Source organism: Canis lupus, chromosome 22 (genome assembly GCF_048164855.1).
Source record: "Canis lupus baileyi chromosome 22, mCanLup2.hap1, whole genome shotgun sequence".
NCBI lineage: Eukaryota > Metazoa > Chordata > Mammalia > Carnivora > Canidae > Canis > Canis lupus.
Window position 1 is genome coordinate 18,020,446 of NC_132859.1, and position 284,505 is coordinate 18,304,950.

The 284,505-nt window shown below is 41.1% G+C and overlaps 5 protein-coding genes, 1 non-coding gene and 2 pseudogenes across 20 annotated transcripts; 5 read left to right on the forward strand and 3 right to left on the reverse strand.

The window, feature by feature from the left end:
• Positions 1-2,219: 2,219 nt before the first annotated feature.
• NME9 (NME/NM23 family member 9) lies at positions 2,220-24,152 on the forward strand. 4 transcript variants are annotated; one of them, XM_072792581.1, is made up of 12 exons: positions 2,220-2,369; positions 2,715-2,751; positions 7,119-7,176; positions 11,542-11,645; positions 12,809-12,880; positions 14,750-14,866; positions 16,383-16,458; positions 18,811-18,893; positions 19,186-19,278; positions 20,223-20,377; positions 21,632-21,768; positions 23,878-24,152. In XM_072792581.1, exons 2-12 carry the CDS (start codon positions 2,719-2,721, stop codon positions 23,907-23,909), a joined length of 960 nt encoding a protein of 319 aa, XP_072648682.1. In that variant the 5' UTR covers positions 2,220-2,369; positions 2,715-2,718; the 3' UTR covers positions 23,910-24,152. The 4 variants fall into 4 exon arrangements, with proteins under 4 accessions (XP_072648682.1, XP_072648685.1, XP_072648683.1 ...); XM_072792582.1 differs by having other exon boundaries at positions 2,222-2,327; XM_072792584.1 differs by lacking the exon at positions 14,750-14,866.
• A 2,879-nt stretch (positions 24,153-27,031) lies between these two features.
• On the reverse strand, positions 27,032-138,304 carry ARMC8 (armadillo repeat containing 8). 3 transcript variants are annotated; one of them, XM_072792578.1, is made up of 22 exons: positions 138,013-138,302; positions 103,270-103,346; positions 92,131-92,202; positions 90,607-90,749; positions 90,405-90,502; positions 86,125-86,217; positions 81,059-81,139; positions 78,625-78,700; positions 78,441-78,531; positions 76,753-76,813; positions 74,634-74,834; positions 71,458-71,553; positions 55,006-55,088; positions 54,622-54,703; positions 52,314-52,400; positions 48,545-48,637; positions 45,459-45,608; positions 44,389-44,484; positions 39,604-39,699; positions 35,611-35,683; positions 34,080-34,173; positions 27,032-29,615 (listed from the first exon to the last, which is right to left on the reverse strand). In XM_072792578.1, the coding sequence occupies exons 1-22, from the start codon at positions 138,055-138,057 to the stop codon at positions 29,582-29,584; spliced, it is 2,022 nt and encodes a 673-aa protein (XP_072648679.1). In that variant the 5' UTR covers positions 138,058-138,302; the 3' UTR covers positions 27,032-29,581. The 3 variants fall into 3 exon arrangements, with proteins under 3 accessions (XP_072648679.1, XP_072648681.1, XP_072648680.1); XM_072792580.1 differs by lacking the exon at positions 74,634-74,834 and having other exon boundaries at positions 138,013-138,304; XM_072792579.1 differs by lacking the exon at positions 103,270-103,346 and having other exon boundaries at positions 138,013-138,303.
• LOC140614527 (U6atac minor spliceosomal RNA) lies at positions 87,287-87,410 on the reverse strand. The gene has a single exon (XR_012015374.1). It is a non-coding gene; the product is annotated as a U6atac minor spliceosomal RNA (small nuclear RNA).
• A 13,311-nt stretch (positions 138,305-151,615) lies between the features above and the next one.
• On the forward strand, positions 151,616-164,016 carry DBR1 (debranching RNA lariats 1). Its single transcript, XM_072792586.1, is given in 10 exon segments — positions 151,616-151,835; positions 151,837-151,896; positions 151,898-151,953; positions 152,617-152,741; positions 154,762-154,842; positions 156,635-156,720; positions 158,553-158,777; positions 161,584-161,664; positions 162,075-162,220; positions 162,786-164,016. Coding segments are annotated over 10 exon segments (1,635 nt in total). The 5' UTR covers positions 151,616-151,754; the 3' UTR covers positions 163,480-164,016.
• Positions 164,017-174,900: 10,884 nt separating this feature from the next.
• LOC140614447 (small ribosomal subunit protein eS1 pseudogene) lies at positions 174,901-175,921 on the forward strand (annotated as a pseudogene).
• An 11,599-nt stretch (positions 175,922-187,520) lies between these two features.
• On the forward strand, positions 187,521-199,764 carry A4GNT (alpha-1,4-N-acetylglucosaminyltransferase). 2 transcript variants are annotated; one of them, XM_072792587.1, is made up of 3 exons: positions 187,521-187,759; positions 191,692-192,125; positions 197,477-199,764. In XM_072792587.1, the coding sequence occupies exons 2-3, from the start codon at positions 191,718-191,720 to the stop codon at positions 198,089-198,091; spliced, it is 1,023 nt and encodes a 340-aa protein (XP_072648688.1). In that variant the 5' UTR covers positions 187,521-187,759; positions 191,692-191,717; the 3' UTR covers positions 198,092-199,764. The 2 variants fall into 2 exon arrangements, with proteins under 2 accessions (XP_072648688.1, XP_072648689.1); XM_072792588.1 differs by lacking the exon at positions 187,521-187,759 and adding an exon at positions 189,905-190,843.
• A 5,192-nt stretch (positions 199,765-204,956) lies between these two features.
• On the forward strand, positions 204,957-258,616 carry DZIP1L (DAZ interacting zinc finger protein 1 like). Of its 9 annotated transcripts, none has more exons than XM_072792591.1 (20): positions 204,957-205,043; positions 208,223-208,487; positions 214,683-215,264; positions 217,838-217,922; positions 220,624-220,745; positions 221,446-221,607; positions 224,856-225,044; positions 232,588-232,719; positions 236,871-236,933; positions 238,168-238,308; positions 240,783-240,813; positions 241,813-241,863; positions 246,054-246,184; positions 247,300-247,495; positions 249,827-250,124; positions 250,520-250,707; positions 253,648-253,930; positions 254,329-254,516; positions 256,841-256,980; positions 257,718-258,616. In XM_072792591.1, exons 3-20 carry the CDS (start codon positions 214,764-214,766, stop codon positions 257,832-257,834), a joined length of 3,018 nt encoding a protein of 1,005 aa, XP_072648692.1. In that variant the 5' UTR covers positions 204,957-205,043; positions 208,223-208,487; positions 214,683-214,763; the 3' UTR covers positions 257,835-258,616. The 9 variants fall into 9 exon arrangements, with proteins under 9 accessions (XP_072648692.1, XP_072648694.1, XP_072648699.1 ...); XM_072792593.1 differs by lacking the exon at positions 204,957-205,043 and adding an exon at positions 205,347-205,366; XM_072792589.1 differs by lacking the exon at positions 204,957-205,043 and adding an exon at positions 205,796-205,909.
• Positions 258,617-281,674: 23,058 nt separating this feature from the next.
• On the reverse strand, positions 281,675-283,047 carry LOC140614371 (cysteine-rich PDZ-binding protein pseudogene; annotated as a pseudogene).
• Between the last annotated feature and the right edge of the window lie 1,458 nt (positions 283,048-284,505).

Consider the following 284,505-nt stretch of genomic DNA (forward strand, 5'->3'; position numbering starts at 1 on the left):
TTACACTTATGTCTATGATCCATTTTGAGTTAATTTTTGTAAAAGGTATAAGGTCTGTGTCCAGAGCCAGTAGTCCAGTCCCAGCACTATTTTTTGAAAAGACTATCCTTTCTCCATTGACTTTCCTTTGGGCCTTTGTCAAAGATGAGTTGACCACATTTGTATGGGTCTGTTTCTGGGCTCTATTCTGTTTCACTGATCTATGAATCTATTCCTTCACTAATATCATGCTGTGTTGCTTATAATAAGTCTTGAAGTTCAGTTGTGTCAGTTCTCCAACTTTGTTATTCTTCTCCAGTATTACGTTGGCTATTCTGGGTCTCTTCATCTTTTTATATAAACTCTGGAATAAATTTATTGTTATCCACAAAATAGCTTACTAGGATTTTGACCAAAATTGTGCTTAATGTATACATCACGTTGGGAGTGGTTGACATCTTAAGAAGATTGATTTTTCCTATTCACAAACATGGAATAGCTCTTCACTTATTTAAATCTTTTTAATTTTTTAAAATGATATAGTACATTCTTATTTTTTAAAGATTTTATTTATTTATTCATGAGAGACACACAGAGAGAGAGAGAGAGAGAGAGGCAGAGAGAGAAGCAGGCTCCATGCGGGGAGCCTGACATGGGACTCGATCCCGGGTCTCCAGGATCATGCCCTGGGCCGAAGGTGGCGCTAAACCGCTGAGCCACCCGGGCTGCCCTCTTTTTGATTTCTTATATCAGCTGGTACTTATTTCTAGTTTAATTCTACTGTGGTCTAAGAACAGACTCTATAATTTCTGTTCTCTTCAATTTGTTAAGGTATGTTGTATGACTTGAAGTGTGGTCTGTCATCGTGAATATTCCATGTGAACTTGAGAATAATCTGTATTTTGCTGTCGTTGGATAAAGTATTGTCTAAATGTCAGATCAGGTTGACTGATGTTCTTGCTCAGTTCAACTATATCCTTGCTGGATTTGCCTGCTGGATTTAGTCATTATTTAAAAATGGTGTTGAAGTTATCAGTTATACTTGTAGGTTCATCTGGATTATACTTGTGGGCTCATCTGTTTTTTTCTTACAGTTCCATACATTTTTTGTTTCATGCATTTTGATGATCTCTTGTTAGGTGCATACACATTAAGTATTGTTATGTCTTCCTGGGAAACCGACTCCCTTACATTATGTATTGTTCTCTCTTTATTCCTGATAAATTTCCTTGTTCTGATGTCTGCTTTGCTTGAAGTTAATATAGTTACTCCAGCTTTCTTTTGATTAGTGTTAGCACAGGCACAGCTTTCTCCACTCCTTTACTTTTAACTTATCTGTGTCTTTATATTTATTTTTTTAATTTATTTATTCATGAGAAACAGAGAGAGAGAGAGAGAGAGGCAGACATAGGCAGAGGGAGAAGCAGGCTCCCTGCAAGGAGCTGGATGCGGGACTCGATCCTGGACCGCTGGATCACGCTCTGAGTCATTTATTTATTCATGAGAGACATAGAGAGAGACACAGAGACACAGGCAGAGGGAGAAGCAGGCTCCATGCAGGGAGCCCGATGTGGGACTTGATTCCGGGTCTCCAGGATCACACCCCGGGCTGAAGGCGGTGCTAAACCGCTGAGCCACCGGGGCTGCCCTGTCTTTAAATTTAAGGTGAATTTCTTTGGGCACCTGGCTGGCTCAGTCTGAAAAGCATGCAATTCTTAACCTTGGGGCCGTGAGTTCGAGCCCCACATTGAGGGTAAAGATTACTTAAATAAATAAAACCTAAAAAATAAAGTGAATTTCTTATAGACAATACATGGTTGGGCCTTTTTCTTTCTTTTTTTTTTTTTTAATCCGTTGACTCATAATTGGTATAGACTATTCACACCGCGTTTGTAACCGTTTTCTATTTGCTCCACTTGACTTTCAAGCATAATTTTGACTTTGTAATTTTGCATTCTTTGTTGAAGGGAATCCCTTCAGATCCCTCCGAACCTGGAGCCGCCCCTGCGTGGCAGTAAGTAACAATAGAGAGGCTGCACAGCTGCTCTGCTGGGCAGCAGGTATGCAGGCCTCCGGGGACGCGACTGTGCAGCCCCTGAGCGCACAGGGTCTCTGCTGGGTGAGGCCAAACCCCCCGACGCTGACACCGCATCAGCCAATGAGAGCGTCCCTGGGGCCACTTCGGATCCCGAGGGGGCCGGCCTCCCTCCGCCTTTCTGCGGGGCCCGGGGGGCGTGGCTTGTTACCCGGGCGACTCGGGCCGCGCTGAGCTGCCCCCGCGACTGTGGCCGGGTCGCTGCAGACCAGCTGGGAACTCTGCACTTCGAGGACCGCGTACCCGTCGAGAGGTCCTTCGCGGTGGCTCAGTTTCCCAGGACTATATTGCAACAGTAGGGATAACAGGGTTCGGGGGCCTCTTCCTCCCGAATTCCTCGGCAAGCGCTCCGATGCCTGAAGGGCTGCCTCGCCGCCCCCGCCCCCCCATCCTGGGAAGGGGCTTTGCAGAAAACTAGCTGGCGAGCCACGACCCTGAGGGCTGCAGGCTCCGCTCCACCCCCCGGGGGGGGGGTGTTCATTTCGCACCAGGGCATTGCTTTGCTGTCACTTACAGTTACCTTAAAGGGACGGAGGCTTTGTCTGCAGGAGGCTCTGGGTTTGCTGGTCTTCGCAGCGGTTGTCCCCAGGCTGCTGCTAGCCAGAGCCCGAAGTAACAGAGCTTCTGTCTTCTTTTGCAGAGCCATGGGCAGCAAGAAGAAGGAAATAGCCCTGCAGGTAAGCCTTCCGGGGCGCTTGCTTCCAGCCCTTGGTTGGGGGTAGGGGTTGAGGAGTGGAAAGAAATCTATAAAAGTGATATTAGTTGCCAGCAGTACAGTGACCGTGTTCTCAAACTTGAATATTGTACCCTTCCATCTTAGAGAGGGGGCAAAAAACTCCAACAAACTTATCTCGACTCCCTAGTGACAACTTTTTTTTTGTGCCCTTAAATATAAGCAAACATAAAATTGGGTGTAAGCTCCTTTAGGCTTATAGTGTTTATGTTTTGATGTTTTATGTGCCACCCATTCATCGTATAGAGTACCTCATCTGTACCTGGAACAAATGACTCTGTCCTCTGGGGCATGAGCACTTTCCATGTGAATTTCTGAAGCCTAATGATTTAAAAAGGGAGAAAGCAATGTCACGGTAAGGATAGCATGTACTAGGAGAGGGTGGGAAGAGCTTTGCATTGAAAGTCTGAAGATCTGACATAGTTCTGACTCTTCTAGTCACTCTGAGAGTTGAAATAAATCACATAGCCTCCCTGGCTATATAGCTTGCCCATCTGTAGAATGAGTGAGCCGTTCCTCGGGGCCTTCCAGCACTGATGCTTTAGTGATCCAGAGTTACGAAACTTTTCACATGTCTACATGCTGTCTGTAAATAAGTTCTGAGCACCTGGGCCTACCATTTACTGCTTTGTGAATGATTTCCTCAGCCTCTCTAAGACTCCATATCCTTTCTGTAAACAGGAAGGATGATACATAGCCTGCAGTTGTTGTGACAAGACCCCTTTAGGCATTTCAAGGCTGGACTGATTGCTCTCTGTGGTGGCTCTAAGATTTTTGTCCCATACAATTATCTTTTCATCCATCTATGCCCTGTATCCCCTTTGGGTATAATATTTTTTGGTGATTTCAAAAAAAAATGTTATTCCCCAGAGCTCTGAATTCAATGTGATACTCCAAGTAAGTATTCCCACTTCTTGAGGAGGAGAGTGAGTGGGTGCACTTGGAGACATCTGTGTAAGCATTGTCTTACACAAGTCTACCGGGTCAGCTCCTTGAAAGAAGTGCTCTAGGGTTTTCCAGCCCAGGATCCCTGTCCTGTCTTTGAGTAAGACTATTTAGGGCTCCTTCTATGACCGAGACAGAAATCACAGGATGTCAAGAGACAGTCTGGCCAGAATGTGCCACACGTTGTCCACTCATTCCCTACCAAATGTAGGGCTTAGTGACATCAAGACACTTCCCATACTCTTCTGCTCCTGCTCCGTTCTTCAAATGTTCAGAGTCCTGGTCCTGCTGCTGGTGTGGCTTCTTCTATGACAGCGGGGTACCACAGAGTTGCTGCAGCTGAGCCACTGGAAGCGACTCATGAGAGAGGGTGGGGGCAGGGACTCTTCTGAAGCCTCCGTCACCTTCTTCAGGACTATGGTTGTGAGCCCAAACTGACTTTAGTCCAAATTTCTTAGAGCACTCAAAGCACCCAGAAGACTTTTTTTTTTTTCCGTAGGGAAAAAATGTATGGAGATATGATTTCTTTAGAAAGATGAATCTTTAGTAGAAGATTTGCAGATGTTATATGTTTCCAGCCCCTTTAAAGGAATAAAGGGCAGCCCGGGTGCTCAGCGGTTTAGCGCTACGTTTAGCCCAGGGCCTGATCCTGTAGACTTGGGATCGAATCTCATGTCAGGCTCCCTGAGTGGAGTCTGCTTCTCCCTCTGCCTGTGCCTCTGCCTCTCTCTCTCTCTCTCTCTCTCTCTGTGTCTCTCATGAATAAATAAATAAAATCTTAAAAAAAAATAAAGGGATAAAGACCTTAGGATATCCATATTAAGAGTGAGTGATAATTGCCATGGTCTTTTGATTTTTATAGATTTTTTAAAAAGATTTTATTTATTTATTCACGAGAGACACAGAAAGAGAAAGGCAGAGACACAGGCAGAGGGAGAAGCAGGCTCCATAGAGGGAGCCCAATGTGGGACTCGATTCTAGGACCCCAGGATCACACCCTGAGCCGAAGGCAGATGCTCAACCACTGAGCCACCCAGGAGCCCCTGATTTTTTATAGTTTTAAGCTAGCTTCACCAAAACTTACTAATTACAAAAGGAAAGAGAATAATTTCATAATGCAGACCACCTTAATCAAGTGATCAAAGTGAACATCAACAATAAGGAGCAGATCAAAATTGCATGTCACCTGATAGGCTGCAATGAGAGAACACTCTTCTGCTTCTCTGATATTCCAGCCAACCCAGTTCCAACCAACCCAATGATGCACAGCCTGAATCTAATCAGGAAACATCAAACATACCCAAACTGAGGGACATTCCACAAAATAACCCTCCCATAGTCTTCAAAAGTGACCCCAAGGTCATGAAAATCAAGGAAAGACTGAAGAACTATTCCAGACTGAAAGAGACTAATCCAGTACTGATTCTGGCAAGATCCTTTGCTATCCAGGACATTATTGGGATGATGGTAAAAGCTGAACAGGATCTGAAGGTGGCCTAGTAATAATGCATTAGTGTTTTTCCTGACTTTGATGGTTGCATTATGGTTATGTAGGATAATATATTCAGAGATAATGGAATATCAGGTTGGTAATTTAAATTCAAACAACTTCAAAATAATTCAGGTTATTTAATAATTTAAATGATTTCAAATAATTCAAGAAGTTCTTTATACTGTACTTGCAAATATTCTATAAGTTTGAAATTGTTTCAAAATAAAAACACTATGCAAAAATGTACACTATTAGTAATGTACTATGTATTACATGTATTTCTCCTTAAATTTCATTTATGATGGAAACCAGAATACTTCAGAGGTAAGAGAAAAATGTGAAGAAATAGCAATAAATTCAACTATTATTTCTGGTGTAGATGTTCGGATATAAGTAACAAAAGATGTGGAAAACTTATACACCAAAAAGCATAAAACATTGCTTTAAAAATTAAGGAAGATTGAATAAGTGATAAGAAACATGGTGTTCATGGACTGGAAGACTCAATGTTGTGAAGATTCCATTTTTTTCCAAATTGATCCATAGATTCAATGCAATCCCAATTAAAATCTCTGCAGGAGTTTTTGTAGAAATTGGCAAGCTGGTTTTAAACTACATATGGAGATTTAAAGGATCACGAATAGCCAAACAATTCTGAAAAAGAAGAACAAATATGGAAGCCTATCCTGCCTGACTCCAAGACTTAATATAAAATTACAGTAACCAAAAGAATGTGGTGTCAGCTTAAGAATAGTAGATAGGTCAATGAAACAGAATAGGGTCCAAAATAAACCCATGCTTATTTACGCAACTGGTTTTCAACAAAGGTGCCCAAACAATTTAATGAGGAAAAAAATCTTTTCAAGAAGTTTTGCAGAAACATCTGTACCTCTACATGGAAATAATACTAACCTCAATCCCTCCTTCATAATATAGACAAAAATTAATTTTAGATGGCTCACAGACTTAAAAGTAAAAGCTTAAGTTATAAAGAAAGATTCTGGAAGAAAATAGGAGAGCATCTTTGTGATATATATAAACTCTACAATCTAATAATAAAAAGGCCAACAATCCAATAAAGAAAATGGAAAGATTAATGGGCACTTCTCAAAGAAGTTATATATGCTGCGCTATTCCATTTATAGACAGATTAAGAATAGACACATTTATTGTGTGACAATAGGTGGATCAGTGTTCACCTGGGGTGAGGAGCAGGTGTGACTAGGAGAAGACAGAGGAACTTTCAGGGATGATGGGAAAGTTCTGTGTTGTGATAGGACTGTGATGACCTGGGTATATGCATTTGCCAGAACTTGGCGAACTGTAATGCTTTAGTTTTGTGTTTTTCACTATACATAAATTATATCTCCAGAATATGTAAAAAGACCAAAAGAAAAAAAATGAATGAATGCCTCTCTGTATATGAATCTAGATAAATGTCAAAACTCGATTTGAGTGAGAACAAAAATTGCAAAAAGATCTCTATAGTATGATATCATTTATGTACATTTTATGGATACAAAACAACTTTATATATTGTTTTTTGGACAAGCAACAAGATAAAATTATTTTTAAAAAATGACAGATTTTCTTAGGTTAGTGGTTATTCCTGGGGATGGAGGCAGAAGAGACAGGAAGAGAAAGGCAGACTGGGAAGAAAAGACAGCTTGAGCTGTATTTGTACCTATTTCAGAGAGGGAGGAAGGGAGGGAGAGAGGGAGGAGGGGGAAGAGAGGGAGAGAGGGAGCAAGGGAGGGAGGGAGGGAGGGAGGGGGGAGGGAAGGAGGGAACAGGGGTAGCAAGAGGTAGGTAGGTATCTGGAGCAAATGCATTACATCATTTCCCCATCCTTGCCCTTTGTTCTTTGATGTTAGGTTAACATCAGCACCCAGGAGCTTTGGGAGGAAATGCTCAGTTCCAAAGGACTAACTGGTAATTTAAGATAATTTTTTAGATCCATCCTTTTCAAAATTGCTAAATGGCATCTTGAACCATGAAGAGAAAAGCTGCAATGAGCACCATTTTCCTATAATCTTGAATTTCATTAAATGAAGAACCAGGTAATTTCTTTGTGTGTGTGTATATATATCTGACGTGCACGTCTGTAGTAAGTTCAGTTCAGGAAAGCAGTCAGTACTGGTAGGTAACAGGGTTCCCTTGTTACGGAGCCGACTGTCGGACCCAAGGGTTGTTTTAGTGGGAAGGAGTGAAAACCTCTGACTACCTGAGGCACAAAGGGGAATATGTTGGAAGGGATATGGGGATCTTGTGGAACTCCGAGGCTGGAAGGAGAGCCAGGCGTGCCAAGGGGCTGGAACCGGAGACTGCGTGGTCATTCGGATACAGCAGAGCCCCTGTCCCTTGTGGGCCTCCTCGTCCCTCTTCTCTTGTATGTTATCTGTTACCTATTGCAACAATTTACCCCAAATCATAGTAGTTTAAAAAAACTGAACATTTATCATCCCACTGTTTCTGTGGGTCTGGAATCCAGGTGTTGCTTAGCCTCTGGTTTGGGGTGTCTCTGGTTTGGGGTCTCTCACCAGGCTGCAGTTAAGGAGTAAGACAGGGAACGTCAAAGCTCAACTGAAGTCCAGTTTGCTTCTAAACTTGCTCATGCGGCTCTGACAGATCTTAGGTCATTTCCAACTTCATTCATGTGGCCGTTGGCAGGACCCAGGGCCCTGCTGGCTACTGGCCAGAGACATCAAGTCCTTGCTATCAGCGTCTCCGCAAGGCTGCTTACAACACAGTAACTTTCTTCCCCCAGAGGAAGCGGCAGAGGGGGAGGGAGAGACATGCAAGTCAAAGTCTTGATGTAACTGAGTCTCAAAAGTGACATCCGATCGCTTTGGCCTACTCGATTTGTTAGAAGCCAGTCACTAGGTCCAGGCTGCATTCAAGGGCCAGGGGTCACACAAAGGCACACAGCCCAGGAGGCAGGAGTCCCCGGCATCTTAGAGGCTGCCTACCACACCTGCCCCTACTGTTCTCTCTCTCCTTCACTCACTGTGCATTGTCTCTGGGCTCCCCTTCTCCCTCTGCATCCGCTCAGTTCTTCTCCCTATAAACACACCTGCCGAGCCAGCTTGTATCTGCTCCTCTTTCCCCAGCACCACCTGCACCCAGTGACTGCAGCTTTCAAGGCCCCTACCCCTTTCGTCTCTCATGACTCAGTTTGTCTTTCTAGCCCTGTCACCCACTATTCCCTGAGATATGTCCTGAGCTCCAATCTGTTTCCTGAACATGCCACAGGTTTCCACATTTGCTCACTTTTATCCATGTTGTCCCTGCTCCCTGAAATATCATGACCCCATCATAAGCTGGAGATATCTCCTTCATTCCCAGGCCCAGCTCCAGAGGAGCAGTCTCCTTGTATGACATCTTCCCAATCTTCCCAGAATCTCTGCATGGTCACTTCCCCGTGGAGTCACCTGGCCATTTGCGAGGGGAGGGGGGTCTTTATTCCCTCATGCCTCTCCCCTAACCCACACCAGCTTGGTGTGGCCCCGGTCTGGAGGAGCGCTCATGGTTTTCCCTCTAAACACAGGGGTATTGTCTTTTTCGTCTCTATCTCTAGCAGACTTGCCCAGGCCTGGGACAGAGTGGGTGCTAAATAAATGCTGGTTGTATTGATCCAGCAGTGTGGGTGTGAGTCTTGCCACATTCTACTACTTGAGGGATTACACAGCTTTTTTGATGGTGCCAGGTCTCAACTATTTTGTCTGCATGTCTTGTCCGTGCAACTAGAACATGTCTCTAGGGTGAAACAACTATTACTTCTATTTCTTTAACAGTAGTAAGAAAACTACCACCTCATCAATTTTTTTGAGAATTTGCCATGTCCCAGGCACCCTATGAGATCACAGCTGACATCTGCTGGGTATGGACACTGTCAGCCCTGCTCTAAGCAGTGCCAGGGAATTGTGTTGGCTGGAGGCAGCAGGGGCTCATCCTCCCTTTATTGAGCAGTCTCCGGGAAGACAGGCTCTTCATTCTTTCTAGAACCAGTGGAAATTTGCTTCCAAAGTCAACCACCATCTTGGAAGTCTTGCCTTCTGCTGGCTCATTTTCATCTGCCTTCAAACGTGCAAGTCTATCCAGATTCACACATGCACTTGTGTGTATTTACACTTATATTTATACATGCAAAGGCATGTGGACACACACCTTTTCATTTTCTCTGCCATTTCTTTCCTTCCAGATGTCTTCTCTGTCTTGCATCTTTCAAACGCTTGATACACTTCCTCTCCAGCCCTGTTCTCTCCCCCATAACCTTGTGAAGTATGCCTTTGTCCCCCCCACTGCTCAGAGAGCCAGGGGCAACAAGGGGAGATGGGAAGCTGAACTATGGGTGCAAATCCTGCGGAGAGGTTGGTAGCTAATTAGGCCCTGTTTTTTCCCCAGTGGGACGTGAACCCGCTTTCCTTGGTGGGCCCAAACATAGGACCTCTAAGTCTTCAATGACTTTTTCCTGGCTTGACCCAAATGCCATCCTCCCCCATTACTATGATGTACTGAAATCCCCAGCCTCCTCTAGTGTTGTTGTCCTCAGAGAAACTCAGAGCTTTATCCTCCATGTGGCTGCACAGGAGGCTCAAATCTGTCTCCTGTCCCTGCTGGTGTCTGGTTGCCTCTGAGACCACTGGCCTTAGATTCTCTTGTTCGAACTGGAAACCCAGCATGTCTAGAATCTAGTTGACTCTTCTTCCATCAGATGATCTCTCCTTGTCACCACCAGTTCTTTTCCTCTGCCAGGCTCCAAGGTGGAGTCCTTTCCACACCCACGTGACTTTCACTGCCTGTCTTTCCCTTCCTTTTCAAAATCTTGTGGTTTCCTCCCTTCCTTCCCTCCCACCCCCACTGCCCCCCTGTGCCTTGCTTCCTCATCCCTCCCATACCCAACTTGGTTCCTACTTTCTCTCCAAAAACTATGCTGCTTGGCTGAGACTAACCAGTGCTCCTGAATTCATGCATCTTGCTTCTTTCCTGGAATAGTTGAAAGAGCATGCACTCAGACAAACCTGGATTCAAAACTTGAGAATTTAATTTCTTTCTTTCTTTCTCTTTCTTTCTTTCTTTCTTTCTTTCTTTCTTTCTTTCTTTCTTTCTTTCTTTCTTTCTTCTTCTTTTTTTTTGTATCTTGGGTTAGTTACTTCACCTCTTTGAACTTCCCACAATCTCGCGCTGTGTTGGGCTGGGCACATCCTGTATGTATCTGGTACATGAGTGTTGGCTTAGCTTGCTTAGTTTCCTCCCAGGCCCTGTGGCCTCGTGCAATCAGACGAGAGGGTTCCCTTAGACTCAGTCCTGGCACACTCCATAGATGGGGACCCACAAAGAAAAAAGTAGCCAAGTTTCCACCAAGGTCTATATCAGGTACACTTGTCAGAACAATGTTGATTTTATAGAGTAAATAAAAGTCTCCTCGGGATCCCTGGGTGGCACGGCGGTTTGGCGCCTGCCTTTGGCCCAGGGCGCGGTCCTGGAGACCCGGGATCGAATCCCACGTCGGGCTCCCGGTGCATGGAGCCTGCTTCTCCCTCTGCCTGTGTCTCTGCCTCTCTCTCTCTCACTGTGTGTGACTATCATAAATAAATAAAAGTTTAAAAAAAATTAAAAAAAAAAAGTCTCCTTTACCCAAGGCAAGTGGCTTTTAATCCATCAGGGGAAAATGTCAAAACTGTGTTTATTATCAAAGCAGCCGAGAGTTGATTTTATGCTGACAGGCCACCTACGGTGACCTCTTTCTTTTAGAACAGATGGTTCTAGTACAATTCAAATATGTATTGAGGGCCATCTGTACCAGCCTGGCCATGAATGTAGCCTAAAAATTTACTTCAGGTAAAGCATCTGTGTTAAGAAAATTCTTTTGCTGGGATGCCTGGGTGGCTCAACAGTTGAGCGTCTGCCTTGGGCTCAGGTGTAATCCCAGGGTCCTGGGATCGAGTCCCGCATCAAGCTCCCTGCAGGGAGCCTGCTTCTCCCTCTGCCTATGTCTCTGCCTCTCTCTGTGTATCTCTCATGAATAAATAAATACAATCTTTAAAAAAAAAGAAAACTTTTCTATCACACTTACTTCATTATGTTCAGAATTCTGACCACTGAGTTTGTAAGAATGAGGGGCAGCTGTGTCTCCCTGCTGGCTCCTACTCCAACGGGATGACAAATCCCTTGACCCATAAATAACGCCGCAAGCAGCTGTCCGCCAGAGGGGTGTTCGAGTTGGCAGGTGTGAATTTTGCCTGATGTGGTGAGTGTTAGTGCCCGCTGAGCGTCCTGCTTCTTGCTTTCACATAGTGGTCGACGTCTATCAAGGCTGGTGCGGCCCCTGCAAACCCATGGTGAGCCTATTCCAGAAGATGAGGATCGAGGTTGGCCTGGACCTTCTGCATTTTGCATTGGTAAGACCCTCTTTCTCTGCAGAGTGTCACACAACGTTGCAAAAAGAATTGAACACTTAAAAGCAGGAACAGGAAAAAAAAAAAAAAAGCAGGAACAGGAAGCATGGGCTGCCTTTTCCAGGTCATTGAAGAGGCATTGGTTGTGAAATTTTGGGCCATCAGACATGATGCTTTATAGTCTCTCTGGAGATAGAGATTCCTACCCCCACGCCCACCCCGACAGTCCCTCTGAGCTCAGGCATCTCTTGCCCCCGTGCACAGGGAAGGGGTGCATGTCACTCAACACGTGTGCTCCTTGTGGCTCATGAACACCGAGGCTTTGAAGTCTTACTCTCAGAGCACAGCGCTTCAAGATTTTTATGCTCTGCTCTGTCGTGGGGAACTTGTAGCAAATGTTTACTTGGATGGGTGCATGGAAACGAGAACAAATCCCAGAGAAGCCTGTGAGGGACACTCAGTGGGCTGCTCGGATTAGAGGCCACAGGCGGAACACAGGAGGAAATACACCTGCAGTGACCTCTCAAGGACTTGGCACTTTCTTCACCGGGAATCAGCTCTGACACTTCTGGAGAGAGTGTGTGGCGCAAATGCCTGCCCCCGTCCAGGGTTTACCAGACACGGAAGGCGAAGTCCGAGGGCCTGCCACTTCTGTGGTTGTGGCAGCAGGAGGGTGTCAGACAGTGGAGGCCCCTGGCTCCGGAGCAGTGGCTGGCTGGGGAGAAGCCCTCGTGTCCTATTTGATCCTTCAAAAAAGCACACTGTCAACAGTTTTCACCAATATGTTGACAGGAGAGGTATTCTGCTGAGAAGACATTAGACGAAAAAGCATGAGAGCCAGCCAGGGCATCATCTGGCAAGGACAGTCACAGTGTGGATGTGAGTGCTGGGAGGAGTGTGTGTCAATGAGTGTGTATGGGGCGGTGTGTGTAGTGTGTATATAAGAGGGATATGTGTGTGGGGGGTATGTGTGAGTATATACACATGGGGTGTGTGGAGAGAGGGTATGTGGGGGGTATGTATGCGTGTGCCATGTGTATATGTGGGGGGACGTGTGTGTGTAGAGGGTGTGTGTCTCTGTGTGTGTTGTCCCATGTGGTTCTCCCAGCGCCATGCCCCTGCGTCCCCAGCACCCCAGGGCTCTCCTAACAGCTTGTTTTCTTTAGGCAGAAGCAGATCATCTTGATGTCCTTGAAAAATACCGAGGGAAGTGTGAGCCGACCTTTCTGTTTTATGCAGTAAGTACATTTTCAGGACCAGAACGATTGCAGATCATCAGGGTTCCGACAGAGGCGTCTCCCTGAGAGTCACCCAGGGGCGACTGGCTGTTGACTGCTCCAAACACGTGATTGTTTTCTCCCCGACTGCATTTGTTGTTTCGGATGAGGCTAGGCATACTTAAGTCCTGGTCGTGCGGGTCCCTGCCTAGGATGGTGGCACTGCTCGCTGGTGGGGAGGGCGGGGTGACACGGCTCCTGATGGCCACTCTGGGCTCGGCGGCCTTCCTGACTGGCTGTACATGGGAAAGAACAGGAGTCACTCAAATGCATATGCTCCTTCTGGCTCATGGACACTCCTGACTGACGTTTCACAATCTGAGCACAAGGTTTTGAGATTTCTATCCCCTGCTCCGTAGAGGGAAGCTCTCAGCACACATACTCTAATGGGGTAGACGAGCTCTGCGTTCACTTTCATTTAATCATAAGATGTGAAGATAGGTTTACAGAATTCAGAAATGAAAGGGACTACTGAGGAAGCCAAACGGCTCAGTGTTTTGAAAGATCACTTAGATGTCTTTGGGTGTGACATCCATGCTCTGGCCCCATGCCGCTCCGGGCCCACCGCCTCACACCTGGCTTCCTAGCTTAGGTCACCTGCCAGGCTCTGAAGACAACTGATGGATATGCTACCCCTGACTGCAGCCCCCTCCTCACACGGTCAGGGGCAAACAAGGCCTACCCGCCCACGTCTCCTGACAGCCAGGTCCGGGTTGTGCAGTTTGGAAACCTTCGAGCTCCTGCCCTTGGCACTGCAAGTCTTACAAATTGGAAGCTGATGGTACACATTATTTGAGTGTTGATTCTTGACAGACGACCGAAGTTAGATGCTGAAGTGTGGGTGAGGACGGAGGGAGAAGTAGGAAGGAGTCAAAGTGACAGTGGAGCAGAGGTGAAGAAATGCCATCGCTGTCACATGGGTTCACCCGCTTGAGCCTTTAGTGATTGAGGCGTGAATCACAGGTGCCGAGGCAGCAGGCTCCCTCACCACCTCTCACCCTCTGCTGGGTGGGTGGAAATGCGGGATGGCCCACTCTCCATGAACTTCTTCTTCTTCTTCTTTTTTAAAGATTTTATTTATTTATTTGAGAGTGAGGGAGTGAGTGAGTGAGAGACCGTGAGCTGGGTAAGGGGCAGAGGGAGAGACAGGCTCCCTGCTGAGCATGGAGCCCGACGTGGGGCTGGATCCTGGAACTCTAGGATCATGACCTGAGCTGAAGGCAGACGCTTAACCAACTGAGCCACCCAGGCGCCCCTCCATGAGCTTCTGTGAGTCATACGCAGAGACTGCGGAAAAGGTTAAAGCAGGAGACTCAGTCACCCCCACACACACCACCTCCACTGTGAAGTCTCCTCTGACCACCCCACTGGAGCTGGGAAGCCATTCTTGCCTTGAATGCTAAGCATCCTCTTAAAGTGATGATCTTATTCTATTGTAATTGTGTCTTTGATACAACCACAGAAGTCTCTCCCCACTTGACTTCCCATTCACAGAAGCAGACAACCATGGCTTTTCACGTTGACTGTTGATACTCTTTGCTGAGGTCTTGGTGCTTGGCAGAGTAAGCGTCCCATAGATATTTGTTGCATGGATGAGCCACATATAGGCCACGCTTGGTCACTCAACCTCACGTGCCTGGCTCCTCCCTTAACTAACTCTCTGTTTCCCTGAAGGAAGTTTTGGAAGGCGAGGCATGGGGTAGAAGGCAGAGAAGTGGATGAGCCCTCGCCCTTGGGCACACTCCTAAGCAGAGCTCTGTCTCCTGAAAGATGGAGATCTGTGGAGATGAGTTCAAGTGGTTTGAGTGGGGCATGTGTTCCGTGCTCTAGGGTGGAGAGCTGGTGGCAGTGGTTAGAGGAGCCAATGCCCCGCTGCTGCAGAAAACCATCCGAGAGCAGCTAGAGGCTGAAAAGAAGGTGCTGGCTGAAGGCTGCGAACGGAAAGTGGTAAGAAGCACTTCCGCAAGAGGCGAACTCAGTGTCTCCCTACCCCACTAATTTTTCCCGGAGTGCTCAGTGGAAAGTGTCATTAAATGCCCACTCGGGAGTCCCTGAGGGCTCAGGGGGAGGCAGTGCCTACCAGGACATAGGTTCATTTTAAAGCCTTCTTTGAAGAAGTCACCCCCTTCCTCCAGAGCACTTGAACTTCTTTTACCCAGGGATGCCTGAGTGGCTCGGTGGTTGAGTGGCTGCCTTTGGCTCAGGGTGTGATTCCGGGGTCCTGGGATCGAGTCCCACATCGGGCTCCCTCCAGGGAGTCTGCTTCTCCCTCTGCCTGTGTCTCTGCCTCTCTCTCTGTGTCTCTCATGAATAAGTAAATAAATATATAAAAAAAAACTTCTTTTATCCATTTCCCGTTCATCCCCCACTTCTTTTTTCTTAAGATTTTATTTATTTATTAGAGAAAGAGTGACAGAGCACAAGCAGGGGGAAGGGCGAGGGAGAGGGAGGGGAGAAGCAGGCTCCCTGCTCAACAGGGAACCTGGCGTGGGGCTCGATCCCCAGACCTTGGGATCATGACCTGAGCTGAAGGCAGATGCTTAGGGCACTGAGCCGCCCAGGCACCCTGCCCCCACTTCGATTCTTAACAGGGGTTTCTGGAATCCTGATAATATGAGTTCAAAAATGAAAATAAAGTTATGGAGTCAAGTAGTTGGTAGGAGAAGTCAGCCTCAGGGTGAGCTCTCTCCTGGTGACCTGCCCTCACCTCCCATTCCTGAAAGTTTTGTGATCCCTGAGGGTTCATTTAATTTAGAAATTAAGTTCTGTATGAGAAATAAGATCAACATAGCTTGTGATTTTTATAAATTACTTCCATGACAACACAGACTATAAGTTTTTCACAAAAACTTGGCTGCCATTGAAACTGACACCACCTCAGATAAAGAGAGAGGCATTTCCTGGTGCTTTGAGCTTCCGTCCAGTGAGCCTTAACGTTGTTCAGTGTTCGTTGTTTAAGTTTTCATATTCAATTCCAAATAGCAAAGCCCTGTGTTTATAGAATGGATTAGAATCAATCCTATTTTTTTTCCCAAAGATCACATATGCTTGTGCCCCCTGCAGGGGGAGATGCTGTCTGTCTTCACCACTTCCCTGTATGGGAGGTGGGGGTGGGGAGCCAGGTGCTAGTATCTCCTTGTATGTCAGTTCTTCCTTTGTCTTCTGGCCAACTCCCTATTTCACCTTGTCTACTTGATGCTTGTGGAAATCGAACAGCACCTAAACCTTAAAGTCAGCATGGATTTCCTGGTCTTCAAACACCCTCACCCCCACCGTCATCCAGCTACTAAAAAGGGTCTTGTAAAGTTTCCAAGGCTGATGATCTTGACTGCCTTCTTTTTGGCTCTGCATGTTGGGTCTATGCTTTTTTTTTTTTTTTTTCCTTGGCTTCTGTCAGTTTTGGAAGGTCTTTGTGGTAATTTAATTAGCTAACTACTTTTTGTTCATGACTAATTTGTACTAGATTAGAGACGAGGCTCTGTCTGATGAAGATGGATGCCTCTCCCATGATGAAGACAATGGTGAAGATGAAGACATGGGTGAGTAGAGAACCACTAAGCAAGAAGAAAAGGCAAAGCATATGAGTAAGCAGTGTTTTGGGCAATCTGAACCGTGGGAAGATGAACATTTCGATTCCAATCACTTGACTTCACACATTTTGTGTCAAGTCTCCCTTCTGCCCTTTCTTGGCATCGTAGATACCTTTCACAGCTTTCTGATCATGCTCAAGTATGACAAATATGACTTTCAAGGCAATTACCCCACATCGGGAAAAGCCCCACTTAATAAAAAGGAAGGCGGAATTTCAAGTAATGATGCTGGTGCTTCCTTAGTCTTCATTTGAGCTAAAGAGCTCATTTCTTTTTTGCGCCTTGTTTCTGAAGGGCCCAAAAGTCAGCTGTGCTGCTGAACACCTTCCTACCCCACGGCCCTGCACCAAATATCAAGTCACCGATTTTATACTCCTGGGCATCTCAGTTCTTCCTGAACCTTTACTAATGGAAGAACACCTTGACCTGACAGTAGGGAAAGCCAGAAGTTCAAAGGGCCATTGCTGGGAAGGTGGCTCATGACAGTAACCAGGGAGACTCCAGGGAACACCAGCATTCAGTTCAGGATGCCAGTTGGAAAGAGGAGGATGATGTTTATTATTGTGTGAAGCAAAAAAGCTATTTATTCATGTGTGGATAATGAGGACTGTTTGAGTTGGATTCTAACAAGGCAAGAGGTGCAGTTCAGGAGAGCAAAAAAATATTTTTTTTCAAGAGTGAAAAAATATCAGTGTTTTGGCTTCTGCAGGAAACATTTGTTAGCTCCTTTTTTGGATGATCTCCTCTTCCCTCCTTCATTATCTCCTCTCAAATCAAGTCTCTTCACCTAGAAAATAACACAATAACCTATTCTTGCCCTTAGCCTTCCTCCCCTCCATGCCTGAGCTTCCTGAGCGTCCATAGTCCTTGGGCCAACCCCTCACCTTCGGCTCCCGCCTGACCTGCTTCAGTCTGGCCTCTGTGTCTGCTCCTCCCTGGTGCTCATGGGGGCACCACTGACCATCATGGTGCCAAGCCAACAAACGGTGTCTGGTCATATCCTATAGCCTCTGAGGACTTGGATGATGTCGATGGTGTCTTCTTTCTCCAAAGCCTCATCTCTTTTCGTTTCTGAGATATCATGACCTTTCTCATTTTCCTTCTACCTCTCTGGCCTCTCTGCAGCCTCCCCTTCATTGGCCTTTACTTGTTTGCTCCCTTTTCAAGCTGGAATTCTCTGGGCCCTGATCTGGCCTCTTCTCTCCTACCCTGCACCTCTAGGGGATCTCATTAATGGGTCAATGTATAAGGAGTCCCTTATACATTGTAAGAGTCCCTTAAAGACTATGTGTTCATGGGACGTTAGAAATAATACAGAAAAATGAATATATTTATTGCTTAAAATGATTCACATTTTTGCAGTACATGTTTTGGAGATTTCCAGAGTAGGAAGCTGTCCTCAAATGCAGATTTTATCATGTTTCTTTACCACACAACTGATACAAAGGTTGAGAACAGAAAAGAGGCTATGCGGGATACAGAGTCTGTGGAGAATATAGGTAGCTCACCAAGGCCAAGTTCATACAAGCAGGAGTATAGTAGGGAGGGGCTTATGGACTGAACACCAGGCCCCCACAGCTTCTGCAGGCCTGAACAGAGACTATAATCATGTGCCACTTCTCTCATGGCCACAGCTGACTGGACTTATGAACACTGATCAGGACACTGGTCAGGGAGCTATGACTGCTATATTGGTTCCAAACAATGAGCTGGCCAGTCTGGTCTTCTTTCAGGAGAATTTGTGGAGATAGAGAAGATGGTAGCTGCAGTTTGTTAGAATGTTCTGGTGCTGAAAAGTCAGACAGACTCAGGGCCTGGGGCCATCATAACTCCCCATAGGCCAGAAAAGTTCAAAAGAAGCCTTAGTGAAGGAGCCAGCAGAGTGAGAGAAGACAGTGGACAGCAGTGAGAGGCTCAGAATCATGAGAGGTGACCAGAAGGCACAAGAGAGGCCAGGCCCATGTTGCCTCTGCTCCAGCTCTCCCCCACTCCAAGCCAACTCTTTTATTTGTTGCTGGGGTTCTGCTCCTCAGTAGTCTCTGATCTCCTCCCTGCCCACGCCCACCCCCACCCCTTTTCTCCCAGGCTCAAGTCCCTGGCATGTCTCTGTCCCTTGTAGCCAGGTTGAGGTTGAGGTCTGCAGCCTGACCTGTGCCTCCACTAGAGTCCAAGTGCGCAGTGGGGGGAGCCCCAGGAGCTGTGTGCAGAGGCTGCATGGCCCCTGTGGTTGGCCCCCTGAGAGCCTCAGAGATGGGTGTCGTGAGCCCAGCGTCTGACAGCACCACCCTCTGCTTATTGCAGCTTCATCAGGGAAGACCTGCACCTTGGCCATCATTAAGCCAGATGCAGTGGCCCATGGAAAGACGGATGAGATTATTATGAAGGTAAGAGGGATGACGCTTCCCTGACAGACTGCCCCCGTCTCCTCCGGTGGAAAAGCAGGGGCGGGGCATCGAACAACAGTGTGCTAGTGGGAAAAGGAGGCTTCTGAGGAGTTTCAACCAAAATTCCACTGAAGTAAATTAAACATTTTCAATCCATTTGGGACAGATATAATGAGGATGAGGGTCTTGGCTGCTTTTAATGTTACCCTTCCCATTATCTTTTACTGTTCAGCACATTTAAATGTGAATTTGGGCTTGATTTACCCTTTCACAATATATGCATATTTTACAGATCCACGAAGCCGGTTTTGACATTTTAACAAATGAAGAGAGAACCATGACAGAGGCAGAAATGCGACTTTTCTATCAGCACAGAGCTGGAGAGGTCAGCTCATCTGCTTCCACACATCCAACACACTCTCATTTCTTTCTCTTTCTCCAACATTATGTTTATAGATTGATGTTAATTTGGGAGAAAATAGATTACTAGGAAAAACGAGAATATGAACAGCAATAAGGCCATGAATTTGCTCTCAGAATGGTGATTATAGTCTGTATCAGGTAAAAGTTCTTTGGCTGCAAGGAAGAGATTTTGATTCTAAGTTAAGCAATGACATAAGGGATTCATTGGAAGGATACCCCATAATTCCTAGAACTGAAGAAGAGAGTTGAAGCAGTTGAACAAGAAGGTGTTGGGGAGAAGAAGAACCAGGGCAGTTGTAGGAATCTTAGGAGCAGAATCCCATGGACAGTCGCTTTAGGTACTGCTGTTGGACAACTCAGATTCAACTACTTTCCACTTGCTTCTGACTCTCCTCCTTGGGATGGAGGCCTAGTTGACCTAGCTTGGTCGTAGCCCCACCTCTCAGGTGAGGTGTGTGTGTTTGGTGGAGGTGGAGGGGGTGGAGAGGCATCTGGTTGTCAGCCAGACTAGGCCAAGTGAAATGGGAAGGGTTGCTCCCCAAAGGAAAACCAGAGTATTGCTACTTGAAGCAGCAGGAAAGGTTGTGAGGCATTGCAAAAAATAAGTCTTAGCTAATCCCACCCCATGGTTATCCAGCATCCATATGATTTCCATACACATCCCTATTTAACTTGTTATAATCTCTCATTCAACCCAAAGTTTCATTTTCCTGCCTTAGCCTTTATCTGGGTTCTCTGGGTGTGGCTGGTCATCACCACCACCCCTCCCTGGGCCCTTCATGAGTATGCTGGCTGGTGGCAAGGCTGCTCACTGACCCTCTCCCTTCCTGTGGGTGGGATAGGCCCACTGATTCACTGTAGGCCCCAGGACCCCTACCCTGGGTCAGTTACCTCTCCCTGTACTAGGAGGCATTTGAGAAGCTGGTACATCACATGTGCAGTGGACCGAGCCACCTCCTGATCCTCACCAGGTCTGAGGGCACTGAGGACGTGATCACTGCCTGGAGAATGCTCATGGGGCCCTGTGACCCTGATGTGGCAAGGAGGGAGCAGCCTGACAGGTGATGTCACCAGCTGTGGTCTTTTCATTTATCATAAAACTTGCATCCAAGGAAGCCGAGAGCCCTGCTCTATATTCAGCCCTGAATCCCCCCTTTATGTATATTGGGACAGACCCTGGCCTCTTTGTTATCTATTTGAGGAGACCCTGATATCTTCACCCTCTGATCCAGTCCTACAGCTAGAGGGTTCTGCAGTGTGGTCCCAGAAACTCATGCAATATTCATCCAGGAAATACAGATTGCCGGGCCCCACTAAAGCCTGCCAAGTCAGAGACTCTGGGCAGGGCCTAGAGATCTGCATTGTAGACTCAACCCTCTCCACCCTCTTCCCACTCAGGGTGTCCTGACACCACCTAGAGTCTGAGCACCCAGTTCTACACTCTGGACTAGGCTGCCTTGGTCCTGTATTTAGCCTGGCATCGCCAATGCCAAATCCATTGTGTCTTGCCTTTGAAGCTGAGAGCGCCCCAGCCAATAGAAAAGAAATGAGCTGGGGACTAAGTAACTGCAGTTGTACCTTGCAGTTTAGGGGGCCAGAACATTCATATGTGAGGACTACTAAGACAGCCCAGGGTTCAGATCCTAGGCTACCACATACTCTGGCAAGTCCTTTCTCTGAGCCTCAATTCTCTCATCTGTAAAATGGGGTTATGACATCTATCATGGGAGGCCACAGAATGTTAAGAGCACTTCCATGGGCCATCCATGAATCCCTCTGGGCTTCAATTTCTTCATTTGAAGAATAGGTACTACAATGCTTCAGACATTGATGTGATGATTAAATGAGCATATGTATGTATGTGTGTATATATATGTGTGAGGATACATGTATGTGAAGCACTTGGAACAGTGCTTGACACAAAGGAAGCCCTAGCAGTATTAGTATTATCTTATAGGGTTATTGAAGAATTAAGTATGCACACCTATATCGAGCTCTTGGCAGGGTGCTAGTCCCTGGTAGTGACATCAACAAAATGGCAGCTCCCAAGCTTACACCATGACTCAAACATGTTTAAATGGAGAATCGTGTATGTGAAGTACCCGGCAACCTGCCCAGAATACCATCATGATGGAATAGATGTCAGCTACTATCCTGTTGTTGTTCTCGGCATTTCCGATGGAGAGAAAGCCGTTTCACAGAAACGCCCGTGCTAGCTGGTTGCTGGTGACCATGTTGCCAGAGGTTGCCAGAGAGCAAAACGTTTCTTTTCAAATGAAACAATTGTTTGTTGTGCATTTTGCCAATGTTCCCAGTCTCCGCGCTCAGTTCGGCACAGAAATGCCCTTTAACGCAGTCCACGGAAGCCAGGACAGAGATGACGCCAGCAGAGAACTGGCATTGCTCTTTCCCACTTTTAAGTTTTCAGACGAAGTTCCAGAAGCTTCTCTGGGTAAGTCATCAAGGCAGTTTTGGCCTTTATTAAATCTGCAGGGTTTTTTTTGGGTGGGGGGGCGCTGATAATAACTATGTGGTAACTAAGTCTTCAATCTAGTAAGGAAGGTCTTATTTGAAAAAGAGGGGCCATTACATAACTTTGGTAGCAATCCGATCTGTTCTGTGCTTTCCCAGAGTAATGATCTTGCTTTTTAATATATATTTTTTTATTTCCTGCATTCTTACTTTGGAGTCATATTTCCATTGCAAAGTTACTTTGCGTTTTCTTGTGGAAACCACTGGGAAAATGTAACTAGCTTTCTAGAATCTTGCTTCAAAGTCAGCTAGACGCTAGATGTCACTACCTCACTTCCTCTGTGCTTCCACACACCCCACACTAGGCCCTTAGTGGGGTTGCTGGCCCTGGAGTTTTATACAAAAGGCCCCGGAGCCTGCTGTGACTCTTCTATCCCTCAGCCCCCACATTTTGGGAAAAGTTTGCCAGGTCATCTCTATCTCCAAATCTGGGTGAGAAAGAAATCCAAGGGGTTCAGAGTGCACGTGACTTACCCTACTCCACATGTAGAACTAGGACTGGCCCATGATGTTCCTGCAACTGAATTGGCTATCTGCAGTTTGAGCCTGAGGTGAGGAGGAAGGGGCCAGGGGGTGAGGATCCTGGAAAAAGCAAAGCATGTGAGGGTGGAATTCCTGGGAGAACGCTCCACACAGATCTGAAATGGTAATAACATACTCGTGCACAAATGTTTGGGTTTTAGCCAACATATTTATGTAAATGTTTCATATGTTCACAGTCTCAAGATCTGAATCCAGCCAAGTAAGAGTAGGTGGTCTGAGGGCAACAGAAGATGGGACGGGAGCTGGACCCTGCTGGCCCTCATTGAATTTTTGTGGCTGCCTCCTGCCAGCTGAGGGACAAGCCGGGTGGGGTGGGATATAGAGTAGAGAGATCATGGGAAGTGTAGCTTTATATGGATCACAGAGACCCAGGTTGACACATGCAAATGCAAGCTGTGGTTCTTTAAAGCTGATCACCTGCTGGGAGGAAATCTCACTCTGGTGACAGTGGCACCACTAGGGCCAGCTTTCCTCTACGGACCCACCCTCAGAGACAGCCCATCATGCATTTCATTGTGTCCAGGGTCATGGCACATCTTCATCCTTTTAGGGGAGGATTGGAAAAGTAGTATAACTGAGGGCCAAGTCTGGGGAGGGAGGATAGTGGCCTGGCTGGGAAATACTCATTGGAGCTATTGCAGAGAGTGTTGGGAGATCACAAGCCTGGCTTTTGGGCCCCAGGTGATAATGAGCAAAGGGGACAATTCCTGGGGGGCGGGGGGTCTGAGCCCAGACACATCCCAGGAATAAATGCCAGCCTCTTGAGAGCATGATTCTGCAGCAGCCTTGCTGGGGCGCTATGTTCCCCTCATTTGTTTGATGTGTCATGCCTCCTCAGTTTTGTCAGGAGCACAGTGTGCTTCCAACTTACCATCACTTTCTCTGCTAAGGGTCACTGGTCAAGGGCACTGCAGACAAGACCATTCTGGGTTTGAATCCTGGCTTCACTATTCACCAGCTGAATAGCCTCGGAAAGTTACTTACCTTTCTGGGCCCCATATCTGTGAAATGGAGATAATGACAGACCCATTATTAGCTCCATAATAATATCTCCACAATAGTGATCTTCCTCACAAGGGCTGCTGTGAAGATGGAAGCTGACAAAGGATATTAAAGTTCTTAGCCTGGGGCCTGGCACATATTGAGTCCTCAACAAATTACTCTCCTGATTTTTTAAAAAAGGTTTTATTTTTAAGTAATCTCCACACCCAACACAGGGCTCGAACTCACAACCCCAAGATCAAGTCGCATGCTCCATCAATCAAGCCAGCCAGGTGCCCCTCATTCTCCTAATTTTTAATTCCTGGTCCTGAACACACATACAGTAGGACCTTTCTCTGCTGTCCTTTCCACCCCGGCCCCTCACTCCATAGTCTGTGATGTAGTGAGATCCCCTTTTCCTGCTTCTTTGTGGATGGTGAGTGGGACAGAGGACAGGCACAGGGCTATGTTTCAGAATTCCTGCAAAACATCTCTTGTCCCACAGGCCCTGGGGCAAGGAGCGGCGGGCCCCACTGAGGCATGTCACTTCCCTGAGGACATGGATTGAGAGGCTGGGCTGCAATTCTGGAGCATGTGACCAGGGACAAGGCCACGAGATGAAATGTCAGTACGCTTGAATCCGCTACATGTAGGAAAGCTCCAGAATTGGAACTTAACTCTTTTCAGCATCAATACTTTTTTGGTTTGGCTAATTCTCAAGAACGATAAAAACAAAAAATAGTATATTCTTTCCTGCCTTATTAAACAGTATAAAACATATAGCTTGTTTTTGTTTTTTGCTACCTCTTGGATTTTAAAAAATAAGTGGACATCTGTTATTGTACCCTCGTGTGATATGGTGTCATCTCAGAGGATACTGAGCTGCATAGGGCAGTGTTATCTATATAATAAATTGACATTATGGATTAAACAAGTTTAGAGTTCAAGTTGATAATTATGAACTTGAAAACAGTGCAAATAGATTAGATAGAACACTTCCAGCCATATGGATGTGGAGGCAGATAGAAACTGGCTTTAATCTTCCTGTTGCCTACCCAAGTCACAGGGGCAGTCCTGCAACGCTGCCCAACTGGCCATCTGAGGTTCTCCATGAATCAGGCCATCTTTATAAAATAATGCTTGGGAGTTACATTTGGAACAAGGATTCATCTGATTTTGACGTTTCTTTCCCCTGTCTCTTTGGTTTCTGATTCTGGCCACTGCCTAATTTTAAAATCTGAGCTTCCAGTGGAGCCAAGTTGCCTGCAGCTTCTGCTAAATCACCTAGGTTAGCCACCCTTCCATGGTTGTGCCCTTGAGGGTCACAGGAGGTTTTCAGTAAAAAGTTAACTATTACTACCCCTGTGAATATGGCTTTTTTTTTTTTTTTTAATTTTATTTGACACAGAGAGAGAAAGTATGAGCAGGGGGAGGAGCAGAGGGGAAGGGAGGAGCAGGGGAAGAGAGAGAAGCAGCTCCTTGCTCAGCAGGGAGCCCAACACAGGACTTCATCTCTGGACCCCAGGATCACAACTCCAGTGGAAGGCAGAGGCTTAACCGACTGAGTCACCCAGATGCCCTACCCCTGTGAATATTAACAAGGGTAGCCAGTCCCTCCTGCTAGTTTGTTCTTTGGCCTATTTGAATCCACTAAGCCCTGGCATCTGCTTTTTCCTCTCTGAGGAAAAGGTTGTGTTCTTTCACTCCCCAAGGCATTGTTAGCGATTTCCTTTCATTTGTTCGTTTTCTCTAGAAGACTCTGCTTAAGCCTTGAAGTTCTTTAAATGCGCAGTTAGCTCCCCCAAGACTGTGCTTCATGACTGCATTAGTCTTTCTGTCAACACTATGCTGGCACTGGGGATGGAAGCATGAGTCAGGCTGCGTGAAGTGGGGAGCAAGGCCTGTAACACTGGGTGGGTGGCTGCATTCCCCATGACTTTTTGTCACCTCTAGATGCTAACATGCATTCCTGTTGTGTTCATCAGCATCTGTACTGACTTCCATGAGAAACAATGTACTCGGAGGGACCCTGATAGGATGTCAGGAAAATTGAATCCACTATTCCAGATCTCCAAATACTTAGGTCACCACGGAGCTGTGCTATTCCCTTTGTGAGTGCCTTCAATGCAGAGCATTAGACCCCTGTGCCTGGTCTTCTACCCCCACAGGTATTGCATGGCTCTGAATGAGCTACTTGGAGGTGCACTCAGCTGACTGCTATCTGATCTCCCCAGAAGCTGAGAAGCCAAGATCTCCCATCACTGGAGAGATGAGAAATGGTATGACCAAAGCCTCTGAAAGCAGGGCAGGGGAGAGGAAGAATAGGTGGGGGAACTGATGCTGTAGGGGTAGGTCTGGGAGAGGGGAAGGCAGAGGGCACTAGAGTGGGAGAAGTGGTGACATACCCTTTCCATCTATAACTTGGTAGAGCATTTCTTCTCTCAGAGTCTGAAAGGTTCAAAGCAGAAGGAATGGGGCGGGGGATGGGGATTGGAGGAGAGAAGGCTCCTGAGGATCTAAAATGTCAGCCCACTCTAAGGATGGGACTCCGTGGTAGAGACCCTGGGCCTGGCTTCCTACAATGGAAGCAAACCAGGGGCTGCAGGATGGATGTTGTTTTCGGCATTAAGGCGTCTCAGCTTCTGGGTGCGAATGCCTGACAGAGTAGGGGGCAGGCGCCACTCCATGAAATAAAGAGGGTGGTTCCTTTCTAAGGGCTGGCTCTGGCTCTCCACTCAGCAAGAGGGTCAGCTGCCAAGCAAAGCCAAAGCCAGGAGTCAGGGGCTGCATAGAGTGAGGAAAGGTGGCTAACACAGGCCATAATGTGGCCCTTGGGGCAGGGGTTTTGTTTCCCCAGAAGCCAGGTCATAGACCAAAACTGGAGTCATGCTGGAAACATACGCATGCCTCTCTGCCCAGCAATCAGGATAAATCCACAAAGGAGCAGGACTATGGCGACAACAGGCCCGATCCCAGGTGGGAAAGTGTTGGACCTCTTCCTGTTGGCTCTTCATCAGAATCTGGGGTCAGTTCCTCATTTCTCGTCTCATTTCATGTTTGCCCTGTGGCAAGAGAATTCCCTCGCTTGCCAACCACCTCACCACTCGCCACGTTTCCTCCGCCCCCGCCCTTCTCCATGCTCTGGGGTAGCTGTGATGTCCTTGGCTTTCGGTTTCTAGGGAGGCTGAGAGATAGGAGATGCTGCTCTACATTTTAGAGATGGGGAAAAGAAGGCAGTGTGCAGTATGTGAAGAGCACGTGCACATCCTTGCAGAGGGGGAGCAGCTGCTTATACACAGGGAAGCTGGTCACCTGCCAAATTCTGGGCCTGAGTCTAGGGAGTGGTGGTAGTGGAAGTGGGACACACAGAAGGGGCTGAGGAGAGAATGGAGGGAGTAGACACAACCCTGGGGAGGTCCTGGTGGCTGGGTGTGGCCACCTGTAAAATGTCTCCTAGCTTCAGGCCAAGAAGAGAGGTTCCCAGACAGTTGCATATGCCCCTGTAGGGGAGCTGTAACTACCACACGGCACCAGCCCCCACTCTGAAATGCAAAGTCACTTCCCGGCCTCCTGTTCACCAAGAATCATAGGTTCCAAAAGCCAGTACACATTATCTTCTAATGTTTCTTAATGTTCTAGACATTCGGAACACAGACTCCTTTTAAGAAGTTGCCATGATTTGTTTTCTTGGCTTTTATTAGCATGTGTTAAAATCATATTATCCAAACACTACCAGAAGAACATGTATTGTTCTGCATAAAGTGCTTAAGGAAAAAAAAAATGCAACTTATTAAATTGGACATTCTTTTCTAGTTCATAAATTTTGGGTTACAATCAGGGCACAAAAGGAGAAACAGAATGCAGTATTAGAGAGAGCGAGAAGCTTAGTGAAGGACTCGGGTGGAGACACAGGCCACGCCCCATTCCTCCCACCTCCTTGCTGACTGAACACTGCACCTGTCTAAAGCAGCAAACACCTGTTTTAATAAATACATTTTTCCTTCATTCAAATCAGAAAAGTTAATTATAGTAAAGCACTTTTTCTTTGACTATCTGTTTTATAGCCACAGGCAAGATTTATCACAGAGTTTAAGTGTGAAAGTGTTATTTCATTGGGCTTTCAGCTTTCTAATGCTATCTGGGTTCAAGATTGTCTCAGCAATTCATTATTGGTTTCTTTTAATATTTACCTGGTACCTTTAAATACCAACTCTATAGTGTTCTGTGTTACAAATGCCAACCAACAATATTTTTCTCAGTACTAGAAGTATCAATGAGTGGGCCTAAATAATGCTTTATTCCCAATAAACTCCATTTTCTTTAAACTGGTATTCTCACACTAGCACTCTGATGGCTGCATAAAACCCAAGTCTCTCTCATGACAGATTTTTAAATTGGTGATGTTCGGGGGGGGAAAAAAAAACAACTTGGAAATCTCTGTGTTTGAATCTTGGGTGGTCATGTTGAGAACAGGAAAAATTGCATTAAATACACTTAAAAACATTCATTTGCAATCAAACATATTTAAATCCTCCAAGGAAGGTGCAGGTTGGTGATGGGGTGGCTGCGCTGTGAGCAATCCCATCAGGAGTGGCTGGTAGGCTTGGGGCTCTGCCAGTAGCACACACTCATGGCAAGCTTCCGGGCCACAACGCCTCTGAACTTCTTTTAGCAAAGGAAAGGAAGGCTGGTTGTTCCTCCAACAGTCAAGAGCAACCTCTGTTGAGTTCACCTTGAAGCTGACCCAGAAGCTGGAGCCAGGTGCCAAGCTAAGGGCTGCAGAAGGGTGAAGTAGCACTCACTGGAAAAGAAGCCATCATCTTCCATCCTCGGGGGAGAGTCCCTTTCCCTCGCTCAAACTTCAGTGCTTTGGGCTTCATGCAGGAAAAGATCTCAGCCACATGTCTCACTCAAATTTTGATCTCACTTTACAAAAGCACACTGAATAGCGGTCCTGAGTGACTAGTAGAATTAGCTGAGTATAGCTAAGAGAAAAACAGCTTTCTAAACTATCCTGTTCTTTGCTTCTTTCTACAGATGAGTCTGTAGAGCATTCTTTAGTTTCACAGTGATATATGCTGTTTCAGGAAGCACAAGGTGATCGGACTTTGTTTCCAGAAGTGATGACCTACTTTAGTTTGAGCATAAGGTTCCATGACTGGCTCTAAATCCTGCCAGATATTGCTACACCAATGACAAGATTTAGGGCAGTTGGGAGGCTCTTGGTGCCCGGTTCTGGTCAAGTGTAGCCTGCCAGAGTCAGGGCTGGGCTTTCACTATCAGTAGTTCTATTTCCCCTTGATAGTTCAAAAATCCTATGGTGAATTTGTTGCCTCACTCCACTCCACCCTGTCCATCTGACTTGGAAGCCTGAGAGCTTATTGAATTAGGCTGAAAAGAGGCTCTGTACCTGCTGATATTGACGGCAGTAAGATGCTAGCTTACTATTTTGCACAGCACCATATATCATGCCTGTTATTCAGGCCAACTACAGCCAACCTTTTTTCTTTTTCTTTCTTTCTTTTTTTTTTTTTTTGTGGTTTTTTAAATTTTTTTTTTTTATAAAGAAAATCTATGTAAGTTGAGGTTCAGAAATGCATATATTTTTTTACTTACAAATATTCATCTGACCAAAATTCAACATAACCTTTATGGAACACTTAACAATTGTTTTGTTTTTAAAATAACATTTCATTCAAACTGTATATAATTCAGTAAAGTTTTTTATACAGCAAGCAATGCTTAAACCCTGGAAAATCTGTAGAAAAGAGATTTTCACACAAAATAAGAAAAGAAAAATTTGAGGTATCCCTCACACACACACCCATTCATTTTGACCCACGTGCACACACACACACACACACACACACACACCTCTGTGTGCACAGACACATTCATTCTCACTCACAAAGTGGCTGCAGCATAGGCAAAAAATTGTAGGTCCAAAGGAAAATGATTGATTGTTCTAATAAAGAGTCCAGGTAGCTCAGAAAAAAACAAAACAAACACAATAGTCCTCTGAGGAAATTACTACCTCAAAAAAATGTTCTCAAGATGAATTTGAGATCTAAGCCTACCAAATTGCTTTTGCAAAACAGCTCCCTGCAGTCCAAGGTGACTTGTGCAAATAGAAGGAATCAAATGAGGCTAGTTCCTGTACTTCCTTTAACAAGGATGTGGGATGCTTGCAGGTGCCCAGGGCGCTCCCATCACGCCAGGTACTGCTGCAGTGCCATCTTTGCCCTGAAATCACAAAGTTCCCGTTAGCCATCATCTCAGAAGTGTAATTCAGGCAAAACCCCTGTGTCTCAAAGATGGTAATTTGGAATCTAAAAAGATCCCCAAATGGGGTGAGCCCAGCTGGGTGACTACCATAAGGGACAGAGATCTGTGGTCAGTAGATAACTTCAAACCCATGCTGGCTACTTTCCTCTTCCCGAGGTTCTTTTCAGAAGGGTTGCTCTTGTCCTTATACCTGCTGCAGTGACATTCTGTAGTTTCCCTTTATCCTTGACCTATTGCCACAATAGATCTGGAATTCTTCTATTGCCATGCAGGTTTTTAGCTGGTGCTGCAGGACGTGGAGGAGGACACTCAGGGTACTGGGAAGCTAAGAGGAAAACTGACCAATGGAGAGGCATTCAGGTGCTGATTAGAAGGTGCAAAGGGGGCCTACAGCTCAGGACCCATGGCTGTCTCATGATTCAAACGTCTTCAAATTGAGGAAGGAGGCTGTAGTTTCATTTCTTTCTTCTCATCATGCCTGCTCACACAGACCAGCACAGGATGTGGGTTGTTAGGGTGGTTGGGGAGGAAGGTAGCTAGTTGGAGAATAACACTTGTGATGTGAGCAGTGGCCTCACTCATTCTGATCCTTGTAAAAGTGTCTTCCTCGGACTGAGGAGGCCTCCTTTACTACTCCAATCATGAACTTGGCAGTTTCTCAAGAGGCTACAATTGTGGGAATCAGGAAGTCAGGTGTTAGCAATGGTCTCCCCTGTTAAGTTATGGAAAGAAATGGCTAAAATGTTCAGTTACTACTAGCAGATGAAAGTAAGCCAAGGTAGACTGGGCATGCAATAAGCTGAACCCAAGTGCAGTCTCTATAGTGAAGTAATGGGTATGACCTACACTCTTTAAAGTGCATATTAAGGGATGTTCTTGCAATTATCTAAGATTCTATAACTATAGTAACTGCAAATAGTCTAATCCATCAAAATGGAAAGCCCCATACAGATGATCTCTGAGTTATGAGTGAGTGGGTTTTACAAAGTCATTTTCCTACAGAAATAAGCTGATGAATGATACCACAGGGTATCCTTTAATGACCATCTACCTCACCTCACAATCCCAAAGCCCTCTGAGGCTGAGGTGGAAAGGCTGGTTGGCAATAGCTCCTCATCTGTAAGTGTTTGAAAGTCAAAGGATCACAAAGCCTTAAAGACAGAAGGAACCTGAGAGAGGTCTTCTGTAGGTAATGGACTCCACTGTGCCATGGTGGGAAGATCCACATGAGGGTTTTGAATAAAATGAGAACTACCAATTCAGACTCCTTCTGAATCTTTCTCAGGGACTATCTCTATTTGTTATATTGGACCTCAGAGACCACGACTTTATCATGTCCCTGCTATCTCTGAATATCTAAGGAGTCTTTCAGATGGATGGTTCTAGAGGGAAGACTGTTTTTCCTTAGATGGACTAGGTAGGGTAGCTCAGCCCTTGATTCTTTTAATGCAGTTTAAGAATTGCTGAAAACTTATTTGCCATACAAATATGGGGCAATAGCATCAGACTGATCTAAGCCATGTAAGCCAGGGCTCAAAACTACTGTACATCCTGCTAGTGAGGCCTCTTCTAGTGTTCTAGGTCATCCCAAAAATGATTTTGTGTAGAACTACTTTCATTTCTGGACAAATGTGAGAAAAGAAACCCAGGGAATGATCTGGCCCTCAACCAGGAGAGATGGGCTGACAGAGGCTACCATTTAAGTCAAAAACAGCTACTATTGCTGTGCAGGTGAAGGCACAGGTGCCAGTCCTCAAAGTACAGCTCAAATCCAGCCTTCTGCAGGTCCCTGGCTTTCACTTGCCTTTGATGGGACACTCACCTGAGCAGCAGCCCTGGGCTGCAATTATTTGGGGGATTTGTCTTTTTTAACCCACTGGATGGCCAGCTTCACTGTGGGAGAGGCCCAGCCCGCTCTATGTGCTCCAGAATCTGGCACAGCCATTTACTTGAGGAGCAATTACCTAGTGCCTTTTCCCTTCAGTTGGGCAGACAAGTGAGCTGACAGCCATGACACAGTGTGGTATGTCCTATGGGTGCCACAGAAGTCCCTGGCAGAAGGGGTCTCCTGACAAAGCCTAGGGTGGAGAATGAATGAATCAGGCAAGACCTTTTGGAGAAGGTGACAACCTGATCTGATTTTTTTTTTTTAAGATTTTATTTATTTATTCATGAGAGACAGAAAGAGAGAGAGAGAGAGAGGCAGAGACACAGGCAGAGGGAGAAGCAGGCTCCATGCAGGGAGTTTGATGTGGGACTTGATCCCGGGACTTCAGGATCACGCCCTGGGCTGAAGGCAGGCGCCAAACTGCTGAGCCACCCAGGGATCCCCCTGATCTGAGTTTTGAAGGATAAATGGCTAATGTTCAGGCATTCTCTTCCCTTGCTTTCAGGACATCTCCTGTGCCTCGGTCTCTCCCTGCCTTACCGGTTGTTTCTTCATTTCCTTTGCTAGATCTTTTTCATTTTCCCCTAAATGTTGGAGGGCGCCAGAGCATAGTCCTTAGCCCTCCTGTCTTCTTTCTTCTCTCTTACTTTCCTTAGGTGACTTCATCCAGTTCCATAGCTTTATATACCATCCTAGTTTATACCCTCAGCCCCACTATCCTGAGAAGTCCCTTGAATATTTAATAGTATCCGAAATTTGGCATGTCCAAAGAAGAACCCTTGATTCTCCCTACCCCAACCCACTTTTCCTGTATTCCTCATTATCTTGGTAAATAGCAACACCCAATCAAGTTGCTCAGGCTAAAACTCTAGGCATTTTCCTTCCTTGTCTTTAACATCCTACACATTAAATCCCCGAGCAAATCCTATTGTCTCTATCTTTAGATTAAATCATGAATCTGACCTCAATACCTCTACCACTAAGACCCTCATCTCTTACCTGTATGACTGTAATAGCCTTGACCTGCTCTTCCTGCTTCCGTTCTTGCGCAGGTGATTCTCTACACAGCCACCAGAGTGATTTGGCACAAATCCAAGTCAGACAGGGTCTCTGCTCAAAACTCTCCAATGACTTATTAAACTCTGAATAAAATCCGAAGTCCTTACTATGGCCTACAAGACATTTCACTTGCTCTCCATTGCCCCCTGGAGTCCACTTATTACCACCCTCCCCCTCATTTACTTTTTTGCAGCTCTACTGGTCTTCCTGTTGTTTCCCTGAACATGCCAAGCTCATTCCTGTCTCAGAGCCTTGCACTCACTGTCCTATCTGCCTGGAATACTCTTCTTCTGAACATCTGCCTGGTGAACTATCTCATTTCATCCAGGTCTTTGATCAAATGTCACTTCCGCAGAGGCCTTTACTGGTCAAGGCCTTTACTTGTCAGTCGTATGAGAAGAAACTTTCTTATTCTTCATTTCTTCACCTTGTTCTTTTTCTTCATAGTACCTCTCATTATCTGCTATCATATTACATATTCATTTGTTTATCACTGTCTCCTGTACTAGAACTTAACATTCACAAAGGCAAGGACTTCATCAATATTATTCATCATTTTATCTCCAATGCCTAGAACAGTGCCTGATAAAGGTTATTATTAAAAAAATATATATCCTGCTGAGTGAATGAGGGAATTCAGAGAGGGGACTGGGATGGCAAATCAGAAGGAACAGAATGTATAAATGCATGAAGATGTGATACTGCAAGAGGCAGGTGTGCCTGGAGCAGGAAGCAGGGTAGAGGGGGAGGGGACCTTGAGACTGAGCTATAGAGTGAAGGCTATGGTAGGAGGGCGTGTACACAGCTAGGAAGAACAGTTTTAGCCATTCAGAGGGTAGAGGAATCTCTGATTATGATTCTTGCCTCTCCCAGTAAATGGTAAGGACAAGAACCCCTCAGTGGTCACTGCCGTATTCTCAGCAGCCAGGCCAGGTGGCACAAGGCAAGTGCTCAGTGAAATTTTGAGATAACGGATGTTTTTATTGTTGGCTTTCCTTTTTTTTTTTTTTTTTTTTTTTTTAAGATTTATTTATTTATTCAGAGAGAGCAAGACAGAGGCAGAGACACAGGGCAGAGGGGGAAGCAGGCTCCATGCAGGAAGCCCGACACGGGACTCAATCCCGGGTCTCCAGGATCACACCCCGGGCTACAGGCGGCGCTAAACCGCTGTGCCACTGGGGCTGCCCTGTTGGCCTTCCTTTTTACTTAAATGTCAAGAAAATGATCCCTGGATCCTCTTCAGATATACACTAAGATGGCTTAGGTTCATGTTAACTCACAGCAAGATGAGAATTTTTAATAATTTGCTAATTAGCTTATCTCTAACTCAAGTCACACAGCTGGCTTACAGAAGAAGGGAATTCAACAATCTAAAAGATTTTAAGTTTGGCAATGTAAATAACTAAGCAAGCAAAACCCTTTCATAAAAGAATCCAACATACCCCAAAGCAAGGCCCTTTTACTTTGATACTCACTTGTCACAAAGGTTTGAATCCGGTGACTGACTCAGTTTGTGTAGAATATCTACGATGCCCATGTCCCGTAATTTATCCTGGCGTTCTTGTGAACCTAGGAGATTAAAGCTATCAGGTTACTGGGAACATGACCCAGGCAGTTGCTCTGCTTGATATACAATCAACAATCTAGAGCTTTACCAGAGTCCTTTACTCTGCCACCCTTCTATTCCCCTGTCCCCAGTGAAGTTGGATCCTCTCATGCTCAGAACCTCCAACAATGTTCTAACTGGTCTCTCTGCTCCTTGACCCTCCTTCCTGCAGTACATCCTGGGTTCTGCTAATAGATTAATTTCTCCATGGACTATAGGGTCAAGGTCAGATTCCTCAGTAGGGCACAAGGCCCTCTGCCATTGGCCCCATCTTCATCTCTTCTGTCTGGACATAACAAGCCAGGCTCTTCCTACTCCAGACAGGTCTTATTTCCCCCCTTCTATTCTTTTCCAACCTCCTTTAACCTCCCAGTACTTCCTGCTGCCTCTTAGAATGTGGCAGTTCCAATTTCATACCACTCTTCCTATCTTCCAACTAGACTAGGACCTCCTTGAGGGTGGCTTTGTTTCCCTGGCACCTGGATAGTACTTGGTCTCTAGGCTTCTATGTTGAATACAATTTCTCCTCCTTCTACTTTGTTCTAGACACAGCTGTTGGGTAGAATAATAATAATAATAAATGATAAAGACTCTTGGAGTCTTTCCTCCCTGAGAAGAACCTGCAGTGATTCACCCATGCATTGATCTCCCCAAGACCCAATGAACCAAAATCTGTAGGTGTGAAAACCAGAAATCTGCATTTTAAAAAGTTCTCCAGATGATTCTTAAGCAGTCAACCCAGTACTGAGAACCACTGCTCTTTTACATCTGTTTGCTACCTTGGCTATACATTGGAATCACCTGGGGAGTTAAAAAAAAAAAAATGCCTACAACCTCCCATCCCCAAAATTCTGATTAAATTGGTCTGGTGCAAAAATCCTCAGGTGACTCTAATATGCAGTCAAGGTGGAGAATCTCTGATCCATAGAGGTCACCTCATAGACTGGCTGCTTCGGTAGTCACAGTGTATTTCTCATTTCTCACCAATGCACCCTCTTCTCCATTAAGCTTATGTGCCTGTAGTCCATCCATGTGCCTCCTCTGCACACAATTGAAGACCAACCTGGCCATCCATACTCACCTGTTATCTTCTTCAAGTACATTCACCGCCCCCCCTCCCTGAAACTCCTCCTTAGCTCTCCCAAGAGCATGGACTGCCATTTATTTCTCTAGGGTCTCTTTTACCCCCATCCTCTATAATCTGCTGCACTGTTAACTGCAAGGTGGGGCTCACTGTTAACTGTCCAGCCAACTCAGGCTAGTCCCAGGGACTCTTATACCAAGGTGACTTGGTTGGATGCTCAGGACCTGCTAAGTAATGCCTACATCTTGGATCTCAGGGGCATCTGCTGCTTTCCCTCCCATAATTTTCCTTAGAACAAATCTCACCAATCTCTTACCTTCCTCTTCATTCCATATGAGGTTTGATATACAAAACATAGCGGCAAGCTGCAGTTTCACATGTGAATGACCCTATTTGATGCAGAAAAAGAAAAAAATATGGAGGTAATCTGATTTGAAGAATTATTTTATAACATACCATAGGCAATTCCAATAGGCTAAAAGTGTGAAGCAGGGTCCTCAAACTCACTTGTCCTCAGGGGCCACAAAGTTAGCAATAATGGGTGAACAGGTTGTGCTAAAGACAAGAGGATGGTGCGAAATCTGGTAAACTGGGGTTTAGGTTAGAAACCCTCTGATAGGCCTAACAAAGTACCTAAAGGCTATAAGTGTAGTTTGCAAATTATCACTCTATCCATGCACACAGAAATACTGGCATAGCATAGGTCTGTGCTTTAGACTTAGGCTATGCTTGATCCATACCAGGAAACTTTCAGATCACCAGTGGCCAACAAATTGGATAAATGTGCCTTTGGTATTCAGCTATTGATTATCTGATTCAAATTACTCTTCTAAGAGTATTATTCTTAAGAGTAAGTAAAAGATTCTTATGGGGGGGGATGTCCCCCCAAACCTGAGTGTTTGATTCATCCAATGTTGCTACTATTATTAAGGAGCCTCCTATTCTCCTGAAACACAATTCTTATTTTTCTTTACGAACTGAAAATACAACCACTTTTGTTTAAGCCATACAGAGTACTTTCTCCTACATAACAGATGACTCAATAGTAAAACAATATCTACAGATGATTTTCCTATTGGTCAATTTAAAAGAACTCCCCAGTACTTTTAAATACAATGCATATCTGGGAAAATATCAGTGGCATAATGTGCTCAACAGTTTCTTAAAGGATGAGATAGACTTCTTTTGCCATATAGGATTATCTCAACTATGCAGAGACAAGAAGTAGATGTGGCTTCCTTCACTAGAAGTCTATGGCTGGTGATTCTTTTTTCTTTTCACCTGTCAAGACTTTGAAAGAGATGCCCAGTTTGGCCTCTACAAAGACAAAACAGAACAAAACTTATCAATATCTCAGACTCAGGTCATGAATAGGTATTTGTTGAATAAATGAACTTATTATACAGTACAAAAATAAGTCTTTGCAATGTATAAGTTCATTCAATACATCTTTTTTGGGAACAAATTGCTGGGGAGAAAACTGGAGAGTTGGAGGGGTGGGAACATAATTTAGGTAGAAAGCACAGAAAAGTTTTCTGAAGGAGGCAACATTTAAGCAGAGACTTAAAGGATAAGAAGGTGTGCAAAGAGCAAGGGCCTGGTGAGAGGAAGGGAAGGTTCCTGAAAAGGTCTGAGGTAAGAAGTATCTGTAGAGGTCACACATATGGAGAAGGCAAAGTAGAGCAATATTAGTTCAGGGAAAATTGTGGGCCCTTGTAGGCCAGAAATAGGACTTTAGATTTTGCTCGGAGTTGACAGGAAGCTCCTGAAGGATTTAAGCAGTGGAAGGTGAAGATCTGATTTACATTCTGTGTGACACTGCAGAGGGGTCTAGAAGGATATTAGGGTCAATCAGGCATGATATGCTATGCCTTGGTCCAGGGTGAGGGCAGTGGTAATATAAAGAAACAAACAGAATCCAGATTAGGTTTGGAGGAAGGGCTGACAGGACCTGCTGCTAAATCAGACTAATGAGGTGAAAGAGCTAGAGAAATCAAGATGGACTCCCAAATTTGAGCAACAGGATAGATGGCAGAGCCACTGTACTGAGATGGGAAAGAACAGGAGAGAAGAAATTTAGGTTTAGAGGAGGTATTTTTGAACATCAACTTTAGGAAGCATCAGACAGGAGATGTAAAGTAGGCAGGAGGACAGGAGACCAGGGTTCAGAAAACAGGACTGGAAGGTATACTGGAAGGTATACACTTCATGTGACTCTCTTACCTTGCTTCTCTACCCTCTACCTCCATTACGAAAAGAACCAGCATTTTTAGAGCTGAAAGTACCATTATGAAAGCTTATTGTCATGGCTTTTGGAAGTCAGTAATCATTACTGTGGTTGTGTTTTGTAGGTTTCATACTATGGAAAGCGTAAAAACTGTAATGCCTATTTTATTTACCAAAACTGACTACTAGACCAGAACCCAGAAACCAAAAAAGCAGAGATGCTAGTAAGAGCCATAGGAGTTGATGAGATGCTCCTAAACCAGTGGTTCTCAACTTGAGCTGTACATAAAAACTGCCTGGGGAGCTTTAAAAAACCCTGATGCCCAGGCTATAACCCAGACCTATTAAATCAGAATCTTGAAAGGGACAAGACAACCATCTTTGAAACCATCTCTTTCCCTAGAAAATGCCATTGTGCAACAAAAATCACAGAGCTCAGGAGAGCATATAGGAGAGAAAAGAATGTTTCCAGGAGGAGGAAATGGTCAGCTGTGTTGAAGGCTGCTCTAAGTGAGGTGAGATTAGGAGAGAAAACTGTCCTTTGGATTTGGCATCATGGAGGTCAATGGTTCCCTTAAGCAGAGAAGTTTCAGTTGAATGATCAGAATGGAGGCCAGATGAAAGGGGTTAAAATGAATTTAGAGGTAAGGAAGGAGACAGCATGTGCAGAAGATGCTTTTAAGAAGTCTGGCTATGAAAAGCAGCACAAAATAGGTGTATCTCCGTGGATATGAGAAATTAAGAGTAACTTTGAAAAGATTAGAGATGCTATGTGGATCTGATATTGGAAAGAAGGGAGTTCCTGGCTGAAGCAGTAAGGTTTTATTCAACAATTATTTACTGAGCACATACTAAAGGCCATGCATTGTCCAAGATGACAGATACAAAAATGTGCACAAAACCCATAGAGCTTTGCCATCATGGAACTTACACTCAGGCACACAAATATACATATATGTATCACTATAACGGAGTTACTGCTCTGAAGGGAACAGAATGCAGTAACAAAGAATAATCTATATATATTAAAAGTCCACAAAGAAGTGTCAGTTGAGCTGAGATCTGAGAGGGGAGAAGGCAAGCCATGAAAGAGCAGGGAGAAAAGTGTTCCACGCAAATGAGCCTGCATGTGCAAAGGTCCTAAGCCAGGAAAGAACATGCATGACATTTTCAAGGAACAGGAGGTCAGTGTAATGAACAAAGGTAAGAGGGGAATGAGAGGAGTTGGAGATATGGTAACCCATATCATACAGGACTTCACAGGCCATCACAGAGGGATATGGATATTATTCAAGGTGCAACAGGGAGCCACTGAAGGATTATGGCTTCTATTCTCTTAATAAAACAAAAGGTGACGTCACCACTAAGAGAGATGAGGGAGAGAAAAGGTGAGGTTTAAAGAAGGAGAAGAACCCATTCTCGTGGAGAATGGAGGTGTCAGCATAATGGAGAATCACAAAACCCACAGGGGTTTTGTAAACAAGAAATTAACACAAAATCCATCAGCCTTGTTCTGTGCCTTTCTATGCAGTTATTGATAGGCAAAAAGAAGACAAGTTCACCCACAACTAAGATTCTGCTTGGAGACACTGACAGAATGAAATGATTGCCAGATTTGCCAAAGGGCAATTTCTGGTGATAACAATATTCATTGGATGGCCATGGCAGTAGGTTGGCTGAGGTGTCTGCAAATAGGTAGCAGATTGTGTTTGCAAGCAAACAGGTCAAATCAAAGAATAAGTGCCAGAGGTGCCAAAGGAGCTCATTTACATTGGATAGAAGCCTTGAGAAGGAAGGCAGGGATTTGGAGGCACTGAAAGAAAACCAAGAGGCCAAGTCTTCACTTGCCAACCAAGGAGGAGGCAATCAGGAGACAACGAAGGTTGGGTGTGGGGTGATGAATGGGTGGTAATACTGCCAAAATGGCACAAGCTTCAAGGCCTTCTTGTTGTTTTTCTTGAGGATGAAAGAGAGTTCCTTGGATCTGTTACAGAGTAGTCTATTCCTTTTTTAATCTCTGCACAATTTGTTTTGAGCCTTCTAATGCAGCTAATAGAGAGCAGTGAAAGGGACAAAGGCCTACCATGTAATACTTGATTTTCTGCAGGATGTCGTCATTGGTCATAATAAGTTCTTTTGCTGTTGTCCCATCTGCTATGTTGGCTAGGATGCACAGTGTCTGGAAAAAAACAAAGGGCCGGTGATCAGGAACGCTCTGAAGTCCCCAGATGCAAGCTCTCTCAAGAACTTGGGCAATTTCTGTCTGAAGTACATGGATTCTCATAGGTTCCACTCTGAATGCTCTGATTTCTTATCTCCTGACATCACTGCCAACAAAAGTAACCACATCTCGCAAAAGTCTACCTTAGGCAAAAGAGAACCCAAACACCAGTAGTTTTTTGGGGGGATAAGGGCATAATCCATCATTGGGTAAAGGCAGCCATGTCTTATAGCTCATGCTATCACATCAATCAAAGGGAAAATGAGGAGTGTTATTTTCTTGAAATTTTCATTTCTAAGAGAAGCTCTTGCTCCTAACTCAACAAGATTTCTTCAAAAACACAGTCTCTGGTAGAAGCATCATAGGTGCTGCAACTTCCCTCTCTCCCTCTCCAAATGCTACTTGCTCCCAAGCTCATGACCTTCTGGGTGAAGGCCTGGACCCTGGTTCAATAGCCATATGCATTTAGGACTTCTTGACTTTTTAAAACCTGATCAGAGGAACAGAAAGGTAAGGTAAATGTGTGAAGGAGCTTAGTCCAGCTTGACCTAATGAAACTGGAGGGAGCCTGTCCAACTGAATATGAAGATAATATGAAGATAATCACCACACTGGTACTGGAGGAAGGGACTCTTTTGTCAGTTGTTGGGAGTTTCACAGCCAGACCAACAGGAGGGCAATGTTTAAAGGTAAAATGACAGTGGAAAGGATACCGAGCCAGCGTCAGTCTTTGCAATTCAACAAACATTTACTGAGCACCTACAATGTGCATGCACTCTGCAGGGCATCAGGGTGAGACAGGAATAAGACACACTACCTAGCTTTGAAGCGGTCGCACAATTACATTTCACTGTAGTGGGACAGAGGAAAAACAGAACCGAGAAAGCACGAAGTGCACTTGCTTAATGCTGCGAAGGTCAGGGAAGGCTTCTTGGAGGAAGCGAGACTGAGACCTGGAGCACAGTAAGGAACCACTCAAAGAAAGTGATGAGGAGTGGGAATGGGGTCTAAATTCAAGTAATTTTCTCCAAATTTAACCTTTCTTTTAATAGACTTAAGCTAATTAAGCTTGTGGATTATAGCTAATTGATAGTATTTTCTTACTATGGCCTAAAGCCTCAGATGTAAAGAGTGTGTGGTCTTATTCTTCCTAGATTAATACATTGATTAGGAGGTGAGTCCTGAGGTTTGAACAACAACAACAACAACAACAACAACAACAACAACAGGCTGCCTTTGGGATATAGGAGACATAGAAAATGCAATGTACGATTCAAGGCTTGAGTAGGCACTGGGAGACCATTCTAGGGCACTAAGTCATGACAGGGGACCTTGATATGCCCCAGATGTAGGAGAGAGACACCCTGAGGAAGATGCCAGATTTCCAAGTGAGCTGGTACATGTGAGCCTGTTAGGATTTAACACCCTGAATTTCTTAGGACTGAGGGGACAGCCAGGGGGATAAACAGGTTTGGACTCTAGCTTCATGACGTAGGCATTTCTGGGAAGAGGAAGGAGTGACAAACCTCTTTAGCCTTGTCTTGGGAAGAGTCACCTGTACTCTCTTACCCACTAAGACAGAATATGAGGGGGACTTCATGAAATACTTCTCAGTAAAACTTGTTCATCAAGGTAGGCAAGTGATTCCCCTTCTTGGAGTTTTAGAATATCCGTGCATCCTCAGGCCTGAACAGCACGGCACAGTGAGCTACAGTTCTATTTTGAAGCCTCACAAACCTTGGCCCAAGCCAATTTAACATATAAGCAGGGAACAGAGAGAAAAGCTACACACACACATATCCACCCTCACACAAACACTCATGTGAACTGGAAATTTTTGATGGAGCAGGGATTGGCAAATTATGGCCTATGGACCAAACCCAATCCACTCCCTATTTGGTAAGTAGAATGTTACTGGAAGATAGCCTTGTCTATTTGTTTATTGTCTATAGCTACTTTTAGGCTAGCACAGCACAGCTGAGTAGTTGCCACAGAGACTGAATGGCCTACACAACTTAAAATATTTATCTTGTCCTTTGTGGAAACAGTTTGCCAATCCCTGAAATCAAGAAATAGAAAAGCAAAACAGGGTGGGGGAAAAAAAAATCAATGAAACCAAAAGCTGCTTCTCTGAAAAGATTAAAAACAACAACAACAACAACAACAACAAAACAAAGCTGATAAACCTGTAGCCAGACTGATGAAGAAAAAAGAAATTACCAATATAAAGATCAAAAGAGAGGATACTGCAAAGAACACTACAGACTTTAAAAAGATGAGAGTACTATGAACAATTTCATGTTAATAAATTTGAAAAGATGAAACGGACAAATTCCTGAAGGACACAAAATACCAAAGTTGACTCAAAAAGAAATTGATAACCTGAGTACTATTTCCATAAAATAAATGGTTTTTAGCTTAAACACCTTTTCACAAAAGAAACATAAGGTTCCAGATTGCTTCACTGGTACATTCTACCAAAATTTACGAAAGAATGAATACCAATGCATCACAAATAGGTACAGAAAACTGAGGAGGGAATACCTTTACCTTATTTCCTGAGGCAAGCATTATCCCAATAATCAAATATCAGTACCAAAACCACACAAGGACATCACAAGAAAACTATAAATTAGGATCTCTCATGAATATAGATGTGATACTTCCCTTAATACATTTCAGTAAATCAAATCTAACAACATATGTAAAGGATAATGTATGACATTTTTATATGGTATTTCATTTTTTTGAGCTACTATAAATGGTAGTGTTTTTAAAATTTCAAATTCTTGTTCATGCTGGTATATTAAAAATACAATTGATTTTTCTATCTTGTGGCCTTGGCTAATTCATTGACGAGTTCTAGCTTTTTCTGATGAGTCCATGGCATTTTCTACATAGGCATTCATGTTGTCTGGGAATAGTTTTATTTCTTCCTGTCCAATCTATATGTCTTTTATTTCTTTTTCCAGCTAACAACTAGACACTTCAAGCCTCCCCATCACCACCTACTTCCAGACCATCCCAAAATCTGTATGAAAGAGTATAATTTGAGTCCTGCCAGAACACATTACTGTTGTTGGTCCTTTTTGCCCTCTTCCAAATCTTGCCTCACCTTTTCGGCTTGCTTTACTTCTCAAGTTAGTGGAATTCTATCTAGGTGCGCTGTCTTTATAGACAAAATTCCTTTCTATGCTCTTTAGGTAAAATGGTTTAAGTAAAATAGCTGGACATGGAGCCTGCCGTGGGGCTTGAAATCACCACCCTGACATTGAAACCTGAGCCAAGACCAAATCTGGGCCACCCAGGAACCCCCAGGCAGAATAATTTGAGTTATTCATCTTCTTTGTTGTGTTTCAGTAATGGATCAAGTTCAACCTAGTTTTAGTAATGCCTATGAATTATCATTTTTCTGTGTTAAATTTTTGTTCATCAGAAAAGATGATTATTATTGAAATTTAGGAGAAATCACCTAAAATGTTCATCTTGAAACCACCTTGTCAAATCTCTTGCCTTTTTTGCTCACAAATTCAATCACAGCTCCTATATCCTACCACTCTTATTTCCTGGGTTGTTCTTCTGAAACCTGTAGAATTACTCTAACTCAGGAACAGAGAATGCAGAGCATGGGCCCTAAAGTCAGACTCTAGATTCAACTCTCCACTGATGACCTTGGGCAAGTTTCCTCCACACATAGAAGTATATAGCTCAATGAATTTTGAAAGTGAACACATCATGTAGCCAACATCCATGTCAGAAAGTTGAACATTACCATTGCCTCAGATCTTGTATTAGAAACTTAAGTTTGTAGGTGACTTTTTTTACGACAAAACATATACTATGTTAAAAATCCTTTTTTTTTTTTTATGATTTTATTGATTTATTCATGAGAGAGAGAGAGAGAGAGAGGCAGAGACACAGGCAGAGGGAGAAGCAGGCTCCATGCAGGGAGCCTGACGTGGGACTCAATCCCTGGTCTCCAGGATCAGGCCCTGGGTTGAAGGCGGCACTAAATTGCTGAGCCACCCGGGATGCCCCTATGTTAAAAATCCTATAATAAATCCCAGAAAATATAAAAAAGTGATTCTCAAACTGTTACCTGATGAATGCATAGCCTCTGTATTTTTATGCCTACCCTAAACCTGCCCTACTAAAAGACAACAGAGACTAGAAGTATGAGATAGGAATAAAGAACAGGGATACATTAGAGTTAAAAAGTGAAAAACGATTCCATCATAAGACGATTATTTTATCAGGGTGTTGCAGGAATTTTAGTTCAGAATATGGTGGATATAGAGAACAGGAGATGATGAATCCTAGAGAGTAGATTCAGCCTAGGAATGATCAAAGGCAGTATCCCTATTGACAAGGACAGTGTATAGTGCATGACACAAGAGGGTGAAATTATAGACTCTGGTAATATTTTCTTCTATTCTGGGAGGATGAATTCTTGAAGACAGTTTCAGGGGTGGTAGAGGATCTTTCTTCTCCAATATTTCTTGTCTCTATAGTACCTTCCATCTCAACACTCTTTCACAGATTTGAATATTTCAGGACACTCCTAATGAAAATCCTTCTTGTTACTGACATTCAGAAGATACTCCTCAGCAAAAAAAAAAAAGGGAGGTGGTGGTGGGGGGCACATACCTGTTCTTTGACCTCAATGTTATGTTCCCCTTCCAGAATAAGGGTGACAGCTTGCATAATTTGCTTTCCATGAGTACTCATTATTTTATCTATATGCTGCAAAAACAATGGGAAATCCACAATTATCTGGGGAACAGAGAAGAAGACCATAGAAAGGAACAAAAAGCTTCTAAAAGTTAAATAACTGCTTGAAAGAGAACATCATAGCATATAGAAGTAGATGCCACAGAATAGCGTTTATTATAGCAGAAAACTGCATTTTGCCTTCTATGTGTATGGGTGTATACGTGTGTGTGTATGTGTATGTATATTATACATATATGTTAAGAAGGACATAGACTTGACCTGATTAAGAATACAGTCACTGGGGATCCTCAAGCCCAAAGACATTAAAGAAAAAGGAACTTTAAAAATGGATGGGGAAAGGGAAGAAGCCAAAGACATGGAAAATATGGCACAGATTTACTAATACCCTGGGGCACAAATGTACAAAGAAGGCTCAGAAAACAAGTGAGGCACAAAGGGACTATCCATGTTTCTTCATCTACCTGAAGGCCACTGACACTGTTGCTTAGGGAACAACAAGAGGGACCCCAGAAAAAGGCTCAGTCCCTCCTGCTTTGACATATATCCACACTGCCATCTTCAGAGGTCAACCCAGTAAATGTTGGCAGGGTGGGAACTGGTCTATGGAGTAACACTGAGAAGCATTCTTTAAAGGAAAAGAAGCAGAGACCCCAGGGGTAAGTAACTGAGGCAGACAAGAAAACCCATTCTGGCCAGCAAACTAAGTAAAAATAAAGTAACAAATCAAGGGAAGCTTATATTCAGCATGGAGTAAGGAGAGGGAGACAGAATAAGCAGTGTGGGAGTGGAGGGTCAGGTAGCTATATGGTGAAGTTCACTTATGGTGGTGACAGGTCTAGATATCGACTTCTCACTTCTCTGGGAAGGGGCAACATTTGAATCACACTTCTTGGCAGATGTTGATGGGAGAAGTGAGGGAAGGCAAAGTTTTATATTGCATATGCAGGGGCAGCTAATGTGGAAACCTGGATGATTGTACTTACAGGCCGAGTAGAGAGGAGATTTCTAAGAAGTCCCAATGTCTTCATCAGCACATTCAAATCTGAATCTGATAATAACCGGAATAGCTGTTCAGTACTCAAGCTTCGTAAAATATCTGCTTTTATTTTTTGTTCAGCTTGAAATGCCATATTCTGAAAGGATTAAAGAAGCTTCAAAAATCATGTTTAATTTTCTTTATTAAATATTTTAATAGTAACTCTGAGAATTTTCAAAGTACAAACAGAAGCTGCAAATAATCTTTAAATTTAAGTCACATTATTTTTCTGATGTCTGTTAATTACCTATAATTCTGTCTGTGAAGAGAAAGATAACTATCATTCCTATATATACTCCTGTATAAGGAATATGACCACTTTTTGACATGGGTATTTGAGAGTCTTAAGATTTGACAAAAAATTAGAAAATATACAACTCAATTCTTTAAAAAAAATATTCAATTTATTTAAACTGAAAACAAAAACAAAACCCAAAGCCCAAACAATAAAACGGTTCACCCATTTCTCCCACCCGCCCATCTCCTGCTTCTTCTGGCAACCACTGATCTGCTATCTATATCTATGAGCTTGGTTACTTTTCTTTTTCTTTTTTTTTTTATTGAAGATTTTATTTATTTATTCATAGAGACACACACACAGAGAGAGAGAGAGAGAGAGAGAGAGAGAGAGAGAGAGAGGCAGAGACACAGGCAGAGGGAGAAGCAGGCTTCATGCAGAGAGCCCGACGTGGGACTCGATCCTGGGACTCCAGGATCACGCCCTGGGCTGCAGGCAGCGCTAAACCGCTGCACCACCGGGACTGCCCAGCTTGGTTACTTTTCATAAATGTTTCTGGTTATCAGGTTACCTCCCTGCACCCTTTTTTTTTTTTTAAAGTAGGCTCTACACCCAGCATAGAACCCAATGTGAGGCTTGCACTCACAACCCTGAGATCAAGACTTTGAGCTGAGAGAGAGAGCAGATGCTTAACCCACTAAGCCACCCAAGCACCCCTTCTTCTGTGTATTTTAATAACAAAGTTATTACTAATAACTATACTGTGCCACCCATTTTAAGAATGACTAAAAATACTCCCTTATGGGTGAAAATAAGTAGTGGGTTTTGTCAACTTTACTGGCACCAAAACACCTACTATACTAGGTGTTGCTATGGCAAGTTTATATACAGGAAGCTCTCCAAAGGGGTAGGAAGTATATCTAAGCTACTAGCAACTTCAGATGGCTGGTATCTATTTTGCTCCTTTTTCTCCTTTCTAGATACATTATAGATTACCCCAGTTTAATCTAAAACCCCAGCTTAATCTAATAATAACACATCTGAAGAAAAGAAAAACATGGCAAATTCCAAATAAGTCATAAACCAACTTTTGATACAAAAATCTCTTGTAAACTAGAAATTTATCAATATTGCCTTACAAGAACTTTTTTTTTTTTTTTTAAGATCTTATTTATTTATTTGAGAGGGAGAGCATCTCAAGCGGATTCCTCATTGAACGCGGAGCCTTGAGGTGGGGCTTGATCTCACAACCCTGAGATCATGACCTAAGCCAAATCAAGAGCTGGACGCTTAAAAGATGGGTCACCCAGGTGCCCTCAGGCTTATTTTTAATTTAGGAGCTAAAACATGCAAAAGATCAAGTTACCTAATGATGTGAGGCAGTTTGGCAGAGAGAAAAAGAGCACTGGGCTGGTGTCAAGAGATCTAAACCACAAATGATGCCAGGATTTTACACTTGGTAGACAGAGAAGAAAGCAGCTGGTTATATAGTGACTGATGAGAATAAAATAGTCAATATGGGTTTGAGGATAATAAATTCAATTTTTAATAATAAAATTGTACATGTCAGGGAGGCTTCAAATGAAGTCTCATAGGCCATTTAAGTGATAGACCTGGGGAACAGGGGACAATTATGTGTGGGTATGTATATTTCTCAAAGTAACTTCTATTAAGGGGAGCTGAAACCATGTGAGTAGATGAAGTCCCTGAAACTGAAGTGTAAAGGGAATTGGAAACTGGGAACTGAAACTGGGTTTCCTGAGAAGGAGGTTGCAAAGGGGGTTAGGTAGAAAGTAAGGTTAAAAAAAAAAAAAAAAAAAAAAAAAGTCCTGGGAAGACCTTCAAGAAAGAGAAGTACTAAAAGCTGATTCAAAGTTTAGGAGAAAGATAACAAACTACTGGATTCAGTGCTTTCTTAGAAGAAGAGTATTTCTATCCCAAACTTTGTGTGAAAAGACAGCAGATACACACAGAACAGAGAAAAGAATATATGTTTAAAACAGGTTCAGAACCCATTGTCACCACTCATTAGGTGTGACACCTTGGATGATTCATTTACCCTCCAAGACCCAGGTTCCTAATTGTGAGGTGGATATAAACCAATATAACTTAAAATAAGAATTAGTGATAACCAGAGATAAAAACATTGCTCAGTGTCTTGTACACAGTAATTAAATTATAACTACTATAATTATATTTGAAGAAATCCATGTAAATTTTAATTTCAATATATTTTAATAAATCTTAAGTTATGTAGTTTTGACTTCATAGTTACATCATTTTTTAATTTAGATTATAAATTATTTACTTGAAATTATCAAGAAGTTATTAAGCAATTATGCATCAATTCTGTTGCCTTGGGCAAGTTATTTAATCACTCTGTGCTCAGTATACTCATCTGTAAAATATGAATACCCCCCCTAGCTTATTTCAGAATTATAAAGAGCACAGGAGACATGAAAAGGCTCTGTCAAGCAAGTAGTTCTAGGCAGGTTATCAATATATTCATGATGAGGAAAAAGTATTTTTTCCAAATTAGATGTCCAACTTTAATATCTGTCCGCTTTTCCTAATAATAAACAGGAGAACTGTGGCTGTGCAACTTGATTATATTCAAATCCAGAAACTGAATACTAAGTCTTCAAGGTCTGAGATCATTAGAAAACTGGGCCAAAATAGAAAGATTTTTCAAAAAGCAAATTTCAGACATTTCAAATAACACATTCTTTAGTTTTACCTTTGAGAACACCTCCATTCTCTTTACAAATGACCATATATAAAAGAGCGAAACATACCATTAACGCCCAAATTCCATTTACTCGCAAAGCGGGATTTTCACTTTGGGTTAATCCACAAAGTAGTTCTACAGCTCCAGACTCTAAAATTGGCTGTGATTGGAAAGGAAAAAAAAAGCACAGTTTTAAAGTCAGGTTTGTGACTAATGTGCATATATCCTGACAATCTATTATTTCCTTCCTACTTTTACCCAACTCCAACTAACTTTCACAAAGCAGTGAGTGAGGCAGACACAAAAACTACTATGAGAAGGGCAAGAACAATTAGTCTCTCACAAATTCAAAAACCAAAATAGTTCCAGTCATTTCTCTTTTCTTTGTAGCTCTGAAAGACTCAGGAGCTGTCCTAATCTCTGCACATGCCCTTATGATTAAAGTATCTAATTCCACACTCTCATTCTCACCTTTGAGACATTCACTCCCTGGGTAGTGCACGTGTGTATTCCATGTGTTTTCTTTATAAGCTGGGACTATGACAACATGGTTGGTTTACATGGAACTTACATTAACCAAACTAGCTTCTTTCCAAATTGTCAATGTTATTCCAAACATGCTGCAGAACACATCTTTTAAAACTACTTTCAGGACTACCTATCATATAAGCAAAACAGTTGTATACTTTAAGAGTCACATCACACGCTACACCTAAAATAGCATGCGTTAGATGCATGCTAGATGAGTAGATGAACAGTGGTTAGCCTGACCACTCACTTTATTTATGATCCTTGGCTGAAAACAGACTTTGATAATTTCTAAAAAATCCACACCTTTGAGGACTGATCTACTGTCACCAATGAGTGCTTAAAAGATCTCCTTTCAAGTGGATTCTACAATTGTCTTAAGCAATTCAGATTTATATAGGAAGAAAAAGGACAGTGACTTTCAAGATGACACTCTGAAGAAAGATACACGTTCCTCTATGTGTACAAATTGGTTTTATTTCTTTTTAAAAATTTTTTTAGTAAGGTGACACACAAGGTTACATTATTTTCAGATGTACGATATGATTTCATAAGTTTACACATTACGTTATGCTTACCAGAAGTATAGTATCATATCACCATACAATGCTATTACAATCCCTGCTATTCCCAAGACTTACTCATTCTATAACTGGAAGTCTGTATTGCCTTCTTCCTTTTTGTCTGTTTCACCCACCTCCCTATCTCCTGTTTTTTTTTTTTTTTTAATTTGCATTTATTTTTTAAAAAAGATTTTATTTATCTATTTACACAGAGAGAGAGAGAGCATATGTGTGAAAGCACACAAGAAGGGGGAACTACAGAGTGAGAGGGAGAAGCAGGCTCTCCACTGAGCAGGGAACCTGATGCAGTCTTGATCTCAGGACCCTGGGATCATGACCTGAGCTGAAGGCAGAAGCTTAACCGACTGAGGCAGTCAGGAGCCCTGTTTGTTTTTTGTTTTGAAGTTAAGTCCAAACTTACGAAGTAGCAAGAATAATATAAGGTACTTCTACATATTCTCCTAGATTCAACAATTTTAAACATTTTTGCCATATTTGCTTTATCATTATCTCTTTCCTTCTGTATGCCCATATCCACATTATTCATCTTTTTCTGAATCATTTAAAAGTAGAGCATATACATCATGTCCCTTTACCCTTCATACTTCAGACTTCAATGTATTTCCTAAGAACAAGGACATTCTCTTAGAATCACAGAACAGTTACCAACTTCAGAGAGGTTAACATTAAAACAATACTTTTAGGGGATCCGCGGGTGGCTCAGCAGTTTGGTGCCTGCCTTTCGCCTGGGGTGTGATCCTTGAGTCCTGGGATCTAGTCCCACATCAGGCTCCCTGTGTTTCTGCTTCTCCCTCTCTCCCTGTCTCTCTTGAGTAAATAAAATCTTTAAAAAACAAAACAAAAAACCCCAATACTTTTATCATATCTATAGCACATATGCCAGTTTTGTCAACTGGCCTAATAAATGTTTTTATAGCATTTCTTTCCATTCCAGTTCAGGATCCAATTTATTTTCAATATAAAAAAAAATCAATCGGGGATCCCTGGGTGGCTCAGCAGTTTGGCCCAGGGCGCGATCCTGGAGTCCCGGGATCGAGTCCCGCGTTGGGCTCCCGGCATGGAGCCTGCTTCTCCCTCTGCCTGTGTCTCTGCCTCTCTCTCTATGTCTATCATAAATAAATAAAAATAAATCTTTAAAAAAAAATCAATCGTATTAATGATCCTATGCCTTAGCTCATTTACCTTACTTCTAACCAGACTCTATCTATGTATGCTAAAGGTAGATCTGAGGCAACATAAGAGCTGTTCAGGATGATTGTATTGTACTAACTGCAACCAGATCATCATCATGCCAAGACTCCCACCATAAAAGCAGAGGAAAACAGATGGAAACTCTGGCATCCTGTTTAACTTTTTCTTCCTTCAGAGTAACTACCAGTCTCTCTCCTTTTGTTCCAGGATTTCTGCTTATTGAGTAACTATCTCTGAACCTCCACCTTGTTACTAAATGCTAGTTAGAAGTCTATAGGTGGGGGATCCCTGGGTGGCGCAGCGGTTTGGCGCCTGCCTTTGGCCCAGGGCGCGATCCTGGAGGCCCGGGATCGAATCCCACGTCAGGCTCCCGGTGCATGGAGCCTGCTTCTCCCTCTGCCTGCGTCTCTGCCTCTCTCTCTCTCTCTCTGTGTGACTATCATAAATAAATTAAAAAAAAAAAAAAAAAAAGAAGTCTATAGGTGTTACAATGCTGGAAGGAAATTTAACAAAAATGGAACTACTAAATAAAGGATAGTGTCTAAACCTCAGCTCAGAATTGGGCAGACCAGAGATATTTTAACATGATGAAACTAACTCTATAAGATTTTATTTAAGCTTTATTAAAGCTTATTGTAGTTTTCCCTAGTATAAAAACAATACATGTTCAAATAATTTATAAAATGTATAAAAGGGAAAAAGTATTCCCATATGCAATCCCTCCCCAAACAACTACCATTAACATTAAACATTAAAAAGATTTTCCTGGGGAGCCTGGGTGGCTCAGTCAGTTAAGCATTCGACTCTCAATTTCACCTCAGGTCATGATCTCGGGGTTGTTAAGACTGAGCCCCATGTTGGTGTCTGCGATCAGCATGGAGCTTACTTAAAATTCTCAATCTCTCTCTCTCTCTCTTTCAAAAAAAGTAAAACAATTATTTTCCAATGCCAGCATTAGCCCTCAAATGATTTACGATTCTGGTTTACAAAATTGAGCCTTAATTTATTCTTTAGTATATATAGTTTAAAAATAGTCTATTACTTTTGTAATTACATTTGTAGTTGCAGGCAGTTTAGATGACCTATAAGCTACTGTACCTTCCAAATAAGCTGCACATGCCAGGCAGAAAAGGGAGACTAAGAAATTAAACTGCATTTTAAAATGATCTTATTTACACATATGTCCCCAATTTATAAGTAGGTTTTTTAAAAAAGATTCATTCATTCATTCATTCATTCATTCATTCATTCATTCATTCATTAAGAGAATGAACAGGGGCAGGAGGTGAAGGAGAATCTCAAGCAGACCCCTGATAAGTGTGGAGCCCGACACCAGGCTGGATTCCATGACGAGGCTGGATCATGACATGAGCCGAAATCAAGAGTCAGACACTTAACTGACTGAGCCATTGAGGTGTTCCCAGTAGTTTTTAAACCTCAATCCTGAAATTTCAAAGTCAACTACTGTACAAATTATTTAACTAAGCTCTAGGTAGACTGAGCAAAGTCTAGGAAGAGAAAATCAATACGAACCTCTTTGCTTGGAGAAAATTCAAGAAGAAGGTTACATAGCATGGAAGATGCTACTACTAGGATTTCATCTGGTGCATTTTGTAAAACCTACGGAATTTAAAAAAGGGATGCTATTAATGGTTTGGAACAAGGGAGGTGAGATCATGAGAACAAATGAGAACCAAAAACAATTTATCTTTCACCTTGACTTTTCATATTGATTAGGTTAGGAAAGATCCATTTGATACTGTGTCAAACTTTACCTGGTGCTCTAATTATGACTAAGGCCCTCACACCTATCTTGCTGGAGAAGCTCCAGCCCCACTGCCAGGATGGGAAGTGCTGCACAGAAAGAGATAAACACATAAGTCAGGGAGGGGGCGCACTATATGAAAAGTGTGAACATCATGGGACTGCTTTGGAACGAGTTAGTTCAATTTACTCCATTGTATCACCCCATTTCTGAAACCACAAAATTGCCCCAGAGCCTGAAATGTTCTGATGTGTTTGTCTCTAGAAGGATTTTTTTTGTTTTTTTTTACCAAAAACATGGATGAATCAAGCTACTACACAGGTAGGGCAACGTGGGGACTGGTTTTCAAGACTGGAATCATAGCCCTGGTTCCAAACCCCCTTCTCTCCACTTATTAGATATGGAACTTGACCTATTTCTTAACCTCTCTGAGTCTTTGAATTGAGAAAAACAATACTTCCTTGATAGGCCTTTTTAAGATTAAATGTGATATGGTCAATGTTAAGGGAAGCAACACAAAATGGGAGTAAAGAACACAGGCTGCCTGAATGCAAATTTCAGCTCAAACACTAAATAAGTATATGAATTCCCTGGCTATAAAACAGGGATGATGGTATTGTTGTGAGAATTAATATATGAAAAGATTTTAGAACAGTAACTGGCACACAGTAATAGCTATACAAGTTTTTAAAAAGCTAATTTATTGTCATAATTGTCGTTATCATCAAGGACATAGTAGGTACATAGCAAACTAATTGCCATGGACTCACGCAACATAGCATAATGACAAATGTTAGTCACCATTAGCTATTATCAGAACCTGGTGTTTCTAGATTCTAAGAGTGAAGACTTGATAAAAACCACCTCGCTTATATGCAATATCCACTTCAACTGAATCCTTTTGCATTTGGGATCAGATCAGATTGATGATCCCTAAAGGAATCTTAGAAGCTCTTGTTATACAAACTGGAAGTGGATCATCACAAAAACCTTCAGAGTTAAATATATTATTTATAATGCTTTCTTCATCTAAATCAAGTCTGAAATTCCCTAGAATAAGCAAGAATTACAAAATAAAAATAGTTGTCTTAAGATATTGCATTTTAACTCTCCTGTGAACTGTTAGCTAGTTGATGAAGATCAAATCTATATGCTTTGCATCCTGATCTCTGTGTCTGCCACAACTCCCAGTGAGATCAATAATCCTTCCCTTGCCACACCTTTCCTTTACCCCTCAGGTACATACCCTACCCATTTTTTAAAGCCATCCTCATTCCAGAAGCCTCCTTGAAGCCCTTCCAGGCAGAAGTCACTCTATCCTCCTTTGAATATCCACAGTCTTTGTTTGTGACCTCTCCTAGGAGCCTTATTGCTGTCCACTATTCAAGTTCTTTGTGCAGCTATACCAATCTCCTTTTCTAGCAACAAATTTAAGCTTCTTAAAGGACTACTTTATCTATGGTCTAATTTATCCTGGCCCTTATCAACTGAAAGGCTCTGCACAAAAAGGGTGATATCATTAGCAGCAACCTACAGCCTCATCTAAGTTTTGATTCAGATTTATTTGACCCACACCACTTTTTTTTTTTTTTTTTGGCCCTGAAGGAAAGACATAAGACCAAAGAAGTTATTTCGGTGTAAAGACATACGAGATGACACTGTGGTAAAAAAAAAAAAAAAAAAAAAAAAAATCTAGGGATTGCCAAAAGGTTAAGAAGAGGTTATACCTCTAAATGACTGATTCTTTTCCTTTTTTATAACTAAAAACTACAAAGACTGTGGATGAAATCTAAAGTTTAATACCAAACACACAGGGAGATCAGATAAGTTAACTCAAGTTTTACTGACTAAAAGAAAACTGGGCAACTGCTTCCCTGTCACACTTGAGATGCTTGACCTTGGAAACACGTTCTGTAGATCTAAAGATGCTTTAGAACGTCAGATCTGAGGAGACAATATTCAAAATCCTTCACACAAAACCCAGCCATACTGCTGGACCTGGGAGTGCTGTTAGCTACCTTGGCTCACTATAAAGGCTTTGTGGGAATTGGTGCTACTTGCTGCTTTTCTTCTTACCTTCATTAAAGGTTTCCACACAGCATGATCCTGGAAACTGGTTCGAAGCTGCTGCACAGATCTAGATAAACTGTGCAAACATCTACAAAGAATAATCAAAATTAGCTTCAAAAGAAGCCAAAACTTTTACTTTTCAAAGACACTGCTTGGCATTTCAATAAATACTAATAAGCACTTCAAGTATATCTATAGACATTGTTAATTCAACTACTTCAGGGCTTCATGGGCTTTTCAGGCTAGCTTCCCTGGTAAGTGATGTAAGAATTCACCTGAGAATACTTTCGAGTAACATTTGGATTCTGCGCTTACTTGCTGAAGGTCCGGAAAGGAAACAGGTTAAACACACGGCAAAGGGTTTTTATTCAGACCATTTAAAGCTCATACCTGACGGCAGCTAACCGCACCTTGACACTAGACTCAGACAAGCCAGTCACAATTCGGTCCATCATATTTTCAGTCTCAATGATCTGGAGAAAAAGGTTAATGCTGCATAAATAACAACACGAAGAGGACAAATTTCACTGCTTGTAAATGCAAGTATGTTAATATCCATTAGAAGTTAATGTTTTTAACAAGAGTTTTTACCTCCGGAACCATCATTTTGTGGTGGGGGCAGGCAGCTCATCAGAAAGGAAGGCCTACCCACTAAGGACCTGCCAGACTGAATGACGGGCATGAAGGGCAGATTATGTTTCTTTATTTTTAAAAATACTTGAAACAACTATATGGCACAAATATTGCAGAGGTATTGCATAAACAGTATTGAGACAAAGCAAAAGATACAATTGAATCATCATTGGCAGGTTCCTGCCAGAGTGAGATTCTAGGAAAATCATAGTCCACACTCAGCTCCTTATGAAATCTGTGGGTTTCTGACAGAGCCACCCTGTGGCTACTTTCTTACTAAGCAAATGGAAACTAAGCTAAATATTTAGAAAAGTAACCCCTGCCATCTTTTTACTGTAACACTAAGTCCTGTTAGATATAATCACTACAATCAAAAAGTTTAATTTAAAAACAAGGTAGCCTACAATTTTCCTTCATTAAGCAATGTACAGATACAAAATAAAAACTGTGTGGAAGAAATTAAACTTAACTTGTGCGGTCCTATGGAAAAACCACATATTAGAAAAAAATACTGATACAATCACAACCAAAATATTAACAAAAACAACTAACATTGGTTAAGTACATCTACGTGCTGGGCATTGTGCTAATAAGCATATTACATTATCTGATTTAACCCTTTTGCAGGCATTATTATTACTCTCATCAGTGAAGGTTCTACATGATACAGAGCTTGCCTGGGATCACAAAGCAGAGAGGAACCCAGGCACAATCTCACTCCAGGGTCCTGATGCTTAGTCATGCCTGTAATATGGCCCTGGTTAGAGAAGTATGCCTGTGTTCACAAGGTAGGTGCCAACATGAGTGACATGTTAATGGGAGTCATTACTCACACCTGGAAAGCACGTGGCTGGGAGAACACATGGGAAGATCACCTGGGGAGCTTAAAAAAAAAAAAAAATCTCAGGTCAATTAAATCAGACTGTGGAATGGGGCTCCAGCACCCGTATTTTTTTTTTTTTTTTTAAAGCTCCTCAGGTAGAATCCAGTATGCAATCATGGCTGAGGATCCCTGGACCTAGACTAAAATGACAGGAGTTAGAAGGCTGACTTCAGAACAGAAGAGGGTGGGAAATCTTCAGATGTTCAAGCCAAATGGGAAGAGAAAACACAGTGTTGATGGGGAGAATAATATCAACTATTAAGAACGTGGAGCCATGCTTTAGCTAAAGGGTAGGAATGGTCATTTTTATTTAGTGATTTGCAGGTTCCAAATTGACATAAGAAAACTTCCATATTGACTCCTCTCCCCAGACCAAACCTAAATCTCACCCTTAACTTTATGTTTTTCACCTTGTCTTCATGGTCTTCTAGTTTCTCAGCTCCTGGTTACCTACTCTACCGTATGCTTTTGCGCAGACACTCTACTTAGTAGACAGATTCCCCATTTCACTGTCCTCCCACCACACATCACTGCTTCAGATCTCAAACCACTGATACTACCATGGAAGTCACCAAACTTGGCAGCCTGGTCTCAGCTTATGCTATCCCACTTGGTGGGACCATCACTGCTGCTCCACCAACCCTGCACTCATCCTCAGGAGAGTCCCGTTATCTCCTAGGATGGTTACTTCGTTCTTCAAATTCTTCCCACCTCCTCATGCCTGAAGTCTCTCTGTGCCGCCTCATTTTTGCAGGGGCCTTGCTTTCTTCCTGGGACACAAGTTGTCTCAACTTTCTTCTTCTCCTTACTAATATGTCTCCATATTTCTCTTCTTTACTCCTTGTTGAAGTTTCATACTTCAAGCTCAAAGCCCTTCTGCTTTTATTGAGAAACTATTTTCCGTACCTCTTTCTTGCATCTTTATTCTGCCCAACCCCCTGGGTCCTTCTCTGCCTGCCCCAATGCCCACTTCCACCTCAACTTAAAAGAATGCCCAAATTTAACCTTTTTAAGCTATAGTCCTCTCACCCCTCCCTTCCTTAAATGGATGCATGTCCCAAGGCTCTGCTCATCTCTCACTCTACACAAATGACAATGCTGGGAGTTCAAAATCAGCTTGATACTCCCTAATCTAAAATTCTTTATTCCAAGAATAAAGTGGTGGTGGGGGCGGGGGGTGGGGAATGGAGCTGAGAAATGCTATTAGACTGACTCTGGGTGCTTAAGAAACATGGGCATGGGCAATAATTTAAAGAGGCTTCTGGATAATGTTTACCTGCCACATCCAACCAAAGATGTAAATCTGCCAAGGGATAGGACAAGTGTAGCACTCAGCAGGCATACAGATTTGCTCTATAATCCTGACCAATCACTTGATCTCCCTAGGCCTTCAGTACAATGAGGGGATAAAGCAATGATTATTTTACCTCCAGTCATTTGCAATCAGCATGTAAATAAACACGTTAGTTTATCAGGTTGTTCAGAAGTGACATGAGAAGGTAGGGTAGAAGAGACAAGATAGTACAGGTCTAGTTAGACAAGGGGTCAAACCAGGGAGCAGGCAGACGAGTCTAAGGGCAAATAGGGCACAGCTCCTATTTACGTGCCCACATTTACTTAGTCAGCAACTATCTGAGTGCCCACTGAATGCTCAACATGGTTTTAAAACTTGAAGATACAATGGCAAGGGAGAGAAAGCCCTTGTTCCTACCAAACTTACAATGAAGGATTGGCAAGTGCAACGAACTACTGAATGAGTGCTATGGCACTTGAATCTACATCAGCAAAAGTACTTTAGGAATGACAAGGGCTACAGGGCTTCAGGTAGACAGAGTGAATTAAGTGTCTACAAAAGGTAAGTGGGAAAAACCCCCAATCTCAGAATGGCTGGGAAATGGTCATTAATGACCATACCAGAGAATACTGAGGCTTAGGCCAACAGACAAGGGGGAACTATGTTAGCAGCTAATCATCATAACATCAGAGCAGAGCTTCATGCTTTAAGTTTCCTAGGGTGTGGAGGCTGGTATTTTGGAGCTGGAGAATAGCTATAAAATGACTGGTAAGCCTTTCCCCTGAGTTAGGATATAAAACAGGAGGACTATTTGGAGGTATTTTCTCTTTCAGGCACAAGGTGATCTTCTTAGGTTACAGTCTATCAAAATGTCTGCAAGTAGGAAGCCTGATTTGTAACCAAACTTGTTGTGGAGGGACATTAGTAACTCTGCTAGGTTCTGGTAGGCCCACTACTTGAATGCCTGGCCCACCTTCTCCAAGATACCAGTCTGGGAGCAAGAGGGTGAAAATAATGCAAAAATCAGAATGAGAACCTAGGATTCCAATCCAAAAAGGTATCACGAGAGGCTATGTGAATGAGCAACACGATCTAACTGTGGCTTTATAATCTTGAGGGTATTCACACCATCGGTGCAGGGATAAAAGCGGTATAGTGAATATACTGACAAAATAAAGATAAAAATGTGATTACAAGGCAGAGAAAGGTTTGTGATCACATTCAGAGAAAAACTGTTCAGGTCAGCTGGGAAGGAGTTGGCGGTGGCTGCTGCCATAAGGTCTAACAGAAACTTTTCAGACCTGGGTTGGAAGGCCAAGCACAGTAACACACGTTCTTCATAGTGCCTTTCAACAACCCCAGTACTGTGCTACAAAGCCTTGATAATGATAGAGAGCCAAGTCCAAGATCCTGCAAAGGATCTTAGGTCTTTCTAGAATATAAGAGCAATGCCAAGTGAAGCTTGAGGTTGTTCTGCCTAATGGTTCTAGTTGTAGATTCCTCAGCCACAGTTCAGCAAATATGCCCTGTAGCATAGCTTGTTGAATTTGCTTTAAAGGAGGAGGGAAGGAGAGAAAGAGGGAGGAAGGGCCCTCTGTTACATAGACACTGTGCCTGGCCAGGAATGTAAGTGGTAGACTGAATCTTCAGAGTGTAGGTGCCATTTCTTTTTCTCTGCTCTTCTAGGGGGCCTAGGCTGTAAATTTACTACAGAATTAAATCACATAAAAATGCTACATCATAAACTGACCAAGTTTTAGGTCAATGGACCAGATTCCATGCTACCTCTCTGCTGGTGTTTTAGTCCTCATGACTACTAAGCTTTTTTCTCTGGTATTATAGTTCCTACAGGGGTAGATAAGGATCTGAAGCCCCTGCAATTCAGATGAACTCTATAGCCTGTGAGAGAAAAGGGCAATCAGCCTAGAGGGTCATGGGGGAAAATGCAGAACCCAGATAATCCTAAAGTTCATGGCACAAATGGGAATGTTAATAAGATGAAAATGGCCTTGGCTTACAAGGGAATTCCCTAGCCCTCCATGAGTTCTAGTGGACTCATACTTTAGTTGTGGCCAAGTCATATACCATCTGTTCCTCAGAGAATATGAAGAACTGGAAGAGTCAGAGTTAAAAACAAAACCCAACTACTCCTTCCAGCATGACCCAGGATGAAGCATTTTCCAGGTACTAGCAACTTTAGATTGGACCTTGAACTGTGATCAAAACAGGTCAAGCAGAGGATGTAAAAACCAGGCAGATTCTTAGCGGTGTCAAGAAACTTCTCAGATGATTCAAAGTGAGTGGGCTTGGAGTCAAGGGAGTTGGAGGGTAAAGTGGGCATTTTCTTAACATCCACGATTTATACTAATGTGCACAATGGCCAAGCAAATATAATTTAATTCCAGGTAGGTTTTGTGAAAAGTTCCCAGAAAGTCTTAACAAGAGAGAACTGGCTAGAAAGAGTGAAAACTTGGAATCGAACTTCGTAAGTCAGAAGAGGCAGATTTAAGATCTAAGTGGATAAGGCAGCAAATCCAGAAAGTCTAGTTAATATAGCAGGGGCTAAGCAGCCAAGCAGGATGCAGAACAAGGAGGTCAGGAACAAAGAATAGGTCTGGCAAGGAAAAAGATCTATAATGGACATTGAACCTGTTGGTATGGATGGCGACCCTTTCGACTCATAAGTGTCAATGCAGACAAGTCCCACGATACACACGAGACTTTCTGACCAGGGGCCACCTATTTAAGGTCCAGCCCCTCATACAACTTATCTTTTTTTTTTTTTTCTAAGCAGATGAGCCCTATGAACACAAGGTCTGATGTCAGTAGAGTGGAGAGACTGGTTTTAGAAACAGGGTAGAGGCTGGGGAGGAAGGAAAGGGGTTATGAGGTAACAAGGTAGATACCAGAGTAAGATAAGCATGCACAACCAGCTTATTTGGTAGCCTGAGTAGAATCATTAGGGGTGTGGGGAGGGATCCACTCCTAAAAATGGAAAACCAAACTTTCCTTAGGTTTTAGGAAGTGACCATTCTGATTTTGCCACAAAATACTTAACTGAAAGACATGATGCCATGCATATCATGGAAACGCACTTAGTATTTATAATTCCTAAGTACATCCTTATACCAATCTTTTACTAAAATAGAAAAGCAGAACACACACACCCCAATAGCACTTGGCCTTCCACGAATCAAGCAAGGGGCAGCTGCAATGCTTGCTCCTATTCATTTGGGAACCCGATTCTCCTATTGCATTCTTCTCAGTGCCACTGATGGCAGCAGACAACTATCTGGAGGAATTAAATACATGTATGGTTAAGTTTTTAATTGAATAATGTTAAATTTTGAAGGAGTTTTAGAAATAAATTTATTCAACTTCTTTAGTTCATCAATGAGGTCTCTGAAATTCAGAAAGATTAAGTCACTGGTCAAGGTTGTCTATGCAAATTAGGACAGTGCTAGGGCTCCACTGGGTTTTCTTTTTTAAAGATTTTATTTATTTATTCATGAGAGAAAGAGAGAGAGAGACAGAGACAGAGAGAGAGGCAGAGACACACGCAGAGGGAGAAGCAGGCGCCGCACGGGGAGCCTGATGTGGGACTCGATCCCAATACTCCAGGATCACACCCTGGGCTGAAGGCAGGCACTAAATCGCTGAGCCACCCAGGCGTCCCTCCACTAGGTTTTCTTACTTCTAGTGTAAGGTCCATTTCACTTGCTGTGAAAAGGATGAGATTTTTGCTTAGCCTTAGTAACTAAACTGAGATCTAACTTGGAAAACTGGGGAAAAAGCAATTTAAAAGTTATCAGAACCAAAAAAAAAAAAAAGTTATTAGTGCTGTGGAAACTACAGCCTATATATATATATATACTGACATCCTAGGCCAATAAAAATTAGCATACTATAAGGCCCCCAAGAGAGAAAATAACAAATCAATGATTCAGCTTAGGGTGGGAGTAAAAATGCCAAAGGTTGGAAAAGATGGAAGCCAATGAAGAAAAAGTAACCTAAGGAAATATTGTGAAGAAAACCCACAAGAGTTCCACTGACGTTTCATTCAATTCCCTAATGATTTGATCTCCATTCTAGAATCAGCATCCAGCTTCCGCAGATACTAACTAAATGGAACTAATATTCTACTGTTTTCAGTCATTAGCCCCATCTGTTCTGAATGAGAACTGTAGGGATCCCTGGGTGGCACAGCGGTTTGGCGCCTGCCTTTGGCCCAGGGCGCGATCCTGGAGACCTGGGATCGAATCCCACATCGGGCTCCTGATGCATGGAGCCTGCTTCTCTCTCTGCCTGTGTCTCTGCCCCTCTCTCTCTCTCTCTCTGTGACTATCATAAAATAAAAAAAAAAAAAAAAAAAAAATTGAATGAGAACTGTAGGCTTTCCTACCCACAGTGTATTCCATACAATACCTTTGTCACTGTTCCAATGTAAGATTTTCTGACATTTTCCTCAAGCAAATAGCTTTAAAATAAAGGGTAGTTTTTACCAAAGGCTCTTTTTTCTAAATGATACACAACTTCTCTTAAGACAAATCACTGATCAACACATTATATTCCTGAGTCTCAAGTAAACATCTCACAAAGTATGTCTTCCCTTCTCTCAATCTTCTATTGCTATCCACTCCCACATTCATACCAAATTTCTCAAATTCCATGATCATGGGACACACAGGTGGGGAGGAAATAGTTATCTTATCTCAGCTAGAGAAGTGAACAAAACATTCTAGTAAGACATGATCTACAGGACCTCCTTTTAGTCCTTTCTCTTGAAGGCACTTAACTAAATCAACATCTAATCCCTCTTGCAGGCCTAATAGGAATGGCATCACATTTAGGAGTGGAGGACAAAGAAGGGAGAATTCTTATGGTGGACCTATTCTTAGGCTTCTAGATTTCATTAAGTCTCTTTAAGTGTTAGGAGAAATACTCAAAGTTCTAAACTTTTCTACACTTCGGAAAGAAGTGGGAGCGTTCTCTTGGCCCAACATCTCTTTCTCCTAAAACCAAACACATCATGTCAGAAATACTTATAAAGTGTAAACATAGATCAACACTTTATCAAAAAATATTTCTCTACATATATATATATAGATATATATGTTTATATATATATGTTCAATTTTTAAAGCTCAAACATCAGCTTAATGGCAGAACGGAACATAAATAGTTAATTCTCTTCTTTCATTTTAGCACATAAGTAAAACCATTAAAAATTACTTCAAATAACAGAACTAGAAACCTCCTCTTCACCTTGTACTGTTTTCCAGGGATCTGAATGATGCACTGCTCCAGGAGCTGTGCAATACAATGGCCCTGCTCAGCCTCTACTCATCTATACACACATCCATGCATCCAATATTCTTAATGATCCTACAGGTTGGCAGGCTGAATTTTCATGTCCAGACGTACACAGTTTACTCAGTTAATACAAGCATAGCAGCTACTATTTGCCAGATAATGCTTCTATGGAGTTTACATTCTACTTACAAACAACATAGTCTGACAAGAGAGAACTATTAAAAGAACATACAAGGATTTAAAAATCTTGCCTTAATTTAAAATCTATTCCATAAGGAAGCTATCTACAAAATAAAATGCTGACACAGCACCTCTATTTTGTCATTGATTCTGGATGCTTCTAGTACATTAGTTTATAATGTGACCACATCTATACTGTGCCCTTAGAAAAACATTTCCAATTGATGTAGGAGAACAGAGATACAAAGATCCTTCATTTTGTGGGTCAAAACTCGTGGAACTGATTTTAATATTTTGGAAGGAAAAGGTGAGAATGCTTTCAAGTAAACTCTTGAGATGAGACTATTATATAAGAGATGGATTCTTCTAGATTCACTCATAATAGGCTATTTTAATTATAGCTATACCTTAATCAGATTATGGAAAAACTAGCTCTCAATGTAGACATCACCTTTTATTGCACACAAGGCCCTGGAATTACTACATAGCATTTTAGTGTTTCATCCCCTTAACTACTTTAAATTGTGAGCTCCTACAAGGTACACAACCAGTCTTCATTCTTGGGCATATAGGAGGAGGTATGTATCATAACTGCCAGATGTATAAATGTGAATATTAAAGCACCTCACTACTTACTTTGTATCAAAAACTATGTGAGAAAATAGACACATCTTCTGAAATCTGATGCTTTGCAACCAGCTAATAACAGTCATTAGGTTCTCAAAAATTCATAGCATTTTCTTTTTCAACTACTCTATCACACATTGTCCTTTGAATTTTCTTGTCATTTCATATCATAATTTGGCTCTGGTTATGGTATTTAACTTTATATGAGTAAAGCAACAGTTAACAGCACAGACTTTGTGGAGTCAGACACTGGGATATGATGTAGTTTCTGTCTCTTATTATCTGGGTGGTCTTGGTCAAACTGCTTATTTCTTGATCTGCAATAGCTATCGCACAGGGTTATATGAGGTTAGGGGAGATAATGTGCTAATGCCTAGCACAGAGTCTGGCACATAGGAAGTGCTCAATAAATGTCAGCAGTTATATTAAAATTAGGTTTCCTAAACAAATTATCTCTTGATGTAAGTATCTGAGTTATATAATTTTTCTATGACTCCTTACCACATAACCCAATGCTTCGTATATCACAAAGGCTGAATAGATGTTTGCTTAATACACAAACTGGATCTTTATTTTTCTCTTTGGCATGATGAAAAATCTTATTCAGGCAACTTTGCTAACCAATACTTAGAACCTAATGTTTCCTACCATAACCCAATGTATAGCTATTATCCAATTTGTCTGGGGCCCATTATATGACAAAATCAGTCAAACAAGGGAATCAGCATGTAGAAAAGTATCCAGTGACAATTTCAGATCATCAACACTTGATAATGCCTCTCTTTCAAGAAGTTAGACAATTGCTCTCCCCCCTAACCTCAGCTTTGGCATGTCCCCATTTCTTTCTATAGTTCATTATAAAAAGGCAAACAGGAAGCATAGTTTTCATCAAAACTGGTATCATAGTCACTTATATTTAGCTATACATTACTAGCACAGGGTGGGCAAACCTGTATTTTAGACTTTGTGGCATATGATTGTGTCGCCAACTATTCAATCTCCCATTATAGTGCAAAACAGCCATAGGCAACACATAGACAAATCAACACGGCTATATTCCAATAAAACTTTATCAATTATATTTTAATAAAGTTGACAAAAAGTAGAGAAACCTTTATGGACACAAATTTGAATTTACTTTTCAAATGTCAGGAAATATTCCTTTGATTTTTTTCCCCACCAACGATATAAAAATGCAAAAACCATTCTAAGCTAGCAGGTTATAGAATTACTACATAGGTATTTAGTACCTACAGGGTATAGTTTGTCAAGCCCTGTGCTAGCATTTATAACCATGGGGAAAATTGCAGCAGCAATGGTCCTGGTTCCTCACCACAAACTCAATTTTCTCAAAATCTACTACTCCACAAATATTATAGCATCCAAAACATTTCATTCATTTCCAGACAGAACATTCTAAAAACCCAACTCAGTCACTAATTTTAGTTCTACAGATCTAATAAAGATCATATTTTTAACCCATCTCTTGGTTTATATCTTAGATTATAAACAAAATAATCAACATTTACTTCACATTTTAAGAATAAGAATTATAATTCAATGGTTTATGCAACCACAACACAAATAATATTCAATGTTGTCTCCATTTGATGCAACTCTGAAATAAAAATTCATTACTTGATTTTATAAATATCTCTATTAAGTATATAGCATTAGCACGCCCAGGTTTGCTTCTTGCAGTATGTTGAAGGCCAACGGTTTCAATACTGTGGGCAAGTGGCAAAACCTGGTATGGTCATGGTTAACTCTTTAAAAATACTTACCATTGTGAAAGAATGTTGCAGAGTTCACTTAAAATTCTTTGGTAGATTACCCTTAAGAAGATAACTAACAATTTAACCATAGATTAAGTCAGGGAATTCAGAATTCTGCATGAATTTGTTATTATTCAGTAGCAAAGCCAAGTCTTGAAGGATGCTACTTCTGTGGTACTGTCGAAAACCTTCAAAATGTTCAAGGCATTTGTTTCAAAATGCAGACTAAGGCTCAGAAATAATTCCTTCCATCTGCCTGGTTTCATGGCAGAGACAAATACAGAATTTTGACACTGTGCCTTTTAAATGACCATTAAAATTACTGAGCTTTGCAAAAATATAAATTCGTGATATAATTATATTGTTACCCAGAAAACCAACTAGTAATAAAATCAAGCTATAACCAATGATAAAAATGTTCAAAAGTGAAATGCTTCAATAAGTTTTTCACAGCAGAAAGATATTAGAAAAAACTAACCTATATTTATAAATATATTTTAAAATCTTGCAACTTTAAAAATATCAAAGAATTTATATTTGTTCAAAATTTGAAGATATATATATTTGAGATATGATTTTATACCAATGATGATCCTTTGGAAAAATGACATCTAAGGCAACTATGGACAGTAGTACTTAGATAACCAAAGTCAGGTAAAACTTGGCCTCTTCACTTTTCTGAAGACATCTATTACCTAGGATTTTAACCAATTATTGATTTATATTGTAATATTCTACTTAACTCCAAGAAAAATAAAATTGTATTTGGTGCTTTGGAGAACAAGCTATAGCTATAGCATCAAGGAGTTTTGAAAACCAGTATTTTAAATATATTTTAAAATATAAGAATAAAAAGACATCTTATCTTTAATGAGAGAGAAACTAAAGAATGGTCCTATGGTTCTGAACCATAAATATTTTTACTAGAATGAATACAGTTTTGGAAATTTACAGCATAAACATCATTATCTTTGTTGCAAACTTTAAAAAAAAAATTATGACCCAATGCTGTTCAGCTCTTCTAATACACTTAAAAATATGTATTTATTTTTAATCTTCCAATGAAGTCATTTAAGATATTCTAACAAATGCTTCCATTTATGAAGCACCTACAGGCATCACGCTAAATATTTAAAATACATTAGATCTTGTCCTCACAATGACCCTGCAGACATAACTTCCTTTGCTAGGAAAAAGAGGGTAGAAGACAAATTCTCCTTTTCTGTTTTCCTTTTCTTATTTTTCTCTATCTTTTAAAAAAACAACCCACTGTTCAGTTGGGAAAAGCAAAAAACATCTTGCTACTATCTTCACATTTATCATAAAACTTCTGTGGCTGGATGAGGATTTTTTTTTTGCCCCTAAAAGGAACAAAAACTTAAGATTTTATGTTTTCAATTCTTGAAAATATAAAAAGCATTTAGGAAACCTTAAAAATAACAAAAATATTAAATTATTAGTTTCTAAATTGATTCAAGGATAGCTATATATTGATATCACCTCATCCACTTTCACTGGTTCACAGTAATTCCTTGAGCCCCTAAGCGAATTCTTCTGGCCATTTCTTAGTTTTCTCTGACTTATTGAGGTTTTAGTATAAATGCTGAATCTTAAGGCTGTGTTTTACTGCTGTTTATCTAATCTCTGTTTTCCCCTTTCCTCCACCCATTGGACAATGTTTATACAATGTAGGAAATTCAATCTATGTAGAAACAAATTACTGATCTTAAAAATCTGACATTTATTAATATGGGATATTTTATACAGATGTATATTACTTTAAGAATAGGTTGATTCCTAAGAGTCAAGCTAATTCCTATAAACCAAATCATACCTACAGGAAAAAAAAATTGGTCCAGATTCACACTTGTGAATGCTATATATTTTTAAAATTCATATACATTTAGACAGGAAAAAAAAAAACCCTAAGAAATAATGGTAAAAATTACTTCAAAATTAAACAACTACCATACCATAAAACATGTTCTCTTTGATCTATATCAAAGTGAGAAGACACACTCAGAAGGATTGTCTGCCTTTTGAAAAATGGGAGTTTCTTGTGTTTTCTCTATGTTAAATGCTAAATATAGTGAAACCCCTTGCCTATATGATCAGATATAGATTTCCTGTATTTTATAGCTCATCTCTTCACATACCTGTGTAACTGCTAGTAAAGTTATGAACGTTCTTAATGCAGAAAGGCCCATATATAATTAGACTATGGGTGCTTAATAATGCAATTTTGCAATATGGTTCACTCATCCATTTGTCCATTCATTTTCTTCACCCACTCATTCTTCAAATATGTATTACATGCCAACTATGCACCCAATAGAGTTATAAATGCTGGGAATACAGTGATGAACAAACAAAAAAATCCCTGCCCTCATGGAGCTTACATTCTAGTTCCTCAAAAGGGATCTGTGGCTAAAATATTAAGTATTCAAAATCCAAGAGGAAAACTTTTTGAAAGGGTCTATTAGATACTTCAAAGAAGCAAAGGCTACAATAGTACTACATTTAACATTTGTAATGTATCTTATTTTTATCAAAAATAAAAATCACATCATGTTAGGTTTATTAATTTCCTTGAATTTTAATTTATATTTACTACTTCTAATTTTCTCACACTTTGTTACTGATAAATTCTACTGTTCCCTGAAGAGAATAAACGTGAAACAATCCTTTTAATTTTCCAACCTGATGATCAATAGGTATCAATCAAGTGATGGTCTTCAGAAGAGCAATTTTTTGTTATAAAGGAATTGACTTCACAATTACAGAACTGTTTGCCACTGCTGCCTCTGAAAGACTTAACCAATGACTGGAGTTTTGACTGGGTATGCCAGTATTTGAAATAATTTGTTAGGTATCTTAATTTCTTTCTTTTTTACTGTCCCATTAACTGAAAATATGGTTCTTAGTCAGCATTAATATGTGGTAAAGGCCATCATTAGAAACTAGACTTTGCCCATGGCAGAGATTACAGCTAATCTTTACCTGGCTGTACTTACAGTGTACTTACTGCTAATGTGCTCTGGACCTTTCTTCCACTGAGCTCTCAATTGCTGCCTCTGTCATTGCTTTCTCTGACCAAAATCCTTGAATTATTCTGAATTCAATATGGCCAGGCAACATCTGTTGTCAAGCTCAGGGGTCCTTCATCTTTTCTTGGGCTTCTCCCTCTTAACGTCATAGCCAAGAGTAATGTTTTCCATTCTCACCTGCAGAACTTTTCCACCCTCCTTCACTTTCTAACAGGAAACTGTGAGAAACTGTGAAATTTGTAAGTATGCCACAAAGTGATAAAGGATGCAAAGCCAGGAATCAGGATACCAACTTTGCTCTGCACAGAATACAGAAAGATCTAAATGTATTACGGAAATGCCACTCTGTGTATGGTTTCTGTATTTCCATTTTTATATTTATTCAACAAATGTTACGAGTGCTTATTAGGTCCTAAGGACGGTTATACCATTGGTTTCTTTTAGTGGGAATCCACCAACACTGCTCCAATGTAAGAGTGGTAAATTTCTGATCTATAGGTCATGTTCAGTCATTAGTTCAATTTCTTCTACCCCAGAGAGAAGGATCAAGAAATGGAATCACAGCAGGCCTTTAAAAATCTTTAGAAGCAATACGATAGACTACGTCAATGAAGAGAGAAGGCCTGTATCTTTCTCCTTTATTGGTGTGTATACCTGTCTCTACCTCTTTGCTCTAGTTTTTCTCTTCCTTCTGTCTCATTTCTTTAACTGGCCATTATAGGGCAATGGGATATACAGGTTATCTCCTGTATTTACTGAATAACATTCCCATTTTCAATTTAAAAGGGAGACCAAATTAACACTTCATATTTTTATCCTAAAACAAAGTCTTTTTGCTGCTTTTATTTGGAGGGGTGGGAAAAAAAACTCTACAGTCCTTGAAATTCCTTTCACCGTCTCTACTCATTAGCTCAGTGAACTGAAATTTCATCTCAGCAGGCATAAATATTGTATTAAAAAATAAAACAATAATAAACATTGTACTTCAAGAATCTACACAAAAAAGGAATACAATCAAAGTTTATAAGGCATTAAGTGTAAAAGGTAAATAAATGTTTCATGGAGAAAGTAAATAAAAAACTATCCAGATATAATTTCAACAAAAAAATAGAATAGAAATAAATGCATTCAAAGGAAGAGTAATCATTTTATCATTTTTATACACCAAAAATAAGGATTCTCCACTCCTAAGAACCATTTTCATGCAGATTTTATCACAATATTATTTTATATTTTCCATTTTACAATTTCTCTCTTCAGTAATTGCTATAAACTGTAAATTACTCAAACACTTAATTTCCCAGGATTAAATATCTTCCTAAAAACTCTATATAATCCCCATTACATAAGAACGTCACAGTATCTTATCTTTACCACACAAAAAAACTATAATAATTATAACTTATTCTTTATTTGTCATCTTTCTACAGAAATTATCAGGATTTAGCCTTACCAGGAAATTATACACATTATGAATACAAGTTTTAATAGACTACTGATCAGACTATTATGTTGCAAGTATTTCTAGAACATGATATCACAAATTAAGTCATTAATTCAAAAACAATAGTTTATTAACAAAAAAAGTACAAAGAAGTACAAATGGACATCCTATTTCCCCCCATTATGGTCCATCTATCTATCTCCCTTTCAGTCCATGGCACAGCCTTTTGGAGCTAAAAGAATAGGTAAAATACTTCTCTTTCCAATGGGCCTGATAACCATCCAAAACCAAATCATTATGTATTTAAGTTATACAGTCCATGTCAAATTTTTAAAAAATGTTTTATCTATATGAGTCGCCATAAAAGCCTCTTCCCTTGCAATAGACCATGTACCTAAACTGAGTGAAACATATCAGCATCAACATCCAGAAATCATGCTTATACACAGGGAATGTCAGATCATTAGTATGTTTGCCTTGAAGTAACAGATTACAAATGAAAGCTCAGAAGTGTCAAAAAGGATTTTCATAGATATTTACTTAACACTTCAAGTCAAAAACATCTTGTTAACTGAATTAAATTGAGGTACATGGAAAACATTCAGTTTAGCTGAGTTTTTTGCACTGATTTTTAAATCAAAGCTACTCACACATCTAATCTATTATCTCAGTTTTCTTCAATAATGGCTCCTTTTCAATTTATTTCAATAAACCTACAGTTTTTTCATACTTCTCTCTCTATAAGCCCGAAGTACTTCTCTGAATCATGGTAAATTACCAATACTTCTGGATTTTCCTCACAGGGCTATAGATGGAAGATATAAATTGCCATGTTTCAGTAAATAATGCCCAATTTGCTCTTTCTTCTACAATTCATCAAGACCGAACATGTGGATTAATTTACTGAGGTTCCTAAAAGCCATGTGTAAAATTTATTAGATGATATATTTTTTTGAGTGGTAAACACCAGCCATTTGGGGTTTGTGGAGGCAGCCACATCAGAACTTACCACTCTATTTTAGTCCCTGCTTAGAACTATTCTATAAAGAACATGAGTTCAGTGTTAGACTAGGCTGTAGTAACATAAGGTGCTAGACAAGTGATACATTTTTTGGGAACTGGAAAATTCAGATGACCACTCACTAAACATAAAATCATTATTCCACAAAGATTTTATTCACATCAAACTTGCACAGAGCAAAAAAAAAATCAAAACATAACTAAGCCACATATCAAAGAACAATATACAATAAAGGTTTGAATTTCTCAATGGCATTGGAAAGTATTTTCATAAATAACATTTACAATTCTAGTGTTAGATCTTTCAAGGTGTCTGAAGCTTCACAGTGCTAGAATTGATTTTTATCAGAACACATGCAAAAATGTGCAACATAATAATTCATATTAATGACAGAAAAAAGCACGCCAGTTATTTTTCATTCCAGCACGGCCATGCCACTCTATATTCTAAAAACAAACAACCCCCCAAATCCGGGTCCCATTCATTCTTCAATTATGCCTTTAGTCACTCTGTTTTATTATATTCAAACAGTCACTGTTAGTGCTCTTCACCACGACTTTCAGGTTGACGTCACTCCCTGCCTGCTGGCTGTCAGGACTGGGGGACGCCCCTCTCCCAGACTCACCTTCTTCCGGATGTCTTCATCATTTGCTCCTAGAGAGGCATAGAGCTTGAATGCAGCCTGGCGGAGTTCATGAGCATGTTTTAAGTCATGATCAAGCTATGGGAGGGAAAAAAAGGTATACTGCAACTCAGTCCACAGATCTAATTTCCAATAAAATTGAGTTAAAAATTTTTTTAAAAAATTAACTATTAAGATATTAGTGCTCTCACTGAATCGCTGCTTATTTTTGGGTTCTGTTCACATATGACTAAGACCTTGCTGTGTTTGCATCAGCATGATCTGGAATGCATGCGGTCTGCTTCTGTCTAAAAGTGAACGCCACAACATTTGACACTGGTGCATGAAAAGTATTTGTGAGTATTTGACCCTTAAAAATTCAATGTTCTTAGATGGTAGCTTTAGCGGCCCTGCTTGCTTCCACCAGCTCTTTGAAATGCTGTCCTCAAACAGCAGGTCTGTCTAGCCACAGGCTACAGCTGATAACATGAATACCGCTGTAACAGGGTCCCTAGGAGGTTTTCTTAACACTAAGAGCAGTGTTAGGCCAATTTCAGCATTTAACGAGATTTTAGAAAGAGGAAAACCTTTGTGAAAATTCTTAATAAACAATAGACCATGGTAATCATTACTATGTTATCTATTACAATTATCTGAGGCTTATGTTCAGAGGTTACTTACTGGTATGAAACAATTAATGCTATCTTTCCATATGCATAATTGGCTAGGTTATCAGTTCTTCTGTATATCTAATTATCACTAAACTACCTCAAAAATGAAATAGAAGCATATTCTCATGACATTTTCAATGACTAAATACAAATCAGTAAATGTATAAGGCATATATTAATAATGTAAATAATTCTGTAAGTAATTCATTGGAATGACTACCACTCCAAATGAGGTGCCTTGGAAAGGTTCCCTTTTATGCAATGATGTTAAATATTGTTTACAACATTCTGAGACTCTTTTGAAACTTCCTAAAGAGCTAAATGGCATATTAGCTAGAAGGCCCTAAATTCATCAACTAAGAGTTTTATTAATTGTCACTGTAGTGTGTGAAAATGGGGAAATAAATTCAGCTAGGTAACATCATTTATGGTAACAAATAACAACAACAGGGGTGCCTGGGTGGCTCAGTCAGTTAAGTATCTGCCTTTGGCTCAGGTCATGATCTGGGGCTCTGGGATTGAGGCCCACATCTGGCTCCCTGTTCACTGGGGAGTCTGCTTCTCCCTCTCCTTCTGCCTCTCCCCTCTCATGCTCCCTTTCCTTCTCTCTCTCTCAAAGTATTCAAACAAACAAACAAAAAAACTCAAAAAACAACAGTAGTTTCAAAAATATTTTGATCACAGCAGGCACTGCCAGATTATGGGAGGAACTCCAATATCCAACATTCATTTTGATGTATAAGTTCTAAAATATCTATATCCTTAAAGTCTTACATACTTTCTAGTCATAGTCATAACATACATTAGAATACAGATTTGGATTAAATATATAATGAAAGTCACACATTTATGACTATGTAAGAATTTCTCACAATGGGTCTAGTATCAGTATTTTTATGGTCAGAAACCATTATATAATCAAGCATCAAAAATAAAGATGATAAAACAAATATTCAGGTATGGTATAAAAGATCATTTAAAAAATTATTATTATTCTAGTTTTACTGTGATGAAAATAAAATTGGGAAAAACCCCAACATAGGGATAATTTTCTATACACTAGTTAAATGATTTACACAGGGCAGCCCAGGTGGCTCAGCGGTTTAGCGCCGCCTTCAGCCCAGGGTGTGATCCTGGAGACCTGGGATTGAGTCCCACGTCAGGCTCCCTGCATGGAGCCTGCTTCTCACTCTGCCTGTGTCTGTTCCTCTCTCTCTCTCTCTCATGAATAAATAAATCTTTAAAAATGAATGAATGAATGAATGAATGAATGATTTACACAGGTATAAGCTACAAGTTCTTATGTTTTCTCACTCTCCTGTCCATCAAAGTGTCCTATTTGCCTTGCTAGAATGGTCAACTGAGGGTGTATATGAGGCCAGTTAGGACTTGCTCATGTATCTTTACACCAGTGACATACTGTGTCAATGTGTGCAAGTGGCCAGAGGGAAAACAGACTAGGTAGCTGGTTCAAAGTAATCTATTACCTATACTGGAAGAACAATACTACTGAAGGAAGAACAGGCATTAATTTTAATATATAGTATACATTACTAACACCAGTAACAGTGAAGGTTACTTTGGGCCCTTTCTAAGAAAAAAGGTAAATCATTAAGAGTTCCTTTTATTTTCAGTGTTAAAAGCCAAATGAACAGTTGCCTGCCAAATGAAGTTTTTGGGAACTCAGGGACATGGGAGAGGTCAAAAGGAAAGTTAAAAAAAAAAAATTACCATTGGGACCACTGGCATTAAAAATATAGTCACGTTCATGAAACAGTACCACTTACTAATTAGAAGGCAATGCTCTCTCTACCATGACCTCCTTAAATAAACTTTCTCTAATTGAATATTGTTCTCTTACGCTTAGAGAACTGGATATGACTAACAGGCAGAGAAGAATAAAATCAAAAGAAATATCTAACTAGTCTAAGGAACTTACAGTTTGAGAAAAAGTTTGAGAAAAGCAGTTTGGTTCTTGATGCTCTCAAACTAGAGGTTATATAGTACTTTAGTGGACACTAGCAGGCCCAAAGCACAGTATAAAACTGAAGCAAGGAAAGAGAAGAAGACAAAAGTTAGAAAATATAGCGAAAGAAAAAGACAGTGGTGGAAAGTCAAATAAGGCCACTCACGAGAAGATTACCCTTAACCTAAAGAATGAGAATATAGCAAGAGAGGATTCTGGGAACTTCAACAGGATTAGATGATATTGCTATAATGTCAATACCCAGCTTAGAGACCCCACTATTTTTGGATCTTAGTTGGGAATTAGGGATATAATTTTCTTCCTTCCTGATTACCTGCTTAGTGAAAAATCTCTGATAATTACGTGAAACAAACTGGATTCAAAAACCTATAAAACATCATCTATGTTATCAAACAGAAAAGATTCCTTCATTTAAAAGGGCTCTGAACTCTAATTTTATTGGTTCAAAGTTGTGAGCAGTAAGAAAAAAAAATCTTAAAAAATTCCTTGCTTGAGCTGCTGAAAAGGAAAACAGAACATACCCTTTTAATATCAGTGATGGCACTCACTGAGCTGGGATACTTGAAATAATCAGCAAGCATGGCAATGAGGTGATCAGTTATGCTAGCGATTCTCTGTAGCTCAACATCTGGTTCAATCAGATAGGCGAGTGTCTCAGCTCCTTCAACTCTCTCCTCTAGTAATCTCTCCTTACTGCACATTCGAACCAAACAAGGCAGTGTCTGGAAGGTAGTGAAATTTATTATTTGCTTTGTGGTAAAGGCAAAAGGTTGATGGAGAGCATATAGTGACTCAGTCAACTCAATGGTTTTTACTGGCAGGCATGTTAGAGATCAAATGTTTGAATAAAGACTTTCAGAGAATGAAAGGTTTTTTGGAATGTAAAAACAAAGTTCAGTGTATATTAATCATTTGTGCTGGCACACTAAACCCTAAATCATACAATCAAAGCACATTAATACAAATCATTAGGCTTTTATCACGGATAAAATTGAAACTTTATTGTATAACCTTATTAAAGACATTTAAGAATTCCCTAATAAATCATGTCTGACGCTTCTGCCCCATCTATGTATTTATTTACTTAAAAGACATCCAGCAGTTTAATCAGGAACAACTGTGCCATAGAAAAAGTATGCTATCTTTTCCTTAGTGAATAATATGACTGAGATGAATTTTATTTTTGGTGGGTGATCAATACCTACAGTTGCAAAATCAAAATACCACAAAAAATTTAGTGATCTTATCATTACTCAGATTCCATGAGTTTCCCTATAATGCGAGTGAAATGCATCAATTGTAATTCCTAGGTTTTCCAAATTACTCCCTGTAAGGACTATATCTACTAGCCCAATTTTACTTTGAGGTCCTTCAAAAATCCTGGTGCTGGTCTTGGTAATTTATCTACATTAGGTACTCAATATAAAAAAAAAAAAATCCCATGTATTTACTATTTCAAAGGCTGATGAACCCACATTAAAAGGATAACACAAAGATGGAAACTGAAATGTTATAATTATAGGAAGTCTTTCTCAACACCGTAGTCAACTGTGCTTTGCTCTTTTCTAAGTTCCTATTATATCTTTATCATAAAGTTTAGCACTTTATTGTTCACTACTGATTTTCTATCAGGCTAGTGCAGGCTTTATAATACAACCCTAGGCTTCCAAGAGGAAAAACCTATTATTCTTATTTTTTTTGAACAGTTACTAACATTTACTAATACCACAAATCCATGGATTGTTGAGTGTAATGCTCACAACTAGTACGTGAAGAAGATGCCATTAACCTAGTTTACCAATTAGGGAGAAGAGGAGGGGTACAGCAGTTGAGTAAATAAACCAAGGTTACTTGCATGGAATCCTTAGAACTCTACACAATGTTGCTTACTAAGGGGGGAAGGGTCCTCAGATCTCATTAAATTAATTGACTTGCTTCACCAAAGACTATTAGCAAGTATTCGTCTTAAATGTTCTTTTATCCTTGGGTTCATTTTGTACACTGATAATGAGAGATCTCAGGTTCATAAAATGATATATAGTCAATGTATTTACATTTATTTTGTTTTAGAAGAGTAAGGGATGTGCCCAAAGTTACCAAGCCAGTCAGTGGTGAAATTCAGGTCTTATAATTTTTAGGCCAGTCTCTTACCTGAGTTTCTCTATGTTCTAGTTGCTTCTGACATGTCACAATAAATATTGATGGCTTTCATGTGTTATTATCTTTTTCTTTCTCATTATGTCTTTTGATTATCTGCCATGAGGGTGATATAAAGTCTTTGTCTACAGAGCTAGTGAACTGCTTTCCTATAAAACTATGTTGCAAACTTAATGAAACTCAAGGATTAAAATATATTTTATATTTCACTTGAATTTTACATATTTTTACAACGTCTATATCTTCCTAATTTCCATAAAAATGAAAAAGGTGTGACAAGGAAAAAACTATTTCACTTTCACTCTTAAAACACATCTAAAACCAATTAATGTGTTAATAAAATATCATTTTATGCTATGCACACATACCATAGTTGTAAATGTATAAAAAGAAATAGAAAAAAAAGAAATGGGAATACCAAGATTTATATTCAACACTTACGACTTAGTGACTTTTACGTGTGTTCAGAGAGAATTAGCTCACCTTTAATACAATACAGTTGTCATCTGTCCGAATTGCTCCAGCTCTACACATGTAAGTTAAACTGGAATAAGATGGCAAAAAGTAAGTTTTTGCTTGTGTTTTAAAGCTTTAAAAGAAATATTCCTTGCCTTTAGGATTTTATGGGGCAAAAAAAGACAGCTACTCTTCATTTTGTGGGAGGTTTTTCACATTACCTTATATGAGGTTCTGCCAATTTACTACTCAAAAGCAACTAATGGATATATACAGACAATAAAGTCAGATATTTTTAAGAAATGCATACAAAATTGTTTTTTAAAAATAAAGGCTTAATGAGTGGATAAACTGAAGCCAATGTGCCAGGCACATTGGAGGCCCTTACACTTTTTTCTACACGTTTCTGTGTTAGAAAGTTTCCATAATAAAAAGGGAGAAAAAGTTAAAAATATAAAGTTAAAATATAAAATATAAAAATATAAAGTTCACAAAGTATCTAAGATTATATCAAGCTAAACTGGGATATTCTAACTCCAATAAGAGTAATATAAGTATCACAGAAGAAGCATCTAACATTTAACACTTAGAGATAGCCATAAGAAATTAATGATTCTTCAGAGTTTGCCAGCAGTGGCTTTGACAACCGGTCAATGATTTGGTTGTACTGAACTGAATAACAATTTGCCTTCACAATTATATCTGGCTTTGAACTAAGTAGCTACTGAACACTGAGCACTTTAGAAACTTAACGAATTTCCTTTTTGGATTAGATTTCTTTAGTAAGCTGGGCGGGCAGGGGGAGGGGAGCAGGGTGGTAGTACATCTAAAACACTCCATATTCTGGCTTCTACAGAAAGCTATTTTAAAAAAATCAATAAATTTTTTACTTAGATTATAGAGGACTGAATTGTTTATAGCTGTTATCACCTTAAGACTTGTTACCACATTTTTAAAAAACTGATTCCACAAGAGCATTTATCTTACTTAACAAAGTTTTTTTTTTTTTTTAACAAAGGTTTTGAAGACAAAAAGCCAACTAGTATACAATATACTCATATAAAAAAATTCATTGTGCATGAGTAATTCACTGAAAATTCCCCATTCTTGCCAAAATACTAGAGAGGCACAAATTCTTAAATATTGGAACCATAAATTTAGCAAAGAACCTTACACAACAGGTGCTCAACCTATCAATGTATTCATATGACCTGAATGTTCATATGAGCTAGGACTTGTATTAATAAGAATTTATCTTATAAACGGTCATATCTCTATGAGAATTTTATGTTTTGTTTTTTCTAAACACGAGGAAGCCATATTCTCTGAAATTATGCGTTGGTTATCAGCTTCAACTAATTCTCACTCCATATTTTTGTATCTTTATATTTTCTCAATTCTTTGCATAAATTTGTTAGTTAAATCTAATTCTATATTATTTCAACTGAAACACAAAGAGAGTACATTGAGAATGTAATAAGGTAATTTTCTGTGGATAGCCTTAGCTGTTATATGAGTGCTGATGCTCTGAATGCTACTAATAGTACACTGAGTAAAAAACTCATGCCCATTTAAGAAAATGTGAGACAACCCATGACTTGCAAATTCCAAAATCCCAAAGATGAGGATTGGCAGTGAGCTGATTAGGCTGTCCAAAAATACTCTAACATATTGATAAAGCACAGTTGTTCTTCCCACATTGTCTTGACTTTTACCATTTTGCTGATGTCAGCTGCATCTCAATAGGCTTATCCCTCTGTAACATCTTCACAAAAATTTGTGGTAACAATTCTCCATCAACCAAAACTAAAAATAAAAGAAACAAGAATTAAAGAATTCTTTAAATCTACAAAGTTCATAAATTAAATCATGTAGGTGCCACTGAAAGTTCCAGCCTACCATTTACCAGGGTCATCGATACCTGGGGGTTTTCAAAAGCTAAAACTGAGAAGCATTTCAGTGCTTGCATTCGAACCTGTAACAATAAATAAACAAAAAATGCATTTATCTTGATTTTGCAAATATGAATTTTAAGGTCTCAGAATCTAAACTCTTCTGAAGAAACAATTGTTTAAATCTGCTTAAAATAGAAAGAAAGGCCTCAAGGGAACACCTGAATATCTGGAGTACAGTAAGTTAAACTTAATTATAAAATGTTAAAATTAATTTTGAAGTAAAAGAAAAGAAAAAACAGGAAGAAGCAGCAACTAAAATTTAATTATATAAATTCCTAATCAAATTTAAAAGAACAATGTACAAAATACAATGTTGGTAAGTCAAAGTGAGCTTAATAACACTTAATTACCAAGTACCTTTCAAGTGGGACATTTCTTCTCCCCAAACTACAAACAAGAGAACTGAAGACAAAAAAAGGAAAACAAGAAAAAAAGAAGGTGTACTCTTAAAGTTGTGTGAGATGGGGTTGTGGCAAAGGGAACAGAAGGAAACAAAGTTAAAATCTGAAAAGGACTAAGCTAATTTATTTTTATTATTAAACCAATTTTATTTTATTTTTTAAAGACTTATTTATTTGGGACACCAGGGTGGCTCAGCGGTTGAGTGTCTGCCTTTGGCTCAGGGTGTGATCCCGGGGTCAAGGATTGAGTCCTGCATCAGGCTCCCTGTGGCGAGCCTGCTTCTCCCTCTGCCTTATGTCTCTGCCTCTCTCTCTCTCTCTTTCTCATAAGCAAATAAATAAATCTTAAAACAAAACAAAACAAAACAAAAAAATATTTGAGAGAGAGAGAGAGAGAGAGGAGGGAGGGGCAGAGGGAGAGGAGTCCCAAGCAGACTCCGTGCTGACCATAGAGCCTGATACAGGGCTTGATCCCAGGACCCAAAAACCACAACCCGAGCTAAAACCAAGAGTCAGATGCTTTAACTGACTGGGCCACCCAGGCGCTCCCTAATTTAACTTTTAAAACACTTATGAATTGTGCTACTATTCCTCAAAACTAGATTACTGGTCTAGGACCACACCACAGGGCCAAACTCTTAACCACATACAATATATTTCACAATTTGCAGGAGCTCCTATAAGAACTGTTATTTTTCATTCTTTCTCTTCAGTTCTCACTGGACAATCTAATCCTCTGAGTCTACATATGATGCTCTTATGTGGAACTCAAGACTGGCAGGATAGGTAACTGAAGTGTGAAGAAGCCCTGTCCTGCATTTCAGCAAAGATCTGCAGCACCAGCATGTGCACACCTAAAATATGGAACCTAAAATATGCCAATGATACTCTGACAATGAAGCAAACCTTGACAAAAGAATAATGTTACCAAAACCTTTTTCCTTCCACAACCTATAATCAGTTATAGTAGATAGGGGAGCTTGGTGCAGAAGATAAGTGGAGGGGGGAGAGAGGAGAAGATAAAGGAGAGAGCAGACAGAGAATTTATGAAGCTAGAGGACGGAGAAGAGGAGGGACAGTAAATAGCCACCCCAGCAATTGTTTCTTGATGTGCCAGTGCTGACTGGTTTCAGCCTCCATGTGGTACAGGGTGGAGGAAGCAGCTCTCAGTATATATTTCTTTCCTCTCCCTCTGACTAATTTCAAGCTGGCTCCATTCCCCATTCCCATCCTTGTGAGTGCTTCACTAAGATCAAACTTTGGATATCTGAAGTAAGAAAACATAGGTATTAGCAGGCTGCAACACAGAGCAGATTAGAATCAGTGCATGAAGACAGAAGACAAAAATGACTACTGCTCTCTCTGCTCTGTGTCAAAGTCCTGGCATACCAGCCATAATCTGACACAATAAGGACAATGCCCCATTATCTGTTATAACTTGCTAGCTGGACAACACTAAAATGACTAAATTTTAACATAATGCTTGATCATATATCACGATGCTATTTATCTATATATAAAAGACAGTGAAGGAAATTAGCAAATCTGAAAACCTTTGACTTTTTAATTCAAAATACAAAGCAGAACACATTTTAAATGTGTATGTGAGTATATGCCCTGAGTCACTATGGCTGTTCAGGTTTCGAATATGAAATCAGAGTATTTCCTGATATTTCAAAGCATCACCCTATGTACAGCTTTGGCACTGATATCAGAGCAGAAGAGACTCAAAAACAATAGCAAATCAAGCCACAACCATATTTTGAAAAAAAAGTGGAAAGGCAAGGGTAGCTTTTAAAATTGTTTTAAAGAGGATTCTATAGATAAAACAATACCTCACAGCATTTTGTGGATAAAATGTTATTCTTGATCACAATATCTATCAAACCAACATAACATGTGGGCCTCCTTCTAGATCAGAACTCTAGAAACCAAAAATAAAATATAAAAATCTGGCCATAATTTTTAATATCTTACTTTGTAAGATACTGAGGTTAGTAGGTGAGCAATATTCTGAACTGCACCATGGTTAAATAAAATAGTTTGATGATCTGGACCCTGTAAGAAAAGAGAATAAAACATTAAAAAGAGTAATGAATGATTCATTCCAACAAAATATTTACTTAAATGTAGAAAAGTTCATTCACTACAATGTAGAATTCTCACCTACCCTTCTCTTGCATAAATCCATCCCAATAAAGCAGGGTAGACAAAGGGCTGCCAATGTCTTACGTCATCCCAGTTCTGTAGAACTGCTGCTTCCTTACCTTACCCCCAAATAATGAAGAGGGTACAGAAGCTATCCTGGCACAGGCCCTCTGAAGTTCTTAAAAAAAGACACCGTCACAAGAAGAGAATCACTGTGAATTCTGCATTTCATGTGCACAAGCTTAAACTATGCCCACTGGAGACAGTGGTAGTCATTCTTACAACTTCAGACTGACAAACTGGTCAGAGAAACACTAAAATTACTCAAGTGCAAGAAGTAGATCAGAGCTTAAACTACTTCAATACATCAGGGAAGTTTCGGTTAATGATGGTGAAAAACACAACACTCTATACAGAGAAGTGAATGTGTTTTGGTTTCTGTTTCTATGTCATTTCTCTTTTTTCAATTATCATTTCTTAGAGTAGAAAGGTAAAGAAATGGGAAAATTCAGGATGTTACTTCTCATCAACTGTTTTCTACTAAGCAATTTACTGAAGATCTTCAAAGTGACAGAAGGTTAAGGTTAAAAGCAAGGCTTCAAAACTGCCACAGTTCTAATGCATTGATTTAGTTTTTAATTTTTTAAAAAAATTTTTACATAATCACTATAACCCAATGTGGGGCTCAAACTTACTATTCTGAGATCAAGAGTCACATGCTGTACCAACTGAGCCAGCCAAGTGCCCCTCTTATGCACTGATTTTATGTACCATATAACCATTCAAATAATGAAATCAAAGCAAGGTTAAAAATGCTACTTTCATGCTTATCGCTATTCAGAAGAGAAAAATACAGCACTGAAAGCTGGCTACCTATCTGGGCTCAACAGAGAAAACCAGTTGCTAGTCTAGGAAAAAATCTCTCAAATCAATTTTTCCAACCCACTATTTAGCCAAGTAATAATGATCTTGCAGATAGTCATTCTTTCCTGGACAAAAATATTCATCATTTGAAGTGGGGAGATTAGTATTCCTAGTCCTGAATCACAAAACAGCCATATTCTATTTAATAGGTAGTAATTCCCTAAACACTTTATATTCTATAAAAAGGCTCCTTTAAAAAACAAAACACTTCAGCAACTTCTATTACTAACTTCTAATTTCTGATTTTTAATTGATACATAATATGCCACACTGTACTCAGGCAAACTCCCATTACATATATTAGGTAGTTTCTAATGTCTTACTATTAAAAACAATGTTTTGCTGAACAGTATGAGGATAAATTCCCTGTGTGTATTGCTTGATGTATTTATCCATATGTATCTGTCCAGAATAATGCAGAGTTGCTTTTAGAACAACTAAAGATACTGACATTCTCAGGGTACAGGCTGCAAGTATGCTCTTTATCTTCCTACCTCATCTTCATCCATGCATCTGCAATTATAATTATAGGTACTACTTATTGGGTACTTGCTAGCTATGTGCTTGGGCACTGTTCTAAATGCTTTACTTCAACAATCTCATTTAAAGCATGAGTCTCCAGCTTATTTAATATAAAGACAGTGGTGTAGTCTATAATGGGGAATCTAGGAAAAGGCTCTCCTAAGAATCTGACCCATTTTTTTCTTACCTAGTAACAAGTAGGTAACTAGAATAAATTGTGAAGATAAACCTAAATTACCCTAGGCTGACAATATTATTAGCATACTAAGGTTTTTTGCCTTCCACATGAATTTTAACATCCTAATTTAAATACTGGCGGTGTTTAGCAGAATAGCTAAGTAGACAGGGTGCTGCCTTCACCCTTGCACCTCACAGCTCATTCCATTCTCTGTATTTAGCCAACCTGTTCCTCTGCTTTGAGGTGGCCTAATACTAACAGATTGTTTTTACATTCTTCAAGCCATTACATACAAATACGTAAGTATATCCTTTCCCCTATTTTAACACTAAAGGTAGAATACTACCTATGTATGTGCTATATGTACTATACATGTACTATACATATTGTTCTAAAGCTTTTACTTCCTTTATACTACTTCCCAGAAATCATTCATATTAGTACATAAAGAGCTTTCTTATTTTTATTTTTTTTTTGGCTTTATTCCACTGTGCAGGTAAACCATACTTTAGTACCCTACTGTTAGACATTTAGATTGTTTACAGTCTTTTACTCTTAAAAACATCAATTAATATCCAGGTGCATGCATATTTTAAAGAAGTAGGTCACTTATGGAATATCTGTGTTGATCAAGTTATATTATAAAAAAGATCAAGCACAATGCAATTCATTTAATGTAACTGTTCCCTCTGCTTACAAGATACTGTAGTTTTTAATCTCTCAATTTCTGTGCTCCAGAGACTGTAGGAAATAATTTCTACAAAGGACGCCCTTCTTCCTCTCTGGGGTTGTACATAGGATAGTGTAAAAACAGTAATAAAGAATTGAATTGTTGATGGCTCAACCAACTAAAGAAGGAGCTATCATTTGATTCTTGTCAAGTCTCTCTTAGGTCTCTCCAAATTAACCCGCATGGACCTGGGCTAATGAGACAACATCCATAGGGTGGAAGTGGGAAGCAAATAAGTCCTCAAGATTTTAAACTCCAAAAGACACGTCTCAGAAGTTTGAGTAACCTGTTTAAGTAGTGACAACAATTTAGTCCCAGTTAGTATTACTAGCCCTTTTTTTTGCTCCTTATTCAATCAAGGAGAGAATTTCAAAGATATAATTAGAATGATATTAGCAGTTAAATTTTAGGAGAGTCAAAAGGTATATGCCTATTTTTGACTGAATGAAATGAATGATTTCAGGGTTTGGCCACCCCTGACCCTCACATTGTCCAAGGGTCAACTGCATTTGCAAAGTTATGAATGAGTCTGAAAATGGACTATGAATCTTAAGCCTATATGTAAATTGAACAACCTGAAAGTAAAAGGTTTTTATGGTTAATAACTATACGGAGATCATCGGATCAGTTGTTTTCAAAGATTCATGCTAGTAAATCAGTAGAAAAATTAATATTTATATTAGACTATGGTCAATGGGTTTATAAATGCTATAATATTTCCTAAGGTTTAGTTATATCTCAAAACACTTGAATTTGGTCATTTAATTACAGTGGCAAATACTAATTACCAGGCTAAAAGAAAGCTGACTTAAGGTGATTTTCTCTGGTAACATTTTCAGTTCTGTTAGTGGCAGGAGAGTGCCTATAAATTCTTACTCAGCATAAGATTCTCTCCAGTAAAAGAACTAGTGATTTAATGGTATTCTTTTATCTATGATTTTCAGCTAAAAAGTACTGAGAAGTTTCAGGTGAGCAAGCCTAAAGGGACTTAACAGTTTCTAATGAGCAATTCTAAAAACTATTTGGGTAACTTCTGGAAGGGATTATTCAAACTTCTCATAATATAACATTTAGTAATTACATCTCCAGGTCCAATTTTCAGTGCCCCTTTAGATTACTGTGGTTATAACTAGTATATGCCAAGCTCTTAAGCACTCAGGTATAGATGTAGAAAGATTTTTAATGAGGCACAGGAGTTCTGGAGTATCTTTCTTTACCTATCTGGCTACAAGATTTCATTTCACTACTGGAAAATTCTACAACGTGTTAAGTTTAGATCATTTTTAGCAAGTGAATCGCAACAAAACTGTCATTTTCTCAAAGTCTTTCTTTGCTCGTCTCAAAAGATTAAAGAAGTGTTTGACATCCTTGGACCTATGAGTTGGCCTACACACCGTCAAAGCAATCTGGGAACGGAAACTTCAAGGATTTTTGGCAAAATTCTTAAATTTTAAATGTCTTAAACAGAACTAAATAGGCTGTGAAAGCCACCTAGGATTTGGGCGAGAAGGGTTAAACAAATCAATGATACTTTTTCTGGAACCAAGTGATTTAATTTTCATTTATTTGAGCAACTGTTCTAAAATAGCATAGATGTGTGATCTTCCTGCTTTCCTATGTAGGTGTTCATTTCTCTTTCCTTTATTCCCTATAGTTGCCCAAATTCCTCACTTCGCCTTTGTATTATAAATATAAGAGGATGAGTAATGCTATTCTGAAAAATTTATAGAATCATCAGAAGATAAATATTTGGTTAGAGATTACCAAATGTGTAGAAATTATGAAAGATCTCAAAAATAATCACCCATGGCTATCAAAAGACTACACTCAGTATGTAAACTATGAAGCAAAATAAGTAGCACTTTATAGCACTCTTCAGTTTAGGCTGAGACCCTTTTAGGAACAGAAATTTCAATGAAGAGCAGAGAAGAATTTCTCATTTCTCCTTATATGAGATCACTTAAGACAATTTCCAACAAGGGTGTGGAGAAATAGTTATGATCACACACTGCGGGTAGGAGTATAAAATGGTACAACCTCTATACAAGATGATATATGGTAAGACTATAAATGTACACATTCTTTGACTCAGCAACTCTGTTTCTTATAAAATGTCTTACACAAGATATTTCTGCAACATTGTTTTATAATAACCTAAGACTGGGAACAAGGCAAATGTCTAACAAGAGAGAACTGGTTAAACAAATTATTAGATATCTATATAGTAAAATACTATATGGCTATTAAAAAAATAAGGGAGCTCCTTATGTACTGATATGGAATAGCTTTCAAGATATATTAAGTGGAAAATGCAGGGTACAGAAGAGTACGTATGGAATGCTACCATTTATGTCCAAAAAGGGGAAGAGAATATATACAAAGGTCTGTTTATATATAAAAACAGGGGAGGGGAGAGAATATACATAGGTCTGCATAGTTATATATGTACAGGTTATCTCTGGGAGGATACACAAAGAAGGCACATCTCCTGGGGGCATAGAAGATTTTACATTACAGACCAACATTTATTCTGGTTCTTACTTTACAGCAGTGTGAGAAGATCTGACAGATGTACTCCTGGGTGTAGCGGGACCTGCTAAGCAGCGCCATGAGGTGCGGTATCACCGTGGCATCCTGGAGTCAAAGGAAAAGAGAGCAACAATGAACTTAGGTACTGTGAATACATCTAACAAACTATTTCCATGACCAGGTACATATGCAAGCTTCTTAATCACAGTAAATCAAGTCTTTTTAAGGAACACAGCAAAACAAAAACAAGAGTCACCAAAACTGTTTAGGGAAAGGACGAGGGGCTTCAATATTCATCCTCAATAACAAAATACAAGAGTGGGAAATTCTCAACTTCTCTCCCATAAACAGCCTACATCCTTATAATAAGACAAAATCATTTCAAAGGACTTGACAGAAATCTGTTCTGAAACCAAAATGTGAGCTAATAAGATATATAATAACAAATAGCCTATAAGGAAGAATTACTGCATAAAAATAAGACTTAACAGCTTTGATCTCTGAGATCTTGCAGTATCAGTGACTAGTAAAAATCCTAATGACTATAGTTAGCTAATTTCAATCTTCACAAGACAATTTGTAAAATATCAACTTCTCACTTAGAGCACGATTCTGCCTATTGCTGACACTTAGCAATAAACAAGTCAGTGCAGTAGAAGAGAGGAGAATCCCCCAATCTGCTGCATGGCTCTCCAAGAATCTCCTTCTTAGGGTGCAAAGGGAATTCTAAGTTGAAAGGGTACTTGGTCTGAACCACAGATGGAAAAGGAGACTTAGCTCAAGTCTCCTAGTCAATGCTGTCATGAGTCCTCGAGCTATACTTCTTCAATATGAATGTGCATGCAATTCCCAGGGATAGTCATCATGTACAGATTCTGATTCTATAGGTTTGGAGTAGAATCTAAGCTTCCAGATGAGGCCAACGCTGCTGGTCCACAGATCACACTTTGACAAAAGACAACAGAGGGCAAGGAAGGAAACTTAAGAGTATCACTGTGTAGATGAACAAGACTTAGGGTTTCCCTTAGAAAGAAAAGAATGCTCAAAATATATAACTGCTAAGTAAGAAAACAGAAGGCTGTTAATTCCCTTTAAGTGAAATCTTTCTCTTTGCTTGTTAGTATAACCTTCTGTGTTATCACAAATAGTTTATTTTATTTTATTTTATTTTTTAAAAAAACGTTGGTTAGGATGCCACGAAGTAGGTGGCAATGCCTTAACTGTATGTGTGTTGTCAGGCCCAAGGGCCTCTTCCATCCTTGTCAAGGGGAGTGCTCTTCTCTCCTTTCATACAACACTATCACAAGTAGTTTAAAAGCAAAATGAAAAATTTAGAAAACCCAAAGAAAGTCAGGTAGTAAATGTATAGAAAGAAGAGAGATGGGAATGTCAAGTACATGTCTATTTTATAAAGGGGGGAGAGAGAAAACAGTAGGTCCACTGGCAGAAGACAAGGAAGCAGGTAGCAGCTAAGAAAGAACAGGCAATTGAAGGATGATATGAAAGCTTCTATTAAACTCCTTAATTACTTCCACCGCCTTTCTTTCCTCCATTGCTCTTTCATCCCTCAGTTTTCCTGTTATAACATCCTCATCCCATTTCTTCACACCTGCCCTGTTTCTGCCAATTGTTTTACAGATCTACAATTTATAGTTGATTAAACAAAGCAAAGAACAGTTACATAATTTGCACAGTCACCCAACTGACAAACAGGATTTCAAACTAGACATCCCATCTTCTTTTAAGTGGCCAACCCTGTCTTCAGTTTAGTGCTTGAGTTGCTGTGCCAGCTATACAGTCCAACTCACAGATGGGAGTTAATTACACTAAAACACTGTATGTCATCATCCCATCCAAAACTCTTTACAGATCCACCATTGTCTCTGAGGCATAAAACAGACATTGTCACTGTGAAAGCCACTTAATGTCCCCTGGGTCATAATTTTTCTTATGTAAAAAAGTGAAGTTGGTGTAGACCAGTTTTCCAAAGTATGTACCATGAATCATTAGTGGTTCATAAAATAATTTTGGAGAGCAAGGAGGAAGGAGGTAAAACTGCTGGCCAGGACCAATTTCTCACTTACTGGGCTAGGAGTTGGAGAGTAAAGTCTAGGGTAAAGATGACAGGTGATTGGTTTAATCTCTTTGTACGTATCACAAGAGGACCTTCACAGAAACAGACTGACACTTACTAGGAGGAGAGTCTTTCTCTGTATAAAGCTTTGAGGAGGATGTCCCCAATTTAGGACTGCTTACAGTAAACCAGCAGTCCTCAAAGAGTGGTCCAGCAACCTCTGAGCTACCTGGAAACTTGTTAGAAAAGCAAATTCTTAGACCCTATCCCAAACTCACTGACTCAGAAAGTCTGGCAGAAGGCTCCAACAATCTGCATTTAATAAGGTCTCCAGCTAATCATGGTCCTTGCTCAATTTTGAGAACAATACCAACTTATAAGGAATGGCTCCCTGAAGAATACTGCACAAATCCCTGAGGTTTAAAATTGAGATGTCTTGGGATCCCTGGGTGGCGCAGCGGTTTGGCGCCTGCCTTTGGCCTGAGGCGTGATCCTGGAGACCTGAGATCGAATCCCGCGTCGGGCTCCCTCCATGGAGCCTGCTTCTTCCTCTGCCTCTCTGTCTCTCTCTGTGTGACTATCATGAATAAATAAATAAAATCTTAAAAAAATAAAATAAAATAAAATAAAAATAAAACAATAAAATAAAATAAAATAATAAAAATAAAATAAAATAAAATAAAATAAAATAAAATAAAATAAAATAAAATAAAATTGAGATGTCTCATAATTTAGAGCGTCCCTGCTGTGTAAAGTGATCCATAAACCTCACTTACAGACTTTATGTACCATTATTGGACAGAGGAGCATGTATCTTATGTGGGGAGGATGGACAATGGAGCTTCATGACATGCCCCCTCTCCCTGCTTCCTTTGCCTATGCCTGATTATTTATACTCTTGAAATACTTGTAAAATGTGATTCTAGATAAGATCTCTGACTTCTATCTGTCCTATCCGACATTGTGATTCTTTGTGTTGGCTCAGAGAATCACAACCAGCATTATTCTAAAAATGAGAAAAGGACAGACTAGAAACCAGAAGGCATCACATTTATTGAACCATTCTGTGAAGACTGTCTCAGAAATATTCTTTCTCATAAACACATACACACTCACACACACAGTGTGGCAATGGAAATTTTTTTTTTAAAGATTTTATTTATTTACTTATTCATGAGAGAGACACAGAAAGAGAGACATAGGCAGAGGGAGAAGCAGACTCCATGCAAGGGAGCCTGATATGGAACTCGATCCGGGGGTTCCAGGGTCATGCCCTGAGCCGAAGGCAGATGCTCAACCACTGAGCCACCCAGGCATTCTGGAAAATGTATTTCTTATTGTGGATTGTAAATCACAGAGTTTGAAAAACATTGGCCTGGATAATGTTCAATTGAGAAAGTCCTTTGTAGTCAATAGATAAAAAGGCTCCCTAATAATTTCTGAAGTTTTAAAAAACAATGAATGACTCCGAAGATCTCTGGATTCTCTCACACATATTCTCTGATTCTAGCCTGGCAAGTAAGCCTCCTGCAAGAAAGTTCTGGTTCATCTCTTCCATTGAAATGAACACTGACGCCCTTCCCACATTCGACTAATTCTGCCTAATGTCCTGCATATTCTCTTGTACACAGATCTCGCCTAGAATGTCCTCTTTCCTCTCCACCTCTCTAAATCTTACCCATTATTCAAGATCCAGGTCAAATTCTCTGTAAAGCCTACTCTGTTGGATTTAACCTAGAGGGAATATGTTAAATATACTGCCTTAATTTGATATTAAGAGATCAAAATGGGTTTCTCTCTTTTTTTAAAAAGATTATTTATTTATTTATTTTAGACATAGAGAGAGAGAAAGAGAGAGAGGCAGAGACACGGGAGGAGGGAGAAGCAAGCTCCATGCTGGGAGCCCAACACGGAACTCGATCCCGGGACTCCAGGACCGTGCCCCGGGCCAAAGGCAGGTGCCAAACTGCTGAGCCACCCAGGGATCCCCTGGTCTCTCTTTTTTTAAACAGCTTATAAACTCCTCAAGCTCTAACAGTATCTTTCACTTCTTTATAATATCTAGAACATTTGATATTTGAAAATTAGCAAGAACTAAAATACTTCCTGAGACTTTTCTATAATATAACATAGTTATGATGAGTTCTGAGGTACTGAGTAAGGTAGAGTATGCTGTTAGTGAAATGTAATTGATGATTTGAAAAATTCCAAAACTCACTGTATACAGTAGCTCCTCTGGTGTGACAGGACTGGTGAAGATGGTGCGCAGGCAGCGAAGACAAGCTTCAATGAACTTTAGGTCTGGAGACAGTAGTCCTATTAATAGAAAATAGATGTGAGACTCATCCTTTCAATTCATATTTTAAACACTGCAAACTGATTCTAATTTTTTCTTACACAAAAACGACTTCCTTACATACCTTGCAGTAAGGCAGGGATAATATGGCAATCTAGAAGAGACTTGACATTGTTTTCAGTACCCATAGCAAGACTTCCTAATACCACTGCACATTCAGTTTTCAGCTCTGTACTTGAGGTTTCTTGCTGAAGCAAGTACAACAATCTAAAAAGAAGGAATTTCATAAACAGAGGAGACTGAAAAAATTAAATCAGCTAAATGTAATGTGACAGAAAAATGCTACTAACATATCCCACATACTAAAAACATGGTTGATGAGCTCACAGAAGGCTAGGAAATGATCATTTGTTTATATCTGCTACTAATTTAATAAAGGAATATTTGGGTAAAAACTCAAGAAGAGATGTTCTTCATTCTGAGCAAAAGGACTATTATGTATAATCTTAGACTTTATCAGAACTATTAATCTGAAAGTTGTCCATAAGTAGAGAGAGCAGTACCACAGTCCATGTTATCTGCCACTCCAGGATATGAAGACTCAGAATATTCAATGCCAAGTGCTGTCAGATCTTAAATTTAGACTAGAAAGGGACCTGGACTATCCAGAGGTATGGTTCAGAAATCACAGAGGTTTTGCTTAGGAGGAATATTCAGAGTCCTTGTGGAGCTCTTCAAGCAAGGGAAACTCTTCTTTCTTCAATTTTCCCATTTGGGGAATCAGGAGATCCTCCCATTTTCACTCCAGCCCTGCCTGCCAAGCAACTACTCCTCAAACTCTAATCATCCATTACTTAATGACCATCTCCTTTATGTTCTAAGGTAGAACATCCATGTTCCTTAAAGTACATTTATTTACACTGAACACTAATGCCCTAAGAAAGGCTGCTGAGAGCTTTATGGTTATCAAAGTATATATTTGAGGTCAGTTATGATAAAAACAATAAAACCATCGATCCTTTATCAAAAGACAGAAATGAAAAGAAAAACTAGAACATTAAAAATTCTGAATAAAAAACTTAAAGCAACTGTACATAAATTTAGTTGAGTAGCAAAGGCAAAGAGAAAGTTATACAACTATCATTGTCTATCATAAAGAAGCGTATTTAGTTCATCAGAAAAAGATCAAACTTTCTAAGTTAGAAAACAGCAAATTCTAATAATTAGAAATTGAAAAAAGAAAAGCAGAATTTAAAAAGTTGGCTTTTTTTTTTTTTTAATTCGAGAGAGGTTTTGAGACTCCTAAGAAATTATTATCCAATCATATAAAATTGCCAAGGTTCTGAGGAGATAAAGAATCAGGCTGGTGTATATCATCTACCTACCCAACACATTCTTTTATTACAGGGCCAATAATCTTCCTGAATTTCCAAAAAGTATTAACACATTTGCTTCATATTCCATTCTCTAGTACTTAAACATTTCTAAAGAGATGCTTCGTATATTTCAAAGCATTTATTTTAAAAATTAAAAGGCTTTCAAAAATAGGATAGACAAAACAGAAAAAAGATGGGTATTATGGATGAGAATGAGAAATACATTAGAAACTTCATATGAACATCAGAAAAGGGATTAATAGCAAACATACCTTGGAACAGCTCCTAAAACAATGAGATTGGCTTTCTGCTTGTTGTTCCCAATTACAGCATTTTTCATGTCTCTGAATTCAGGGGAAGAGAGAGGGGTAAGGTTGAGCCAACACTGAAAAATCAGTAATCAATTCATTCCACTTTATCTTTATTATTCAATATCTTGGATTGGCAAATACAGAAGTTAGTGACAAAGTCAAATTCACTTGGAGTACCCAAGAGAAGGAACAGATAGGTGCTGAATGAGCCTGGGGGCTATAAAAAAAGGATAGTATGGGAGGGCAAAGTGAGAGATACCCTGAGTATGCCTAAAAGACTTCCAATACAAAGCATGTTGAGTTCTTTCAGGGATCATGACTTTGTTCCTTTCTTTCCTCTTTTTGACTGATTCTGACTTCTTTGAACTGAATACTTCTTATGATTTCATTTTATTTCCTTTATTGCCTTATTAGTTGTGCTTCTTTGGGTTTTGATTTGGGTTTTTTTAGTGGTTGTTTTACAATTTATAATATGTATCTTTTAACTTATCACAGTCAGTCTTCAAGGGATAGTATCTCATTTCATTTGTATTTTAAGAGTCTTACAACCATATACTTCTTCCATTTCTCCATATTCTTTGTGCTATTACTGTCATATGTATTTTATTTTTCAACTGATTAGAAATAGCAATATACTGTTACTATTTTTTACTTAAGCAGCCAATTACCTTTTAAAGAGATTTTAAAAATAAGAAAAAAAATCTTTCATATTTTTCACATTCTCACCAGTATTTTTTATTCTAGCTATACTCAGATCTTTACTTCATCAGGTGTAAAACTATTCTACAAGAAGAGTATCTCTATGAATGACCAATTGGTTCACAAACACTGATTAGTCCCAAAGGACAGGTAGAGAAAAAAAATAAATGGCTCAAAATAAATCTAGTACTAATAAAATGATTAATAAAGAAGACCTATCCTAATTGGTCAGTAGTGCTATCTTAATAAAAACACTATAACATTATGTGATTCTACACAGCAGTGATTCTCAAAGTGGGGAAGAAAGTAGTAATAAAGCCTCACAGAGGCATTTCAGAAGTTTATGAGGGTGCCTGGAAATTTCTGGCCACAGTTTTATAATTAAACAGAAATGTTTTTGTACTGTTTTAAAGAAAACTATATTTTTCAGTATTACATCTGGCCCTGTAAATAAAAAGAAGATTATACTTTTTATTAGAAGTTATTTCATTTTGAAAAATCAGATAACTAGCACAGTGGCCACATATCAATATCATATGTCAGTCCACATTTTCAGCTCTTGCACCCATACTATTTCATTAAGTTTTTTAAATGTATTCATGCCTAAACATTTACATATGGAAACATTACAAATTATCTTTTAAAAAAGTTCTCCCTTAGGGCAGCCCGGGTGGCTCAGCGGTTTAGCGCCGCCTTCAGGCCAGGGCCTGATCCTGGAGATCTGGGATCGAGTCCCACATCAGGCTCCCTGCATGAAGCCTGCTTCTCCCTCTGCCTGTGCCTCTGCCTCTCTCTCTCCTCTCTGTGTATTCTCATGAATAAATAAATAAAATCTTTTAAAAAAATAATAAAATAAAATAAAATAAAAAAGTTCTCCCTTATAAGCAGGGAAGGCATTATATTATATTTGGAGTTATGTATGTGAGAAGTTGTATTGTTATGGATTTAATTTCAGGGTGGTACTGTGGTCATTAAGAAATATTTATAGGATGGAGTCAGGTCTGAATATGTTAAGATCATTGCTACAGAACCTCAAAGTTCTTAGCTCTTGTATTTCTTTCATATCCCAAAATAAGTTCCCCTACATTCTCACCCAGCATCTCTTTGATTCTTTTAGGTGACAGCACTCTAACGTATATATGAAATTTTTTGCCAACTTTGAAACTTAGAATCCTAAAAAATTCTAGAATTGGCAAACCATGATTTTGTAGAAAAACAGAGTAGAAAACAGAAGGAGAAAAAGTTACTTTAAAAAAAATCAACAACTAAATGTTGTAATTAGCATGTGTTTCCAATACCAACCAAATTCACTGGCATTAAAAACTCTGGTAATAATTATAATACCCTTTCTCCTCGATTACCTTTCTCAATTATGACAGAAAAATACTGCTATGATGCAGTGATCTGCTGAAAGCTGATTCTCACCGCAAGTTTTTGAATGGCATTTTCACACATTTTGAGCCAAACACTATTGGCCTAGTCTTCCAGTAGCTCAATGGAGCTGAGTATAGGTCTATTTTTTTCAGGGCCTAATCTATTTCTCTCTGTAAACTATCACTCAGATCTTCCATATGGTTCACAGGGGATAAGTAGGAATATTTTTTCATTTATGGGGACTAAGCTGAATGAAGTTTAATAGGGTTTTAACCAAGTTCTGATAGACAATTATAAAATTATGTGATATCAAAGACTCACTTAGCAAAGTATAGTGGGTAAGACTATACATCTAGGCTTCTGTCTCCTTATAGAGACTTAGTTCCCAATCATCAGCTTATAGACCCTAAATTAACAGTCTGCCATTTGTTTTCATCTTCTTTCCTTCTCTGAATGTGTTCTATACTAATGTAGCATAACTATTTGTCCAGCAGCTATCTATTGAGAGTCTATCTTGTGCCAGGTGCCATTCCGGATGGTTTCTCTATTCTGGAATTCCCAACAGGACATTTCCCCAGATTTCTGTTCTTCCTAAACTAAGCAGAAATGAAGTGTCCCCAAACTACCTTATAAACATGTTCCAAATATCTGAAGCTATGCAAAAGTAAATGTTTTTATAGACAAGAACAAATAAAAACCCCTCCAAAACCAACTTTCCAGTTCTCTTAATAGTTTGCAAATACAAAAAAACAAAAACAAAAACCAACCAAACAAAAAACCCATGAAGAAAGCAATTGGCAGTTATAGAGTAAATGCAGACAAAAGAGAAACAATTAATAAAATGGGCCAATGGCTAAAGAAAATAATTCTTCTGTGGCTCTAATAAATAAAATACATCTATACTACATAAGGAAGAAGAGACTTTTATGTCTAGCAAATACATTCTATTCAATTTTTACTATAAAGAAATACTAGAAAATCATGTCTATGAAATACAACCAAAGAGATAATCATCACATATATCCATCTTTAGCAGGTCTAAATATGGTACAGGATTCAATTTCAGAGCCAGCTAGAGTGTAACTATTCTCTCTCTTTCATCTTCTTATCCCTCTCATACTTCCCCCTGGCTAACTTTACTCATCTTTCAGGTCTGACCTTAGATAATAATTTCACTTTCTCCAGGAAGCTTATGCCTGTTAGCTGCCCTCTATTCATATCACTACTTTGATAGGACAGAAGTCTGTTTCCTCTTCAGAGGCAAGAAAGCCAATCTGACCTGAAAATATCAGAGGAGTTACTATCAATGGATCACAAAATGCACCATATAGAAATCCGTATTTTTATAAAATACAAACTCAAATTATCCAAGATGGGGGCACAACAAAATTATGAAAACCTTATATATTGCTTTGAAGTTTACAAAGCATTCCATATCCATTATATTATGTACTATTCATCAAAACCTTAACTAATATTAACCCCATTTTACTGATGAGGAAGCTAAGACTCAGGTTCAGGGCTTTTTTCAGAGCTCTACATTAAATGACAGAGACAGTTTCAACCCATGTCTTTTATGCCAAGTGTTGTTTCCATTACCTCTAGCATACTATCAGGCATTCAGAACAAACTGATTGAAAAGTGAGCTAATGTATTTCCTTTTCTTCCTGTGTTTCAATTTTAGATTTTTATACAAAATGAAAAAGCATTTCTAGCTTTCAATTAAAGACATCCTCTTCCCAGTAGATCAAAGAAATATATATCATGTATTTACCAACTTTTAATGTTAGAGGAAAAAAATGCCCTCCTTATATACTACTGAAATTCAACAATTAAGCTTTGAGCTCAGCAATGTTAGGCTCTATGAAGGATACAAGAGCATCACATAATGTGATGCTTGAAGAGTTTACAATCTCCTTTAAGAGATTAAAATAACACTAGCAATGTAAAGTGGTGCTATATTATAAATCGAGTGCTTACAGGGCTAAGTAGATGATCAGACAAGCTTAACAGGTTTTGTTTTTTTTTTTTTAAATATTTTATTTATTCATGAGAGAGAGAGAGAGAGAGAGAGGCAGAGACGCAGGCAGAGGGAGAAACAGGCTCCATGCAGGAAGCCTGACGTGGGACTCGATCCCGGGTCTCCAGGATCACACCCTGGGCTGAAGGCAGTGCTAAACCGCTGAGCCACCCAGGCTGCCCACTTAACAGGTTTTGAAGCAACAGGAGGAACTAAATGAATCTTAGAAAATGGCCAGGATTTGGATAGTGAATGGGAAGGGCAAATGGAAAAGCCATTTATAGAACACCGTATTAGAAATGAATATATCATGTTTCTAGGGCAGAACCAGGAGCCTGGACTGAAAAGAAGTGTCCCTTTAAGGTGGGAACATTAAGCAGAGCATAAAGAAAAGTGATAAAGAGAACAGACAAAATAAGGTGGAATGGATTAAAGAACAATCATGTTTCCATCAGAAAAAAGGTTATGAAGGACGATAAGATGAATATGGGATGGATAGGAATGCAGAGAATACTAGAGTCAAGAGAGGCAACTACATGGCTGATACCCTTCCTGTGTGATCCCAAGACTGCCCTTGGCTTATGATTAAACTGTTCACTAACCAAACTATGGTAGACTATCTGTTTAGCTATCTGACTCTTTCATTAGACTTACGGATCTTCCAGATCCATTCAGTCTTACATACTCTCATCCTATCACATGCCTAGCACCTGGTAGGCACTCAAATGTTTGTTGAAGGAATTATGCAATCCATCCAGGTGTCTGGTTATATGAGACTGACTAGGTTGACAGCCACAGGAATCACTAATACAGAGAACATTTTGAGAAAGGAGTTAACAAGGCGATTTGATGGGTTTAGGAAATGTGGTATGTGACATCTCTTTGACTACTTTAAGTCTGAGTTCCTGGATACAGAGAACACTAGAAAGCTTAGAAAATAAATCCCTTAACAAGACAAAGATCTATCTTGATTTTGGACACAGTGAATTACATTTGAGGTGAGATAAAAATACCCAGGTTGAAAAGCTAAAAAGTAAGCCTTGAGGCTATCCCACTCTTGGAGGACAGGAGAAGCCGCCAATATTAAGATGTTATAAAAATGAATTTGCCAGAGAACATTCTCAGCTAAAATCTAGCTAGAAACTTTTATTTTTCCGTTAATAAAAGGACTCAAAAGGCATCTACTTTTATATAGAGGCTAACCTTTCTACTTCCTTTCTTTACTCTGAAAGATTAATTTTCAGTGTGGTAGAGAAAAAGGCTCAAATATTAAACCAACATGTACAGTGCCTACCAGAACTTTTATCTAAATTATAAAATTAGGATAGTGATCAAAACCAAGAGAAAATTGGGGAGCCTGGGTGGCTCAGTCAGTTACATGTCCAACTCCTGATTTTAACTCAGGTCATGATCTCAGGATTGTGAGATCGAGCACTCTGTCAAGCTCTGCACTGAGAATGAAGCCTGCTTAAAATTTTCTCCCTCTCCCTCTCCCCTTCCACCTGCCTCCCTCCCTCCCTCTCCAAAAGGGGGAAAAAAAATTTAAACCAAGAGAGAAAGTAAACCCTGCACTTTACAATTAAGACACAGGAAATTTTGTTTTTAAAGAACTGGGATCTAGACCTGCTGGAGAAACAGTTTCAGTCAGTCAAAACAGCATAAATTTTAAATGAAAACCTAGTAACTAAAAACAGAAAATTATCTTTAAGATCACAGAAAGCTGGAGCCACAAGCTAAAGATCAATCATATTATTTTCACTTTGAGCCAGTATTACTTTTCACTTACCTGAAGAAGCTCCTATTTGGAATACTGTATATTCAATCCTTGGTCTAATTGGTGTGAAGTAGCCCAAAAATACACTGGATACTGAAAACTACAATCTGAGTATAAAGTTTGACCGAATTCTGAAAACTCACTGGTCATAAGACATCCGTAAAATAAGGAGAAAATATACATTTGTACGTAGCCAGAATAGGGCAACATGGTAAACAATTTATAAAATTATCTGGACTTGGGAAATTACAAACATACTCACTGCTCTGTCCCTGTAATATAATTAATTATGATATCCTTTTTGGAGAATGTAACATCCAAACATCCAAGTACCATAAGCTTTCTACTATCCAGCATGGTTAGGAAATGAGATATGCTCATATTCTAATTAAAGTTATTACTGACACAGGTGAACTGCCAATTGTAAAGAATTAGATACTGGTGATCTATTAACCAAACCGAAGCTATTTTTAACATAAGGCTTTCTTTGATCCAGGAGGTACTTGAGGAATTTATAGTGAACTTCCCATTTCAAATCAACTGAGGCATGTATTAGCCACCTACTATACATATAAATTGAACGGAACTGGGAATTGCTGGAATTCAATTTTTATATACAAGCTACCCTATTGTGTAGATTCTTGGAATGTATGTGGTGTTAGATACAGTTCCAGTTTGAATAAATATTAGTTTAGAAATCAGAAATGTATTTAACTCTGTATTATCAATGTGTGATTACAAATCACCTTACATTCTCCAAAAAGGAAGCGTATAATGTAGGAACTGCATTAAAATAAATGCCACAATATTTTAGGGCATATTTATAAATATTTTTAATACATATAATCATTCCAAAGAACATAAAAAATGTTACATTATGACAGCATATATTTAAATGTTCTACAAATACAACAAAACAATATATACACATATACACACACACGCATACAAATAAACAGCTATTCTTGATATTCAAAGTTAATACCATGTATACAAACATGGTATTACAAACAAATATCCATCTGTGCATAAAACTATGTCAATCTGATCTAGCAATTTTTGGAAAAACTTGCCACCCTTTTAAACAGACTGAATTGTCTCAGATTAGTTTAAACAAGTAAGACTCAGTCACTCCATTTCATTTGGTATATGGTTATCTTTGTTTATCTGTAACACTTTTAAAAGCAACTGATAGGATTACTTCTTTTGAATTATCCTAAAACTTATCCCTTAATTAAAAATTTCTCAAAATTCAAAGTCTTCATTTTATAAAAGCTCCTATCTTTAGTTAATGCAAGAAAAATAGAACTTGTCTATGTTCTACTAAAACCAGAGGTACATAATTTCCTGGAACTAGAAAAATCAAGTAATCATTACCAAAATAAACTTACAGCATCAGTATATTAAAATACTCCAGAAAATAATTTTTAGAAGTGGATACTTGGTGAAAATTACCCACCAATTCTACAGTACCTTCAACTGCCTGCCTGAGTTTACCAAGAGACCCAGTCTAGTTTCCTAGTTCTATTCAACAAAGCCAGCCACATTTGCTTATTTGATCTTTTGTCCATCAACACAGGGCGACATAGGGATATCTGCTGATCTTTTCCTGGAGATTCACTCATGTAAAAACCAGATCAGGTGCCGTAATTTATTATAAATGTTTAAAAAAAAAAACCCACAGTGCTAAGCAGCTTTGACTTAATCTACATAAACAGTTAAAAGAGTTATTCTTCAACTATGAAATTTAATGTGGTTGAGCTAACACATTAGAATAAACTTCACCAAAAAATATCCTGTAACTGTTTTTTAAGGTCATACACGATCTCTGCACTAGAGAAGGCTCAGAATTTGCAATGCAGGATAGTTTATCTGATATAGCTACTCTGTTGTAGTTGCAAAGGCTATAATTCATGACCTACACAACTGACCTCCCTGTTTTCTGTTTGTATCTTATTCCTATCTAATGATCTTCTATTCAGTTATGCATTTGAAACTTTGCTCTTTTATGATCTGATTCTGTATTCAAACTTTTGATTCAATAGGATTATTTAAATTTATAGCAAATATTGTACCACTAACAAAATAGTTATTTCTAGAGAACTCACTCTTCAACAATTAAGCACTATTAAGCAACTATTAAGCACTTCTGTTACTTAATAGTATTTTTCAACAAGGCCACATTCACCAACTCTGTAAAATGGTCCATTATGACATGGGTTAGCTACAAAGAAGTTCCCTAGATGTACGGGTAGGACTATGGCTCTAGATTATAGACCATGATGAAAAGTCCTTATTTGCCTTTAATTTATTCAATTGTGTTTTTCCTGATGATATGTTTTATATGCTCACAATCCTTATCAAGAAAATCAAACTTATAGCTAGAAAAATGATAGAACTCTGGTTGTCCTGAAACTAAAGCTAGTTGTCAATTTTTAAATGTCTTTCCAATTGGATATTTTGGACTCATAGCTGATTACTTCAGCCTCTATCTTCTCCTTCCTTAAAGTTGGTACGGTACTTTTGGTTGTTTACACTCTGTGGCTACTTCCGTTCTACCTATCTATTTTGGTCTAGTAATGGTCTCTGTATGACTCAATGGTGGCTGTGTAATGTGTATAAAAGAGAAAAAAATTGGTCAACTCTTTTTCTAAACCTCATTTTGGTTCCCTCTTTCTTCCACCAATACTGTATTATTCCAGTATTAGACAAGACAGTATTAGACATTTATTTAAGAATAAAATGTTAAAAATATAGTTTACTTTTCATTCTCTTGACTACGTACAATTAACTTTCAGACAGTGACAAAGTTTAGGAAAATATTAAGTCAGAAAGAATAAATTTTTCTCTCTGGAGAAAAGGACACTTTATCAAATCACACAACACATCCATATAAGGGTAGCTCTATTCTGTCATAAAGTAAAAAGATTTGGGGTGATCCGTGCCTTTCCAACTTTACACAGATTTTATTATTGTAAATAGCAATCATGTTTATATGTTATCACTTGCATTCTCTTGTCTGAATCAAGACTTCTAGCCCCTCTCCCTTATCTCCACCAGTTTGAATTGTTTTTAATGTTTGATATTATTTTTTTCTCTTTGAAAAAAATTTTCTTATTTTTGAGGTTGTTTTAAATTAGGGTAATGATTAGCACTCAAGTGTCAATCTGTGGATTATCTACAACATACTAGGCATTGGATTTTATGTTTTTGACTTAATTCTTATAACTTGGCAAGATGGGCATATTACTCTCCCTTTATGGATGATGAAGTTGGGGCTCAAGGATATTAAGTAACTTGCCCCAGCACACAGCTAGGAAAGGCCTCCAGCAGGAAACGTCAGAACCAGGAATTCAACCTCTTGTTGTCCAATTCCAAAGCCCATACTCCTTGTACTCCACCATCTCTCCACAAAAATCTTGCTAATCTGTTTTAGCTAGTTTAAGTGTCCTAGACTTGACAACTTTTTAAAGAGGCACTAAGGCCATTAAACTTCACCTTAGCTGGTTTGTTGTAATATACTCTTTCCATTGCTTTTTATGCCTTATTTATCAATTCTCAAGAAGCTACAGCATTCTTTGGGAAATGACAAATTTCAAATGACAAGTAACATCAATTAGCTACTCATTTATGATACAAGATAAGTTTTTCACGCAGAAATCCTGACAAAATTAGCTTTTCTCCTAAACAACCACTGTAGCAATCAATAAAAATAATGATACAACATTATCATCTATCATTCATGGAACACCTAATGGGTCTGACATTTTCAACTAAACTACTTAGTGAACAATCCTAAATGATATCTAGAATTACTAATACAGAAAATTCTTGCTGTGTGTGGGGAATGTCTTTCTAAGGAGGAGTGTTAATTAAAACTATCCCCACAACTAATTTCCGTGTATGGGTACAACCCAAACTGATTGATTGATTGATTGATTGATTGATTGATTGATTCAAACTGATTTATTTAACAGATGGATTTAATATCACTTTTTCTGGTAATAATCAAACTGGCCTACAAAAGGGCTGATTAAATCATGACAAAGCCTCCTAGTGAAGGGGACAAAGGCAAAGTCAACACAATAAAACAAAAATTGTAATCTCCTGTTCCTATGAACTGAGAAAATGTGAAGTAAGGTGTCAAGTATGCCAAGTGGGTCTACATCCAGGTCCTCACCTTCTTTTCCACCTCAATTTGAACAGTCAAGCAGCCTGACTCGTTTTAATCTTGCCTCCACTCTACAAATCCACATCCTTAAGATGTGCCTTCTACACTGAGCCCTTTTTTGTTGGGGTGGGGGAAGTGGTTTGATTAAGAATTAGAATCTGTAGATACTTCTATAAATAAAGCCTTGCCATGACTGAGCAAAAGTTAAACTGAAAGTACTATTTGGCTGATAACACTAACAGGGTAAGAGAAGAATAAAGGGACTTCTATGTGCCTTTACTGCTATACCAAACATCCTGACCCTTTTTGGTTTCTTCCTTCCCCTGGACCAGTTCAGGCCTGTCGGTACTCCATGTTTGTCAACCCTAAGAGAAGTCTCAGGCTAGAATTTCTTCCCTAGAAGTCACATGTTGACAACATGATAATCTACTCTCAGAATAGAGAATTCATTTTTCAATTACTTGCAATCTTATCACACTTATCTGAATTTTTAAAAGTATTATCACCTCAGGTATGTTGCTTAAAAATGTTTCCTCTCACTAAATAGTAGGGGATTTTGGAGAGAAAAAAAAAATGGGCATTCAGGTTATCAAGAGTTTAAATTTTCTAACAACTGCTTTCTAAATTCTAAGATTTAAAATATCAGTAGGAGATTCAACCCTTACAGTCACTGAGTTAATCAAAAACAAAATAAAGCAAACAAAAAACCCCTACTGACATATTCTCCCGCCCCATTCCAATTATAAAAAAGTATCAATTTTATTCCCTTGCCTTTGTTGGATATTAAAGTCACAAAAACATTCATTAAAAATATGTTTAAAAATGTTTTAAAATGGTAAAACAAGTATTCTACAAAAAAGTAAGTTAATCATGGCAGTGAAAACTATCAGACAATACAGTACAATACTCATGAATGTCAAGGGATCTTTCTAAAACAGAAGAAAAAAGTTTTAACTCTGCATTTTCAGAATTATAATATTTGGCAAATTCAAACACAAAAACAAACAAGACTAATAAAAAACAAAAGACTTTTTGATAGACTCTTAAATACATACTACTTACATGACACCTTGTAGAACTTTCTGGGGATCAGGGTCAAATAGCCTGTCAACATAGTGGCGACTGCTAGCTGTTACTTCCTAGAAAGTGGGGGGAAAAATTATGACATCTGAAGCCATGCAAATCACAAATTCACAGCATCACCCACAACATCAAATAGCTATTTAATCTAATAAAATACTTACTACATTAAATCATTCTGAGAAAAGCTGTGACAAGATAAATAGTAAGATGAGGAAGAAAGAAAATACCTAGTTCTCACTAAAACCACAACTAGACAGTGGGAACTTTGTGGTAAGCCCTGCAAGCTTTGCAAACAGAAGAACTAGGCGTAAGTGTTAAGAAGCAAGGTAAGTTTCTTAATCAACTGATGGATGTCACCTTTGAACAACAGAAAAGAACATTGCTTCTGTTTAGTACCCACTAATGGGACAGAAAATCTGGCTCTCAGCAAGGAAGAAAGGGGAAGCACTTCATAAAAAGTTCAAGAGTGGTAGTCTACATTCAAGAGGAAGGCTTTCAGACTGATGGAGAGAAGCTACACTGATAGGAAGCAGACATATGTAAAAACAAAAACTAAAGTAAAAAAGTTGTCGCAGTTTCTGTGAGGGAAAAGCAATTAAGAATTAAGAGAGGGATGCCTGGGTGGCTCAGCAGTTAAGGGTCTGCCTCCAGCTCAAGGTGTGATCCTGGAGTCCCGGGATGGAGTCCACATCAGGCTCCCTGCATGGAGCCTGCTTCTCCCTCTGCCTATGTCTCTGCCTCTTTGCACCCACCCCCCAGGTCTCTCATGAATTAAAAAAAAAAAAAAAAAGATTAAGAAGAATTAAGAGAGATTTAGGGGCGCCCAGATAGCTCAGTCAGTTAAGCGTCCGACTCTTGATTTTGCTTCAGGTCATGATCTCAGAATCTTGGTATGGAGCACTGCATCTCCCCTCAAATAAAGAAATAAATCTTTTAAAAAAGAGAGAGAGAGAGAGATTAAGTCCAACAGAGTTATTGAGTCTGAAATGGCTGAAGCTACATAGAATGGGGAGAGTTAGAACAAAAAGCAAAGGGAGACACCTCCCTTTATTTGTATTGTGGAGTTTGCTCTATTATGTTATTTCTTGTAATACTTATTTGGGTAATATTTTTTATATTTAATTTTTTATTACTTTTTTTAAAAGATTTTTTTAAAGATTTTATTTATTTATTCATGACAGGCAGAGAGAGAGAGAGAGAGAGAGTCAGAGACACAGGCAGAGGGAGAAGAGGCTCCATGCAGGGAGCCGGACGTGGGACTCGATCCCAGGTCTCCAGGATCACACCCCAAGTGGAAGGCGGTGCTAAACCGCTGAGCCACTGAGGCTGCCCAAAAAAGATTTCATTAAGTAATCTCTACACCCAATGTGGGGCTCAAAATCAGAGCTCTGAGATGAAGAGTCACAGGCTCTGCTAACTGAATCAGCTAGGTGCCCCACTTTTTAAAACAAAGAACATATATTTTGGAACCAGAAAAAAAGAATTTTCGTCCCTTCTGTTTCTTTTTCAAAGATTTTATTTATTATTCATGAGAAATACACAGAGAGAGGCAGACATAGGCAGAGGGAAATGCGGGACTCCAGGATCAGGCCCTGAGCTGAAAGCAGAAGCTCAACCACTGAGCCACCCAGGCTTCCCCCTTCTGTTTCTTTCTTGATGCCTGCTGAAATATGTCCTGTACTACACCCATGCGCAAATAATTAGCATCAAGCAGAAAAAATACTGTTCCAGTTTACCCAGAACCCATGATCAGAAGCAGTTAATTGACAAGACACAGTGCCAGCTTATACTTCTGAGTCACCAAAAATATCTCTGGGGAAAACTGCATAAATTCTGATTTTCTGATAATAGAATTAATTCAAAATCAAAACATTTTTCCTCTTATGAGCCTCCTACTAAAATATCCTCGTAGGCAATCTGAATACCTACTTTTAGTATGTACTCTATTTATAAAGAACAGGGTCAGCAAACAAGCAAAACTGGTAGAAAGACTTGTGCCCAACAGGATACCATTAAAGTACCTGATAACAGGATTTGGTTTACTCAAAATAACAGAACCAGAGTTAGAAGGATTCTTAAGTATTTGTCCCAATCCCTAGGGCGCCTGGGTGGCTCAGTCAGTTAAGCATCTGCCTTTGGCTCAGGTCATGATCCCAGGGTCTAGAACCCCATGTCAGGCTCCCTGCTCAGCAGTCTGTTTCTCCCTCTCCCTCTGCCCCTCCCGCCTGCTTGTACACACGCTTGCTCTAATACATTTTTTTTAAGGTTTATAATTTTAAAAAAAGTATTTGTCCCAATTCCTTAGTTAACAAATGAGGGATGGATCTTTTACCCTGATGTCAGACTATCAAAGTTTAAGTAGGGACACAAACAACTGTACAACTACATCAAGAAATAATATATCAAGAGCAAAAGCCAGAGTAAAACTGAAAATAGTATTCCTGTAATACAAATGGATGAATTTTGTCACTCCATTTGAACACATGTACTCCCCTGGCTTTCCAACATATCCAGTTCCTTTAAGTACCTCAGATCTTTAGCCTCCCTTCTATCTAGCTGATCTTGGATTTTACTGTTCCTTTTCACATATTCTCTCACAGCTCTGCATCTCTTGCTTCTCAATGTGGTTTAGAAAAAGTACTTGGGTTTAAGGTCTGTATCTTAAACAACAGAAGTTTTGCCCAATAACAGCAACTCTCTTTTACTGCTCTGTACTTGGACCTGGTTCATTCAATTTTACAAGCACTGAGTACCTACTATATGCAAGGCACTGAATTCCTGCCGTCAAGAATTCACTTTCTATTGTAATTATGTTTACATGTTTATATTCCCTACTAGAATAAAAAAAGTATACACACATACAGGCAGCACTGAGGAGGGAGTTAATAAACTAGGAGGGAGAATCAGTGATGAAGACTCCTTAGAGGAGTTAGTTTTGGAAAACAAAGAGTGCACAAGACTGGACAAGGAAAGAATCAGCATCCCAACCATATGCATAGACCATGTGGAGCCAACACACACATACCAATATTAGCAAACATATACCAGTTGCCGGCGCAAGAAAGAAGGGAGGGAAGATGCCACCAAGAATATAAAACACAAAAGGCTAACCAATAGGTGGCCCAGAATTGCAGTACAGATTGTCTTTTGGTCAAAGTTCTATGCTAGGTGCCAAAGAAGACACAAAAGGATATTATAGCAGAACTTTGCATTTAAGGAGCTTACAATTAGTAAGGGGGTCAAGCCATGTATACACACACACAAAAAAACAATCCTCTGAGATGCCTAGGTAGCAGTGGGCTGAGGATATATAGTCATGTATTCAATTTTACTCTGCACTTTTGCCTAACATATTCACTGATTTGTCTGTATGGGATAGTTCTTGTATTTCACTGATTCCCTTTGTAGATCAGGTCACCTCTCCTTTCTCAGCCCTCTTCTCTCTTCTTTCAAAAGGCAACCTGGAAATGTAAGAATTTGAGACAGAAGGCAAATAGTATAGATATTAAACAAACTGCTCAGGGAAAGCTGCTCTAAGAAGGTGACATTTGAGCAAAGACCTGAAGAAGATGAAGGAGGAAGTCATGCAGCCACCTAGGGGCAAAACTTTTTAGGCAAAGAGAAAACCAAATGCAAAGGCTCTGAAATGGGAAGTGTCTGCTATGATCCAACAGGAGGACATTATAGTTGGTGCAGAATGAGTAAAGGAGACACAGGAGATAAGGTCAGAGAAGAGGGGCCAGATGATAAAGAGCTACACTGTCCAATATGATAGCCACTGGCTTCATGTAGCTAGTGAACATTTGAAATGTAGCTAAAAACTGAATTTAAAATTTTTGAATTTTAGTATTTTAAATTTAAAAACCAATGCTGGATTCAGTTATTATAAAACCTTTAAGAGGGGTGCTTGGTTGGCTCAGTCAGTTAAGAGTCTGCCTTTGGCTCAGGTCATGATCCCAGAGTCCTGGGATCCAGCCCCACATTAGGCTCCCTGCTCAGCGGAGAACCTGCTTCTCCCTGTCCCTTTGCCTGCCACTCCCACCTTCTTGTGCTCTCTCTCTAATAAATAAATAAAATACTTAAAAAGAAAAAAAGAAAGAAAAAAATATTTAGAACTACTTGGGTATGTAAATCTACTTGTTCAACTGTAAATTTTATGAAATCTACATGCCAATCAAGTATTCTCAATCAAAATTTGGCATCCAAATTGTATAAAATACATACCAGATTTTGAAGCCTTAATGTAAAAAAGTAAAATAATTAACAATTCCTTTCATTGATTATTGTTGAAATAACATTTCAATATATTGGTTTAAGTTAAATATATTAAGATTTTACATTTTCTTTTTACTTTTACAACATGGCTTCTAGAAAATTTAAAATTACACGTCTCACTTGCATTATTTTTCCACTGAAGAGGGCTAGTATAGAGCCCTATTGATCATTGCAAGGATTTTTATTTTTATGGTTTGAGTTGGGAAGCCATTAGAGTTCTAGGAAAAAGGAGACATGAACTGACTTGTTTTAAAAATATCATTCTGTATACAATCTTAGAATAGACAAATGTGTGGAGGGGCTCCAGGAAAAATGTAGGGAGACTAGGTAGGAGGCTATTTCAATATCACAAATGCTGTCATTTCAGAGAGATGATGGTAACCTGGACTAGAACAAGTTTTCAAGGTAATAAAATGCACTCAGATTCCAGATAAATGTTGAAGTTGAATGACTGTCAAATTGGATATGCTGTCCCAATACAACAGATGTGGGGTGTGAAACAAGAGAGGAGCCAAGGATAATACTTAAAGTTTTTGCCTGAGCATCTAATTTGTTGTCAGTTAATGAGATGACGAAGACTGAGAAGATCAAAAACTCAGTTGTTTTTTTTTTAAGATTTTATCTATTTATTTAAGAGAAAGAGAGAATGAGCAGGGGAGGGGCAGAGGGAAACAGAGAAAGAGACTCCCCAGTAGCAGAGAGCCCGACATGGGACTCAATCCCAGGACCCCAAGATCATAACCTGAGCCAAAGGCAGATGTTTAACCTACTGAGCCACCCAGATGCCCCAAAAATTCCATTTTGAACACATTAGGTTTAAGAATTTTATTAGCCATCCAAATGAGAATGTCTAATTGGCAACCAGATAAATGAATCTAGAGTTTAGGAGACAGCTGTAGGCACGAGATACAATCAGGAAATTGTCAGCATGTGAATGGGATGAGTCCACTAAGGGAGTTCACTTTACATGGATAAAGTAAGGCCAGAAGACTGAACACTGGAGCGCTTGGATCAAGCAGAATTTCAAGAAGCCAAATGAAAGGATGTTTCAAGGAGAAAGTAACAAATATGCAAATTTTATTAATAAAGTATAGCATAGTATAGTAATATTTTATTAATTGATGATTAGGGCATGATACAGAAATATGGTGGTCATCAGCAACCTTGTCAACAAAAGTGTGGGCAGAGTGGTGAAGCCAATGCCTGCTTTAAGAGGACTTCAGAATGAATAGGAAAAGAAGAATCAGAGAAAGTATACACAGACAACTCTTTCAAGGAGTTTCATTCTGTAAAGGAGAATGAAGAATGAAGTAGCTACAGGGAGAAGTGGAGTCAGGAAAGCATTTTTTAAAAAAGATGTAAATAAATGAGAGCATACTTCTTCACTGATGAAAAGTTTTTTTACCAGAGAGAAAAACATGCTGCATTGGGGCAAGGGGAAAACTTTGAAACAATGTTCATGAATATTGAGAGAAAAAGGAATTTATTGGTCAAGTAGAACTATGGGAGGTACAATGACCAGAGAGAATTAAGTAGATAGATATGGTAGTGTGCACTCATGGACACTCCGTGAGTACTCCTATTTTTAGAGAGTAAACAATGGTGAGGGTGGGTGTGGATGTGGATGGTTTGAAGAAAGGAGGAAGATGACAACACTGAATGGGCAAGAACATGTACCAGGACTGCCAGGCAGCACTAGCCCTCTTGAGGTTCATGGTTATAAATTTAAAGTATGACCAGTCAGCATGGCTATGTTTTTCCTCAGCAACGTTAAAATGTACCAAAGGACACATGAAAAAGAGTTGGATTTAACCAGAGCCAGAATTATACCACACAAGGATGACAAAGCTAGGGAAAAGGGTCAGCTGAGTTGAGAGTATATGAAAAGTTATGATTATGATGATGGACCTATTAAAGGCCAGTGATAAAGTGGTAATAGACTGAAGAAGGATTGCTGACATGGGGGCAATAGAAGGAGTGGGTTGGAAGGACAGAGGTGGTGGCCAGGATATTTGAAATTGAGATTATGGAGGAACTTTAGTTATTGGTAAGGTCAAGGTCTAGGAAATGACTATGGGAACAAGTACCTCAAGGCAGGATGAAGGATATGATCATCAGGGAAGCCTACAGTTTTAAGAAAAATGAAATTTCCATAAGTTATTATTTAAGTAGTGCTAGAGAAAGTGACTGAGCTAGGAGCTAAAATCTCAAAGAAATGAAGAAGAATGAGCCAGAGGTTCTACAGATGCACAAGGTAGAGTCTGATAAGATATATCTTATCAGGAGTGTTTAGAGAAAAGGGAAAGAAAAGGGTCTGAAAAGAGCAATGAGGAGAAAGTCTCAATCTCCATCTCCAGGGATAGGGGGGATATGAGAGACAGAGAAGGAAAAAGAGCCACTAGCTAAGAAGTTTACAAAAGAAAGCTGGGAAAAAGTATCATCGGAGGAAAATTCCAGTTTTGGTCTAAACAAAAAAGATGGAAGGAAATGTTCAGAGAAAGGTAAGGGATCTGGATAGAAAAGTAAAAAGACAGAGTTATATGCACGTGAGGAATGACCCTAGAGCCCTGAGCTTCTTGTGGTAGTTCATGTAAATGGGTATAAAGAGCTTAATACTGGTGACCTCAAGGGAATGAGTAGGACCATGTCTATGATACTGGGGGAGGCAGCAGTGGAAAGAACCTTGGGGCTCTTCATTCTCGCCAACAACAAAGTAAGGAGTATTGGGTACTTCTTATTTACTCCAGAAATATGAGAAGCACTGGCGTTCTTCCTTCCCTCCTTACTCAGAGAGACAAGAAAGTTAGGAGGGTTTCTGATGTTCTGTCCTTTCCAGATGTGGCTTCACTTCAAAACACCTATGCCCTTTTATGGGGCATCTGGGTGGCTCAGTCAATTGACTCTTGATCTGAGCCCAGGTCTTCATCTCAGTATTGTGAGTTCAAGTTCTGCGTTGGGCTCCACACTGGGCATGGGGTCTACTAAAAACAGTAACAACAACAACAACAAAACACCCTTGCCCTTTTAAATTGCTTTCTGTATCTTCCAGTAGCTGTAGACATGGTGATCCTTCTAACTGACTGAATGTGCCAAGCAGCCCGCTAAAGCTCAAAGTACAGTCTGTGCCCATAAAGGAGAGCAGAGCTAGCTAAGGTCAGACTGTGACCTCTGCCTTTTGGCACAAGGCTTCAAACAAATGACCTAGCAAGACCTTAAAAACTGGATCTGAACTCATTTTACATATTCAAAGCTGCAATAAAACCACCACAAATGCATAAATTAAAAATCTGTTACATTTTATGATTTATTAGCATCCTGAGATTATATTATATGAAAATGTACATGGGCCCATCTAGCATAAAGTTTGTAGATACCAAATTTGTGAATTAAGAAGAGTTGAATCTACTGTATGTACAAACAGGTACTGATCACTATAAAGAAAAAGAGAAGTCTGAAGTAAATGTCTTCTTGCAGGAAAACAAAAACAGGTAATGAGTTGCATTCCACTATAGAGAAGTATTAATGGAAGCAATTTCCCTTTTATTAGAATGACCAACTATGTTAGGCAGCCTGTAAGATGGCCCCCAATGATACCTACCTCCTGGTACTTGATTCTAGCAAACAAAATGCAGTGGAAGTGATAAGATGTCACTTCAGGGTTCTGTGTGTATCAAAAGCCAGCTGCCATGCTGTGCTACGAAGAGGCTCACATAGAATGGAACTGCAGGCTCACAGCCAAAGCCAGCAAGGAATTGAAGTCCTTAGTCCAACTGCCCACATGGAACCAAATCCTGCCAATAACCACATGGGTGAGCTTGGAAATAGTCTCCCCCCAATTGAGCTTGCAGGCTCCTGTTAGGGGCATAGGGGTGGCTCAGTTGGTTAAGTGACCAACTCTGGATTTTGGCTTAGGTCTTGATCTCGGTGTCCTGGGATTAAATCAATTTGAGGGCTCTCTCTCTTCCTCTCCATCTACTCTTCCCTCCACTCATCCTCTCTCTCTCTCAAATAAATAAATCTTAAAACAATAACAACAACAACAAAAACCAGAAACAAAAACCAAAAACAAAACATGGCTCCTGCTAACACCATGGCTGCAACCTCTAAAGAAACTCTGGGGCAAAGGCACCAGCTAAGCTACACCTGAATTCCTGACCTACAGAAACTGAAATAAACATAGTTTTAAGGAGTTAAGTTTCAGGATCCCTGGGTGGCGCAGCAGTTTGGCACCTGCCTTTGGCCCAGGGCGCGATCCTGGAGACCCGGGATCGAATCCCACATCGGGCTCCAGGTGCATGGAGCCTGCTTCTCCCTCTGCCTGTGTCTCTGCCTCTCTCTCTCTCTCTCTGTGTGACTATCATAAATTAAAAAAAAAAATTTTTTTTTAAATAAAAAAAAAAGGAGTTAAGTTTCAGAGTAACTTGTTACATAACAACATAATAGTAATACACCCTCAAATTTATCATCCAAACTAGGATAATTTTAAAGAGTGAAAGAGGGCATTATTAATCATTACCACAGAGTAATACACATAAATGAAGAGTGCTAGAAACAAACTAAGCTGTATGATCAAACTACCTTTAATTCTTTTTTTGGTAGTACAAAAGAGGAAAAAGTGGAAAGATCTCAGAAAACTGGTCAGACATCCTGAAAAGGCAAACTAAAACAATCTCTACCCTGCTGAATCAGCTGTCCATGACTGGGGTGAATGAAAACCCTGGCTTTTGGGAGAAAGGTCCAACTTTAGCTAGGAAGAAGAACTGTAACCATTTGCACTCACCTGCACCAGCCAGGGAGTGGTGGGACACTCCAACTACCCATGCTCTCTGGCATCAGCAAATGTCAAAATCCTGAACTCATCTCTTCCCATGGACACACCAATTTCTACAACTAAATATGGATCATTTCCCTCCTAAAAAGATCTGAAAACTAGATGAAATGCTCTTTACAACAAAGAATAAAAAGATTACATCTAGATAGATAAGACAAGAAGATACAATCTTGCAAAAAACTCTACCTCTGGCATGGCACACAAGGTAGGTGTGTCTCCCAGAGGAAGGAGGGGTTGGTACCCACATCTGGCACCCTGGCTTCTGAGATCTGTACCAGAAAGACGAGCCCCTAGAATGTCTGAACTTAGAATACCAACGGTGCTAATAATATCCAGGGGTCCCAAAGTGCTATAGGAAAGTGAGGTTCCCCTCTTGGAGGGCTCATTATATGGTTTCACTTTCCCAAAACCCACCAAAAAAACAGTAGTTTGAGAAGTGTGTAGGTTATATGTAAAGGAGAATCATTTGCAGATCTGGAGGCATCAATTAGAGGGGTAAGAGGCAGCTGAGATGCTGCCCAGAGACAGAGGGGCTGGCAGACACCACTGCTGCATTCTCCATAGACTGCTATGCTAGCACAGGTGAGTAAGGTCAGACATAGCACCGTCCCACTGCCTTGCTGGGATGTAGGGGTGAGTGGTCCTGGCACTTGCTGAGGCCAGAGAGCATGGGTAGTTGGGAGTACTCCCCTGCTCTCTGGCAAGGGCAGGCAAGTGCAAATGGTCTCTGAGTTCTCCTGCTCCCTACTTAAAGTCCACAAGTGCAAGTGGTTGTGATATTCCCCTGCCCCTAGCTGGGGCTGGTAAACACCAGTGGTATTCTCTCATTTCCAGCCTAAAGCTGGAGCACACACATAGACAAGGCACTTACTCAAAGCACTGTTGAAGCCCACAAGTAATCACAGACATTTTTCTGCTCCCTCTCTGAAGTCTGTGAGTTTGCCCCACCCACCACACTCTCCAGCTGCCTTGCTAAAGCCAGCAGTCACAAACGATCCACACGGGTAACATCTTTTAATCTCTTGGCCCTGGTGGCTAAGAGGGTTGGCTTTCCAGAGTTGCATGGGACTGTAACAACTGGATAGACAGCTCTTGTGGCAGGCCACCACCCCCAAAGCACTGCAGAGACAGAAAACTGACACACTACCCCAGTCTTCCTTTGAAAAAAACCTATTTACTTAGCCTAGTGCTTTAGCCTGAAGGATAGGCATCAAGTTTCCCACACATCTAGAGGCTAAAAAGGCACTCTCAGGGAGACACCACACTTGTTCACCACCTTGGGCTTGCTACAGCTTGGCCAGACTTCCCAGGAAAGAGTTATACACTTGTCTGGAGCTCAGACTTTTCCAACTGTTGCCCTGGAGACACCTCCAGATCTTCTGGTCTGGAGGCCCACAGGAATTACAATTGAAGCCCCACAGGACTGCATATATTTCCATGCTTCAAATGCTGCTGCCTGAAGGTCTGGCTTCCACTTAGTCTGAAATGAGATGCTAAAAGAGTTTCCTTCTCTTAGATTGCTAACAAGTCTTGGCACATCCACAACGGGGGCATATCAAGAATAAATTAGGCAGTTAAGACAATCACAAAGGTGGAAAAGACAACCAAGAGCTAGGGCAATGTTGAAGGAGAAGGATCAGAAACTACATAAAACCATTACTTCAAGGGGCACCTGGGTGGCTCAGTCAGTTGGGCAACTGATTCTTGGTTTCAGCTCAGGTTGTGATCTCGGAGTTGTGGGATCGGGCCCCACACTGGTCTCCACTCAGCACAGAGTCTGCTTAAGATTTTCTCTCTCAAAAAAAAAAAAGATTTTATCTCTCTCCCTCTGCCCCTCTCCTGCTTGCACACAAGTTCTCTTGCTCTCCAAATAAATACAATCTTAAAAAAAAAAAAAACCAAAACACTCTTTCAAGACTGAGAAAGATAGCTAGCTGTTTTGCTTAATAGAAACAAATGCAGATAGTCAAACAAAATGAGGAAACAAAAAATGAGACAAAACCTCAAAAATAAATAAATAAATAAAAGACCATTATGATATGGAGACAAGTAATCTACCTGATAAGGAATTCAAAATAATGGTCATAAAAACGTTCATCAAACCTGAAAGAATGGATGAACACAGTGAGAACTTCAACAAACATAAAATACCAAAGAGAAATCACAGAGCTGAAGAATACAATAACTGAACTGAAAAATATACTGGAAGGATTCAATACACTGGAAGACAGAAGTACAGATGAGTGAGCTGGATAATAAATCAATGGAACTCACTCAGAGCAGCAAAAAGAAAAAATAATTTCAAAAAATGAAAATAAGGGACCTGAGGAACAACATCAAATGGAATAACACTTGCATTATAGGGAATCCCAGAAGAAGAAAATAAAGGAGCAAAACACTTATTTGAAGAAATAATGGCTGAAAATTCCCCTAAAGAAGGAAACACGTCCAGGTCGAGGAAGCTTAGAGAGTTCCAAAGAAAATGGACCCAATGAAAGTCACACTAAGACAGATTTTAATTAAAAGGTCAAAAATGAAAAATAAAGAGAATCTTAAAAGCAGCACAGAATAGCAAATTGTTTTCAAGGGAAACCCCAGAGGTTATCAACAGATTTCACAGCAGAAACTTTGCAAACCAGAAGACTGTGGCATGACATATTCAAAATGATGAAAGGATAAAAATCTCCAACCAAGAAAACCCAGAAAGATTATCACTCAGACTTGAAAGAAAGTTCTCCAAACAAAAGCTTTAAAAGTTCATCACTAAGCCAGCCTTACAAGAAATATTAAAGGGACTTCTTTAAGCTGAAAAAAATATGACATTAATAAAAAGAAAACATACAGAAGCAAAAATTATCACTGAAAAGGTGATATAAAATAAAGGTAGTGTATTAAAGACTTATAAAAAAAAAAAAAAAAAAAAAAAAAAATAAAGACTTATAAAGCTACTAAGAGGGATCCCTGGGTGGCGCAGCGGTTTGGCGCCTGCCTTTGGCCCAGGGCGCGATCCTGGAGACCCGGAATCGAATCCCACGTCGGGCTCCCGGTGCATGGAGCCTGCTTCTCCCTCTGCCTGTGTCTCTGCCTCTCTCTCTCTCTCTCTGTCTCTCTGTTACTATCATAAATAAATAAAAATTAAAAAAAAAATAAAGCTACTAAGAATGTTAAAAAACAAATATAATAAAATTAACTAAAACCACAATACTTAGTTAAGAGATACATAAATTAAGAAGATGTAAAAAGTGACGGCAAAAGCATAAATTGTAGGGTGGGAGAAAGTAAAAATATAAAGTTTTGGAATGTGTTCAAATTTAAGTTGCTATGAACTTAAAATAGACTATTACATACACAAGATGATAGATGTGAATCTCATAAAAACCACAAAGCAAACATTTATGGTAAATACACAAAATAAAAAAGGAATCTAAACATAACAGTAGAGAAAGTCATCAAACCACAATGGAAAAGAGAAAATGAAAAAAGGAATGGAGAACTACAAAGCCAAATGGAGAACTACAAAGCCAGAAACAAAATAGCAGTAAGTACATACCTATCAATACTAACTTTAAATTTAAATGGATTAAATTCTCCAACCAAAAGACACAGAGTGGCTATGTAGACTTTTTTTTTTTTTTTTAAGATTTTATTTGTTTATTCATGAGAGACAGAGAAAGAGAAATAGAGACATAGGCAGAGGGAGAAGCAGGCTTTCTGTGGGAAGTCTGATGCGGGTCTCAATCCCAGGACCCTGGGATCATGACCTGAGCCAAAGGCGATGCTCAACCACTGAGCCACCAAGGTGCCCCTTTCATTTTTTTTTTAAAGAGACCAACAAGAGACTCAATTCAGAAGGACAAACACAGAGCCTGAAAGTGAAGGAATGAAAAAGATATTCCATGCAAATGGAAACAAAACGAAAACCAGTGTAGCTTCTTGCATCAGATGAAATACTTTAAAGCAAAGACTGGGTGTGCCTGGGTAGCTCAGTCAGTTAAGCATCTACTTTTGGCAGATCATGATCCCAGAATCTTGGGATCTAGCCATGCGTCAGGTTCCCTGCTCAGCAGGGAGTCTGCTTCTCCCTCTGCCCCTCACCCTGCTTATGCTCTCTCTTGCCCCGTTCTCTCTTTCTCAAATAAATGAATAAAAAAAGAAAAAAAAATCTTTTTTTTTTTAAATCCCATCCATCCATTCATGAGAGACACACAGAGAGAGGCAGAGACACACAGGCAGAGGGATAAGCAGGCGCCCAATGTGGGACTCGATCCTGGATCCCAGGATCACGCCCTGAGCCAAAGGCAGATGCTCAACCGCTGAGCCACCCAGGCGTCCCATTAAGAAAAAAAAAAAAAGCAAACAAAACAAAGACTGTAATAAGGGACATTAAAAGGCACTACTTAATAATAAAACGGTCAATCCAACAAGAAGATAAACCATTTATAAATATATTTGCACCCAACAGAGAAGCTCCAAAATACATACATCAAATATAGACACAAAAGGAGAAACTGACAGCAATATAATACCAGTAGAAGAATTTAACACCCCACATGCATCAATAGATTGATCATCCAGACAGAAGACATTGGTCTTAAATGACATAGTAGACAAGATGGACTTAATAGACACATACAGAACATTCCATCCAAAAGCAGAATATACATTCCTCTCAAATGCACATGGAATATTCTTCAAGAGAAATCACATATTAGGTTATAATACAAGTCTCAATATCAGGAAGACTGAAATTACATTAAGCATCTTTCTGACCACAATGGTATGAAACTAGAAATCAGTTACAAGGGAAAATTAGAAGAACTACAAATTTGTCGGGGATTAACGATGTCATTGAACAACTACATAGAAGAAATAAAAAAATACCGAGAGACAAATGTAAACACAAATGCTACATATCAAAATCTATGAGATACAGCAAAAGTGATACTAAGAGGGAAGTTCATAACAATACAAGCCTACCTCAAGAAACAAGAGAAATCTCAAACAATTTGACTTTACACTAAAGGAACTAGAAAAAGAACAAACTCCAAAGTTAGCAGAAGGAAGGAAATAATAAAGATCAGAATGGAAATAAATAAAACAAAGACTAAAACACAATAGAAAAGGTCAATGAACTGAAGAGCCAGTTGTTTGAAAAGAAAAGCAAAATGGACAATTCTAGTTAGATACACCAAGAAAAAAAAATAGAGAAGATGCAAATAAAATTAGAAATGAATGAAAGGAAGTTACAACTGATACTTCAGAAATATGAAATCATGAAACTACCATGTACAAGTATGTGCCTACAAATTATGCAACACAGAAGAAATGGATAAATTTCTAGAAATTTAAAATCTTCCAAGACTGAATCATGAAGAAATAGAAAATCAGAATAGGCAGATTACTAGTAAGAACATTCCATCAGTAATCAAAACTCTTCCAACAAACAAAAGTCCATGACCAGACAGCTTATTATTAGTGAATTCTAAAAGATCTAATTCAAAATTTTAAGTTGATCCTTCTCAAACTCCTTCAAAAATTCAAGAGGAGGAAAAGCTTCCAAGCTCATTTTATGAGGCAGGCATTACCCTGATACCAAAACCAGACAAGGACACCACAAAAAAAGAATATTATAGCCCAACATCCCTGATGAACATAGATGCAATAATCCTCAACAAAATATTACCAAACTCTACAACATATTAAGAGGATTATACATCATAATCAAGTGGGATTTACCCAGGATGCAAGGAAGTTTCAACATCAAGTGGAATAACACCTACATTATAGGAGATCCCAGAAGAAGAAAATAACCAATCTTATACACATTATCAAAATTAAAGATAAAAATCACATGGCCATCTCAATAGATGCAGAAAAAGCATTTGACAAAATTCAGCATCCATTTATTTTTAAAAACTCACAAAGTGGGTATACAGGAAACATACTTCAAAATAACATAGGCCATGGGCAGCCCAGGTGGCTCAGCGGTTTAGCGCCGCCTTCAGCCCAGGGCGTGATCCTAGAGACCCGGGATCAAGTCCCACATCAGGCTTCTTGCATGGAGCCTGTCTCTCTCTCTGCCTGTGTCTCTGCCTCTCTCTGTGTGTGTGTTTCTCATGAATAAATAAAATCTTTAAAAAAATAAATAACATAGGCCATACACGACAAACTCACAGCTAATATACTCAATGGTGAAAAGGTGAAAGCTAAAAAAAAAAAAAGAAAGAAAGAAAAGGTGAAAGCTTTTCCACTGAGCTCAGGAACAAGACAAGGAAGTCCACTCTTTTCACTTTATTCAACATAGTCCTGGAAGTCCTAGGTACAGCAATTAGGCAAGAAAAAGAAAAGGCATAATACTGGAAAGGACAAATTCAAATGCTCACTACTTGTAGGTGATATGGTATTATATATATAAAATCCATAAACTTCACCAAAAAACTACTAAAAGTATAAAAGAATTCATTAAATTTGTAGGATACAAAAATCAATACACAAAAACTAATAATCAGAAAAACTATCAGAAAGAGAAGTCAAGAAAACAATCCCATTTATAATTACAACAAAAAGAATACCTAGGAATAAACTTAACCAAGGAGTGCAAAGACTCATACACTGGAAATTGTAAGACATTGGCAAAACAAACTGAAGACACCAATAAATAGAAAAATATTCTGTTCATAAAATGGAAAAATCAGTATTATTAAAATATCCGTACTACCCAAAGTAATCTAAGGATTCAATTCAATCTCTCAAAATTCTAATGACATTTTTCATTTCATTTCATTTTCATAGAATGGTAACAATTCTAAAATTTGTATGGAACCAGAAAAGACCTCAAATAACCAAAATAACCTTGAGGGAAAAATAAAAACAAAAATAAAAAGTAAGCCAGAGGTATCATGCTCCCTGGTTTCAAATTATACTACAAAGCGACAGTAATCAAAACAGCATGGTAATGGCACAAAAATAGACATATAGATAAAGAAAACAGAACAGAGAGCCCAGAAATAAACCCAATTACATATGGTCAATTAACTTATAAAAAAGGAACCAAGAATATACAGTGGAAAAGGACAGTTTCTAAATTATGTTGGAAAATAAATAAATAAATAAATAATGTTGGGAAAGCTGAATAGCTACAATGCAAAATAATAAAACTGGACTACTATTTTACACTGTATATAAAAGCAAATTTAAATAGATTAAAAACTTAAACATACAATTTAAAACCATAGAACTCGGGATCCCTAGGTGGTGCAGCGGTTTGGCGCCTGCCTTTGGCCCAGGGCGTGATTCTGGAGACCCGGGATCGAATCCCATGTCGGGCTCCCGGTGCATGGAGCCTGCTTCTCCCTCTGCCTGTGTCTCTGCCTCTCTCTCTCTCTGTGTGACTATCATAAATTAAAAACAAAAACAAAAACAAAAAAAACCCATAGAACTCCTAGAAGAAAACACAGGCAGTAAGCTCCCTGCCAATGGTCTTAGCAATGTTTTTCAGAGGACTCCAAAGGCAACAGAAACAAAAGCAAAAGTAAACAAATGTGAGTATATCATACTAAAAAGCTTCTGCACAGCAAAAGAAACCATCAACAATGGGCAGCCTGGGTGGCTCAGCGGTTTAGTGCCGCCTTCAGCCCAGGGCGTGATCCTGGAGACCCGGGATTGAGTCCTGCATAAGACTCCCTGCATGGAGCCTGCTTCTCCCTCTCCCTCTGCCTCTCTCTTTGTGTCTCTCATGAATACATAAATAAAATCTTAAAAAAAAAAAAAAAGGAAAGAAAGAAACCATCAACAAAACAAAAAGGCAGACTACTAAATGAGAGAAGATACATGCAAATCATATATCCCATCAGGGGTTAATATATAATATATACAAAGAACTCATACAACTCAGTAACAATCCAATTAAAACATGGGTAGAGGATCTGAATAGACATTTTTCTAAGAATATATATAGATGGCCAACAGGCATATGAAAAGATGCTCAAAATCATTAATTATCAGGAAAATGCAAATCAAAACTACAATGAGATATCACCTTACAGCTGTAATAATCTAATTATTCAGATAGAATGGCTAGAAAAAAAAAAAACCACAAGAAATAACAAATACTGGCAAGGATGTGGAGAAAAGGGAATTCTCGTTCACTGCTGGGAATGTAAACTGGTGCAGGCACTATGGAAAATGGTATAAAAGTTCCTCAAAAAACTACAAATAGAACTACCACATAATCTAGCAAGTCCACGATGGAGTATCTAGCTGAAAAAAACAAAACACTAATTCAGAAAGATATATGCAACCCTATATTCATTACAGCATTATTTATAATAGGCAAGGTATGAAAAAAAAACCCTAACTGTCCATTAATGTACTAACGGATAAAGAAGATGTAGCATGTATAAGTGACCCTTAAACAAGGGTTTGAATTTCAGACGTTCACTTATGTGTAGATATTTTTTTTTACTTATGTGTATTTTTATGACTTAAATATTTTGTCTCTAGCTTATTTTATTGTAAGAATATAGTATATATATATAAAAGAATATAGTATATAACATATACAGTATATGTGATATTTGGCTGTTTATGTTATTAGTAAGTCTTCTGTTCAAAAATAGGCTAGTAGTGGGCAGCCCTGGTGGCTTGGTGGTTTAGCGTTGCCTTCAGCCCAAGGTGTGATCCTGGAGATCCGGAATTGAGTCCCACGTCAGGCTCCCTGCATGGAGCCTGCTTCTCCCTCTGCCTGTGTCTCTGCCTCTCTCTCTCTCTGTCTCTAATAAATAAATAAAATCTTAAAAAAAAAAAAAATAGGCTAGTAGTAGTTAAGTTTGTGAGGCATCAAAAGTTGTATGTGGATTTTTAACTGCCTAGGGGGATATCAGTGTCCTAATCTTCATGTTGTTCAAGGGTCAACAGTACATGCTATGTATGTAATATGTACATATTACTCAGACATAAAAGAGAATGAAATCATGGCATTTGTAACTACATGGATGGTATTACTCTAAATGAGGTAAGTCAAATAATTCATGTTTTCACTAATATGTGGAATCTTAAAACAGACAAAATAAAATCCATACTCATAGAAAGGAGAGATTAATTGGGGGATGGGGGGTGGGGGTGGCAGCAGGCCAATTGGGTGAAGGGAATCAATAAACACACAGTTCCAGTAATAAAATATATATCATGGAAGGTAATGTACAGCATGGAGCATGGGGAAGAGTGAATTAACACTGTATTAACTTTGTGAGGTGAGAGATGGTAGATAACTAGACATATTTTGGTGACCATGTCACAATGCATAGAAATGTCAAATCATTATGTTGTACACCTAAAACTAATATAATACTGTATGCCAGTTATACCTCAGTAAATGAAAATAAATAAATCCCTGCCATTTGAAAAATACACATTCTTTTTTTTTTTTTTTTTTTTAATTTATTTATTCAGAGAGAGAGAGAGAGACTGAGAGGCAGAGACACAGGCAGAGGGAGAAGCGGGCTCCATGCAGGGAGCCTGACGCGGGACTCGATCCTGGGTCTCCAGGATCAGACCCCAGGCTGCAGGCGGCACTAAACCGCTGCGCCACCAGCGGTGCCCCGAAAAATACACATTCTTAAGAAAGGGTTTTGAATACCAAATTACTAAATTCCAGATTTGCCATGTATGGGATTAACTTAAAAATTAAGTGATATACAAATGTTCAGCTGCTGGGGCAGCTGAGTGGCTCAGTTGGTTAAGCATCTGCCCTTGGCTCAGGTCATGATCTCAGTCCTGGAACTGAGCCCCACCATCTACCTCTCCTGCCTTCCCCACCCCCAAGCTCTCTCACTCTCTCTCAAGTAAGTACATAAAATCTTAAAAAAAAAAAAAGTGTTCAACTGCTGTTCTAAACCTTGAAGTAAGAAAATGAGTTTATTAGAAAATGAAGTGTTAATAAGAAAATATCAAACTATTTTATTTATTTCATTTGGCAATGAAGTCTTGCCATATGTACATTTCATTAAAATATAATGTTCTTTAGGGACAACCTGGGTGGCTCAGCAGTTGGGCACCTACCTTCGGTCCAGGGCAAGATCCTGGAGTCCCGGGATCAAGTCCCGCATCAGGCTCCCTGCATGGAGCCTGCTTCTCCCTCTGCCTTTGTCTCTGCCTCTCTCTCTTTCTCTCTTGTGAATAAATAAATAAAATCTTAAAAAAAAATAATGTTCTTTATTTCTAACATACTCAAGCATTGTGTGGTAGACAGAACACATGATCTGGCATTTGAAGACTTGGGTTTGAGTTCTCATTCTACTACTTACTAGCTTTGTGACTTAGGGGAAAAATAAAAATTTGAGACGGTTTCTTCAATTATAAAATGGTGATGTTACCACATAGAGTGTAAAACAAATGAGGGAACATACAGGAAAACTCCATGTAAGAGTACCATCCAAATACTGATTTCAAGGAAATTCTATGTTTGTACAAAAAAGATAACTGATTTAACAAGTGTACTAATGACTCTCTTGGTTATTTATATTCATGATTAAAGCCTAATTATTCAGATAGATACTTTTCTTTTTGTTTTTCCAAAGGTATCTTTTCTTATTGGATACGCTTTTTCCCAGAGCAAGCTTAGTACTTAGCAAGAAATAAATATGCACCTGAGTGCTAAACTTTAAAATCTAAACTTTCATTATTTGAGATTTTAAAAAACCACTAACAATGTACAAAAGTAATAATGTGTGAATTTTTTATAATTATGTAACTATAGGTGTTATCAAGGGCTCAGAATTATAAAATCAGTTTAAGAATACCAATGTATAGTACAAGAAATAACTGATATATAGTGTCTTCTCTCCCATATAATCAACCCAGAAGCAGAGGGAGGTAGTTTTATAATACCAGACAAATGTTTAGTTTGTTACAGTTTATAAAACATTTTCAAATCTATTTTCTTACTATATGATGTTTAGAAACTAAAAAGAACAGTTGTCAATGGGAAATTCTGACCCCTAAGAAATGAATGTTTATTTTTTTATTTTTTTTTTAAGATTTTATTTATTTATCATGAGAGACACAGAGAGAGAGGCAGAGACACAGGCAGAGGGAGAAGCAGGCTCCCTGCAGGGAGCCCAACGTGGGACTCGATCCTGGGTCTCCAGGATCACACCCTGGGCTGCAGGTGGCACTAAACCACTGTGCCACCAGGGCTGCCCAGAAAAGAATGTTTAAATTAGTAACTGCCAATCAAAATTTAATATCTCAATTATTCCTCAAATTATTAGGAACTTCAAGATAAAATTGTTCATAATGCTCATCATTCAGCATTATAAGGATAAATCCTGGTTTTGGGGAGAGATGAAAGAAAACACAACTAAAAATTAAGAATGTTTGAATTCTATGAAGATTGCATTTAAAACCTATTTCAGGCTGAAATTCAACATGTGAATTTCGCTCATTTATCAGGCAGTAAGCTAGATGTTGGTAAGAGATAAATTATCCCTTACCTTAAGGCATTCAAAGCACAGAAACGAAATAAAGATATATGTAACTTATAAGTGTAACTTATAATACAGGATAAATGTAGTAAGTGAATACAATATAAAAAGAAAATTGAAAATCTAATTAAGTACTAAAATTAGGAGTGGAATGGGAGGTGTTATCTACAATCTGAAATACTAGTATCATTTTGGTAGGTGAAAAATGGAGGAAAAAAGACAAGGACTGTAGGTACGGAGCAGAATACATGCGCAATGTGGTTGCTTGAGAAATGCAATTTAGTATTGTAATGATATAGTATGCACTTGGGAATCCAAAACAAAGCTGAAGTTGTACCCTTTAATCCAGTCAACAAATATTTAAACAACTATGCAGACATTTTTGTTCTAGGTAATGAACAAAGACACCCCTCTGCCCCTGACAGGCCACCTTTGCAGACCTTTACATTTCAGCAAGGAGAGAAGGACAAAAAGCAGTAAATGTAATAGACAAATAAGATATTAGAGGACTATACCTGCTACAGGGGAAAATGTTTAATAGCACATTTATTTCCATGTCCTTATACTATACACTCTTATAAGCTAGGGGAGGGAAAAGGGCAGGAGAGAAAAAGGGAGGTACACTTAAGATACACTACTCAGAAAGTCCCATGCGTTCAGCGGTTATAAACAGGAACAGCACTATTCTCTAAGATACATGTTATAAATTCACATAAGTGATGACAGCAGGTACTACTGATATCTAGGTGGACAAGGACTAAGAAAGATGGCTGGATGTTCTGCAATGCATGGGACAACGGACCCACATGTAAAAGACTTTACACTATGCAGTTGTATAGGCCAAAGTAAAATTTTAAAAATATTCTGAGCCTAGAATCTATTTCACATATAAACACGAAATACATTTTGTATTTTACAGTACAATCATTTTCCCAAGAATGCAACTGGCATATGAATAAGGAAAAAGTTATACTTTGTCTTGTTAGGAACCAAAAATTGTTCATTTCAAAAGTTACATAAAACACCATCACTTATTGTATTTAAGTAACTGTTACATTCTAGCTATATCAGCCTGGAGTGTAGCATTCACATTCACAGCCAAATTTGTATACCTACAAATATATCACTACTGGTAATCACTTCTTTCTTATAGTAGTACCTGAGTACTACTCAAATTATATCATTTCCTTCTTTTTCTCCCTTAATACGACCTGGGACATAATGCCAACTCGTTATTTTCTAAAAAAGATTTTATTTGAGAGCAAGAGAGAGCACAAGCAGGAGAGGGGCAGGGAAAAGCAGATTCCCTGCTGAGTCAGGAGCCCAACCCAGGAGTTCCATCCCAGAACCCCAGAATCATGACCATGGAACCAAAGGCAGATGTTTGACTGAGCCACCCAGGCGCCCACAATGGCAACTCTTTAAAAGGAACATATGAGGGGCACCTGGGTGGCTCAGTTAAGCAATTGACTCCTGATTCTGGATCAGGTCATGAACTCAGGATCCTGAGATCGAGCCCTGTTGTAAGGCTATGCATTGGGCCTGGAGCCAGTTTGGGATTATCTCGCCCTCTACCTCTCTCTCCCCTCTCCCATCCCCTCACTCGAGCTATGAATGAATGAACGAACGGAGAATACATAAATAAAATCTTTAAAAATAACTAAAAGTAACATGGGAGAACAGTTAACTTATCTATGAATTTCACTTCAGGATAGCCAAGGAGGCACTACAAATTAGTGTTGGGGGCCATCAACTGAACTAGCTCTTAACGTTCCAGTCAACTGGAGGCACCAGAATCTTATCCATTCCCCAAATAATGTGAAACCAAAATTTGATTTTCTGACCCCTCCAAAACTCTCAGTCCAAAAAAATGCTTTCTTTTCTCATTCTGACAATTTTTGGAAATGCCAAATAAGTTCAGTCACAAATTCTCAATTATTCATTTTAAAGCTCATGACATTTGATATGTTTGTAGTTGTCCCTAAAGAGAGTAGGGCTGCCACGTCCAGAATATCAGAAATCAATACTCTGAGGATTAATTTGAGAGAGAGACCGTGCACATGAGCATGCACAGTGGGGAGGGGTAGAGGGAAAGGAAGAAAGTGTCCAAAGCAGACTCAGTGCTGAGTGCAGAGCTGTTACAGGGCTCAATCTCATGACCCTGAGATCATGACCTAAGCTGAAACCAAGAGTTGGACGCTTAACTGACTGCACCACCCAGGTGCCCCCGAAATCAATACTTTTTTAAAGTATTTTACTAAACTGTACCCTAATTTCAAATCATATGCCTCTCCCTTTATTCTGGTTGTGTTCTGGAGAGATAAATTCACAAAATCCTAAATATTGCCTCACCATTGCTTTAAGAGTTTTGGTGATACACAGTATTCCTCTGCCAGACAGTTTATTTCACTATTAAATTAACTGCTAGAGAATTCTTTCCTAATTTTGAGGGCAAAATAAATCTGCCCATCTGGGACAATACAAAAAAATAAAATCATCAGGGCCACCTGGGTGGCTCAGCGGTTCAGTGTCTGCTTTCGGCTCAGGGCATGATCCTGGAATCCTGGGATCAAGTCCCACATCGGGCTCCCTGCATGGAGCCTGCTTCTCCCTCTGCCTATGTCTCTTTCTGTCTCTCTCATGAATAAATAAATAAAATCTTTAAAAAATAAGTTAATTAAATAAAATCATCAACAAAGTCTGATCTTTTCCTTGCAGGTAGCTACCATGAGCTTCCTATGTATTCCAATATTCCCACCAGCCTCCAAAATAAAGAAAAATGAGAAGAAAATGCCCAAGTACTATTTAAAACCCAAGATTTGGTGTTTTGTTGTTTTTCTTTTACTTTTTGAATTCTGGTAAACTTCTGCCCCATTAGAACTCAATCATATTCTCATTCAAATTCTTTCAGACCTGTCACATTGGTTTTTTGCAACTATTTTTACCTTTTACTTGTTTTATCATGGGATTCATACCTTGGTGTTTCTAGAGGTTCATAGCATCCTCTATCTCCATATTAAGCAAAGCCCTAATTTCTGCAGCCTCTAGCTACTTTGGAAGGTTTCTAAAATGGCACTTCAGCTTGACTGGACCCTATACGCATAGAATATAATAATATAATAATATAATTATGACAACTGAGACTCTTAGAATACAATCAGCTTTATTTATTTTTAATTTTTTTAAAAGATTTTATTTATTCAGGACAGACATACTGAGAGAGAGAGAGGCAGAGATACAGGCAGAAGGACAAGCAGGCTCCCTGCAGGGAGTCCGATGCAGGACTCAATCCCAGGACTCTGGGATCATGCCCTGAGCTGAAGGCAGATGCTCAACCACTGAGTCACCCAGGCATCCCTACAATCAGCTTTAAATTTCACAAACACAATCATGAAAATACTTAAATACATAATTTTTAAATTTAATCTACCTGGATAAGAGGCAACCCTGAACTCTCAATAAATAACACTGAAAATCAGACTTTACATATTAAGGAAACACTTGAAAACAGTAAATCAGGGCTCAGAGTTCCAAAATTCTAAAATGTAAGGCTGTGCACACAGTTTTGTTTTGTTTTTATTTTTTTTGTTTTGTTTTGTTTTTAATTAGGTGTTTGAATATATGGCTCTGACACTTTATATAATAGGATATGACAGTGGGTAAGTCTGCCTCTCTAGTTCTCAGTTTTCCCCAATTAAAAAAAAAAAAAATGGCAAGAATGAACTAAAGTTCATCTGCAGATTTCTTCCAAAAACTCCGTAATTCACACTCATATAGAGGGTTTTTTATTTTCATAATTTAAAAGCCAGAGCAAGCTAGATTAATAGGGATATGAAGAGTAGCCTTTACTTTTTCTGTAGTGAATTTTTAATGTAATAAAATATTAGGGCAGCCCAGGTGGCTCAGTGGTTTAGCACCGCCTTCAGTCCAGGGCATGCATGATCCCAGAGACTTGGGATTGAGTCCCACGTCGGGCTCCCTGCATGGGGCCTGCTTCTCCCTCTGCCTGTGTCTCTGCCTCTCTCTCTCTCTCTGTCTCTATAAATAAAAAAAATAAATAAATAAAATAAAATAAAATAAAATAAAATAAAATAAAATAAAATAAAATTAAAATAAAATAATAATAAAATAAAATAAAATATAAATAATAAAATAAAATAAAATAAATAAATAAAATAAAATATAAAATAAAATAATAAATAAAATAAAATATTATTATAGCTTCTGTGTAATATCAACAATTGCTATAAACATACTTTGGTGGTTGCAAGAACTGGAAGCAATTTAGCATTCATGCCTCTTTCTAATCAGGTACTGAAATGTTTATCCTTTTAAAACACGGTCAAATCACAAGGAGTTGTTTGGGTTTGGATGATCTTTAAGGTTCCTTCCTACTATTAAATTCTATTCACTTACTCTTCAATATAGCAGGGAATGTCTAAAGATTGAGGGCCAAGAAGAGATCCTTCCAGACGGAGTAAAGAACTAAGTAAGGTACAAAGCAGAATATGGAAGTCCAAGGAGACAAAGGTCTAGGGCATAGGAATGACAAGGATTGTGATCAGTTTTACAAATATTGAGATGCTCTCTGGGTTCGCTGAGGTTCTTTTAAATGCCTCCCAAGATGGTAAGATAGCTCAGGAAACCCACTAGAATGTATTCAAATGCTTGCTTCTCAATCTTGACAGAACAAGAGTGAGGCTATTCAGACATGGGTGGACCACAAGAATAGTTTAAATTATTACTCAAGATTGAAATCATATAATGACTTAGAGATCCTGGGTACCATCTTTCATGGTACACCTTGTAACTGGTAGTGTCCAGAGTAGCTGTCTCCTGATTTTTTAAAAAGGACTTATTTGCTTCAGATTCTTAGAGACAGTGAATATCATTGCATCGGAGCTATCCATGGTGCTTGACTCAGACTCAGCCCACCGCTTCAACAATTGGTACATTAGCTTTCCTACTATAGTACCACTAAGGATCTGTCTGACCTATCACCCACACTGTGCCTGTGACAATCATGCCACTATCACCAGCCACTTGTAATCTCTGTCTATTCTGTTTTGCCTGTGCCCAGCCCCCCCAAGTGTCTTACTTTGTGGATTTCCAGCTGACCTACCCTTTTCCCCCAGGCCTGCTACACCATCTACTATACAAAGCCATTTCTGTAAAGGTAGTGCACCTTATAGATCACTACATATTCTGGGCAAAAGATCACGGTTCTTCAGAGCCAAGTCTCCACATGATACATGACATGAATTTCAAAACATTATTATTGTTACAATTTTTACATTCAAAAATGAATGCAAATGACCTCTAAATTTTGCTATATATGTTTTTGAGACTGACTTTGGAATTAGTAAAAAAAAAAAAAAAAAAAAAGGAATTATTAACTCAAGATTGATGTGTAGGTTTCAAGGAATCATAAACCACTTGAAATTCTGTGATTCTTTAAACAGATGCACGTTTTTCTGGGGACAAGGGTGTTGAGACTCTTAGCCTTAATAAGTCAGAACCACTGATCAGTATGGAGATGACTCCCAAATAATGATCACCCCAGGCTTATGCACTAGATCTTTATGTGTGTGGTACAACAAATACATGTGGTCTTTGTCCCAGTTCCTGGCACAAAGCTATTAAAACTCTTGGGACTTCCTAAGTGATAGGAGTGTCTCTGGTTATTCATAAAGATTCCCCTTTGAGCACACTGAGTTTATGCTAATGAACAATTAGGCTAGGGCCTCAAGAGAGCCTCAGGATAAGACTGGTAACCAGAAAGACCATGTGATTAGAGGGTTGGAACTTCCATTCCAACCCAGCAATTTCTGGGAAGGGGAAAAATGGTGTGTGAGGGGAGGAAAGGGAGTGCTGGTGATTAAAGCTCAATAAAATCTGACAAGTTTCTGGGCTGGTGAATGTATCCATGTCCTGGGAGGGTATCATACCCCAATTCCATGGGGACAGAAGTTCTTGCATTTGGGACATGTCTGGATCTTCATGTATCTCATCATCTGGCTGCTCATCTGTATCATTTGTAATAAACTGGGAAACATAAGTGAAGGTTTTCCTGAGCTTTGTGAACCATTCTAACAAATTACCGAAACCAAGGAGGGCATTGTGAGAACCTCTGATTTATAGCTGATCAGCCAGAGGCACAGAAGAACAACCTGGACTTAGAACGGGTGTCTTGTAGGACTGAACCCTTTACCTGTGGGATCTATCAGGTCAGGCAGACAGTGTCAGAATTGAGTTAAATTGTAAGACACCTGGCTGGGGTCCTTGAAGAACTAGAGAATTACTTGGTGGTATAGAAAACACTCCAGAATATCCAACTGCCTATTGGACAGCTCTAAAACAGGAATATCCAGAAAACACTGCAAACTCAGCATGTCTAAAATGAAATTTATTTTTCCTCCTTACTTCCTAACATGCTCCTCTCCCAATCCTCAGTACACAATACTACATAGTTGTAAAGGTAAAAATCCTGTCAATCATGTTTGATTATGATCATAACTCTTTTCTTCATTCCCCTTATACAATTAGTGACCACATATAACTTTTTGAAAGCCTAATAAATTCTTAAAACTCCTGTAGTGAAAGAATCTCATGTACTATAATAATTTTGCAGATGGTAAAGACCACCAAATATTAATAGATTGTATGAGCCGGAAACTTTTCCCAATGGACCACAACTTTTCATGTTCATGAGGCAGCATGATATTCCCTTATCATTCCCCCCTCCTCCAATTAACTATATTATGAATATACTGGAGAATATAGCTAACTCATTATTCTTCTGATTTTATAGAAAGAGGATCAGTTTTCCTTTATCAAAGTGACAAGTTGGGGATGTTTCTGCAAAACAGCTCTTATTTGGAATAGCTTTCAATCCTATCTAAATAGTCCCAGGGATCATAGGACCACTGCTCAGCAAAGGCAGCTGTTCTCCAGTTTCCAGAAAGTAAGAGGAATATTTCTTTGTCAGTAACTCCATATCTTTACCCAGAAACCAATATGACAGATGGCACTGCAAAGCAATTGCCAAATCAGAAATAAAAAAGATACAAGTCAAAACCATTGAAATTCCTGGCTCCCAGCACTATTTTGAAATTCTTAATGAGAATGGGAGGACACAGGAGCTAGATCTCCATTGAAATAGAAAGACCCTACATGAAAGTGTTTCTAACTCTTTGTAAAGCTTAAAAGACTCCTTGAGCACTCAATGTCTAAATTCAGGTGGCAATCTTCCCTTAAAGAGACAACCTTATGCCTGGAAACAAACAATGATCATCTCCCATTCCTCACACATTGCCAGTAAAGACTTGGAAGTTCATACCGCTAAATTCCTTTTAGGAACACCTCCTAACATATCCTGAGCTTCCTCATGCTTTGTGGAGTGAATTAATGACAAAATTTAAAATGCATTGACCAGATTTTGCTTTGCATTTATTACTAAAAACCAAGAGGCTAAATTCATGCTTATTGTATAGCTGGCCTTAACTTCACATAAAAATTCTTCCTATTGTCAGTTGTCCATGTTAAGAGAACAAATCAATATGCAGCCTAAGTCCAACAAATGCTTATAATTACCAAGGACAGAACAAAATCAACGAATACCCTGAATCAGACTTGGAATACCCTGTATAGTTCTACTAGCTGCTTGTCAAAAAGGCATAATGGCACTAAGAATACATTGTTAAAGAAGACAACTAAAATTAATAGATGCCTTAGCTGTCTACAGCAGCCTACAATGCTATGCAATAAAATTTTATTACTTTGCCTCTCTCAAATCATTACAAAGTGACCACAGTAAAATGCGATCATCCTCTTAACAGAGTCTTTCACAAAGATAAATTTTCATTTTGGTTAAGTCCACTTACTAATTTTTAATTTAAAAAAAATTTTTTAAATAGGTCATGTTTTTGTTATTATGTCTAAGACTTCTTCACTAAGCCCAAGGTTCTGCAGATTTTCTCTTGTTTATTCTACAAGTTTCACTTAATGTCTTACAATTGAATCTATGATCCATTTTGAATTAATTTTTGTATGCTGTGTGAAGTTGAGATCAAAGTTTATTTTTTAATCTATAGTTACAGAGGATGAAAAGATATTCTACAGACTTGGGAGAAAATAAAAAAAGTTTATTTTTTAATCTATAGTTATATAGAGGATTGAAAAGATAATCCACAGACTTGGTAGAAAATATTTGCTAAGCACCTGTCTGACAAAGGACTCATACCTAGAATCTATAAAGAGCTTTCAAAACTCAACAGTTAAAAAACAAACAGTACAATTAGAAAGGGGGCAAAAGGATATGAAGAAATACGTCACTAAAGTATTTCTCATATTCAATGATATGAATGGCATATAAGTAATGGAAATATTTTTGACACTACTTGTCATTAGAGAAATACAAATTAAGACCATGGTAAGTTATCACTACATATCTACTTAGAATAGATAAAGCAAAAAATGACTTCCAAATGCTAGTTGAGGGTACAGAGAAACTGGATCTCTCATACATTACTGATGGGAATGTAAAATAGTATATCCACTCTAGAAAAGTGCTAGTTTAAGAACTAAACATACATTTACCATATAACCTAGTAATTATACTCCTGGGCACTAATCTTAGAAATATGAAAAGTTATGATCACACAATAACCTGTATATGATTGTTCACTGCAGGTTATAACAGGCAAAAACTGGGAATAACCAAAATGTGTAACAGGTTTATAGCTAAAATATGACATCCATACCACGGAATACTACTTAGCAGTAAAAGGAACAAACTACTGATACACACAACTTGGATGGATCTCAAGAGCATTATGTTGAGTGACAAAAGTCAATCTCAAATGGTCACATACTGTATTTATGTAACATTACAGAACATGACAAAATTACAGAGGTGGAAATTAGGTGTTACCAGGGGTTAGAGATAGTGGGCAGAGGGTGTAGGTAGGTTTGAGGTAGCATAAGGGAGATTTTTGTGATGATAGACTAATTCTTTATCTTGATTGTGGTGTTGGCTACACTGTACACATAATAAAATGATAAAGAACTATATACGTACTTTTACCAATATCAACTTCCTGTTTTTGATATTGTACTATAGTTATACATAAATGAAACTAACAAGGGAAACTGGGCAAAGCATGCACAGGATCTCTCTGTACTATCTTTGCAACTTCCCATGAATCTATAATTACTTCAGAATAAAAAGTTTTAAACAATCAATGTGAAATCATCCAAGAGTTGGGAAATATGGGAGAATTTATAAATTTGTTGAAAAGGGTAAGGCAAACCAAAGTGCAAACCAAAGATGGCTAGGGATGATCACCGTGTGGCCTAGAAAGATAGCAGGAGGGCAACCCGGGTGGTTCAGCGGTTTAGCGCCGCCTTCAGTGCAGGGCATGACCCTGGAGACCTCGGATCATGGAGCCTGTTTCTCCTCTGCCTGTGTCTCTGCTTCTCTCTCTCTCTCTCTTTCTCTCTCTCTCTGTCTCTGTCTCATTAATAAATAAAAAAAATCTTAAAAAAAAAAAAAGATAGCCAGAGAGTTTGTTCAAATCCCCAAAATAGATAGTTCAACCAAACATTTACTGAATACCTAGTATATGCAAGACATGGTGCTATAAATACCAGTGGGGTTAAGAAAAAGGTCAAGCACTTACCTCTGAATTAATTTACTAAGAACAATTATTAAAGGCCTCAGGGCTTCTGCAAAAGCAGTTTCCTTTGCCCAGAACACTCTACTGTTTTTCTAGTTAATTCTTAACCATCCCTAAACTCTCGGTTCATTATCACTTCTTAAGGGAAATCCTCCCTAGCTCTCCTCGTGGCCCTCAATATCAGGTTCCTCTACTACATGGTCATACACCACCCTATATTTTTCATTCATAACACTAATCATCATTCACAATTAAAGAACTGTGTAATGATTTGATATCTATACTCATTAGGCTAAAATTTCCAAAGGGCAGAGATAGGTCTGTGCAGCTCACCACTGTATTCCCAAACCCAGCGCCATGCCTGGCAAATGACAGAAGTTCAAAATATATTACATGAATGAATCCGTACAAAGCTATAATTCATATGTACAAATGAGTAGGCAGACAAGAAGTTACTGGGTTTGGAAGAATCCAAGATTACTTAAATCTGGGAAAGACAGTTTATATGGGATAGATGGTTCATGCAGAAAATAAAGAATCTTACATCCAAAGTGAACAGGATTATCAGCCTTTCATCAATAGGAACCTACCAAAGAACTGAAACAGGAAAGCAGTATGTCCAATGTCTTCTATAGGAAAATTACTGTAGAGAATGGACTTGTACTGAAAGGTTAAGACATAAGGAGCGGTAAAAGTAATTCTGAGGACACTGTGGTAGTGCAGGCACAAAAATGATATGAGAGGGTGGCCATGGGAACAGCCAGATGTCTGAAACACTAAGAGCCAAAAGAACTTAAGGACTGATTAGATACAGGACCATGAAAGGGGGGGAAGAGCCAAAGATAATTCAAGAGGTTTAACGGTGACTGATCAATGAAAGACAGTACCATTAATAGAAATGGAAAGTCTCAATTAAGTACTCTTGGGAGAAGGGAATGTGCTTTGTTAGAAGTCTCAGGTAAGACATGAACAGACATTTCTCCAAAGAAGACATATAAATAGACAACAGACACATGATCACTCGGCATCAGGCAAATACAAATCGAAACCACAATGAGATACCACCTCACACCAGTCAGAATGGCTAAAATAAATAAAGTCAGGAAATGACAGATGTTGGCGAGGATGCAGAAAAGGGGGAACCCTCTTACACTGTTGGTAGTAATGCAAACTGGTACAGCCACTCTGGAAAACAGTAGGAAGGCTCCTCAAAAATTTGAAAATAGAGCTACCCTATGACCCAGCAATTGCACTGCTGGGTATTTATTTACCCCAAAGATACAAATGTAGTGATGTGAAGGGGCACCTGCACCCCAATATTTATAGCAGCAACGTCTACAATAGCCAAACTGTGGAAAGAGCCCAGATGTCCATCTACAGATGAATGGATAAAGAATGGCATATATACACACAATAGACTACTACTCAGTCATGAAAGAAAAGAAAGAAAAGAAAAAAAGAAAGAAAAGAAAGAAAGAAAGAAAGAAAGAAGAAAGAAAGAAAGAAAGAAAGAAAGAAAGAAAGAAAGAAAGAAAGAAAGAAAGAAAGAAAGAAAGAAAGAAAGAAAAAAGCCTGGCCATTTTCAACGATGTGGGTGGAACTAAAGGATATTAAGCTAAGTGCAGTAAGTCAATCAGAGAAAGACAATTATATGATCTCACTCATACCTAGAATTTAAGAAACAAAACAGGATCATAAGGAGGAAAGAGGAAAAAATAAAACAAGATGAAATCAGAGAGACAGACAAACCATAAAGAGATTCTTAATAAGAAACGAACTGTGAGTTGCTGGAGGGGAGAGGGACAGGGTGATGGGGTAACTGGGAGATGAATATTAATGAGGGCATGTAATGAGCGCTGGGTATTATATAAGACTGATGAATCTCTAACCGCTACCTCTGAAACCAATAATACAATTCAATAATTTATTTAAATTCAATGATAATTCATTGAATGATAATATAGATACTAATGGGAAAAAAATAGATACTAGAGGGAAAAAAAGTCTTAGGTAACATCCACGCAATTGAAGATGTGAGACTAGGTGGGAAAAAGTCAAGGTTGGCAAGGTAATCTATGAGTTGATCACAGTTAAGGTTGTAAGAGTGAAGAGATCTCTCATGGGGAGAAGGTACAAAGGGCCTTGAATGAAACCTTTAAAGGCATTTGATTTGCCCCTTGCTTGAACTATGTTTATTGGACTGTGGGCTCCTTCAGACTGTACGATCCCTGAGGGCATATCTGATCTCATCCTTGCATTCCCTAAAAGTATCCATTACAGTTTTGTACATAACTGGTGCACAGTAAGCAGCCTATATTAAAGGAATCAATTATTTCAAGGTAATTTCTGATTAATATTTCCTGTTCCACCTGCACTCTGTATTTCAAAAGGTTGTGCCACAGTGGTGTCTGATTTTCCAAGGCTCTGTAACTGGTGAACTGACAAACAAGGCATTGGGACTGTGAAAATAAATTAGCCTTCGGTGACATTAGAACTAAAGCAAATCCCCAGAAGAAGTAGGGAATACTCTTCAAGAAGTTTCTGCATAGAATTAAACAGGAGGGATCCCTGGGTGGTGCAGCGGTTTAGCGCCTGCCTTTGGCCCGGGGCGCGATCCTGGAGACCCGGGATCGAGTCCCACATCGGGCGCCCGGTGCATGGAGCCTGCTTCTCCCTCTGCCTGTGTCTCTGCCTCTCTCTCTCTGTGTGACTATCATAAAAAAAAAAAAAAAAAAAAAAAGAATTAAACAGGAAATGTTTTTACTCAGGGAGTGAAACAAATGAAAATTTTCAACTGTAGACACGACACAAGTTAACAGTGTACAAAAAGTAAAGCTTCAGGTGAAATAAAGGATATACATGGGCAGCCCGGGTGGCTCAGCGGTTTAGTGCCACCTTCAGCCCAGGGCGTGATCCTGGGGACCTAGGATCGAGTCCCACATCGGGCTCCCTGCGTGGAGCCGCTTCTCCCTCTGCCTGTGTCTCTACCTCTCTCTCTGTCTCTCATGAATAAATAAATAAAACGTTAAAAAAAAAAAAAAAAGGATAAACAAGATAATTAAAGGGAATTGAGGACAGTTGAGAGGCATACTTTAAAAAAAAAAAAAGAAACATGAGGGAAAAGTCATTCACCTGCTCTCCCACAAAATATTACAGAGGTAGAATAAAAGACAAACCTTAAAAAAAAAAAAAAGGCGAACCTGATTCAATACCTAGATGAACAGTGTTTCCCCCATTGCTGTATAAAATAAGGAAAAGGACTGCTAAAACCCATCAGGAGGCAAATCTGCTGACAGCCCCCATCCCCCCAAATTAAATGATCTAGGTTCTGGTATGCCACAGCGTTCTAACCCTGAATCACAGCTAATGCCCTAAGGGCTTCCAGATAGGTGAATCAATGGGGGAAGTCAGGGGAGAGAAAAGAAATGCGCTGGAGTCACAGATTCTAGGAACCTGACAAATCGAAGCATCTGTAATCCAACCACCCTCTCAGAATCAGACCGCTTTCCCCAAGTCTAAAAGATGGCCAACCAGTCTTTGCCTATTTACAACAACAGCAGATGGACCATTGGTAGGTAAAGTGACTCTTGTCTGAGCTGGACAGCTCTAAATCGTAGTAAAAATCCTCTGGAGTTATTCCTCAGTAACTTTCACTCCGGGTCCTGGTTCTCAAGAGCCATAGAGTGAAAAGTGAAAGTTGTATTTCGGATTTAATTTGAAGAAAAAAACAAAACAGAACAAACAACTAGGTATTACTTCCTGGCGAGTCAATACATTCCCTTCTTTCAATAGTAGTAGGAAAATTTTAATTTTTTCTTTTTCTCAGCGTTTGACTCCCCTTAAAAGAAAAAGAAAAAAAAAAAAAAGTAATGCCAGGCACGGGTTCCTTTAGACTCGGAGCTGCGACCTCCAGAGCAGAGGGGCTCAAATAACTACACACGCTGCAGCTGACGTGAAATCCCCGTTGCCAAGAAGCAAGCGGTTCTAGCCCGTGCCTGGCCGCTCGCAGGCTGTGGGGGCCGAAGTGCCTGCACCCTCGTTGCCAACGCCGCGGGGGGGGCTGGACGGGCGCTCCCTCCCAGGCCAGGAGCAAGCCCCGCGCCCCACAGGGTACCGCGCTCGGCCCGGAGAAGCGGCAACGCTAACAGGAAGGTTCAGCGAAGCACCTGGCAAGACCCAAGCCGAGCCGCCGGACCAGCCGCCCGTATGCCCAACCACCCCGTCCGCCAGAGGCCACCTGAGCAACGGCACCGGTGGGCGCTCCCGGAGTTGGACGTTTCTGGCTCGGTCGGGGTCCCGTCTATTCCTCCCGCCCACCCTCTCTCTCCCCACGGCCCACAGCTGAGCCGGAAGCCACCCCAAGGGGTGGTGTTCCAGGAGGCACTCCATGTTTGGGGTGAGTGTTGCGGGCCGGCCCGAGCTCTCGAGCTGGCGGGCGGCTGCGGCGGTCACTCACCGAGAGGACGCTCATGCGGATTGGGGTCTCCAACAGGCACGCCATCTTGAGCCTTCCCACCCGGCTACGGCCGGTGCCGGCGCGGGGGCCGGCACTTTCGACAGGGAACTACTGGGCCAACGACAGGCACCTTCTGCGGAGAGACAGGCAGACAGACGAGAACACACCACACTCTAGGCACAGCTGAAGTACGACCAGGGCCCGCAGAGGGGAGAGAAAAGGAAAACCGCGCCAAGCGTCTCCTGACGAATCGTCTTCTCAGAAACGGCAGCTACCCTCAGCCTGGGTTAGAGGTGGGAGCGGGCAGCAGTTTCCGCATGCGCAAAGAAGATCTGCCGGCCCCACCTGCCGCTCGCGGTGGGCGGAGCCACAGGGGCGGGGTCTCGCTCTTGGAGCTGCAAACTTGACGGGCTGAGTCGTTTACAATGCAGCTCACCTATTCACATGATAGAGACTAGTGTGTGGAGTCACATATGTAATTTGAAGTTCACGTTCCTATACATTATCTCGCTCCTTTGCAGCAGGTTCCTAGCGTGGTTATCGCCATTTTACAGATGAAGGGACTGTGGTCTCCGAACCAGGTCTTCGGCGTAATCTGCTCGACCCATTAATTCTGGTGTAGTGTTAAGAATAGATACTCTGGAGCCAGAACGCCTGGGTTAGTCTTTGCTACTTCACTTATCAGTTGCATTACGTCCAGCCAAGTTACTTAACCTCCCTATGCTTCAGCTTTCTCTTCTATAAAATAGGGGTTATGAGAACGGGAAACTAAAGGTCTTTAGAACATGACTGGAATGTAGAAAGCGTTATATATATGTTACTATTTCCTCAGTCTCTGAGTCAAATAGAAAAAAAGGGGGACAAATATCTGAGAATTAACACTAAAGCACTCTGATAACTGAAGCCAAATAAAAACATGCTTCTAATGATATTTTCTCATTAATTCAGCTTTCCCACTCCATGTGTGTGTCTATGGGTGTGGTGTGTATGTGTGTGTATAAAACAGCCCTGGACTTGGCTGGACAGGTTTCACCTTCCTGCTGTCTATAACCAGTCAGTTTTCATAGAGTGGTTGCAATAAGCCTGTTTCATTACTTGTTTTTTTCTATTTTTATGGCCACTCCTTAATCAGGCTGTTACTACCTCTCCCCTGCCCTAGAGCAATAGCCTTCCAACTGATCTTGTAGCCTCTAACCTTTTCACTTTGCTCCTCACTGCTTTCTATTCTAGAAAGTTCCCCTTAAGCCACTTTGCTTTTAGCAAAGCCCTACGTTAGAATCTGTTTTTGCTAACCAAAGAAACCCAAAGAGAATTTTTGCTTTTATGAAAAAAAGGTAGTGAATGAAAATAGCAGTGTGTGTTTTGCAGTGAGCCTTTATAAGGCACCTGTCAACCACAGGCAGCAGGGGAGAGTGGCATCCCCAAGCTCTTCCTCTGGGAACTACATTCAGCATCTCAGCATCAAGCCACCCATAGCTTTGAACTGTATCTGTGAGCATCTGTGCTTTATCTCCATTTATTTTGTACATCTGTTAGTAAGATATGGCCTAAGGTATCAGAAATGCCTAAAAGAGGTTATTTTTCAGCTCTGGGAAGGCTCAAAAATGTTTCCATATAAAGTTATGGTATTCCTTCTTCACTTTATGCCATTTTAGTTTAGAAAGTTTTAATAAGAACACCCTAGCATTAAACAGCATAAAGAAAAAACAAATGTATATGTATCTGTTAATATAGCTGTTTTGTGTCTTTAAATAAATTCTTAGATGTTAAAAAAAAAGAACACTCTAATTTTGCTTTGTGGGGGAAACCTGTACTTGGTTTTCAAATTTATTGTAGCCCTAATCATCCTTCCTCATGGCTCTGTCTTCCCAAACTGTTGAGTTTCTAGAAAGCAGGAATTTCACTTCAGATTTTTCCTTCTGCAGTATTCTCCAAACTTCAGTAATCTGCATACCACCCATGCAAACTTTGTCATCTGAACCTGGGTGTTGTTATTCACTCAGTATTTTTCTTTAAAGTCAATTTCAATTCATTAAATAGTTTAGCTTCATCCTAAACCATAAGAGTCTGTAAAATCAAGTTTTTGTGCTTATTTTTATTCTATTACATATTAACATGATAACTACAAAAAAGTTTACATGTCCACCTATCACCTAAAATCATGTCATATTCTGCATACTATAACATAGCAGAGCATAACCCTTGAACAGAGGATATAAAAGTATCGAATGAAATTTCAGCTGACATTTATATGACATTTATATTTATAGAGTTGTGATAGCTGTATTTATCCATGTTCACCCATTACCTCAAGCAATACATCCTCCAGGAAGCCCTTTTCCCAAGTATAAGTTAGGTGACCCCTTCCCCATGTTTTTATACATCATGTTCTTTTTTTTTAAGATTTTATTTATTTAGTCATGAGAGACACAGAGAGAGGCAGAGACATAGGCAGAGGAGCAGGCTCCTTGCAGGGAGCCCTATGTGGGGTTCAATCCTGGAACTCCAGGATCACGCCTTGAGTCCAAGGCAGACAGACGCTCAACTGCTGAGCCACCCAGGCATCCCTGCATCATGTTCTTGCCACTAACACAGTATCTCCAACAATATATTTTAATTTTTTGGTAATTGTTTACTTGTCTCCTCATTATACACTTCAGGGTAAGTACTAGGATTTTTATCTGCTAAGTCTTTTATCTCACTGCCTAGCGTAAAATAGTCCCTTAGTAAATGCTTATTGAATGAATTTTTTACTTAGTTTGGGCACCACCAAAGGCAGATCATGGGATAGTGATTTCAGTGCAGGTAGTTTATTTGAGAAGTGTTTCCAGAGAACAGAATTGATGGGTCAGGGAGTGTAAGAAAAGAAAGAAGGAAAAGTCAATATAAGGATCCATTATTGAAATCATTGCTTACTCCTTGAGGGCCTCTGAAAAATGTACAGAATGCTTCCCCAGATGTCCCTCTTGAAGTTGGAGCATTTATCCACTCTCCCATCCTGCATTGGTTGAGGATTTCCCCAGGGCTGGTAACTGTCCTGGATTGTACTTGTGCTCAGAAAAGAGAAGGCTTCCTTAATCTGGTATAGAAAAGCAGAATCTGTTGGCTTGCTTTTGGAGTGCAATACTGACAATATGAATCTGAGCTTGCAGCAGAACCATCATTACAACTGTGGCTGAAATCAGAGTGGACAGGAGATACGGAATGTGACTCAAAAAATCCAACACCTCTGCTATTCAGGCATTTCTGTTTTATTTCCAGAAAACTGACATAGCCATTTTACAGGAAAGAAGCATTGATTAGTAAACCTTTAAGCTTGAGGATCAGGATCTCATTTGTAGTTCAAATTTTGCTGCTAAATAACTGTAGGTTTACTCTTCAAAGCCAATTGATGAGTGGAAATTGAGGGGTAATAAGAAATTTTGATAAAACTTCCATGTAACAACAAGAAAACAGGCAACTGGCACCGTGGTGAGTGGGAAGAGGGAAATATCTACACTGACTTCCCTACAAACAGGAATGAAATTTCTTCCCATCCTTCCATGGCTCTTATCTCAGAGCAGTATTAATTTCTGAAAAAAACGGCAACGAAGTGTGAATTTAATAAGGAAAAATAGTAATACAAAATGAAAAGTAGCCAGAAAGAAATCTGAAAAGTACTTATAAATATCTAAATGCAACTGCCAGGTTAGATAAAGTCAAATTCTTGAAAGTAGAAACATACCTATGCAAAAGGAGGAAAGCATAAAGTGTAGAAGAATAGTTGTAAACCAAAAACTGAATGGCCTCCAAAGGAATTTAGAAGCAGCTTTAAAAGGATTTGACAATAGAGGAGAGTCTTTAGCTAGATCAAAAAGAGAAAATGTATCAATGGTGGTGCTGATGTGATATAGTTCAGTTTAACAGTCACTAACTGTGGGGTTACTTGTACACATATTTACTAGGGATTCAAAGTAGTGTAAAGACATGGTTCCCAACTTCAAGCAGGCAGAAATAAAAGTGAGACTCTGAGAGAGGTTCAATAATTTGTTTAAGTTTGCTCCGGGGTTGAATAAGAGGCTCAATCAATTTGAGCACAGGTTTCTCTTTCAAAATTCCTACCAGAGCCCTCACAGTCTCCTAGGACTCCACAGGCCTATCCTACATGGGACAACTAAGCACTCGCCTAAGCAACCAGCTAATTAAGCAAAATCTACAACGCCTTTGCATGGGAAATAATGCATTAGTAATTCATCAAATGTTTGGAAGGTACAAAATATGCATATGCATAAAGCAGGAGTAGTAAGGTATTAAAACAGTCTTTTATTAGAAATTACAGTAAAAAAAGAAAATGTTATTTTTACAAGCAAATTTGGTAGAATTCCAACTTACAGATAAAGATGATGGAATTTGAAAGCCACCACACGACAACCATGTGAGTTATAATTGTTTGAAGCAAAAATCACCAAGGGATGCTTAAACTGATGAAAATATAGTGAAGAACAGGATATTTTATCCAGTCTCAAAGTATCTTCCCACAAATTACTAATGATAGTAGAGAAATTTGGTAGACACCAGTTTATTCAAGCAATTTTGATTAAAATCACCACTAATGAGTTAAATAGACACCACGATAGGATATACTGATAAGGTTATAGCATCACTTCCACAGTATTCCTGCCAAAAATGCATGAATGTAATGATGAGGAAACATCAGACAAATCCTAATTGAGGGATATTCTACAAAATAACACACTCATATCCTTTAAAATTGTCATGAAAAGCTGAAGAATTGTTCTAGGTTAAAGGAAACTAAAGTGACATGACAACCAAATGCAATTTGTGATTTAGGATTGAATCCTGGACAATGAAAAAAAAACATTTTTTCCCCTCTTGCCACAAAGGACATCAACAGGAAGGTTGGTGAAATTTGAACAAAATCTTTAGATGATTGCTAATCATTGCTAATATCTTGACTTTGATAATTATATTGTTGTTATAAAGAGAAAGCCCTGATCTCAGGAAATACCCAGTGAAGAATTTAAGTGTAAAAAATAAGGTAGTTGTGAATTAAGCAATTGTTTTTTCTTTAATAATGAAAAAAGAAATCATTTAGAGAGTTATTTTTTAAAAGAGGACCAAGGATCCTAGAAATGTATTCATGCAACAAAATATATATATATTAGGTACCCACTATGTGCCAGGCACAGTGCCCAGGAGTGGTAATATAATTATGAACAAGATAGATAACATTCCTTGTTCTCAAAAGCTTTCAGGCAAAAGATAAAGAGAGACAAGAAAATAAGTCATTAGAATGTAGAATAATAAGTAAAAGGGTATGGGGCTAAGGCAGCATCTAGGAAGGAAACTTCATGAGACCTGAAGTCCTTTTGGTGGAGGTGGCACCCCAAGCTCTGACCTGAAGTGTCAAGAAGAACAGACCAGGCAAATCCCTGAGTGTTACTCCACACAGAGCTTGGCTTGTCCATAAACCTTCATCCACTTGAAAAATTAAGACACCACTTCTCTGTATTTAGGTGTAGAAACACTGGTAGATCCTCTAAAACCAATGCAAAGACAAGAGCTCTACTTTCTATAAAATCAGCAGGTCTTCAGTTGGCTATACCCTCTTCTGGATTGCCTGGGTAATAAAAAGACACCTCCACCCTGAACAATGACGACCACTTTAGGCAGATGTGTTTGAAAATAAAGACTTGAAGATGACAGTTTAGGTAAGTAAATCCAATTTTTTTTTTTTTTTTTTTTACCATTTACAATACAGGAATGGAATCTGGAAGTTACCAAACTTGTAAACGAGAGATAGTGAAGGTGTTTTTTAAAATGAAATCAGAAAGTCCGGTGATATGTCTGACAAGTTTAAGATTCAGAGGCTAGAACCACAGAACTTTTATTCTTTTGTGATGTTTGCCTCTCTTAAGTTTTTTACCACCACACACTTGCTCTCTTCTTAGTTTTCCTGTAGGGTGTGCTGCCATCAGGTGGTGGTAGGTGTCAAAATCACCTCATTCAATTCTGAAATACAGATAGCAAGGATAAATGTTTTTCTTGATGTCTGTCACATTTTATTTATAAACAGACTTGAAAATTCATTGCTCAGCGATGCCTGGGTGGCTCAGTGGTTGAGCGTCTGCCTTTGGCTCAGGTCGTGATCCCTGGGGTTCTGGAATTGAGTCCCGCATCAGGCTGCCTGCAGGGAGCCTGTTTCTCCCTCTGCCTATGTCTCTGCCTCTCTGTGTCTCTCATAAATAAATAATTAAAATCTTAAAAAAAGAAAGAGAGAAAGAAAGAAAAAATTCATTGCTTAGATATCTCCATAGCTCACTCCTTTACTTCATGAAGGTTTCTGCTTAATGTCACCCATCAACATGGTCTTCTAGAATCACCCTATATGCATGAAATACCCTACTCCCCATCTCCGCATTTCCTATCCCGTCATTCTGCTCTATTTTTAATCATCCATCTTTTAAATATGGTTCTTTCTTCCTGTGTTCTTCATTTTTATTCAACTCTTATTTGGCTGGATTTCACTGTCAAGTCATTTTTTTCATCAAAAAGGGCCCCTGGGGTACTGTTTCCTTGGAATTCTTTTATGGCTAAACACATCTGCTCGTTGCCTTATACTTGAATGACAACTTGGCTGGTATAACATGTAGGAAAATAGAACCCATTCTAGGTATTTTAAGCAAAAAGATCACAACATTTTTGGAAGGGCTAAAGATGCAAACAAGGTGGGGGGGATATATTTTACTTGAGATCAGGAACAGTAGCAAGTTCACCATTACTGAAGGAGCTTGAGATGTTGAGCTACCACTATTATAGCTAGAGCCAGAAGAGAGCAAAAACAGCTTTTACCTATCTTCTCTCTTCTTGTTTCATTCAAGTGTTTCTCATTTGCAAAACAGAATCTGGACCTCAACTGGCAAGGAAGTTTAAGAAATGATGGTTTCTTAGTTCTAGCACCTGCAATGCATAGATGAGCAAAAACTAAAAATACACACACACACACAGAGAGGGAGGGAGTATTTTATCTATCTATCTACCTATCTATGAAACATTATATATATATATAAATTACATATCATATGTAATAGGTATTATATGAAAGTTGCAGAAATGATACTCCTTTATCCCTAAATGTATAATACATATATACATACAATATGTAAATTTCCTAAAAAAAAGTAATATAACCACAGTACAATTAACAAAATCAGGAAATTAACCCTGATGCAATACTATTGAATTTACAGAACTTATTCTGTATTGGCCAATTGCCCTACTAATGTCTTTTATAGTACCGTATTTGTGAATCTTCTCTCTCCTTTAATTTTTAATCTTTCTCAGTTTGTCCCTTTTTGCATGCATTTTTTTAGGAAAGACAAACCAGTTATTTTTCAACTGTTTCAATTCCAATTTGTCTCCTATTTTTTAAGATTACATTCAAGTTATGCATTTTTGGCAAGAATACCACAGAAATAATGTATGACATATCAAGAGGCACATGATGTAGATTAGTTCATTCCTAATAAGATTAACTTTGAAAAAAAAAGATGAACTTTGATCATTCTTCTGTTAAAGTGGTGTGTGCCAGGTTTCTCTAGTGTAAAATTCTTATTTTTCTTTGTATTATAATGACCATCTTCTGGAAAGATATTTTGAGACTATAAATAATCTCAAATAATAGATACATTGAAACTATATAAGTATCCTATTACTCTCTAAAGTTTTACTCAGTGGTCTTAGTTGATTCTTGCTTGAAACAATGGTAATGATGATGATGATAAAATAGTGATCTCTAATCCAACTTTCCTTCCATATTTACCAATCAGCATTCTTATGTAAATAAGATCCCTTTCTTTCCTCTATTACTTATTTATATCAATATAGAATACAATTAACCCTTGAACAACATGGGTTTCAACTATGCAGTCCACTCATACATGGATTTTTTTTCACAGTACAGTATTGTAAATGTATTTTCTCTTCCTTATGATTTTCTTAATAACATTTTTTTGATCCAGCTTACTTTATTGTAAGAACACACTACATAAAACATATAAAACACAAAATATGTGTTAATTAGCTGTTTATCATTCAGTCTTCCAGTCAACAGTAGGCTACGGATTTTTGACTGTGTGGGAATCTGTGCCCCTAATGCCCCTAACCCCTGCATTGTTCAAGGCTCCACTGTAGTAGATTCCTTCTTTATTCGTTGGCCAATAGCTTGTTACTATGATTATGCATTTTGATACTGAAATTGTTTCAGATTTGGCCAATGTCTTTTGATGTTTGAGATTCTTTGAACACTTTCTTGCTTTCTTGCACAAGATGATCCAGGCACATTTTGTACTTTCTCTGACCTAGAACCACTTCAAAAAGTGGACTTCATTTCTTTTAGAGGGGAATGGTATTTAGAAACTAAGGTCTGGGCAGCCCTGGTGGCTCAGTGGTTTAGCACTGCCTTCAGCCCAGGGCGTGATCCTGGAGGCCCGGGATGGAGTCCCATGTCGGGCTCCCTGTGTGGAGCCTGTTTCTCCCTCTGCCTGTGTCTCTGCCTCTCTCTCTCGCTCTGTATCTCATGAATAAATAAATAAAATCTTAAAAAAAAAAGAAACTAAGGTCTGGTTGTCCCTAAGAAGTTTTAATGGACACCTGCTCAGTCTAACTCCAGATTATACTCTTTTTAGCACATTTCCATTGTTGATATGTGGTTTCACTTTTCATCTTGCTCATTACTGGGGGTGCTCCTATCTAATACTGCCTTTGCTCTGATAGAATCAAGGAATTTCCCTGCAGATCTGAGACTTGTAGTCCCATGGGACCACACACACACACACACACACACACACACACACACACTGAGTGTACCTGTCTGTTCAGTGAATGTGGCTTTTCACACTTAAAAAAGAATTATCTTCATTGTTCATTCAATCCACTTTTCTCCAACAATTTTTCTGTTTATCCTCACTCAGCAGGGGAAGGGGGTGAGGCTTTCTATTAAATTTGATTCTCTTGGGATCCCTGGGTGGCGCAGCAGTTTGGCGCCTGCCGTTGGCCCAGGGCGCGATCCTGGAGACCCGGGATCGAATCCCACATTGGGCTCCCGGTGCATGGAGCTTGCTTCTCCCTCTGCCTGTGTCTCTGCCTCTCTCTCTCCCTCCCTCTCTCTCTCTCTCTCTCTCTCTCTCTCTGTGACTATCATAAATAAATAAAAATTAAAAAAATTTTTGATTCTCTCTGGATTTAAGAAAGTCAGTGAGAATTCCCGTTTGTTCACTCACTGATATGGCCTCTAGAAATGGGGTGTGGGTTGGAAGCAGGAGCTGAGCCACCATGCACTTTTCATTCTTATTCATAATCTTTTATTTCCTTCTTTGACCACTATTTTTTTAATGTTATAATATTAAGTTATTGTTTCCTTTTGGTCACAAAAGAAGAAAATTCAATTTGGCTGATATTTTAAATTTTTCTTGTAAACTCTGTTTGGAAATCATAAGGAGATACCATTGCACAAAATGTAAGGAAATGGCTAAAGTATAACAAAAAGATAATACCAAGGCTATTGGGCAGCCCCGGTGGCGCAGCGGTTTGGCGCCTCCTGCAGCCTGGGGTGTGATCCTGGAGACCTGGGATTGAGTCCCACGTCGGGCTTCGCATGGAGCCTGCTTCTCCCTCTGCCTGTGTCTCTGCCTTTCTCTCTCTCTCTCTCTGAATAAATAAATAAATCTTTAAAAATTATTTAAAAAATACCAAGGCAATTGAGCACATGGAATAATTGGAATGGTTTTATATTCCTTAAGAAAGTGTAATTAGTACACTATGGAAACTGATCTACCTATCAAAGCTAAACATATAATTTGCTCTATACTCAGAGATTATATTTCTGGAAATAATCCAAGGGAAATAAATTCTATGTCCACTAAAAGATTTTTACAAGAATGTGTATGGTGGTTTTATTCACAATAGCCCCAAATTAGAAACAATCCATTTGTCCTTCTGCAGGACAATAGACAAGCACAATGTGGTATGTTCACACAATGGAATAGTACACAGTAATATGAAACAGCATTCTATGGTTATATCTATTTATATTACAGATTTACAGATGAATCTCATAGACATTAAATTAAGTGAATAATACATATTGACATTTACATGAAGTTTGAAAACAAGCAAAGGTGACATAGATGAAAGGGATTTAGAGTCTGCTTGCAATGAGCATTGAGTAATGTATAGAATTGTTGAATCACTATATTGCACACCTGAAAGTAATATAACACTATATGTCAACTATACTGGAATTAGAAAAACAACAACAACAACAAGCCAAGCTGGCCTATGTTGATAGAGGTTAGAGCAATGCTTTTCTTTAGGGTGTAGGGGCTTGTGAGGAAGCACAAGGGAGCCTTTCTGAATGCTGGAAATATTTTATATCTTCATATGGGGTGGTTATATGGGTGATTATACATATAAAAATGCATCAAACTGTGCTTGTAAGTTTTAATTTGTTCATGTTACTTTAAGTTAGAACCAATTAAAATATTTTATGTGGAAGAGAAAAGGATTCAGAAAAGATAATTCCTGTAGATTAGAAATCAAACGGACCTATGGTCAACTAATCTTCAACAAAGTAGGAAAGAATATCCAACAGAAAAAAAGTCTCTTCAACAAATGCTGTTGGAAAAACTGGACAACCACACATAGAAGAAAGAAATTGGACCGCTTTCTTACACCATACACAAAAATAAATTCAAAATGGATGAAAGACCTAAATGTAAGATAGGAATCTATCAAAATCCTAGAGAACACAGACAGCAACCTCTTCAACCTCAGTTGCAGCAACTTCTTCCTAGACACATCTCCAAAGACAAGGGAAACTTCTCAAGGTAAAAAGCTTTTACACAGTGAAGGAAACGGTCAACAAAATCAAAAGACAACCTACAGAATGGGAGAAGAAATTTGCAAATGTCTTATCAGATAAGGAGCTAATATCCAAGATCTGTAAACAACTTATCAAATGCAATACCCAAAAAAGCAAGTAATCCAGTCAAGAAATGAGCAGAGGACATGAACAGACATTTCTCCAAAAGAGACATACAAATGGCCAACAGACACACGAAAAAATGCCCCACATTTCCTTCGGCATCAGGCAAATACAAATCGAAACCACAGTGAGATATCACCTCACACCAGTTGGAATGGCTAAAATTAGGAAGTCAGGAAACGACAGATATTGGTGAAGATGCAGAGAAAGGGGAGCCCTTTTGCATTGCTGGTGGGAATGCAAACTGGTGCAGCCACTCTGGAAAATAGTATGGAGGTTCCTCAAAAAGTTAAAAATAGAGCTACCCTATTATCCAGCAATTGCACTACTAGGCATTCACCCAAAGAATACAAACATAGTGATCCGAAGGGGCACTTACACCCCAATGTTTATAGCAGCAATGTCCACAATAGCCAAACTATGGAAAGAGCTCAGATGTCCATCAGCAGATGAATGTATAAAAAAGATGTGGTGTATATAGAGACAATGGAACATACTTGGTCATCAAAAAAATAAAATCTTACTATTAGCAATGATGTGAATGGAACTAGAGGGTATATGCTAAGCAAAATAAAACTAAGCAGTTACATGGTTTTCAGTCCTATGTGGAATTTAAGAAACAAAACAGAGGATTATAGGGGAAGGGAGGGAAAAGTAAAATAAGATGAAATCAGAGAGGGAGACAAATCATAAGAGACACTTAATCATAGGAACAAACTGAAGGTTGCTGGAGGGGAGGGGTAGAGGGATGGGGTACCTGGGTGATGGGTATTAATGAGGGTACCTGATGTTAATGAGCACTGAGTATTATATGCAACTGATGAATCACTGAACTCTACTTCAAAAATAATAATACAATATATGTTAATTAATTGAATTTAAATAAAATTTAAAAAATCAAATAGAAAAGTTAAACTTAGCAATGCTGTAAAAAGCATTTCTTGTATCAGAAAGGGAGACAGAACATGAGAGACTCCTAACTCTGGGAAATGAACTAGGGGTGGTGGAAGGGGAGGTGGGCGCGGGTGGGGGTGACTGGGTAACCGGCACTGAGGGGGGCACTTGATGGGATGAGCACTGGGTATTATTCTATATGTTGGCAAATTGAACATCAATAAAAAATAAATTTATAAAATAAAAAAAGCATTTCTTGTATAATCAAAAAATCCAACACAGAAGGAAAACAAAATATTTTAAAAAGATTGAAATATTAGGTCTCCATCCTTTTATTCTCTCTTGATTAATTTACACATCATTAAAGTTATATCTTGTAAATCTGAAAGAAATTGCCTGTAAATCACTCTGGGTACAATGTTTTTCAATAGATTTGACTTTTCCAGTATTTTCTTATTGTCATGGTTCTGCTCACATCTTCTGCTTACTTCTTTTTTAAAATATATTTTTTATTTTCTTTCTTCTGCTTACTTTTGAATTAACTCTGGTGTCATTGTTCCTACAATGTTATTTTACACAGATTTTTTTTTTTAAATGAAAGATGGATTTTTTTTTTTTTTTACTTCCTGTATAATCCTGATTAGATTACTTTCTTGATTAAATTTGGCAGAGGTGTTTTACTGTTCTGCTTGTTTCTAACTTGGCCACTCCTTTTTTTTTTTTTTTTTAATTTATTCATGAGATGCAGAGAGGGAGGCAGAGACCTAGGCAGAGGGAGAAGCAGGCTCCCTGCAGGGAGCCCGACGTGGGACTCGATCCCTGGACCTCCGGGGATCACGACCTGAGCCAAAGGCAATGCTCAACCACTGAGCTACCCAGGTGCCCCTGGGCCACTCATTTTTTTAAATTGCCATTTTGGTTCTTTTCCTTCCTGGACGTTTTCTAGACATTCTTCCGCTTTCATTGAGCTTGCAGTCTAGTTATGCAAACACCGATTTGGTAGGAAAAATAAGAGTCCTCGGCTCCTTTAAAAAAAAAAAAAAACGGTAATTTTATTTTACTTTTTTTTTTTTTTAAGATTTATTCATTTATTTATGATAGACATAGAGAGAGAGAGAGAGGCAGAGACACAGGCAGAGGGAGAAGCAGGCTCCATGCAGGGAGCCCGACGTGGGACTCGATCCCGGGTCTCCAGGATCGCGCCCTGGGCCGAAGGCAGGCGCTAAACCACTGAGCCACCCGGTAATTTTAGAAACTCTTCCGTGGGATAATTCAGAGACCCTCAGCGAGCTTTTAAAGTTTTATTTAAAAAATGATTTTCAGTTTGATGTGTCTTTTTAAAAAACATCTTTTACTCTCTAATTCTCTTTCAGGAAATTTATCTTTGCCGTGAGAGGGTTCGTCCTAGAAAATGAGCCAATCGCACGGGCTCACTTGCTTAATCTGGCTTAATTTTATCAAACTAAACTGCTGTTTCTGGGTAAAAACAAAAAAACAAAACACAACTCGGCTATTCTCGTCTTGATTTTTACCATCTGTCAGGCAGCTACCACTCAAGGACCCACGGAGCCAGGAAAAGCCCGACTCCTTTGGAAAGCTCTCTCGCGTCCCGCGGTTCTCGCCCTTCCAGATCACTCTCTCGCGAGACTTGGAAACCGGAAGTGAATTGTATTCCAGGCGTCTGCGCGAGGCGTGGGCTCGGTGTTGGCGGGAGCCGAGCGGGGCGCGTCCTTTTCGCCGTCCGGCCTGGGCTGGCTCTGGGGCAGGGGCTTGCGGGCAGCGCTCCCCGCCTCGGGCCGGCGGGATGCGGGTGGCTGTGGCCGGCTGCTGCCACGGCGAGCTAGACAAGATCTATGAGACGCTGGCGCTGGCGGAGAGGCGCGGCCCCCGGGCCGATAGATCTTCTGCTGTGCTGCGGCGACTTCCAGGCGGTGCGCAACGAGGCCGGACCTGCGTTGCATGGCCGTCCCGCCCAAGTACCGCCACATGCAGACCTTCTACAGGTGAGCGGCTCGGCCCGGCCTGGGACCCGGCGGCGCGGGCCGTGACTCGGAGCAGTGGGTGGGGGAGGACCCGGACTGGATTCGAATCCCTCCTCCTCCCCCCCGCGACCCCTGCTGCCCCCCCCGCCCCCCGCCACGGCCCCGCCACGGACCAGCTGTCTCGCTTAGTTACCTTTTGTTAACGCGGTGTCTAGGAACGGGTGCTTAGTGTCACTTTTCTCATTTCCTTCCACCTGTCTGTCCTTGTCTGATCGAAGCCTGGGGGGATCAACCTGGAGGAAGAAGCTGACAGGTTAATCTCCCTCGTACTGGGTAGGTCTCTGGGGCTGCTTCATTTATTGACCCGGGGGTTTTTGGTGGACACCTGCTTTGTCCTCGTCCGCATCCTAGAAGCTAGGGTTAAGCAACGACACAAAGTTCTTGACCTCATTGAACGCACGCTGGTTTTGAACCCAAGGTGGCAGGCAGCCCCATCATTCTTAGGGACAAGCATAGGCAAATTTGTTTAGGGAGAGCTTTTTAGTTTTTTTATCGTGAGCTCAGATTTTCCTTTGGACCTTATTTTGCTTTTCTGCTACGCCCACTTTCATAGGGATGCGTAATGGCTTTTCTCGATGCCTGATTTCCGCTATGCCAACTGACAACTTTACCCTTCTGTTCCAGGTATTACTCTGGAGAGAAAAAGGCCCCAGTTCTCACAATCTTCATTGGGGGAAACCATGAAGCCTCAAATCATTTGCAAGAGTTACCCTATGGTGGCTGGGTGGCACCAAACATTTATTATTTAGGTATGTGTTTGTGGGTAACTTTTTGGTTTGTTTGGAATGGAAGAGCCTGTCAGGATTTGTATATTAGCTGGGCAGCATCTTGAGATGTATAGTGTTTTGGGAAAGCCTCTTAATTTAAGTAATTCTGAAAGTTTAGTTAAAACAGTAAATTTAAACAGGTAATCATGAAAATGTGTCCATGCTTCATGTGGTGTTTTAAGCAATATAGATAATATGACATAGTAATAATAAATATAACTGCAGAGACCTTTTACACTATTTGCAGTCCTTTTATTTTTTCTTACTCTTTCTATTAAATTAAGAAAACTTAAACTTATTATAATGACAATCGTTAAACATACTCAAAAATAGAGAATAGTAAAATGAATCTTTGTACCTACTAACCAGCTTCAACAACTATTATCATTCTGTCATCCTTATTTTAACCCCACTCCCCTCTACACTTTTTTTTTCCCCCTCTAAACTTTTTTTGTGGGAAGAAGTGACTAGAGTATTTTAAAACCAATCCCAGCCATCGGATTATCTCACCTATGAATATTTTGGTACATATTTTTAAGAGATAAAGGATTTTTAAAAAAATATCACAGCTACAGCACTATGATTATATACATTATTATATAGTACCATTATTATACTATAGCGTTATTATATTAACTAAAGTAGCAATAATTCCTCATTATCTGTTGCCTAGTTAATCTTCAGATTTCTGTGATTAATACCAAGAGGTTGGCTTTAAAATGGACTTGTTCAAGTAGAATCCAAGCAAGGTCCACACATTTCATTTGATTGTCATGATTCTAATGCCTTTTAGGCTGTAATGGTCCCTTTCCTCCCTTACCCCATGTCCTTTATTTGTTGAGGAAAATGGAAATTTGTCTTACAGAATTTCCTGCTTTCTGGATTTAACTGATTGGAATTTCTTATATGTTGTTTAACATTTTCCTTTCATCCTCTGCATTACTTATAATCTATATAATACTATATTTAGATTTACAGCCTGATTAGATTCAGGTTCAATTTTAGCCCTGTTAGATTATACAGTCCTTTCTTTTTATTGAAATGTTTATAGTGGGGCGCCCAGGTAACTCAGTCGGTTGAGCATCCAACTCTTGATTTTGGCTCAGGTCATGATCTCAGGGTTGTGAGATTGAGCCCTGAGTCGAGTTTTTTGCTTACGGTGAAGTCTGCTTGAGAGATTTTCTCTCTCCCTCCCCCTCTGCTCTTCCCCCAGCTCATGCTTTCTCTCTTTCAAATAAATAAATAAAATATTAAACAAAAAATAAATGTTTATAGCTGTAATGATGACATCATAACTTCAGGAATGTATATCTCTACTTCATTGCTGGTTGATTATTTGACAATTGCAGTATTGTGAAAAAATATTTGAAGATGGTCAGTCAGAAATGAAATATCGAAACTGCAGGTTCTTGAGGTACCTGGGTGGCTCAGTCGGTTATGCATCTGCCTTCAGCTCAGGTCACTATCCCAGGGTCCTGGGATCCAGTCCCTGCATCAGGCTCCCTACTCAGCGGGGAGCCTGCTTCTCCCACTCCCTCTGGCTTTCCCCCTGCTTGTGTTCTCTCTCTCTTTCTCCCTCTCTTTCAAATAAATAAATAAAATCTTAAAAACAAAACAAAACTGCAGGTTCTTATTACTTTAAACCTGTTGACTTTCAGGTGTATAACATACAAATTTATCATAGGACATTTTTCCTTTTTTCCTCTCCAACCCACTATAGTATTTGATTAAGTACCAAATTATGTCTATTTTTCCCTTAACGCACCTAACTTCATTTATTCCTTCCTTTCTGCTTAGTCTCTTGCCTGTCTGCTTCTAGGCCTCTCCTTCCAAGTCTCCTTTATGTATTGTTGGCATATCACTATGTAAGAGTTCATCATGACATTTAATTTTCAAATAATTTTAGGGCCACATGGAGTTTTAGGCCTTTAAACTCTTCGTTTAGTTAGTAAAGAGATTGCTTCTGCCTATTTTTATTTTATTTAACTGTGTACTTTTTCAGGTTTGGCTGGTGTAGTAAAATACCGAGGCGTAAGGATTGGTGGCATCTCTGGTATCTTTAAATCTCATGACTATCGAAAAGGTATATATTATTCTGAGAATTGTGTTTAAACTTTAGAACTTGCATGTCTCAGGGTAACTTAACGCATAATTTATAGTTTGACGTTTTCATTGGATTTTTTCTCTGAACTATTATTATTTTTTAATGAAATATTTTATACATGTAAAAATGTTGAGAACTTTGGAACATATTATTTATGTATCCATTGTCTAGCTTTATCAAGTCTTTGTATCTTGTGATTTTTAGTTAGGATTTCAAAGAAATAAAACTACAGATACAGTCAGAGCTCATGTTTAATCTGTCCTCAGTCCCATTCTCCTTTTATTCTTCCCTTTCCTCACCAGGCAGTCATTCTCCTGAATTTGGTGTTTGTCATTCACTTGATTATGTCATTATCAGATATGTAACAGCTTTAAACAGCATATAGTTTGGCATGTTTTAAACTTCATGGGAATGTATCATTTTGCACATATCTTCCTGCAACTTGCTTCATTGTTTAATATGTTTTTGAAATCCATGTTGATACATATCACTCTATTCATTTTAACTTATAAGTAGTATTCCATTGTAGAAATATACCACACTGTACTTACTCATTCTACTATATCTGAAAAAATTATACCTTGCTTTTAAAGTTAAAGAAATAGCTTGGGTTCACATTGATTTTGAAATTTTATGAATTGGCAGCTAAAACTTATATCCTCAGTGCCACTGTTAAATCATAAGTCTGTTCCCTGCTGCCCATGGTCTTAAACTATTGGCATGGGAATACAGAAATAGGCTTTCTCCTTTATGGCAAGTGTGGGTGCAAACTATCCTCCATTCTTTGGAGGATAGCTGGTAATCTATGAAAATTATAAAAGCACTCTGACCCGGGAGTTCTATTTCCAGGAATGTAATGTATAGATATATTCCACAAGTGCAAAATGATGTGTATACATTTTAAAATTTCAGCCTTGTTTGTAATGGCAAAACGTAGGAGCTAATTAACTATATCATGATAAAACTATACAATATAGTGCCATGAAGCGATTTTTTTTTAAAAAGAAAATAAGCAGCTCTATCCGTAACATACACAAAGAATTCCAAAATAAGTGAAGAAAAAAACATGGCACAAAATATGTAGAAACTACTGCCATTTGTGTAAAAAAAAAAAAAAATGAAGGGTAAAGAAGTTTGTGTATTATTATATGCATAGTTGATATCCCTGGAATAAAATACTAAAACCTGATTAACACTGGTTGCCTCTAGGTAGTGTTACTGGTGGCTGGGGGACAGGAATAGGAGGATCCCTGCCTCCCATTGTTTTAGCAGCTTTGTAGAGGTAAAACTTACATATTTTTGGAAGTATATAATTCAGTAATTGTCAGTAAATTTATAGGATTATGCAACTATCCAGATTTAGAACATTTCTATCATTCCCAGAAGTTTTGTAGTTAATTCCTGCTCCCACCCCAGCCCTACACATCACTGGTCTACTCTCTGGAGGAAAACTCCTTATTCTGTTCTGATGGTATCTTTTAAATTTTAAACTATGTGAATGACCAACGTATTCCATATTAAATATAATTTAAAAAATCATAAACCCCTCAATTATTTAGAGATTTATAATTAGTGATTACTTATTAGTAGAAAATACCAGCATTTTAAGGACAGTGTCTTCATTAAATTTTTAAGAACCAAAAACATTAATGATAGACATCAGTTTTGGAGAAGTGTGTGTATATATATATATATATATATATATATATATATTTGTACTTGTGGTATTTAAGGGAGTTGAATATAGCTTATTTCTCTTCTTTAATTTAAGGTCATTTTGAGTGCCCCCCTTATAATCCAGCTACGATAAGGAGTATATATCATGTGAGAAATATTGAAGTCTATAAATTAAAACAGGTATGTAAAAAGTACATTATAGCAGACTTGAAAAAATGTTAAAGTAATTCTACCAAAGTGTATTTTGATCATTTTGGTGTATGACTCCCAAGAAGAGCCTAATTCAGTATTTCTAAAATTTGGATCTTGAGTTGCTTTTAGGAGGTTCACAGATTAACATTTTTTAATTCTAATGTTATGAATTTATTTTAGGGAGTAGTAATAAAATAGAACATTTAATCCATGACTTTAGATATTACTACTTAGGTTAAGGTTAGAAAATATATGCTGGCATAAAGTGATACTTTAAAGAAAATACTAAAATATTGTAAACAATGGTACTAAATAGGTAATAAATAGTGGTAAAAAATAATAGAGAATATGGTAGTATTGTGAGGGTGGCATTGGAACACTGGCTTGACTGGAGAGTAAGTGAAACTAGGTTTTTGTTTGAGGATGCATTAAATGGCTGACAGTGGGCTTAAGCGGTTTTCACAGAAGATATTTCATATAATTGCCACACAGTTCAATGAAGTAAGTGTTACTCTAACTTGTCACATTAAGGATGCGAGGCCAAGGCTCAGATAGGTAAGTAGCCTGCGCAGGATTTCTCAAATAGTTAAGTGATGGAGCCTGCCTAATGCTCTCAGGCCCTTCCCACCATACCCTACAGTCTCTGTAGGAGCATAAGGACACTTGTGGGCATTTCTTTAATATCCTACTCATAACAGTTCCCTACCTTGAGTGCTTTTCCCTTTTGCCCATTTCAGTCCTCTACCAGTCTTTGAAGAACTAGCTTAGATGCCAGTGTTAGAGTTTTTTGTTTGGTTTCGTTTTTTAGGTAGGTTCCATGCCCAGCGTGGAGCCCAATGTGAGGCTTGAACTCAGGATCCTGAGATCAATACCTGAGCTAAGATTAAGAGTCAGATGCTTAACTGACTGAGCTGCCCAGGTGCCCCACCAGTGTTCTAGTTTAAAGCCATCTCCCTTCTCTGAATTTTCATTGCACTTACTGCTTGCATCAGTTATTTGGTGATTCATCATACCTGTCATTTTTTTTTTTTTAATTTTATTTATGATAGTCACAGAGAGAGAGAGAGAGAGGCAGACACAGGCAGAGGGAGAAGCAGGCTCCATGCACCGGGAGCCCGATGTGGGATTCCATCCTGGGTCTCCAGGATCGCGCCCTGGGCCAAAGGCAGGCGCCAAACCGCTGCGCCACCCAGGGATCCCCATACCTGTCTTATATTGTCTTGAAAACTTAATTTAGTTTTCCAAGTATTTATTGCAGATTACTTGAAGGTGCTAGGGATCAGTAAAGTATGAGGTGTATTTTGTGACCTCCCCATGAATACACCAGCCACCTCAAATACCGCTAACATAACTTACATAGTAGTAAACAGGATTTTTTAGGTGTATGCTATGTGAGTCCATTAGAAAAAAAAAAAAAAAAGAATGTACCTTTGTGTTTTACTGTATTATTTACATTAGAGATCTCATGAAGTCTGATGTCTCTGTGTCTTAAAATAGTTTCTTCACTAAAAGGGAAAAGAATAATGGTTAGTATATATTTTAGAGACCCTATATAGCTGGTTGGCAGTCTGATCAAAGTGTGTCTGTATTGCTTTGCCTTGCCATGGAAGATACGGGTGATTTGTGAGGAGAGAGAAAGCGATTTCTTTTTGCTTAGATGAGTGAGTTCTTAGTGACTTCTGTGACCATCTTAATAAAGTTTCCTTAGAATGAATTACAGATCTAAGGATCTAAGTGGCAAGTGGTTGTGCGGTGGTGGAGAGAAAGTAGGGATTGCTTTTGGTTAATCTGTTTTTAAAAGTTTTCTTTTTCTGTTAAAGCTAAAGCAGCCTATGGACATATTCTTATCTCACGATTGGCCAAGAGGGATATATCATTATGGAAATAAGAAGCAACTTCTTAAGACTAAATCTTTTTTCCGACAAGAAGTGGAAAATAACACATTGGGAAGTCCTGCTGCCTCTGAGCTTTTAGAGCACTTAAAACCTACTTACTGGTTTTCTGCACACCTTCACGTGAAGTTTGCAGCCTTGATGCAGCATCAGGTAGAAACCAAAAGTATTTATTCTTTGATTTAACAAACACTCATCAAATATCTGCAGGCTAAGGCACTATTGGCCCAGTTGTAAATTTAGAGAAAGAGATCAGAGATAACTTTGCTTTTGCAAGTAACTCCATTATCCTCGGGGAGAAGAGACCAGCAGTGATTATAAAATAGTGCAATAAATTTGTGACTAAAAGTGCCAGGATACTGTGGGAGCCACCTGTGCTATACTGTGGTGAGAGAAGGGGAGGTAGATGGAGAGATGAAGAGATTGAGAATGTTTCCCAGAGGAATTGGTTATGCCGGGAAGCAGTAGAATATAGGTGACACCATCTAGGTAGAGAGACCTGTTTGTTCAAAGACTAGGGGCCTAATGCCCGGCATGCTGATGGGACTGCAGCAGTGCCTGTGGCTGAGGCAGAGGGAGAGATGAGGCCAGAACAAGATCAGAACTGCCTTCCGGGCCATACCCTGGAGTTTGGGGTTTTAACCAGAAGGTAATTGGGGGAGTGATGAAACCGGACTTCATTTCAGAAAGATCAGTTTGGTAGCAGTTTTGTGTATGGATTATAGTAAGTAAAATTGGAGGCAGAGGAGACTGTATAAGCAAAAGATGAGATTCTAACCTACGGCAAAGAGGGAAAAACAGAACTCAGGTTCCAGAGTTTCCTTGGGAAACGGGGGATGATGGTGCTGATGGTGCTCAATGGAAGATAGAGAATAAATACATGCTTATAATTAGGCCTTTACAGAAATGTGTGGTTCTCCTTTTCCCCTCCCATTCTCACCAAACTCTGACTTTCCCCATAAAGTATTCCACAGGGGGAAAACATTTAGAAATGTCCTGGGTTAACAAGATTAGAGAGTTTGTCTCAAAGGCTCTTATAGAATTTCTTTCTTTTTTTTTTTTTTTTTTTTTAAGATTTTATTTATTTATTAATGAGAGACACACACACAGTGAGGCACAGACACAGGCAGAGGCAGAGGGAGAAGCAGGCTCCATGCAGGGAGCCTGATGTGGGACTCAATCCCGGGTCTCCAAAACCACATCCTGGGCTGAAGGTGGTGCATGTGGTGTGCAGTGCTTCCTGAACTTGACCCCACACGTTTTTGTGGGGGTACACTTTAATGATGTTCTTCAAGTATAGTGTGGAAAGTTCTGTTTGAAAACATTCCTGTAGGCCCTGGCTGTTGTGGGTTGATCCTCACTCCCCAGTTTTACTGGGAAGAGGAGGCAAGGTTACTCCTTTTATTTCCCTTTGGGCCACTGCCAAAGTAATTATCCTCTTGTAAGGTCCAAGTCATCTGTTCATATCAATCACTTTTTCTACATCTGTGTTACTGTCTTTTGTCTTGTAGGGCTCATGACACTCCTGGATTTTTATTGAAGCATCAGATTTGGTACTCTCCTCTCCATCCATCTTCTGTTGTTAACTGCAGGGACTTAAGTCTCTGAATTAACGTGTTTGATCCCTTTTTCTTAGCTCCTCAACCTCCTCTGACTTTGCCAGTGTTCTCTTTCAGCCCTTTTCCAACACCAAAGACCCCTTTTCTTCAGGGCAGCCCTGCTGCCACAATCTGCCTATAATCTGTGTGCCTTCCACCCCATTCAGCTCCCCCCTCCACCAATGAACTAAAACCTGGCCCACAGCAGGACGTCCCATAGCCTGCTCCTTGTCTGTTTTCTTCCATGTGCCTTACTGTTTTCTGGGAGTCACTTTGTACTGCATCCAATATGGCCTTCATGTTTGTGACCTACTGACATCTGCCCATGTTTCTTTCTACCAGTTCATTTTTTAAAAAATAGTTTCAAAAAAAAAAAAAGTTTCATTGGAGTATAATTTACATAACATAAAATCCATCTATTTAAATGTACAATTCAGTGAGTTTTAGTATATTTCCAGACTCCTGGGTGTTTCCAGAGCAAACGTCACATAGCCCAGTTTTAGGACATTTCCAGCACCCCAAAAGATCTTTTTTTTTTTTTTTTAAGATTTTATTTATTCATGAGAGACAGAGAGAGAGAGGCAGAGACACAGGCAGAGGGAAAAGCAAGCCCCCCTTACAAGGAGGCCGATGCAGGACTCAATCTCAGACCCGGGGATCATGCCCTGAGCCAAAGGCAGGTGCTCAACCGCTGAGCCACCCAGGTGTTCCCCCCAAAAGATCTTTTGTATCTTTTTGTTGTGAGTCCATGTTCCCACCCTTAGCCCCAGGCACCCACTAACTTGCTTTGTGTTTCTATGGATTTGCCTTTTCTGAACATTTATATAAGTGGGATTAAAATCCATAGTCTTTGTCTTGTGGTTTCTTTCCTTTGCTTGTTTTTGAGGTTTATTCGTGCAGCAAGTTTAGTATTTATTTCATTTTTATTGTTGAGCAGTATTTCATTCTGTGAATGTATCACATCTACTTTTGGGGTTATATCTAAGAGATCTTTGCCTAACCCAAGGTTATAAAGATTTTTTCCTTATAATTTCTTCCAAAAGTTGCTTAGTTTTAGCTCTGGCAGATTACTTTTAAGCTATTCTGTTATTAATCTTTGTGTTATGTGCTTTAACAGTATCATTATCATCAGCATTTGTGTCTGCTTTGACTTTTGTAAGGAAGTTGCAGCCAGAGAGTTTAAGTGCCTTGCCCATTTCACTAGTGGTTATAGAACTAACTTATTTTGGAATAGTGACAGTTATTTCTTTGACATACGTCTTAGGGGTATTTTTAATAAAGATTGTTTCCGTCCTATTCTGTGTATGAATTACCTGTGATGTCTTAACATTTTTTTCTTAAATCATGGTTCATATTTCTAGGCCGGGGATAAAGGACAGACAGCTAAAGCAACCAAATTTTTAGCCTTGGACAAATGCTTACCACATAGAGATTTTCTTCAGGTAAAAAGAAAATGAAATAACTGCATAGTTTTGCTCTTCCAATGATTAGAAAAGTATTAATTTTCCCTTTAGAATTTATTTATGCTATCTATAATTTAGGTATTTTTAGAATTCCTTGGGAATATTTAAGTTACATTAGTGTTTTTAAGCCATCATTCCTTTTAAATTTTATTTTATTTTATTTTATTTTTAAGATTTTATTTATTTACTTGAGAGAGAGGGAGAAGCAGACTCCTGCTGAGCAGGAAGCCCGATGCGGTGCTCTATCCCAGGACCTTGGGATCATAACCTGAGCTGAAGGCAGATGCTTGATCGCCTGAGCCACCCTAAAATTTAGGCGCCCCTAAATTGCATTGTTATATTGAAATTCTTAGAATATTAAAAATAAAAGTATCAATTTCTTCCTCTAGGTAATAGAAATAGACCATGACCCCAATGCTCCTGAGTACTTAGAATATGATATCGAATGGCTTACTGTTCTTAGGGCTACCAATGATCTTATTAATGTGACTGAGAGGCTATGGAATATGCCTGAAAATAATGGCCTGCATACAAGGTGAGTCTGACCTTATTTAGGGTTTGCTCTCTGTTGCATGCCCAATTTTTGTTCCCTCCACCCTTTCCTTTCCCTTTCCCTTTCCCTTTCCCTTTCCCTTTCCCTTTCCCTTTCCCTTTCCTTTCCTTTCCTTTCCTTTTTCCTCTTTTCTTTTCTTTTCTTTTCTTTTTGAAATGAAGGGAATTATTATTAAGTGAGTGTCAAAATAGGGAAGATTGGTATAAATTTTCCATCTAAGGGATAGAAAAATCGATAATTGAGTACCAACCCAAATAAGTTTATGAATGAATAAATGCGTAAAATGATAATATGGAGATTTGGTTCACATGTTAAAATAATTTATGATTGTTTTAGAGCATGAGTTAAGAACAGTTAAGAACAGTTTTTTCTAAGAATTATTTTTATTCCAAAATAGTCCTTTGGCAAATTAACTATAATTTTATTAAATGGAATTTTTATATATGGTTTATATTTTATCCTTGCACACAAAATCCATTGTTAGATTTCATCTTTTATTGTCTGAGGCTAATAAAATGTAAAAAGCTATTGTTTTGGACTTTTGTAGATGGGATTATAGTGCAACAGAAGAAGCTATGAACAAAGTGTTGGAAATACTGAATCATGACCTCAAAGTTCCATGTAACTTTAGCATAACAGCTGCTTGTTATGACCCTAGCAGACCACAGACACAAATGCAGTTGGTTCATAGGATCAATCCTCAAACTACTGAATTTTGTGCCCAACTTGGCATCACTGACATGAATGTCAGGCTTCAGAAGGCCAAGGAAGAACATAATTTGTGTGGTGAATATGAAGAGCAGGATGATGTAGAGAGTAATGACTCTGGAGAAGACCGTAGTGAATATAACACAGATACATCTGCCCTGTCCTCTATTAATCCAGATGAAATAATGTTAGATGAAGAAGAGGAAGATGAAGATAGTATTATAAGTACGCGTAGTGACATGAATACACCATCTGCAGAACCTTCTTCTGATCAAGCTTCTGACTTCTCTGCAAGCTTCTCTGATGTCAGGATCTTGCCAGGTTCCATGATTGTATCTTCTGATGATACATTGGGTTCTCCAGATGGCAGAGAGAGGAACCCTGGTGAGGCTCTGGAGTCAGGGGATGGAAAGGACTTAACCGAGTTGCCATCAAAGAGGCTGAGTGATGAACATGAACCTGAACAAAGAAAGAAAATTAAGAGGAGGAATCAAGCCATCTATGCTGCAGTGGATGATGATGATGCAGCATAAGACAATTTACTTGTCTTAGTATTATATGTAGATATGTGATTTTTGAGACCATATTTTTAGAGTTGGATTTTTGACTCAAGATTAATTTTATAATAATGAAGATACATAAAGTTTTAGTTAGGTATTGACTTTGTCTTTAGTCCTTTGTATATTTCAGAAAAAAATATTAAAATTTCATATATTTACTTGATCGAGTACCTTTTTTTGAAGATGTGTATTACTCATTTTCATTTTTTTCAGCAAGCACTTACTGAATACATATTTTGTACTAGGCATTCTTCTGTAAGATGGCACTATAAAGATGAGTAAGACAGGGATTTTACCTTCAAGGAGTTACTGCCACTGTGAATATTTTGGTGTATAAAATATGGCATATTTATATTTTGTCTTGCAAAGTCATTACTGCATGTACAGTTTTGTATGCTTTCTTATTTGTTATAAATATTTTCCCTCGTGTGCTCCTAATGTCTGTCAAATATGATTGAAATTGAAGATGATAGATACAGTTTCAGGAAATAAATTCCTTTGAATACTAAACATTGGTAAACATAAAATTTCACACATAACTGCTGAGATTCATATAACCTTGTAGACTTTGGCATATTTTAGCTTTTTTTAAATTTATTTTTATTTATTTATGATAGTCACAGATTGAGAGAGAGAGAGGCAGAGACATAGGCAGAGGGGGAAGCAGGCTCCATGCACCGGGAGCCCGACGTGGGATTCGATCCCGGGTCTCCAGGATCGCGCCCCGGGCCAAAGGCCCGCGCCAAACCGCTGCGCCACCCAGGGATCCCATATTTTAGCTTTAGTTTTAATTTTGAGGTAACTGTAGTAACTGTGCAGGTCATTTTGGGCATGGTTCAGCCTAGTATTAATTACTAGCAGGGATTGAGTTGTACAAATGCTGCCCCTTGTGCTGTTACGGATAGGTAGTAGTAGAATATTTTTAAAGATCCACATGGAAGAACTATACCTCCATCCTGTCTCTGGTTAAAATGTCTGGGTTGATTGAGGAGATGGTTGCCATGTACTTTGGATCAGCAGTCATGAATTCAGACTGTTGTAGAATATCGTCATCCCACAGTAATCCAAACTCAATCCAAATCCAATCCAAATTTTCTCCAGTCTAGGAGAAAGATTTAGCAGTTGGCTTCCATCTTGTCAGCATCTGACTTGAAAGTCAAGCACTTTACTGCTATCTATTTTTACTTTCTTTTATGAGTTGAATATTTAATTCACTTATTTTGATTTCATTATTTGCATAAGGTATTTAAAAGGTATGGATTTTCCCCATCACTGATTTAATGGAATCCAGTACTAACATTTAGGTCCCTCCTCCCCAAAATTCTTTAATAAAGATAAATAAAAGCAGAAAGTAATTACATATAAAATAAATAACAGTTCATAAAACAAAACAATCCTCTAGCTTGCCCAATCAAGAAAGAAAGCACAAATGCCAAATGACATATAAATAAAAGGGAGAAATAGCCAGTATAACAGGATATTCAAACAAACAGGATTACTCTCATAACTTAGTACAAATAAATTTGATAATGATTACTTTCCTAGGAAAATAGAATTAGCTGAAATTCATCCTACTGGAGATGGGAAGTACCAAATCTTTTAAAGGCCAGATAATCCCTAATATAAGGTAAACTTACAAAATGTGGAAAAATGAAGGAAAGTTTAGTTTTTATGAAGCAAGTATAATGTTGATACCTAAGTCTGATAAAGATTGCACAAAAAAAACCACAGACCAATCTCACATAGGAATATTGCTGCAAAAATCCTAAATATTATGGGATCCCTGGGTGGCGCAGCGGTTTGGCGCCTGCCTTTGGCCCAGGGCGCAATCCTGGAGACCCGGGATCGAATCCCACGTCGGGCTCCCGGTGCATGGAGCCTGCTTCTCCCCCTGCCTGTGTCTCTGCCTCTCTCTCTCTCTGTGACTATCATAAATAAATAAAAATTAAAAAATTTTTTAAAAATCCTAAATATTAGCAAACTATAGCATATTTTAAGGTAATTTAGCATGACTGTTACAAAGATGGTTCAGTATTAGGAAATGTATTCATATAACTCACATAGTAGGTCTAAAAGCAAATGTGGTTATTTCCATGGATGATAAAAAAGCTTTTGGCAAAAATCAACGCCCATTCTGATTTTTTAAAAAGTAAAATCTAGGGGCGCTTGGGTGGGCTCAGTTGGTTAGGTGTCCAACTCTTGGTCCACTCAGGTCATGATCTCATGGGTCTTGAGATTGAGCCCCCCCTTTTTTTTCTAAGATTTTATTTATTCATGAGACACACACACACAGAGGCAGAGACAAAGGCAGAGGCAGAAGCAGGCTCCATGCAGGGAGCCCAACGTGGGACTCAGTCCCCAGTCTCCAGGATCAGGCCCTGGGCTGAAGGCAGCACTAAGCCACTGAGCCACCCAGGCTGCTTGATAGAGCCCTTTCTTATTGAGCTCCGTGCTCAGCAGGGAGTCTGCTTGAAGATTCTCTCCCTCTGCCCACCCATTCTCTCCTCTTTAACAACAACAAAAATCTTTGGAAAGAAAAATAAAATCTAGAATCTTGTTTAATGGGGAAACACTATTGGCATTCTCATCAAAGGGAAGTAATCAGAAAGTCAAGGAGCAAGACAGGATATCCGCTACCTCCATTACATTTTAACATTGTATTGATGTGAAGAGCAAAACAATTTTTCAAAAGAAAACAATGAGAGAAATCAAGATTGCAAAGAAAGGCAAGTACACACAAATGACCTGAATGTTTAGATGGAAAACACAAGAAAATCAAAATTAAAACTAATACAGCATAGTAATGAGTAATACAGCAAGGTAGTAAGATAAAAATTAACATACAGGGATCCCTGGGTGGCGCAGTGGTTTGGCGCCTGCCTTTGGCCCAGGGCGTGATCCTGGAGTCACGGGATCGAATCCCACATCGGGCTCCCTGCATGGAGCCTGCTTCTCCCTCTGCCTATGTCTCTGCCTCTCTCTCTCTCTGTGACTATCATCAAGTAAATAAAAATTAAAAAAAAAAAAATTAACATACAAAGCAATAGCTTTTATGTGCGCAATTACCAGTGACTGGTGTGATACAAACAATATCAAAAAGAAATACTTAACAAGAAATGTACAAAACCTATAATGAGGAAAACCTTAAAATACACCTCAAAATGCAAAAGTAGACTTGAACTAATGGAAACATCTCTTATTCTTGGACAGATAAACATTTTAAAGATGCCCATTCTTCCCAAGTTAGTATATAAATTTAACATGACCCCAATCAAAATATCAGTACATGTTTTTGGTTTTTGTTTTCCTGGAGCTAGACAATTTACTTTTAAAGTTCATATGGGGGGACGTCTGGGTGGCTCAGTCAGTTAAGCTTTGCCATTGGCTCAGGTCATGATCCCAGGTCCTGGGATGGAGCCCCACATTGGGCTCCCTGCTCAGCAGGAAGTCCGCTTCTTCTCCCTCTGTCCTACTCATGCTCTCTCTGTCAAATACATACATATATACATACAACATACATACATACATACTTAAAAAAATCCACATTTATTCATGTGGATAAACAATTTAGAACAGATAGGAATATCCCACCCTCACCCCCAAAGTGCAGTAGATTATGCTGGCCATATCAGCTATTAAAACATACTACAAAACCTCTATAATTAAAACAATGTAATATTGGTTCGTGGATGGACAGACCAATGGGACAGACCAGGAATAGATCCAAATATATAGAAAATTTTAGCAAATGATTTAAGTGGCATCTCTAATCACTGAGGAAAAAAATGATATTTTAAATAAATAGGGTTGGATCTCTGGATAGCCATTCACAAGTAAAAAAAGCTTATTATATATATATATGTTTTGAAATGTTTATATATATAATAATATATATTTTATCTGTAAACTCCAAATAGATCAAACTTACAAATGTGAAGAATGAAACCATATAAATAGCATATGAAAGTCTGGGTAGGGGTGTCTGGGTGGCTCAGTCGGTTAAGCTTCTGACTCTTGGTTTGGGTTCAGGTTGTGATCTCATGGGTTGTGAGATTGAGCCCCATGTTGGGCTCTGCACTCAGTAAGGAATCTGCTTAAAGAATCTCTCCCTGAAAAAAAAAAAAAACTCTCCCTGCCCCTCCCTTTACTCATGCATGTGTGTGTGCTTGCTCTGTCTCTCTCAAATAAATAAATAAATATTAAAAAAAGAAAACCTGGGTAAATTTCCTTATAACCTGGAACTGAGGAAAGGCTTTGGAACTGTATCTCAAAATCCAGAGCAGTAAAGGGAAAGATTGATACATTTTGAATACATACAAAAATAGATAATTTTTGCATGGCAAACAAAACAAAACACCAAAAACAATGTTAAAAGATAAATGTCAAACTGGAAGAATGTATTTGCAACTCATTAAACAAAGGGCTTACGTTTGCAAAATATAAAAAGCTCTTTACATAGACTCAATAAATCCACTTCTACAAATAAATCCTAAAGATACACAAATAAAAGAAAGCATAAACACAAGAGTATTTGTTGTGCTATTATTTGGAATCACAAAGGATTTGGAATAATCTAAATCTCACTGGAGAGATTTTGTTGAAGGTTTATGGCAGCATTATTTCTAATACCTAAAAAGTAGACATAGCCCAAATGTCCATCAACTAATGAATACATAGATCAACTAATGAATCATAAATTCTGTACAATGGAATATTATTTAGCAATAAAAAGGAAGGAAGTACTGATACATGCTACCACATGGATGAATGTTGAAAATATTATGGTGAAAGAAACCAGACATACAAAAGCCACATATTGTAAGATTTCCATTTAGATGAAATGTCCACAATAGACACATCCATTGATACAGAAAGTAGATCAGTGGTTGCCTATAGCTGAGGGAAGGGAGTGAGAGATAATGAGGAGTGACTGCTAATAAATATAGGGTTTCTTTTTGGGTTGATGAAGCTGCTCTATCTTTAGAGTGATGGTTACACAACTCTGTGAATATATTGCGGATATTAAAAAAAACATTGAGCAATACATTAAAAAAAAGAGAGAGAGAGAGAGAGAGAGGCACCTGGGTGGCTCAGTGGTTGAATGTCTACCTTTGGCTCAGGTTGTGATCTCATGGATCCTGAGATAGAATCCTGCACCGGGCTCTCTGTGGGGAGCCTGCTTCTTCCCCTACCTATGTCTCTGCCGGTCTTTCTGTGTCTTTCATGAATAAATAAGTAAAATCTTAAAAAAAAAAAAAAAAAGAAGGGAGAGGCCCGTGAACTGATACAGACTGAGTTTCAGGTTATATTAAGTTAAAAACAAGGCAGGGGCCAGTCATTAAGAAATAAAAGTTTGCTTCCTAGTCTTCCTTTTTTCCTTTTAATTTTGATTTTGTAAAACATTTACGTGTTTCAAAAGTCAAAACTGTGTAAAAAGTTATACTCAGATATTTTGCTCCCTTTCTGAACCCCTTCACCCAGTTCCTCCATTCTCGACTCTTTTCATCAGTTTCTAGTTTATTCCAGTGTCTGAGATGGTGATGTTGCAGGGGAACCTTTAAAGTGGTAGGAGCTCAAAGCTTGTAGAGGACATTGACTTTTGACCTGCACGCATCAACTCCTCTTTCTGGTAGTAAAAATATTATTTCTTTGGGAATCACCTCTCCCGCAATAGTGGACTGCCCTCACCTGTCTGAGGGCAGCCATGGGGCTTCCTTATGCCAATCAGATGCTCTTTCCTTAGCATATGGATCTTGATCAGAGATAAAATGATGAGAGTCATTGGTGCTTCTTAGTTGGAGCGGCAGCACACTGACAAACCTGTCGAGTAGTTTCTCTTACATTCTCAGAATTTCTCTTTTCTAAGCATAGGATTTCAGTCTTCCTTTCATCTTCTAATCCCCATCTCCTTATCTCCGTCCAGTAAATTCCCCTATTGTTTAATTTAGCCAGCCAGAGTTTTGGTGCTTGCAGCCAAAATACCCTGACTGATACATATGCTCCTGAGTGTTAATGAGCTTGTAATTGGAACAGGGGAGGAAAAGGCAAGATAAGAAAATTATGGTCCTCATCTATTATGATTTTCTTTAATTCTTATTTATCAGCTTAGGCCATTTATTTATTTATTCAAGAAATATTTATTGAGATACATACATCCCAGGCACTGTGCCAGGGATACAATGGTGAGAAAAATCAGGTATAATTCCAGCCTTCATGGAGCTTATAGTACAATGAGGGAAATTAATATTAATAAAATAATCACCTCAATAATTATGAAATTCCAACTATAGCAGTGTGACAAATGAGAGGAATATGGTGCTACAGGAGCAAATCAAGGGGACATTTGATTCACAGGTATTGCTTAATATAATACCAGAAGTCTTGGTTAGAGCTATAAAAATAAGAAAGTAAGAGATATAGAGGTTGGATATTTGCAGGCCATGTGTATGTAGATCACTCATATAGAAAGGAAAAAAAAGCAAAATGAAAAGATGCATAGAAATAAACAAGGCTAACAAAAGTTTTCCAGGTACAAAGAGAACCTCAAAGATCAGTAGCATTTTTCTCAAATAGCAATAACCAGTAAGACAAAAGTGATAGAGACAACACAACAACCACAAAAACAAAAACATTTCTGGAAATTATCAAAAAACTTACAAGACTTCAATGAAGAAAAATAAAACTGTATCAAGGAAATAATTTAATATTTAAATAAATGAAAAAATAGTCCAGGATTCTGGATGTGATAGCTTAATATTGTAAAGTTGTCAATTGCTGCCAAATCAACAAATACCAATGATCACAAACCACCTAGGACTCTGGTCCCGGTAATTTAACAAATCTGGAAAGTTAAATTTTTTTGAAAAACTTTATTTATTGATTGATGAGAGACACAGAGAGAGAGAGGCAGAGACATAGGCAGAGGGAGAAGCAGATTTCCTGCAGGCAGCCTGATGTGGGACTCAACCCTGGGACTCTGAGATCATGACCTGAGCCTAAGGCAGATGCTCAACCACTGAGCCACCCAGGGCCCCTGGAAGGTTACATTTTAATATAAATTATAGTAGTGATATTATGAAGATTCAAAATCAGTTTCTAAAAGTATATAAAAGCCTGGTAATAAGAAAGAGAATTGTGAAATATTGATGTGACCTGTAATTTTATTTTTAATATCTTAATATCTCAAAGAACTCCAAAACATTTCAGTTGATCTCCTTTGTTCAATTTTGGACTTCTCTGTGGATTGACTTATTGAAGCCAAAGCAGGAAGTTCCTAGTGATTTCATGAATGTTTCATTAATAATTATATTAAACTTTGAACCGCCTTCATAAATCTGCGTTCATCAGTCATTGGTGGGATATGCAATTGTTCTTCCTTAATTTAATTTTTTTGAAATTGCTTACATATTCACGTGGTACAGAAACCCAATAGTACAAGGTACATCCCATGACAGATCTGTCTCATTTCTGCCAGTCGCTCAGTTCTTTTCCCTGGGATCAACCAACATTATCAGTTGAATTTCCTTTTCTCTTCTGAGAAAGATAGTGGTAATCCACACATTCTTTTTTTCTTTTACTGTGTTTTTTTTTCACACTTAAAAAAATATATAGTAAGTAAATGTATGTCTATATAAAAAAGTCTTCCTTTTTTATGGATGCATATTATTCCATTTACAGATGTATCTTCATTTATTAAACTAGTCCCTTCTGATGGACATTAGGTTGTTTCTAATCCTTTGAAAATCAAAACAATGAACATGAAAATATACATTCTTTTGCTGGTGTGCAACTAGATTTCTAGGATAAATTCCTGTTAATGAAGTTGATGGACACAGAGTACATTGGTTTATATTTCAATGAGTATAGCTTAACTGTCCTCTGCCATGGTTGTACAAATTTATGCTCCCAGCAGCATGTTAGAGTGATGGTTTGTCCACACTTTCCCCAATGCCTTGTGTTATTAAACTTATGGGCATTTGCTCATCTGAGATGTAAATATATCCCAGGGCAGCTTTCATCATCTTATATGTAGGGTTGAGTGTCTTCATATATTTAAACCCATTTGTATTTCTTTTGCTGAGAACTGCCTGGTCGTAGCTTTTGCCTGACTTTCTACAGGAATAAAGTTTAATTTCTTACTGATTTTTAGGAGTTGTTATGTAATAGGCAATATAATTTTGCTATTCAATTGTCTCTGACTACTAAGGATTCCATAAATCCTGCATCTTTATGTGTTTTTATAAAATAAAATTGTAAAACAGTTCAAACATGGCATCAGAACACCCTTGAGACAAATGTATAGTTATTGAATAATGATTCAATAAGGTGAACACCACTGTAAACTACCATCCAGTTCACCCAGGTAGCTAGAAAGTTGCCATTTACCCCAGAAATCCATCCATATGTCCCATTCTGATCTCAACACACTCCCTTCCTCCAAAATTATCCATTTTCCTGTTTTTTATAGTAATCACTTTCTTTGTTTCTTTATAGCTTTTCACTTGTAGGCAATCCTAGACTCTATAGCTTAGTCCTGATCATTCAAAAAATGGCAGTGTCTTTAAAGATTCTTCTAATCTTTAGTACTCCCCTCCATCTTTCCTTTTCTTTACTCCGTTTCAGATGATGATCTCAGGACTTCTGTGTAGTTTTATATAGTCTAGATTTTGTTCTTGGTGCAGTTCAGCACATTTCTCTGTTCTCTGTATTTCCTGCAAACTGACAGCTGGAGCCAGATGCTTTATCAAACGTAGATAAAATCCCTTTGAAAAGACCATAGGTGGTGCTGTGGTCCTTCATCAGGAGGCACACAATGTCTGGTTTTCTTTCTTTTTGTGATATTAACAGCTTTTGATGGCCAATGTCTAGAACAATTACTTTATTGGGAGTTGCAAAATAATGATATTCTAATTCATTAACTTATTTTTCATTTATTCATTGAAATACTTTATATACATTTGTAAAGTGGAGTTATTTTTATAAGAATTCTATTTTTGGGATCCCTGGGTGGCGCAGCGGTTTGGCGCCTGCCTTCCGCCCAGGCCACGATCCTGGAGACCCGGGATCGAATCCCACGTCGGGCTCCAGGTGCATGGAGCCTGCTTCTCCCTCTGCCTGTGTCTCTGCCTCTCTCTCTCTCTCTGTGACTATCATAAATAAATAAAAATTAAAAAAAAAAGAATTCTATTTTTATAATCAATAACCAATAGTGCAATTTTATGTGGGGAAATATAGGATAAATACTTGATTCTTTCTCTTCCAAGTTTTTAGATAGTGAATTGAATCTCTATCACAATCCAAAACTGGCCAATTTGTTTTTTTTAATCATTATGAACCATTTAATCATTATGAATCATTATGGATTTAAACATACTTGAAGAGTTTCAATCAGTTGCACTTAGGCCTTTTAAAGCTAAGAGTGTTCTATTTTTTATTTTTTAAAAATTTAAAAAAAATAATTAATTAATTAATTAATTAATTAATTTAAGAGTGTTCTATTTTTGTTCAGTAGAAATCCCTTGAGTTGGTTTCTGAATCATTTTCACATGAGCCTAGTAGCTCCCTTTATCTGATGTGAAGACATAATCTTGACTTATCTCATATTTGTTTTCTGCCCAAAGCATGAAATGGATCACTTCCCCATAAAACCCTTGTTTTTCTTAGTGAAAAATGATATTTCAAAATCTCAATCTGGGTACAAGGATTGCTAATTGCTACCAAGGATTGATCACTGTTTCTAGGCTTCTTCAATGGACAAAGGTAGGAAAAGTTTATACACACACACACACACACACACACATCCCAAAACACTTCACGAGTTCATACTGATATTTCCAACTAAAATTCAGGACTACAGGATGTTTTACTTAACCTCTTCTATAATACATCCATACCTCCTATCTTTTACCCTGGAAATCTTGATTTCAAGAACCTAGAGTACTAAATAAAATTAGAATCTCCTATAATCACTCATTTACTTTAACCTCTAAAACACACACACACACAAATTCTCAGTAATACAATCACTGAGAATAGTCATTTTTTGCATATGTGCGATTTTCTCCCCATTTTGGGTTTTTGACTATTGATGTGGTTAATTTTAAGTCTCTCACCTTACTATTTTTCTCTATTTCTCCCATTTGTATTTTGTCCTTCCTTTCCTCCTTTTCTGGCTTCTATTAGATGAATTGAATATTTTTTTAGGATTTGATTTTATCTCCCCTTTTGGCTTATTAGCTATAAACTTTGTTGTGTTATTTAAGTGGATGCTGCAGGGCATATAGTGTACATTTTTGTTGGAGGAGGTCATCAAAAAGACCTGATTGCCAGTCAACCTGTGAGGTGGACCCAGGCAATCAGAAGATCTTTACCTCCTCCCCTGTCCTTGGAATCTGGGTTCTGCTTGCCTTTCCCACTCTCAGTGGCTGGTCCAAGAACATAGCCTTCAGACAATGATGTGGTGTTGAGAACACCTGCACAGCATATGTGACTGTACCCAGTTAAGAGTTCTCTCCACATACATTTTTAAGATGTGGTACGCAGATCCTGGGATCCGCTCATCTCGCTGCAGCCCAAGATGAGCCTTGCATGTAAGTTCCCTTTGCCTATCAATACTGCTACCTATCAACCTGGAGCGGCCTGCTTCTTCCTTTGGTCTCTCCCCGTCCTCTGCACTTGCAGGCCAATTTCAGATTATGCCTGGAATGCTCCCCAAAGAGTTATGAACCAACAATCTTTTAAATTATGACAGCTTACCTTATCACTTCACATACAGTGTAGGAACTTACTTCCCCCATTACTTCCCATTTTCCCATTCTGTCTCTATGGTATTTCACCGTACAGTTTATTTTTATTTTTTTTATTTTTATTTATTTATTTTTTTAGTTTATTTTTATATATGCTACAAACTCCAAACAATATTATTTTGATTTTTATTTAAATAGTTACTTATATTTTAAAGGGATGGAAATAACAAAATACTTGTATATTTATCCGCATTGTTATCATTATTTTTAAAAGATTTTATTTATTTATTCATGAGAGACCCAGAAAAAGAGAGACAGACACAGGCAGAGGAAAAGCAGACTCCCTGTGCGGAGCCTGATGTGGGACTCGATCCCAGGACTCCAGGATCATGCCCTGAGCCGAAGGCAGATGCTCAACCGCTGAGCCACCCAGATGTCCCATTGTTACCATTAAAAAAAAAAAAAAAAAGATTTTATTTATTTATTTGACAGAAAGAGATGGAGAGAGCACAACAGGGGTAGTGGCAGAGGGAGAGGGAGAAGCAGGCTCCCCACTGAGCAGAGAGCTCCATGCAGGGCATTACCATTTTTTTAAATAAACAAATTTATCGCCTTTTGGCTCCCAGAGCAGCGCCATGGCGGTCGGCCGGCAAGAACAAGTGCCTTATCAAAGGCGGCAAAAAGGGAGCCAAGAAGAAAGTGGTTGATCCATTTTCTAAGAAAGATTGGTATGATGTGAAAGCACCAGCTATGTTCAATATAAGAAATATTGGAAAAACACTAGTCACAAGAACTCAAGGAACCAAAATTGCATCTGATGGTCTCAAGGGTCGCGTTTTTGAAGTTAGCCTTGCTGATCTGCAGAATGATGAAGTTGCATTTAGGAAATTCAAGCTAATCACTGAGGATGTGCAGGGCAAAAACTGCCTGACTAATTTCCATGGCGTGGATCTTACCCGTGACAAAAGGTGCTCCACGGTCAAAAAATGGCAGACCATGATTGAAGCTCATGTTGATGTAAAGACTACCGATGGTTATTTGCTTCGTCTATTTTGTGTTGGTTTTACTAAAAAACGCAATAATCAGATTCGGAAGACCTCTTACGCTCAGCACCAACAGGTCCGCCAAATCCGGAAAAAGATGATGGAAATCATGACCCTAGAGGTGCAAACAAATGACTTGAAAGAAGTGGTCAATAAATTGATTCCAGACAGCATCGGAAAAGATATAGAAAAAGCTTGTCAGTCTATTTATCCACTACATGATGTTTTTGTTAGAAAAGTAAAAATGCTGAAGAAGCCCAAGTTTGAATTGGGAAAACTCATGGAGCTTCATGGTGAAGGTAGTAGTTCTGGAAAAGCTACGGGGGATGAGACCAGTGCTAAAGTTGAATGAGCTGATGGATGTGAACCACCAGTCCAAGAATCTGTTTAAAATTCAGACATTTAATGGTGACAAATAAAAACATATTTGTGATGTTTAATTTCTTATCATTCTTTTTAAATAATCAGGCTCGGTGAAGCAGATGTTCTGAACTGACAGTGCGAACTTTTCAGAACTGTTGTATGGATCTTATCCATTGCTCTTGGCTACTAAATAGCTGCAAAAGGGTAGTGATCTATTTTAAGCTGTAGTGATCTGGATGGAAGTGTTCTAGATGGTTAATAAAAGGAAACTTAAAAAAAAATAAACAAATTTATCTTTTAAAGTTTACTTATTCTTTCAGTAATCTCTATGCCCATCATGGGGCTTGAACTCATGACCCTTAGATTATGGGTCCCATGCTCTTCTAACTGAGCCAGCCAAGTGGGCCCCATGTTGTTACCATTTTTGATGTTCTTCATTCCCTTGTAGAGATTCGTATTTCTTGGCGTAGCTTTTCTTCTGCCTCAAGGACCTGGCTTCATATTTCTTGAAGTGCAGATCCTCTGGTGATTAATTATTTCAACTTTTGTATAGCTCAAAAACAAGACAAAACAAAACAATGACTTTATTTTGCTTTCATTTTTGAAAGATATTTTCACTGCGGATAGAATTCTAGGCACAAAGGTGCTTGTTTTTGTTTTGTGGTTGAGTACTTTAAAATGTTATTTTCTTTCTTAGATGGTTACTGAGAGGAAATCTGGAATCATTCTATGTTCTTCTATTTAACATGAATTTTTCTTTCTTTGACCGCCTTTAGTATTTTCTCCTTATCCTAGATCTGAGGAATTTGGTTATAACGTGCCTTGCTGTAGTTTTCTTCATGTCTCCGTGCTTGGAGTTAGCTGAGCTTTTGAATCTGTGGCTGTATAATTTCCCTCAAATTTGGAAACATTATGGCTATTACAATTTTTCGACTATTTTTTCTGTCTCCATTGTCTGCTTTCTTTTTGGAGGGACTCCATTTATACATATATCAGACACTTCAAGTTATTGTATAGTTCACTGATCCTCTGTTCATTTTTAAGGATTCTTTTTTTCTCTGTGTGTTTTCATTTCAGATAGTTTCTGTTATTATGTCTTCCACATTTCTATTGCTATGTCAAGAACATTCTTTTCTTGTGCAATGCCAAATCTGCCATTATTCCTATCAATCTTTTTTTCATCTCTGACATTGTAGTTTCATCTCTAGAAGTTTCATTTGGGTCTCTTTTATCCTTCCACATCTCTTCTTAGCTTTCTTGAACATATATAGTATTTTTATAATAATTATTTTAACATCTTTGTTGGATAACCCTAACACATGTCAGTTCTGATTTGGTTTCAATTGATTGAGTTTTCTTTTCCTTTTCATAATTGGTTGTCTTTTCCTGCTCCTTTGCATGCTGGGTAATATTTTTTTTAAAGATTTTATTTATTCATTCATAGAGACACACAGAGAGAGAAAGAGAGAGGCAGAGACACAGGCAGAGGGAGAAGCAGGCTCCATGCAGGGAGCCCTACATGGGACTCAATCCTGGATCTCCAGGATCATGCCCTGGGCTGAAGGCGGCACTAAACCGCTGAGCCACGGGGGATGCTTTTTTTTTTTTTTTTTTTTTTTTTAAGATTTTATTTATGCATGTTGGGTAATTTTTGATCAGATGTGAGACATTGTGGATTTTACTTTTTTGGGTACTGGATATTTTAGTTTTCCTAGATATATTCTTGAGCTTTGTTCTGGGACTCAGCTAAGTTACTTGATGCTTTTAGGTCTTGCTTTTAAGGTTTGTTAGGCAGTATCAGAGATGTGTTAGTGTAAGGCTAATTTTGTCTTTATCTCAAGACAAAGAGCCTTCTGAGTTTCCTACTCAATATCCTAGGAATTATGAAGTTTTTCAGCCTGACTGGTAGGAACAGGCACTATTTCTGACCTTGTGTGACCTCACGTACCCTTCCTCTAGTATACTGATGGCTCTTTTTCTAACCTCAGGTTGTTCTCACACCCTCATCAGTCCCCCTCACACTCCTCACATGCCTTGCTCTCGTTATTTCCCTGATTAATTCTCAGGGATGACTCTATAGGTCTCCAGAGTTTTTGCTCTGTGAAGCTCTCTCCTCTCCAGCACTCTGCTTACCTCAATCTTCCTAGAATCTCAGCTTGTCTTTTCAATGAAAGAAATCTGTGGCTTCTGGGTGGGCTCTCCATTCCCTATACTGAGGCCCAAAATCCCCCGTGGCAGGAAGGTGGGGCAATCAGAGAGCTCAACTTGTTTGTATCCCATCTTTCAGGAGCTACTGTCCTTCTGGGGCATCTGAGTGGCTTAGTCAGTTAAGTGTCTGCCTTTGGCTCAGGTCACGATCCCAGGGTCCTGGGATGGAGCCACGCATTGGACTTCCTGCTTAGAGAGGAGTCTGCTTCTCCCTCTCCCTCTGCCCCTTCCCTGCTCATGCTCACTCTCTCTCTCTGTCAAATAAAATCTTTTTTAAAAAAGGATTTACTGTCCTTCATTGCCTGATGCATGGTGCCTTGAGAACCATTGTTTCATATATGTTGTCTATCTTTGTTGACGTATTTTGTGCATTTTGCATATTTTTGACTACTATTTTTTGTTTGTGTATTTTATGTGGTTTTGTTTCAGGTAAGCAACAAATATTCTTGTAGTCTGCCTTCCTGGAAGTGGAACTCTTTATCCTGTACAGTTTTGTTTCTGTGCTTCTTGGTATCTCCTCAGTGTGAGGCTCTGTGTTGGAGAGGAGGCCTTGTTGTTCAGTTTCCAGAGCTCATGGAAGCTCAGGCTATTCCAGCCCCTTCAGAATTTACTATGGGCCCCTTGCCCTCAGCCACTACTACACTGGACAAAGCTCTCTCATCTCAGTGCTGCCATACTTTCCAGCAATATTTGTTGGATATTTTGAGTTTCTCCTGCTCTTGAGTCTGGTTGCTTCTGTCTGCTTTCTCCAGCACAGAATCTGATACCATAGAGTTCTTGGCACTTTTGGTGGATCATTGGCATCTACTTGTATTTTGAGAATTAGGGGAATACCCTGTCACCTAGTTTGTGGCAAATGTTAACCATGGGATTTTGTTTTATAATTTAGTTGTTCTTCTTGCTCATTCATGGGGACTTGGGGAGATTCAAAAATTATGCTGCTCTTGTCATTTTTCCAGAATCCTGCTGAAATTTCTTGGGAGACATTTATGGTCCTACCACATTATGCATTTCTTTTGGACTATCATTTTCTCTAATAGTTTGAGTTTTTCCTCCTAAATAATTTAAATTCTTCTATTTTTTCCCCTGGAAAGCTGTGGCTATGTCTTTCTTTTTTCTCTGTCTCCTCTTCCTTTTCTTCCTTTTCCTTTTAAATTTTTTCTGAAAAAAAATAATTTTTTTCCAAGAGTATGTTCAATCCAGCCACAACTTTTGACCTGTTTTTTTTTTTTAAAAGATTTATTTGAGAGAGAGAGAGAGAGAGAGAGAAGGGAGAGAGAGAGAGGTGAGAATGAGTGGGGGGAAGGGCAAATGGAGAGATTCTCAAGCAGACTCCCTGCTGAGCACAGAGCCCTATGAGGAGCATGATCTCCATCACCAATGAGATCATGACCTGAGCTGAAACCAAGAGTTGGATGCTCAACTGACTGAGCCACTCAGGTGCCCCATGACCTGTTCTTTTTTTTTTTTTTTTAATCTCTCCATTTCTATCAGTTTATTCTGGTGATAATAATTTCATCATTGTTTCTCTGGTCATTTTGTCTTGCCAAGTGCAGCTTCTCCATAGGCATGTGGGGAAATTAGAAAAGGGATCAGTTCTTCAATATCTATCACAGATTAAGGCCAATTTAAAAAGCCAAAGGAATTTAAGAAGTACAGGTATAGGAACAGAACAACTGGCCAATGGAATAAAAGAGAAAACTCAGAGACAGATATATGGGGCCATACATATGGGAACTTGCTATATGACAGTGTTGACATCATAACCCAATGGAGGAAGCATGAACTGTTTTATAGATGATAGTGGGGAAACTGGCTTACTCACTATAGGGGGAAAAAGAAAAATCAATCTTCATATCTCACCATGAATAAATATGGATGAATAAACTCAATGTGAGCTATGAAATTATAAAGAAAAAAATGTCAGAGAATGTCTTTATAACTTAGGAATAAGGAAGTCTTCTTCAATAGAATCTCCCAAATACAAATCATTCAACAGAATAACTATTGTCTTTATCTCATTAAAATAAGAACATTTGTTAGAGGACATAAAAGACAAAATAATCCAAACGATATGTTGGGAAAAGACAGTTGCAGTATTTAAAACCAAACCGAGACTAATATCTAGATTTTCTTAGGAATGTGTAGATTTATAAGAAAAAGGCAGAGAACACAACAGAGAAATGAGCAAAGCACATGAAGAAACAATTTACAGAAGAGGAAAACAAATAGTAAACATATTTAAAGAGATGCTTAACTCATTAGTTATCAGAGAAGTGCAAGTTAAAGCAACAGTGAGATATCCCACAGGAAATTTGGTGAACAGCTGACAGTCTAGTAATTGGTCACCAGCCCAGAACTGTCACGATGGGCACATGTAGGGGATGGCTATGGTGTCAAAGGTAGAGACCACGCATTGGTCCAACAGCATCAATCCTCACTTCTCAAGATTGATGTAGCTCGTGCTGCCTCTGAATGTCCAACTTGCCAGCAAAAGAGATCAACACTGAGTCCTTGATATCACACTTTTGAGGAGACCAACTGATGGTTTGGTGCCCAGTTATTTAGTTACATCAGGCGCCTCCCATTGGAAGGGCCAATGCTTCATCTCCACAGGAATGACTATTCCAGATATGAGTTCACCTTTCTTGCCTGCAAATCTTCAGCCACAGCACTATCTGGGCTGAAGATTTATGGAATTATGGAATGCTTGATCCACAACTATGGAATCTCATCCAGCACAGGTTTTGACCAGGGGACTCAACAGTGAGGGAGGTGCTGGAGTAGGTCCATGACCATGGAATCTACTAATTGTATCAAATATTGCACTACCCAGAGAGAGCTTTCTGGAATAGTCTTCTAAAGGTGCAGCTGAAGTGCTAGCTTGGGAAAATACTGAAAGAATGGGGTGACACTTTCCAAAACACTGTAATTACATCAGTTCAGAGACCAGTATATGCTGCTCTGCTCTCAAGAGGAAGAGTCCATGGATCCAGGAATCAAGAGATAACTACAGGAATGCCCCCACTGACTACCACTCCTCATGACCTATCAGAGGATTTTGTGCCATCAGGGCAACTCTGAGCTCTTCAGTTTTGGAGGTTCTGATCCCAAACAGGACAGATTCTTGCCAGGTGATACCACAAGGGTGTTGTTGGATTACCAACTGCTGCAACACACGGGACTTCCCATGGCCAGGGGCCAGCAAGTAAAAGGAGCAGTTATGCTGGTGGAGATAATTGACCCTGATCATCAGGAGGAGGTCCAGGTGCTTTTACACCCTAGCAGCAGGAAGGAATCTGGTATGTATGGAACGTAGGAGATCCATTGTTGGGCCTCCTGGTCCTCTTTCACCCCCTTTTAACTGTGAACAGACACAAGCTGCACAAGCTGCAACCCTAAGCTGAGAAAGGATTTGACTGTCAAGGATTGAGACCCTGTAAGGTCATGAGTTGCATAACTAGCTAAGCTACCAACATGTGATAAGGCAACCTTTGGGAGTGAAGGAATTTAGAATGGATGTTGGAGGAGGGAGCAGATGTGTTGCAGCCCTGAGGTCAACTACAGTGACAGGGGCTGTGGTTCATCCTCTAACCTCTTTCTTATCAGTTTCCCCTTGGGAAGAAAGGCCCATGGGAACTGTGGAAGCACTGCTCCCTGAAACTACGTGAAGTAGATCTGTGCAGCTCAAGGGGTGGACTCTGGCAGCTGTGAGCATGTGCCTCAAGGACCTCCAATCAGAGGAAGTATAACTGACCAAAGACCCAGCTCCTGCTCTGTGAAATGCATCACCGAATTGTGCCTGGGCGACTCTTCCTATGGGCTTCTAGTGACCAATGGAGCAAGAATCCTGAAGGAGACCTGTTCCTGGGAGACATAGCCCTCCTCTTATGGCTGACCAGTTTGAGGACTCTTTGATGACACCACTGAACCTGCCATAGACAAGGACAGCCATCAGCAAGGCAGCCCAGGATACTTCCACCCAAGCTTCTCAGACTCCCAGTGCGATTTTTCAGCTTTCCAGCCTCATACAGCTCTCTATTTTTTCTCATACAGGCACTTCTGTCAATTAAAATCCTTGTATAATTAATCTCATCCTGATGTCTGCTTCTTGGAGGACCTGAACTGAGGTGGCCTGTACAGGAGGGGTAAGGAAGGGAAGAGTTAAGAATGACCCCTTGATTTCCTGATTTGGGTCCTGGGTGCATGGTGATAGTGTTGGGCACCGAGATAAGGCGGACCAGAGGTCTCCATTTAAAGAGAGAACGCAGGGACGCCTGGGTGGCTCAGCGATTGAGCGTCTGCCTTTGGCTCAGGGCATGACCCCAGGATCTGGGATCGAGTCCCACATCGGGCTCCCTGCATGCAGCCTGCTTCTCTCTCTGCCTCTCTCTCTGTGTTTCTCATGAATAAATAAATAAAATAATTTTTAAAAAAATGAAGAGAGAAGGCATAACAAGAGGACAAATGAGAGGTGTGTGGAAGGACAGAAGGAAGGGAAGACAGAGAGGTCTCAGGTAAGGACAATTTCACCCATTATGGGTCTCTATTGCAAATGAAGTTGTCCTTTCCCCCACTGGAGGCCTGGTTTCAATTTCTCAAATAATTTTTAAAAATTTTTATTTATTCATGAGAGACACAGAGAGAGGCAGAGACATAGGCAGAGGGAGAAGCAGGCCCCCCATGGGGAGCCTGATGCGGGACTCGATCCCAGGACCCCGGGATCACAACCTGAGCCCAAGGCAGATGCTCAACCACTGAGCCACACAGGCGTCACTCAATTCTTCAAATCTTAAGACAAGTTCCAACCTCATCAATGACTTAAAAATAGATTCTTATAAAAACACATGGAAGGAAATCAGAGGAAAGCTTGTTATGGGGTTTCTTGCTCAGTCAGTTGGGCTGCTATAACAAAATACTGTAGACTGGTGGGCTTAATCAGCAGACATTTGCTATTCACAGTTCTAGAGGCTGGAACATCCAGGATCAAGGTGGAGGCTGAGTTCCTGGCGAGGATCATTTTCCGGGTTTATACATATCCTGCCTTCTGGCTACATCTTCAATGTGGCTTGTCTTTGGCACATGCTCATGGAGAGAGAGAGAGATCTCTCATCTTCCTCTTCTTAAAGGATGCCAACTTCATAACCTCATTTAAACCTAATTCCCTCTGAAAGGCCCCACCTCCAAATACCATCACAGGGGGCTGAGGACTTTAACATAGGAATTTTGGTGCTGCTGGTGGTGGGTCGGTGGGTGGGCAACAAACATTCAGTCCATAGCAGTTTCTTTCAGCCACATTGAGAAATGCTGATTCTCACGGCCATTTGATTGTTATAAAGTGCCTGTGCCATGTGAACACTTGGCATAAGTGGCTCCAAAGATGTTCCCAAGTCCCTACAGAAAGAAGAAATGAAATACTGACTTCAAGAGTGTAACAGCAGAGTGCCTTCAGTCTCCAGCCTCGAGCTGGTCCACCATTTGCTCTTGGCTTCTTGCAGATTCTGTTCTTTAGCTTGAGATTCTGGTGTCTGGGAGACAACCATTTCACCAAGAACAATTATTTTCCCCTCGCATCTCCTGCCGTTATCCCCATCCCTTCTTTTACTTGCAAGTACACCTAAAAAGGAGGAAGTTACATGTGCAGATACAGTAATTTCCAGAACAAACCCGGACACACATTCTTGATGGCTATGTAAGGTTTGGGAAACAGGATCATATTTAACTGGCATGGCTGAGTGGAGAACAAAAAGCGCTGTCTCCAGAAACACAGAGCTAGAACAATTTTCTTTTCTTTTTTTATGATTTTATTTACTTATTCATGAGAGACACACAGAGAGAAGCACAAACATAGGCAGAGGGAGAAGCAGGCTCCTCACAGGGAGCCCGATGAGGGACTCGATCCCAGGACCCCGGGATGGTGACCGGAGCTGAGAGCAGACGCTCAACCACTGAGCCACCCTAGTGTCCCTAGAACAATTCTCCTAAACATGCAGAATAGTTTAAAATATTGCCCCAGGACCAGGGGATCTTTCTCTGGCCCAGACTGCCTGATTTTTAGTAAAAACTTTTTTTCAAGATTTAATGTTGATAATGTCACTCCTTAACATGCTTCAATTATTCTCCCAGAGATTCGTTCCCAAGTGTTGGGCTGTGAACCCTGAAGTGCGCTGCCTCTGTCCAGCCATCCCCTCACTATTCATATAAGCGCAACACCCCAGGCTTTGTTTTGGTGTCAGAACAATGGGGAAAGGAATTAGCAGTGTTGATAAGATATCACCATAAGGGTTTTGTCCTATTGATAACTGAACGCTTTTTAGCAAAATTTATCAGTCCCACTTTCTCAACAAATAAGTTAAAAACTGGAACTATGGTCCCAATGTTTTTTTTTTTTTTCTTCAAGATTTAATGTTGATAAAGTCACTCCTTAACGTGCTTCAATTATTCTCCCGTGGGTTCCCTAGTGTTAGGCAGTGCACTGCAGTTCTGTCCAGCCATCCCCTCACTATTTGTATAAATGCAACACCCCAGGCTTTGTTCCAGCTTCAGAACAATGGGGAAAGGAATTAGCAGTGTTGATAAGATATCACCATATGGGTTTTGTCCTATTGATAACTGAATGCTTTTTAGCAAAATTTATCAGTCCCACTTGCTCAGCAAATAAGTTAAAAACCGGAACTGTGGTCCCAAAGTTCCAAAATAAACAGGACACGTATTGTTGGCTTAAATATTTCCTTCTTACAGTACATCAGGGTTCAAAGAAACTACAGAATTGAGAAGTGTGCTTTTCACGTGTAATTCAATTCAACAAACATTTATTGTTAAAAATGCCTTTACCTTTTCCTTCTCAATACAGTGGGTCCTTTATGGCACAGGGAATTGAGGCCCAAACACGGAACTATTTACAGTTGAACTTATCTGAAGTTATCCATAGGGCTAGAACGTTGGGGAAATTTCTGCTGTAGTTCTGTGGTTTTCTTCCTTGTACTGTTTCTTCTTCTTTTTTGGGGGGCACTAGTTCCAAACACCCAAAGAACAGCATTATAAAATACAAAGGGCCTGCTATTGTGTGGTGAAGACATTTTGATGAATTTTAAACAGAGTGAATGTCACAGAGGGTCAGAGAGCAGGGACATTCCTTTGGTGGTGTGTAGGAGAAGCTATGGATAAGTGGCATCCAGGGTAAAGGCACTGATGCAGGCTATGGCCCCAGGGTTCAGGGTTTCCTGGAGTCCATCCTTAGAGCCTCTAGGGATCTGTGGAGTCTGGTTGGGAGCTGCTTCTGGAGCACCTGACCACAAACACAGAAGGTTAGTATCTGGAATGGACCAGATAGAGCAGAAGGGTGAGCAGAAGGAAGGAGAGGCAGTCCTGCTCATAAGGGATGAGGGAAGACTAAAGGGATGGATCTGGGGGCTCTGGGAAATTTCTGATAGAGTGGCTCATGTGACAGGAGGCCTCCTCAGAGAGACTTAGAAAGGACCTTACGCTGTGGCCCTGAAAACCACCCCCCCCACCCTCGATGCCACTGACCAACTGCTGGCTTCTGCACATGTCTCATCACCTCTCCCACAGGGCTGAGGATTTCCTTCTTCAGAGTTTACTGGGAAATAGATTCCACTGATCTGAAAACAATAACTTAATGTTTGTCATCAGGGTGTCCAAATGCACCTACAGTCATTGTATTCTTTCTGCCCCTTCTTCACTGTGGTGGACAGTGAGTGTTGCTTCTTTGCCTTACAGAGAGCTCGTGCATGCCCACGTGAGCCTGAGGTCAGTTATCTTCCACAGCTTCTACCAGGGAGCTGAGGCTCTGGGCAGACTGGAGTCTTGTCCTAGTGCCCTCAGTGTGGGGTGGGTAGAGGCATGACTCTAAGCTCAGTGCTCTTTCCATCATACCTTCTACTTAGACTGGGTAGTTCTTGGGTAGACTGGTTCTACTTTATGTGCTTAGGATTTCACTGCATCACCAATGCTTGCTTCCATCTTGTGACAAAAGCCATCAACTACTTCACTGTTCTCTGACTGGGCCACTTGTTCAGTGATTTTGGCCACTGTAAGCAGTTGGAAGGCACTAGGTTATGTGAGTACCCAAGATATAGGCACTAGGAATATATCATATAACTCCCCCCAAATGGAACCCTCTAGTTACCCCAGAGTTGGGAGCAGGAGCTCTGTTCTCTCCTCTCTGTAAGGAAAGAAAACCAATCTATCCAATGCTAGGGAGCTCTGGAAAGATGCCAAATAACACTGAGCCTAGAATTGATGAGGTTCAGAGAATAAATTCAGTTGCAAAGAAAGAGGTGTCTGTGTAGACCCAAAGAGCTGGCCTGGGGAGCCTTGGGTGCCTAGGAACAAGAAGCCATAGATCAGTGGGACAGCTTTACCTTGATGTAGGACCTGCTGTGTCAGGATCCAGAGTCTGCTCAGGAGGGGTCCTCCCTGATCATACCCGAGCACCCAGGGGGAACTGTGGATGGCTGATCATGGCTGGGAGAAGGCTCTGGACTGAAGATAGGTGACTCCCTGAGCAGAGGATGCTCCAAGGAGCATTACTAAGTGTTCATGTCAGGGGTGTTGGAGAGCAGACTGCAGAGAGTAATGCTGTCTTGGGAGATGTGGGGACTGCCATCAATGGAGGTGATGAAGCTGACCTCCTGAGACTGACAGGAAGTTCACATACCATATGGGGGACCTCAGGGCAAAAGCACCCTTCCTGCACCTATGGAACTGAAATCAGGGAATCAATTCTCATTCCACATCACCAGGCCCTTGGATGACTGGAGATTGTCCATTGCTTATTTGTGGTGATGGTTTTTCTTTTCTCTTAATCAACCTTGTGTTTGCAAAGTTAGAATCAATCTATAGGGTTGTCTAGTGAGGAAACTTGCCCATCTCTCTGCCCATGATTTTGATAGAAGCAAACTGCCCAGGTGCATGATCTGCTGGTTCCTGGGTTCTGCTGGGATATGTGTAACCCTCCTGATAGTCCACAGACACGCAGGATTAGTGTACAGGTCACCTGATAGATTGTGCAAGCTCATTAGATTCCCCAAGTCTCTGTGTCTGGGGGCACTTAGTAAAGGGAGAAGCTTCCTGGCAACTTCTTGTGTTTGGTGTTGAGCTTCTGCCAATGATTTAATGCCCTCCCCCACCCCGCCCTGTTGTTGAATTGGATGATTAAGTGGCGATTTATCAGAAGGTATGGCAGGAAAAACTTGTCGTCATTGCTAAGATCTCAGAAACTAGGTAACCGCAGTTCCTGGCTTAATGGTGATAAAATAAAGGGCATTTTCAATTTTCTTTTTCATTTTCAATTTTTAATGTCTGTACGTCCTGCTCCTGGGCTCCCAGGGAAGCTATACTTTAATATCTATCAAGGTCAACGTGACTTGGCAAAATCTCAGAGTATGGGACTTATTTCTGCCATGAACATACATCATACATCTGATTCGTTTAAAAAATAACAAAAAAGGAGCATTCCAAACACAAAGATAAGAAAAAGAAAAAAAATCTCCCTGGTTCCCATAATTTTTAAAGCCATACAGCCTTGCGTATACTAGAAGCTTAAGACAAGGCCTGCATCTTTCTGAAATGTCCTTTGTCTAATGATTTGTAACTTTTTGATGTATGCCAAATGTTCCCTCACCAGAGCACTCTCTTCTTTGTGAAGATTGTGTATCTTGGGCAGCTCTCCTAGCCTGGGTTCAAATAAAACTCTTTCTTTTAAAAATTCTAAAAGATTTGTTCAATTTGCATCGATATTTCTTGGTATTGTCAGCAGGATGTCAGAGCCATGTTCATGAGATCGCCGGGGGTTCTTCTGGAACTCAGGCTTGGTACCAGCACGAGCCCCTTGTGCCCTTCCAACTTCCCAGCAGCTCACAGGTGTATCAGGTGCGTTCTTCTGCTATCTGAACCTCCTCAACTGGAGTTGATGGTCCTGACTTTTATTTGAGCTGTCGAGGGCTACCAGTAATATCCTCTAGGCGGAGATATCCCAGAGGGGTTGGAGCTGATGGGCTGGTTGTTTTAATTTGGCATTTTGCTAATGGACATTATTAATATAAGGCTTGACTAAATTTTCTGGTGAGAAATATGACAGATTGAATCACCTGGCTCCAAATACAAAGGACACTTACTTGCTCCTTCAGGGAAGATGGTGCTTTCAGGTGACTGGAAGCCTTGGGGAAGTGTCTCTGGAAACTTCCGCAGGCTTGACAGCTAGCACATGGGGATCCTCTCCTTGCAGGTGCTTACTTAAGTGGGAAATTTTCAGTAAGGATAACCTGAGTCTCAGATGGCCTAGATGGGACTCTTTTGACATCTTTGAATTAGTTTTCTTGTGCACAAACTTAGAGAAAGCCAATTATAAGACTAAACAAGCAGAAGCGAGGAAGTCATTTGGTCCAATCAGTGAAGCCCCCAACTTTGGGGCGGAACCAATGACCAATAGAGGTACTCTTTTGGTATCTTTGGACAAAACTGGTCATGTTCTAATTGAAAAATGGAAAATGACTCATTCAAGGATCCATAAATTATAATGTTACCTTGTGATTAGATTTGTTTGACAAAAGAGAGATATTGGGAAATTGGGGTCTGTAATGTCCTCTCCACAAACATGAGTGAAATGAAGGCTAGACTTCAGTTGCATCTTGTTTGTGTATATGTGTCCACATGTGTTATAGATGTGAGATATTTTCTGTACCTCCGGATGGTATTGCTAATAATTCATTTGTAAAAGAGTTCTATTTAATTGGCTTAACGGCAAACACTTGTAAAAATTGGGCACTCTAAAACTCAGAAGAATAAGAACTAATCCACACGTTTTTCAAGTTCATGTGATCCGGGACAATCTTTGATAAATTAAAATTCAAGGGTTTTGGTAAAATACACAAGTCTTTAGAGTTGTCAACATTAAATTTAAAACTTTTATTTTACCAAGGTTCACTGAAGGTCAAATAAACTCGTTATCTCTGTTGCAATTTGTCAGCGAAGATTACTTAAAATGATGGTTGATTTTGTCTGTCTCATGAAGTATTCATGGGTAATTGTTAAGAGCAAATGGGTTGAATAAATAAAAAGTGTTTTAATAAAGTATAATACTGAAATGTTAATTACTAAACATAGGTTTCTTTGCTTTTGGCTTCTTATCACAAAGAAACTAAAGATAAATTTGGGTCTGCCAATAAACACGTTGTATGTTTTATTGACAATTGTGCTTTGAAAAAATGCATTTTTAGAAATTATGAAATGTCCATAAATTGGCCAATTTAAAGAATTCTGATGTAACAGACAGCTCACAATTGGTTACTACTTAGTTTTCACTGGAAACTGAAGTTTTTAAGAGTTAAAATTCTGATAAATGTGATTGAGATTGTTGGAAATAATACTGAAAGCAACTCTGCATGTAGGAATTTGGAAGATACAGAAGAAAGGTATAAGGAATGAGGATATATTTTTGTTGAGGAAAAAAAATTGTCTTGAAATGAGAATTTGTTGTTTAGAGAGGGAAAACTTAGGACAAACTCTAAGTGGAAAAAGAAAGTTATAAAAGGTTCGAGAAGGAGAATCTTTGGAAAATAATTTTATACACTGTCAGGACTAATATTGCAATTAGTGAATTTTAAAAGTACACTACTATAAGATTGGAATTTGGTTTTTCTCTCTTAGTCTTTTTAAGACTAAGTTTTCCTGGCTTGTTGGTCTGGTCTTGATAAGAAATTCTAATCAAAGTTTTTTATTTCTGCTCAGAAAAAGCAAAGTTCTATGTTTTGTCTTCATCAGTTTTTTGATTACTTAAGAAAACTAAAACTTCTCAATATTTAAAGAGCTGAATATTGTTAACAACTATGTATTCTGTATTTGCTTTTAGACTCTCTTATGGCCACCTTTGTTAAAAAGATTAAGGTTTTCTTTTTTTGGACTAATTAAGTTTTAAGTTCTGTAATGATCTGTAATCCTATTTTTAGGCATGTACTCTAGAAACTTCTGAGGTTTTTAATAAACTACCCTCCAATTCAAATTCTAAATGAAATATTTTTGATTAATTAGGCTTGTTTGTTTGGTATATTAAGTTACATAAGAAGCATTGTCAAACAAATAATGATAAACCTTCTTAGGCTATATTGTGTGGGTAAATGCTATAACTTTTGCAAAAATTCTTTAAAATTCCTAAAGTTTTAATATGTCCTGGTATAATATCATCACTTGAAATTCTACTTATTGAAATGTGGTGTTGAATGTTGAAATTTGGAAATAACCAAATTTCCTTGTCAACTCTATTACAATGCACTCCCATCAGACTTTAACCATGGACATTTTTGAGTCTTTTGTCATTTACAGTTATTGTCCTGATGCTTTTGCAAATCTGTTTCAGCTTCAAGGAGATTCACAAAAAGGACTGTTGATGAACTCAGGTTTCTATATCTTTAAGATCATAAAACTAAACTGGGAAGGAATTTCCAGAACTAATGGAAAAATTACATTCAAACAGAATGGAAATTAATAACATGAGGCTGAGTGAACTGAAAAAGATGATTATAGTTTTTATGAGTTTTGTTTAAACATTGCTCTTTCTCTAGTGTTTGCTCTTCCAGATTCAAGGAAACCTTTTCTCCTAATCCGAGTTAATAGAAATTTGATAAAATATTCCTTTGTAAGCAAATAGAAACATTTATCTTTTCTCCCTATCAAAACCCTCCTGAATTCAGAAACTCTGAGTATTCTTTCTCTCAAGGCAATTATAGTCATTTACATAAATCCAATGAGAATCTGTTCACCTTGTAACAGGACACCATTGAAAACATTGGCTGTATTACCAAGGCTTTAACTGGAATATCGTATTTGAGAGACACATGAGTCGACTCAGATATGATTGGAGAGCTTTAAGGAACTAAGGTTGACTTTATGGAGTCAATAAAGCCCCTTGAAAATGTTGGCCTGATACCTTGCTCATAGAATTCCCAGAAGCCTTACCAGGTGAGTAAAGGTTCCTGGCAGATGCAGGAACCTCAGGATATTTTGGGGACCTCAGGAAGAGAGGAATTCACCCAAAGCTGCAGGTATTGCAGGTGAATCTGATGGTAAGTATTTGGTATAGCTTTTGGCCTCGAGAGGCTATTAAAAATTCAATGTGAAATTCCTTCTAAAAAGTTCCAGCAAAGCAGATTTTTAAAAACCCATTTGGTCAATATCACTATTCTTGCTGTAAATAATTCAGCTAAATTTGTTAAAAATGGACTTTTTTCTTTTTTTACAAAAATGAATTTGTTTTAATTTGGCTATCTTTACAGAAATGAGGGTGCCTTTAGGGAGAAAAATTAAGTTTCAACAACACATCTTTGTAGATGTTCGATTCTAGTTCTGATTAATTGTCTTTGAATGTTTACTGTGTGCCTGTAAAACTGGGCTGGATTCTGAATTCTTCTGGTTTCCTCAAATACCTGGCTATGACCCTCTGAATAAAAGTTTCCAATTTTCTCCCATTCTATTGACTTGGAAGCACTGAGACCTAAAACCGTCTTTTTCCCTAAAGACCTGCAGCCTGAGGCGAGACAACCTGAAGTAAACTTCGGAAAAATTTCTACAACAGCTCAACATATAGATGCAATGATTATTTTCCTTTTTTTGAATCATTCTCAAATTCCTTAGATCAACTGTAGTGAATGCATTTTTCTTTTGAACATCACCATGCTTGATCTGATGATATTTTACTTAGGATTTACAAACTCTAATCTTAAAAGTGGTATTCATGTCTCGTTTTCTCATGTGTTGTCTTTATCGGGTTTTGTGAATGCATTTTTGTAATGAGTTGTGTTGCTTTAAAGGAGCAGGCCTGGAAAGAGAAGCAGATATGCTGAAGGAGCTCCATCTCTTCCTGTTGGTCGTCCTGCTGCTTGTCTGTGCCTTCTTCTACCAGCTAAGCCTGAAGTCCAGCTGCTTCTTCTGCCTTCCTCCCCAACAGTTAGAGCAGGACCCAGGAGCCCTCCTGGGCAATGGGCACGGCATTGTGTTCATAGAGACCTCGGAGAGAATGGAACCAACTCCACTGGTCTCTTGTGCTGTGGAGTCTGCTGCCAAGATTTACCCCAGGCAGCCTGTGGCATTCTTCATGAAGGGTCTCTGCAATACCACACGGCTGCCCTCCAACTCCACTTACCCAGGCTTTTCCCTCCTCTCAGCAATAGACAATGTTTTCCTCTTCCCTTTGGATATGAAAAGGCTGTTTGAAGACACACCATTGCTTTCATGGTACACTCACGTAAGTGTTCAGAGAATCTTAGAATGTCCGCGTTGGGAGCGACTGCAGACAATGAGTCCAGTCTCCCTTATTTTATGGATTGGTAAACTGAGTGTAAGGGCTCAGTGTCAGAAATGGGACTAGAACCCAGATCCTGGCCTTGATTCTATAGCACTGAGTCCTGATTCAAATAAACAGGAGAGACTTAAGTTAGGTTTCTCTGTAGCTTTGTGTCTTATGCCTCCAGCCTTATTTCTTAGGAATGAGGTTTCTTTTGAGACTATCCTTAACTGAATGAGTTTCTGTGTCTTTTCTGGGGGTATAACCACTTATTTTTCATTTACTTAAACCCATCTATGTAAAACTTTTTTTTTTTTTGCATCTGAATGGGAAACTAGGCAATATTTAATTTGAAAATGATGTGAATAGAAAATTCGTGAAGAATCAGGTGGAGTGCTGCTATATGAGATTGAGTTATATTAAGATATGACCAAGAAACTCCTGGAGCTCTTGAGAATTTTGTAATCTTCCCCTCAGTAACATAGCATAATATGGAAATAATATTTCAAATTAAATATTTCTCTCATAGAGGACCCACGGTCAGATAATGCTTAAGGAAATTACAGTAGAACCACTCAATAACTCCACTATGCAGGCTTTAGCTGGGAATCTTATGAAGACTATAATACAATCTGGAATAAATACACTTACATTATAATGTGATTGTAATTATTTTAGCTACATATCACCTCACTCCCCACCCCCCTACCCCGGCCCCGTCCACGTGGAAGAAAAAGACCTAAGGAAAATAACACAATATCAGGTTGTGTGATTGGATTAAGAGTACATTTAGTGATGAGAACATGTTAATTTTAAAAATAAAATTACTTGGGATCCCTGGGTGGCGCAGCGGTTTGGCGCCTGCCTTTGGCCCAGGGCGCGATCCTGGAGACCCGGGATCGAATCCCACGTCGGGCTCCCGAGGTGCATGGAGCCTGCTTCTCCCTCTGCCTGTGTCTCTGCCTCTCTCTCTCTCTCTCTCTCTCTCACGGTGACTATCATAAATAAATAAAAAAAATAAAATTACTTAATAAAACTAAAAAGTAATTTAAAAATTGATATCAAAATAATACCATTTGCTTGTCATATAAAGTCCTTTTTGAGTTCTAATCGTAGGCTAGACCAAATGGCAGCAAACATTTTCACAGTAAAGTGCCAGATTGTAAATACTTTAGGCTTTGCAGGCCCAGAGGCAATAGTGAGGCTATTATGCAGGTACTCGTGTTACTTTCCTGTGGCTGCTGTAACAGATGACCATAAATGGAGTGACCTAAAACAGCAGACATTTGTTCTCTTACCATTATGGAGGCCAGAAGTCCCAAGTCCACATCACTGGGTGGATGTCAAGGTGCTGGCCAGCCCCAGTTCCCAGGGAGGCTCTAGGGAAAAATCTTTCTTGTGGAGATCTGCGCATTTCCCTTTCCTCTCTCTGTTTCTCTCTCTGAACTTTCCCTCTATGTCTTTCTTTAAAGGATACTTCCTTTTTTTTTTTTTTTTTTAAGATTTTATTTATTTATTAATGAGAGACACAGAGAGAAGCAGATACATAGGCAGAGGGACAAGCAAGCTCCCTGCAGGGAGCCCGATGAGGGACTCGATCCCCAGACCCTGAGATCACGCCCTGAGCTAAAGGCAGACGCTCCACCAGTGAGCCACCCAGGTGTCCCTAAAGGATACTTCCAATAGCATTCAGGTACATCAGGGTAACCCAGGATAATCTCTCCATCTCAAGATCCTTAATGTAATCACATCTGCAAAGACCCTTTTTGCATATGAGGTGACATTCACAGGTCCCAGGATCTAGGACCTAAGGTCTTTGAGTGGCCATTATTCAGTCTACCATCCTAGGGGGAAGATGCCCTTGCATCTACTTACTGTCAACTAGAGGCATTTTCTGGACTAAGCTCCAGGCCTGTGGGGGCAGTGACCAGTTTTACTCTTGGGCCCATGTGACTTCTAGATCCCAGTGTGCCCATCTCTTCTCTGGAGGAGCCTGGGAGTCTTAAATCGAGGCTCATCAGGAGGCCATGGAACAGCTCGAAAGACAGATTTCATCTGCAGCTGCCAGCAAGGGGTTCCCAACAAAAGGTGGTGATCAGCATGGGCCCCTGGGAGCTGGGGAGCAGGGCGTAGGTCAGGGAGGCAGGCCCTGTGGCTCTCAGGGCTAGCCTGCTAGAGAATGTTCCAGGAGGACTACACCAGCACAGGCAGTGCTTTGGCCTACTTTCCCCACACCTGGGCTAGGTGAACATTACCTAAACTGTGCTTTGCTCCTGGGACAAATAAATCTCTGCTCAAATTGTTTTGGAAGATGCTGCATGTTACCTGCTGCCTTTTTTTCCCCGCCTCACAGACCACTCATAGACATGAAGAAATTAAATCCTCTGTAGTTCTAAACTAAAGAAACATTCATTTGATTCAACCTAACATTTTCCAAACTTATTTGAGCCTGGATATCTTTCTCAGTTGGACATTAATGTTTTCTTGGAGCTAATGTTCCATAGAGCACAGTTTAGGTCCTCTGAGTTGCACTTCAATTTTACAAGTGTTGAGTTTTGGGAACAAGTAGGCCCTGGGACACAGAGCCCTAAGGCCCTGCCCCATCTGAGCCTGCAGGGTACTACACCAGGCCGTGTGTCTGCAGAGATCACACCATGATACCTTAGGGGTGCTGGCCCATGGCATGTTCTGCCCCAGTTAGGCCACCTCAGGATAGCTGGGGGCCAGCTCTTGGGGATGGCCCAATGTGCCATCACTTGCTGGTGCCCACTGGGTTTGCTGCACTGATTTGACAACTGTAGCTCTAGGAGATGCCAGGGGTTGAGTACTGTGGGGTGGGGAGGGGCTGAGTAGCATGACCCTAATCCTCTTCTAGTGCTCACCCCCAACGGAGCTCTTGTGTTTTAGGTTGATGTTAGTCCCATGCTCACTAAAAGGCAGATTTTTTCTTCCTCTTGTTCTGTGTGGCTTTTGATATCCTATGTCTCTGGGGCTGTTCACTAACAATCGCCAATTTACAAAATAATCAACTTTACTTATTTCTACTAAACCTTGTTTCTTTTGAACAAATGGATCTCTGGAGCTAGACTGCTTGGGTTCAAATCCAGTCCCTGCCTCTCTCACCTTGGACAAATTACTGAACATCTTATTTCTTTCAGCTTTTCACTTGAAAAATGGGAATAACCATAATGCCAGTGTTGAGTATTTGTGTAGATTATGAAGAGCTTGGAATAGTTTTTGATGCATTTTTGCTCTTATTATTTATGAGGTTTTCAGCCATTGTATATAATTCTGGTGATGTTAATGACTTGTGTAAAGATTTCTGCAAAGTATTAGTTGACCTGCCTGCATTTGACTTTATAGCAGTTTTTTTTTAATAGTAGAGTTTTAAAGAATGTTTATTTTGTCAAGGGCAAATGTTTAAATACAATCCTTTTTTTAAAAAATGATTTATTTATTTATTTTGGAGAGAGAGAGAGAGAGAGGCAAAAGGAAAGAGTTTTAGTAGACTCTTTGTTAAGCACAGAGCCTGACATGGGTCTCAATCCCATGACCCTGAGATCATGACCTGAGCTGAAACCAAGAGTCAGACACTTAACTCACTGTGCCACCCAGGGTCCTTGTTTATGTTTCATCTTTTAATCAACATATTTCAATTCAGAAAAATCTATTTTGGGTGCATCTGGATGGCTCATTTAGTTAAGTGTCTGACTCTTGATCTCAGCTCAGGTCTTGATCTCAGGGTCATGAGTTCAAGTCCCATGCTGGGCTTCCACACTGGGCATGGAGCCTACTTAAAAAAAAAAAAATCCATTTTGTTTTCTCAATTCAAAATTTTGGCATTCCATTTGGAATGTTGCCATTTATGATTAATTTTTATTGCTTTTAGAGCCATTTTCTGTTTTGCTCATGTTTTAGCATTTGCAGTCATCCTTGACCTCTATCTCCAACTCCAATCCAATCCATCTGACCAGCTTCATCTTTACTGTGTGCTCAGAAGCTGACCACTTCCACAGCCTTCCTAACTTGCCTTTGTTCTTCAGCCCTTGCCACCTCCCAAGCCCCACCCCTGTTGTCCACATAGCAGCCAGTATGAACCTTTTAAGACTAAGTCAGGTCACTCCCTTCTTCCAAACCTTCCAAGTAATTTCCGCCTTTACCGCAGCCTGTGTGACCCGCCCTTCCTCCCCACCCATCCCTCTCTGCTCTCATCTCCTATCCCTCTCCTTCACTACTCTGCTTTGGCCACACTGCCTCTTTTCCGTTCCTGTACACAATGAGTGTGCTCCTACCCCGGGGCCCTTGCACTTGCTGTCTTCTACCTAGAACCCTCTTCTCTGAGATATTGGTATGGTTCACTCACTAACTTTATTCAGGTTTCTACTGGAAGCCAAGATAAGATAGGGCTCCACCCTGCCTCCTTATCCAGGTTTTTATCCTTCACAGTCCTTGTGAACACCCAACATATTATGTATTGATTTGTTTATTGTCTATCTCCACCCAGTAGGGATTTTTGTCTGTCTGTTTACTTCTATCTCCTTAGCAACTGTAACAAAGCTTGGCACATAGCAAGTTGTCCCTCAATGAATATTACTAAAAGAATGAATTAATGAAGGAATACATGCATGCCCTTTTAAGATTCTTCTTCTTCTTCTTTCTTTTTTTAAAAGATTTTATTTATTTACTCATGAGAGACACACAGAGAGACAGAGACACAGGCACACAGGCAGAGGGTGAAGCAGGCTCCATGCAGAGAGCCTGATGTGGGACTCGATCCCAGGACCCGGGGATCACAACCTGAGCCAAAGGCAGACGCTCAATGGCTGAGCCACCTAGGCGACCCTCTTCTACCAATTTCTTAAAGAGCACACATATTGGTCTGTTAGATAGTTTCCTAGCTTATTTTTTTCTTTATTAGTTTTCAGCATTTTTAGGGTTTAAAACATTCTTCCTTCACAGTTTCATATTTGTGGTTAATGTACCCCCTGCTGAAAATGCCTCAAAGGGTTTATTGTGAAATCCTTGCTGGATTTCTTCTTTATCATTCTACTGCTTCAGTTTTTTAAAAAAACAAATGCACAAAATTTAAGAGCTGCTAAAATCTTCCCGTTGTTACTGATTGCTGTAAACTTTCCACTTAAAGGCAAATTTGGAGGTGGAGGTAAGTTTGGTAAATTTGCAAAATTGGTCTTTTGTCCAGTTGATCTTTGAGAAGCTGGCTTGCTTCCTTCTCAGCTACCCTGGGCTGGCTTCTCATTGTGACACCCTCCCTTTCCCCTGCTGCTGTGGCTGATTTGTTCATGTTCCCGCAGATCAACACCAGTGCGGAGAGCAACTGGCTTCACGTCAGCTCGGATGCGTCCCGCCTGGCCATCATCTGGAAGTACGGTGGCATCTACATGGACACGGATGTCATCTCCATCAGGCCCATCCCTGAGGAGAACTTTCTGGCTGCACAGTCTTCTCGGTACTCTAGTAACGGGGTGTTCGGGTTCCTCCCCCACCACCCCTTCCTGTGGGAGTGCATGGAAAACTTTGTTGAACACTACAATTCAGAAATCTGGGGCAACCAGGGTCCCAATTTGATGACCCGGATGTTGAGACTGTGGTGCAAACTCAGAGACTTCCAGGAGGTGAGTGACCTCAGGTGTTTGAACTTGTCCTTCCTGCACCCCCAAAGATTTTACCCCATCTCCTACCCAGAGTGGAGGCGCTACTATGAAGTCTGGGACATGGATCTTAGCTTCAACGACTCCTATGCTCTGCATCTGTGGAACTACATGAACAAGGAAGGAAGGACTGTGGTCAGAGGAAGCAACACGCTGGTGGACAATTTGTGCCGCAAGCACTGTCCCAGGACTTACAGGGACCTGATTCGAGGCCCAGAAGGGGGGGCACCTGGGAAGCTGGGTCTAGGTAACACTTAGGGCTGACGCTGGGTCATTGCTGCTAAGTTGTAGATCTGGACACTTCCTAGAGCGGTAGCTTTGTGTTCATGCCCATGTTGCCCAGGATTACAATCAGCTTTCTCTGTCTGTAGTAGAAAAAATCCCCAAAACCACTAGTGTGTAAAATACAGAAGCTTATTTCTCTCTCATGTAAAAGAAGTCTGAAGGTAAGGTGATTGGTGGGGAAGGTACGGTGGAGGAGTATGGCCATCAGGGACCTGGGTTTCTTGCATCGTTTTGTTTGACATTTGTCATCCTTAGTGTCCATAGCCCATGGTCCATACTGCTGCTTGATCTCCAGCCCATTATATCTGCATTTCAGGCAGCAGCAAGAAGGAAGGAGAAGGTGCACCTCCTTTATTTTATGAAGACTTCCCACAAGGACCTTCTAACACTTCCCCTTCCATCTCACTGGTCAGAGTGTAGCTGCAAGGGAGGCTGAAAATTTTAAGGAGGAAGAAAGAGAAAATGAGTGTTAGGAGAGGCAGCTAATGGTTTTGATAACATGTTAAATTTACTTCTGTAAGATTAGTTTTAAGATCTGTTAAAGAATTGACTGGGGAAAAAGGGACTTGATTTCTGGTCTTAATTTTGATATTCATGAATGTATTCAGTCAGTGAGCATTAATTGAGTCTCTTCTGTGTGCTAAGCGCTGATTTAGTTGCTGAAGATACGGTTGGGTCAAACATACAAGATTCTGGGCTGTAGTAGCAAAGTACCATAGACGGGGTGGCATATAAAAAACAGAAATGTACTTCTCACGGTTCTGGAGGCTGGTCGTCTAAGATTAGGGTGCTAGCATGGTTGGCTTCTAGTGAAGATCCTTGTCCCGTGGCGGGGGGCACTTTTCCTGTTGAAGCTTCATGTAGTGGAAAGGGTCAAGGGAGCTCTCTGGGGCTTCTCCCTCCTTTTAAAAAGATTTTATTTATTTATTTGAGAGAGTGACAGAGCAAGCATGAACAAGGTGGTGGGGGGGATGGACAGAGGGAGAAGGAGAAGCAGACTCCCGTCTGAGCAGGGTGCTGATGTGGGGCTTGATCCCAGGATCCTGGGATCGTGACCTGAGCGGAAGGCAGATGCTTAACCACCTGAGCCACCCAGGCGCCCCTCTGGGGTCTGTTTCATAGAGGAACTGATCCCACTCATGAGGGCTTCACTTTCATGACCTAATTACCTCCCAAAGTCTCCACCTTCTAATAGCATCACATTGAGGCATGGGATTTCAGCATATGAATTTGGGAGGGACATGAACATTCAGTCCATTGTAGGTCCCTTGTACTTACATCCTTATGACTGGCCACATCGCCCTCTGATAGCCTCTTGCCTTCCCAGGGTGTCTGCTATTCCCTACCCTATCTCAATTGGCTCATGAAAGCAAATTACAAATTCCAGTTTTTATAAACCACTTCCCTTTAATAATCACATAAAAATTTATCTCCTCTTTTTAGGACGCATGAGAATCAATATTTCTTCTACAAATATTCATCAACCAAGATTTTCTAGGACTTTCCTTTTGGTAATTGGCTTTATGATCACAAAAATATGATGTTGTTTTTTAAAACTATATCCCCCCTATCCCCTTTCATTCTGATATTTCCCTCTTTGAGAATCACTGCTAATGACAGTCTTATTAAAAAATATTCACAAATCATGTCACCTGCCCAGCTGTATTTATTCTTGGCTACTTGCTCTGGATTCTTAGACATCTGACACCATGGTCAGATTTTGGGGCCTGCTGTTCCTCCTCACAGCTACTTTCTGAGTGTGTCGTCAGAACCCCTGCTGGTTTTCAGCTCTCCTGATTGCCTCCACAGGTGAGGATTTTCAGGGCCAGCATTTTCAGGAAGGACAGTCACACGCATTGGATCTCCTTTCTACATCTGGAGAATATATGAAAATGTCTTTCCAACTAAGATTCCCAAAGGTTTTAAATGGTTTGATTAGGAATAGTTTTAATATTTCTTTTTCTTTCTTTCTTTCTTTCTTTCTTTCTTTCTTTCTTTCTTTCTTTCTTTTTTTCTTTCTTTCTTTCTTTCTTTTTTTTTTGGGGGGGGGGGAGAAAGTGAGAGCTCATGCACCATGAGAGCAGGGTGAGGGAATTGTGGGGGGAGTAAAGGGAGAGAGACAGAAAGAATCTTAAGCAGGCTCCATGCCCAGTGCAAGCCTGAGGTGGGGCTGGAATTCATGACCCTAAGATCATGATATCTTCTGAAATCAAGAGTCTAAGGCTTACCCTACTGAGTCACCCGGGTACCCCAGGAATAGTTTTATTTATGTATTTTTATTTTATTTTATTTTTTTCAGGAATAGTTTTAATATTTCAAAAATTTATGAATTATTTCATGATGGGACCAAATAGGCCAATCTCAATGTCAAATTTCTTTATGTGGGGCTGTGATTATATGAATTCACTGTGTTAATGTTGATAATTTAATGTTTATAGGGAGATTTACCTGACAGTAAAATGCTTTTGATTAATAAAATGTAGGAAATAAATTTATACTGTATGGCTTAGTAAGTACAGTTTGTCTAGTAGAAAAGGAAATTTCAAGACATGGTAGTGAGGTGGGGATTGGGCAAAGTGCTAAAAGTAGAGAGTGGTAAGAATTGTGGGATTTCTGGGACTCCAGATGGCCCTGGATTTCTTTTGGCCTTTTCTTTGGAGTCTGTGCCACATGTTTATGTCATGATAGACTTTGAAAATAGGCTATGCTGGTGGCTTCTCTATACTAAATTTTTTTTTTCTCCAAGTTCCACACTCATTCTTAGAATTTCAAACAACAAGATTGTATGGAGCAAAGGGTGAAAGTGCCTCTTGCACCACTGTCAAATTTGGTATGTATCTCTCACCTTTTCTCTGCATATATAGCATGCTATTGATAAGAAACTTTGGCCATAAGCCTTCCAAGAATTTCCAACTAGCACCTTGTCTGCCCTAGTTCTTTCCCCCCGCCCCCCGGAACCCCTACAGTAGCAAGTAAAGGGTTAAGACTGACTCTGGAAGGTTATCTAGTTTCCTGCCTTAGCCTAGTGCTTGTGCAAGTCTAGTAGGTAAATATTTGATTCATGAGAGACACAGAGAGAGGCAGAGACATAGGCAGAGGGAGAAGCAGGCTCCCTGCGGGACCCTGGGATCATGACCTGAGCCAAAGGCAGACACTCAACCCCTGAGCCACCCAGGTGCCCCTGATACGATAGCTTTTTGAAAACATATTATGTCAGTTGTTTTTCACTTTAACATTATGTATCTTGGATACCCTTTTTCATTAGCATAATTTATTCTTCATGATGGTTGCAGAGTGTTTTATTGTAGGGTATACATTATAATCTATTTAATGAATACCCATCTGGTGGACATTTTAGTTGGTTCTAATTTTAATAGTGTAGGTAATGCTGTAGCAAAAGCTCTGATTCTTGGATTGTCGACTTTACATTTTGATATGTGGTGCCAATTTGTTTTCAAAAAAGCTGTTTGAAATTACCCATTTCCCCATCCTTCACCGATGCCAAAAGTCTATTTAATTTTAACCAGTATGATAGTTTAAAAAATGTATTTAATTGTCACATTAATTTTGGTGAGGCTTAGTGTTTCACATGCTTAATAATATATATTCTCTTTTTCTGTGAATTGCCTAATATTTTTAAATCACTTTTCTATTGGGTTGTTTTTCTATTTCTTTTTTTTTTTATTTTATTTTTTTTATATTTCTTTTAAAAAAAATTTATTTATTTATTTATTTATGATAGTCAGAGAGAGAGAGAGAGAGAGAGGCAGAGACACAGGCAGAGGGAGAAGCAGGCTCCATGCACCGGGAGCCCGACGTGGGACTCGATCCCGAGTCTCCAGGATCGCGCCCTGAGCCAAAGGCAGGTGCCAAACCGCTGCGCCACCCAGGGATCCCTGTTTTTCTATTTCTTGATGTGGAACCACGCTTTGTATGTCAAGGTTATAAACATTTTTATTATTTTAGTTGCAGTTTTTTTCAGTTCATTCCAGTTTGCCATGCCTTGGGTTTGTTTCTAGACTCAGAGAGTGGGTCCTGGTTAGGCTGACCCTGCATTTTTCATTTTGCAGAAGAGAAAATCTTTTTCCTGAGAAAGGAGATCTCTCCTGTAGTGCATCAATGTCCTTCAAGGTGATTTTTTTCAGGGAATGGGTTAGAGTGTAGGTTGTGTAGGGGTTTCATTCTTTTTTATGGCTGAATTATGTGTATATATATATATATATATATATATATATATATATAACCTCTTCTTTATCCATTCATCTATTGATGGACAAGATTAGGTTGCTTCCATAATTGGCTATAGTGAATAATGCTGCAATAAACACAGAGAGGTGTATATATCCCTTTGAATTAGTGTTTTTGTATTTTTTTGAGTGAATACCCAGTAGTGTGATTACTGGATTATAGGTAGTTCTATTTTTAACTTTTTTTTTTAATTTATTTATTTTTTTTATTTATTTATGATAGTCACACACAGAGAGAGAGAGAGAGTCAGAGACACAGGCAGAGGGAGAAGCAGGCTCCATGCACCGGGAGCCCGACGTGGGATTCGATCCCGGGTCTCCAGGATCGCGCCCTGGGCCAAAGGCAGGCGCTAAACCGCTGCGCCACCCAGGGATCCCTATTTTTAACTTTTTGAAAAACATCCATACTGTTTTCCAGAGTGACTGCACCAATTTGCATTACCACCAAAACTGCAAGAAGGTTCCCTTTTCTCCACACTCTAGCCAACACTTGTTTTTCCTTGTGTTGTTGATTTTAACCATTCTGACTGGTGTGAGGTGATATCTCATTGTTTTGATTTACATTTCCCTGATGATGAATGATGTTGAGCATCTTTTCATGTGTCTGTTCGCCATCTGTATGTCTTCTTTGGAGAAATGTCTGTTGATGTTTTCTGCCCATTTTTAAGTTGGATTATTTGTTTGTGTGTGGTTGAGTTGTATCAGTTCTTCATATATTTTGGATACTAGCCCTTTATTGGATATGTCATTTGGAAGTATCTTCTCCAACTCAGTAGGTTGACTTTCAGTTTTGCTGATTGTTTCTTTCACTGTGAAGAAGCTTTTTATTCTCATGTAATCCCAATAATTTATTTTTGTTTTTATTTCCCTTGCCACAGGAGGCACATCTAGAAAAATGTTGCCACATCTGATGTCAGAGAAATTGTTGTCTGCCCTCTCTTCCAGGACGTTAAGAGATCTTAAACTCTAAAGTTTTGACTCTTTTCTCCCCTCTAGTGGGCAGCAGGGACTCCTGGAGTGAAGAGTGCCCTGGCCAGAGGGGGACGGGGAGGAACAAGATTCCCCATCAGAGTAGATGGCTTTCAGACATCCCTTCTTGATCTTGGTCCCGGCCATCCAATCCTTTTTTTTCCCCCATCTAAAAAATTGCGATAAAAAATATAGATCATAAAATTTATCAGTTTAACAATTTTCAAATGTACAATTCAGTCGCATTAAGTACATTCACATTGTTGCACAGCCAACACCACTATTCATCTCTAGAACTTTGCCATTGTCCCAGACTAAAACTTTGTACCCATTAAACAATAATTTCCTATTCCCTACACTCCCTCCACCTCACCCCAGCCCTTGGTAACCACTATTCCACCTGGAATATCTCTATGAATTTAACTATTCCAGTTACCTTATATAAGTGGAATCATAACATTTCTCCTTTTTGTATCTGACTTCTCTCACCTGGCATAATATTTCTAAGGTTCATATTGTGGCATGTATCAGTATTTCGTTATGCTTTAAGACTGAGTAATAGTTCATTGTATGTATGTAGCACACTTTGTTTATCCATTTATACCTTGATGGCCACTAGGGTCGTTTACACCTTTTGGCAATTGTGAACAATACTGTTAGGAGCATGCGTCTACAAATACGTTTTAGTCCCCGTTTCCATTCTTTTGAGTAAATACCCAGAAATGGAATTGCTGGATCCTACGGCAATTTTATTTCTGTCACAGCAGCTGTACAATTTATATTCCCACCTGGCGTTCCATTTTCTCTCTTTTCTTTTTTTTAAGGTTTTATTTATTTATTTTTATTTTTATTTTATTTTTTTAGATTATTTTTTAAAATTTTTATTTATTTATGATAGTCACACACAGAGAGAGAGAGAGAGGCAGAGACATAGGCAGAGGAAGAAGCAGGCTCCATGCACCGGGAGCCTGATGTGGGATTCGATCCCAGGTCTCCAGGATCGCGCCCTGGGCCAAAGGCAGGCGCTAAACCGCTGCGCCACCCAGGGATCCCCTATTTATTTATTTATTTATTTATTTATTTATTTATTTATTTATTTATTTATTTATTTATTTATGAGAGATACAGAGACACAGAGAGAGGGAGAGAGAGGGAGGGGGAGGGAGAAGCAGGCTCCACACAGGGAGCCCGACGCGGGACTCGATCCCCTGGTCTCCAGGATCACGCCCTGGGCCGAAGGCAGGCGCAAACCGCGGAGCCACCCAGGCGTTCCTCCACATGCTTGCCAACACTTGTTTCCATACACTCTTGCTTGGGCTGCCCCAAGACACAGAGTTTGGCAGACTGAGACTGGAGTGGGAAGAAGGCCTTAAAAAAAAAAAAAAAAAAAAAAAAAAAAAATCCCAGCAGTCTGGGGCTCGGTAAAGCTGTGAGTAGCTGGGAATCGGGGACCAGCATCCGGGGAGGAGGAGTTCTCCGCTCCCGAGTCGCGGCGCGGGCGCACGGGGCGGGCTGGAAGGCCGGGTCGCGGCGCTGCCCCTCGGGACGAGCTCGGCGAGGGCCCGGCTCACCCGCGGGCCGCCCTTTGTTGCGTGTGTGGGGACTGCAGCACCTCCATCCCCGGGCTTCCCGCGCCCGCGCCCTCAGCGAGGCCAGCGAGCCACTCTCGAGGATCCCGGACTCAACAAGGCATTCCCCCGCCCCCCTCGGTAGCAGACTTAAAAATAGCTTGTCCCGGGGGCGCTGGGGAGAGGCTCCACCCCCGTCTGGGTGGCGTGGGGCGCCGTCCCGGGAGCCCGCGGCGTCGGAGACCCTGGGCCTCGAGCTGCGGGCGCGGAAGGCGCTGCTGCCCTCGGGTCCGCGGGGTGGGCGGCAACGGGGAGGGCGTCCCGGCTCCCCGCCGCTGGGGTGCACCCCCGGCCCGCGCCGGGGTTCGGGGAGCCGCCTCCGGGAGGTCTAGCCGGGAGGCGGGGCCGGGGCCAAGCTGGGGAGCCCGCACCTCTGGACCTCTGCCGGCTCCGGAGGCCCCCAGGTGAGCAGGACCGCGTGGGAAAGCTATGGCAGGAATTTGGCCCCGGGAGGGGCGCGGGTGGGTGGGGAGCGCCCTCGCGGTGCCACCGTGCGGTGGGTGCAGCAGGCCGAGGGCGGTTAAACATTAGCGGCTGGGGCGCGGGGTAGGGGTCCAACCCGGGAGCCGCGGGAGCTGCACTCCTGCGCGGACTGCTTACCGCGGCTAGCGGCGCCCGGCTCCGCCCCTTGCCCCGCCCCGGGCCTCCCTGGCCACGCCCCTGGCCACGCCCCTGCCACGCACTGGCCGCCCATTGTCCCGCCCATTGTCCCGCCCATTGTCCCGCCCCCGGCCACGCCCCTTAGCCGGCTCCGCCCCCACCTCCACTCTCACAGCTCACTCCAGACCGAGGTACTCCCGGAGGGAAGCAGGAGTGACTGCACCTCGCCACCCACCCACCCACCCCCCCCACCCCCCCGGACTGTTTCCCTGGGTGGACAGACTCGGATGCTTACTTTTTGAAAAAAGTGAAATGATTTGGAGGGCTTGATGCTTTGAGTTCTGCAGGTAAAGGGGGATCTTTTGATAATGAGATGATTTAAAAACCAAAAATTGGCATCTCTGGTTTGTTCCTCTTGCATTCTGGGGCTAGGGTTTAGGAGGAGGCAGCGACGGTATTTTCCTTTTGAGGTGGCCGCAGGTAAAAGTCCAGGGAGACTTGCTTTGTACGGGAGGAGGGTCTAGAAGGGGGTCTGGAGGGCTTGGGCCGGGGCTCCCCTTCACCCAGCACTCCTTAGGGCCCAGGACGTCCCCTCCCTCCCCTGCACCTGGGGGGGGGGGGGCATTGTCTCTGGGAATTTGATTTGTAAAAGAACTTCGAAGAGAGGCCTGGTGAGTGTGAGGTTCTCTGACTATGGCCTCTCTTTCATCTGCAGCCAGGGTGGGTGGTCCACTCCTGTGTCAGGGAGGTCCCTCATCACTTTCTCCTGGCCTCCTGGAGCTGAGGATTGACCAGTGAGAACAATCCCTCTTAGAGAAAGCTGGCCCTCCAGTCAAGTGGTTGAAAAGCCATCTTTTTTCTGGCTCTGTCAGCACCAAGAGACATCTTCCTCATGTGGAAATAGTTTTGGATACCATCCGACTTGATAAAATGGTCCCATGGAGTCATATGCTTCAGGTTGGGAACAGAAACCTGAATTCCTTTGTGGAATATAACTGGGTTCTGCCACAAAGCTGGAGTTTGGTCAAAGGCTTGTGGCTCTTGTTCTGACAGGAGCAGGGATGGGGGCAACATGGTGGGCTCTTCTGAACCACCTTGTGCGCCCTTTTCAGAGAGGGCGGGTCCTGGTTAGGTGGGTTAATTACCTGCAGTGCCAGCTGTTGCTAGGCTGCGCACCTCCAGGGAGGATCTTGTGGGGGTCTGATGGCTGAAGCTGGAGAAAGTCTACCAAGAAACAATGACTGTTCCAAGGGAAAGAAAGCACCAGTATATTCTAAACTCCGTTCCTTTAGATGTGAAAAGCAGGGCTGATTTTTGACAATTCTGCACCTGAGAAGACAGGTCATGTCAGTTTGTAGTCTTCCCCTCTATAATATTCCTGAGCGATGCCAGCCAAAGCCCTAGCCCTGATTTTTCTTTTAAAGAAGATTCTCTTGTGGCAAAAAGTTAAGAGAGGTTTTTGACAAAACCGTTGGTGTTGTCTTTTAAAAAGATCTTCTTAGAAGGAGATACAGGTCTTCCGTTACGGAGTGGATGTCACGGGGATAAAAAGCAGAGCGTAAAGAATATGGTTAGCGATATTGTGGTAGTGATGTAGCGGGACAGATGGTGGCTACACTCCCGGTGAACATAGCCTAAAGTCTAAACTTGTCGAATCACACCTGAAACTAATGTGTAACATTGTGTGTCAGCTATACTAAAAAAAAAAAAAAAAAAAAAAAAAAAAATACCTCCTTAAAGTTACTGGGAATGGAAGCCAGAACCTTGATAGTTCTGGGAGCAGGTGCAGCCCCTGTGGAGGGCAAGGAGTGGAAATGGCACACTTTTTTTTTTTTTTTTTTTTTTTTTTTTTTAGAAAACAACAGAATTAGGGAATAAAGCCTAAAATCTGTAACGATAGTGTTCCAGGAGAACTTCCGAGTCACTCTCCTTTGGGATTTGTAGGGCTCCCTTGCCTAAGGCTTGTATATAACCTATTTGCAAACTGTGTGGGAGTTTCCTTGGCAACCACAACAATTAACATTAATGACAAGCCTGGGCTCCTCAGGGCAGGTACTACTGGGGTGGCTCTGGGAGCCAGGGCAGGCTTGTCAATGATTGCCTGGCAGCTGCCTTGGTAGCTTGGCTCCCCTAACAGCTCCTCTTGGCTGCATTTTTGAGGAAGCAGAAGGTACGGTAAGGTGGGAGCAGCGGTGGTATACTCTAGCTGTCCATTTATATTTAAAAATCAGAATTTAAAAAGATCAGTTGTTTGGTTGACTTCTGTGCACGTTATCTTCAACAGATGACAGGTGGGCAGCTTTCGGAAGAACCACAAATTCTCCAGGAGTTGTTTTGCCATGGGATAGCTGCCTTGTGAGGTGGTAAACCCAAGGGTGTGCAAAGCAAGGGTGTGCAAAGCAATGGTGATAGATGGGCTTTCTTTCTTGGCTGTGGGATTGCCCCAGGTAGAAACCATCATCTTGGTGCCCATAAATAACAGTGAATGGAGTTTGGAATGCTAGCATAAATAACATTTTTTTTGGGTCCCACTAACTCATGAGACTGGTCTAGGACTGGGAAGTTTCCTGGGACCCCATCAAAACATGTAGAGATGGTTAACACAGCTTTGGATTTCCTAATGATAGTGAGTCATGTCTGCCTTGTGTTTCTATTCCCAGATGTGAGAGGAAAGCAGTCTCCTGATGCTGCAGTCTGGAGAAAGCACAGCGTGACTGCCCATTGGTGTGTGTGGTTTCCAGGTGATCTGCAGCACTCTCGTTTGGCTTTGTCACCTGCCATCCTAACTTGGATGCAAACTGTGGAGCTGGGTCCTGTTCACCTAAGCTCTGCAGAGATACGGAGAGAATTTCAGGTCCCTGGCACTGATCCTGTTGTGATTTGCTGTAACGTTTCAGTTCTTGCAGTTTGGTCAAGTGATCTCAGGTACTCTCATTTCCATGGTGGGAAGTAATTTATGTGCCATCATTGCGATCAATGGGAGGTAGTTGGGCATAATTCAAAAGCTTTAGAGTCAGACAGAACCTGATTTGGATCTTGACTTCATTACCTAGTAGCTGAGTAACTTGGGGCAGGTCCCTTAGCTTTTCTGAGTCTCAGTTTCTACATTTGTCAGAAGAGGCAAATGATAGCTACGTACAGGATTGTGTGATGGTTAGACATAGTACTTTTAGTATATGTGCTGCCGAAGCGAGCACTAGACATAGTACTTTTAAAGGCTGGCACAGTGCCTGGTACACAGAAACTTAATCAGTGCTGGCTGCTATCATAGTCTTTGGATTTCCCCACTTCTGCTCACCTTTGGGTGTCAGAGCCCTAAAACTTATGAAAACCTGGGGATTCTAGTGGAAGACAGGTGTGACACTTTTGGGGTTCAGTAAGACCACATGAACTCAGATCCTTAATTCAGGATTCTGTATAACTGGGAATGGGGCTGCCATCCTTGGTGTGTGCCCAGAGTGTAAATGCAAGTGTTTCAGGGCTGCAGCTATATCTTGATAGTCAGTGTGGCTCTGAGGTTTCTCACTGATGAGCCTGAGCCCCCATCCACAAGGGCTTTCAGGAATGGCCAGTGGTATCGGGCTGTGGACACACATGGTAACAAATCCAACATTTTAGTAAGTGTGAGTGGCATTTCTCTCCAGTGGGTCCAAATTAAGGATTCCAAACTCCATTCTCACTCTTTATCCTAATTCTTGCTGGTTCATAGGCTCATTTCTCCAAGACTCCAAGAATATAGACTTTTGAGGCAGATACTCTAAGATTTTGATAATTCTGCTCAGGTTAATAGCAATCTGGGTTCCCAGTAATATGCTAGGGGCTAGAGTACAGTGGAGATGAATAAGCCATGGTGTCAGCCCTTGCAGAACTTACAACTGGGGGTGCTGGAGGAGGATGGAGATAGGAGTGTCCTGGTATGGCCTGTCCTTGGCACACCCACTGCACCCTGTCCTAGTTCCTACTCTGGCATTTACCAATCTGTAGGGTAATTTCTGTCTATTTTTCTGTCTTTCTGGAGACATGTGGAGCTAGACACCATCATTTACTAGTTGTATGATTGTGGGAAAGTCATCTGCCCTCTTAGGTAACTTGTAAGTTTCTTCATCTGTACACTGGGTTGTAATGAGAACAAAGTGGAATAGTGCATGGAAAGCCTTATAATTGTATGCAAAGCACACAATTCCAGAACTGTTAATTAGTTTTATTAATGATGGCAGGGACTGTTGCCTGGGTCACCATCAATTCTGAGTGTCAGTCATGGTGCCTGGCACTTAGCAGGGGCTCAGGAGTCATTTGTTCACGGGATGAATAGATGAATGTTGGAAAGCCACACAGATACAGACCAGAGTGTGGTGAGGCACTGAAACGAGTGTATACTCTGTGCTCTGGGGGCCCAAGGGAGGGGCAGGGCATTTTGACTGTGGGAAGGATTTGTGGTGGCTGTCAGGTGTGAGCAAGGCCTTGAAGCAGGCATTCATTCACCTGCAGTAGAAGGAGGAGGAAGTGGTGGAGGTCCATCTATACCAACAGGCAGCACGGCATAGTGGCTAAGAGCTCAGATCTGTAACTAGGCTGTGTGGGTTGGGATCTTGCCTCCTGCATCTGGGGCAAACTTCTTTACTTCTTTGTGGTTTGAGTAATATTAGTGCCTCCTCAAGGGATTGTTCTGAGGATTACATGAGCTATTCTTTATGAAGCACTTAAAAATGGGTGCCCATAAATAAATAGCCCAGGGCTATGAACGTGTGGGCAGCAAGTGATATTGTAGTGGGAAATGCAACTAGAAAGGTAGTTTGAAAAACAGTTCATAAAGGTGTTTGAATATCTTTTTAGTGAATTTGGATTTAGCCAAGAGGAACACATAAAATCCATTCCTGTATGGCTGAAGCTCAGTGGTGGCTGCCCTTCCTTTGTTTTGTTTTGTTTTTAAATATTTATTTATTTATTTTGGCAGGGAAAGAGCGGGTGCCTGCACACAAGTTGGGTGAAGGGCAGAGGGAGAGGCTCTCAAGCAGGCTCCCCACTAAATGAGGAGATGACCAGGGTTCCATTCCAGGACCCATGAGATCATGACCTGAGCCAAAACCAAGAGAAGGTTGCTCAACCAACTGCACGCCCCCCGCCCTTAGGTGGCTGCTTCTTTTATTTATTTTTTTTAAGATTTTATTTATTTATTCGTGAGGGACACACACACACAGGCAGAGAGGGAGAAGCAGGCTACATGCAGGGAGCCCGACATGGGACTTGATCCCCGGTCTCCAGGATCACACCCTGGGCTGAAGGCGGCGCTAAACTGCTGAGCTACCTGCGCTGCCCCAGACTGCTCCTTTTAAACAGGGCATGCACTCCCCATTCTGGCACAATCCCTAGGACTCCTTACTACAGTGGTTCTGAATCAATACAATAAATCTGGAGACTTACATTTCTAACAAGTTCCCAGCTGATGCTGATACTCTGATGCTGCTGGTCAGGGACCACACTTTGAGAATTGCTGCCTAATTGTATCATGGCTTCTAAGGCAGGGAATCAATTACCATTTATCATCAAGCTTGTACTTTGGTTTTTCTTATACTTGGCACATTTTCTGCATTTAATGCTACCTTTTTGTCCCTGAGGGAATTTGGATTTGCAATTTCTGGTATAATCAGTATTGGAAGGCTGGACCTAAAGATCCCAAGGGAGAGATGGGCCAGTGAGAAAGAGCTCTGGGAGTGGCTGAGGCTCAGCCAAAAGCAGGTCTTTGGTTGCTGAAGCTGTGGGTATGTGTGAGCTTGTCTTCAAGGAGAGTGTGCAGGGAGTGATGAGTCATGAATGAAGAACAGAATATCATGGAGGCACGGCCCATCCTCATCATCCCCCTCATGTTAAAAGAAGGATAAAAGGATAGTTCAAGGAAGAGGCCGGAAGGAGCATTCAACAAGGTAGGAGAAGCTGAGAGAATTGCTGATGGAACATTCTTAGCCTTAATATTAGAGAGAGGATTGTAGGCCAACATCTGAGGCCAAAGCTTAAATAGTTAAACAGTGAGTTGTAGGTGAGCTCTCCGTCTGGAGGAGGACAGGAAGCAGGTGTCCTGTTACCCTTGCCCACAGCATGCCTAGTAACCTGCTGTTGCTCCAAGGCATAGCTTGTTGTGGCAATTGTCTCTGAGGCTCTAGTGATACAGTTGCAGCTTGGAGCTGAGCATGACATCATGTCTCCTGTCTCTTTTGAAAATTTGCTTAAATAACACAACACATTAAGTAGAAATGGGCTGATCTTATGGCCATGATGGAGGTGAACGTGGCTGGATGGTTTTGGTTTTGGAGTCTCTTTGGGGGAAGAGTATCTGAGAAAGGGAGGTGTGAGAGCCGAAATGGAAAAGGTGGGTCAGTGGCAGCCCGTGGGCAGTCTTCAAGGCCAAGCTAAGCAGTTTGGCCCCTGTGGCAGCCAGAGGCCACGCTGAGCTCCTGAGTGGAGGGCAGGTGTGTAGTTAACATGCTTCAGTAGCCCCCATGCCTGGCATGAGCCCTGGTCCAAGTAGGCATGCTGTAAATGAGGGGGCAATGGATGAATGAATGAATGAGTTGGAGGGATAAGGGGTCATGATCTGATCAAAGCAAAGTTTTAGGACAAATAGCCTCAAGAATCAATGATCAGAGGCCACAAGCCTTAGAGCCAGATGTACTTCCAACTGTACTTTGACTCTGGCCTCCCCAAGTGAGGCAAGACTCTTCTCCAGACATCGGTTTCCTTGTTTGTAAAATGGGACTAGTGATACTACTTGTAGGTTTGCATGTGGAGTTTGTGTCTGACACAGAGGCTGGCACTCGCCACACTGCAGCCGATATTATTACCGAGTGACTTTGCCTTGCGCCCTGGCAATCCTTAAGCATCCTAGAACCCTATGGGCAAGTAGGGCAGGCCTATCACTACCTTGCTCAGGTGAAGGCTCACAGAGATCAGGGACCTCCCCTGGAGGCCCATCCCTTCTTTGCAAACCCAGCCCCAGAATTTCTTCAAGGGTGTTTCCTCTTCATGAGATCAGGGACCTCACTCTCCTCTGACTTTCTCTTGTACTTAAAAGTTTGAATCCTATGATCTAGAAATAACTTGATTAGATAGAGTCCCCTTGTTGTTGCCCTGGTCAGACTCGAAGTTCCTCAAGGGTAGAAATTGTATTTTTTCTGTAAAAATTAGAAAAGTAGGGGATCCCTGGGTGGCTCAGTGGTTTAGCGACTGCCTTTGGCCCAGGGCGCGATCCTGGAGCCCCAGATTCGAGTCCCACGTCAGGTCCCGGCATGGAGCCTGCTTCTCCCTCCTCCTGTGTCTCTGCCTCTCTCTCTCTCTCTCTCTCTCTATGTCTATCATAAATAAATAAATAGATAAAGCTTAAAAAAAAAGAAAAGTAATAGATGATGATGTAAAGAACTTTGGGTAGTATAGAAAGGTGGAAAGTGGAAAATCAAAGACTTCCAGTGTCCATTCCCACTCCCAGAGGCATCCATTATAACAGCTTATTTATTTTTCTAGAAATACCATAGTCAATGCTTATAAAATGATAGACAATGAATAATATATAGGGATCACAAATTAGTGTATTTTATTTTAATATTATTATATATGAGTAACAAATATGCATCATTCGTATATGTGTATATATGTATATACATTATACATATGTATCATTATCATCATTGGTCTGTGTAAGGATGGCTATCCATCCATCTCCTACTCATGCACCATCTATTCCTCATTTATTTATCCCCATTTCACATCCCATTTCCCTCCTTCCTCGTAGGTAACTATACTATTGTGAAATATATTTATAGATCTATATCTATGTGATATATATGTGATCTATAAATATATATGTCAGATATACATATTTTTATGTTTGCAAATTATCATTATATGTTTAAATAGTTTTATATGTTTAAACAGTTGTGGAAATATCTGTGTGTATATGTATGTATATTTGTGTTATGTGTATATATTTGTATATATGTATATGTATATACACACACAAACACACTCATTATTCTGTATCAGTGCATGAATAGTTGCCTTATTCTTATCAATAGCTGCATAGTATTTCATTGTATAGAGATACCATTTGTATCTCCTGTTGTACTTTGTACTTCACTTTCTTGTATTTTTTATTGTACTTTGCTGTTATAAACAATATTACATGACAGTTTTTGCACAAGCACCTTTGCACACTTGTATAAGTTTATCTGCAGGAAAATTATAATTTTTTAGTAGTCGAATGCTTATCTTAAAATCCTATTGCTATTGTCAAAATACTCTTTAAAGAGAGAGAACAATTTCTGTGTCTACCAAGTGCGTGGAGAGGAGAATCTGAGTCTTCTGAGTCTGTTGAGAACAATTTGAATCTCTTCTCTAAACCAATAGGTTTGAAAAAAAGACCATTATGGATTAAGCACAGTCTGTGTGCAGAGACATAGTTGCTCTATTAAGCATCCCCTGGCAGTGGTGGACATTATGTTACTCACATCCCACCAGAGGGAAGCATAGTCATGTGATCATGCATTACAGCTGGGGCAACTGAGGAAGGTAGCTCACTCCTGTTCCACTATAACCTTGTAATGACAGGAGGAGAAGATGGGGTATGGTGGTTGTTAGGAGGCTCTGCCTCCAATGGCAAGTTATTGGACTTTCTCCTGATCTCAATATAGGGTTGCAGAAGGATGCACTTAGACATTTGACCCCTCCTTTTGACAAAGACCTCTGGCAGGCACTCTTGCAGCAGACTTGGGCATGGGGCACAGTGGAGGGAGGAGTCACTCGCCTCATTCCTAGGAGGAGGACCTGCTTTGTGCCAGGTACTAGGCTGGGTGCTTCACTTGTCTCATTCCTAATCACAAGCCTGAAAAGTAGGCTCCATGATCCCCAGTATACACAGAAGGCTTCAGGATGTGAGGGAACTTGCCCAGGGCTACAATCTGAATCCACACCCCCTTGCCTTCCATAGCTGTCACCACATCAGTGCATCCCAGGTGTACTGCAGCCATTGCATGGGTCCCTCACCTCTGCCCACTTATACTTCTGCTGGCCAGGTGTATAGTACATGCCTCCAGATGTGTCTTGCTGAACTTGGTTTTTCTTCTCATTTTCTAGGTCCTCTCTCAGTTTCTTTTCCTGCTACCGTAGCCTTTGTGCCACCCTTTCTAGGTGGTCAGCTCAGGGCTTCCTCAGCCCATGCAGTACTCGGCCACCACAGCTAAGGGCCTCAATGGCCCCCTCTTTGGGGCCTACCCTTTCCCTCCCTTCAAGTTCCAGCTGCGCTCTGAGAATGTGGACTGGAGGCGCATCAGTGCACTGGATATGGACCGTGTGGTGCGAGAGCTGGATGTGGCCACCCTGCAGGAGAACATCATTCATGTCACCTTCTGCAGTTTGGACCAGGAGGTGTGCCACCGCTGCGGGCAGCCTTTGGACCCGGCATTGCTCAAGTTGGTGCGCTTGGCCCAGCTCATCATTGAGTACCTGCTGCACTGCCAGAATTGCTTGAGTACCAGCATCACCCAGCTGGAGTCCCGGCTGCAGGCTAGCCTTAGCCAGCAAGAGAAGGGCCGGCAGGAGCTGGAGCGCCAGGCCCAGGAGTTCAAGAGCGTGAAAGAGGAGAGCCGCCAGCGCCGCAAGTTGATCAGCACCCTGCAGCAGCTGCTCCTACAGACTGGGGTCTACAGCTATCACCCGGTGAGGAACCTCTGCAGGGCGGGAGAGGAGGGGGCCTGGGGGCCTCATCACTGGGCCCCCTGGGCAGCACCAGCACACTGGGCCTCAGGGTTGCTGTGGGCCATGCTGGCTGGGGTTAGGAGCGCATGTTAGAGATGTCCCATCAAGTTCTACAGAGTGTGTGTATGTGTGTGTGTGTGTGTGTGTGTGTGTGTGTGTGTGTAGCAAGTGTATATCTGAAGGATGTATGTGTGTGTGTGTTTATGGAGAGGTGTATGTCTAGGGTGTGCATGTATGAATGTGTGGAGGATGTGCATGCTTAAAGACAGTGTGAAGATGTGTGCCTAACATGTGGCTGTTTGGAGCATACATCTGTGTATGGTCTATGCCTATGTATGCATGCAAGAGTGTGTGGTGTGTAATGTGCTTGTGTGGAAGTGTGCATATAAAGGTATATTTATGATGCGTGTGTGTGTGTGAATGAAGGAAGGATATATATGTGTGTAAGGGTGTGTGTGTTTATGGAGGGCCTAAGTGTATATGTTTGAAGGGTTTGTGTGTGCGTGTAGCAGTGTGATGTAAAAAGGCATGTGTAAGGGTGCGTGTGTATGCAGAATTAGTGTGTAGCCACAGATTCGTACTGCCAGGCCCATTCTGGGAAAGTAACTCTATCATTTAAACAAGTGACAGTTCATTACTCAGAGGGGCGTTTGAACATCTGCATCTGCATAGCAAGTGTGGCCTGGGGACTGTTGCAATTAATGAATTGTCATGGTGGTCAGGCCCTGTGCCCGGCTCTGAGGATGCAGGCACAAGTCATGGTGGCTCAGGTTATCAAGAAATTCATAGTTTGGGGGTGGGTGGGACAGAAGGAATGATATGATACAATGTTAATTGTATTAATTGATATAATGTTAATTATGATAAAAAGGGCCAGAGCCCTTTCAGTAGTAAATAACAGAAGAGCAGTTTAACTTGACTTAAGGATTTTATTGGTTACTTTAACTGAAAAATCCAGAGCTATGGTGGGACTCAGGTGTGGCTTGTCCTTGGAATCAGATTATGGGCACTAGAATTTAGTTTCTCTCTCTGTAGCTTTTAGTAATGCTTCTTTAGTGTTGGTTCCATTCTCAGAAAGAATGCTCTGTGTGGGAGCAGGTTGGGCCACCAGTGCAAGTATCTGATTTTCCCAGGTTCAAGGCTGGCATGATAGAGGGCCTACTTTGGTACCAGAAACCTGGCCAGTTTTTCACCATTTCCTGTATTTGGCTCGGTTTGGGTCTCCTTCCCATCTGGGAACCCCTCATAGGTCCCTGGAAATTCGAGGTTGTGACTGGCTTTGGTCTAGATCACATTTCCCACCATGGAGCTGAGGAGGGACCGTAGCCCATGGATGGAGAGTAAGGGACAGGATGATTCTCCAGAAGAAAATGGGTTCTGTTGTTGGAGGAAGAAGGAGTGGCTACTGGACTGTCATGGCTTTAATGACACTTTCCAGAAGGTACACTTATTACTTCTGCTTAAATGTCATTGGCCAGAATTTAACCACATGGCCACACCTGGCAAGGGAGGCCGGAACATAAAGTGTTTATTCTCATTAACCTCATGACCACCTAAAATCGGGGTTTTTATTACTGAGGAAATTGGGGGACATTTAGCAATTTCTGTCACACTTGTGTAAAGATAGCAAATAATCTGCCCTCCTAGTCTGATGGAGTAGAATTGGCAGCCTGCAGTGTTGGAAAAATTTTGAAGTTTTATCATGAAAAGATGATATGTTAGATTGGCAGTGTTGAAGATGCTTGAGGAAAGTGAAGTGGAATTAGAGATACTATTATTTGTCATCCTCTACTTGGTGGTTCTCAACTCTGGGTTGGGACCTGGGCATTGGCTATTTTTTTTTTAATTTACTTTTTATTGTGAAAAATTCTAAATATGTATGAGGGAGTAGTATAATGAACCTTCATATGTACACTACTCAGCCCATTATCAACTCATGGATGGTGTTTTTGCATATGTTCCCCTACACACTTGCATATGTTCCCCTACTTACCCTCAACCCTGCACCACTTTGAAGTGCATTAGACATGTGGTGTTATCTACAACTATTCCAGTACATATTCCTAAAAGGCAAGAACTCCCACTTTTATTATTTTTTTATTTTTTATTTTTTAAAAAATATTTATTTATTCATGAGAGACACAGAGAGAAAGAGAAACAGAGACACAGGCAGAGGGAGAAGCAGGCTCCATGCAGGGACCCTGATATGGGACTCGATCCCGGGTCTCCAGGATCACACCCTGGGCCGAAGGCAGTGCTAAACCACTGAGCCACCTGGGCTGCCTAGAACTCCCACTTTTAAACATAAACACAAGATTATCATCATGCCTTGAAAAACCAACAAAAATTCCTTAGTGTCATCAAATTCGTAGTCAGCTTACAGCTCCCTTGGGCACTGGTTGTGTTCAAATATAATTCTTCATTTCTGAAGCAGCCCAGGGGGCCCACAGAAATAGGAATTTTTATATTGGGAGGACCCCAGGTTGACCCAGGTTATCTAATCCTGCACTTACCACTGTTTCCCTTCTGTGCAGTGCGACCTGTGTGACAAGGCATTCACGAATGTCACCTTTCTCCAGGGCCACATGCAGCGCAAGCATTTGAACATGGCAGAAGGTGGTGAGTCCAGGTGGTCCTCGTGGGACCATGGATAGTGGGGAATAGTCTGGGCTGGTCTTCAGTGGGTGTGGGACACACATACCATCACAGCTGCCCTCAGGCCTCATCATCCAGTAGAGGAGGGGATGATCCCACCATCTACCATGGGGGAATCTGTCCCATGTGAAGATGGGAGGGTTTCTGACCATGTGTGTAGAGAAAAAGAGAGATAAGTTCTGGTGTTAGCTTTATCCCTTTTTATTATGTGACCACTGTCAGTGCACCCCTCTGAGTCACAGTGGCCTTTGCTGTGAATGGGACCGTCAGATGCAGTGGTTTTGAAGGGTCCTTACCTTCCAGCCTTCTATGAGTCTGCTATTTTCTGATGCTAGCTATGAATGTGTTTTTAAATGGGGTTAATGAGCAATTAGGCCAGTCTTTTGACTTTTTGTGTGTAGCTAATTATGACTTAATCACTTTAATTTTACTATTTCAAGTTCCAAAACAAGTAGCGAGGCTGTATATTTCCCCATAAAGAGATTTACGAACTTTATATCCATTTTTGTGGTTCCATAAGAAATAGGTGTTAACACGTGAAATAAATATAGATATGAAAATATAAATCTTATAAATATAAAAATCCCATTAAATAAAACTTTTTTCTTATTTTTTCATTTTAATTTCCTTTTCAAAGAGCAGACTTAGAGTTTTAAAACAGGACCGTTTACTTACTTATTATGCATTTATTATATATCTGATTTTTCTTGGTTCTGTATTGGAGGCTGCTAAACAAAAACATTTTCTGCTTCTTAAATGTTTTTTTTCTGATTAAGAAGATATGTCTTTGAAGAGGTGTTTGTATACTGATATTCATAACAGCATTATTCACAGTAGCTAAGATTGGAAAGCACCCGAACGTCTGTAGACAGATGAATAGATAAGCAAATTGTGGTATATACATTCAAGGGAATATGATTTGGCCTTAAAAAGAAGGGAAATTCTGTAATATGTTACAATATGAATGAACTTTGAAGATATTATGCTAAGTGAAGTAAGTCAGTCACAAGAAGACAAATACTGTATAATTCCACATAATATGCGGCACCTAGAAAAGTCAAATTCATAGAAACAAAGTAGGATGAATGATGGTTGTCAGGGCCAGGGGAGGGGGTGCATGGGGAGTTATTTAAAGCATACAGAGTTTTTGTTTTACAAGAAGAAAAGAGTTATGGAAGAGGATGGTGGTGACAATTGCACATTATGAATTTAATACCACCGAACTATACATTTAAAAATGGTTAAGATGCTAAATTTTATGTTATGTGTATTTTACCACAATAAAAAAATTGGAAAAAAATACTTTTGACCTGGAATATTTAAATACAGAAAGGTAGAAAAGGTAAGAACCACGGTCAAAATCACAGTTAATATTTTGATGTTTTTCTCTGTTTTATTTTTCTGTGTATGTATATAATCATATAGTATGCAGTTTTGACTGTTGCTTATCTTCAGTTAGGAATATATCACATTTCTATTGTCATCCAGTCATCTTGGGAAACATGGCTTTTAATGGCTGAATAGTATCCCATCCTGTGGCTATCCTAATTTATTTCACAATTAAATTACTTTATACTTTATATGGGTTACTTGTCAATTTCCCTATTATAAATCACATAATGATCAACATTCTTGCGTGTAAATCTTTGTGCATATTTCTTATTATTTTCTTAAGGTTAAGTGTTGAAGGAGAGGGAAAATATGTTCTTAAGGCAATTTTTGCTAAATTAATGACCTTTTTATTCTCAGGCAGCTGGCTTTTCAGATCCCTCTGCTGTCCGATTTCATATCATCTCAAATCACTTTGTTAACCCAAATTAATTTCTACTGCATTTAAAAATTGCTGTTTCCAAAAAATCCAGTTTGAGGAAAACCATTTCTTTTTTTTCAAAGACAGGTTTAGAGGTTTAATAACAGTACCATCTATCTAATAGGCACTACAGGTACTTTAAAAAGTAACAAATGTTCAAGTACAATTGGCGTCTTTTCAATTAACCTGTAACTCTTGGTTTATCAGTATGTGGTTTAGTTAGAATGTTCTTTTATACTTCATTCTTTTTTTTTTTAATCTTAGAAATGTTAAAATATACTTTTAAAGCAACCTTGGCTAAAATTTTCTTCGTAATGCATGCTGCTTTTTTTTTTCCATTTGAAATTTAATACTATACTGTGTTTCTGAACAAAGTGAACTTAAAACTACAATTATTTTCACTCCTTTAAACTCCTCTCTGATGGCTGCCAGGTACATAGATGTGTTCTTTGTATTAATAATCACTGTGTACGTGCTATTTGGTATTATGCTTCTGTTACCTACCAATCTCGCATTTACATTTGTGTGTGTTGGTACCATCAAAATAGTTATTTTAAGTGATAATAATAGTTCACATTTATTGAGTTGTCATGCCAGGCACTGTGCTAAGCATTTTGCACTATCACCTTTCACCCTCGCGACAACCCTCTGAGTTAGGTGCTGTTGTTATCTCCATTTTCTGATGTGGGGAAACTAAAGGTCAGGGATGTTATGTCACTTGCCTGTAGTCAATGTCCAATGGAAGTGGCATGGCTGGTCTCAGCCAGAGGTGTGACACATCGCATAGATGAGGAACCTTGTTCCACTCACTTTTTAACTTAAACTGGTTATCCTGTCTTTGCATGGACCCCACAGCGAAGCAGAAGCCAGAGCGGCTGTTGGAGGAGGATGTGTTGGAAGAGCTGCGGGCCAAGCTAAAATGGACTCAAGAGGAGCTGGAAGCCCAGAGGGAGGCAGAGAAGCGCCGACAGCTGCAGGTGGGCATGGAGAGGAAGCGCCGGGGAGACCCGCTCGTGGACTACCCAGGAGACCCAAGAGGCACCTGTATTCCACAGGACCAGAAGTCAGGCTGGTTTTCTGCAGCAGGAAACTAGCCTGCAGCAGGGAGTCAGCCAGCACCAGGATAGCATCTTTCTGGATATGGCAAATGATCTTGGGTTGTCTGAGAAGGAAGATTCAGTTATTTTTCCAGATCTGTCTGGCCACAAGTAGAGCAGAGAATTGCATTTTCCTACATTATTCAGCACTCTGTGAGGGCATTTAAACCAGAATGTTAACTTCTTACACTACCCTGCTAGTTTGCGCTTTGAAGAACAAAGACTGGATAAACTCCAAAGTCCACTCTCAAGGATGTACTTAGTAGATAGTTGTAGAATGAAGATATGTAAATTTGTCTCACCCCTTCCTTCATGTAATCATTTCCTCAGCACCCATTTATTGAGCACCAACTATGCCAAGAATACAAAGAGAGAGAAAAGACATGGTCCCTACCCTCAAGGGACTTTACAGTTTGGATAAGACTTGTCCCACTCCATGCCCAAACAGTGGGAGCTCTGAGATGATTGTGCTTTGGGTCTCCATAATGACTTGCCCATACAAGAGGCCCTAGCAGTTTCTCAGTAAATATTTGCGGTAATGTGGAATTAATGATTCTATTGTTCTTGCTTTTCTTTCCAGGAAGCAGAGGTCAGCCATCAGAAGGAAATAGAAACTAAGAAAAAATTTGATGAATGGAAAGAAAAGGAGTGGGCCAGCCTATATGAAGAAATAGACAAGTTTAAAAGATCATTATGGGATGAATTTAAAAGTGTTGCCAAACATAACTCTATGCTAGAAGAGGTAACTTACACAAAAGGCGTTCAAAGTTCTTTTGCTGAAAAATCTGTTTATTCTTAAAATTTATTTCTTAGTTTGTTCTAGTTTTATTCCATCTGCCATTGGGGGCTGATATACTGTTAGGCTGGATACCAGAGGCTGATGCCAGGGGCTGAATCCCTGCTCTAGCACATTTTGGCTGTGTGACCATAGGCGAGTTACTTAACCCTCCTGTGCCTCAGTTTCTTTTCTGTAAGATAGATTGCTGAAAGGGTTAAATTAGCACGTAGAGAGCACTTCACATTGTTTGGTATATAGTAAAAACTCCCTAGACTTTATTTTTGCAAAGGAGTTTCTTTCATCACTGGATAAGATATGAGGCAAAATTTAAATAGATGCAGCACTTCTCTCTCAACAAATATATGCTGACACTGCCTACATGCCAGCCACTCTGTTGGGGTCTGTGGAGATCACATGTAATAGTAAGATTTACTAAAGGTATTTACTGTTTTCCCCTGTACAGAGTGCTTTATATACACTAACTTTTAATTCTCACAACAACAAAACAACCATAACATCCTCAAAGTAGGTACATTTTTCATTTACTTACTTCTTTTTTAAAGTTCTTTAAACAAAACTATTCTCATGCCTCCTTTACAGCAGAGGACATTGAGGCCCCATAACATGCTCAAGGTCACATGGCTACTAAGAGCTAGACCTGGGATTTGAGCTTAGCTTTTTAAATGAAGAGCTCCTGCTCTTCTACTGGGCATACTGTCAAGTTTGTTTAGGAAAACCTTATTTTTTTAAAAAATATTTTATTTATTCATGAGAGACAGAGAGAGGTGGAGACATAGGCAGAGGGAGAAGCAGGCTCCCTGTGGGGAGCCCGATGCAGGATTCGATCCCAGAACCTCGGGATCATGCCCTGAGCCAAAGGCAGATGCTCAACTGCTGAGCCACCCAGATGCCCCCAAGAAAACCTTATTAAAGGTCATTATCTCTGGACCCTCTCTTCCCAAATAAACCTGTATGACTAAAATCACGTCAGGGAAAACGATCTGAGGAGAAATACTTTCAGAATATATTTAGCTCTTACTGGTCCTTCTAACATCAAAGACAATCTTGTTTTTGAAAATGAACCATCTAATAGCATTTCTCACAATCATTCTGCAGTTTGTTAAAGAAACACTTGGACCACTTTGCCAGGAGGAGGTCATCATAGGATATGCTTGCAATCTTGGGTGACCTGTCATCTCAATCTGAGATGAGAAGCCAAGGACGGGGAAGGCTGCGGAGTTGAGATGAGGAGTATGAGTGTGTGTGTGTATGTGTGTGTGTGTGTGTGTGTGTGTGTGTGTGTGTGTCTCTATGTATCTATAGTGACCCAAGCCCTCCCATCTGTGGGGGCTAAATGTTCCTGCAGTGTGGTCAGGGATGATATGGTGGATACAAGATGCTGCTCCACCATATGGAGCTCATGCTCCTACCGCCCCAGCTCCATGCTCATCATTCTTGAGCTTGCCTACACCCCTGCCAACTCCCACTCCTCCCCTGACGTGGTGGTAGCTGACTAGACATTTGAGAGGTAGGTTTTGATGTGCATTTGGAGTTGTTGTTGGAAAACTACCTCATCAAAGGTCAGAAGGTTACTTTGGTTCAGAAGTCTAACTTTTGGTGAATGAGGACCTAATTCTTACCATCCATGGTTTCTTTTTAACTTATATCCCATTTTCCTCAATTAGAACATCAATTTTTTTTTTTTGGTCTTTCCTCTATAGGATTGCTTATATTGTTTTTGTGTTTGTATGTCTCCCCCATCTCCTCTCATGTGACATTTTATTATTTTACTTTTATTATAGGAACCAAACTGGATACACAATTCTCAGTGTACTTGGATAATTATTTTGTTATTTTCCCCCTAATTTGGGGGAGAAAAAGATAAGATTTCATTGGCAATGAGTGTGAATAACACTGTAAGACCATCCGTCTCATTACACAAAAAAGATTCCCCTTGCTGTCAGGAGGGCCAAGGAGAGGGAAATACTTTTCGAAGATGTTTCTCCTCAAAAATTTCCTCTTGATGCAAAAGCCCGTGAGCTTACTTTCACTACTTTACCTGACTGCAGAGAGAACTTTAGATAAGACGTACACTAAATCCAGCTGCCAAAGGAGTCCCTAGCTGAGTGGAAATTGCCATGAAGGTTTGTTATGCCGAGAGAGCCAGCTCTCTAGTTGTTGTGAGCATCGGTGTGAAGACAGAAATGGCACATCAGAAGCTGAGGGTTGTGCATACACTTGATAAAGCATTTGACGCTACAAAAACACTCCATTAGAAATGGTTAACATTTGTACCTGATATTGCTCTAGCAGTAGAGAGGAGTTAACGATTAGCCAGAATGAGAACAAGTTAAACTCAGGGACTTGCAGTTCTTTAAAGCTTTAACAGGGCTTATGAGTTTTGTTTGATGATAGAGATGGAGCTAATTTCCTTTTGTGACTACAGCAGTGATATGTTTAAAAAAATAACCATAGGTGGGATCCCTGGGTGGCACAGCGGTTTGGCACCTGCCTTAGGCCCAGGGCGCGATCCTGGAGACCTGGGATCGAATCCCACGTCAGGTTCCCGGTGCATGGAGCCTGCTTCTCTCTCTGCCTCTCTCTCTCTCTGTGTGACTATCCTAAAAAAAAAAACAAAAAAAAAAAAACAATAGGTGGAAAGGCCTCTTCTCTTGGATCCACTTTTCTGTGCCTTTTCTTTCAGATTACATACTAGTAGCTCGGGAATCATTAGGTATTGGTGACACCACTCCAAGCCATGCAAAGCCAGGCCTTCTTGGTGACAGCCAGCATTTTCTGGTGGGAGGACGGACAGGAGTCCTCAGGGAATGGTCCAGAGTGCCTGAGACCCTCCCAGAGGCTCTAAGAGTCTGATTCTCTTCAGCCTATTTGAGACTGAGGAGGAAATGGGGCAGCTGTCTGCTGAGCTCCAGGTTTCAGGTACAGCTGAATTTCAGTATAGTTGAAATTCTGCTCTTGAATTCTGTTGGTCCACGGGAACCTGCTTCTCCCGTGTAAGCGTGAGCTCTCAGGGGAAGCCTCGTGGGGGAGAATGAGACTTGTGTGGGTATGCGCAGCCACGTAGATGTCTAGTGAGGACAAGCTGGAGTTTGTGGTGGGCTAAGGTGTGCCCTTCTGACGTTGCTCAAGGTATAAAAGGCAACATCAGGATTAGATCTTCATCTAAATAAAACTGTGTCCTGGCTTTTCAGAAACTGCAGATGCTGCAGTCCCAGTCCCACAGTATGGTGGAGGCTAATATCAAGTATCGGCTGGATAAGTCTGGGGAGCATTTCAAGCAGAGTCAGGAGATCCAGGCCCTGAAGGAAAAAGTGGACATTCAGGAGAAACTCATGCAGACTCAGGAGGTCGAGGTCCTGAGGGAGAAGACAGACATTGAGGTGAGCTGATAACTCTTGCCTTTTCTCTCATAGCCAATTGTGTTGTTCTTTTTTTTAAAGATTCATTCATTCATTCATTTATTTTATTATTTATTTATTTGTTTGCTTGTTTGTTTATTTATGATAGACATAGAGAGAGAGAGAGGGAGAGGCAGAGACACAGGAGGAGGGAGAAGCAGGCTCTGTGCCAGGAGCCCGACAAGGGACTCGATCCTGGGACTCTAAGATCGCGCCCTGGGCCAAAGGCCGGCGCTAAACTGCTGAGCCACCCAGGGATCCGAATCATGTTGTTCTTAACAAAGTTTCTCGGTTTTGCTCTATGGTTTTACAGAAGTTGAGAGGTATCAGGTTTTATATTTACAGACCTCTGCCAGTACGTGAAAGCACTGGGTAGGATTCCTAGGGTTCTCACGTGAGGCTGGTGATATACAGGGGTGCAATAGCAGGTTTATCGGGGATCTTCTCAAAATACATACGGTTATGCCCCTTATTGGGTACCTTTACCCTCATTTTGAGTCCAACCCAGTTGAAAACAACTGTTAGGAAGTGTGACAGTCTCCTGGGTTTGAAGGACTTTGGGGTGGGTCTAAGTGGGTGATGGTATATATTTAAAAACCACTCTTGGGACCTAAAAAGATTTAATTTGTAGCCATTGCCATTTTCCATGGTGTAACTTTTCTCCTGGCCGATTTCATGCTGCCCCATTCTGAGGCTGGATATGGAGTTGGAGAGGCTGTGCACAGTCTGCTCTTCTGCTCTGGTCACTGCTGGATGAATCTTACAACAGTCCAGCTAGACATGGTCTGCAACGCTGATCACTCCATGGCAAGGAAGGGCTGGCCATGGGCACCGTCACTACATCGGTGCTTCTGTTTCTGCTAAGATTTGCTAAGAAAGAGCTTAAGGTCTAATTACTTTACAAGTTTCCCAGTAAGAAAAGCTAATTTTTTTTCCCCTGTGATCTCTGTTTACATCCTTTGCCTCATTTTCTATTGATTTCCTTACCAAAGAGAGAGTTTGTATAATATATGGAACTTAAACCCAACCCTTTCTCATTCTTGGGGTTATTTCCCCACATTGTTCCTTTAATTTTGTTTATGGTGGTTAGGCCATATGAAATTAATCATGTTTGTGTGGTCCAAATGATCAAATTATCAATCTTTTGTTTATGGCCACCCTGAGGTTTAAGAAGAAAATGTTTTTGTGTTTTCTTTTACTGCCTTTATGGCCTTATTTATTTATTTACTTATTTATTCCTTCATTCATATATACCTCTTTACTGAGGTATGATTGGCATGTAAAAAGTTGTACATACTTGATTTACACAACTCTGAGTTTGAGGTAAGTATTTACCCTTGAAACCATCACCACCATCAGAGTCACAGTCATATATAGCCATCACCTCCTAAAGTTTCCTCCCATCCTTATTATTATTATTATTATTATTATTATTATTTTCATTGTGTATGTGGTAATAACACAACATAAGATCTATCTTCTTAGCAAGTTTTAAGTAAGCAATATATCTTGCATAACAGACCTTGTTCCCTTTGACCATAACCTCTTCATTTTCTCCCCGTCTTAACCCCTGGCAACCACCATTCTCTGTTTCTATGAGTTTGATTATTTTAGATTCCACACATAAGTGAGATCATGCAGTGTTTTTCTTGTCTGACTTATTTCACTTAGTGTAATGTCCTTGTGGTTCATTCATGTTGATGTAGGATTTCCTTCTTTTTTAAGGCTGAATAGCATTCCAGTGTATGTATGTACCATGTTTGCTTTATCCATTCATCTGTCAATGGATTATTAGGTTTCCATATTTTGGCTATTGTGAATAATGCTGCAGGGAACATGGGGGGGGGGTGAGTATCTCTTTGAGATCCTGATTTCAGTTTTTTTGGATCAATATTAAGAAGTGGGATTGTCAAAATTTATGGTAGTTTCATTTTTAATTCTTTTAAAAGATCTTATTTATTTGAGATAGACAGAGAGAGAGAGAGAGAGAGAGAGAGAGTATGTGAGCAGGGGTTGGAGCAGAGGGAGAAGGAGAAGCAGGCTTCCTGCTGAGCATGGAGCCCAATATGGGGCTAATCCCATGACTCCAAGATCGTGACCTGAGCCAAAATCAAGAGTCAGATGCTTAACTGACTAAGCCACCAGGTACCCCTTACTTTTTTTTTAACAGCAGGTAAACAGGTTTATTAACAAGTATAACTCGTTTATATGTGGGAGATACTTGGGGAAAATGAGTAAGTCAGTTCTGAATTTTTTGAGGCACTTCCACTCTATAGCTATTTTCTATAATAACTATACCAATTTACATTGCCACTAACATGGTATGAAGGTTCCCTTTTCTTCACATCCTGACCAACACTTGTTATATTTTGTTTTTTAAAAAATAATAGCCGTCTTGACAGGTGTGAGGTGATATCTCATTGTGGTTTGATTTATATTTCTGTGCTGATTAATGATGTTGTAGGCCAACTTTGGGGAAATGCCTATTTGGGTCCTTAATTTTTTTTTTTTCTAACGGAGTTGTATAAGTTCCTTATATTTTGCGTATGAACCCCCTGTCAGGTATGTGGTTTGCAGAATATTTTCTCCATTCCATAGATGGTTTTCCTTTTGGATAGAGTGTTCTATATATGTCTGTCTGGTCCATTTGGTCTATAGTGCTATTCAAGTCTAGTGTTCCCTTATTGGTTTTCTGTCTGGATGATCTATATTGTTGAAAGGGGGCCATGGAAGCCCCATGCTCTTACTGTATTGCAACTTCTCCCTTCAGTTGTATTAATATTTGCTTTATGTATATAGGTGCTCTGATGTTGGATGCATATGTATTAATAATTGTATTCCGTTGATGAATTGACCCCTTTATCATTATATAGTGACCTTCTTTGTCTCTTGTAACAGTTTTTTACTTAAAGCACCTAGTGGAAGTATAGCTACCCCTGTTCTCTTGGTTACTGTTTGCATGGAATATCTTTTTCCATCCCTTTGGTTTCAGACTATGCGTGTTCTTAAAGTGAGTCTCTTAACAGGCAGCACATAGCCAGATCTTGTGTTTTTTTTTTTTTTTTTTTTAATTCATTCACTCACTCTGTCTTTGGCTTAGGGAACTTAATCCATTTAAATTTAAAGTAATTATTGGTAGGTAAGGACTTCCTATTGCCATTTTTTTAATTGTTTTCAGATTGTTTTGTGGTTGCTTTGTCCTTTCCTCCTCTCTTGCTGCCTTCCTTTTTGATTGGATGATTTTATTTTAGAGTGGTATGCTTTGATTCCTTTATCTTCTGCATATCTGCTATAGGTTTTTTTTTTTTGTGATTAGTATGAGGCTTACATAAAATATCTTCTAGTACAGTGGTCTATTTTAAGCTGATAACAACTTAATATCAGTTGCATATAAGAACTTCTCATCTTACACCTCCCCGTGTCCACAGACAAGCCAGTTGGATCTGCTATGCCAGCACCACAGGCTGATTCAGCTCTGCCCTTTTTCCCTCAGTTCTGAGAGGGACAGAATTGGGCCTCCTGGGCAGCATCCTGGGAGGCTGGGGCAGTGGTGCTCCCTCACTCTCACTTACCCCTGTGGGGAAAATTGCGGGCTGAGAGAGTCTCTCTTGGCACTGAGCTGTGCCACCTTGGGGAGAGCAGAGCAAATGTAGGCCAGTGAAACTTCTCTGGAATGAATCTATTCTCAGGTTATTTTTGCTCCATTGAGGTGCTAGAAACTCTCTGCTGGATTCCTGGGCTCCCATAAAGGAATCCTCACCTGTGGGCGGTTTGAGAGCTGGAACCTTCCATTGCCCCACCTTGCTGATGTCACTTCGGTTTTTTAAGTTTAAATCTTTGACACCCCTACAACTTATTTGGCTTAAGATACGAAATAAGATTCAAGATCATATATTTTTTTTCCCCAGGCAGTTAATCACCTGTTTGAACTCCATTTGTCAATAATCTATCTTCCTTCAGACTAAGATTTCATTCCCCCCACCCCCCCATCTTTGGGCTTTCTATTCTTTTCACTGCTCTGCTGAATCACGAGCCAATACTTTTTAATTCCTTTAGCTTTAGAGTATATTTTAATATCTAGAGGCCCAGTTGTCAAACAGTTATCTTTTTCAGAAAACAGAATGGAAGAGAAAAATGAAGGAACTACAGAAAGAGCATGCAGCTCAGAAGCGAGAGGTAGCTTGGCTTGGGTGGTCTGGGGGGAGCTTGGTTTCCTGAGACCTTGTCTCATCCTATGGCACCCCCATTCTCCAGCAGTACCCTCCTCAAGCTGGTTGGTTGGTGTTTTGTTGCTGATAGCTTTCCTGGCAGCTGGCCCCCGTCAATACTCGGAAGGAGTCAGCTGCCTGGACAGCAGCCTACCTGACCAGGAATTGGGGCTGCCGAGGCTTCTCTTCTGAACCCCAAATCTGCTCTTCTCTGTGGTCCCCTATGCAAGGACCCCTTCAGGCCCTCCAAGGAGAGCTGTCCTGGAAACTTCAGAAGAATTGCCTGGTCATTTCATGTTTGGGCCCTTTGACCCCACCAGGAGAGAACCGGGTGGCTGTGGACTTCAGCTATATTCAGGGGGAGTCAAATGGAAGGGCTCAGATATGGAGACCAGGGAACAGAGAGCAGCAGGCCTCAGGATGAGAAAACAGCTTCTATGAAAATGCCCCCAAGGAGAAAGCAAGTTGAGGAGGAAGCCGATTAACCAGAGCCCCAGGAGCTGCCTGCGGGAAGCTCAGAAGATGAAAAGTCCTCAGATCAGAGGCTAGAGCGAGATAGACACCTCCATTTCCAGTAATTCCCATCTGATGGTTTGATTTTATTTGAAACGTCTTAAAATGGGAAATACATTTCAATTTATTCCCAAAGTGGTAGAGATATATTAAGATACACTCAGTACAATGCACTGAAATATATTAAGGTTCATTTCCAGCCCATCTCCATCATCCATACCTGCCCAGCACTCACCCCACAGCTGATCACTTTCACTGCTCTCTTGTGTATTTTTCTAGAGTTTCTTTTTGCAATTAGAAACAGTTCTCATTTTCTCTCTCCTCGTGCAACAGCATGTGACCATATTTTCTTCACCTTTTCTTTTTACCTAAAAACATCATTTGATGACTTCTGAATGGCCTCAAGTTATTGGACTGTCCTTTTGTGGGTTGCCACACTGGACAGAGAGCCTTTCTGCCTTGGTCTTAGAGGCTTGTATCCAATTCTTGCTAACCTCGAGCATAGCTTGAAAATGTCCCCAAACTGGAAAGTAGTCTGTCTTGTTAGAAAGTCACTTGCCCAGGTCTGGAGACCCTCTACCTCTGCTTCAGGTGAAACCCCAGCCAGAATTTGTCTACAGGTGTATGTATGTTGCTCTTATTGGTCCTTCTAACATCAAAGAGAATCTTTTCTTGTTTTTGTAAATGAACCATCTAATAGCATTTCTCACAATCATTCTGCATTTTGTTATAGAAATACTTGGACTATTTGGCAGGAGGAGATCATCATCGGATATGCTTGGAATCTTGGGTGACTTGTCATCTCAATCTGAGATGAGAAGCCAAGGACGGGAAAGGCTGCGGAGTTGAGATGAGGAGTATGAGTGTGTGTGTGTATATGTGTGTGTGTGTGTGTGTGTGTGTGTCTATGTATCTATAGTGACCCAAGCCCTCCCATCTGTGGGGGTTAAAAGTTCCTGCAGTGTGGTCAGGGATGATATGGTGGATACAAGATGCTGCTCCACCATATGGAGCTCATGCTCCTACAGCCCCAGCTCCATGCTCATCATTCTTGAGCTTGCCTACACCCCTGCCAACTCCCACTCCTCCCCTGACGTGGTGGTAGCTGACTAGACATTTGAGAGGTAGGTTTTGATGTGCATTTGGAGTTGTTGTTGGAAAACTACCTCATCAAAGGTCAGAAGGTTACTTTGGTTCAGAAATTCTAACTTTTGGTGAATGAGGACCTAATTCTTACCATCCATGGTTTCTTTTTAACTTATATCCCATTTTCCTCAATTAGAACATCAATTTTTTTTTTGTCTTTCCTCTATAGGATTGCTTATATTGTTTTTGTGTTTGTATGTCTCCCCCATCTCCTCTCATGTGACATTTTATTATTTTACTTTTATTATAGGAACCAAACTGGATACACAATTCTCAGTGTACTTGGATAATTATTTTGTTATTTTCCCCCTAATTTGGGGGAGAAAAAGATAAGATTTCATTGGCAATGAGTGTGAATAACACTGTAAGACCATCCGTCTCATTACACAAAAAAGATTCCCCTTGCTGTCAGGAGGGCCAAGGAGAGGGAAATACTTTTCGAAGATGTTTCTCCTCAAAAATTTCCTCTTGATGCAAAAGCCCGTGAGCTTACTTTCACTACTTTACCTGACTGCAGAGAGAACTTTAGATAAGACGTACACTAAATCCAGCTGCCAAAGGAGTCCCTAGCTGAGTGGAAATTGCCATGAAGGTTTGTTATGCCGAGAGAGCCAGCTCTCTGGTTGTTGTGAGCATCGGTGTGAAGACAGAAATGGCACATCAGAAGCTGAGGGTTGTGCATACACTTGATAAAGCATTTGACGCTACAAAAACACTCCATTAGAAATGGTTAACATTTGTACCTGATATTGCTCTAGCAGTAGAGAGGAGTTAACGATTAGCCAGAATGAGAACAAGTTAAACTCAGGGACTTGCAGTTCTTTAAAGCTTTAACAGGGCTTATGAGTTTTGTTTGATGATAGAGATGGAGCTAATTTCCTTTTGTGACTACAGCAGTGATATGTTTAAAAAAATAACCATAGGTGGGATCCCTGGGTGGCACAGCGGTTTGGCACCTGCCTTAGGCCCAGGGCGCGATCCTGGAGACCTGGGATCGAATCCCACGTCAGGTTCCCGGTGCATGGAGCCTGCTTCTCTCTCTGCCTCTCTCTCTCTCTCTGTGTGACTATCCTAAAAGAAAAAAAAAAAAAAAAACATAGGTGGAAAGGCCTCTTCTCTTGGATCCACTTTTCTGTGCCTTTTCTTTCAGATTACATACTAGTAGCTCGGGAATCATTAGGTATTGGTGACACCACTCCAAGCCATGCAAAGCCAGGCCTTCTTGGTGACAGCCAGCATTTTCTGGTGGGAGGACGGACAGGAGTCCTCAGGGAATGGTCCAGAGTGCCTGAGACCCTCCCAGAGGCTCTAAGAGTCTGATTCTCTTCAGCCTATTTGAGACTGAGGAGGAAATGGGGCAGCTGTCTGCTGAGCTCCAGGTTTCAGGTACAGCTGAATTTCAGTATAGTTGAAATTCTGCTCTTGAATTCTGTTGGTCCACGGGAACCTGCTTCTCCCGTGTAAGCGTGAGCTCTCAGGGGAAGCCTCGTGGGGGAGAATGAGACTTGTGTGGGTATGCGCAGCCACATAGATGTCTAGTGAGGACAAGCTGGAGTTTGTGGTGGGCTAAGGTGTGCCCTTCTGACGTTGCTCAAGGTATAAAAGGCAACATCAGGATTAGATCTTCATCTAAATAAAACTGTGTCCTGGCTTTTCAGAAACTGCAGATGCTGCAGTCCCAGTCCCACAGTATGGTGGAGGCTAATCTCAGGTTGCTTCTGGATGAGTCTCAGGTGCAAGTCAAGCAGAGTCAGGAGCTCCAGGCCCTAAAGGAGAAGATGATCATTCAGGTGAGCTGGTAACTTTTGCCTTTTCTCTCATAGCCAATCATGTTGTTCATTTTTTTAAAGATTCATTCATTCATTCATTCATTCATTCATTCATTTTATTATTTATTTATTTGTTTGCTTGTTTGTTTATTTATGATAGACATAGAGAGAGAGAGAGGGAGAGGCAGAGACACAGGAGGAGGGAGAAGCAGGCTCTGTGCCAGGAGCCCGACAAGGGACTCGATCCTGGGACTCTAAGATCGCGCCCTGGGCCAAAGGCAGGCGCTAAACTGCTGAGCCACCCAGGGATCCGAATCATGTTGTTCTTAACAAAGTTTCTCGGTTTTGCTCTATGGTTTTACAGAAGTTGAGAGGTATCAGGTTTTATATTTACAGACCTCTGCCAGTACGTGAAAGCACTGGGTAGGATTCCTAGGGTTCTCACGTGAGGCTGGTGATATACAGGGGTGCAATAGCAGGTTTATCGGGGATCTTCTCAAAATACATACGGTTATGCCCCTTATTGGGTACCTTTACCCTCATTTTGAGTCCAACCCAGTTGAAAACAACTGTTAGGAAGTGTGACAGTCTCCTGGGTTTGAAGGACTTTGGGGTGGGTCTAAGTGGGTGATGGTATATATTTAAAAACCACTCTTGGGACCTAAAAAGATTTAATTTGTAGCCATTGCCATTTTCCATGGTGTAACTTTTCTCCTGGCCGATTTCATGCTGCCCCATTCTGAGGCTGGATATGGAGTTGGAGAGGCTGTGCACAGTCTGCTCTTCTGCTCTGGTCACTGCTGGATGAATCTTACAACAGTCCAGCTAGACATGGTCTGCAACGCTGATCACTCCATGGCAAGGAAGGGCTGGCCATGGGCACCGTCACTACATCGGTGCTTCTGTTTCTGCTAAGATTTGCTAAGAAAGAGCTTAAGGTCTAATTACTTTACAAGTTTCCCAGTAAGAAAAGCTAATTTTTTTTCCCCTGTGATCTCTGTTTACATCCTTTGCCTCATTTTCTATTGATTTCCTTACCAAAGAGAGAGTTTGTATAATATATGGAACTTAAACCCAACCCTTTCTCATTCTTGGGGTTATTTCCCCACATTGTTCCTTTAATTTTGTTTATGGTGGTTAGGCCATATGAAATTAATCATGTTTGTGTGGTCCAAATGATCAAATTATCAATCTTTTGTTTATGGCCACCCTGAGGTTTAAGAAGAAAATGTTTTTGTGTTTTCTTTTACTGCCTTTATGGCCTTATTTATTTATTTACTTATTTATTCCTTCATTCATATATACCTCTTTACTGAGGTATGATTGGCATGTAAAAAGTTGTACATACTTGATTTACACAACTCTGAGTTTGAGGTAAGTATTTACCCTTGAAACCATCACCACCATCAGAGTCACAGTCATATATAGCCATCACCTCCTAAAGTTTCCTCCCATCCTTATTATTATTATTATTATTATTATTATTATTATTATTATTATTTTCATTGTGTATGTGGTAATAACACAACATAAGATCTATCTTCTTAGCAAGTTTTAAGTAAGCAATATATCTTGCATAACAGACCTTGTTCCCTTTGACCATAACCTCTTCATTTTCTCCCCGTCTTAACCCCTGGCAACCACCATTCTCTGTTTCTATGAGTTTGATTATTTTAGATTCCACACATAAGTGAGATCATGCAGTGTTTTTCTTGTCTGACTTATTTCACTTAGTGTAATGTCCTTGTGGTTCATTCATGTTGATGTAGGATTTCCTTCTTTTTTAAGGCTGAATAGCATTCCAGTGTATGTATGTACCATGTTTGCTTTATCCATTCATCTGTCAATGGATTATTAGGTTTCCATATTTTGGCTATTGTGAATAATGCTGCAGGGAACATGGTGGGGGGTGAGTATCTCTTTGAGATCCTGATTTCAGTTTTTTTGGATCAATATTAAGAAGTGGGATTGTCAAAATTTATGGTAGTTTCATTTTTAATTCTTTTAAAAGATCTTATTTATTTGAGATAGACAGAGAGAGAGAGAGAGAGAGAGAGAGTATGTGAGCAGGGGTTGGAGCAGAGGGAGAAGGAGAAGCAGGCTTCCTGCTGAGCATGGAGCCCAATATGGGGCTAATCCCATGACTCCAAGATCGTGACCTGAGCCAAAATCAAGAGTCAGATGCTTAACTGACTAAGCCACCAGGTACCCCTTACTTTTTTTTTAACAGCAGGTAAACAGGTTTATTAACAAGTATAACTCGTTTATATGTGGGAGATACTTGGGGAAAATGAGTAAGTCAGTTCTGAATTTTTTGAGGCACTTCCACTCTATAGCTATTTTCTATAATAACTATACCAATTTACATTGCCACTAACATGGTATGAAGGTTCCCTTTTCTTCACATCCTGACCAACACTTGTTATATTTTGTTTTTTTAAAAAATAATAGCCGTCTTGACAGGTGTGAGGTGATATCTCATTGTGGTTTGATTTATATTTCTGTGCTGATTAATGATGTTGTAGGCCAACTTTGGGGAAATGCCTATTTGGGTCCTTAATTTTTTTTTTTTTCTAACGGAGTTGTATAAGTTCCTTATATTTTGCGTATGAACCCCCTGTCAGGTATGTGGTTTGCAGAATATTTTCTCCATTCCATAGATGGTTTTCCTTTTGGATAGAGTGTTCTATATATGTCTGTCTGGTCCATTTGGTCTATAGTGCTATTCAAGTCTAGTGTTCCCTTATTGGTTTTCTGTCTGGATGATCTATATTGTTGAAAGGGGGCCATGGAAGCCCCATGCTCTTACTGTATTGCAACTTCTCCCTTTAGTTGTATTAATATTTGCTTTATGTATATAGGTGCTCTGATGTTGGATGCATATGTATTAATAATTGTATTCCGTTGATGAATTGACCCCTTTATCATTATATAGTGACCTTCTTTGTCTCTTGTAACAGTTTTTTACTTAAAGCACCTAATGGAAGTATAGCTACCCCTGTTCTCTTGGTTACTGTTTGCATGGAATATCTTTTTCCATCCCTTTGGTTTCAGACTATGCGTGTTCTTAAAGTGAGTCTCTTAACAGGCAGCACATAGCCAGATCTTGTGTTTTTTTTTTTTTCTTTTTAATTCATTCACTCACTCTGTCTTTGGCTTAGGGAACTTAATCCATTTAAATTTAAAGTAATTATTGGTAGGTAAGGACTTCCTATTGCCATTTTTTTAATTGTTTTCAGATTGTTTTGTGGTTGCTTTGTCCTTTCCTCCTCTCTTGCTGCCTTCCTTTTTGATTGGATGATTTTATTTTAGAGTGGTATGCTTTGATTCCTTTATCTTCTGCATATCTGCTATAGGTTTTTTTTTTGTGATTAGTATGAGGCTTACATAAAATATCTTCTAGTACAGTGGTCTATTTTAAGCTGATAACAACTTAATATCAGTTGCATATAAGAACTTCTCATCTTACACCTCCCCGTGTCCACAGACAAGCCAGTTGGATCTGCTATGCCAGCACCACAGGCTGATTCAGCTCTGCCCTTTTTCCCTCAGTTCTGAGAGGGACAGAATTGGGCCTCCTGGGCAGCATCCTGGGAGGCTGGGGCAGTGGTGCTCCCTCACTCTCACTTACCCCTGTGGGGAAAATTGCGGGCTGAGAGAGTCTCTCTTGGCACTGAGCTGTGCCACCTTGGGGAGAGCAGAGCAAATGTAGGCCAGTGAAACTTCTCTGGAATGAATCTATTCTCAGGTTATTTTTGCTCCATTGAGGTGCTAGAAACTCTCTGCTGGATTCCTGGGCTCCCATAAAGGAATCCTCACCTGTGGGCGGTTTGAGAGCTGGAACCTTCCATTGCCCCACCTTGCTGATGTCACTTCGGTTTTTTAAGTTTAAATCTTTGACACCCCTACAACTTATTTGGCTTAAGATACGAAATAAGATTCAAGATCATATATTTTTTTTCCCCAGGCAGTTAATCACCTGTTTGAACTCCATTTGTCAATAATCTATCTTCCTTCAGACTAAGATTTCATTCCCCCCACCCCCCCATCTTTGGGCTTTCTATTCTTTTCACTGCTCTGCTGAATCACGAGCCAATACTTTTTAATTCCTTTAGCTTTAGAGTATATTTTAATATCTAGAGGCCCAGTTGTCAAACAGTTATCTTTTTCAGAAAACAGAATGGAAGAGAAAAATGAAGGAACTACAGAAAGAGCATGCAGCTCAGAAGCGAGAGGTAGCTTGGCTTGGGTGGTCTGGGGGGAGCTTGGTTTCCTGAGACCTTGTCTCATCCTATGGCACCCCCATTCTCCAGCAGTACCCTCCTCAAGCTGGTTGGTTGGTGTTTTGTTGCTGATAGCTTTCCTGGCAGCTGGCCCCCGTCAATACTCGGAAGGAGTCAGCTGCCTGGACAGCAGCCTACCTGACCAGGAATTGGGGCTGCCGAGGCTTCTCTTCTGAACCCCAAATCTGCTCTTCTCTGTGGTCCCCTATGCAAGGACCCCTTCAGGCCCTCCAAGGAGAGCTGTCCTGGAAACTTCAGAAGAATTGCCTGGTCATTTCATGTTTGGGCCCTTTGACCCCACCAGGAGAGAACCGGGTGGCTGTGGACTTCAGCTATATTCAGGGGGAGTCAAATGGAAGGGCTCAGATATGGAGACCAGGGAACAGAGAGCAGCAGGCCTCAGGATGAGAAAACAGCTTCTATGAAAATGCCCCCAAGGAGAAAGCAAGTTGAGGAGGAAGCCGATTAACCAGAGCCCCAGGAGCTGCCTGCGGGAAGCTCAGAAGATGAAAAGTCCTCAGATCAGAGGCTAGAGCGAGATAGACACCTCCATTTCCAGTAATTCCCATCTGATGGTTTGATTTTATTTGAAACGTCTTAAAATGGGAAATACATTTCAATTTATTCCCAAAGTGGTAGAGATATATTAAGATACACTCAGTACAATGCACTGAAATATATTAAGGTTCATTTCCAGCCCATCTCCATCATCCATACCTGCCCAGCACCCACCCCACAGCTGATCACTTTCACTGCTCTCTTGTGTATTTTTCTAGAGTTTCTTTTTGCAATTAGAAACAGTTCTCATTTTCTCTCTCCTCGTGCAACAGCATGTGACCATATTTTCTTCACCTTTTCTTTTTACCTAAAAACATCATTTGATGACTTCTGAATGGCCTCAAGTTATTGGACTGTCCTTTTGTGGGTTGCCACACTGGACAGAGAGCCTTTCTGCCTTGGTCTTAGAGGCTTGTATCCAATTCTTGCTAACCTCGAGCATAGCTTGAAAATGTCCCCAAACTAGAAAGTAGTCTGTCTTGTTAGAAAGTCACCTGCCCAGGTCTGGAGACCCTCTACCACTGCTTCAGGTGAAATCGCAGCCAGCATTTGCCTAAAGATGCAGGTCTGCAGATACTGGGCACTCAGGGATCCCTGCGATAATGACTGAGTGTCCTGTGCCCCCCAGCTGCAGGAGCAAAAGGAAAGGCTCCAGGCCTACATGTTTGAGGATCAGCAGAAAGCAGCTGCCCAGTCCCAGCAGCAAATCAATGCTCTCCACGACCAGCTCCAGAAATATGCTAGTTGCATTGCCTCCCAGAAGCAGACGGTAAGTCTGTCCCTTCTCCCAGCAAGGCCCCCAGGCCCTTAGATCTTGTTTCTGTGAGGATCTCCTTCAATTTCTAGAACTCAGTAGTGGTCTCATTAGTGTGAGGCTTTTTAAATTAAATTAAATTAAATTAAATTAAATTAAATTAAATTAAATTAATTCATTAGAGACACCGAGAGAGAGGGAGAAGCAGGCTCCCTGTGGGGAGCCTGATGTGGGACTCGATCCCAGGACACTGGGATCATGCCCTGAGCCAAAGGTAGACGCTCAACCGTTGAGCCACCCAGGTGCCCAGTGAGGCTCTTTAAGGAGAGAGAATAGTCCTTAGGCTTCAGGGGATACAGGATTATGAGGATGCAGCCTCTCTCTTTCGAGGCTGAAGATGCACCTTGTCCTTAAGGGCGGTGTTACTAGGTTTACGCTAACACCAGAGACTATGTAAGGTCCAGCAGTTGGTTGATACTTGCTTATTTCCTCATTTAAACCTCACGACTGCCCTTTAAGGCAGATGTTGGCTTTCCCCCATCTTCACCTGACAGATGACGGGGCAGGCTGGTGAAGTCAGGTGCCTCCCTTGGGTTCACATAGCACACCCTGTAAGAGCCAGGGAGGATCCAGCCCTGGCCAGGCAGTGGAATGCAAAGCTTGTGCTCTTTTCACTGTGTTCTCACGCATACTTTCCTGAGGGTATTAGTACCCTTTCCCTAAATTAACTGCCTCTGATGAGACTGTCGGATAAACTAATATGATCTATAAGACACCTATCACGAAGCACCTCTCTCCTAGAACTGGCCCCTAGGACTCTCCACCTCTCTGCCTACTCCAGGCTCAGCTCCCCTTTCTGAGGTGCAGGTCAGCAGAGAGGGGTAGCTGCCATCAGAGGGGCCCCTCTGTGGCCTGGGGTCCTTGCCATGGTTCTGATGCCACCATTCACACAGATTCTCTGAGCAGAGCACCTGCTGTCACTAGTTCAGTTTTCTTAATCCTGCATCCCAGCTATTTTTGCTTTTCTGTTCTCTCAGCCTTACTTCACCCAGGTAACATATCTAACTTCCTCCCCTGCTGCTTTTCTTTTTACTGTTGTCCCCTCACTTGGCTCTTCATTGCTTTGGCCACCTCGGGTCCAGTCTGGAGATTTCTTCTTCTGTTACCCAGGATTCTTGTTTGCAAATATTTCACTAAGGAACCCATTGGTTAACCATGTACTTAGAATAGGTTAATAGTTTATTTTTATCGTAACAGCAAAAGAGGTGACAGTTGGCGGCCTTGGTTTGACAGTAAAATTATGCCATTGGAAATCCAGACTCAGTTTTTCTTTTTACCATCTTCAGCATGGTGACTCTGTTCTTAAGCTTGACTCTCATAATTGCAAGATGGTTGCCATAGCCCCAACCATCACAACAATATTTCAATAGAAAAATTTGAGGAAAAGGCCCCTTCCTAACACTTTGCTTATATTTTATTGGTCAAAGCCATATTACATGGATAACCATAGCTGCAAGGAAGGTTGGAAAGCAAATAGTTTAGAGTCTCTAGAATAGAGGCAGGCAAAGGAGGAAATAGTTGGAAACCGACATTGGATGTGTCATTCATCAGCAGATAATAAAAAAACAACTCAAGCTTAAGCAGAAGAGGGGGTTTGTCATAAAGATAGACAGGATGTCTTAGAGAGTTCAAGGCAGGAGAGCAGCTGAATCTGGGATTAACTGGAACCAGAGACATGAATGTCATCAGAAGTTTTCTTTTGCTGTGTGTCTCTGTTCTTTTCTCTAGATCTGTTTCAACTTTTTCTTTTATTTTAAAGATCGGCTTTCACATCATATTTGTCCCATGTGGCAAAACAAAAAAGCAAACATGTAAACAAAGAAAACCAAAACCAGTTGGCTGCCACTGGCTCTCGACTTCACCAGTTCAGTTCTCTGGCCCAACCTAGACAGTCAGCTGTGGCTGTGGCGTGGGGTCATATCACAAGTGGCTGTCCCGTGTGCAGTTGTGTGAAAGGAGGCACCTTCTGGGAAAGGGGGGCTGGGCAGACAATTTAGTGACTGTCCATATCATGCCTCTGTCCTCCCAGGGGGCACTCAGCTCAGATGCCCACCTCAGGGGAGGGAGCCCCTCACTCTGGTTGTACCGTTAGTATTGCTATGTGCCTGTCTCACTCTGCTTGCGTGGGACTCCTGACCTTCAAGTCACACTCTCTTTCTGAAGAGGGGGCATTCTTGCTTCCCCACTGTGGGGAAATGAAGCCTGATGGCATCCTGCTTGCTGCCATTCAGCCTTGGTGCCATCCCCTCTCACGTATGGATGTTGGGGGGATGTGCTGGGGGGTTGGGGCAGTGTACTCAGAGCTCCTTCTAGTTCCCAGTGGGTGGCACAGAAACAGTGGGTGTCCCTTCTTTATGGTGCCAGGCAGCCCCACTGCTCAGAGCAGAGTTTCCTGCTGGCTGTAACCTGCTCTGTTTGCATCTTTGTAGATTTGGACCATGTCTCTCAGGAAGAAGGAGGGTAAGTCCACATGGGGTATTTTGTCACAGTCTTGGCTGTTGTCTTGGCCTCTTCTCTCTCTTTTCCCCACCAGTCAGGCTATAGAATGAGGGTGGGGGTGGTGGCTGCTCTTCTCTGTGGGGTGGTGGAGACATCGGGAAGGGTGAGGACCCTGGAGGAAGTGATTGATGGAGTGGGGTTCATGAAGAGGTTTTCTCTAATTCCTCGTGCCTGTGGTTCGAGATACTCACTTTCACCTTGGTCCCAGTGTGTAACAAGTTGACCCCAAATCGATGTGATTGTGGCCTATTTAGAGTATGTGCTGTCTTCCCCTGGGGCACCCTGGTGTGTTACTGTGGTGTGTGTGTGTGTGTGTCTAACGGATGTAGTGCTGGTGTCTAAAGGGAGCCGGTAACCTACAGGGGACTGTCCCTGCTTGGAAGACCTTGGCCAGCCGCTTATGAAACCTGGCCCTTCCTACTCCATCCCACTTCTTCTGTCTTCTTTTTAGCCACTCTCCTGCCTTTTCTTGCAAACCCACACGTCTCTCACCATTCCCTGCCTCTAGGTCAGACGTGTCTTTCCCAGCTTTGCAACCAGTTCAGAGAGGCACTATCCCTGTGGCCCCGAACATCCTGAGGGCTGGGGCTAGGATGTGTGCCATGCGCTTTGCCAAGCACTTTAGATTCATTGTCTAATTACATCATCCCTAAAATTTAATGTGGGGATGGGCATTATCATCCTCACTTTCTAGATGAGGAGGCTGGGGCTTGGTGAGGTTCCAGGACTCCCCATGTTGTGCGCGGCTAGTGATGGGCAGAGCTGGACCATGGACTCTGGTCTCTCTGGCTCCCGGTGTCTGAGCTTGTGACCACCGTTCCAGCCTGCCTCTCCCTAGTGAAGAAAGCACAGGAGGGCTTACTCTTTGTGGTTGGGACTCACATGATGTCCCATCCTTTCCTCTAAGTCAGTGATGGGGTCCAGGGCATGGGGACCACTAACTGTTGTTGCTCTCCTCAGGGACCTGTAAGGGCCCAAAGGCTGTGGAACCAGAAGACTCTTCCAGTGAGGGTGAGGCCTGACTCTTCCCGGTGTCTAATGCAGGACGCAGATTTGTCCTCATTGTTTACCCTGTGTCTACTTCACTGTGTCTGTGGTGACCTGAAGCTTCAGGGAAGGGAAGTAGGGACATGAGATAAATATTTCTCAAGCAGCTTGTGTGAGTGGGGCGTGTTACATGCAGGCACTAACATGCCATGTGCAAACCAGAGGGGTCCATGACTTGCCCAGAGTCACAGAGCCAGCAGGTGGGAGGAGGCAGGATTTGGAAGGTGTCGGATGCATAGCCTGTCCCCTGTGCCAGTCCCACCGCCTATCCCCTTTGTACTGTCAGGACAGAGGATGAGGGCTCTCTGTGCTGGCTTAACACGGCCTGCGGGGTTTTATTCTGCATGTTGAACAGAGCACGCAGGGCCGAGCTACCATGCAGGGATTTGCTCACACAGGAATCTGCCTCGGCTCCCTCTTCACGGCACTGGGCACCTGCTGTTTCTAGTCATTCCATTCCATGATGATCTGATATGCAGAGAGATTTCAACCAGATGTTTCAAGGGGATGCAAAGGAGAACTGGAAAAAAAAAAAAAAAAAAAGACTGCAGGGAGTTCCTGGGATAGATGGGGAGAAGGAGCTCCCAAGAAAGATGAGGGAGTACTCACAGCTGACCCACTGACCAGGGCCTGCCCTCTTGAGCCAGCCTATGGTATACACTTCCAAAGTGACCCAACAGATTCACGCAGGAAGGGGTTTTACTTGTGTCACCAAAGAGTTCATTCACCATAGGGCATTTTTTTTTTTATGTAATATTTTTTCTTTACTTAGAGATAGTAACCTCTGCTCTTAGGAAAAAAGCAAAAAAGCAAGGAAGCAAGCAAAAGGGTGTATGTGGTAAGCATTTGGTCTCCCTCCTACTGGGCTATCCAGTTTCCACCCTGAGATTGTACTGCTATGGCTTCTCATAGCATAGCATAGCATATCTTTCCAGAGATATTTGGTGCAAATATAAGCACATATATGTATGCTTTTTTCCTCCTTTTTTCCCAAAATGGGATCAAACTATATATACTGATCTGTATTTGGTTATTTATTTTCGAAACAACTTATTTGGAAATCATTTCATATTCCTTTATACAGAGTTGCTTCATTATTTTTTTCAGGGCTTTACAGTATTGGGTGGATGAACCAAAATTTATTTACCTGTCCGCTACTACCCTTACCCCCACCCTGTGCATCAACCTTGAAATTAATTAGTAAAAATTAGAGTCGCACATAACTTTTGGGGAAGGTATCCATTGAGTAACACAACCTGTTACTGAACCTGTTGTGGTCCATAGAGGGGATGAGCCAAATCCTCCAACAGGGAGTGCCGAGTTCTAGAGAAAGGGAGGCTGAGGAGGATGCTTCGGCTGACCCCAACCTGTCCCATCTTGTCACACACAGTGGAGGTCTCCCATACTGGTCACACTGTGCTTGGCCTCTTTATGTGCCTGCCTGCCTCTTCTAGTCCCAGATCAGCAGAAGCCGTGTCACTTGGGAACTTGTTAGAAATGAAAAATTTTGAATTCTCAGCCCTATCCCACATAAACAGAATCAGAAGTTCTGGGGTGGGATCCAGCAGCCTTCAGGGCATTCTGATTTGCCCACCCTCCAGGGCATTCTGATTTATGCTCAAGTTGGAGAACCACCATCAGATTAGTGGCTCTCTGCATCTGGCTGCACATTAAGAATCATGAAGGTCACTTGTTACTCTTCGAGAACCACACCAGCGCCCCTCCCCCCCCCCCCGAATCAGAACATATAGGGGGTAGGTTCCAGGTTCAGTAGTATTTAAAACTCCTGGTGGGGTGCCTGGGTGGCTCAGTTGGTTAAGTGCCGACTCTTGATTTCTGCTCAGGTCATGATCTCATTCTCTCCATGAGATGGAGCCCCCCTTTGGGCTTTGTGGAGAGCCTACTAGAGGTTCTCTGTCTCCCTCTGCCCCTCTCCCCGCTTGTACTTTCTCTTTCTAAAATAAGTAAAAATATATAAAATATATATATATATATATATATATTTTTTTCTTTTTAAAGCTCCTGGTGATTCCAATGTGTAGTCAAGGTTGGGGCTCATGCCCCAGTGTAGACTTGATGGAGGAGAATCAACCTGGTAGAGGGAGGCTTGTGAAAACACAGATTTCTGGGCTCCACATCCATGTTGTTTCAGTTGGGTTGGAGTGGGAGCTGAATATCTGCATTTCTTTCTTAGAGACTTTAATTATTTATTTGAGAGAGAGAGAACACGAGTGGGGGGAGGGGCAAAGGGAGGGGAAGAAGCAGGCTCTCTACTGAGCAGGGAGCCCGCCATGGGGCTTGATCCCAGGACATTGAGATCATGACTTGAGTCGAAGGCAGATACTTAACCAACTGAGCCACTTAGGTGCCCTTGAAAATCCTCATCTCTAATATGTGGTGATGCTGAAGCTCACACTTTGAGAACCATTGCTCTAATACAATTGGTTCTCAGGCTTGGCTGTTTGTTAGAAGATCTGGAGAGTTTTAAAAATAAATATTGAAGCCTAGGGCCCACTTTCAGATTCTGGTATAATTAGTTTGGGTTGGAGCCTAGAGATTCGAATATGCTGCCAGGGTACCACCCTGGAATGTGAGCTCCTTGAGGGTTTTCTTCTATGTCCCCATTACCCAGTACTGGCCTGTTCATACTCCATATTACTTGTCAGAAAATGTCTATTGAGTGAATCAAAGGGCTGGTTCAGCTCTAAGGGCAGTGTGCTCATCTTCCCTCCCACCCCCTGCCTCACACTGGCCCTGAAAAGCACTTCTGGGAGGACTTCTGTGACTCACCTTGGAAGGCCCCTTTGTAGCAGTTACCGTATTTTATTGTAATTGCTTATGTTGTTATCCTCTGGGTCAGTATTTCTTGCAGAATGGCCTGTGGTTCACCTTCAACTATAATCATTTAGGCAAGCTAAAAGGCAGATTCCAGAGCCCTTCCCTAGACCTATGGAATCAGACATTCTGGAGGGTGGGGCCAGGGAATGTGCATTTTTTTACTCATGTGGTTCTGATATACTACAGTTGGAGGGTGAATCTCTGATCTCTATAGGCAGTAAACTTGAAGGGAGTTTATGGTGTCTATCCCGTCCAGCATTTTATCCCCTGGATGGGAACAGAACCTGGTATAGCAGTAGGATGAGGGCATTGGCTGGGGTCAGGATTACACTGGAGCGGGAAGCAACCAGGGCTAGGAATCTATTTAGCCAAGATATGGAGATAGCCTAAGCATTCATTGATGGATGAATGGATAATGAGGTTGAGGTAGATATATATACAGTGGAATATTTGCCATAAAAGGAGGGAAATCCTGCCATTTATGACAACATGGATGGACCTGGAGGTCATTATGTTAAATGAAATAAGTCAGAAAGAGAAAGGCAAATGCTGTTTAATCTTCCTTATATGAGAACCTAAACAAACAAACCAAAAACCAAACTCATAGAAAAAAAGAATCATAATTTGTGGTTACTAGAGGTGGGGAGTAGAGGGAAAGGATTGGAGGAAGGTGGTCAAAAGGTATAAACTTCCAGTGGGAGGTGAAATGAGTACTAGGGATACCAGGGACGTGATGACGGTGCTGACAGGCCACTGTGAGGTGTACAGGAAAGCTGTCAAGAGAGTAGACCCCAAGAGTTTCCGTCACAAGGGGAAAATTGTTTTTCCTTTTTTCTTTTGTATCTATGTGAGAGGGTGGATGCTAACTAAACTTACTGTGATAATAATCTCAGAATATATTTAAGTCATTACGTTGTACACCTGAAACCTACACACTGCTGTATGTCAATTATGTCTCAATAAAACTGGGCAGTGGGAGGGATGGAGCTTGAGAATGACCTGCTGCCAGGACTCAAGATCAAGTCAGAAGCCCAAAAGTTCTGAGTTAACTGGGGCAGAACTGAGCCCAGATCTTGGAGGTCCAGACTGGCAGGGGCTGGGAATCCTGCAGGTGTGTAGGCAGTCAGAAGTAGTGGTATCCAGCCGCAGAAACACCCCAGCTTCTGAGATGGACACTCAGGTGGGGTCAGTGGCCCTGGGCTCGCTGGCCAGAGACCGGGGTCATGGGCTAGTGAGGGACAGGCAGGTGCAGCGGGGCTTTGGGAATGGAGATTTTGGGCATCCAGGCTGACCTTGGTGATTGTTGTGTGCTGCAGATCTGAAGAACTCCCGAGGTGACCAGCAGAAGATGCTGGCATCTCTGAGGCCAGACCCCACCCTGCTGAAGGTCAGGTCAATCCTGGAGAAAACCCTGGAAAAGAAGCTGGAAATCATGGGGATAGCGAAAGTAAGCCCCCGGGGCACTGTTTGTAAGGGCTGCTACCTACCGTTTAGATACAGTGTTCTTAACCTGACAAATGCTTGATTGCTCTTAACAGTGTAGGCTCATTCATCATATTTGTTCCATTTGGGGCACCTTTCTTTCACCTTTCTTGTCCGGGAATATAAGCCACACAGCTTTTCCTCATCTCATGGCAGTGCTGTGGCCTCTCTTCTCTGTTTCCGGTGGTTTCTTGGGTTGTCACCCTGCGCCCTGACCTCTCTGTGCTCTCCACTCATTGGCTGCTTTCTTCTGTGCCTGTTTCTGACAGAGGGGATTTAATTGGCTCAGTCTACCCCCTGGAAGGGTCCCCTGGATGAGGTGTCCGTCATCAGTGGCACACGTGGCCACTCAGCAAGTGCCTGTGGGTGAGGCAGACACTGAAAGTTACATCTGGTACAAATTGGTATTTGGATGCCATTGTTTCCCCATGCTAGGGTTTAACCAGAGCGTGCATTTTATCATTAAACACACTGATGAAATATATTATTAAATGGAAACGTCAATATTTGACTGCTTTCAACTACCATTCCATCCAACTTTGGCTCTGTGATCCCTGTGATCAGATTGGATTAAAACATTTCTTTCTAACCTTGAATGAATCCTCTTGGGCTCTGGGTGGATGCCAAAAGCCCAGACAACTTCCACTAGGTCTCAGAAAGTTACTCGGCTTTTGTTTCTTGCAGTTGATTTTTCAAATGTTCTCAGCCATGGAGAATAACATGCATAGCACAGCGATAGTGTCTGAGGTACAAAAAGGAGCAAGCTGTGGTCTCCTTGCTCATATGCAGTCGGGTGGTGGAAAGGCGGCCCCATCTAAGCTCTGTGAGCCATGATGTCACTGGAGTTGCATGTAGTCCCTTTGCATCATCCTGCCATGCATGTTTTGATGAGGCTCCCAGACCCTAAAGCACCACACTTACTACAGTCCACCCTGCTCTGATGCTCACCCTGTCCTCTCCCAGAAAGCCCCCGGTGCTGATCACAGTGCCTCCTAGGCCAACAGCAGATATGAGAGGCTTAGGCTCCCCCTTAGAAAACAGGGGCTTCTGTCTCCAAAAGGGAACTTCTGTCTTTTTTAGAATAAAAAGAGAATCTCCACTAAAACTCTCCAGCAACTCAAGCCCTTCCTGAGATTCCAGCAGGTGCAGAACACACAGAAATATTCTGAATTTCTGAGTCTGAGGGTACAGTTTGACAAAGAAGTCACAAGCAAAGCGAAGAAGAAACAGAAAAAAGAAAGGACCCTGAGATTCCAGCTGGACACCAAGGCTCCAGGTGAGCTGGTGAAAGGGCTTGCTTGGGGGCTGTGACCAGGAGGACCCAGGCTTGTTTGCACACAAGGAGGGTGGACTCCCTGCCCCAGCAGGGCATTGCTGTAAAGGGTCACCCGGGGAAGGTGGAGGAGAGCCAGAGGTAGAGCCTGTGGTCAGTCCTGAGCTTGCTGCCCCATTTAGCAGCTTAGCTCTGTGCTGCTTTCTTGCTTTGACCACAAGTTAAATTTCCCTCCAACAGAGAATAGCCCACTTAGTTTGTGGCTCTGAAGCGGGGCATTGGCAGTGCTGGGAGGAGCCCCAAGGCCTGAGAGAGCTGGGGCTGCAGGTAGAGGCAGATGCGGATCAGATGAAAAGTGTGCTAGGGAGCATGCTAGGAGAGGGTGTGAGAGGCTGGGTGAGTTCTGCCCACCGAAACATCCTCAGAGCTTGGGCCTGGTTTCCTAGGCCAGATCACAGCAACTGCTTTGTCCCTGGGCATTGTGACAAGGAAAGGCCCAGTTGGTTCTTGGGGAGGATTCAGGGTGTGGCTGAGGATCCTCTAGTCTCTTTCCTCAAGGAACTGAGAAAGCAAGGGAGCTTGTGTTCCTAGGACGAGAGTCCTCCCCCCATTTCTAGCGGATTCCCAGATCTACCAGGCTGCTGAAATTGGGGGCTTTAGGGAGGGCTTCAGGGGGTCTGAAGCTCTTCATGCAGGACGATGCTCTAGCTCCTTCCCCTCCTATGTGGCCAGAGGGACACACTGATTCTCTGATCTCCTCATATACAGGGAGACCCAAACTGAACTCTCCATGCTAAGGAATTTTCGAGAGTGTAGACCACGTTCTCTAGGGATATGAGAGATGATTTTAGTTGGTACAGAGACCACTCATTTTAAAATCTACTGAGGCTGATCTGTGCCAAGCCTTGCCACCTCAGCTGGGAAACCAGAGGGGACAAGGAGGCGTGATGAGGCCAAGCACAGGGGCAGGGTGGGGCGGGGTGTAGGCTTAGGGGAGAGAGGAGGTGGGGAGACAAGGAGGAGGAACAGAGGCATCCTCTGAGGATAGGCTTCCCAAAGAGGAAGGGTACCTTGTTCCACCAGGGGCCCCTCCCATGCAGCCCTTGCTCCTGTGGTCAGAAAGCCTGAAGTGAGAGCCACCCACTGGGCTGTCTCCTCTTCCCGGGTCCTGGAGCCCTACCTTCTACAGGGTGGGTCCTGGAGGTGTGAGATGAGTGCCGTGTGTTCACAGCATTTTCTAGATTTCTCTTTCCAGCCTATGCCCACATGCTCCTTTCCTAGGTCCCGTAAGTGTTGTGTGAACGGGCACCTCTGATCTTGCTTAGATAGTGTTGCTTTTGTTCTGGGCCAAAGCTGTGGAATGAGACCGGCCCATGAGTGGCATGAGTCCTAGATTTGGGGAGGCCCATGACCTGGGTTTGCACCTACCCCTTCCTTCCGTGGAACTGTGGGTGTCGATTGAGTGCCTGGATCTCTCGCAGCCTCGGGAGAGGAAGGAGAAGGACACTCTCCTAAGGGCTCTGGGCTCGGTGGGTGCTGTCGTCCGTGTGCAGTAGTTAGCTGTCCTTACTTTGCTCAGCCAGTTGGTCTGCTTTCCCCTTCCCTCCGGCCTGCCCGTCCTCGGAGATCCACTTCTGTGTCAGTGCATTATCTGAGAGCAGTGTATTCCAGATGCTTTCTATCTTGAACCACAGTCAGAAACAGGTTTTACCCAGTGACAGCCCAGCACGTGCGTTTCATGGGGACAGTGGAACAGTACTTACTTACCCTGACCCCTGCAATGCACGTCCCTTTCCATAAAAAAAAAAAGAAAAAAAAAAAGAAAAAAGCTGATCCCGGATCCCCCTGCCTCCCATCCTGCCCTAATGGGACTTGATGCCATTCAGAAAAAGGAGGGTCTGCGGGCCTGCCTTTAGCACTCCTGCCACCCACAAGTTTGGGGGGACTTGGTGGCTCTGGATGCCCATGTGGTCGTGTGTCGCCCTCTGGTGGCAGCATGGCCTTCCTGCAGGTGGCCTGCACTGCTGGCTGCAGGCCCAGTGGGTAGAGAGGGTAGGTGCTGTTGGTGAGGCCAGCCCCTTGGTCGTCGGCTCTGGGAGGGCTCAGCTGCGGACCAGCTGGGCCCCTCTTCAGACCTGCCGACTCCTGTGGGACTCCTGGAGTGATGACATGACCCTGGAACACCAGCTTCTCTCCTGGTCTCTCTTGGAGGACCGCGGGTGGGTCCCAAGGCCCGAGTCTGGCAGGCGGCAGGATGCCTGGGGGTGGGGGCAATGATTATATTGGCTGTGGTTATTACGGTACAGAGTGATAGAGTGACTTGTCCATTTCTAGCATTCTGGAACCTCCCTTCAGGCTCGAGGACCCACATGGTCATGCCCTGGAACTTATTCCTATGTGTGTTTCTAGTAAAAAGGCAGCAGAGCCCAAAGGTCATCAAAGAGGCCCAGCCAAAGCCAAAGCCCAAGACCCGTCCTGTGGCATTGGCATCCAGGCGGGCAGAGGTACCCGTGAAAACTCGTCAGAGCCTCAAAGGCCATGGCCCCGGCTTGGCTCAGGTACCTGCCCCAATTCTACATCAGAGAGCACACGGACACTTCGGCTCCCCTGCGTCCCAGAGGCCTGGGCTAAGGTGAGTCCCACACTGTGCACTCGCAGCCTCAGGCAGCCCTGCTCCAGAGACAGGTGAGGGACCGAGACAGAAGTGAACATGAGGGGCTCAGGTGGGGTCCATCCCAAGCTCTCATGAAGAGACCGAGTCCTTGGCTCTCAGCCAGGACAAACCTACCCTTTCCTTCCCCATCTCTTCCTTGAGTCTTAGTTACTAGTCGGTTAGGGTTCGGTCCTCATCTAGCAGCGTTGCTGGTGTGGCTGCTGTACTCCAGGGTGACTCTTGGCTGTCACCTGTGCCCAAAGAAGGAGCAGGGCTGGCTGAAGGGGCAAAGCAAACCCACTTGCAAGTGGCAAGGTATGGCTTCTAAAGTTTTTCTGGTCCATATAGCCTTCATTTCTTCCCCTCTGTGACAGTACGTCCCCATTCAGTTTGGAAGAGGACTCAGAAGGAAATTCTGAGGAGCGGACATTTCTCCAGCCCCAACAAGATACTTACAGGAAGAGGCCCCAGTCACGGGCTAGCTGGGGCTACTCTGACATTGAGAGTTTGAAGGAGAGTCCCCAACCCCCTGACAAGAGCTCAGGTGGGCTGGCTTCCTCAGGTGAGTGAGCTGAGCTCTCCAGCTCAGATTTCTCTAGTTCTGGAAATACCCGATAATCTTCTTTGGGTTTTCTGATTTGGCAACTCATTGTGACTTGGAGAGAATGACCTTTTGTCCCAGTAGACATTTTCCTGGGATTGCGGAGATATCAGGAGAAAGAATCTGAGTGAGGTTTATTTTACCCCTTGTTTTGTCACATGGAATCCACCAGAACCAGAGCTTTGGAGAAGTACTGATAGCAACCAGGTGGGACGATAGGGTGGCAGGGTGTTGGAAGCAGGAGTCAGGAGTCCTCTGATACAGTCTGAGCTCTGTCATTTGCTACCTGCTTGTGCTTGAGTGAGGGGTTTTGGTTCCTTTGCTGTAAAATGAGGTGTCAGGACAAGACAATTAATCAGGGGTGAGGAACACAGCGCCTGACACAAAGTAGCCCTTAACGAACCATTCTTTCTTTCTTGAAAAGATTTACTTATTTATTTGAGAGAGGGGGCATGGGTGTGTGAATGAGTGAGCAGAGAAAGGGGCAGGGGAAGAGGAAGAGAGAATCTCAAGCAGACTCCTTGCTGAGCCCAGAGTCCGACTCGGGACTCGATCTCACAATCCTGAGTTCATGACCTGAGCCAAAATCAAGAGTCGGATGCTGAACTAACTGAGCCTCCCAGGTGTCCTTTAACAAGCAATTCTTGAACGAATCAATGAACCTAGGGCTGTTGTAGCACCAGACGTCTGCTCAGACCCTCTGACATTTGAATCTTATGAGGTGGTGGTTGGCGCCCTGCTTCCTGGGCGTTCCTGAGGTCTGGCTATCACCGTGGTTTAGCAGGTTGCCAGGAGTCTATTGATAATCTATGTCCCTGCTTAGCCCCCCCTTCCTTTTTTCTTTTTTTTTTAAGATTGATTTATTTATTCATGAGAGACACACAGAGAGAGTGAGAGAGAGAGAGAGAGAGAGAGGCAGAGACACAGGCAGAGAGAGGAGCAGGCTCCATGCAGGGAGCCCGACTCGGGACTCGATCACGGGTGTCCAGGATCAGGCCCTGGGCTGAAGGCGGCGCTAAACGGCTGAGCCACCCCGGCTGCCCGCCCCTTTCCCGCATAGAGTTTGCAGAAACCCCTCTGGCCCTCGGTCCCTCTGTGATGATTTCTATTTACAACATTTCTTTTCTTCTCAGTGAAGATGTTGAAGGAGGCTGTATTTGCTCGTTAGTCTTGCTTTTCACATACCAGCTGAGTGGAGGTCCTGCCTCCGCCACCCAGCGAGAGGGAAGCACGGCTTCCTAAGCCTCTGTGCGAGCCACGTTGTTAGGTGCAGCTCTATGTGTAGGATGGTCGCAGCCTCTTTTCATTGGTACACGTTGTACACGGCTCTGTTTTTCACTAGGGCCAGGGAACCTGGTGCCTGAAGTAGCCCTGTGCCCACTGTCGCCCATGTTGATGGGAAGTGGGGACTGCAGAGCTGGCCTCCTTCCCCACACGTCTGACCAGAGGACCAGGGCAGCGGTGGCTGCTGCTTGGATCCACGTCTGGCCTGGGGCGGGTGCTGGGAGGGGAGGCCTGTTAGAAGGGTGCAGCCACTTCCTAGGCAGTTCCTGTCACCCACCTCCTCCCTGGTGGCCTTGTTCTCTGCCCAGGGCTGGGCAGCAAGAAGGCAGAGCCCCGACCTGCTGGTGCCAGGTCTGGGTGAGGAGCAGGACAAGGCAAGAACTTTAGGGTGGTCAGGTGGAGAGAGCCCTCGCGGGGGGCTGGCTCTCGGGGCTGGGGAAGGTGAACACGTGGCCATGGTTGTTGGAGAACACCTGTGTGTGGTGGCATGGGTGGCCTCGGCAGCAGGACAAGGCAAGAACATTTTCTAGATCTCTCTTTCCAGCCTATGCCCACATGCTCCTTTCCTAGTTCCCGTAAGTGTTGTGTGAACGGGCACCTCTGATCTTGCTTAGATAGTGTTGCTTTTGTTCTGGGCCAAAGCTGTGGAATGAGACCGGCCCATGAGTGGCAAGAGTCCTAGGTTTGGGGAGGCCCATGACCTGGGTTTGCACCTACCCCTTCCTTCCGTGGAACTGTGGGTGTCGATTGAGTGCCTGGATCTCTCGCAGCCTCGGGAGAGGAAGGAGAAGGACACTCTCCTAAGGGCTCTGGGCTCGGTGGGTGCTGTCGTCCGTGTGCAGTAGTTAGCTGTCCTTACTTTGCTCAGCCAGTTGGTCTGCTTTCCCCTTCCCTCCGGCCTGCCCGTCCTAGGAGATCCACTTCTGTGGCAGTGCATTATCTGAGAGCAGTGTATTCCAGATGCTTTCTATCTTGAACCACAGTCAGAAACAGGTTTTACCCAGTGACAGCCCAGCACGTGCGTTTCACGGGGACAGTGGAACAGTACTTACTTACCCTGACCCCTGCAATGCACGTCCCTTTCCATAAAAAAAAAAAGAAAAAAAAAAAGAAAAAAGCTGATCCCGGATCCCCCTGCCTCCCATCCTGCCCTAATGGGACTTGATGCCATTCAGAAAAAGGAGGGTCTGCGGGCCTGCCTTTAGCACTCCTGCCACCCACAAGTTTGGGGGGACTTGGTGGCTCTGGATGCCCATGTGGTCGTGTGTCGCCCTCTGGTGGCAGCATGGCCTTCCTGCAGGTGGCCTGCACTGCTGGCTGCAGGCCCAGTGGGTAGAGAGGGTAGGTGCTGTTGGTGAGGCCAGCCCCTTGGTCGTCGGCTCTGGGAGGGCTCAGCTGCGGACCAGCTGGGCCCCTCTTCAGACCTGCCGACTCCTGTGGGACTCCTGGAGTGATGACATGACCCTGGAACACCAGCTTCTCTCCTGGTCTCTCTTGGAGGACCGCGGGTGGGTCCCAAGGCCCGAGTCTGGCAGGCGGCAGGATGCCTGGGGGCAATGATTATATTGGCTGTGGTTATTACGGTACAGAGTGGTAGAGTGACTTGTCCATTTCTAGCATTCTGGAACCTCCCTTCAGGCTCGAGGGCCCACATGGTCATGCCCTGGAACTTATTTCTGTCTGTGTTTCTAGTAAAAAGGCAGCGGGGCCCCAAGGTCATCAAAGAGGCCCAGCCAAAGCCAAAGCCCAAGACCCGTCCTGTGGAATTGCCATCCATGGTGACAGAGGTACCCATGGAAACTCTTCAGAGCCCTGGCCTGGCTCAGGTACCTGCCCCAATTCTACATCAGAGAGCACACGGACACTTCGGCTCCCCTGCGTCCCAGAGGCCTGGGCTAAGGTGAGTCCCACACTGTGCACTCGCAGCCTCAGGCAGCCCTGCTCCAGAGACAGGTGAGGGACCGAGACAGACGTGAACATGAGGGGCTCAGGTGGGGTCCATCCCAAGCTCTCATGAAGAGACCGAGTCCTTGGCTCTCAGCCAGGACAAACCTACCCTTTCCTTCCCCATCTCTTCCTTGAGCCTTAGTTACTGGTCGGGAAGGGTTCGGTCCTCATCTTCTAGCAGCATTGCTGGTGTGGCTGCTGTACTCCAGGGTGACTCTTGGCTGTCACCTGTGCCCAAAGAAGGAGCAGGGCTGGCTGAAGGGGCAAAGCAAACCCACTTGCAAGTGGCAAGGTATGGCTTTTAAAGTTTTTCTGGTCCATATAGCCTTCATTTCTTCCCCTCTGTGACAGTACGTCCCCATTCAGTTTGGAAGAGGACTCAGAAGGAAATTCTGAGGAGCGGACATTTCTCCAGCCCGTACAAGATACTTACAGGAAGAGGCCCCAGTCACGGGCTGGCTGGGAATGCTCTGACATTGAGAGTTTGAAGGAGAGTCCCCAACCCCCTGACAAGAGCTCAGGTGGGCTGGCTTCCTCAGGTGAGTGAGCTGAGCTCTCCACTGATTTCTCTAGTTCTGGAAATACCCTATAATCTTCTTTGGGTTTTCTGATTTGGCAACCATTGTGACTTGGAGAGAATGACCTTTTGTCCCAGTAGACATTTTCCTGGGATTGCGGAGTTATCAGGAGAAAGAATCTGAGTGAGGTTTATTTTACCCCTTGTTTTGTCACATGGAATCCACCAGAACCAGAGCTTTGGAGAAGTAGTGATAGCAACCAGGTGGGACGATAGGGTGGCAGGGTGTTGGAAGCAGGAGTCAGGAGTCCTCTGATACAGTCTGAGCTCTGTCGTTTGCTACCTGCTTGTGCTTGAGTGAGGGGTTTTGGTTCCTTTGCTGTAAAATGAGGTGTCAGGACAAGACAATTAATCAGGGGTGAGGAACACAGCGCCTGACACAAAGTAGCCCTTAACGAACCATTCTTTCTTTCTTGAAAAGATTTTACTTATTTATTTGAGAGAGGGGGCATGGGTGTGTGAATGAGTGAGCAGAGAAAGGGGCAGGGGAAGAGGAAGAGAGAATCTCAAGCAGACTCCTTGCTGAGCCCAGAGTCCGACTCGGGACTCGATCTCACAATCCTGAGTTCATGACCTGAGCCAAAATCAAGAGTCGGATGCTGAACTAACTGAGCCTCCCAGGTGTCCTTTAACAAGCAATTCTTGAACGAATCAATGAACCTAGGGCTGTTGTAGCACCAGACGTCTGCTCAGACCCTCTGACATTTGAATCTTATGAGGTGGTGGTTGGCGCCCTGCTTCCTGGGCGTTCCTGAGGTCTGGCTATCACCGTGGTTTAGCAGGTTGCCAGGAGTCTATTGATAATCTATGTCCCTGCTTAGCCCCCCCTTCCTTTTTTCTTTTTTTTTAAGATTGATTTATTTATTCATGAGAGACACACAGAGAGAGTGAGAGAGAGAGTGAGAGAGAGGCAGAGACACAGGCAGAGAGAGGAGCAGGCTCCATGCAGGGAGCCCGACTCGGGACTCGATCACGGGTGTCCAGGATCAGGCCCTGGGCTGAAGGCGGCGCTAAACGGCTGAGCCACCCTGGCTGCCCGCCCCTTTCCCGCATAGAGTTTGCAGAAACCCCTCTGGCCCTCGGTCCCTCTGTGATGATTTCTATTTACAACATTTCTTTTCTTCTCAGTGAAGATGTTGAAGGAGGCTGTATTTGCTCGTTAGTCTTGCTTTTCACATACCAGCTGAGTGGAGGTCCTGCCTCCGCCACCCAGCGAGAGGGAAGCACGGCTTCCTAAGCCTCTGTGCGAGCCACGTTGTTAGGTGCAGCTATATGTGTAGGATGGTCGCAGCCTCTTTTCATTGGTACACGTTGTACACGGCTCTGTTTTTCACTAGGGCCAGGGAACCTGGTGCCTGAAGTAGCCCTGTGCCCACTGTCGCCCATGTTGATGGGAAGTGGGGACTGCAGAGCTGGCCTCCTTCCCCACACGTCTGACCAGAGGACCAGGGCAGCGGTGGCTGCTGCTTGGATCCACGTCTGGCCTGGGGCGGGTGCTGGGAGGGGAGGCCTGTTAGAAGGGTGCAGCCACTTCCTAGGCAGTTCCTGTCACCCACCTCCTCCCTGGTGGCCTTGTTCTCTGCCCAGGGCTGGGCAGCAAGAAGGCAGAGCCCCGACCTGCTGGTGCCAGGTCTGGGTGAGGAGCAGGACAAGGCAAGAACTTTAGGGTGGTCAGGTGGAGAGAGCCCTCGCGGGGGGCTGGCTCTCGGGGCTGGGGAAGGTGAACACGTGGCCATGGTTGTGTGAACACCTGTGTGTGGTGGCATGGGTGGCCTCGGCAGCAGCCCGATAGGCTCAGTACCACTTCTGTGGCTTGGTTAAAGCAACAGCCTTGATCTCACTCCTACTTCCACTCAACAAATTCAAATAAACAAGCTGGCTAAGTGCAAAAAAAAAAAAAAAGAAAAAGAAAAAAAAAAATCTCTCTGTCCTTGCTCTTCTTTTCATTCTTTGTGGCTGCCTTTCCTTCTTCCTTTGACCTTTCTCCACAGTCCCTCTATCCACACCAGAGCCTAGTCATGATGTATGAAGATGAGGCATTCATTCTCTGATATAGTCCCTCCGGTTGCTTTCTTTTCTTTTCTTTTTTTTTAAATTTTTTATTTATTTATGATAGTCATAGAGGGGGGGGGCGGGGCAGAGACATAGGCAGAGGGAGAAGCAGGTTCCATGCACCGGGAGCCCGACGTGGGATTCGATCCCGAGTCTTCAGGATCGCGCCCTGGGCCAAAGGCAGGCGCCAAACCGCTGCCCCACCCAGGGATCCCCCCCTCCGGTGCTTTCCAGAAACACTCGTGCAGTCAATAGCCAAAAACTTTGAGCAAGAGCTAGAGGTTCCAGTGAAGAAGCCTGATGGAGGGATCAAGCTGTTCTTGAAGTCCAAACGTGGGCCCCAGAGCGCTGCTGTGCCAGAAACGAAGCTTCAGGTATGGTGTAGGGCTCTCGGAGGTTGCCATGCCATTTCCAACAGAGCCAACTCCAAGTTTAGGGGTCCTGGGGCTGGGGTCTAGTGAGTGTCAGCCTTGGCCCTAATGAGCCATTGCAGGTGACCTCACTGTCTCTTACATTCGGGAGAAAAAGCATAGGATGTTCCCATCAAAGCCCAGGTGGCTTCAGTGCCCAGGGAACTGTAGTCCGGGGTAGCCTGGGCCCTTGGCCCACTCTGGGCTCTCCTGTTGGCTGCAGGCCATACCCTTTCCAGACGAGGCTTGTTGGTGCTCTGGAGCTGCCTTGCTCATCCTCTAGTCAGGGTGTTTACTGGCCCCGGAGAAGCTGTCTGAGAGGAGGTTGGGTTGGGGGGCACTGTAGCCCCTCCTGCACTCAGCTCAGTAATTCAGAAAAGTCAGGGCTCTGGGATTTTAGCTCCATCAATGTGGAGAATTTAAAAATCTGTACAACATTTACATTATAAGAACAACCTGATTTGCCCTAAGCCTTTCCAAAGAGCCTGCTTTGGTTTGGCTAGTGACATTTCAGGAGGGTTTGAAATCACTCTGACTCCAGGCCTCTGAATCAGGTCTTCAAAGACAGGGAGAGGTGAGAAAGCAGGAGAAGATGTATCTCCCTTCTGCTTCTTCTAGACCTGTATCTTGCCGTCATGTCTATCGAGCATTTTCATCCTCTTGTCAAAATGCATTTTCTTTTTTTCCTTATCTCTCCGCAGCTTTCTGATGATGAGAGTGACTTGTCTTCCTTGATAGAATTCTTCAAGACCCGGGGCCAGAAAGAAGAAATGAAGCCACTGGAGATGTTTAGCACCAGCCCTTGGAGCCCTATGTGACCCAGGGTCCCTGGCTGGTGATCCTGCCTCAGAGCCTCGCTGAGGCTATCTTAGGGCTCCCCCAAGAGAAGAGGCTGCTGGGCCTCTTGTCTTCACCAGTAACCAAGAAGTCTTCTCCTTTGCAGAGAAGCACAGCAGAAGGTAGATAGAATTTCTTCCCTCCTGCCTGTGAGGGATCCTGTTCCAGAGCCCCAGGGGTGCCTGGCTGGGTGCCCCTGGGTCCCTTGGCTTGAGGAAAGTTTATAATGAGCAGTTTCCTTTCCCGACCTCCATGTGCACTCCAGACTGAAGGACCCACTTGATCTTTAGTCCCTGGCATTTTGTAAATCTGTGGGAACACTGTATAGATGAGTCTTACAGTATATGGTGTCCTTTTGGGGACACATGCCTCAGTCATTTACTGAATGCTTGCTCTGTGCCAGGACCTTCAGCCTCTCCCTGCCAAATTGGGGGGCTGTCAGAGGTGACTCTGACTGGAATGGAAGTACTTGGTAATCGTCTAGTCACAGAGATTAGGGTGTTATGGGAGCGTAGCATGGACTACCCAGTGCAGCCAGGGATGATCTTACACAGACTCTAAGACCTGATGTCTGGCTATGCTTCCGCATGGGCAGGAGGGAAGGAGAGCCACCTAGCTGGGGCCTCCTGCTTAAGGGACCACACATTTAATGTTTGATATTATTTCCAAAATTAGATTATATATGCAACCATATGTATTTTTTTAATGTGAAAAGCACTTATTTATTATATGTGATCATTGAAATATAGCACAAAGGTTTTAACTTGTGTGTATTCATTATTTTGGGGGCTCCAGCGGGGGCACAATGAGGCGAAGCAAGCTGCACCTCTGTGGTATCAGGTGAGGTCCGTGGGATGCAGTTGCCAAGATGGAGTTAGGTGGGCCAGGGGTTTGTTGGGCTGAAGGCGGAGGAAGCAAGATGGGCAGGGGGAGCCCTCAGAGAGCAGTGCAGGTCCTACCCCGTGAGAGGAGAAGGAGCCCCCAGATTGCCTTGCAGGGCTGACATCTCTGCCAACCTGGTGGGAGCTGCAGAGCGGGGAGTCCCCACTGGGCAGAAAGGGCCAGGCCCCAGTGCCCCCACCTGTCAGCCCACTTCATCCCTCAGAAGTTTTTTTTTGCCTAAAGGGAGACCCAGCCTAGTGACTCCAAGCCTCACAGAGAGGAGCCTCAGTCTGTCTGCACGTTCGTTGTGCAGCAGAGACAATGACTGAGACTTGGAATAGGCCGCAAGGAAAGGTTTAGTGAGGCCGCTGAAGGGACGGGAGGGCGAGCCTCAGACCTCTCGGCTCAGGGGGGCCGGAGAAATGTAAAGGCAAAGTAAAAGAGGGCTGGGTACAGAGGTGCAGCTGAACTTACTCGTCTGCCACTTGATGGGTCCCCTTTGGTTACAGATTTCAGAAATACTGTGACAAGTGCTTGTCCCCGACAGGTGCTCATCCTGACACCCAGCCTCAGCCGTTAGGAACCCAGCTGGCCACCCGTCTTGCTCGCTCTGTCTCTCTCTCCTCTGTCTCTACCCCGACCTGGGGTCTCTTGCCCTCCCCAGCCCTCCATCCTGGCTTCTTTTGACCTCCTGACACTGGCCAGGCCCAGACGTTTCGGTGGAAGGAACGAGGGGAAGGCAGCAGGGAAGGGCATTGCAGAGGGCAGGAGGGCAGGCCGTGGGTAGGCTTGGGGGATGCCGTGGCACCAGGCTGCTGGGTGAGGCCAGAGCCCAGCTTATGAAGCACCCGATGTGGGACTGGGGGTGAGTGCAGCCCTGGCCGGGGGTATGTGTGGGGTAAATTCCCTTTGTATATCTCACACTTTTCAATAGCTGAGGACCTGTGCCCGGTGATCCCGGTGAGTGTGTGAGGAGGGGAAGGGGCAGTGAGTGGGAAGCGTGGTGGGTTCATCCCCCTCCCAGGAGTCTCCCGACAAAGTCACGATTTCCTATTCGCTGGGTTTGGGCAAGGGAGCTATAAAAGACTGTGGTGCCACATCCTGGAGTCCCCGCTCTCCGCATCCTGACCCCTGCAGGCCTGAGCACACAGAGCAGCATGGGATGCCAGCCCCTCCCATCACACCTGCTCCCTGGGCGCTCTGCTTTTTGGCCCCAGGCTTATCTCTGACTCTGGGAGAGGCTGTGCAGTGTATTTGCAGGTGTGACCCCAAAGCTTGGGAGAGCTGACCCTACCAGGGCAGCCTGCCACCCAGGAGTCAGGGCAGCTGTGGAGTAATTGTCCCAGCCTGCCAGTGCGTTTGCATGACAATGCCAGGGTCTATCCCACAGTTTCTCAGAGAGTCCCAAGTGGGAGTGAATCCCAGTTGCTTGTGGCAGGTACTCCCTATTAACTATGCCTTTGATTGGCCTTTCTCCCCAGGGTTCCATTTTTTTTTTCACTCTCACGTCCACTTTTTGGGAGCACCTCTGAAATAAATGAACCTGTTCCCAAGTCCTTGCCTCAGGCTCTGCTTTTCGGGGGGGGGGGTGTGGAACCTAAGTGAAAGAGATGTGTGTGTGCACACATGTGCTTACATGTGTGTACACACGCTTGTGATAATTATCAATGAGAAGGACTCTCTTCCTGAGTATTTGCTATGAAGTTATATGTTTCCAAATGTGTTTTTCTATCTACTTGGAGACTAACATATTAGTTTTGTATTTCTTTTTTTTTTTTAAGATTTTATTTTTTATTCATGAGAGACACACACAGAAAGGTAGAGACATAGAGAGAGAAGCAGGCTCCATGCAGGGAGCCCAACGTGGGACTCGATCCCAGGACTCCAGGATCACACCCTGAGCCAAAGGCAGACGCTCAACTGCTGAGCCACCCAGCCATCCCTAGTTTTGTATTTCTATGCTGCTCATCCCTCCCCACTTTCAAATATATTTTAGAATTTTTGGCAAGATTTATAAGAACTTTGGGACATAAGTGTATTAATCAGGGTTCTCCAGAGAAACAAAAACAAGAGGATATAGGTAGAGATATAAAGAGGGGATTTGCGGTCGGAATTGGCTGATATGGTTATAGAGGCGGAGGAGTCCCATGATCTGCCATCTATAGGTTGGAGAACAAGGAAACCTGCTGGTGTCCAAAGGTCCCAAACCCAGAAGCTACGATGTCCAAGGGCGAGAGAAGATAGATGTCCCAGCTCAAGAAGAGAGAGCTAACTCATCCTTCCTCTGCCTTTTTGTTTTATTCTGGTCCCCAAAAGATTGGATGATGCCCACCCACATTGGGGAGGATGGATCTTCTTCACTCAGTCTACTGATTTAAGTGCTAATCTCTTCCAGAAACATCCTGAGAGACATATCCATAAAGAATGTTTTACCAGCTATTGGAGCATCGCTTAGCTTAGTCAAATTGACTGAGACTAACCATTACGATATGTAACATATTAAATTATTTTAAAACTATGCAAACAAGAAGATTGATGCAGAAAAAACTGGAAGACACAGATATCAAAAAAAGAAATAAATTTGAGCAACCCCCAAATTCAACCACTGTTAATATCTAGGTACATATGCACTGATTAAAAAAACAGATATGTCTCCTTCCCAGGGTTCCACTATATTTATTCTTCTCTAGCTTTATTTCCTTTCTTGGAAACAGATTATAAATACGATATGTATCAATATAAGTATATTTAATGGGCCCATAGTATTACAAGGTAAAGATTGCAAAAATTTATCTAACCAGCTATTTCCACTTTTGGCCTTTGATAAATCATGAAGTGATAAACAAATGCATATATACATCTTTGTGTACTTAATTAAGATTTCCTTAGGATAAATACCTAGAAGTGAGGCTGCTGGACCAACGTAATAATGAAAACCATGTTATATGCCAGGCCCTGGTCCAAGTCGCTCATGAATATTCAGTGGTTGAACCTCACAGCTGTCAGGGAAGTGGTGCAAGTATTACAATCATTACACAACAAGTCACTGTTGACACGTAGAGCAGTCCTCAACAAAACTTGCTTGAAGTCCTCTTCCCAGCAAGTAGTACATCCCAGATACAACCTGGGCTGAGCCCAGGCTCTGGGCCCTGCTTCCTAACCATGTCCTTTTGGGAATTTTTGTTACCAATGGCCAAATGCTCTCCAGAAAACCTGAGCTAGTTTATCTTAATGTTTGCGGTGCTTGCACATTTTCACATTCCCTTGCCACCAGGGGGTATCCTTCATCTTTAAATGTTGTGACAATGTGATGAGTGAAAAATGAAAGTTCACTTTTAAAAAAGTGATGTTGTTTAGTATTTTGTTATTTTTCTATTTTTAAAAGATTTTATTTATTCATGAGAGACACAGAAGAGAGAGGCAGAGACACAGGAGAGGGAGAAGCAGGCTCCATGCAGGGAGCCTACGTGAGACTTGATCCCTGGTCTCCAGGATCATGCCCTGGGCTGAAAGGCAGCGCTAAACCGCTGAGCCACCGGGCTCCCCTGTTTTGTTATTTTTCATTTTCATATCAAGAATTTCTATTTCTCCTTGTACAAATTGCCTGATCATATCCTTTTCTCCCCCTCAGTTGATGTGACTAACTTTTCCTTTTTGTTGCATACCACAGAAATTATTTGGGCCTTAATAGGGGTATCTTTTATTTATTTTTTATTTTTATTTTTATTTTTTTAAGATTTTATTTATTTATTCATGAGAGAGAGAGAGAGAGAGAGAGAGAGCAAGAGTGGCAGAGGGAGAAGCAGGCTCCATGCAGGGAGCCCGACGTGGGACTCGATCCCAAGTCTCCAGGATCAGGCCCTGGGCTGAAAGCGGTGCTAAACCACTGAGCCACCCAGGCTGCCCTAGGGGTATCTTTTAAATACTTCCAAGTACAGTGTCCCATTCTTCACAATTCTTCCTTTTCTGGATTCTCATAAGGCTTGTTTTTTAAAAAGGGAGCGTAAATCCCTGGTAGTATGTGGTGGCAGTGTGTGGTCAGTTCACTTAACAGAACGTTTTGCTGGTGATCCAACATTCCCAACTTTTATTTTGCCAAGTAAGAACGTGAAAGAAAAAAAAGTATACAATAGTCACCACATGCTAGTACTATCATTTTTATTTCTGTTTTTAAAAAAGATTTTATTTATTTATTTGAGAGAGAATGAGAGAGAGTGTGCATGGGAGTGAGGGAAGGGGCAGATGAAGACGAAAAATCCTAAGCAGGCTCCACGCTGAGCACAGTGCCCGGCTCTGGGCTTGATCTCACCACCCTGAGATCATGACCTGAGCCGAAATCAAAAGTCAGATGCTCAACTGACTGAGCCACTCAGGTGTCCCGAGCTATTATTTTATGAAGAACATTTTATTTTATTTATTTATTTATTTTTTAATGAAGAACATTTTAGTACAAGAAGAGTAAGATTTGAGTTAGTCTTAAAGACGGAACTTCCCAAGAGTAGATCGTTGGCCCCTCACAATTACACCAACCCTTCATTTTCTTCATTTCACATAGCACAACACCTGATTGTAGACTGGTCCATAGCCTGGCACTTGGGAATCACTGCACTGAGTTTTATCTGTGGACCCCACAAGCTCTTACATTCTATGATTGCATGATTCCATATGAGAAAAAATAGTTTAATTAGTTATATCTTTTTTAAAAAAGATTTATTTATTTTAGAGAGTGTGCACATGAAAGCACACAATGTGTGCAGGGGAAAGGGGCACTGGAGAGGGGGAGGAAGAGAAGCAGATTCTCTGCTGAGTACGGGGTTCTATGCAGAGCTTGATAGCCAGAGGTGGGGCTCGAGGGTGGGAGGGTGCTCAAGGTGGGGTTCTATGTGGGGCTTCATGTGGGGCTTGATCTCACAACCCTGAGATCAAGACCTTAGCCCAAATCAAGAATTGGACATCTAACTGACTGAGTCACCCAGGTGCCCCATAATTAGTTGTATCTTCTGAAGTAACTTCAAAAGTATGTTTAACTTAGGGGTGCTTGGCTGGCTCTCTTGGAAGGGCATGTGACTCTTGACCTCAGGGTTGTGAGTTTGAGTCCATAGAGCTTACTTAAAGAAAAAGTTTGGGGATCCCTGGGTGGCTCAGTGGTTTAGCGCCTGCCTTTGGCCCAGGGTGCAATCCTGGAGTCCCGGGATCGAGTCCCACGTCAGGCTCCTTGCATGGAGCCTGCTTCTCCCTCTGCCTGTATCTCTACCTCTCTCTCTCTATGTCTATCATGAATAAATAAATAAAATCTTAAAAAAAAAAGTTTAACCTAGACACATAGGGATGACATTGATTGGAAGTTAGTAAGAAGTTCAAGGTTACAACCTGAAATCATCTAAAAATATAAACCCACAATTTAGGAGTAGAAGATGCTTTGGTCTCATGGCTGGAACTTGGTAGTAGTATATAACTGAGATGAAGACTAAGACCATTTTCAGCTTTGGAAAGTCTAACGTGAAAAAAGATAAGCTGATTTACATACTATAATCAAACTCTAAGTTTATAGGGAATTCAAATCAAGCAACCTCTAAAGTCAACAGAACCTCAAGTGGAATCTTGTACTTCTTTTGCTTGCCTCTGCCCTCCTCCTCTGCTGCCAGTTTCTGAGGGGAGTTACAAAGATCCATCAAGTCTTTTCTAGATTTAGGAAGAAAGGACTGGACTGAATCATCCTTCATGGCTTGCTCTATGTCTGTTTTCATGCCTGTGCTATTACAAATGGCCACAAGCCTGTCTTCCTCCTGGAGATGCTGCTGCAGGCTCCATCTTTAGAATAAAGGGCAGAAAATGGAGCTGCTGGCCCTACCACTTGCTGAGTTCTGTAGGGAGGAGGAGGTGTGTCTGACCCCTGGATGGCTCCAATGTTCACAGAACAGACACTTGCCATCTGATATGCTGAGCTGGGCCACTTCTTGTGCTGATTGTTCTACCTAATGACAAGACAAGACAGTGGAACTAACCTATGCAAAGTACCAAAGAGAAAACTATTTCCAAGGGGGGTAAGAGGGGACTTAAAATAAAGGCGAGAGGGTGGTGAGTTGAAGAACCTGATCCAGGGCAGGATGAGGATCCGAATTGTCCTGCTGCTGCCCCCAGCTGGTCATTGCTAGGCTCCTGTAGAAGCTGAAGCTGCATTTCCTACTCCACAGAACCCATCAGCGGCCTGGGTCAAATGGGTGGTCTCAAGCAGCAGAGAACCACCTGCTGCTCACTGATTCCTCAGTTCTGACCACGGGCCCACCTTACGAGGGGAGATCGGTGAGAACTGGGGCCTAGAGCTGGTCATAAGGTCTCTTGCAACCTAAGGCTCCAGTGCCTCTTTGCATTGGTTCAGCGCGGTAGCCACACAGAGAAAATGCTTCGGGGCCTGTGCCCCAAAATGATCTGTTGTTGGCTTTAAGCCTGCTACTGCTTCAGTTAGATTTTGTGCAGGATCCGCCAACTGGTGCCTACCACACGGTGGCACTGTGGGCCACAAAGCAGATGGCTACACGCAGACTTCAAGGATATGTGACTTCTCTCCAAGAGACAACCAGGGTTCTTCCAGCCTGTAGGGCCTCTCCGGGACAGATGGGCGGGTCTTGGCAACCCGTCTGGTTCAGCCAAGCGACCCCCTGCCCCCTGTGATTAAAAAATCAAAAACCAAAAAGCAAAACCTTTAAAGATAGGGTATAGAGCAGAAACTTGTCTTGCTTTCCTGCTTACCCCTGTGTCGGCAAGGCCTACCTGAGAGCCTTGCACGGAAAGAGCAATCTCCAGATATCGCTGGGTTTCTACAATGTGTGCTGTCAAGGAGTCTCACTGTTAGGAGGTGTTCCCCGTCCTGGGAATAGCCACAAATGCATGGCAATCCCACACTGAGATATCCTTATGACCCTGTTGCTTACTCGGTTGCTGTATTCATTTTGTTAATCGATACGTTTAATTGATTTGCCTATACCCGCTGCATCCTGTTCCTCAGTCCATCAATTTCTTAGATGGACCCTGTTGTAACTGAATCTCAGCTTTGGCTGACATGCCCTCGAGTTGCCCTTGAACTGTCCTCACCCCTCAGCACATGTATATACCACCAGCCCCGCTAGCTCCTCCACCACCACCACGTCAACAGCAACCACTTCCATCCATGCATTTGTTCATGTAATTCTGGGGATCCTTGTGCATTTGGGAACGTAGCTTCTATTGTAGACTGAGTGGAAAGGACCTGAAGAAGCCGGTCAGGAGCGCTGATTCAAACTCTGACAGCCACAAACATGTTTGGTGGCCTTGGGAAAGTCATGTAACCTTTTGTCTTCTCATTGGCAAAATGAGGAGGTGGACAGAGGCCATCTCCTAGGCTTACAGTATTCTAGAATCCCATGAATACCTTAGGCTTTAGAAATTCATTTTTACCTTTAAAAAGGTTAGTCAATTTACTAATTATAACCTGAAAGTCCTTTTGATATTTAAAAAGTCCTCTTGCTTTCTCTTTGTTCTTTGAAAATTTAGAGCTGCCTCATTTCATAATGCCTCAAGCCTATATTTATAATCAGCATCTATTTCATGGTTCTGAGCCGTTTTTCACATAATTGTCTTTTTTTTTTTTTTTTTAACTTTAGAATTAGTTCTTTTGTGGTTAATGTATAGCAGAAACAAAATGACTTTTGAAAAAGCCCTTTAGGAATTACGGGTTCAGGGCTGTATCAGTAGGGGCCCACGCGGCTCTGGGAGGGAACTGGGTCTCAGGAAGGGAAGGCAGCCCATTCTGGGGAGAGAGGGGCCACCGAGGTCAGAGGGAGTTCTGCTCTGGTGGGGCAGTCGTATCAGGGTGGCCTGGAGGAAGCCAGAAAATGGTAATCTGGACTCCACAGGGGAGGGGATGAGGAGCATCTGTGAGGCAGGCAGGGTGGCAGGGCACTGGGAGGGTGAGAGCTGAGGGAGGGTGCAGGTGGAGGTTCTGTTTTTATGTGGGGCCTCCTGGGCACTCTAGGAAGGAGCATGACCCTTCTTAGGACCAGTAGGGGGGCAGATGGAGGTACATTTGCATTTCACATGTAAATTCTGAGAGATCTTTAAAGGTTAGGGAGGATACTGCTACAAAAGATGGAACTTCCTATTAGCCAACGGTATAGGGGCTTGGAGCCCCAATAGTTGGAATGTGGTTCTATATAAATGGTCATAGAATTTTTGTTTATCAGCTGCTGCAGCATAGGGAGCAAATATACTTGGGTTTAATACCCCATAAACTTGTATGCTTTTCTCAGTCCAGAGTGTGGATTCAGGCATTCTCAATACATTCTTTAGTCACATAGGTGGCTGCCAGTTTTCATACTGAGGGGGTTTAGGGGTGACAGTCTTACTGGTGGAGGGACAGAAGGCATGAGAAGACTTGAACTTGCATGGATTTAGGGATGCCCTATGCTTTTATGCTGTGTGTATTAGAGTAAGTAAAAATAGAAGATATAAAGATCTCACTCTCATTCTTAAAAGATAGACCATTTAGGTATAGAATACTAGGGTGATAATTGCTTTCCCTCATTACATTAAAGACACGATTCCACTGTGTTCTGGAAACGTCCATCATCTCTCCAAATGCTGTTACTTTGTAGTCAACCTGTCTTTTTTCTTTTTTCTTTTTTTTTTAAAGGGTTTATTTATTTATTCATGAGAGACACACACACACACACAGAAAGAGGCAGAGACACAAGCAGAGGGAGAAGCAGGCTCCCTGCAGGAAGCCTGATGTGGGACTCAATCCCTGGACTCCAGGATCACACCCCGGGCTGCAGGCGGCGCTAAACCGCTGAGCCACCCAGGGATCCCCAACCTTTTTTCTTGATTTAAATTTAAGTTATTCTTTTAATCTCTGCAATTCTATAAAGATCACAGTGTTTGTAGGTATGAATTGATTTGTTTTTGTCTATCCTTACTAGGATACAGTGTGATTTTATATTGGAAGATTCATATCCTTTTAAAAACACTTTAAAAGAATTGAAGTATGCTAAATTTAAAGATAAATGGGATAATTAACTGAATTTTATAGAAGCAGGTCTGGGATTTTTTTTTTTTTTCTGAATATGGTTGGCCTATTCCCTCTACAGACAAATAATAGTTGTTTACACTGATTGAGCAAGCATTTATTATACAGATAGTCCGTCAATGAGAGTTGCTTATTATACAGATAGCATGTCAATGAGAGGTCCTGTTATTGCCCCATTTTTACAGAGCAGAGTATACTGAGGCTCAGATAGGTTCAAGGTCACACGACTATAAATGACAGAGGTGGGCTTTGAGCTCAGGGTAACTGGCTTTGGAAGCTACTCTTCTTAACTACTCTGCTATATTTCCTCTTTGACATTAACCTAAAGTGTTCAAACCTTTAATTTTGTTCAGTTTTCTTTTTTTATGATTTATTTTTATCATACTTGGGGAGGCTTTGACAATTATTTGAAGGGAACAAAAGCCTCCACTCATAACCAGGTTCTCCTGTCCTCAGTTTTGAACACACTTTCCTTTTTTTTTTTTATTTTTTTATTTTTATTTTTTTTTATTTTTATTTTTTAATTTTTATTTACTTATGATAGGCACACAGTGAGAGAGAGAGAGGCAGAGACACAGGCAGAGGGAGAAGCAGGCTCCATGCACCAGGAGCCTGACGTGGGATTCGATCCTGGGTCTCCAGGATCGCGCCCTGGGCCAAAGGCAGGCGCTAAACCACTACGCCACCCAGGGATCCCTGAACACACTTTCCTAAACAGGCTTCTGCCCAGCTCTTCCCCACAAACCCCATTCCTCTGCCTAAGAATGACTCCCCCATGCCCAAGGAATCTCCAGGGTGTGCAGGGCCTTGGGCAAATATTTTTCATGGGGCTATCTGTATAAACAATTTGATCAAAACAAAGAATGACAAAACTCATGGGCTCATGTATGAGATGGTGATTTAGCGAGGGCAACATAGATGAATCGGCGGAGAAGTGGTCCTACAGATTTGTTTCTTGTCCAGTCAGTGTGTGTGAGGATGCTTGGGAGTGTCCTGGCTCCATCTCTTTCTGTTCTTTCTTGTCAAATGCACTATTCTAGGCTATTCTCTTATCCCTCATCATGAGGGAAAGGTAGCAGCACTGTTATGACTCCCAGAGCTGTAGCGGTGTGTATTGAAACAATATAGACCCATTGGTCTCTGCGATTCCCTGATACCTGTTACTTAATGCTGGATCCATCATTACTTGCAATGCCACATTTGCATCATGCCACCTGTGAATACTGCCTTCCGGTGACTCTCTCAAATGTCCTTGCAGTGCTTCGTTGATGAGTGCAAATATAAATCTTGCCCAGTGTGTACAGGAAAATGAGAATGGTGGTTTTCTGGTCTTGTTAAATTTACCATTTAGAATTATATTAGCACAAATGTAGAATAATACTCCCCACTATGTCTTCTCTTGAAATTGTTAGACCTTTATCACTGCATTTCTAGACTGTGATGCCCCTTTGGGCATCCGATTGACCCCTCATTCAGGGCAGAGGGTCAGAGAACCCTGAGGAGGGGAGAAACAGGGACTAAGTTCTCTGCATCCTCATCTGGGCTTGAGGAGCCCTCTCAGATGGCAGTGCTGCCTCAGCCTGTCCAGGCCCTGGAAGGAGCTAGAAGCTCCAAAGAGGGCATGTAGAAGAGCAGGGCCTGGGCTCCTTGCCTACCTGTATCAAAGTGATGTACTGCTCCTGCCATTCTCCTCGTTAAGATGACCATACCACCATTAGTAGAGGCTGATGAGAGCCCCAGGCCCCTGCACACTAGGCCCAGGAAGTGAGGCTGCCATGAGCTCAGGCTTGATGGGTGATGATGGACATGAGTCCTCCAAGTTCAGTCTCCTGTTTGATATAATCACCTCTTTTACCAGTTGACCTATTAAAGTAAGTACTGCCCTGAAGATATTTTGTTCTTGACCATGTGGTCTGAACTCATAATGAAGAAAAGACATTTCTTCCATCTGCAGAATTCTGTCCTAACCTTGGCCTAAACGGGTCTCTGTGACTAGGGGGAGGAACTTTTCTTTCCTTCACCTGGAAACTTTTCATTAAATATTATTCTTGTTTGTTTGTTTGTTTGTTCTTTGCTTACCTAGGTCTCCTGCCTTGGATAAGCTCTTTCAAATCTGGAGATATCCTCTAGTGAGTATGAATGTGTGTATATGTGGTGTTTTGGGGGCTGCCATTGCTGTTGCTTTGTTTTTTGCCAATTATTTCTGTGATATAAAGTGTATTTTTGTTTGGGTGTGTTTCTGTTAGATTCCTGATTTCATAGAGGAGGAAATGGATGCTCTTAGTGACCTGAACATACCAGGGTCCCACAGCAAGGATCGGATTCTAAAATCCATACCCTAGGATCACACCCTGGTTCCACACATTGAGATCACATCTTGGTAAGCCTGATTCTCTTCACTTGCTTTTCCAGCCCACAAATGAGTAGTGCTGCCACAAGGTTCTGAAACCCTGAAGAAGCTAAGGTACATCTTCCCAGGGTTTCAATTTATTTGAAAAATGAGGGGATAAAAGTTAAACATTTTAATTGGTAAATAACTTTAACCCTTGTTAAAAAGAAAGACAAGCCAAAATTGAAGTCATTTGCCCCCCACAACAGCAAACCAAGACTTATAGTTTTAACCTATCCTAGGAATGTGACCCTTATATCTATCTATCATCTATCTATCTATCATCTATCTATCCTCTATCTATCTAGCTATTTAGAGAGCACATGAGAGAGTGAGATGGGGGTGTGGGGGAGGGACAGGGGGAGATGGAGAAGGAGAGAATCTTAAGCAGGCTCTACACCTAGTGCAGAGCCTGACACTAGGCTGGATCTCATGACCTTGAGATCGTGACCTGAGTTGAAATCAAGAGTCGGATGTTTAACTGACTGAGCCACCCAGGTGCCCCAAAGAATGTGACCTGTTAAAAGTCAATCTGAATTGTCCTGATCAGCACTAGTGAGATAATCTATACGATAAAAACCCGAGCAGGTCTACCCCCGCCCAGCCCCTCTGCTCCAAATCCGAAAAAAGAGAAAATTCTGGCCTGGAACAAGCTTTACTTTTCTTTTGCTAATAATTTCTTGCCCCACCCTCCTTCTTATAAAAACCTTCCGTTTTGTACAGCTCCTAGGAGCATCTCTACTTGCTAGATGGGATGCTGCCCGGTTCATGAATTGTTTAACAAAACCAATTAGATTTACATACTTACTTGGTTGAATTTTGTTTTTTTAACACCCTTCAAAAGCTATGGCAAGTGGAGGTATTCTCTGGAGTGGAATGCAGCAAGCACGAGAGAGTCCCTACGTAGAGCTGTGCACTTGAGTCCGGGCCCTTCAGGCCTCACAAGGACAAATTTCCCAAGGCTGTTTCCCTCACTTTTGTTTTGTTTTCATGTGGTTTTTTTTTTTTTTTAATTTTTATGGAGGTTTAATTTATATGACACAAACATCACCACTTTAAAATGCACAATGCAGTAATTTATAGTAAATCCACAGTGCTGTGCGCCTACCCCCACCATTACTCTATTTTCAAGGGGTTCTGGGCTGAAAAAGTTTAGGAAGTACTGCCTGCCCATGCCACTGCCTCCAAAGTAGAATTTTTAGCATCAGTGACAGGAGATAGGAAAACAATTTTATTTGGTGGTGGTGAGGGGTGCTTGGGTGTCATGGGGGGATGCGTCTACTGTTTCTCTCAAGTCCTTCCACTCAGGCAACGATCCTTCTCTATTTGGGAGGCAGCCCGTTCCTTGAGGGTTCATGCTGCACCACGGGAGGATTATCTCTAGAAGAAACAAGGATGGAGTCTTCCTGCCATAGAAATTACTGAATCACAAAGGACTAAGCAGCTTAGAAACTGTGGGGACTCCTGAGAGAATAGAAGGGGTTGGACTTGCTTTCGATCAAGTTTCAATGTAGAGACAGGTGTCCTGTCAAGTCCCTCATTCAAGGACACATTTGTTGTGGCATTAACAAACAAAGTCAGCTCCCCCCTCCCTCCCCGCCCTGCGGAGACCATCAAAAGCCTGATCCGGTGTGCATTTGTGCCTTTCTGTAAAGATCTGCCGTGGGATTCCGGGCAGTTTAGATAATGGCCTTCCTCTCACTGCAGATGCCGTGGCTATTCCAGGGGGCCAGACCTGGTGGTTCTGTTGCTTATCACTTTTCATGCAAAATCACGAGCATGCTCAACAATGGGAGTCCTTTTGTCATTCCTGGTCAGCAGTTCTGCTGAAGGAGGACTCGGAAGTAGGAAAACAAGCCTTCAAACTTGCCTCTGATTTGGGATTTTCTCTTCTTGCAGACCCTCCTGAGATTCTTGAGACAACCATATGCTTTCTCAAAGCCATATAACAAAAGCTTGTTAATTTTGATTCCAGATTTCATAATGTGTACCCAATGCAAGCTCTGAAAATTCAGTGTATAGGAAAATGACTCCCACTTCTTTGAGAAAAGGTAATTAACATGGATGTGAATAGCTATTCTTTTATAGGTTGCCATGTGCTAGGTGCTTTACACATATCACCTTAATCCTTGCAACAACCCTGCGAGGTAGATATTAGCCTGTGTTGACTGGGCTGCTGAGGCTAAGAATGGTTAATAACTGGCCCACTTTCACATACCTTGCTAGGAAGTGCTCTGATTCCAAATTTCCCAAGACCCCTCCTCCCACTTTCCTATGAACCATGCTTCTAATTTGGCCTTATGTCATGGTCCATTGAAACATCACTGGCCTTGAATCAGACGGATAGGATTCGAATTCCAGCTTTGATAAGCACTAGATGAATGAATCTGCAAGTCACGTAACCTCCCTGAGCCTCAGTTTCCTCTGCTGTGTTTGTGATAATGATGCTTTGGGAGGTTGTTATGGAAATGAAATGAGCTGAAACACTTCAATGTCCGCAACATGGTATTGGCACATTACATAGCACAGCAGGATCTCAACAAATGATACTTTCTTTTTTATTCATCTCTGTACCTGCCATGGCCCCTGGTACAAAGTAGGTACTCAAGAAATATTTGTGGAAGTAAATTCAAAGGATTCTGCATGGCCTTGCTTCACAGGGACTTTATGAAGTTGGACCCTCTCCAAAAGCTCCCTGAAAGAACAAAAGAAGTTTTGAAGCATGTCAAATCTACGCATGGTTAAAATCTTTAGCACGAAGCAAGAAGACAAGAATAATCCTAAAAACAACAATAGTACTAAGATTCTGAAGTGAAATTCACTAGGTGGAGTGCTGTTGCTTTTCAAGAAATAGCAATAGTTGAGGATTGTTAAGTGCTCTGAAGCATAAGGGACAATAAATGTGATGAGAATGGCTCTTGGGTTTGGTGAATTGTTCAACAAGGACTGGATTGGCTGAAGACAGTGCACTTTTACAAGTATATCCTTGCTTAAGAGGAGATAAAAAATAAATACAAGATTTTTGAATGTATAACACAGGGTGTTGAAAGAAGCATATCCTCACTGTGATGCAGGGAATGGTTGTCTGAGTTCCATCTCAGAGGGATTCAGGAGAGTAAGTGTGTGGCATATGTGCTGCCATTCCCCAGCCAGTTCTATGACAGACATTGCCCATTGATCATGGCATTCTCTCATGCCTGAGTCCTTCTAACCACAGTTAATTGGAATCAGTCTGAGTTGGCTTAAGATCCAACCATTTGTTGTCCCTGGCTCTAAACAAGATTCAATGCCAGCTTAGCTCCCAAGTTTTAAAGACCGCTCTTCCTTCTGGGCAAACTTTAGTTCCATCTCCTGATACAGCCAGGTCATGGTACTAAAGCTACTAGTACCTCTCAAAGTATGTCACGGATATTTTAGTGAAGTAGTTGTCAATATTTTGCTTCTTTTTGTAGTGCACTTACCCTAGAATTCAGATACAACTCTGTGCACAGTAGGTTAGAAGACAATTAGAATGGAGCCATCATATTGCACCCAGAATCAACCCTACTCACCCTTGAAGTAAACTTGTTCTTTCCCACTTTTCTTCCCTCGAGATGGGATGTGCTAGGACATGCTTCGGTTTTCACTCTCCTCATGTTCACCAAACCCATGGGGCACAGTGGATATTTCTGCAGAAGCTGTATCCACCCATGGTCTCTGATGAAAGCTTGGCTTGGGTGTCCATGTTTGTTTTGATTAGGATGCATTGGCTTTAAGTAATAGTAAATCCCAACTGAAATTAGTTAGGTTAAGCAATAAAGAAGGTAATTATCAGACATTACAAAGAGTTTAGGGATGAGATGTCTGCAGGTGAGGAACATAAGTTAGCACTGTTGAAGAACAGACATTCAACTGTGTAAATCTGAAGATCTAATAGGCTTTATTCAACCATTGTTAGTGAGCTTATGTTTAGTGACAGAAATTTTTGTGTGGGAAGCTCGCATATGTCCTGGAATGTGGGTGCATATGTATGGAGTACTTACTGTGAAGCTCTACAGTTTCACTTATTTCAGACAATTTTTTTCTTTTTCTCTTTGACAATTAAAACAATATTTTGCTACATGATTCATAAATGTATTTTAACAGTATATTTTCTTTATGTTGGTGTAAAATAGACATTAAATACATATTTATTCAGTGAGTGAGATTCAAGTGAACCTTGAAAATATATTATGTGCACAAAACTCACTTTGGAAGACAATAAATTCAATGCCAATCCTTAGGTTCAGATAAAGGGGAGCTACCTTCCTATTTGGAAAGAGGATGTTAAAGGTTTGTTCCTCTGTGGAGGAGTCTCATGTTCAGTTTCTTTTTAGTTTCCATTCCATGGCAACATGAATCAGAGCAGGGGACTGGATACCGTCAGCTGTAGGGCTCACGGTAGTATCTTTACTCCTTGTCTGTCCTGCCCTCTTCTGCAAGCCACACTCCTCAGCAGCTCTCTGAAGCTAAACTTTCCATTATAGGAGCCCAGCAATTTCCTTGAAGGGACTGGGGACTGTTGCTTCAGAAAGGCTTTTCTTCCACATCCAGGAGGGAAATATACTTAAAGGGAGGGGAGAGTTGAACCATTTGCCATTAATGATGATGACTAATTGATACTCTGTAATCCTTTTGTGAAATAGTTTCTAGGTGATTAAAAGCAGAGTGAAATTAGTTTCATTTCTTTTAAAATCTTATCTCCCTGCAGCTTTCATATATACACATGATTCTCCCTATTACCCTAGTGTGGAGAAGTTATTTTAGCAGGTGTTTTCAGTCAATTCAATGTGCTAGGCATAAAATTACATTTTCTTTTCTTTTTTTTTTCTTTTCTTTTCTTTTCTTTTCTTTTCTTTTCTTTTCTTTCTTTTCTTTCTTTTCTTTTCTTTTCTTTTCTTCTTTTCTTTCTTTCTTTCTTTCTTTCTTTCTTTCTTTCTTTCTTTCTTTCTTTCTTTCTTTCTTTCTTTCTTTCTTTCTTTGTTTTCTTCTGTTTTTTTCTTTCTTTCATTTTCTTCTGTTATTCTTCCAGAAGTTGAGAAGTCTCTCATTCCCTAGCACATTCTGGTTCAGAACCAAAAACTATGGAATTGACCTTTTCCCTAATACCTACTTCAACCATAAACATAGAACAAAGAAAGACATGTGTCACACAAAATATTTAATGTTAACACACAATAAAGGGGAGGTTAACATGTAAGAAGAGATATCTAACAAGCTGATAGCTTGGTGGGAAATACGAAATGAAAAAGGATTTTTTTTTTAAAGCTGACATTACCTCCTAATATGGGACAAGACATGCAGAGAATGGCCATTGATTGTTCCTTTGTCTTTTGTATTGATTTTGCTGATCATCTAGGGACTTATTAGGAGGTGCTGTTGAGATAAGGGGATCATGAGGACATTTGCATCCTGGAAGCTTCTACTTCTATATCAAATGTCTGCAGAATAACATTTTCACAATTGTTCTTTCAATTGATTTCCAAAGTTAAGAATTTCCTGGTTTAGGGACATCTGGGTGGCTCAGTCATTTAAGTATTGGACTCTTGATTTCACTTCAAGTCATGATCTCAGGGTTCTGGGATTAAGTCCTGTGTTGGGCTCTGTGCTTAGCTGTCTGCTTGAGGATTCTCTCTTCCTCTCCCTCTTCCCCCTCCCTGCACTCATGCTCTCTCTCTTTTTCAAATAAGTAAATAACTCTTTAAATAAACAAAAAGAATTTCCTGGTTTAGTATTGGGTTTAGAGACTGCCAAGATTTGCCCATTACTATTATACATAAGCAGATATTTACTTCTTTAATGTGGATGGACTGATACTCTCAGTTATGTGGGGGAATGTGGAACACTGACAGCTGCCCAGAACTGCTGTGGTGGCTACAGTGGAAGCCTAGAAGCAGTGCACTGACTGCTCAAATTTTCAGGCTTTGAACCTTGCTTTATAATTAGTAATATACAAAGTCTTACTTAATAAGGTCTGTTTCTGTTGCTCTTCATTTCTTCCTGAAGATCCTAGTTTCCATCTGGCATCATTTCCCTTCAGTTTGAAGAACTTTCTTTAGCAATTATTTTGTAGTGTGGATCTGCTGGTAATAAATTGTCATGGTTTCCTTTTATCAGAAAACTATAGTTTGCTTTCAGCCTTGAAAGATATTTGAGCTGGGTATGGAGTTTTAGGTTAACAGTTTTTCTTTCAGTACCTTAATAGTATCATGGCACTGTCTTCTCGTCTTCCTTGTTTCTTTTTGATATTATCCTATAAGTCCCCAAGGTTTTGTTTTTGTTTAAACTTCTTTATATTTGTTCTTGGATAATTTCTATTTATCTGTCTTCAAGTTAACTGATGATTTCCCGTCATCTCCATTTTAAGTTTGCATATTATATTTTTAGAAAGTTTCAGATTTTGTATTTTCAGTTCTAGAGTTCCTGTTTAAAAAATAATTTCTACTTCTCTGCTGAGATTTCCTATCATAATGAAAATTCATTATGAGCACATTTTCTTTTGTGTGTTTGAGCATAGTTACAATAGTTGCTTTAAAATCCTTATCTGCTAATTCCAACACTGGAGTTATTTTGAAGTCCGTCTCCCTGATTGCATTCTTTATGAAAAATGGGTCATGTCATGTGCAAGTCAAATAATTTTTATTCTATTCCATATGTTGTGAATGTTATATTTTAGAGACTCTGGATTCCATTATGTTCTTCCAAAGAGTGTTGAATTTATTTGTGTAAACAGTTGACTTGCTTATACTCCTACTACAAACTCTGTGTCTTGGGAGCATCCCAAATCTCCATGTAGTTTTTTATACTAAAGTGGCTATTTGTAAGTTAGCCCTGTACTTGTATAGTTCAGGATTTAATCAGAGATTTAGGGGAAAGTTTACATACAAAATTTGTACATTACCTCTCTGGGTCTATTACAAGAGTCTCTTCTCATTTTATGATGGCTCTGATTTTTATGAACCCTGTTCTTTGATTCCTCAGGCTATAAAGAATGCAGGTTTTCTAACAGAGCTTTAGATGCTCCATGCTGCCTGACTTTGGCCTTCATTTGGGCCAGAAGCCACCAAAATGGGAAACTTGTCTTATGCCTTTTCTTTCTTCCAATTGTCATCTCTCCTCCTGAATATGCCTGTCTTTGTTTGCTCTTTGGTGGCTTTGGGTGGTTGTTTTTTGCATTTAGTTTTTTAAACAGAGCTTATATTTGTTATGTATAGGAGGGTTAGGCTGGCAGGAACTTTCTAAGTCATACTAGAAGGTGATGGTAGACCCATGTATGATCTGTGCTTCTCCCAGTTTTTCCTGGCTTGGGGGTATTACATGGTACAGAACTTATTACCAAAGCTATTCTAGGGGAGCTCAGCTTCTAGTATAACTTAGAAAGGTGATTTCTTTTCCATCCTTGGTGCACAATCAGTGGCACATTCTGTTTGGTGTTTGTGGGCTAGCAAAGGCAGTATTTCTATTTCTTTTATGTAGTGAGCTCAGTTCAAATATCTATAGGTATGGCATCTGATGCTTCCCACAGGAGGTTAAAATACAAACAACATGATGCATATCTAGTGAAAATCCCCTTTGAGTCATGTAGCATCAACTCTCACCCATTTTGGGAGTTGGCTTTGAGTTCTTTGTTCATTTCTAGCACTTGTGAGTTCTTTCTTAATTTCCATGCTCTATTTTGGCTAAAGATTAAAAAAAAAAACATGTTATTTGGTTTTATCCAGCATTCCTATGTGTTTGAAATGGCTGTGAGGTGGGGGTATGCTTTCTGTGTCAACTTAGCTTGCTGCCTTGACTGAGAGGCATCTACTGGGACTCCTGATGATCCAGGTGTCAGTTTGCCTAGCTGCTTCTGTCTGAGGTTGTGTGGGAGGGAGGCTCTCATCCAAGAGGAACATTCTCCATCCCATTCCAGACTCTGCCCAAAATCTTGTCATAAGCTCCCAGGAGGCTGAGACAAAGGGCACTTGAGGAATACCATTTGTGTTTGTTATTTATTTATTTATTTATTTATTTATTTATTTATTTATTTATTTATTTTTAAAGATTTTATTTATTTACTCATCAGGGACAGAGAGAGAGACAGAGACAGAGAGAGACAGAGGGAGAAGCAGGGTTCTTGCAGGGAGCCCCACGTGGGACTCGATCCTGAGGCTGCAGGCCCTGGGCTGAAGGAGGCGCTAAACCACTGAGCCACCCAGGCTGCCCCCTGTGTTTGATTTTTAAATGTCCTATACAAATATGTTGAACCAGGGTTCCAGGACCACACTGGGGCACTGAGCCTCTTCTGCTTCAGAGTGACTTTTTTTTGTCCATGTAGAGCCCCTTTTTAATTTTTTAATTTTGGAGACAAGCTTTCTTCTCTTTTGTTGCTAAAGCCTTTTTTTTTTTTTTTTTTTTTTAGAGATTTTATTTATTTATTTGAGACAGAGAAAGAGAGAGAACATGAGTAGGGAGGGGGTTAGAGGAAGAAGCAGGTTCCCTGCGGAGCCCAATGCGGACATGGGGCTAGATCCTAGGACCCTGGGATCATGATCTGAGCAGAAGGCAGGTGCTTACCAGGCTGAGCCACCCAGGCACTCCCTTCTGTTGCTGAAGCCTTAACCTATGTGCCATGATCCAAGTGTTAGTTGTTATACAGACATCTGCAGTCTTCCTCCCAGATCTTCCTGCAAGCAGATCTCCCACATGGTGGTATCTTCTGTTGTGGGTAAATTCCCAAGAGGTGGGCGTATAGCTTCCACTTCTCCTGCCCCACCTCCCTCTTCTCTGTCCCTTCATTTCCCCCAAGGAAAATTTCTATTTTCTTTCTAGACACACAAAATGTGGTAATTAATTTATTCCCTTCAAAGTTGTCTGAAATTTTACTTCCCTAAAGAGCTTGCTGTGGGATTGGCACATTTACTGTAGCAAAAAGGTTAAAAGAAGGAATTTAATTTGCTCCTTTTCCCATTCCTTCTGGCTGGTGGGTGGAGTATTCACCTGGGATGGGTATACCAATGGAGAGAGATCTGAGAGGGCTCCAGGTCCCAGCCCCAGCTTGGGCAGGGGAGGGCAAGAGAGGGGAGGGGAGGCGAGGGCAGGTGAGAGGAGGGGAGGGGAGAAAAAGCCCGAAAGCCTGATGATTACATAGGCAGGCATGTCTTGCTGGCTGTTCACCACAGCCCTAGTACAACTTTGCCTCTGTCTGCTCAGTCTTCCTCCTTGTCCCCATTTTTTTTAAACAGCAAAAGAGGAACCAAAATGGGAATGTGTTAGAAAGACAACCACTGCTTTAAACATAGTTAATTCTAGCTATTTCTGATGTCAGAGCCTCTCAAATTTCAATGAGCATACAAATTACTTGAGGATCTCGTTAGAATGCAGATTCTGATTCAATAACTGGGACAGCATGGAGATTCTGCATTTCTAACAAGCTCCCGGTAATACCCAACGCACTGGTCCTTGAGTAGCAAAGGCCTACGGTTTAGACGTATAGCCATGTACTAACATCAAGTGGAGGGCGTCTGGGGCCGGGGGCAGAAGCCATGTGAGATTTTTGTGATGCTTCATGGTCTCTGCCACAGTGGGACAATACCAGTGGAGGCATAGAAGGAATGAGAGGGCATGAGGTCTTCAGTTTGGGGTTGATGTCTTGGCAGCAAAACTGTACTTTTATATACTTTCATAAATCTAGTCTTTGCTTGGGTGTGATTCCCAAGGGGGAAAAGTCCAGACTGAGAAACAGAAATCTCTATGTGACCAGTATGTGTCCTGGAATTTTACCAGTTTTAAATTGATGTATGTACATACTTAGGCCAGTCTTAGGAAACAGTACAATTGCATCTGTTAGGAATACAGCCAACTTCCAGTAACAGAAAATCCAGTAACAGTGGGGTTGATTGGTTTCACATAATGGGAAGTCTGAATCCTTGAGTAGTGTGGCATTACCTCTGACTTCTTTTTCTATATGCCTCCAGAATGTGGTTCTCAACCCTGGCCAGACCACCTGGGGAGTTTTAAAAGTTCTGATGCCCAGATGACTGCCTAGACCAATTAAATCAAAATTTCCAGGATTAGGACCTGGGCATCAGTATTTACAAAATCTGTCCTCATGCCTGTAATGACCGAGAATCTCTGCTCTTGGCCTTGCTGCCACACGGCTTCCTCTAGTACTTTTTCATCATGGTTTTAACAATCTCAGCCTCTGGCATTAGTTTAGTGCCTGACAATGTTACTACCAGCATGTGATTGTTTGGCCTCTCCAGCATGGTTCCTAGATAGCTGCTACAGCCCCACTTGCTCACTGCATCTGCATTCTAGGCAGGAAGAAGGGAAGAGGGCAAAGACAGGGCCCAGACTTCCACTCACATCTCATGGCTGGAACGGTGCCATGTGGCTTCTTTTGCTAGGACAAAAGTGGCTGGAAAAGTGACTATTTGAGCTTTTCCAGCCTCTGTAGCAGAAGCAGGCAAGAGCAAAGAGGGTGGGGAATGCTATGAGGTAACAGAACTTGTGTAGGTCTTTCAAAATGTTTATTTTCAATGCAAACATAAAAACTACAAGTCCCTTACAGAAGATGAAGAAAAGTATAATAGAAGAAAGTAAACTTACCCAAGTCTCAGCACTTAAAGACCAGGACTGTTTATAGTTTGATGCGTTTCCTTACAGATTCTTGTCTGTTTCCCTCATGATTCAGGTCATAGTGTATTTACAATAATCAATTTTACCCTTTCTTGTAACATGAAATGATGAGAATTTCTCCAACTGTTAATGACGATTTCTTAAGCACAATTTTATTTTCTCCATTATATTTCATTATGCTGGCATGCTATAGTTTAACTTCTCTCTGCTGTTAGGATCGTTTTTGTCCCTTTTCTGGCTTTATAGAATTAAAAACAACAACCCTGCACTGAACTTCTTTGCACCTTCAGCCTTTTGTTTCCTTTGTTCTATGTATATCTTTTTTTTTTTTTAATTTTTGATGGGGGAGGGGAAAAGGTAAAAAAAGTTGGTGTTTGCTTCAAAATGCTTTCCCAAACAGTGACGATTCATTTTTATTCACATCATTGTGGATGAACACTGTACTTCAGGCTTTCATGACGGTTTGAATTCAAGATAATGTGTGTAATATGTGTTTTTCTGAAATCCACCACATTCATTTGCACCTATGAGGTATGTTCCTTGTGCTCTTTTTCTCAGATGAATGGTATTGGCATTTTGGTTTCAAGAACAAATAAAAAAATCACAAATACAAATAACCTGTATTTGATTTGGGTCTGGACTAATTTACTAAGGAAACATTCAGCAATAACAGTTTCAAATATTTAAAGACTTAGTGAAACTGCAATGAATTGAGGGACTGTTGGTTCTAAGAACTAGGCAACCATGGGGACTGAGGGAAGAATTTTAAGTCTAGATACCACGTTCAGAGCCAAATGTCAATAATCTCCTCTTCATTTTTGCAATTATCTATAAATAAAGTAGAAGGAGAGGATAATTAGAATTATCTGAATAATGTTAAATAATAAGTACACGCAGAAGAGGGAAATTTTTTTTTTTCCACTAAGTTTGCCACTCATTCCACTTCAATAAAATCCTTGTAAGGAGAATAACAATTTAAGGCAGAAGACTATATTGCTGCTCTTCAGAACTTCTTAAGAGCAAAAGAATGTAATCTTAGTTCTGGTTAACTTCCCTGGTTTAAACTTAATGGTTTATTTGAAAATGGGTTATTTTGTAACCTGGACCTCTATGTTATACCTTCAAAAGCCAAAGAGAGAAGTAAATCATATAGAAAGTCAGAAACTTCACCAATACATCTAGACAGACATTTGCTGGTGGTTTTTGGTATCTAAAACCTCCCCCCCCCCCCCCATCACACACATGCCCTTTTTGTAGGCACAGCCCTGGCAGGAATGGGAACCTGCGTAGTACACAGGATTTTTTTTTTTTTTTTAAATTTTTATTTATTTATGATAGTCACAGAGAGAGAGAGAGAGAGAGAGAGAGAGGCAGAGACATAGGCAGAGGGAGAAGCAGGCTCCATGCACCGGGAGCCTGATGTGGGATTCGATCCTGGGTCTCCAGGATCGCGCCCTGGGCCAAAGGCAGGTGCCAAACCGCTGCGCCACCCAGGGATCCCGGATTTTTTTTTTTTTAACAAATTCTCCAAGTGGGGAACTTATTCTTTCCATGTGGATTGAATCCTGATTTTTTGAAGTCAAGACTTTATTTTTGTTCAGCTTTCTTCTATCACTTTCCATAGTATTCCTTGGACATGCACAGATATGTGTCTGGAATGATAACATTATCAAGTTTCTTTTCACATTCTCCGTACCCCAGTCTTCCACCGATGATTCCCTTGGCAGGACCACAGCCAGGCTGACTTTCTCTCAGCAGATTCCCAAGAATGGAACTACTGGGTCCCAGGGAATGAGCCAGGTAGTCTTGCTGTGTGTTGCCATAGAGGCTGTGAGGGTCATCCCGACACCAGCTCTCCAAGAGCCTTCATCAGGTTCTCTCCGTTCTATGGGCTGTGCCCCTCTGCAGCCAGATGGGAGTCTGTCTGCATGACAGCTACTGGTGGGAGGGCTGTACCAGTCCTCATAAGAAGATGGTCACGTGCACTCACCACTGACATTCAAAATATCTCTACTCATATTCTGACCCCTCACTCCCACCCCTCAACATGTTTGCTTGCAGAGGGGCATTTTTGTTTTTCTCTCTCTAAATTATGATTTAACTCCTAAGACTTGGGCAAACACTCCCAGTATCATAAGGGGCTGGCTGGGCAGCCTGTGCCCTGTTAAGGTAGTTTATTCACCCTTCAGCCTCACTCCATCATCCTTTCCAGAGCCATTGCCATGGCAACTGTCCTCCTTCGGCCATTAAGTATGGGTGGCAAAGTCCTACATGCTTAACATGTTTGATATTTCATCTTTCAAAAAATTCTTTGGGGAAATTCAAGTTGGCTTGTTGAATTAAAACAAATAAGCTTTTTAGAGTCAATGAGGACTAAGGGCGGCAGCTTTGATAACAGGGAAAGATTGGAGTGGCCAAAAACCTCAGACCAGCCACATCCAGCTCTACTTGACACAACAGGGGAACAGGAAGTCTCTATAAGGTTAGTGGAGACTGACTCAGACTCCAGTGTTGGGGACTTCAACCTAAGATTAGTGCTGAGATGGCGTTCCTTGGCCCAAACCCAACCTCAAGGACCTCTGAGTGGCTTCAGCTGCCACCACTGAAGGATTTCATCTGCAGACAGGGCACTTTGGGGACCCTGGGGTTTACCTGCCCTTTGGATGGCATCATACCACAGTCTTTTCTGGTTCAGAAGCCCTTAAAGCACACACACGTCTCATAGCACACTAAGAGCTTTCTGAGGTGAATGTGACAGCTCGGAAGGGATCAGTTAGCCTGGTGTTCTCCATTCCCACCAATTGTCCACCATTTACAATAAATTTTCTCTTGTTTGACATTATTTTAAACATGAGAATTAAACATTGAATTTACAGTATATTGTTTTAGGTACTATGCTTCTTGGATTCATAGGCAGATACCTTTTTCTTTAGATTCCTTCCTTCCTTCCTTCCTTCCTTCCTTCCTTCCTTCCTTCCTTCCTTCCTTCCTTCCTTCCTTCCTTCCTTCCTTCTTCCTTCCTATGTATGTATGTAGTTTGCCTATTTAGTGAGATTCACATTGGCATAGTAGAAAGAGAATGAGATGTGGAGCCAGACAAACCTTGGTTGGAATCCATCCCCAACCAGAAGCAACCACTTTAAAAATAACTTTGGATTCAGTTTTATTATTCTAAACAATTGGCATATATCTTTGGGCATAAATATTTATGATTATTTCCTTAGGGGAATTTCAAAAAAGAGAGATTGCTCCATTAAAGAACAAATATTTTTAGCTTTCTTTTACATTACATAAAAAATTATCTTTACATTCCTCCAAAAATCTAAGTTGACAGAACAAAATATGTTTTCTATGAAGGGAGTTGTATGTTTCTTGTCTCCACACAGGACCTAGCTCCCCCTGAAAGGCTCTCTATGGAAGAAGTCTGTTTTCTTCCAGCAACCCCTATGATAGCGGTGGCTAAGAGATTTCATCTTCTTTGGTCATTAGGTAGTAGTTGCTTTTATTATTGAGTATTGTGGTGGTATGCACACTAAAACACATCACTGTCAGAACTTTTTTTTTTTTGGTACCTAATTAAATACTTTAGTGGCATTTTGTCTCCATGATACAGTATCTTGCACTCAATATTAAACCAAAAGGAAACTGTTTATCTTCAACATTTAATACCTTTTAATATTCG

Coding starts and splice junctions, on each gene's coding strand:
- NME9 (XM_072792581.1), top strand. CDS start 2,719: ATGGGCAGCAAGAAGAAGGAAATAGCCCTGCAG. Junction 20,378..21,631: donor AGGAGGGAGCAGCCTGACAG/GTGATGTCACCA, acceptor CAATGTTCCCAG/TCTCCGCGCTCAGTTCGGCA. Junction 21,769..23,877: donor AGTTCCAGAAGCTTCTCTGG/GTAAGTCATCAA, acceptor CTTGTCCCACAG/GCCCTGGGGCAAGGAGCGGC.
- ARMC8 (XM_072792578.1), bottom strand. CDS start 138,057: ATGGCGTGCCTGTTGGAGACCCCAATCCGCATGAGCGTCCTCTCG. Junction 78,532..78,624: donor ATCGATGACCCTGGTAAATG/GTAGGCTGGAAC, acceptor TTTTATTTTTAG/TTTTGGTTGATGGAGAATTG. Junction 52,401..54,621: donor TGTGGAAACCTTTAATGAAG/GTAAGAAGAAAA, acceptor TAAATTCCGTAG/GTTTTACAAAATGCACCAGA.
- A4GNT (XM_072792587.1), top strand. CDS start 191,718: ATGCTGAAGGAGCTCCATCTCTTCCTGTTGGTCGTCCTGCTGCTTGTC. Junction 192,126..197,476: donor TGCTTTCATGGTACACTCAC/GTAAGTGTTCAG, acceptor ATGTTCCCGCAG/ATCAACACCAGTGCGGAGAG.
- DZIP1L (XM_072792591.1), top strand. CDS start 214,764: ATGCAGTACTCGGCCACCACAGCTAAGGGCCTCAATGGCCCCCTCTTT. Junction 246,185..247,299: donor AAATCATGGGGATAGCGAAA/GTAAGCCCCCGG, acceptor TGTCTTTTTTAG/AATAAAAAGAGAATCTCCAC. Junction 256,981..257,717: donor TGCCAGAAACGAAGCTTCAG/GTATGGTGTAGG, acceptor ATCTCTCCGCAG/CTTTCTGATGATGAGAGTGA.